General features: G+C 45.8%; 10 protein-coding genes and 4 long non-coding RNA genes across 41 annotated transcripts in view; 6 read left to right on the forward strand and 8 right to left on the reverse strand.

Moving 5' to 3' along the window:
• The window catches only part of RTN4 (reticulon 4), a 40,345-nt gene extending 21,731 nt beyond the window's left edge, over positions 1–18,614 (reverse strand). Inside the window, exons 1-3 of one of the 2 annotated variants that reach the window (XM_064650971.1) lie at positions 18,072–18,614; positions 5,267–5,323; positions 2,043–4,487 (exon numbers count right to left, since the gene is read on the reverse strand). In XM_064650971.1, coding sequence (XP_064507041.1) covers positions 2,043–4,487; positions 5,267–5,323; positions 18,072–18,522 — 2,953 coding nt within the window. In that variant the 5' untranslated portion in view covers positions 18,523–18,614. The remainder of the gene's footprint in view (positions 1–2,042; positions 4,488–5,266; positions 5,324–18,071) is intronic. The other variant, XM_064650972.1, reaches the window with a different exon arrangement.
• Positions 18,615–62,377: 43,763 nt separating this feature from the next.
• Positions 62,378–64,191, forward strand: RPS27A (ribosomal protein S27a). The gene is made up of 5 exons (XM_064651025.1): positions 62,378–62,521; positions 62,923–62,977; positions 63,231–63,316; positions 63,607–63,738; positions 64,004–64,191. Exons 1-5 carry the CDS (start codon positions 62,474–62,476, stop codon positions 64,151–64,153), a joined length of 471 nt encoding a protein of 156 aa, XP_064507095.1. The 5' UTR covers positions 62,378–62,473; the 3' UTR covers positions 64,154–64,191.
• A 545-nt stretch (positions 64,192–64,736) lies between these two features.
• Positions 64,737–75,419, reverse strand: MTIF2 (mitochondrial translational initiation factor 2). Of its 3 annotated transcripts, none has more exons than XM_064650990.1 (14): positions 75,402–75,419; positions 73,089–73,320; positions 72,493–72,598; positions 71,096–71,267; positions 70,519–70,679; positions 69,931–70,107; positions 69,668–69,807; positions 68,949–69,073; positions 68,015–68,219; positions 67,224–67,476; positions 66,426–66,566; positions 65,452–65,616; positions 65,111–65,251; positions 64,737–64,997 (listed from the first exon to the last, which is right to left on the reverse strand). In XM_064650990.1, the coding sequence occupies exons 2-14, from the start codon at positions 73,311–73,313 to the stop codon at positions 64,828–64,830; spliced, it is 2,181 nt and encodes a 726-aa protein (XP_064507060.1). In that variant the 5' UTR covers positions 73,314–73,320; positions 75,402–75,419; the 3' UTR covers positions 64,737–64,827. The 3 variants fall into 3 exon arrangements, with proteins under 3 accessions (XP_064507060.1, XP_064507062.1, XP_064507059.1); XM_064650992.1 differs by lacking the exon at positions 75,402–75,419 and adding an exon at positions 74,733–74,748; XM_064650989.1 differs by lacking the exon at positions 75,402–75,419 and adding an exon at positions 74,585–74,726.
• Positions 75,420–76,177: 758 nt separating this feature from the next.
• Positions 76,178–77,637, forward strand: LOC135412325 (prolyl-tRNA synthetase associated domain-containing protein 1-like). Its single transcript, XM_064651024.1, has 2 exons — positions 76,178–76,466; positions 77,103–77,637. Exons 1-2 carry the CDS (start codon positions 76,302–76,304, stop codon positions 77,538–77,540), a joined length of 603 nt encoding a protein of 200 aa, XP_064507094.1. The 5' UTR covers positions 76,178–76,301; the 3' UTR covers positions 77,541–77,637.
• A 3,649-nt stretch (positions 77,638–81,286) lies between these two features.
• CCDC88A (coiled-coil domain containing 88A) lies at positions 81,287–142,244 on the reverse strand. 16 transcript variants are annotated; one of them, XM_064650946.1, is made up of 35 exons: positions 142,131–142,244; positions 141,897–141,997; positions 128,434–128,542; positions 125,111–125,180; positions 121,257–121,315; positions 120,582–120,665; positions 119,855–119,995; positions 118,338–118,507; positions 115,232–115,313; positions 114,524–114,682; positions 112,526–112,672; positions 111,917–112,061; positions 111,121–111,305; positions 109,477–109,614; positions 106,056–107,126; positions 105,500–105,627; positions 103,116–103,257; positions 102,342–102,518; positions 101,732–101,893; positions 99,056–99,333; positions 98,131–98,274; positions 97,392–97,578; positions 96,925–97,070; positions 96,274–96,366; positions 95,878–96,092; positions 91,212–91,295; positions 90,040–90,243; positions 89,670–89,741; positions 89,023–89,109; positions 88,824–88,880; positions 88,601–88,681; positions 87,008–87,270; positions 85,560–86,049; positions 82,186–82,285; positions 81,287–81,633 (listed from the first exon to the last, which is right to left on the reverse strand). In XM_064650946.1, the coding sequence occupies exons 1-34, from the start codon at positions 142,191–142,193 to the stop codon at positions 82,221–82,223; spliced, it is 5,799 nt and encodes a 1,932-aa protein (XP_064507016.1). In that variant the 5' UTR covers positions 142,194–142,244; the 3' UTR covers positions 81,287–81,633; positions 82,186–82,220. The 16 variants fall into 16 exon arrangements, with proteins under 16 accessions (XP_064507016.1, XP_064507015.1, XP_064507018.1 ...); XM_064650945.1 differs by having other exon boundaries at positions 87,008–87,273; XM_064650948.1 differs by lacking the exon at positions 91,212–91,295 and having other exon boundaries at positions 87,008–87,273.
• A 190-nt stretch (positions 142,245–142,434) lies between these two features.
• On the forward strand, positions 142,435–159,379 carry LOC135412321 (uncharacterized). Of its 4 annotated transcripts, none has more exons than XR_010429565.1 (5): positions 142,435–143,566; positions 145,631–145,727; positions 147,184–147,331; positions 158,090–158,289; positions 159,310–159,379. XR_010429565.1 is itself a non-coding variant. In XM_064651012.1 (4 exons), exons 1-3 carry the CDS (start codon positions 142,435–142,437, stop codon positions 147,281–147,283), a joined length of 1,329 nt encoding a protein of 442 aa, XP_064507082.1. In that variant the 3' UTR covers positions 147,284–147,331; positions 158,090–158,836. The 4 variants fall into 4 exon arrangements, 2 of the variants coding, with proteins under 2 accessions (XP_064507082.1, XP_064507083.1); XR_010429564.1 differs by lacking the exon at positions 159,310–159,379 and adding an exon at positions 158,865–158,953; XM_064651012.1 differs by lacking the exon at positions 159,310–159,379 and having other exon boundaries at positions 158,090–158,836.
• Positions 144,346–147,189, reverse strand: LOC135412335 (uncharacterized). The gene is made up of 2 exons (XR_010429590.1): positions 146,656–147,189; positions 144,346–146,574 (listed from the first exon to the last, which is right to left on the reverse strand). It is a non-coding gene; the product is annotated as an uncharacterized LOC135412335 (long non-coding RNA).
• LOC135412340 (uncharacterized) lies at positions 156,108–158,901 on the reverse strand. Its single transcript, XR_010429598.1, has 2 exons — positions 158,825–158,901; positions 156,108–157,730 (listed from the first exon to the last, which is right to left on the reverse strand). It is a non-coding gene; the product is annotated as an uncharacterized LOC135412340 (long non-coding RNA).
• On the forward strand, positions 159,361–170,010 carry CFAP36 (cilia and flagella associated protein 36). Of its 2 annotated transcripts, none has more exons than XM_064651021.1 (10): positions 159,361–159,478; positions 163,219–163,283; positions 163,972–164,073; positions 164,457–164,571; positions 165,465–165,552; positions 166,069–166,120; positions 166,966–167,092; positions 168,025–168,191; positions 168,598–168,750; positions 169,101–170,010. In XM_064651021.1, the coding sequence occupies exons 1-10, from the start codon at positions 159,376–159,378 to the stop codon at positions 169,185–169,187; spliced, it is 1,059 nt and encodes a 352-aa protein (XP_064507091.1). In that variant the 5' UTR covers positions 159,361–159,375; the 3' UTR covers positions 169,188–170,010. The 2 variants fall into 2 exon arrangements, with proteins under 2 accessions (XP_064507091.1, XP_064507090.1); XM_064651020.1 differs by lacking the exon at positions 159,361–159,478 and adding an exon at positions 159,561–159,726.
• Positions 170,011–170,713: 703 nt separating this feature from the next.
• Positions 170,714–189,578, reverse strand: PPP4R3B (protein phosphatase 4 regulatory subunit 3B). 2 transcript variants are annotated; one of them, XM_064650980.1, is made up of 16 exons: positions 189,128–189,578; positions 187,824–187,879; positions 182,807–182,905; positions 181,596–182,216; positions 178,982–179,059; positions 178,693–178,809; positions 177,921–178,037; positions 177,432–177,563; positions 176,893–176,995; positions 176,028–176,069; positions 175,694–175,852; positions 175,187–175,356; positions 174,073–174,212; positions 173,707–173,891; positions 173,080–173,204; positions 170,714–172,405 (listed from the first exon to the last, which is right to left on the reverse strand). In XM_064650980.1, the coding sequence occupies exons 1-16, from the start codon at positions 189,267–189,269 to the stop codon at positions 172,310–172,312; spliced, it is 2,382 nt and encodes a 793-aa protein (XP_064507050.1). In that variant the 5' UTR covers positions 189,270–189,578; the 3' UTR covers positions 170,714–172,309. The 2 variants fall into 2 exon arrangements, with proteins under 2 accessions (XP_064507050.1, XP_064507049.1); XM_064650979.1 differs by having other exon boundaries at positions 173,080–173,282.
• A 3,334-nt stretch (positions 189,579–192,912) lies between these two features.
• Positions 192,913–208,189, reverse strand: PNPT1 (polyribonucleotide nucleotidyltransferase 1). 2 transcript variants are annotated; one of them, XM_064650976.1, is made up of 29 exons: positions 207,948–208,189; positions 206,795–206,855; positions 206,465–206,539; positions 205,752–205,857; positions 205,380–205,429; positions 204,853–204,916; positions 204,720–204,767; positions 203,895–204,008; positions 203,498–203,684; positions 203,271–203,322; positions 202,669–202,726; positions 202,444–202,540; positions 202,243–202,345; positions 201,500–201,570; positions 200,844–200,880; positions 200,047–200,113; positions 199,860–199,949; positions 199,505–199,558; positions 199,292–199,398; positions 198,675–198,746; positions 198,525–198,588; positions 197,621–197,704; positions 197,061–197,144; positions 196,307–196,413; positions 196,141–196,196; positions 195,535–195,613; positions 195,112–195,159; positions 194,736–194,894; positions 192,913–194,089 (listed from the first exon to the last, which is right to left on the reverse strand). In XM_064650976.1, exons 1-28 carry the CDS (start codon positions 208,172–208,174, stop codon positions 194,739–194,741), a joined length of 2,418 nt encoding a protein of 805 aa, XP_064507046.1. In that variant the 5' UTR covers positions 208,175–208,189; the 3' UTR covers positions 192,913–194,089; positions 194,736–194,738. The 2 variants fall into 2 exon arrangements, with proteins under 2 accessions (XP_064507046.1, XP_064507048.1); XM_064650978.1 differs by having other exon boundaries at positions 206,795–206,851; positions 207,948–208,162.
• Positions 208,190–208,246: 57 nt separating this feature from the next.
• LOC135412339 (uncharacterized) lies at positions 208,247–211,968 on the forward strand. Of its 3 annotated transcripts, none has more exons than XR_010429596.1 (4): positions 208,247–208,374; positions 208,892–209,023; positions 211,035–211,116; positions 211,332–211,968. It is a non-coding gene; the product is annotated as an uncharacterized LOC135412339 (long non-coding RNA). The 3 variants fall into 3 exon arrangements; XR_010429597.1 differs by lacking the exon at positions 208,247–208,374 and having other exon boundaries at positions 208,388–209,023; positions 211,332–211,417; positions 211,915–211,968; XR_010429595.1 differs by lacking the exon at positions 208,247–208,374 and having other exon boundaries at positions 208,388–209,023.
• Positions 211,969–225,269: 13,301 nt separating this feature from the next.
• EFEMP1 (EGF containing fibulin extracellular matrix protein 1) lies at positions 225,270–267,845 on the reverse strand. Of its 2 annotated transcripts, none has more exons than XM_064651010.1 (11): positions 267,550–267,845; positions 266,871–266,958; positions 263,917–263,965; positions 263,480–263,740; positions 236,763–236,885; positions 233,305–233,424; positions 231,434–231,553; positions 229,914–230,033; positions 228,315–228,438; positions 228,024–228,219; positions 225,270–226,532 (listed from the first exon to the last, which is right to left on the reverse strand). In XM_064651010.1, exons 2-11 carry the CDS (start codon positions 266,949–266,951, stop codon positions 226,374–226,376), a joined length of 1,353 nt encoding a protein of 450 aa, XP_064507080.1. In that variant the 5' UTR covers positions 266,952–266,958; positions 267,550–267,845; the 3' UTR covers positions 225,270–226,373. The 2 variants fall into 2 exon arrangements, with proteins under 2 accessions (XP_064507080.1, XP_064507081.1); XM_064651011.1 differs by lacking the exon at positions 267,550–267,845 and adding an exon at positions 267,241–267,335.
• On the forward strand, positions 255,543–266,142 carry LOC135412345 (uncharacterized). Its single transcript, XR_010429604.1, has 3 exons — positions 255,543–255,680; positions 256,011–256,080; positions 265,178–266,142. It is a non-coding gene; the product is annotated as an uncharacterized LOC135412345 (long non-coding RNA).
• Positions 267,846–282,334: the final 14,489 nt, after the last annotated feature.

Here is a 282,334-nt window from a genome sequence, read left to right on the forward strand (position 1 = left end):
AATCTACTTCAGTTCCACTACTGGGAAGAGAGGAGAAACCCCCACACAATAAAGGTAAACTCAGAAGGTCAAACACGTGCACAGATGCACCTGGCCTATTGATGAACTCCTCGTTGGTTCTTCAGTGACACTCTGAAATTGTGCCTAAGCAGTGTGGCATCACAGCACACAACTCATGTTGTTCAGGGCTTGCCTCAGAGGCCCAGTTCTGTATTCTGGAATACAGCAGAAGTGAGCAAAAAAGCAAACAGCAGAGCGTGGAGAAAAATCCAGAAATGGCCCCTTTTTGAGTTGGTATTCTCAGCTGTTTAGCTTTAAGCAAGTGTTCCTCCAGAATAAAGAACAAATTTCTTCCCAAACAACACAGCACGTCACAAACGAGAACTGCAGCTGCTTTAGGGCCAACACAGCACTGCCAGACTGCAGTGCCCAGCCCAGCTCACACCAACACTGCCACAGTTGTCCCCCAGCACTGGGCCACTGGATGGGAAAAGGACATTCAGCTCCCTCCTGCTCTTGCAGATGGGTTTGTGCACTCCTCTGGCAGCTCCCCAGTCAGCAGAGCAGCAGCTGTGTCCTCCTCAGAGCCCAAGGAAGGGTGTCCCTCCCCAGGCAGTGCTGGGCCACCCCCAGTCTGACCCACGTCGTGGTTAAAGACCCCTCTGCAAAGGTCTCCTGTTACAAGAACTCACAGAAGCTCTATAACAAGTGTAGTGGTTTGGTTTGTCTGCTCTGGTTTTTTTCAAAGCAGTCTGAGCTCTAAGCAATTAACCCTTGACATGAAGTCCCAGATCCACAGCAGCTGTTCTCCAGACAGTATGATCTGCTGGAAGTCAGAGGGAAAGGAGAGGAGACTTTGCAGAACACACTCAGTGTTTTAGCAGTGCAAGTATCACTGAAATTCCACCCCAAGGGAAAAGCAAAACTCTCCTTTCTGCCTACCTGTGTGTCCAGAAGGGGTGAGACAGGAGAAATGGCAGCTATTATGCAAAGGTCAACAGAAATACAACATTTTGCACCTTAATTTCCAAACTCTATTTCTTTTGCATCAACACTCACATTCTCCTCAACATTCCCATTCTTCCCTTCCAACTCAGGATGTCCCATGATTCTATTCTATGAACTGCAGCTTGTAGCTGCTGCACAAATACACCACTGCTGCTGAGTCAAACTGACCTCTGGGTTTCTGTTTAGAGCACCAAAGAGTGCTTCTACAGGAGCTGGTTTTTAGTGTGAATGCTTCTGGTCAAGGCTTAAGTAACAGCAGTGCTGAGATATCCCACAGCACTCCTTTGGTCTACAAGGGCTGGAATGTCCCTAAGTGTTCAGTGTGGAGAACAAACTGCAACATGACAGTGCTCTTATTCTTCCTTCGACTTCCTGCTACTGTAACTGCACCTGAGAAAAATTAACCACAACCAAGTGCAAGCCTGACCTGAAAGAGAAACAGAAATTAATACCTGGGCTGTGTATAAACCAATTTTAGTGTCTGCAGGATACTCAAGTTCTTAATGGCCAGTTTTCTAGTAACCTGAATGTTCAGCTCCCTTTTGTGCAGCACTTGTTTTAAACCACTGGCCAGGCTGCAGTGTGGAGATGCACAGGCTCTTTGCCAGGTTCCAGGCAATACAGGAGCAGAAGGGTTATTTTCCTAAGTCTGATGTCTAAACTGTTAAAGCAAAGGAAGAAATGCCTCTTTCAAATGAGGTGCACACACCACCCATGGCTTCCTATCCCAGTCAGAGAGTTTGGGGGGCCACCCAGTGCCAGGGAGGCTGATTTCTGCATCCACACACCACGGGCAGGAGAACTGAAGGAGAACACTGGAGACAGCGAGTCCATCCCTGATAAACAGAAAAAAGGCACTACAGCAATCAGAATATGGAAAAGGTACAAGTGCAGGCACTAACGGTGCCTGTTACCCCCGGCCTGCAGAGAGAAGTTCACAGAAAGACACTTAAAAAGAGCAAGTTATGACATGCTTAAGTTTAGCTACAGAATTATGCGGATTAGCAAACTGCAAGACAGCATACACAGATTACCTGAAGATTTAGTCAGCTTGGCTGAAAATACAGCAGTAGGTTTTTTCTTTTCTTTAACAGAAGCAGGTTCTTTCTCAGCTTCCTTCTCAACAGCTCCTGGTTTTCCTACACTGACTATCTCTCTGTCAGCAGGTAAAGGTGAGGTATCTGTGGCCGGTAAGGACATCGTGGGTACTTCAGGCACTTCTCTGTCCACAGCCTCCAAGGACTTTTTCAAGGCATTGGTATCTTCCTTGGCTTTTACTTCTACATTCTTCACAGACAGGTCACAGGGCAGCTCTGGGCAAGGCAACTGCCTCTTCTCACCTTGGGTCACCTTACTGATCTCTTCATCTCTGTGCATTCCTTCTCTCTCAGTGGCTTCTGTCATGAATTCAGGAGAGGTTTTAGGATGAGCCAACATCACAAAGTCATCTTCCACTGAGACTGGGGAAGAGTCCATGGGTGAGAGAGCTTTGTCATCTCCTGTTTTTGGTTCCATAGCAACAGACACATCAGCTGAATACGCCAAAGCATCCAGCTCTTCCATCTGAAGAGCAATCTTCTCTGCCTTGGCTGTTTTTGCAGGTATTGGCTCAGATGGTAGAGCAGCAACAGTTTTGGAAGAGTCCAGCTGGGGTTGGAATGACTCCAGGTAAGGCTTGCCTGCAGCAGCTGCTGAACCCCCCAGTGCTTCCTCGTGTTCCTCCTCACTTGCAATGCTCTCAGTGGATCTGCTTGTTCGCAGGAGAGATGGCTCCTCACTGGCTTCCTCAGCAAAGTCAGCTATTGCCTGGCTACTGAACAGCTCGGATTTGCCAAACTGGGGGGACAGTTTTCCCTCCAGTTCCTTGTGTTCAGGCACATCCTGAGGAATGCATTCTGCTATCGGTGCCTTCGAGTACTCTGGGAAGGACGGAGCAGCAGCTTCACCAGGGACTTTTGTTCCCTTAATCAAGTCACATGCAATGGATATATAAGGAGTCTCCAGATCTTCTGGAGTGGAGCTGCTCTCGGGAGCAGGCTGTTTAAATGCTAATGCCTCTTTAGCTTCCTGGGGCTGTGTCAGAGGCACATTCACTGCCTCTTGGTACAGGGGAGGTTTCTCAGCCTCTGCTTTGACATTCTCGTACTTGGCAGCGGGACTGAAGGTGTCCAAGGGGGAAGCTTCCAGCTGCACAGCAGACGCTTCTGCCCCGGCAGCCCCAGTGCCCAGCGGGGCCTCCATGACGATGTCTGGCAATATGGGAGAGGGAGCGGCTTCCACCCCTTCGAAGGAGGGGCAGATCTGGGCCACGGGTTTCAGGGTCTCCTGTGCCGACTCGGAGGTCTGAACCAAGTCGATCTTGGGCTCGTAAGCCAGCTTTGTCCCCGCTGCATCGTGCAGCTCGCTCTCGTAGGCCTCCTGCACCAGGTCGGGGGTGAGCCCCTCGGGCATGTTGGCTGCAGCGTCAGGGGGCACTGCCACCCCGCTCTCTGCCTTGGCAGAGTCAGCCCCCTGCCCTTCCCGCCTGCCAACTGCTCCAGCGCTAAAATTACCTGGTTCTGGGCTCGTCTGAGCCTTCAGCTCGGCAATTTTTTTCTCGTCGTCGGTTCTATTTTCTGAAGTGACTTCCTCCAGTGGAGACAGAGACTTGCCTTTGTTACCATCAGGACTCGGAGAGGAGTCAAATTTAGTACAAGTGATGTAAGTCTGCGAAGGTTCTTTTACAGCTTCTGGGGTACTTGGGAAAGAGGGCTCTTCAGCGCTGCCCTCGCTCTCTCTTTCGTAATCCTTCTGCACATTCAGCTTCCCCACGCCATATTTCTCATCCAAACTGCTCTGCGGTTTGGCATCTATCTTACTTCCAACATCCTCCCTCATGCTGCTCAGTCCATGACTAGCACCTTTTATTTCCCATATTGGCTCAAACGGTTTGAAATCTGCATATTCTTCCCTCTTAAGAGGGTCTTCCTTCAGCGCCCCTTTCTCACGGTGATCACCAGCCCCGGACGTGTCTCTGCTATGGAACAGATCTTCCTCCTTTCTCTCAAACAAGTCTTGGGGAGTTTCTGGAGACATTTTCAGAGGCTGTGCAGGCATTTTCTCCAGGTTAGGTAATTCTTTAGGGCCCTCTAGCTGTGTTTCTTCTTTAGCAGGAGAGAAAATGGCTGCTTCTGCTTTAGCAAATGGGGGTTCTGAGTGTTTCATCTCTGAAATGTCTTTGTCATTTCCCTCTGCAAGGAAGGGATTTCTGGCATTTTTCATTGTTTCCTTATAAACCTCACTTGCACTTTCCTGGTAAATGCCTCTTGCAGGTAATCCATCTGAGAGTGTACCAAAGGCTGTGTGCTCTTTAAAGGGCTCAGCTGAGAGAGGAGAGAAGGAGGGGAGAGAAGGAGCAGGACCAAGCGGGACTGCAGTGAGATCCTCTTGCCCAAGCGCCTTAGTGCTACCTGGCTGCTCCTGCAAGTCCAGACCTTTGTCTGTGACAGAAAGGAAAGTTAGAGAATGCAAGTGCTCTTAAGTCAATGCAAACTTTCAAGACAGGTTCACATGGTTTTAGTTAGTTAGAGGCTTTTCCAAGTTCTACCATGGATACTGGGAGCCATGAATACACAGTATCCAGCTAGAGCTACTCTAGTTCACTTCTGGCAGAAGAGGCTGGAGAAGCAGCAACTTTATGCAGCACAAAGATCTCAGTAAAGCTGAAGGTGCCAGGTTAAGTACAGAGGGCAATATTAACAAAGTCAGAGTGGGAGGGTGGCAAGGTGAGACAGAGAGAGGGGACCTGTGTGTGCTTGGCCATAAACATGTGTGCCAGCAAAGGCTTTTCTGACACTTCTCATAAATGGGAATTTGGTGGACACTGTACCAAACCAAACCCACTACATAAATGCTACAGGTATAAATTTTACTTCTATAAAATACTGCAGAAAGTTACTGTGGATTAAACCTTTCTGCTAAACCAGTAAAGCAACTATGCTCTACGTGTTAACCTGTTAACACTATCGACTTCTCTCCTACATCAAGGGTCCAAGAATTCACAGATGGCTGTATCTTGTTTATCCAACAGTTTGCCATGTCAAGAAATGAATGCTTATTAAAATCTGGAATAGATCGACTGCCAAGTCAAATCTGAGAAATGTGACAGAGGCTATTCTTGGACCCGTGCTGACTTTCAGTCAAGGCAGACTAAAGGGAAAGGGTTAATGAGCTCAGAAATGCAGGAGGGGTCAGACAAAGGGGAGCAGAGAGAACTTGCCTGCAGAGGAGGGCATCAGAGGCGCAGGTGTAGCAGGAAGAGCAAAAAGGGTCTCATCTGAAAAACAAACAAATAACCTCAGCAGAAGTAAAGGGCAGGCTGAAGAGGGGACAGAGCACACGAGCAGTCAGTTCCCAGGAATCCAGAGATCCAGAGCCAACACCCACAGAAGAACCAGGGAACACCACACGGGCTGGGTGATGTGGCAGAGACAACACCCCCATTTCCCCGTGGATCTCACTGGGGGATCTCACCCTCCAAGCCAGTGCCAACCAGAGGGTGGGACACAGCACAGCAGCCACTGTCCTGAGGATGGAAACACTCCCCCAGGGCAGAGCAGCTGCCCTGGCACTGGCAGTGCCACAGTGTCCTCACCCAGCTCCTCGTGCCAGAGGGGCTCCAGCACCCACCCGCTGCTGGGAGAGCAGCAGCCCCAGGAGGTTCAACCCCACACTGTGCCGAGGTACCAGCACTAAATAAAGCCTGAAACCCCCCCAAACAGAGCACTCACACACATACTCCCATACTGGGCAAACTGGGAACAGGAAAGGACTGATGGCTTTACACCTTCATTTTTCTTGTGTTGTAACATGGGCAAGCATTGCTTTGAAAACCTTCTTTGGTATGATCCGAGGAGCCAGTCTGGCCTTGCTGAGTTTGTTTTAAGCCTAATATCTCACCAGACAAACCCAGCTCTCCAATTTCCACCCAAAGCAGCAAAACCAGCCATGAGGAACCAGGCAAAGCAAAACCAGACCTCTGCATTTCTGCATCAGTATTTTTCCCAGGTCCACCACGGCCTGTTGGCTTTACATTAATGCAAAAATAGTAACAGTTAGGAAAATATATTTTGTTCTGAAAAGTGCATAAAGTTTCCAAATTAAGGCAGAAGGCAAAATTACATTAAAGCATTTAAAACAAGATTTTTAATTTTCAGTACAGTTTTGCTATTTGCCTGGACAAAAATCAAGTACTGGAAAAGATGGTTTTCACAGTTGTTTGTTTGTTTTTTAATTAAAAGCAAACAATAATAGAAGCAACTGATTTTACGAGATGAAAGGTAAGAAGTGAGAAATATGGTAGATGCAGCAGCACATCCATGATGACCCAGTGAGGCAAGGCTTTAAGCTAAGCTGTGGTTTGGCACTGAACCACAGCTTTGTGCAGGAGCAATGTCACTTGCAGACACTCATGACCTGCCTGGCTTACTCAAGTTAATCCCACCAGCACTTTTCCAAAAACCAAGTCTCCTCAGACCTGCATTTCCTGTCACAATATACAGTTGGCTGGTTTGGTTTGGCAAAACATTTCTCCCTTGCTGTGTTTTGTGGATTATAAAGCTCCCTTGAAGCTAACAGGAGGCAGTAACAAAGCTGGAGTGCAGGACTTGGTGTTTAGAAGCTCCCTCAACTCCTGCTGGACCAAAGGGATTTCTGCTCAGCTTTCTAAAAATGATGCTTTTCCATTAGACCACACAGAGAGAAACCTCAATTCCAAATTTAGAGCACAGCAAAGCGGTGTCACAGCTCAGTGGTGGCAAAAGCTTTTAAGGACAAACCCCCCACTGGAGGACAAGGGATCAATATGTGACACCAAGGACTGCAAGGCTCAGCCCTGTGGGGCCAGGTACCACCACGGGCCCTCGGAGAGCCCGGCAGGAAAGGGGCTCCCAGGGAACCGGGAATAAACCAGGGGAGAGGAGGTGCTGCAAACACAGAAAGAAGGGCAAAGAAAGACAACAGAGTCCACTGGGGTAAGGAGGAGAAAAGGAAAATGCACAAGAAGTCCCTGAAGGTGCAGTTCCCTTCCTGCCCAAAGGCCAACAGCAATCTCGACCCAAAATTCTAGGTTTCAAATCTTTTGAAGACTTTGCAAGCCCAGAGAGAGATGTTTGGGTTTCAGGAGCACGGGCTGTCATTTCTCAGCACAGTGCACAAAGTCCTCCTCAGGTCTGGCTTCCATTTACTCCACACAAACACACAATGGCTCTGCCAGCCCCTGAATTCCCAGGGTCTCTTAATGGCAGGATTTTATGTCCACACCCAACCTTTATTTTCCACCCAGAGCTGGAGTGTGAGAAGAGATTACATAAAAGCAGTATTTCCTAAGCAGCCAAGGAGAACCACCCACTCTCCCTCCACCCACCTCAGAATGGCATTTTTCCTGCTGGGAGGAAAGAGATACAAGGGCTTTTTCCTGCTGTGGTCCTGTGCAACACCTCCAGGCAAGCAGGGCAGGACAGCTCCCAGAGCAGCATGGCTGTGAGCTGACCCAGCAGTGCCTTCAGCCTGTAACTCTGTGACACTGGATGTGAGCTGACCCAGCAGTGCCTGCAGCCTGTAACTCTGTGACAGGGGATGTGAGCTGACCCAGCAGTGCCTGCAGCCTGTAACTCTGTGACACGGTGACAGGGATGGCAGGGACAAGTGCACTGAGGAATCCTCCCCTCCTGTGCTGCAGGCAGAGCCCTTCCAGCAGCACCCTCTGTGGGCACAGAGGGCACAGCCAGGACATCCCACTGAAGGGGCTCTGCCTCTCTGCAGCTCAATGGCAGCAATTAGTGACAAAAACACACAAACAAGTAGCACACTACTACAAGAATCAGGTTAAAAACCTTCAGAGTACAGCAAGCTCTAAGCAAGATGATTTCAAGCAAAGGTGGATATTTAAAACACTTCAGTTGACCTGCAAGGTGAGCCTCCTCTACAGCAAAGTTTCACCCAAAGATAGACAGAAAATCTGAGCAATCACCAGTTTTTACAAATCATACCTCAAAATCTCCTTCAGGAAGATGAACTGCTCAATTAATCCCTCCTAAATTAATCCCTCCTCAGAAGACAGATTCGTTTCGTGAAATACAGAAGAATGAGAGCTCGAAATGAACACAATCTCAAGGAAAAAAGTCTTTACTCCCAATTTTATCTGCCAAAAATCCCTAGTGATGCAGGTTAGTAAAGTACTTTCAGCACTGCAGTGAAGGTTGACCTCTTATTTATGAGTGGTATCACTTCATATTAGTGACTGAGCACTCCAATCAATGGCTTTTATAGAGAACTTCACACTCAACCTGTCTGACTGCATTCCTATTTTTAACCAGAAACATTCTGCAAATTAAATATTCCCCCCAAAAAGCCACCCACAAATAACCCTGTAGCTTCTTTCATCAACATGAACCTTCCTACTTCCAAACTCTATTATCTCAGCTAAAACACAAGGTTCCCCAACCAGATCAGATTTCAGTTTTGTTTAAAAATAAAAAACCCCTGACACCAGCATGACAAAGGAGTGTGGTTTCAAACTCTAATTTTAATTTTTGCTGAATCCCCACTAACACTAAGATGCTGATATCACCAGCATAAAACTTTCCATTTAAATATCAAAGTTTCAGATAAAAAGTTGACAAATAAACAGAGGGAGGTTTCCCAGATAACAAATTAGGTGAAAGTTTGCTGCAAAGATTTCCAGAGAAAAAGAGAAGACTGTTTAACACTCAGAAGTAGTAAACTGACAATTCCAAGAAAAGCAATTTATGAGAAAACAGTTGTTTGGGTTTTTTTTCCCCTTCCCACAAAACATTTGCCAAAGGAAAGCAGGACTTCAGCCTGGAGTGTGTAAGGATCCACTCCTGGCTGACAGGACAGGGACTGCTTTACCTTACACACCTCCCACAGGGGGACACTGCTTGGAACATAAATATTTCACAATAAAGGAAAACAGGGTAAATTAATACTCTGAGGAAGGACAGCTGGGACCTGACTCAGGCCTTGTGTGAAAGTTCCCTTTGCAGCAACCCCTCGGGGCAGAGAGGAAAAGAGAAACTGTTTCTTTCTCCAGTGCACCCAGTTGTTCCTGTGTCAGCACTTCTAATCTCGGGCTGTGTTTGCAACACAGTCCAAGTGGCCATTAAAAAGTTAAATGGAATTATTATTTCGAGTTCTTGGGTGCCTGATTTCCACATGCAGCACAAAACAAGGGCACACAACTTCACAAGAATTTCCCGAGAAAAGCAGCTGCCTACACAAACTCCATTTAAATCACCTCCTGCTATGATGCCATTGTTCTAAATATGGGATTTCACCAAATATTGAAGCCATTAGGAACATTAACCTATAATAGCATATTTTCACATCATTAGATCACGCTGCAGAGCCACAGCAAATCACTAGTTTTTCTCATTTGGCTCTTAGTTAAAGGTGTAAGTTTATAAAGACAAGTTTCCAAAGTAGGAAACTCCAACTGTAAAATACTGGAAATCTTGGAGCAAAGTGTACAAGCTGCTACAGGAAATGGAGATTTTGTTGAAGATTTGAGGGGAGAAAGGAGCTCCATTTTGAACATCTTGAGGGTACCACAGCTGGGATCACCAAAGGATCCAAGACTTTGATCAGTAACAAGAGCAGCTGCAGGTCATTGCAGGCCTTCGTGGAAATTACTGCAAGTGGAATCACCTGCACTGCACAGGAGATTTCTCATTTCATGTTAACTGAAACAAGGAAGAAAAGTTCAAAATGAGCATTTTGAGCAATGCTTGCTGCTTTAAACAGCCTGGTTCTGCATGCACAGGGCTCCAGCAAGATGTGTTTTCCTGTTGTCTAAGCACAGATCTATAACCAAACACTGGTTTAGGCAAGGGGTTTTTTTTTCCAGTATCATTTTTTCATGGTACAATTCGCAGCTGCAAAAACCTCCACTTGAGGCAAAGTGCCAGCAATGCAGAGCCTGGAAAGCAGTGGCAGAGGTAAGGCTGGGCCATTCCTTCTCCTTTTGATCAGCTCTTCAGCGAAAAGAAAGGCAGCAGCACTCCCCAGGTGCCAAGCCCAGCAAGAACAGATGGACAAGGCAGAGGAGGTAACTCTGCTCTGTCACAACACTCCCCACCACCATTCCCACACTGCCAAAGCCAGGCCCCACTACAAGGGGCCTTTCAGAAAGGCCATTAAACCCTTCAGACACAACTGCCAGTCTCACCTCAGCCTTGCACCCTTCTGCTCAGTGACACCCTGGACAGGATCCAAAGAGCATTCCAGAGGCTGGTTCCATAAAGCCACTTCCACCAAAAGCCCCTCACCCACGGGAGTGTCCCTGCACCTCCTCAGAGCAGGGACAGCCTTTTATCTGGGGTTTTGTTACTCAAACCAAACAAACAAAGAACAAAGCCTCGCAGTTCAGCTCCAAAGAAACTGTTCTCACACCAAGAATACAAGAGACATTCCCAGAAATGGGATGCACATACCTCTCCCATTCCAGCAATCCACAGGGATGCACAGACCTCTCCCATTCCAGCAATCCACAGGGATGCACAGACCTCTCCCATTCCAGAAATCCACAGGGATGCACAGACTTCTCCCATTCCAACAATCCACAGGGATGCACAGACCTCTCCCATTCCAGCAATCCACAGGGATGCACAGACCTCTCCCATTCCAGCAATCCACAGGGATGCACGGACCTCTCCCATTCCAACAATCCACAGGGGTCAGCAGGAGGAAAGTTCAATCCTCAGAGGAGCCAAGAGAAACCCCCTGGGCTTCTGAGCACAGAGCAGGCTCAGGAGGAGTGAGGGCACACCCAAGGGCCTTCTCCAAGGAGCTGAGCCACTGGCCAATCACAAATCCTGCTTTGTTGCCCAAATTGCCACCAGCTGGGGGGAAAGCCTCCCTTCATTGCAGTCAGGTGGGCACAATGAACCCCAACCACTCCCAGCCTCCAACACCCCCTTCACAATCACAACTGTGTCTAAAATCCAAATCAAACAGAGTTCATAGCAAGGCTTAACATTAATGTAGAGCTCTCTCAGCTGGGAACATTCCCAGATTCAGCATTTCCAGTCACCAATTTCCACTATTTCAATCTATTTCATTAAAAAGAAGCAGAAAGAAGCAGTGTAGCCAACTGCAAACACACATGTCCAGCCAGACACAGATTTACAGCCAAGTGTTCAGTCTTTGGCAATATCTGAAACCAAACAAAAAATACTAGATGATTCCTCTAAAAACTAAATAACTCTTAAGACCCAGTCTCTTTACCATACATTGAAGTAACAAACAGCAATTTGGGTTCTGGCAGTACCACAAAGCAGAAAAATATAATAATTACATCAGAACTTATTCAAAGGGAGGAGGTCTAAAGAGCCATGCAAATCCTATCATTATGCAGACATGATCCAATTTAATTTTAGAGATTATACCAATCATAAGATTCCCTTTCACTGATTTGTACAGATGGAATTTTTCCCTGCCTTCCCCACAATTAAACAAATTAAGCAGTATTTAGATTAGCAACCTTATCATTGCAGAAGAATGTGTTTATTAGCTAAATTAATCTTGGAAGAATGGAGCAGAGATGCCACTGATTTCTTCTGGCATCTCTTCCCAACACGTTACCTTGTGTGACAAGCCTCTGACACAAGAGCTTACAGTCTGCAAAATAAAAACAAATTGGTGCATAAGAAATCTTCTTCTCAAAAGAAAAAAAAAAAAAAGAGAGAAAAAGAACATTCTGGCCATTAGTATCTGTAGAACATTTTTAATAAAGCAGCGTGAAGATCCCCAGTGTCCTGCTGTCCCTGTGACCAACCAGCACTGCAGTACATTGGGATAACACAGGTCTTGCCAATCCACTTGTGTGTCATTTAAGACACAAAAGACATAGAGGGAAAAATTGATTTTCCTACCAACCAGTGTGATCTTTTCAAGACAACTTGGGTCTAAAACACTCTAACTTCACCCCTTTGGCCAGGCTGAAGGCCACAAAAGAAGCCACCTCCCTGCCACCACTGCCATTTTCCTCCTTGCTCCTTCCTTTCTGTTCTGCAGCTCCAACCTGCTCCTGAAGGCCCCACACCTGCTCTGTCATCTGTTGGCCTTGGCCCTGCACTCCTCAGCACACACAGGGGACAGGGGATGACAGGCACTGAGGGGGTTTAGCTCCTGTCAGAGAAGAGGGGACAGCAGAGGTCAAGAAAACTGTCACAAAGCGGGGATAACTGGGAAAGCAGGAGGGCTTTGACAGACTGACAACATTTTTAACTGGCAACAGGAAAGTTTATATTTATCTCCATCTTGTGTCTTATTAAAGACATGTTAATTAACATATTCTGCCGAGCTGATGAAGTTGATGACATGATTGCCCTGTTCATTAAAAAGCTGCAAGCTGAGGCTGACAGCATTTCCTGACACAAAGCAAGATCCCAGCAAAGCCAGGGAGAGTCAGGCTGGTATTCCCAACACTTCTACATGAGTGGGGGGAAATCAAACTAGAAGTGTTCTTTCTTTAGACATCAGAAAGCAACAAGTGGAGACAAACACATGAAAACCATGGGGGAAAGTAGTAATTTAAAACCTTAAAATCCAATCCGATTTAACATCTTCCTATTTTGACAGTTACAGCTGGCAGCAGATTGATTATTTCCATTTGAAAGACAAAAACATTCCACTGAGATAATTTGATTTTCTCAGACTTTGTGAATATTAATAAGGCCATTATTTCATTGCTGCTGTAACAGTCCTTACTGATGGAAGGGCCAGTTAAAGGCCCCCCCCAACCCTGTGCCATCCAGCTGGAGCTCAGGGGTCAGTCCTGGCTGGGCTGTGCTGCCCTAAAAACTGAGACTGGAGAATAAGCAGAAAATATTATGCAGTGATTCCAAAGCATAACAGCAGTAATTCCTATCTTAGATCATAGGCCAAGAAATAATAAAAAAATAAAACCTGCAAGAAAACACCTCATGTTCTACTGAGGCCTCACAGTTCCCTGTTTTTACTTGGCAATAATAGCTTTTTTTCCTCTTTCATTTCTAATGCAGATTGATAGTTACACAATTTTCCTCCTACTTCATGCATAAGCAATTCTGAATACCTCAAGACAATTTACCTGTGAGCTATATGTTGCTTTACATTTCCCAGCCAACAAAAGACCAAAAACTATTTCCTTGCTCCAAAACTATCTGGAACTCGAAGGACATTTTCAGATTGAGCTCTGCATTGCTATTTTTTTTTTAATCTGAGTTTCATAGTTACTGTAGAAACTTGCCAGCTTAAAAAGAAAAAAAAAAACCAAAACTAAAAAGCATCTTTCAAAATATTAACAGAAAATAAATGTAACTGCAGCACAGCCAGACATGGCTCAGGTTCGAGGTTAACCAGCCTTTGTTCCTGCCAGGCAGATCCATGGCTGTGGAAAATGGACATGGAAGCAGGCACACAAAGCCTCTAAAGCCCCTCAAAACTGCTTGGCAAGCATCAAAGTCCCCCAGAATTCCAACAGCATGGGAACACTGCTCTCCAGGGTGAAGAGGGATGCCTGTATGCCTCCTGCTACAGCCAGGCTCCCAGACTGGGTGCTCTCCAAAATCCCCAGGATACTGGAGGGAGAGGGAGGAAAAGTGAAAACACAATCCACTCTCCCAGAACTTTGTAGCAGTCAGCAGGAGAAAACCACTGAGTGGGAAGCCTGAATGTCCTCCTTGACTTCCAGGAGTGCTGCCTGTGGTTATCTGAGAGGTCAGAGGGAGGTTCCATGGTCACCAGCAGGGATACAGCCAGGGGACAAGAGAGTCCAGCACGGGGGACTTGACTGTGGGGTCACTCCATAGCCCCAAACTTCCCCAAGTACAGACAGGGAGGAAGGGGATGAGGGGCAAACAAACAGTGGTGCTTCATTGTCTCCAAACATGTGGTTTGTAGGATTTAATCTCCAAGGGGAAAACTCCCAGTGCAATTCCCAGCTTCCCTGAGGGCTGTATCATTACAGGGGGGGTGGGAGCCGTGTGGTTTTATCCTGGAGAGCAAGTCAAGGGCTACACACACGAAGCAAACGTCCCATGAACTTGGCAGCACTGTCCCTGCACACACTCCTGTTAACAGAGGAGCTGTTTGGCTCCTGAAACTCTGACAGCAGCTCCACTACAGACACAGGCCCAGTGCTGGACACTGCACAGGACACTGAATAAAACTGAAGAGATAACTCGATCCCTTGTTGAACTCACCTAGATGGGAACATGAAACATGAAAATAAAGATACCAGCTTTACTGTACCAGTCAAATGGCTGACTACTCTCCTCCTTCTAATATATATATATATATATATATATATAAAAAATCACCTTCTATCCAAGATAACTCAGTTTGTGACCACCTCCCTTAGAGCTTTAACGGGTATATCTGGGAAGAGAAAGGGTCTTGCACCTCAGAGAGATGCTGAAGATCGGTGGGAACATATTTTAATCAATGAAGGGTGCAGATGAAAGTCACCACTGGTAGCATTCAAGGACAGCTATGGATTTTTTCCAAGTCATGCTGCATCATGTCCTTAAAATCCACACACTCCTCTGTCCAAGTCCATGCACACAGAGCAGCAAGAAAATCTGAGGGGCAAATGTGCTGCTTTAGAATTTGTCCAAAACACAAATGCCAGGACGTGGAGGGAAAAAGGGTCAGTGTGTGGGGTGAGCAGAGGCAGGGATAGATCCCTGCATTCCATCAGCACCTCCTGCAGCTCAGCTTGGCCAGGGCACAGGACAGCTCCAGGCAGCTCTGCTGACCTGCGTTTGACACTGTCTGGCTCGTAAGCACACCCCCCTCCTGAAAGCTCTCCTCAGCATGGAGGAATTACAGAAAAAACCCCACACAATCAAATGGAAACCCAAGACTGATGAACAAGCTGGCCCTTCACGGCATTTGCATGTGTATTTACCCGAGGTCAGTGCAGGCAAGTGAGACACAAGGAAACATCTTTATTCTCTCTGCATGCTGGCCCCGGGCCAGGCTGGTGGCTTTTGTATACAGCTTCTTGTAAGTGCAGTGTAACTTCCAAACACAACAGTCTCTTCCAGGAAAGTGATGTATGACCTCCCTTTAAGAGCAGGATTTAGTGCTGCAGGATCTAGAAGGGAAGTGGTACCTACTCATCATAGTACAGTGGTTATTCTTACTTTGGGCAGCAAGCCAAAAAATAAAAAAAAAAAAGAGGGGGCATTGCTTTGACCACGTTCAACTACCTCAGACTGACCCTCCTTTGCACTGTATGTACAGTCAACTAATCAAGAGATTTAAGTAGCAATGTCTCTAGAAGGACTGTAGGTTTTGGTACCCCCAAAACAGTACCAAAGAACCTGAAAGCACCCAGGACAGCCCAGGTCTGACTGCAGTGCTCCTGCTTGTTTTCCTCTCCTGCAAATATTTATATTAGCCCTTCTGGAGGGAGGCTGCTGTTACCCTGCCAAGGACTTGCACCACATATAATTATGTCCCAGTCTCTTATAACAATGATACCGAATCCTCCTAAGTGTGTAACTAATAGCAATTACAGAGGTTTTCTTTTTCAAAACACCCCCATGTATATACCAAACACATCTGAACGGGCCAGTGCCCAGGCAATTCATTTTTGCTATTGTTACACTGACAAAAAGCAGCAGCAGGGCCAATTGTTGCAGATCAAAGAAGCCCCACTATTCTCAAAGCTCAAAGTAAATGAAACCATAACTCTGCAGAGGGAACCACCCCAGCCACGTGGCTGTCCCTGCCACGGTCACCCTGCCACCAGTTGCAGGCAGAAAATTCCTTTTGCCCATTTCCCAACATGACTCAAAGGGAACTCACTTGAAGCCAAGCCAAATATTTTGCCTCAGACCGTTTTAACACCAACTGCTAAATGCAAAACCAACAAACACCCGATGTTTAAATGGACACTCCTGCATCTGAGAGGGCCAAAGTGTTCAGGAGATGACCTGCCCATGCTCTCATCCAGGAGTTTCAGGTACACAGCCTCTAAGGTTTCAACTCCTCATTACAGGAGCATTGTGTTACAACACCTTGTCTTTAGAAACCAGGCCTCCCCCAGATGCCAGTCCTCACTTCAGCCCTAAATTAATCATCGCTGACACATTAAAATAACTCTTTGATACCACTCTCAGCTACACGATGCAGTTCTCACAGTCAGGTCTCCTCTACTCTAACCAATAGCTATTTCTGGAATTACTGTGCTCTTTTTGCCTTATCCTTCAGGGGTCAGAGAGCAGAAAAGCAAATCACCTCCAGAAAACACACTTTTTCCCCTACTTTTCAAAGCAACACGATGTGGTTGATCTTATTTCTTCCATTCAGTTCTGTTTAAACCACCCAGAGCTCCACTCAAAGAACATGCCCAGAAAAAAATGCTGTTCACTCATCACACAGAATCCCTCCTCTTCAGTCTGTTGCAAGCTTTTGTCATCATCTGTCCTCCAAATGGTGGAAACAAGAAAAAAAAATTAATCTCCTCAGCGTATTGCTACACCGAGAGCTTCCGGAGGAACAAAAAAACCAGGCTTCGTGAGAGACAACAGCACAACTAGCCAGGAACTCCTGTCACACATCAAATAAAACGCACTGTGAAACTCCCCCTGACAAAACTGAATTCGGGTTTAACAGGCCTTTTTTTTATCATTGTCCCAGATGCTTTTCTTGATTAGATCTTGAGTATCATGCCCCCTCATACCACGATGCTAAGTTATTATTGAAATCCTGCATCTTTACAACACAGCAATGCCAGAGCAGCAATGAAGGTGAGCACACACCACTGTGATCACGAGGCACTTCGATTTGTTCCTTTTCACTGTTTTAATGGCCTCGAGTCAGCTCTCGAACTCTGAATTAAGCAGAAGCAGAGCCAAAGCACACTCGGAATCCGCATGCAAGGCATTAGTCATGCGGGTCAGCTCCTGGATTAGACCTTGCCAGAAGGGCTCTGGCATTCCAGCGGCACTAAGAATTGTTGGGGGGCGGCACTCCCCCCCGCTACACAACTCTGAACTCCCCCACATTTCGGGACGACGCCTTGGAGAAGCCCCAGGTGAGAGCCGTGGCCATCCAGGGCGGGGGGTTGACATTCTTCTCCAGGGCTGCCACACCTACACCAGCGAGCAGCCCGGGCGCCTTTTGTGCTGCCACACATTCCTCACGAGTTTACGAGTTCCCTCTCCGGGGTTCGGCCCCACAGTCCGCGGCCGGGGCGCGGCGTCCCCACGCGGGCTGCGGCCGCGGGGCCGTGCCGGGCAGGTGGAGGGCAGGCGGCCGCTCCGCAGTCCCCCGCCTCGCCCCTCCCTGCGGCCGCTGCGTTCAACATGAGTAAGATTACAAGTATCTGCGCTCCCCTCCTCCCCCGCGCTCCCACGCCCAGGCCCGCAGTGCCGGGCCGGCCGGGGGAACCGTGCCCGGGACAATGCGGCGCGGGAGGGGCGGGCTGTGCGCCGGGGCAGAGCCGGCCGGAGCCGCGCGGACCCCACGCCCGGTCCCCTCAGGGCTCGGCCGGTACCGCCGGGTTCCGCGGTGCCTCGGGCTCGGCCGGTACCCCCGGGCTCGGCCGGTACCCGGCTCGGTACCCGGCTCGGTACCCGGCTCGGTACCCGGCTCGCCCCCCGCTCCCCCCGCGACGCGGCCGTTGCCAGGCGGCGGCGGCGGCCTCGCCCCCGGGCGGCCCATGTGCGAGGCGGCGGCCGGGGCGGCGCTTCCCCCTCCCGCCATTAGCATAACACAGACGGGAGGAGGAGGGAAAGAGAAGAAATTACAATAAAAATAAAAAAAAAAAATAAAAGAAAGAAAGGGAAGGGGGAGCTCTTTTTCCCGCATGAGCTGCGGCGGGGCCGCGGGGAGCGGGACCGCGCCCGAGCGCGGCGGAGGGGAGGGAGCGATGCCGCAGGAGGCGGCCGAGGGCCGGCAGACAAAGGGAACCTCCCGGCGGGGCAGCGGGGCTCGGGAACCGGAGCGGCTCGGGCGGAGGCTCCCCAGCCCGGCCACCGCCCTCCCGGCCCCGGGGCGGGGGCACTCACCAGCCGAGCCGGACGAGGACCCTCTTCTGCGGGGGGCGGCGGCGGGCGCGGGCTCGGGCTTGGGCAGGGGCCGGGCGGGGGCCGGGGGCTGCTCCTGCGCGGGGGACGGCGTGGTGGCGGAGGAGGAAGAAGAGGACACGGCTCCCCGGGGGCTCCAGTCGGGCTGCGGCGGCTCCGGGGCTGCGGGGCGGGGCGGCTCGGCGGGACCGCCGAGGTCCAGCAGCTGCGGCGGCCGCTCCTGCGGGGCTGCGGCGGGAGCCGCGACGGGCTTCCTCTCCATCACCTCCAGCTGCTCGTCGAAGTCTTCGTCCTCGTCTTCCTCTTCCTCCTCTTCTTCCTCCTCCTCCTTCTCGTCGTCGAGCACAAACTGGTAGTTAAACTGTGGCTGCTGCGGCCGGGCTGGCCCGGAGGAGGAGGAGGAGACCAGGGGCGACTGGTCCAGCTCGTCCATGGTGCCTGGAGCGGACGGAACAATGAGCGGCGCGGTGGGGGAGGCGCGGGCTGCGCTGCCGCCGCCGCTGCGGGACCCGCACTCCGCCCTGTGAGTCACCGCGGGCGCGGCCGCCCCGCCCCGCGCGCCGAGCGACGGCGGCACCGCCCAATGGCAGCGGCGGGGGCAGCGCGGCCGCCAATGGGGAGCGGCGGCGGGCGCGGCCCCTCATGAATATGCATCGGGCGTGGCGCGAGCCCCGGGGCGGGGCCGCCCAACTCGGGGAAAGTTCGGGCGGGCGGGGCGGGGGCACGGCCCGGGGGGGGCACGGCCCGGGGGGGGCACGGCCCGGGGGGGGGGCACGGCCCGGGGGGGGGCACGGCCCGGGGGGGGGGCACGGCCCGGGGGGGGGCACGGCCCGGGGGGGGCACGGCCCGGGGGGGGGCACGGCCCGAGGGGGGCACGGCCCGGGGGGGGGCACGGCCCGGGGGGGGCACGGCCCGGGGGGGGGCACGGCCCGGGGGGGGCACGGCCCGGGGGGGGGCACGGCCCGGGGGGGGCACGGCCCGGGGGGGGGCACGGCCCGGGGGGGGCACGGCCCGGGGGGGGCACGGCCCGAGAGGGGCAGGGCTCGGGGGGGGGCACGGCCCGGGGGGGGCACGGCCCGGGGGGGGCACGGCCCGGGGGGGGCACGGCCCGAGGGGGGCAGTCATCGAACCCCTCCGCCCGCAACGGCGCCGTTTTCTCTTCTTCTGCTGCCTCTGACCGGCGGCCAGAAGCACTCGGCGATTTCCCAAAGGGGAGGGGATGGCCGGGCTCCGGGACGGAGGGTGCGGGGCCCCGAGCCACCCGCACTCGGGTTCGCTCACCCTGGATGTGACCGAAGGCGTCTCCGCACTGCGGGGCCGAGGGAGGGGGAGGCGCCGTCCCCATCCCGCTCCCGCTCCTCGGGCATCGCGCCCATCACCGCGGGCAGGACCGTCCCCTGGGGTGGGAAGCGGAGTCAGCCAGCGCCTTCCTCCGAGCGCAGTGGGAGTTTAACCAAAACATGATGCAAAAACCTTCCCGAGTCTGAAAAAAGAACAGAGAGGAGGCATTGTCAGAAGAGACGAAGTTGTTTAACCACCCGTGTTAGTGTAGGGCCTCCCCCGAGCACATCTCATCATCTCTCTAAGTCTGCATTTACATCGTGCAACTTCTGCGGGAAAGAACGGAAGGGAAAGGAAAAAGGAAAGGGAAGGGGAAAGGAAAGGAGAGGAAAGAGGAGAAAGGAAAGAGAAAAGATGGAAGGAAAAGAGGAACTGAAAGGAATAATGAAAGAGGAATGGAAAAAGGAAAGGAAAGAGGAAAGGGAAGAGGAAAGAGCAATGGAAAGAGGAGAGGGAGAGGAGAAGAAAACTTGGCTCCTGCCAAGTTGGCTCCTGTCAGACTGCTGTGGTCTCCAGCTTTCTGCTGGAGATGGAACATTGGCCAAAGCCCTGAGGGTAACACTTAATTTAACTAAAATAGCATCTCTTTGGGTGCAGTTTCCACCCACACAGCTGCCACGATAAGACCAAAAGGCCTTATAATGCTATATTTAACACTCCTCCAACATTATTACGGGGTTTTAACCCACAGATGATTTATTCTCCCACATATGCCTGTATAAAGAGATTAGTTCATGGAAACAGTCAGAGCAAGCAGCTGCACGTTCAGTGAGACACGAGAAGTGAAGGAAGAGCAGCTCTCCTGTCACTTCCCTTCTGCCATGAAGGATGCAGTGGATGCAGGGATGGATGCAGGGATGGATGCAGGGATGGGAGGAGTCTCTGGCATGGAACTGGGGGTCAATCTCCAGCTGTCTGAGGAACAGGATGGCAACACACAGTGGAGGGGCTCGGTGGGGCCCCAGCACCGAGGCCTCTCTTGTCTCAGGAGAACAGACCAGAATCTTTGCATGAGCTGTCTGCACCCAAATATTTGTTGCTGCCCTTCTAAAATACCTCATTTTCTACAGAACTGGAGACCTCCTTCCAGCTTCCAGTCTTAGTTGGCTCAAGGCCAGTGTACGTCCTCTTACCCCTTCTCCCGTTAATTTAAATTGTTCTTTTCTCTGAATGTTCATTTCTAGGAACACACTTTATCCAGCCCTTGCTTTCCCAAGCCAAGGCTGGAGAAGCTGGTGCTGTCACCCTTTCCCTTGCTCCTCCAACAGCCCTTCCCTGCACCCAATCCACTCTCAGTCCAGGCACAGGAAATTCCAGATGAGATTTTTTTTTCCCAGGAATGTACAAAGACATCAATATTCCCTATCTCTACCAGAAATTACTAGAAGGAATGTGCAGAGTATTTTTATAAACACATCACTGTTATCCCTAGAGAGATGAATTTCCCCAGCAGGTGAACAAGCACTTGACAACCTGTGAGGTCTTCTTTGCCCCTCAGATTTTGTGTGTTCTATTGACAAATTATCCATTTATATTTTCAAGTCAGCCCTTTTTACAGCGATATAAGGGATGTTACAGCAGCAGCAGGATGGATGGATAGCAAATAAAAATATTTTGATTGAATAAAGTCTTTACAATTTCACCAGCCAATCTACTTTTTGTGTGTCTCGGTTAAACTAGAAAATGGATTTTTAAAATTCCATTAAAATATACCCTAAGGCAACAAGGTACCTTTAAAAACTTGGAAAATTCTGAGCTAGACACAGCACTGAAATTCATTTTAAAATATCTAACTACGGGGATTTTTGGGCATCTACAAGGAGGTAAAGTCTATATATAATTCGGCTGATTTTATCAGAAAACTTGGAAGAGTTTCTATCATCAATTAAGGACAAATGAAAGGGTTTTTATTTAGAGACAGGAAGTGAGTAAAGGTCTTGGAGGGAAACAGGAAGGGAGTTCCAGATTCCCTGAGCAAGTCAAATTAACAAGCAAGAAGAAAACACACTCTCCAGTAGTGACACTACTGCAAAACCCCATTTCTTTAGCTCTTTGGAGAAGTATTTTACAATTCTGACATGAAAATTGTCAACAAGTAGGAGTATTTTGCAGATATTCATCAGTTTAATTTACAGGCTTGGTTTCCATGAGCTGTTTTCCTATAGCAAAGTTGGGAAGAAAGGCATTCCACGGGTGTTTCTGAATTTCCACAGGCAGTGCTGCCAAGGGCCACGTGGATTTTTTTTTCTGTCCACTCTGACCTTCTGCTTGATCTTACACAGAAATAATAGGATAGCACAGCATATTCTAGACTAGGATAATAACTGTGATGGGCCAAATGCAGTACTCTCACTCCACAGCAGGATCCCACAGAAAAAGAACCCCCACATTTAGTCTCAGATGGCAATTTTAAAGGATGGATTAAAATTGCGAGGGTGGCTGGAATTCTGTCCCTCCTTTTAAGCTGGGAGGACAATCCCCCAGGTTTCAGGCACCTGGAAGGATAAAACCCTGTAAATCTTTGTTTTCAGCTTATGCCTGTGCTGCAGAGCCTTGGGTATTGAAGCAGATTTGCCTCAGGTTTGTCCTTGCTTGAACACCTGCAGGACTCCTTTTCAAGAGCAGCAGTGGGATGCTGGGACAAAATCACTCAGTTGATCAACACAAATGCAGCATGTGGGTGGAAAAGGTAAAACAACAGAATGAAGGGACTGCCCTCTGACCCCCAGTCAGGCTGGCTCTCTCAGAATCTAACAGACAATCCCCAGTTAATGTTACATCTGACTGACACAGTGTCCAGAGATGCAACAAGCTCAACCATTCCCTGTAGCACTTCCATGTTCCTGGATAACCTCCTCCCTGAGCCCTGCAGAGTCCTTTCCTCTCTGCCCAGAGAGGGTTGGGCACTTTGAGTAACTAATGTCCTTAAGTTGGTTTAATATTTCTACTTGTCAGCCCCTCTCACTTCTAAAAAAGGCAATTAAATTGTTCACTCACCAGTTTGGCCACACTACTTCTCACTCCTGAGGAACACAAGGACCACCAGCTCCACTGGACCTGGACACAAAAAATCCATTCTGTTATCACCTCTTGCAAACAGCTCCAGGTTGTATCAACTACTGTTTCTAACTCATGTTCTCCCCTCCTACTTTTCACTTTAAATCAATGTCAAGTTTAAACTCTGGCATCCCTAAATCTGTGCCCATGGACATGCCTGAATTCAAACTTTCAGGGGGTTTTGGGGTTTTATTATAGTTTTGTTCTGTGAATACCCCCCACTGTAATTAAAAGTCTGTAATGAAATGTTTGTTCCCTGTGTGCCTGGGGGTTCAATGGAGGGAAGAAAGTCCACTGATGCTCAGGAACTTTGGGGTCTTTCTGACTGACAGATTTGTGATGTGCAGTTCCCAGGGAGTGAAGCAGGGAGGACCCACTCATTACATCCCAAATTAGAGCATGGACAGAGCAGTTGTACAATTTACAGGTGTGGGTGACTAGAACTGACACCTCCAACAGCAAGAATGAACTATGAAATGATGCCATTTTACCTACAGTATTTTAGGAGCTCTTTGAAAACTTAGGGATTTGTTGCAGTTGTAGTAATTTGGCATTCAAATTGGTTTGCTTTGCAAAGGGAAAAGTGCATATAATTTAAATTAGAAATCAATTTTTGCTCTTTTTCAGCACTGATATTGACCCACTTAGGAAAGAAACAGCCTGGTAACCAACATCCAGGGTTATTCCCTTGGCTGCCAAATGTGCCTGAGGAGAAAACACATGGATGGCAGCACCATTTTACCACTCGTGGAGACAAGGCTGATGGCTTCACTCCTGGGGTTATGAAACTTCAGTGCCCAGGCAAAGGGTGCCCAGGGAGCAGCAGCACTGACCTGAACTGGCTGGTGTTTGGAAGGTGCCAGCTGCCACCTTCCAGCACCCTGGGAAGCAGGAGAACTCGGGGGCTGCCCATTCCTTCGGGAGCCAGGAGGTGGTTTGGGTTCTAAAGCCCAGCTGACATTTACCCAGATGGCAAAAGCAAAAAGGAGGGTGAGAGGTGTGAGAAGGACTGAAGGTACTCCAGGACAGAGATGCAAACAATGTAGGACCTGAAGCTACAGGAAACCTGAATTTGCTTGTTTTACTGGTTTTGGAACCAGTTTCTGAGCGCTGTAGACAGGGATGTGTTTCAGGTGAGTCATGCCAGGGAAATCTGAAGGCTACCTGGGTGCAGACAGAGTTTTGGCAAGGGAAAAAAGGGAGATAAATCTCATAGGATGAATTCTCTCTCACACATATCCTGTGAAAAGGAGCAGAAACAAAAGGGAAAGATCTTGAGAAAACAGCACATGAAAAAGAAGCTACCTAGGGCTACTTTAGTCCCTAAAGAAAATCAAAGTTCTTCAGACTTCTAGGGCATAATGTTTGGCAGGTGCCACTTATTCTAAACTATTTTCAAATGCATTTTTTGCAGTGCAAATACAGTTTTGACTCTTCCCATTGTAACTTGTCAAAAACTAGCATATTTCAGTAAAAACCAACTATTTGACTACCATATAAGTCTGCTCAAATTACTACTTCTCTTAGCTAAGATTCACTGGGTTTATTCCATCAGGCAGAAACAGGTTGCTAAAAAGTGCAAGTTTTAATATATGAGCCTGGAAATAACTAGAACTTGACCATATCCTGGGTAGAAATGCCTGGATAAATTGGAAAAAAAACAATCAGTTTGACTTCACAGTTCTATCCCACTGTGGGCTCAGAGGGAAGACAGCTGGGGGCAGACATTCCAAACTGGAGGAGCCCTCCAGCTGCTGCCCCAGAGAGCAGAGCAGAGATCAGCCCTGGCAACTGGCACAGCCTCAGACTGTTCCCTCTGGTTCCCTCAGACCAAACCAGCCCAGGACGGGGTAATTCCTCCTGCTCCATATAGCATCCATCCAGCTGCAACCAAATAAAGAGAAACACATTATTCCTAAAAATAGAGCAGGAGATCATCACTCATATTCCTCAGAAATAGCAAGGGCTATTTAAACTGCTTTGACAATGAAATCAGGTGCCCCCATATAAATACCCTGTATATGATCCATTGGTTCCATTTTAGATCGTTTTATGGCAACTGAATGGTATTTAAACTTTTATTGCATTCCTATCAAAATGTAACTTTTAAACACACTGTGTAAGGGGGTTTTTCTTCCCCTCTGCTTAGACATTTCAGTTGAAATTAGGGATTTTTTCCTTCCTCTCTGCTTAGAAATTTTGGCTCAAATGATGGATATTCTGAGTATTTCTGCCTCTATAGTGGGGTGTGGCATACAGGGTGTGGTTTTTCATACCCAAAAGGTGAACCTGTATCAAAGGTGTGAGTGGCTGTTTGCCATCACTGAGGCTCAGTTTGGAGCTCAGGCTTCCCATGGAGTGTGGAGGCTCGGTGTGTTACCCAACAGTGACACGTTCCAAAGGCAACTCCTCCCCCACACAGCTCACAGAGCACAATGCAGCAGGTGCACCGAGGATGGGTTGTGTAGGGGTGTTTTGGAAAACTGAGGCAACAACAGACCAGATGGGGCAGTGGAAAAAGAGCACTCAGCTCGTCACCTGCCATTCCTGGGGAGCTGTTTGCTCCTGCAGATGTTTGGGAGTTGAGAGATCTAGAACAAGCAAGGGAAGGTACACGTGCATTGAGAAAAAAAGAGTGAAAACTGAACTTCAGCGAGTCAGGAACAACATCCCACAGTACCACATGTAGTCTCAGGCAGTGTGTGTTGTATTAGAGGTGGTTGCACGCTCTGCTGTGAGTTCTCCCCAGCTGTAAGCTCCTAAGGCAAAGCCCCCTTAATCCCTGATTTAGCAGCCCAAGGAACCCACAGTCCCACAGGCAGCCCCTGATGCTCCGTGGGGTTATAAATACCTCTGCCAGGAGGGGTGGCCCAAAGCTCTGCCCCTCAAAGCTCTGCCCCTCACACTGCCCACAGCCTGGCAGCTGGAGGCACTGCCTGGCCACGTGCTGCCACCACAGCAGGCAGTTCAGAGCACCCTTATTCCTGGCACAGCACACGGGACAATTTAATCCCACCTGTTCTGCGGCGTGTCAGCACACCACGGGTGGGTTTAAAGTCCTCCCTGAGCTTTGCCAACACCCCCGTGTGTGGGATAAGTGTTTGGAGCCATGGCACCTGGGCCAGCATCACATGGCATGGCTCAGGATAGGCGGGTCCGGGCTTTGGCAGTGCCTGGATAAGGATCCCACGGGATTAATGCGAGAGAGAATGGGGGGTGCCTGTGTGAGTTTTGGGGCTCCCCAGCCAGTGGGAAAGGTGGGAAGTGCACAGAGGCTGCCCTGAGGGCTGGGCAGGCCCCAGGAGGGGGGACAAGCCAAGCACTGTCAGTCAGCAGCAGCTGGAAAGAGAGGAAACAGGCACAACAAAATGGAATCTGCATCCCCGAGCTCTTGAACAAGTGGCCTGTGGCCGGATGCGAGAGGGAGAAAAGAGTGAGAGGAATCATGAGCCCAGTACACAAAAATTGTGGCAGATGAAGACAAAAAGGAAAGGGCAAGAAATCTCCTTTTCTAGCCCAAGAATAGATGAGGCAGAGAAATGGTGAAAAATGTAATTTCAGGTTCCCTTGCTGCCCTGAATGTATGAATAGTTTGATTCAGTTCTCTTACTTGAAAGGAAAGCAGAAGAAAGGAAAGGGCAGAAACTCTTCCTTACAAGCACAAAACCAGATGAGGCAGAAAACAAACCAAAAAATTCTAATTTCAAGTTCCCTTGCTGCAGTGAATATCTGTAGTTTGACTCAGTCCTGTTACTTTAGATACACAACTAAGCCTACATTTTCTCTACTCTCCCTTCTCATTCCAAACTTGTTTCTGGGGACCTGTTTTTCTCTCAGAGATGTGCATGTGAGTGTTACTGCAATAAAATGCAGGGGTTTGTGGGTACCTGAAGGCAAGAGGACTAAAATCTGGTGCAAGATAAATCACGAGGCAGTTGTTACAGTGCTTTGAGTGTGACCAGGACTGACTCTCCAGCCTGACCTTCCACTCTGCTTGTGCCAATTGTGTAAAGATATCAAAATAGGAAGGTGCTACCCTAAGTTAGGCAATATTCTGAAAGAGCCATGTACTTATTTATTGAATAATAACACATCTGAGTCTCTGCATTTATGAATATCCCTCAGATTAAACTCCTTATAGACTAAGAATTCACCCTCAAATGACTATTAAGCAAAAAAACCCACCCACAGATAAAAGCTGAAAAGACATTTGAATGCATAATAATAGCAATAAGCAAACCCATTACTATGATTAAACCTTTAATGTGATTAATGTGTTTTGGAAGGATTACACCTAAAACCTAGAAAGCACCACGGGGCTGGGGGGGGAAAGCAAAAGGTGTTCAGACTTGGAAATAAGATGCAGCTGTTCAGCTCATCATTTCTTCAGCTGGAGGGAGTATCACTCCAGTACGGCATAAAAGGGCCCTGCAAAGTCTGAAAAATCAAGAAAAGCTTTTAAAGTTATTGTTGTCCATGATTTTTTTCTAGAACTGTACACTGGGGTTTGTGCCTCGCTGTTACCTGTGTCTCTGAAAACAAGTGAATGTTTCCACTGCCTGTGTTTTTCAGAACACAGTGGAATTGGGAGGATGTGCCCCCAAAACAGTCTTTAACTTGTACCTGCAGATTTCATCTAATCTTTGTGCTTGATTCTAAGCTGCAGGTTCTCCTGGCTAAACTCTCCATATTTCTAAGAAGGAGCAGTTCAGATATTGCTATTCCAGTTCCCACCACACCACAGGAACTGAAATAGCATCAATTAAAATTGTCATTGACCTCTCACAGAGCACTGATATAAGGGCCATTCTCCCCTTGTCCCAGCTGCTTCTTATACAACAGGCTGTTTGATTTCCTCAGAACATCTGAGAGAAAGATTAAACTGTCCAACGTTTCCAATTAGAAACAGTTTGTGTTCTACAGTGGGTTTAACCACTTCATTAAATCACTCATTATGTGTCCCCTCACAGCACTATTTTCAGGTCTTTCCTTCAGTCTGTAAATTTTTTTTTCACTTATGGATCTAATAAAAACATCAGGAAGCTTAACTTTCATTCATATGCCAAGTATCACAAAGATGTAATTAAAAATCATTCCCAGGATTCCATCTGGCACTTCTGTGCTCTGTCAGAGCACCTGACTCCTCTGTGAGTGTTCACAAGTCTGCAAATCAGAGCAGTAGGAGCAGAGAAAACACCTGTGCTCTCTAGATCTCCTCCAGCCCTGGGTCCCTGCTCCTCCCCACGCCCAGGCCCTGGGGCCCAGCCCAGCCAGTGTGTTTGCATGGCAGTGTTTCCTCCCCTCCTTTTGGGAACGCTGCCAGGGCAGTTCCTTGGCTCCAGGATGCCAGCCCTGTGTGCTGCAGAGGGGACACACTTCAGCTGCTGCACAGGGCTGTTGGCAGCAGTGCCCCTGGCAGCAGGCACAGCAAGCACACAACTGCCTCAGTGCCTTAGTTGCCCTGGTTGCCAGCACAGTCAATATTGGCCTCAAGGTGCTTCCTCTTGACCTTCCCAGCCCCGGGGAATCTCCACCGAGCGCTTTCTCCAAGGCAGTGATTCCCTCCCCTCCCCAGTTCCAAACTCAGGCTCCCCTGAGTCCTCCCTGTCCCACCAGCAGGTACCACATGTGCCCAGGTAAGGGGCAACTCAACTGCATCCACTGACCTTCCCTGCAGAGATGTCCAGCCTACTGTGAGCATCCCACTTACTCAAGATTTTTTGCCATTTTCCCCCCCAAAATACAGGTTTGCTGTCCAGAGTTCCACTGAAGCCCTTAACTTTTCTGTCAGTGCTGTATCTGGCTGTTATAAATTCAAACACATTTGAAGTTGTCACTCCCAGTCACTCCTCCCCTAAGAAAACAACACTGAGCTTCAAGAAGCAGGTGACAATCAGACACTGACCCTGATGGCACCTCATGTCACGGGGTGAAAGGACTACAAACAATGAGTTCTCTTCAGAGATTTTCAGCACCAACTGAAAAGACTGTTTAAACAATAGGCAATGTGTGTTCACTAAAATAAGAACGTTTCTCCTTTCTTATTTCTCCTACTGATATGGTTTTCATAGATAAAAATGTTAAGCCTGGTTTTTGCAGAGCAGCACGTGGCTGTGTTTGAATGGAGGGCACAGCCTGTGTTTTCAAACTCTGGTTATATTTAACCAAGTCCTGCCACAGGCCTGCAATGCAGAGAGTTTATTCTGAGCACTGAAACCAGCATAAAACGGGAAAGCTGATAGTGGCCTCTTTTTACTGGAAAGTTTGGCTCAACTCCAACCTTCCCTCAGTTTAGAGAGTAGTTAAACTACTTGTCAGCATAAGAAAACAAAATTACTCAGCCACTTTACCTTTCTGGCATCGTTTTTCCTTGAGATCTGTTCCCTAATCCTATTCCATGTGCCAGAGTTTTCTGTCACAGTCACAGGGTAACATGAAGGGAGTGTGACAAACCCCCCCACGGTACCTTTGCTGCAGGTCCCCTGCAATTGCTACAAATCAATCTTTTTATGGTAGTAAAAGGAGGTGTGGTTTGGTTCCTGCTCCTCAGAGGGGCTGGAGGAGTTTTCACAACACAGAATCAACACTGCTTTTATTTTAGCAACAAGAGCTGTTCAAGTGATGGCATTTAAGGAATGAGGTCACATATTCAAGCTGTTTAGATACAACAGTGTTTGGAGATGTCAGTCAGGCTGGAAAGTAGATAAAAAGTGCATCAGCTGATCAGCCAGACATTTCCAGTGCAGGGCATGCCCAGGGAACTCCAGCCTGGCACAGGGAGATGCTTCTGGACCCCTTCACACTCCACAGCACAGGTAGGAAAGAGCAGGGACAAGAGCTGCTGCACATCTCTGACCACTGCACTCCACGGCTCCAGACAAAAAAGGAGTGTTCTCACCCCAGTCAGGAGTTTTTCCTCTCTTAGGAAAGGTTTCAGCACAAAAGGTGTTGCAGCAGGAAATCCCACACAACACTTTTCATTACTATATTGGTGAAGTTTACTCAGCAGTGTAAAGTACTAATCTGACCTTAGAACTTCACCCAGGTATATTTAATAACATGGAAAATTTGGCTCAACATTTTTGGTCAATGGCACAAAATACTTAAGTGTTCCCCTGCATCCATAGAAAGACCAAAATCCACTGCTCTGAGAGTCCCATTATGTAAAAAAATGGGTTGACATGGTCTGAAAGCAGTTGGTACGACTGTAACCTCAGTAGAAATGTGCTTGATCACAACCAGACTTGAATTTGGTCTTTGGTAAAAAGATCAACAAATGGTTGATAGCCAAGGGACTCCAACCTGATTTACCACCAGCAATTCAGCTGAAATCTACAGGAGTGTAAAAACAATGAGACCAGATTCTATTTGACCCACAACACTGGGCCAAATTCCTTCACAAATGTAGTCACTTATAAAAAATCATCTCACTTCTCCTAAACACATGGAGCCTGACAAGTCACATACATGGACACAGACAAGTTCCTCTGAAAAACTTAAACTTTGTCTCCCAGAATACATAAATCCAGTGGTTTTTCACTCCTGTAAATGTCTTCTCAGTGGTTACTAAGTGATATGTCCTTTCTCAAAACACATTCTAGAAAGAGAATTTGCCACTTCTGTTGTTACATGTATATCTCTGATATGTGTTTAAATTATACTTTCTGTTACAGCAGAGCCAAAAATTAGGCATCAGAACCACTTCTCTGAAGAATTTCCACTGACCGAGGCTCCACGCTGAAAATATTTACATGCAGAGTTCAGTAAGAGTACTGCCATAAATAAAATAACTCGTGTACAAATGCTGCAGACTTCAGCCAAAAAGACAACAGCACTCAGCACAAACCCACTGCAATTGTCTTTAATACATGCAGGATGAACCAGGCTGTCAGGCAGGGATCTGTATTCAATTTTTATGGAACTGTTTATGCCAAATATACATCCTCTGCCTTCAGAACTGCAGAATTGTTTCCATGCCTCGCTCATCTACCAGATCCTCACATTAGGCTTTAGTAATTTACATCATTACAGGGATATCAACATTGGGCCCTTGCACTGGTAAATATTTCAATAAATCTTATTGTTACGTTTCTCTCTTCCCCTAAATCGTATTTTACTGTTTGTGTATTGAAGTAACAAGACTGCAATGGCAATAACAAATATTTATGGCACACACGGATTTGCATCGCTCTGTGTTTGCACAGAAGCCAAAAATACTCAACCAGCCTCACCTGTACAGGGGGTTCTACTCGAGGAAACGAGCCTGTGTTGCTCAACAGCAGCACTGGGGTGCATAAGGAATGAGCTCCCAAGGGAGGACCTGAATTTCAGGAATGAACCCTGAGAACTTGCTGCAATGCCTGCTCCCATTATTTCTGTACAGCCCCAAGGCAGTGTAGAATTAGCTCCAGGAATCCAAGAATACTGAAGTATAACTGCAAAATACCACAGGTTCAGCCTTCCCCAAATGTGATCTGACCAAATGTTTGTTATGTTGAAGAGGAACAGAAGATGGAGGGGTAAAACCTTTGGGAGGAACTTGGTTCAGAGCAGACATGCAAATGCAAGACATAAACCTATCCAGGCATAGCCAAAAATCAAGCAGCAAGTTAAGCAGACAATTATTTCACTGAATTCTGACCAAAAAGTTAACAATTTAGTAACTGTCCTTTCCCCCTTATAGCCCAGACAGCAACTCCCTGGACTGTAAGACACTCAGTATTATCTCCAGAGAGAGGGAAGAGCTGAGGAATGTCCAGCTCTAGAAAAGATCAGGGAAAGTTCTGCCATGGAAAGTGAAAGTACTGAAGGGAGCATCCAGTGGGTAAAACTGAGACAGTTGAACTGAGCTTCTGTTTGAAAAAGAGTATTTTCACTGACACAACTACAATTATTCTTGTTTAGTTCCACACTCTATCAATCATTCTTTTCTTTCTCTCTCTCCCCCAACAGCAGACAGGGATAATTTTTGTCCTCTCCTTGTTCCAAAATGAAATTAAAGCCTGCCTGAAACCAACTGAGTTTTCTTTCAGGAACTTTCATCTTGCTCCTTTGACTTCAGCAAAAACTTTTTCATCCAAACTCCCTCATCTGTAGAGCACAATAAACACCTCAATGACCTCCCAGAGAAATGAAACCCATCTCGAGTTGCCCATTAAGCACTTTCCACCCGAGGTGATTTGCTCTCATTGTAACCAAGCAGTGGGGTACCAAGAGCACTTTCCCACTGGGTTGTTCCACGTTATCAGAATGTGGGGGATCTGCCTCTCCAGACACCTCATTTCATGGCTGAACAAGAGCTGCCACAGTCACTCTACACGTGTGAGTCAGAAAATGTGCCATTGCTTCTTCCAGGTGCAGTTCCAACAGACAGGAATGACTGAGCCCATTTCAGTTATTGCTCAGATACACCAGCAATTACAAGTGTTTCTAATTCTTTGTTAATTGAAGGGACATTACAATTGTGCTACACTCTGTACTTATTTTGGCCAGCTCCTCAGCTACAATAAACCAGCACATGTCAATTATATTAATTAACCTGTGTAATTTAGGCCACTGACTGGAACTGCCTTCTGGATGTGTTGATGTTTTTTAGGCTTGTCCTTGTTTCCTGTGGAGAAGCAGAATCACTGTGTAAGTGCAAACAGAGCCAAGTCCAGCAGAGTAAGCCTGGAGTAGCCTCTCCTAAAATCACACATCCAAATCCAGCAGCTTTTTAAAACAACTTCTGAGCTCACTTCAACACTCTGCCTTCATTCCCCTTGGTCCACATCATCTTCCTCTTTTCCTCTCTAGTTATTTCCATCTTTCTTTGCTTATTTCCTTTAAACACCCTCTAATCTTTTTATTGTTTTTAAACAAAAGCACATCTTATTTTTTTATTTTGCAAAACAGTGACAAAATCCTGGATAAGTAAAGGGGGCACCCAGCTCCTAGGTGACAGCACATCTTGTCCCCCAGCCTCAGTCTCCAGATTAACCCGAGTCCTCAGGGAATCTTTCCTCTGAGTCCCACAGACATTAAATCTCCATGGCTTGACTTCACCATGTGACAGACACAAACAAGGCACAGCTCTGGACTCTGACAGGCTTTGCTGTTCTTTCTGGCTCACCCTCAGAATATTGAACGTAACATCTCTCTCCATGTGTTACCCAATTAAACCAAGTCAACATATTGTTTATTTTAAGCCTGGATTTCCTGTTTGGTGCCAAGAGAGATGACAATGAAAAGTCCTCCAGCTCTGTGAGCACAGAGCCCAGGATGTCACTCAGCCCTCAGGAACACGCCATGTGAACTTCTCCCAAACGTTTCAGATGCACCCAGCCAAAATCTGGAGCTTGACTGGTCTATACATGTCCCCTTCCTTTCCATCCCCTATTGTCCTTCACACATTTTCACCTGCCAAGGCACATTTTCACACACTAGACAGACAGTTCACAGATCTCCCTCAGTCTTTTCCCAAGACTCAACAGTGAAATGTCAATCCCACACACACACACTCCCCACAAACCCTGGGACACAGCACAGGCCAAGCTCTCTGCAGGCAGAGCACAAACATGGCACACCAGGGAACTTTTGCTCCACAGAGTTTCCCCTGAAGCTGGAATTACTTGCTAAGCCTGAAGGACAAAGTAAAATTTTACGTGTCTTAATTTTACCAACAAAAAAGCTGTCTGTTGAACATACAAGTGAGTATCTGGAAGTCTGAAGCCCTCTGAAAATGCAGAGGGTGGGCTAAAGCACTGTATAAAATGCAGCCTTTTGTCTCCCCTGTAGTTTACCCAAGTTTGAGTGTGCAAAGATGCAGCAGCTTACAGAGGAGCCAGGTGGTCCCAAGGGTTGCCCAGAGCCTGGCTTAGTCACAAGCCACGAGGTCAGACAGGTCTTGGCACTGCCTTGGGCATGAACAGCACTGGGGCATTTTTTTCCCATCAACACCCCAGTAGGAATTCTGCCTTGGAAACTGAAAGGTCTCCTTGTTCCCCCGTGGTCACACACGGTGACAGTGCAGGAGCTGAGCACAAACCCCACAGATAATGACTAATATCCAAAACCACCCAGCTCCTTTTCCCAGTGAAACGTGGCAGCTACAGAAAATCCATCTACAGCCTGTCAAGGGGGGTGAAAGAAAGAAAGGCAAACCACAAAGGAGTTAATTCTTCATCTTTCCCCCTTTTCAGTGGTTAGTGGAGCCCATTAAGCCCAGCTCCAGCTCCCCCATTAAGGCCAGCAGACCCCTGCAGACACAGTGGGGATTGGAATGTGAGGAGCCCTCACCCAGCCCCTGCTCTGCCATCTGCCACCTCCAGCCCCTGGGGACAATCTGCCCTCGGGATCCTGAATGCAGCCAGCCCACTGCTCTCACTTCTCTGACTAAGCAGCTTTGGGCTGAGAAAATGTTCAGTTATTTCACCACTGGGACCAACTCTTCAGTTCCGAGTCTCAGCATTCCCTGGTTAGGGCTACACTGCTAAATACCCAAGGACAGGCTTGGCCCTTGGGGGCTAAATGCTGGTGAACAGCTCAGAAAGGAATCCACAACCAAGCCTCCTTTTGCATCCTGAACATTAACAAAGGGATGACAGGACACACAGAAATGGACAGAAACCAAACTGATAAAGATACCACAGCAGTTAATTCTATTCTGGATAAAACATCAACTAGAGATGCTCTGTGAGAATTTACTAAATCCAGCACTAAAACTAACCAGCTTTTTAAGGGTATGGAGGAATACTCACAACCCCTGAGAGAGGTGTTCCTGGTGAACAGACTTTCTAGAATCCCATATGCTGTAATGTTAATGCAATATTGATGATGCTTTGGAACATAATGCATAACCTCATACCAGCTTGGTGTTTACTGCTTAAAATGTGGGAGTTCAGTCTTCAGAGAAACTTCCTGATACAATCTGTATTAACTGCAGACAGGTTTCCTCTCAGGGTGGGGAACCTGGTGCCAAAAAGTAACTTTTTGTGTGCATGGCAGTAACGTGGCCAGCTTTTGTGGGCTCCTACAGACCCGTCTCTCTTTCCCTCCTGCACCCCCTGGTTTGTTTGCAGATGACAGGGTTTCTCAGGCACAAACAGCATGTGTCAATAAGAACAATGCAGGGAGTCAGCCTCACTTTCCTTTCACAATCTGCTGGGTTTCCTCCCGTGCCTTTCCCCTGCTCTGCTTTCTGCCTCCAGCTTGCCCAGCCATTCCAGAGCTGTCTCAGGTGCACCCCTGCTGCCCACACAGAAATGCCCCAAAAGGAAAGGGGGAATAAAGGGCATAAATGTAAATACTTGGTGAAATGGTTCTGCTTCACATGCACCTCCACAACACAAGTAAACACCCAAGGTCCTACCCTGCATTACTGGGGAAAATCTCAGAGCTGACGCAGTTTTAGGTCTGTTGGGAGGCAGGATTGCAGCTCCTTAGCTTAGCACTCAGATTCACCCCTCCTGGGTGTTAGGGCTGCTTCTGGACAATCACACTGGTTTCACCTGATCCGAGAGTGGACAAGTTAAACAGGGCTCTAATGACCAGTTCTAACACTCAGGAAATATGCCCACTAGAAAGCCATTTACAGCTTTTTTCTTGTCACTTATATTTTGGAGCAGAACCATTGGTCTCTTTGGCACTTTGGACTGCAAATCACATTCCTCAGTACTGATGTCACCATATTAATCAGCTTTTCAGTGCAGCCCTGTAACTATCACCGAGAGCTGCTTCCTCCCCCCCACTGAGATCCACTGTCTTTGCATCAAGCCTCAAACTGACAGGCACTGAGGAGAACTACAGACACAAACGGCCCAAGGTGGCCACCCCAAAGTGCTCACAGCCTTTCTTCACACAGGGAGAAGCAAGAGCAGCCTTGACCCACAGCACTCCTGGGGGGTCCAGCCAGCCAGGCTAAACCAGATTCACTCACCAGCTCCAGCTTTGTCTGCACAACTTGAGACCAAGTGGAAAACAACCCCAACAACTCCTCGAGGCTCGGTGCAGTTTGTCCTCTAACGGCTGATTTTGGGGAAGGAAAGAAGCTTGTTGCTGGACACCTTTCACAGAGGAGCACAAAGGAAGGGAAGAAGTCATGCCTCATTTTCCCTATCCCAGCAGGCTGCTGTCCTGCAGACTGTCAATCCAGCCTGGAATATTTATATCACTGCCAGTCACCAGCCTGTTCTCTCCCAGGCTGCAGCCAAAGTGATTGCTCACAGCCAAGCTGCTGCTGTTCCTCCCCGGCCTTTCCAAGGGCTCCACTTCCCCATCTCTACACAGACAAAGGTCAGGCTGAACAAGGGGAAAAATTCACACATTCTCAAGCCTCAAAACAAGAAAGCAGAGAGATTCACACACCATCACAAGAACCAAGGGCAGAAGGAGCCATCAGTTGCTTTTTTGGAAGAGGAGTTGCGTTAGGAGACTATAGGAATAAAATGAACATTTTGGTAGCCAAGTGTGTGAAGAGGGTGGTTGGAGACCACCACAGAGGTGACATCTACCTGGCCCTGTGCCTGCCAGCTTGGAGGGGTCAATCCCTGCCTGATAGAGGGGGTGGCTTTCAGAGCAGAACAGGAACTAGAACTCAACACTCCCAGCACAGGGGATGTCACCCTGACTGCCAGCTCACACATCCACCACAGGACTGAGCACACTGGGATGGAAATTCTTGTTGCAACTGTCATTCCTCTGTTTTGTCATCTCTTAAATTACCATCTGACGTGGGATAAGGGTCAAAGTTTGAAATCTGCAGCATCTGTCCCACTCATTCTCAGCAGGATGTGGGGAATATAATATTTTATTAATAACACTTACAGAAGTCATCTTGTGAAGAGAGTCCCAGACCTATTCTGTGACTTATTGCCCATACAAGGGCTGAGGCAGCCTGCTTCCAGGATGGAGCTACAATCAGCCTCTCAGAACACTGGGGTTTTTCCTAAACCCCCCTCTAATTAAGACATTTTACTTATCCAGGATAGTTCAATGTTATTTCATTAAAGTGCCTTCTGAATGGTTATGGAATTTCCTCCTGCTCTGCAGAAGCAGGGCTCTCCTTTCTAATACCAAACACGGATCTTGGGATGTCAATTTTTATTTCCTTCCCAGCCTGCCCACAGTTCCTGGCAGTGGCCCAGACCCAAGGACATAATTACTCAAAGAAAATACATTTTCAGCTAAGCACATTCATATTCCTGTGGGTTAGCAGGGCTCACAGACTCATGGCAGTGGCACTTGCACAGGAATGTCTTTGGAAGGTGATCTCTGAACAAACAGACATTATTAAACACACTCTTCATTGTTCCCCGGGCACTGAAGAACACATTGTTTTGTTAAATCTGAATTACCATTATGAAGACTTTGAAATGCTTGTACCATATAGTTCAGAGGAGGCTTCCTGAGCTCCATCAGAAATAAAAAAGAATGAAAAGTCTGACTCCTAGTATTTTTGTCTCTAACTTTTTGCCTGTCACCTTCTGACACGAGGCCCAGCACTTGCTGAATTTCATCCCCAGTCCAGGCCTAGGATGGACTTTGGCAGCACCTGCACACACTGCCTATGAGCCACACATCTCTAGGATATCTCAGCTCTCTATTTGTCTAGAACAATAAACAGAAAAAAATGTTGAGGAAAATATAAAAGTAATTGTTCTCCTTTTTTAAAAAGCCAGTATTAAATCACCTGTGTTAAAACAGGCCCTAGGACCATGTTTAGATCAAGCAGTTTTAATAAAAATTAGGAAAAGGTAATAGCTACCAACCATAAAGCAATTTGTGACCCCTGTTTAAAATGGCAAAAAGAAAAGTCTAGAATATAAACCTTAACTTTTTTCCTGCTTCTGAAGCAAAAGGCAGAATGGGAATGAGTTCAACCTACTCCAGTTACTTCTAGATGACAGATGACTTCATTCATCCAAGCTGTAGCATTCCCTGAGGTTGCCAAGACTTGGAGGAAACGAAAATTTCTTCTGCAAATTCCAGTGCAGATCTGCAGGCTTTGCACCAGGAATGACAGCTCTGCAAAGCCTGCAGCTCCTTCCCTTGGGAATGCTCTGGAGCGTGGGACACAAGGACTACAGACCCTCTGAAAGGCCCAGGTGGGCAAAGGGGCAAAGGAAAGGAAAATGTCGGTTCCAAGAAGTACTGAAGCTTCACCAGCTTTGGCCACATGAATTCAGCCTTGGTGGTCACAGCCCCAGCCAGATTCCAGCAATGCTCTCTTCCCAGTGTCTGCGGGGCAGCTTCAGGCCCGGGGGTGTTTCTGCAAGGGGAACCTGTGTTGCTGCGGTGCTCCTGAGCCGGGGAAGGGTTTGTGCAGCCCCAGAGGAGGAAAGCTGCAGTCACATGCGGGGTCACACAGATGAAGTCATGCACTGGCAGCACAGCCAGCGCTGTCACTTGTCAAAGGCCATCTGTAGCCAGCAGACTTAAACTGTCAGCCTGGAAAAAGATGCAAACAAGCCTAATGGGAGATTGCATTATCCTCTCCTTGGCATTCCATCAATGAAGCTTGTTCCCCGAACAGATATAGGAAACAAAGGGCCACATTCTTTCGTTTGCTTTTCTTTCTCCTTGAAAAAGAAAATCATTATTTTTTGGCGGTTGCTGTATTTTCGGAATGACGGGAAAAATAGGAAGAACCAAAGAACTCCAGAACCAAAGAGTCACTTGGCAAATGTGGCTTGTGTGGAGTTGTTTGCTGCTACAGGAAGAGAGGGATTGCTCTGCTGTTTGCAGAACTGACTCACAGACTTCTGATTTGAATCATTTAGGGGGGTTCTACGTAAGCAATTTGACACTGTCCGTGTGTTTTCCCCGGTTTTGGGAGTGGGGAGTTATTTTTACAGTGTCAAACACGCTGTGGGAACTGCTGGAAAAGGATACTAAGTAAAAGATCCATTCCTTGGAGCAGGAAATGGAGACACTTCGGGATGCTGCATTAAGCATTCCTGAGGGGCAGCAGTGGTGGCTCCCAGTACACTTTGTGTCTCCTGCAGCTGGTGTCGGATTTCCAAAGGAACCTGCCCCAGACAGCCGGGAGATGTGCGGGGAGAGGCCACATCCCACCGCGGGTAGGCCCCAGGGGTGCACGAAGGGAAACATTGCGAGTCCTGCTCCGGGAGGCAGAGATGAATGTGCTTGTTCGGTCGGTCCTGTGCAGGCAGGGGCCGAAGAAGAGGAGCACTGAGAAGTGAAAAATGAGCCTTGGGATCTGCGCCTGGTACTGATGCAAATGAAGGTGAAACTATACAAACAGCAACACAATCAGGCCATTCATCAGTCCTTCATTAGCAGCTTTTCTTTGCAACTCCATCACCGAAGAAAAAAACCTTCCCCCTGTTTAGGAAGGACCAAGGGGATTGAGAAGAAAGCCTAATTGGTGAGTGTGGAGCATGCACGCTGTAAGGCCGTTTGTTATGCAAATAGGATGGCCCTGAATCCATAGGTGGTGTTAGTGTAATTCAATTTACACAGCCTTTGTACTACAGGAGCTTACCGAGCATGTGATACAGAATCTCAGCTTGTGGCTAAACAGTGACTGCCACAGCCAGAAAAGCTTCCAGCCCCGTGCTCAGATACAGATCTACACTTCAGATGGAATCAGAGACATGTCATGGCTCAGATTTACAGGAAAGGTCAGGTTTCCATAATACTTGCAAATCTAATATGCTGGCCTTGCTTATCCACAGGAACACAATCACCAGTAGTGAAAAATGATCACCTTGTTTGAAAATATTTGACATTGCTCTAACAGTACAGAAGGCTTTCATATTTTATCCCCCTGGACAGTCTAACATTACAGCTGTGCTTTCCTATGTGTGTATTACACTCTGGGCTCACAGGATTCCCTACAGTGAACGTTCCTGCCACTGCACATCAAAACGACCTGACTTCAGCTTCCTACAAACCTTCGTGTCAAAATTTTCCATGCCATTGGCTGAAAATCCTGGAGAGCTTTCAGTCAGAAATGATTCAGCTGTTTCCGAGAAACAAGTCAGAGAGAAAAACACACTGTCATGGTGATATTAAAAATGAAATCTTAAGAGCCTTGGGGTTTGCACTGTTTTGATGGGTTTTTTTATCTTGAGGAGCATGTAACTGGTAAGGTGTGCACCTTGTTGTCCTTGAAATAAATATATATAACTATTCCTCAGAAAAATTCTAACTCATACGTACTTTGAAGAGTTTCTTGAAGGAATTTTCTAAATTTCTAGAGATCCCAACGTCTTTTACAACTCTCTGCTCTTGTGACACCCCCCCTGGAACACTGTGCACAGTTCTGGTGCCCCCAGCATGAGGACATGGAACTGCTGGAGCAGGCCCAGAGGAGGTCAGGAAGTTGATAAGGGCACTGGAGCACCTCCCCTGTGGAGACAGGCTGGGAAAGCTGGGGCTGGAGAGGAGGAGGTTGTGTGGAGACCTCAGATCAGCCTTTCAGTATCTGGAGAGCCTACAGGGAAGCTGGAGAGGGACTCTGTCAGGAACTGGAGTGAAGGACAAGGTGGGAATGGGTTCAAGCTGAGAGAGAGGAGGGTTAGATTAGATGTCAGGAAGGAATTCCTCCCTGTGAGGGTGGGGAGGCCCTGGCACAGGCTGCCCAGAGGAGCTGTGGCTGCCCCATCCCTGGGAGTGTCCAAGGCCAGGTTGGACAGGGCTTGGAGCAACCTGGGCTAGGGGAAGGTGTCCCTGCCCATGGCAGGCGGTGGGACCAGATGGATTTAAGGTCCCTTCCCACCCAACCCATTCCATGATGTAATCAGACAGGCCAGGCACTGCCCAGGGGCAGAGGGTGAGCCCTGAGGACCCACAGGGACTTTGGTCAGGTGCTGAAGGCTGGGCACTAAAAGGAGGTCAGGCCCCTCTGTGTCCTGCCCCAGGAACCTCCTGCTCAGTGCAAGGGCAGCTGCTCTCCTCAGAGTGCACACTGCATTGACACAAGGAAATGAACACAGGAAATCAGTAAAATGGCATCAAAGTCTCGCCTGCACAGCCACAGAGAGCTGATTCTACCTAATAGAGTTCCTGATTAAAATAAAATAAAGCATTGCCAGGTTACCTAGAAAGATCACAGATGGGGACTTGGGGCAGCACAGCTTGTTTCTTACTTTCCCTCTTTGTTCCAATATTTGTAACACTGACTAATTCATTACACTCACTGAACTGCTGATGTGAGGGGTGATGGGGCTGGAGGGTTTCTGTGCTCAGTCTCCTGTTTTTAACCCCAGGGAGACAGGGAGCAGAGCAGTGGCTGTGTTCAGCTCCAGCTCTTTCGAGGAGTGCCTTGGATCACCCCAGTCCTGCCCCTGGACTCACAGAGCAGCCCTGATGCAATTCCAAGTGTGCTTGCATGTCAGCTGGAACAGTGCTGCACAAGTAGGATTAAGGGAAATTAATACTTTAAAAAGAAAGTGCAAAAATACCAATAACCCCTACGTGATTAAAGGTCTGCTTCAGGAAAAATAACACAGCAGCAGAAATATCATTAAATTCTGGGGAGGCACAGGGAGGAACAAAAGAAATTCAAGACAAAAAGGGATTAAGCCTTTGGAAGCAGACCAACAGCCAAGGATCCTCTGGATTTAAGGTCAGCCTTAGCCACTGGCTGCATTGCAGAAATCGTATCTGAACAGATTAGAATAAATGCAGATTTCAGCACTGTGGTGCCTGAGCCTGAACACTTGCCAGCCCTGTCCTTGGTTTGACTTCTGCTTAACTCTGGGCCAAGTCTGAAGAGCACTTCTGCAACCCATGGCTGATCAATAGGGATCTTCAATGCATGAGCTGCCCTGTTATGAAATCCAGTGAGATAACTGCCAAAGGAGACAGAGGAACCCAGAGGAGCTGAACACATGAGGCACCATTAATTTCTGCAGTGTGTGCCTGTGTGCCTGGCTGTTCCAGACAGTGGATACAACAGACGTGTTTCCCACAGTCAAATCCCAGTAGAATCAAAAGGGTAGGTGGAAGTTTGGTTATAAATGGAGGTTATCTCAAACATCTGTGTATCAGAGGAGCTACATAAAGATGAGCAGGTCTAGACATTCACAAGTTGTTCTTGCCACTTTGGAAGGGACTAATTCCTTTCAATCAAAAGCTGGGGATACAAAACAACAGGAATCAAAACTGGAGAAACCACTGTGCACAGTGTTCCCAAAACACACACAGGTCCAAATGCAAATCTCTAATTCTAGCTGAAATTAGCACAGCTGATATTTGTCAGCCTGGGTTTATGTCAGACTCTCCCTTTCCATGAGACCAAGACACCTCTAGAACAATTCAAGGTGCCCAAAGCTGTGGAAGCAGGGCTCAGAATGGCACCTGAACTGCACAGGAGCAAACACGGCCCTTGCTCTGGGGTTCCACAGTTTCTGCTCTGCACTGTCATTATTCTCACTGCTTAAGCTGCTCCTTGAAGCCAAATCAGAGCTGTGACCCCAGTGGGCCTAAAGGACACAACCTGGGCTGAGAGCAGGGGGCTGAACACTGCCCAGCTCAGTTCACTCTCTCCACAATTTAAATCCTCACAAATGGCAATGATATGCCAGGTGCCAAATCTTTTTTGTAAAGAGGAGGCAGAAAGACAGTGCAGCCCTTGATCAACCTGAGATGCACTTCTGAGAAAGAGGAACAGCAAGGAACAGTCAGTTTGGCTGACTAAGTTTGCTTGGTTTTCCATTTTGTAAGTGAAGCTTACTCACAGTTCGTAGAAAGTTAGTGAACAAATTTACAGGAATAAAATAAAAAAAGGTTACAAAGAAAACTAATGGTATTTCTGATGGGCATTGGAACCTTAAAGGCCATTTACAGAGAGAATAACATGGTCACATGGTCTCTTGAATTAAGAGGCAGGGCTAAAGCCACATGCAAACATAACTGGATTTAAAACTGGATACCTAATTAAACTCCACAGATTAGATCAAAAGAATTAAAAGCATTTTCTTCTCATTCACTGATTCTCAGGAATTTATTTCAGTAGCATCAAAACAGAGTTACTGCTATTTTGATGCAGTTTCAACATCTCTTTTAGACGGAACACGGACACGAGACATGATCCCCTTCCACTTTTCTTGCCTGGTCACTGATAATAGTGCAGCTCTTAAGAAATTCAAGATATTGTACCAAAACTCCTGGCCCCACCTAACATTTGTTATTCACAGCTGACACACAGAGAACATTCTCCCTAGATGAAAGAGGGAAGAGCAGAACTGGATAGATCCCTAGGGAAGCCTGAGATACAGGGTACAGAAACTCAAACGAGTTTGAAACGAGCCCGGCCTGTCTGCCTGAGCCCCAGAGGCTCTCTGGCTGCAGCCATCCCAAGGAGACTCTGCCATGGGCTCATTTTCCCTGTTTCTGGACAACCTAGTTCAGGGTCAGGTTGGATCCCTGGAAGCTGCACTGTAATTTCCAGTGCAGACACGGCCTGAGGGAGAAAAGCAGTGACTGCAGTCAGCAGGACTATCCCGGGATGGCATCACCCTTGGTTTACTTTTCCTTTTTAAAAACAGTCTTTTCAGATGCTGCAGCTCAAAAACAAAGCAAAACAACAGCAACAGAAGCACAGTGGTTTCTTTAGTCCAGGACACCAACAGTGGTGAGACATCAACAGTTCATCAACAGCTCTGATTTCTATATCCTTTAAAAAAAGGTATTCTTGAACTCAGGGGCAGCGTGAGATATTTCTGGAAACCAAAATGTTTCCATGAAGTGCAGTCCCCTGTTTCCCAGGATAAGAAGTAATTTATTATATGCAGTTTAAGAACACAAATATGAGGCATACTCTTTCTATGTTCATGACAAAAGCTTTTATCACACAGGGTAAATGGAGATTCCATTAACACACCAAATGAAAGATTTTCCATTCTGTCAAGTCTGCCAACAGTGATGTCAAAGACAGAATACACACCAGACATCCAGGTGGACAAAAATTCTCCTTATTTCTAGCCTAGGGAAAATTCAGACCTAGAACTGAACTTGAGAAATCAAGCTTTCAACGGGATTCACACAGACCTTCAAACAGCCCCTAGATGTGAGGGAAGTTAAAATCCAAATTCAAGCTTCTCTTTGGGGTCCCCTCTATGCCTGAAAATATCTGCCATGCTCACACATGGAATTAGCCTGTCCTGAAGCATGGTAGCTCTAAAACAAGCCCAAACATCTCCCAGGACCACACTCAAAGCAATTGGGAGTGGGTCTTCTGGTTTGGGGAAGTTAATGCAATGCCTGCCAACACCAATCTCAGGCAGAACTGCAGCAGCTCTTGAAACTATCCTGCCTGTGTTCCTTATACTCAACACCAAAAACTACTAACAGTAATAATAACAGCAGTTATATTACTTGTGACTGAAAATGAGAGTAAGCCAAAGGAGTAAAAGCAGCGAATTCCAAACAATTTTCCAATTATGAGTCAACTCTTTTAGACGTTTCAGGTTAAATGAATTTAATATGGCCAACTTGTTCATGGTCATGTTGTAAATCATGGAAAGACTGGAAGAGAAGAGCCCAGTACCTCTCAGTTTATTTGGAATGAACACAGGATGCCCCTGTCAGTGTCTGTGCCATCCCAAGGACAGCAGTGCTTGGCACCTTAGCTGGGTACTCCTGTTCTATCAGAGGAAACATTAAGACTTATTTCCACTGGATCAACACTGTCTCAGCACCAGAGAAATATTTATCCTTCCAGTTTCTTCTAAGACAGTGCAATTATCACTGTAATTGTACACAGGGAGAATGGTAGCAGAGACAAATCAGGTCACTTAATTAGCACTCAACAGTGTCATTCCAGGTTAAAACTTCGTTCTGTAAGCAAATATATTTATCCAGCATTTATCTCTGTCTTTATCCCAGGAGCCATAAGCAGCTCAACAGGCATATTTGGAAGTTGCTACTTCTCTGTATTTGGGGCTTCAGCAAGTGCAAAGTGATGCACTCCACCAGGCCAGGAAGAGCTGTGGCAGTCAGGGCTTCTGCACTGGGAGGGTGCTTTGGACAAGGACATTCCCAGGCACAAATAATGCCAGTGAGTCCAGCGGGCCACACGTCTGCACAGGTGGGCCCAGCAACATCTCTATCCAGTGACTTCAGGGGGAGACACGCTCGGTGTCACGCCTGGGAGCCGAGTTTCATTTTCTCCAGCAGCACAGCAAGACTGGTATTTACTGCAGAGCTATCACGAGGGTTGCATAATGTTGGCAGAGTGCTGGGAGCACGAAATATGCCTCATATCCTTAAATATGTGACAGATGTACCTGCAGAGGACTCATTAATTCTAACTTCTATTCCTGTTGGTCTAGAAATATTAGCATCTAATTGTTAGTTTCTAAAATATTCTGACAAACTTTTTTTAACTGAAGAACTGTGTCAGCATTTATTTTGGAATATCAGAGGGAGTCTGTTCTCTTGTATGCCCCTCAAGTAAGGTGTTACAATAACCTCAATTACCTAACAGTGGGGCCTCAGCAGGAAGGCTTCCTGCAAGCCTTTAAGGAGGAGCTGGGAAGTTTGCTCAGCAAACCCAAATGCACGACAAGGAAATTCAGGATGGATTGTTCTGAAAATGAAAGCAAACCCAGTGCATGAGTGAGACACAGACTGTGGCAGCAGTCAGTGTTCTGAGATGCACTGCAGTGCCCACCATGGGGCAAAGGGCTGAGTGCTGGTAGCTGTAACTGCAGTGTGGAATAAAGAAGTCCAAAGGAATTTGCATATCTCCTTTCCTTAAAGAACTAGGAGAGGAAACACTGAATTTCTCTCTTCTGGTGGTTTTTCCCCCCTGGAAGCCTCAAGCTCAGTTCACTCTACACAATAATCAGAGCCTGGAATTAATACCAGACTAACTGCTGGCTGTGTACAGAAGCCCTGCAGAAATGAATCCATCCTCTTAGTGCCAGACAGAGCTCACCCTCCCAAATGCTGCTTCCCTGGTAAGGATGGCAGGACACCACATGTTGTTCTGTGCAACAGCATATGGGGCCCAGGAATTTACTGTGGGTTTTCCCCAGACTGCAGCTTTGGGGACAAAATCTTCTATCAGCTTAGACCTCTCAGCCTGCCTCGTTAGCATCTGGTGACTTGAAAGCCTGGCAGAGGAAACCCTCATTTTATCAGGAAGATGGCAGGAAATGGATGTGCAAAGCACAGCAGTACCTCTGCAAACACAACTGGGTGTGAGGAACTAGACTGTGTAATAGAACAGCTTCAGCTCTTTCCCAATGCTTAAAACACAGAGATTGGCACCAGTTACAATGAAAGATGGAAGTCACTGGCTGGCCAATAGATCTTTGCAGGTAATAAGCTGTTTAATTATTGAATTATCTGGGGAGGGAGCTAAAGAGAAGAGAAATGCACGGAACAAATGCGTGGGAATGTCAACATTTGCACAGTGTGGCATGACAAGTGTGGACAAGAGAAATGCCAGTGTGGGTTTGCTGAGGTGTTTCCCACAGCACCTGATTAAAGAGTATCTAATGACCCAGGGACACAGTGGGGAGGAACTGCATTTACACAGGCAAATCAGGGCAGGTTTCCCTCTCTACTCACCGATTGCTGAGGATTTATTTTTTATTTCATTGTTTTGTTAATCTAGAGCACAAGTCTGCCTTGCTGAGGCTGAAGGTTGGCTTTCTTCATGGAATAACATGTTAGACACTGTGCAGCAGAATTCTTCTTCCAGTGCCTCCAAAAGCACCTGCTACTCAAAGGTTTTTTTTCCAAGTGTGCACAGTGAGTAGCAACACTTTCACAGGATCTGAGATGTTTTACTGCCACAGTTTTACTTTTAATTCTCACTAAATATTCACAGACCACACATCTACCTCTGACTCCTTTATGTGTGATTAGGTTTTTGCATCAGCACAGCTGGGCACCTCACCATGAATAAGAGTTCACTCCCTGCACATTCCTGCAGTCCCTTGCACTCTGCAATTTCATAGGAACTCAGGGTCCCAACTGAGCAGGATGAAAGTCTTTGAGATCTGTTTCTAAGGAATACCATAACTCTTAAACCTCTGATAGTGTTTGTACTTAGGGAAACCAAACCAAGTTTGGGTTCTTGACTAGTATCAGTGGGAAAAAACAAGTGTTTTTTGTGAAACAAATGGTGGTGCCTAAGCAAATAGTGCATTTCTGAAGTACTGCTAAAGAAGGAAGAAAACCTTATGAGAGGGTAACATGGCACTGCCTAGAGTGTAGCAAGGCTGAGGAAATGTTTTGACTCGTCTGGGTGATGGAGTTTGCTCAGCCTGGCACATTTCCTTTGTGCCATCCTGGACTACACTGAGAATTACAAGGGGCACTTTGAAAAGAGGGCACATGGAAGAAAAGAGAAAAAGGGGCTAGTACAGGGTCACTTAGTTTGGCAGAAGCCGTGGAATAAATGGAAATTATAGACCCCAATTGCATCCTTTCAATGCAATGGAGAACTTTAGTGATATGCCATTTATGCTCCATGTGAAAAACAGAGGTAGTTAGTACAATACACCGAAAACAACATATTTTAAGCAACTTCTGTTCCATGTGCTCTGCCTGATTCTCTGTGTAGGACTAATGAAGGGTATTCCTGCTACTTTCCCAGTGAAGCTATTAGTCCAAATGGGCCCAACTCCCAGTGTCACAGACAGCACAATGCTAAAAGGTTTAATAGGCTGTTTGGCAGGAGACAGACAGAATGGATTCAGCTGCTAAAATGGTGACACTGACACTGTGCCCTTTGTTCCCCGTGTTCTTATCTCTCCCCACAGAAAAATCAGCCTTGGATGGTGCAGGATGGCAGTCTGTGGGTTTGCAGTCAGGCTGAGCTACAACGGCCCTGCTGCTCAAAGAGGAATTTATTTCCCAGGAATATTTGTAATCTGTTGCTATGAAGGGTTTAATTAAATATAGCTTTAGGGCACTAATTAACACATAATAATTACATCCTCTGACCATCCTCCACACCCATCATCTAGCAAATATACAAGATTAAAGCAAAATGGGTGCACAAAGTATATTCATGGCATGGCCTTGCTTTCTTCCAACTGAATCCAGTAATAAAGTTCTGAAATAATCAGGCAGAGAACTCTGCCTTAGAGAATAAACTGCCTAAAAGTAAAAGTTTGTATCCTGACAAGCTGGCATTACACGACAGTTTTAGTATTCATTTATGGGTCACAGTTTTATTTCCAGTCCTACCGACATTTTAAGGCACATGGGATAAATCAGGGAAAGGACACCTCAGCAGAAACACGAAGACTTATTTGGTACCTGAAACAGTTAAAAAGAAAGATATGGGGGGGAATAAAAAAATGGACAAACCCAAGCAAACCAAACAAACAGGCAGCAAACTGCACATCAGATAAAAGCAATATAAATACTGTGCTTTTCCAACCAGAAAAGGGCCAGGCAGCTTTTTACATCCTTCACAATTACTAGGCCAGAGCACTGTTCCCAGAGTTCTCTACTCCCTCAAGAATGCTTATCTAATCCATCTTTAATCCCTCTGTGTTTTCACCTGAGTGCTGAGAGCCAGAGAAGAAAGCTCCCACATCTAGGCATCCCATCTTATTCCTCCCAAAATAAGAGCAAAGAAATCCTTGAACACGTTGCAAAGCATGACTAAGCACAAAAATCATTCCTGACATACCACCCCCTTTACACACTCGTGTAATTATTTATTTGCAGTGGCCCGGCCTTCTGAAGGCTTTATAAGGGTTTTATTCACCACATGCATTTGTTTCAGACAAGTCACTGCTTTTGCAGTGAAGCCACATCGGGATGGAGGGGTATTTTCCCTCCTGCCTTGGGCATCAGGCTCTGGAATCCTGCGGTGCTTGTCTGTCCCTGTCCTGTCCTGCACTGCAAGCAGCCTGCAGGCAGTTTCGGTTCAAACCCGGTGGGTTTGGTGCATCACTTGTAGTTCTATGGATTCATTTCGAAGACATGCCAGCGGAGGTCCTTGGGAGCAGAGCCCGGTGACACGGAGCCAACACTCAGTGTCGCACTCGGTGTTCTCGGGCACCACCTGCCGGCACTTCACCGAGCCCTCACACTTCACCGAGCCCTCACACTTCACCGAGCCCTCACACTTCACCGAGCCCTCACACTTCACCGAGCCCTCACACTTCACCGAGCCCTCACACTTCACCGAGCCCGCACACTTCACCGAGCCCGCACACTTCACCGAGCCCGCACACTTCACCGAGCCCTCACACTTCACCGAGCCCTCACACTTCACCGAGCCCTCACACCTCGGCTCTTCCAGCAGGCGTTTTCCCTTCCAGGGGCGGAAGCGGGTCCCCCGCAACGTCCAGCAAAGCTCTGGAAACAGATCTTTAGATCTAGCCTTCCCCACTGCCGCTCCTGGCAGCTAAAGGTGGGCCGGGCCAGCCCACCCACCTCCGCAGGAGCGGAAGGTCCAAGGGAGCACCTTGGCCTCTCATCCCACGCCGGGACCTGCAGGCACCCGCCCCGGCTCTCACGCTGCTGCCCAGAGAACAAACTCAGCGGTGCCAACCTCCGTGCTCAGAAGCTTCCTGCCACCAGCAGCCGAAGGTGACATTTGTCCAAGCTCCTAAGCCCACAGCCTGCTCTGTTTATGCTGCTGCTCTCACACCTTTACCCAACAGCTGATCCCAAGCCACAAAATGTAGGTCTCGACTGCGAACACGACTCTAAGCCTTGTGGTCATTCTGACCAGCAGCAAAGGCTGTGATTCACCTTCTCAACCACAGCTAAAAGTGTGTGTTGTGCCAAGATCTGGACTCCAAACCATGAATCCCTACGTCCCTGAATCCCTATTTCCCTGCAGCTCAGAAGCACATGCACGTAACGCTCCAGTTCATGCCTATTCCTAATCCAGACTTATTGTCTCTTTGCAGACAATGGCACCACACACTGTTCTGGAAAGAACAAACTGCTGTTTGTACGGGTCTGTCATTCCAAACCCAGCAGAATAAACACCTCTAAGAGTCACATATTCCCAGAAGGCACAAGAGAATTCGGCATTGTTCGTGTGTGACAAACAGAATCTAAATTTACAAGTGTACGAATCAAACAGGCAATTTCCAGAAGCATTTTAGAATGAGAAGACCATTGAGCTGTCCCTCTTCAAACAAACCTTCTGCCATATGTAAACTATGGAATGAGGAAGAAATTCAGCTCTCAAATTCTCTGGAGATGACACAAAACTCAATTTGGAAACATTAGCTGACGAAAAATACAAACCTGTTCCCACAACCACAGCTATGAGGAGGAATTGCTTACACTCACCAAATGGAAATTAGAAGTATATTTAATAGCTGGGCTTAGCAGAAGCAAGTGTACAACTATTAAACCCCGTCATACATTTTTTTTTGCCAAAGGATCAGCCCTAAGAATAACTAAACCCACCCTGTAAGTATCTCAATGCAAAGAGGATTTGGACATGTGCAACTAATGAAGGATGTATTAATCCTGCTGCGTAAGAATATTTATACCCATACCCAGCGCTGAAGGAAAATCCTGAATATAACCTCCACGTTCAAATATTCCATGAGCAGCTGCCAGTTCCTGATGGCACTTCAGCTCCCAGCCTGGAATGCAACTGTTGGGATGCAAATTGAGGCAGCATTACTGGTCTGTGAGTCCAATTAAAGGTACAGACCTGCTGCAAATGCAGACAAAGCTCTGCTGGTTGAGCAACACATGGCACTGGTCAGAAACCACCACCATCTCTCTGGTCTGCTCTTCACTCCAGTTGCAAATATCCCAAAGGAGAAAACTATAATCTCCCTTGAACAACACTTCCATAAAATTCACACTGATAAGAAATATCTCCTCATAACCAGCATAATTTAACCTTTCTGAGCTTTCAGTTCATTTCAGTACTGTTATGGCTGTAAACAATTCCATTAATTCTTTGGGCTTCTCTGTTTCCTTCTACCGAGAAGCTGAGTGAAAAGGAGCTTTTTGCATACTAAAAAAAAAACCCAAACCCAAAACAAGAGACTCCCCTAGAGGAATTAAAAAGCAAAGGCATAAAAGCTATACACTGTCACCTGAAGGGCCCCTGGATGATAGTCTTTTCTACCTGAAAAATAAAGATATGCCTGTCTTCTGACATTCCTTCTTTTTTTTGTAAATTCATGGTTGCTTTCTTGCTCTTTACTTAGAAACCTCCACATTATCTGATTGTCACAGCTCAAGGATTGCCTATCATAGAATCATAGAATCATAGAATCGATTGGGTTGGAAAAGACCTCCGAGATCATCGAGTCCAACCCTTGGTCCAAATCCAGTCCATTTATTAGATCATGGCACTCAGTGCCACGTCCAATCTGCGTTTAAAAATCTCCAGGGATGGTGAATCCACCACCTCTCTGGGCAGCCCATTCCAATGCCTGATCACTCTCTCTGTAAAGAATTTTCTCCTGATATCCAACTTAAATTTCCCCTGGCGGAGCTTAAGCCTGTGTCCCCTTGTCCTATTGCTGAGTGCCTGAGAGAAGAGACCAACCCCCACCTGGCTAGAACTTCCCTTCAGGTAGTTATAGACGGTGATGAGGTCACCTCTGAGCCTCCTCTTCTCCAGGCTATGATTCCTTAAATTTCTGTATCCTCTCCAAGTTCAAAACCAATATTAAACCTTCCTCTTCTCTCTCCTCCTTCCCCACTTACTCCTCTTTCAGCTCCTTTCTGTGCAGCCATACACTGTCCCTCTCTACCCTTCCTGTTCCTGAGCATCCACTCCTTCACTGAGGAGAAGGGTAACAAAAGGAAACCAACCATTTATGTACCTGATGACATGAAACACACATTTGTATGGAATAATATCACACAATCACAGTACAAAGTCGCAGCTTTCCATCAAATGGGAGATCCTGGATGCTCTGCCACAAGACCTGAAACACCAGTTAAGTGCCTTGGGTTTCCAGCACAGAATCACCACCCCTTTCCCCAGCTCTCTTGTCCTGCTCTTTCCAAAGCCCTCATTGCCTTCCAGGTGACTCTTAAATAACTTTTCCTTCTCTTCTGACACTTTCCCACTTATCTCACCAGTCCCTACCCTGATCTAATAAATTCTATTTATTCCTCTTTGTGTTCTAAATGCTATATCTCATTCCAAAGAATTCCCTCTACAGGGACTGATACAAACTTAGCAAACTGTTCCTATCAAGAGAAGTACTTCAAACATGGAGGCAAGGGTGAAACCTTGAATGAATATTTGTTCCAAAGCAGTGGCAAAGCCACTTCCACCAGCACCCTGCAGGGCCTGGGGGTGCTCCACAGCCCAAACAACTCTGTTACATCCTTGTTCTGCTGCTGCCTTTGCCACTGGTTTCAATGGACAAATATAGAGGAGGAGGTTATGATTTCTGTTACCATGCTGCACAAGAGCCCTGATCACGAACAAGACTTCATTTGCAGGGCACTATATATAGAACAAAAGACAATCAGTGCTCCAAGGAATTCGCTGTCTGAGACGAGAGACAACACATGTAAATTTTCTACAAGGGAAGTAATGAGATAATAATACTGGCCAACATGAGAAGTGCTAATCATACAGTTGGGATCAAGATTTTTGTTGGCAACACTCTAAGAATTCATTCTAGAATTTTCCAAAAACAACTGTGAAAACAAGCAAGTTGATCCAAACAATATAATTCATCACATTTAAGAAGAGAAATCTAGTTGTTGATACTAACTTTGACTGAAATGCAACTTCTAAAGATTAAGATGCTTTTTTTACTGTATCAGACATAATGCAAAGCTTTTTTTGCACAAAGCAGCTAACAGAGAACAACAGTAAAATTTATGTGAAGGAAAACCTGGATCCTTCATAAGATGTGAAAAATATAAATGTCAGTTCAGCCAATCAGTTTTAATTAACTGGAAACCAGAATTGCAAAGACAGACTGCACTAAAGCCTACAAAGTGTTCACGTTCTGTTACTGATGGAATAAAAAGTAACAGCTATTAAATCAAACTATAATGAGGAGTAATGTTTAGAACCAGGAAACGTTTCTCATCAGTGGAAAGTCTAAAGAAATGCCAGTAACAAGGCCTCACCTTTCCCAGGGCTGATAATGAGATGGATACTGCAAAGGCAGTTGCAGAAATGCTAATGGGAAGTGTGTGGGGTTGTGCTTTTTGTTCTTTTCATGTTTTCTCACTCCTAAAAGAGGATGATCATAGACACCCACGGGGAGGTAAAGGCACCTCCATGACTCCTTCAGGGTGCCACTCCAGGAGGATATGAACACATGTCACCTCATTCAATCTGCTCACCTCCTGCAAAAGCCAAGGGAGGGAAAGAAGCTGCTCCAAATGGGAAATTTAGACAGCAGCTTAACTGAAGTGCTTCGAAGGAGCCTCGGGCACCATTGTCTGTACAACAAGGGCAAACATCTTTTCTGAAACATGCACTGATATTCTCCCTCCTCCTTCCTCCACCCTTCCTACAGCCCCTGGGAGATGTTTCTCCTCCCACTCTTTACAGTTTCCTTCTGTTTTTGTGCTGCTGAACGATCGCGTTGCCCGAGCAACGGCAGCTGCGGAGGGGAGCAGGGCGAGGGCTCCGGCCCGGCTGAGAGCCATCGGCACCGGCCCCTGCCCTGCCCCCGAGCCGTGTGACAGCAGCAGCCTCGGGAGATGAACAGTTCAGCTGGGCCAGGTGCCTTGGGCTGGGTCTAACCTCTGCTTTAGGTGCTGGGGATATCACAGCCACCTTATATTTCTGTTCAATTATGCAGATAATAACCTAACACTCAAGACTGTCAGATGAGTAGTTTGGTTTATCAACACACCCAGGTTATATTCACAGTGCAGCCACATTTGTTACACTTTAATTCTGATCCTGATAGCACTCAGACACACACATTAACTGGTAGTTAATCTCCAGAATCAGAATAATCCACTCTGGAAATTTCAGATTATTATGCTATATCTCTCCCACCCTTTGCTCTTTTCACTGTGTATTTTACAATTCAGAAAAGTAACCAGAACAAAAGTGTCTATCAATGACCTTTGCAGATCCACTTCAATATTTGTGCTGTGCTTTCTTTTCATCTTTGCTGTCTGCCTCATGGTCCTTGAGCAATATCTGGGAAAATGAGAATGTAGTCTCGCTGCCATTGCTGGGCAAGAAATAATAATCTCTACGAGATATCCAGCGGAGATTTCTTTTCCAATATTGTTTTATTGGAAGAAATCCTTTTTTTTTCTCAATAGCATTGTGCTTACAAGGTTTTGTGTTCCTACAGTTTATGAAACTCCACGGGTTGCCTCCCCCCTCTCACGATGGTTTACGATCAAAACGACTGTAATTGGCTACTTGCTGCTCTGCTGATTACAGGAGGGAGGGCTGGGCAGTCCTGCCTGCTTTGCAGCAATTATCACTTTGAACAGCAAGTATGGAATAGTCTGTGCTGATATTTCTTAAATAAGCACAGCTACTGTGACACTGCACTTTCTTTTTTATTACTTCTGAAGTAGAAGCACAGTTAGTTAGAGGTTGCAGTTACACACCAGGCGTTAATGGTGAGTTACTGGGAAATGATTTGACCTTTAAAATTTCATTTCAATGTGAGCTTCATTCAGAATTAATTTACTCCAGCTTACCCAACAGCCTTCAGTAGCTGCATGCTTGCTAATCCTGGCCCCTGCACTGTATTTATAGTGCTATTTAAAAAAAATAATTTAGACTATGTTTATTTTTGTTGAGCAAAAAATAGAGAACAACTGGGGTCAAAGCTCGACAGACCCGACCACAAAAGCTCAGAAACTAATCCTTCCTTTTTTTGCTCTGCTTTCCTCAGAGATAACCCACTTTTCCATTTCCAGCTATCCAACAGAATAGTCAGTGAATGTCACCAGAGCAAAATGCAGTCTGGAATTTATGGCTTACTCAGTCCAGGGAGAAGCCTTAACTAATGAAGTCTGTGACTGGATGGCAGATTCCATCAACGGATTTGGAATGAAACTATCGGGATTTCTCAGTGTAACTGGAAGTTTCAAACCAGTGTTAATCTCTCTAGGACACAAGGAATTGTGCTTGGGAGGTAATTGGCCAGGTGCACCAGTGCTGTCTCTTCCAGCAGGGATGCAAATCCAGGCTTCACACCAGGAAGGAGGCTCAGGGTCCTGGAGTCTGGGGAAGGAAAAGGCACAAGGCCAAAGCCCCTCAGTGTGAGTCATGGATTTGGATGGGATTACAGAGGGCTGGAAATAGCCCACATTTACTGGATTAGGTCACCATGCTAAGATCATTAACCTGCCCTCAGGGAAGCACTGCTCCCTCCCTGCTGAGATGTAAAGGGTGAGGGTAATTGGCCCATGGGGGTACAAGAAAGACAGAAGAAAGAAGTGAAATAATGGGAAGTCCTTGAAGAAACAACATAAAGAAATTGAATATCCTGATTTCCCTTAAAAGGACTCACTGAATAGCACTTACAGACTCCAATCAATATGAACTCTCATCAATACATTTATCATTTATCTGTTTAGCAATACAAACTCTTTTATACTGATAAAGTCCTACCTGTAAAAGCTGTATCACAAAATTTTGTTTGGCTGTGGAGAACTTCAGCAAACCTGACTCTCACATCACAGAAGAGCTTTGTGATCAAAGCACACAAAAAGCTTAGTTATGGCCATCTCTACTCCATAAAACTTGCCAGACTAACATAAAAAAAAAATCTCACAAAGACAAGACTGCAATAAAAGTAATATTATCACTTCCTCAAGCTCTAATGAAATGTCTTAGTGGGGAGTGGAGCAAAACCATCTTATATGTGGTAAGGGCACTCACCTGGAAGCAGATCTTGGATGAGCTTTGTACTTTTTCCAGTGAATAATGAATTAAAGATAGGAGATGAATAATAAATTAATTTTAAAACAGAACAACTCCATGAAGCAGGAAGAACAGCTTATGATTTCCTCCCCCAGGTAAGTGTCCTGGGCACTAGGCTATGTAACTAAGCTCACATTTCTTCTCATTCCAGTACCTTTAACCTCTCATTCAGTGCTAATTTCTCCATTAAATCAAAGCTGTGGCTGACCTTTGTGAAGTGTGTTTGGAGGCTGTGAGTGGAGCACACCAGTCAAGTAGAGAAATAATTAAATCAGCTGGTCAGAGCTTGGCAATAATAAATTGCACAGGACCATGATGCTGTGTAACTGTACATTTTGTTCGTTCTTGAAGTATTTTACAAACTCCATTCCTTACAAAACTGTGCCTCCAAACTTGCTGGGCCATTTACAGATGTCTCTAGCTTTCATGAAATTCTGCCTCTTCTTTAGACATAACTTTGGATGTTCGAATATTACTAAAATACTACTTGGCTTTTATGGACTCTGGGTCAAAGTGTATTGTCACCTTGCCAGAGAGAATTTTTATGACAGTTTTTATGTTTTTCAAGATGAAGTGACTGAAAATTCTTGAAGTTGCTACACAAAACACACAGGTCTAAATCACTTTAAATCCCAGTGGGTGATTAGCAACTGAGTCTTGGATTAGGAGACACCAAATTCTTGTGAAGGAAAAAGAGGCACACAAGGCAACACCAGCACAGTCCTCCCCAGAAACAGCTGTTTGCTCCAGAGAGTGTTCAGCTGACACTGCACCTGCAGTGCTTTTCATATGTAGCACGATTTTCTACAACCTCTAAGGAATGTTTAATACAAAACTGCCACTGTTGGCCTACAAAACAGGCCAACAACAGAAGCCTCAGGCCTGCCACCTGGTCGTGCATCCCTGCTAGAATTCCCTGCTGCACCCTGGAGATGGCTAGAAAGGAAAAGAATAAAACCTTGTGGTTTGGCCCATCACCATCTTCTTCAACTTAACAAGGCCTTGCATTTCTCAGCTGCTGCAAACATTAAACCAGAGCTATGGAATCACTCTGGGGAGTGTGGCAGTTACATCTGCACTGCTTTCTTGCATGCTGTCAGCTTTTGTGCACTAAGAATGGCAGTGAGTGACCTTTCCATTCATTGTTTTCAAGCTCTTGATCAAAACCTGATGTATGTTCCACTGTAAATTGAGTTACAACACACACAGTGTATCTGAGGTCAAACATTTATAATGGGTGTGACAAACAGAAAATGATCTTCTGTCACTCATTTCATATATAGGAAACAGCACCAATAAAATTATTACATCCACCAGCAGAAAAATGAAATGAGAAAACTGAACCTGAAGTTTCAGTAGGCATGGCAATGTATCAATTAATATAGGAAATAATAAATCCATTTTCATCTAGCATGGACTGTCCATTTTTCATATCAGGCTGTATTACTACTTGTGAGAGTTTACACCTGCTCTCTCTATTCCTGGCATACAAAGCATATTTGGCCACACTTTGGGATCCCTTGCTTATGCCTGGGATTTAATTATATCTCAGGTTTGAACTTCACAATGCAAGTTGGTCACAAGCAAAATTCTAGAACTTCATAATTAAATTAAATTATATAATTTGGAAGAGAGACAGCCACTGACCTCTGCCTTCATCCTGTGTGATGCTCCCAGACTCTGGAAAGAGCTCTCCTATGGAATTCAGCTGCTCTGCATTTCATAATCAGGAAGTGCAGAAGTCTGTGGTCACTGGGGTGTTGCCAACCTGAATTAAGGAGAAGATCAGGTGTCAGTAATAAATGTTCTAATTCTGTTATAGCAATAATAACAGTCTGGGCAGCTAAAACCAGCTCAATCTGGAAAACAATCCTTTTATGTTCCCTGCATTCCTTACCAACCCAAGAGTCTGCAGCACTGAACACCCTTCAGACACCACTAAACTGGCCAGTCTTTGATAGATTTGAACCACTCTCGAGGCAGCAGTTCTAATGCTCAGTAGAATAAGTGTATCCTTAATAACACCTGCAGAGATTACAAGCCCTTCAGGAGCATTTGGAAACATACCACTAAGTGGCAGGCCTAGCTAAAAAAAATATTTAACACTAATTTATTTCAGAAAACATCTCTACACTTGTATATTTAACCTAAGGGTTACACTCATAGGACATATTATTCTGCATGTTGAAAAGTGAACTTGCAGACCTTTCCTTGTTTCTCATCCACACAATAATTTAAGTATCCATAGACTTAAAATTCTTCTCTTTTAACTGAAGTTCTCTTGTGAGTCCTAACTCTGCAGATTTATCCATATAATAAAGATAACCCAGCAGCTTTTAAAGAGTGCCAAAATGTGCTAAAACTGAAACAAACCAGCAGTAGCTACATCCAGCTTCATTACAGAGCTATCTGCTATCTGGGAACATGCAGCACAGCAACAACAGCAAGTGACATTCAGTGTTCTTCCTGTTGATACTGGCTGTGGGCTGAGAGCTAAAAGGAGGCTCTGCCAGCAGGCACCCAGGGAATGTGTGACTGCAGTCGGGTGCCTTCCTTTCCCTCTCCTCACAATCCCTCCAGGCTGAGCTCTCCTACTGGCTCTTACAGTGGAATGTGCTCCTCAAAGCAGACAATTCCCACAGCCATCCGAGGAGCAGGTGCAGCACGTAACCAAAGCCTACCTTTGTTCTAGGCTGACACTTGTTGTGTTTTGGCAGGATTTGTTAGATTAGCTCGATAATCATACCTGTACTATGACTGCAGTGATGGCCCAGCAGTGAAAAACCCCAAAAGACCACGCCCTGTGCAGTCTCTCCCTCCAGCACTACAGCAAGGACACACCCGAGGTACCAAGGCAAGAACAGAAAGGAAGGTGGATGCCTGCCATTTCCACACCATTCCAGAGCTTCCTTCTACACTGAGAATTCACTTCAAACAAAATGCAAACTTGCACACATTCTTAGATGGACATATTAAATGTAAAAATAACTGATATTCGGTGGCAAAATCCTTCTCAGCACTGTTTGTGGTGCTCAGTGTTTCCCACAGTTCATACAGAGCTAAGAGGATTCTTCACTTGCCTGCTGTAAGTGCTCCCTCTGCTGTTATGAAGAGCAACTACCAGAAAACATGTTCATCAGCCTAGCAAGAGGTGAATTTTCAAACACTCCATCCCGTGAGGGGAAAATCGATACAATTTTCTGCGATTACTTTTCATGCTTATTTTCTGCACAAGCAACTGCTGTCTTATTCCACTCTTCCAAAGTATTGGTGGTATCATTTAGAATAACAATGCAGCTAAGGAAAAAACCCAAACCAACCCATATTTAAATATCCTGCATTTGCCCCAAAAAAGCTTTTTACTATTCTTATTAAGCATACTGCAGAATCATTCCCTGATTTCTAAGTGGATTACAAATCCTGAGTGCAAAAAAAATAAAGGTGATGAAATTAAAGACCCATAAGGAAAACAGTGTTTATTTTAATTTAAAAAGCCTAAGGGCCAAAATCCCTGCTTACAGTCAAAATCACTTCTGAAATGCACAAGAGCAAGAGAATGACTGGGGAGCTGCAGGCACTGGAGTTAAGGGCAGTTTACTGGAGCAAGACACAAAAAGCACAGTAGATGCAATTCACCACCTGTGGATGCAGAAACCCTAATTTTCAGAAGTGTTGCCTGTAAATTCGAGCACTTTCCTTAGCTGAGTCCGGGCAGGTGTGTGTTACTTTGCCTGCAGAGTAGCTGTGGACCTGGCACTGCTGCCCAGGAGGTTTGCTGCAGCTGCCTGCCCTTGGCTGGGGCTCCCGCTGCCGCTGGGTCTGGCAGTGCAAAAAGAGCCTTTTGGAAAATGCACAGGCCTGGGAACCAAACAGGGCTTTGTTTATTTTCCTGTGGGCTGAGCAGTAAGTGCTGAGGTTGCAGGTTGCCCCAGAGCCAGCCTATGGGGCTGTGCTAGAAGCCAAGGCCTGCAGAGCTCTCCCGTGGAAAGCTGCCCCATGGGATGCTCCTGCAGCAGCACAGAGGGACCTGTGTGTGAGGGGGGGAGAGCTGTCCTCGGCCCTGAGCCAGAGATCTCCCGGGGGAGCTCTGCAACACGGGAGAAGGCACAGTGCAGCTCACTGGGAGGGAAAGGCTTTATTCAGATCACATTATAAACTAGGAGCGCTGAATCCAAAGTCATTTATAGGCTGGAATGTGGGGTAAAATTTCAGGTTTGAAAGTTTGTTATTCAAGTTTTGCTGTGTTTACTTTCCTTGCCCATTTCCTCCAATAGCCCAAACCATCCTTTCTGTGATGGGTTGAGATAAAAGACAGGGCTGTAGCTCCCAGAAATAAAAAGTGTGGCTTTCTAATCCACTGTTGACTGAGACAGTGAATTAACGCAGTGTTAGAACATTATTCAACAAAAGGAAGTAATCTTATGAAAAATCAAATACCAAGATCATTATGTATTTGTGTATTTACTTCTCCCTTTCCACACCATAAAACCCCACAATGATCATGACCAATTTCCCAGAACACTGTGGAAAAGCAAGTGGCGACATTAAAATCTAACCTTTTACTTGAAAATATATATACATAAGAAGAGGTTTTTTTCCTGTAAGTAGAAATCTCATAGAATGAGAAAATCAAGAAACACTAGAAGAGAGGGTAACCTGAAAATCCTCCCTTAAAATTATCTGAAATATGGCCAGGGAATATAATAACATGAAGAAATTTGGCATATTTGTATTCACTTCAAATGTTTTTTGTACAAATGTGGCCACAAATATCACTGGTAAACCCAAAATAAATATACTGTAGAACACTCATGAAAGAACAGGTTAACCTGAAGATGAGGTATTAAAAACAATCCAGCTTTACTAATGTGTTCTGTAACTTTGTGCTGAGGTTTAACCCTAGCTGGGAACTAAACCTCACAGGGCCACTCGCCACCCCCACGGTGGGATGGGGGAGACAATAAAATAAGAAAAACTCAAGGGTTGAGATAAAAACATGTAACACTTGAAGCTGCTTTTTACTCTTCCACCCTAGAGGAACTAAAGTGTTGTCTACCCACATCGTATTTGGTAATACTTCATGCTTGCCAAGGTGGCCATAAAACACAGCTTGAGAAACACAGTTTCACATGATGATTTAACTACCAGAACAAGGATGATTTCAGCATCATCACACAAGGTGGTTTAGAATCTCAGTTTAGAACTGAAATATGGGCTAGAGCTGAACAACGCTGCTTCCCTCCACAGAAATCTCCCAGCAGAGAGGCACCTAAATTACATCAATTTAATACCAGACTGCTCTGGGGGGGGTTCACCAGTTCAAATAAATCTACACTGGATTATGAAAGAGTATCTCTGAAACCTTAATGTCTTCTCCAAACCAAAAATACAGAAGAGACACACTTCTAGAAATTCAAATATGATGGTATCTCATCCCACAGAACCAGAAAAACAGAGGCCAAGGGAAGGGATAGGGCTTAGAGTTTAACCATGTTTTTAGTGTAATTGTGTTTGAAACTGTAGCACTGACATCCACAACAAAATGAAAGAAATTAGTATTCTAGTAATTACAGTTTTTTAAGCCAAGGAAGGCTGTGGAAATCTTGTATTTGTGTAGTTTTTAAGTATAGCATAAGAGAATAGAGTCTTAAGCAAAACTGGAGTCTGCAATGCCGTGAGAAAGGCTGATAGCAACCAAAATATCAGATGTTGATATTGCTTGTTTGGGCTATGCTCATATTGAATTTAGGATTTAATAAAAGAATAAACTCCATGAATGCCATTTTGGCTGTGTTATTTTTGAAGGGATTTCCTTTGAAGAAAAGGCAAAGCCTCATGGTTTGGGAAGGAACGGAGGATGGGGTTGAGGGTCTGTAAAACATACAGTTTCTGTATGAGAACACAGAAAACAGAACATCCATGATTTGGGAAGAACTAATCTAATTAATCAATGGCCAGAAACAGAAAAGAGTTGTTTCTGTGTAGCAGTTACCCAGCAGGCTCCAGGAGATGAGTTAATGAACTAATTAATGAACTAATTTGTATGTTTTTGGATGAAATTGTTAAAATAGTCGCAGCCAGTAATGTAAGTCAGTCTTCATTCTGCTAGAGCCTTTCCCATATTCCATTCATAAGCATAAAAAGCACCCAACGAATAATTTCCAAACCAGTGAAAGTGACTCTCAAAACTCTTTTATTCTTAACCTTCCCATAGCTTTTCCAGTTTTAAAAATCTTTACCCTACGAACCCAGATATAAACCTGGCATCGATCTCAAGGAATCACAGGTGGCCAAGTGCCCGTGAGGTGTTTTTAAACCGCCTCCTCAGGGGCCGGGACACCGAATTCTGGGATTTCACGCTGCAGGACGGACGCGCGGATACACAGCTCCCTGGAAAACCCGCCGTCCCGAAAACAACAATCCCACCGACAGCCACCACATTGCGCAGAGGAACCGGCCCCGACGGCTGAAGGACCCTTCCCTCACCGCAGGGAGGACCCTCCCCGCCTCAGCCGCTGTGAGGGGATGTGGGACCCGCCTTCACGGCGGCCCCCTCACGGCAGCTGCCTCCATCGCCTCACGGCAGCTCCGCCTCGTCCCCTCACGGCGGATCCTCCTCCCCTCATGGCAGCTTTTCCTCCTCCCCAAACGATAGTCCCGCCTCGTCCCTCATGGCAGCTTTTCCTCCCCCCCAAACGACAATCCCGACTCGTCCCCTCAAGACAGCTTTTCCTCCTCCCCAAACGACAGTCCCGCCTCGTCGCGTCATGGCGGCTCCTCCTCCCCCACGACGGCCCCGCCTCATCCCCTCATGGCAACTTTCCCCCCTCCCCTCACGACAGTCCCGCCTCCTCCCCTCATGGCAGCTCCTCCTCCTACCGTCACCACAGTCCCGCCTCGTCGCGTCATGGCGGCTCCTCCTCCCCTCACGGCGCTCCCACCTCTTCCCCTCACGGCGGTGCCGCGGTGCACTGTGGGAGCCGCGGTTCCCGCCCCCCGGCCCCTCAGCCGGACTACAGCTCCCAGCGCTGGCGGGCGCGGCTCTGCCGGCGGGGCATGCCGGGAGCTGTAGTCCCGGCGCCCCTGCCGCCCCGCCCGCGGCGCGCAAGGAAACCCCGTGCGCCCGGACACGGCCCTCTCTCTGCCGCGGCCGCCATTCCGCGAGCAGCGCGGGACCGCCCGCACAGCCCTCACCATGCAGATCTTCGTCAAAACCCTCACCGGGAAAACCATCACCCTCGAGGTGAGCCCACAACGCCGCGCCGGGCCGCCGCTGCCTGCCGGTGCTCCGGGATGCGCCGGGAGATACCGGGATGCGCGGGGAATCCCCGGGCTATGCGGGGGAACGGCGGGGTGATGCGCGGGGAACCCCCGGGCTATGCGGGGGAACGGCGGGGTGATGCGCGGGGAACCCCCGGGATATGCGGGAGAACGGCGGGGTGATGCGCGGGGAAACGCCGGGCTATGCGGGGGAACGGCGGGGTGATGCGCGGGGAAACGCCGGCCCTGCGCTGCCCGGCGGGGTTCGAAAGGGCCGTGTCAGCCCCGGGGGTGTTCCGGGAGCTCCGCGTGGTTCCGCGGCTTTCCTGGGCTCAGTAAAGGGCGAAGCGCGTTTTGACTCTCTTGTTCTGTTTAATTAAATAGGTTGAGCCTTCTGATACTATAGAAAATGTGAAAGCGAAGATCCAGGATAAGGAGGGTACGTTCAAGAGGCACTTACTCATTATTATATAGTGATCGAAATAAATAAATAAATAATAAATATTATATATACTATTTATGCTATGATATAAATTCCTACATTATATTTCTTATATATTATACTGATATATATCTGTCTTGTGGACTGATTTATGTCCTGCACAGATGTAATTGTCTGCAGCAATTTTTTTTTTATTGCACCATGTTCTAGTGCACGTTCCTCATTTATTCCCGGTTTGTGTCACCCTTAGGCATCCCTCCGGATCAGCAGCGGCTGATCTTTGCCGGGAAGCAGCTGGAAGATGGACGCACACTGTCCGACTACAACATTCAGAAAGTGAGTAGGAGAGGCAGGAGCTGGCACAGTCAGAGCTGAGTCGCCTTTGCTGCTCAGCCTCAAAATTGTTTGAAGTATCTTCAACCAAATCAGTGGATTTAGGGTTGGGGGGCAGTATTGATGCTGGGGGCTTGGGATGTCATCTTAATAGCAAATAATCCTTTTAAGAGCTTTCCTAAGTGCCTGGCACTTGAGGCCTGCTTTCTCTGGATAAAAGGAACAAGCCTGCTTAAATGCTGCTCTTGCCTTGAGACAGCATTCTGAGCCTATTTCATGTGCCTTACTAACAGGAATCAACCCTTCACCTTGTGCTGAGACTTCGGGGCGGTGCCAAGAAAAGAAAGAAGAAGTCTTACACCACCCCCAAGAAGAACAAGCATAAGAGAAAGAAGGTTAAGCTTGCAGTGCTCAAGTACTACAAGGTAGGTAGAAATACGAAACTTGATGAAAACTCAGCTCTCAGCAGAGCTTGTAACTGCTCTGCACAGAGCCTGGTGTATTTAATATTCACAGTCCTTCCATCTGCAAATATCCCATCTGCTTAATGAAAGAGAAACCCACTGGTGCAGCTGGGCACTTCTGAGCTTGCATTAACCGTCACAGAAACCGCTTTGCCAATGAAAAATAGTCAGAATTCTCATTGCTTCTAAAGGTGTTTGAGAGGTTCTCCCTGTTTGCCCTTCCCAGGTGGACGAGAACGGCAAGATCAGCCGCCTGCGCCGGGAGTGCCCGTCGGAGGAGTGTGGGGCTGGAGTCTTCATGGCCAGTCACTTTGACAGGCACTACTGTGGCAAGTGCTGTCTGACCTACTGCTTCAACAAGCCAGAGGACAAGTGAATGTCCCACACAATAAAGAGCTGACCTTCTGTACGGTTTTTAAGGGTCTCTTTTTCTGTGGTGCTGTGTTTCTGCTCGTAAAGAGAAAAACCTGCAAAGCTTTGGGTGCTGCCAACTGGGATGAGGTGCTTTCTAAAACTGAAGCAAGCAGCTTGTTTTAAATAATAAGGGGTACCAGTTGCAGAGGGGGGAAAAAACAACATTACAGCTAACCTTAGGAGTGGTCTCTTAACATGAGACAGGACAGTAGTTCTGATCTGGAAAAAGAGGAGCTCAGGAGGTCCAGAGTCATGTCTACACAAGTGGGTCAGTGCTAGAGAAAGGGGGAGCTGAAATACTGTACAGCACCACCAAGGGAGGGGAAAGAAGATGGCTCAGCTATTTTAGAGCCAAAGACAGTCATCAGAAATATTTATACCATGATGGCTTTACACACCTGAAATGCTTGTACTTACTCCTGTAGTTTATCCCATGTTCCAGTGACATAAGGTGGTTGCTTGACATGATAGAAAGGCAGAGAATTTCAGATATAAAATGTACCTGAAATGCTCTGATATAAAGAAGAGGTGTAAAGCAGCTCCTGTGCATCTCTGAAAGTTCATTTAATGTTACCAGTTAAAGGCCAGCCAGGAGTATAATACACATCCCTTAGTGTTCATGTATTCAAAGGTCCTTTAAAATCCCGGGTCCCAGGAAGTTGTCTGTTGAACTTCTGTTTCTTCATAACAAATAATATCATCCCCAACGTTGAATTCCAAATTCCTGTCCAAACTCAATCCACAGTCCATTCCTGTTTTTATTACCTGGACATCATCTTTATGATGTTTCAGTGATGATAAAGATCCTACAAAGAGAAAAATGCATCATAAAGGGAGCCCACCAACAGCAGAGCACAGAAGTGGTTTGGTGCAGAATTTCTTGCAGAATTCATGTTGTCATGTTGGCAATTCCACTCACCTTTCCAAATAACATTCCCGCTGCGGATTAACTTGAACTTCATTTTCCTGTCCAGCAGCCCCTTGTGTACTCTGCATCCAGCCACTGGAATCTTGTTTTTCCCCACTGTTACAGAGAAGGTGTCGAGAACAGAAGCTTCCCCTAAAAGGAAAAAGTTGTACATGGGGTTAACGGACTGGCACGAGGTATAAGCAGGCTGCATTTTTCCACTTGCCAAGCTTTACCCCAACAGAAAAGCAGTTACAGAGGAGTATAAAATGAATATTTGATACAACAGGAACTGCAGAATAAAATTCAGGCCACATTGTGAGGCAAAAACCTATCAGTCAATGCCAACTCACCTACTGTAGTCTCCACCACAACTGGGGGCAGTCTGCTGTTGAGCTCCTCTTTTAAGTCGTCTATAAGTTTGTAGATGATGTTGTGAAGTTTAATTTTTATTCCCTTTTTATCAGCCAGCTTTTTAATACTGTCATTGGCTTTGACACTGAATCCATATATAACACCTGATAAAGGAAACACTTGTCAAGTGATGACTATGAGAGATCACACTTTAAACAGTTCAAAGTGAAACCCTGCAGCACGGGGTAGAATTAGGTGGTCAGCAAACCAAGGAAAGCATTTTACTCCTGCTTCCTTTTTAAGGAATTTTACTGATTTTACAGCATTTTACTGCTTCTTCCACTAAGGCACATCAACTGCTACAGACCTCGTATCAAAATAATGGCCCAAGAAAGTCCTCATGGAAGGGTCCCTGAGGACAGAACTGGAGGTATCAACGCAGAAAATAACACACACAGCTCATAGAAATGACTCAGACCTGCCATTTTGGGGCTGGAAAAACAGCCTGGTTGCCCAAAGCAAGCTGGAAGTGAATTCTAGATCACTCTCATCCACATGTGGGCTATGGCAGGTCCAGTGACCCGCCCTCTGCAGCAGGTGGGAATTACAGGATACAAACAGGAAAATCTACTGAGTCAGCCTTAGATCCAATGGCCTCCCTGAGCAAAAGGAAATCATTTTCTAACCTACTTTTCAAGCTTTGCCCTGTTTGAGCATCACACAGCAACCTGAGGGAGCAGTCACAGTTTTAATCTTAACAATTCAGCTACTACTGGCAACAGCTCTTCCAGAGTCCTTCCACCTCCATGAGATTTCCAGCCTACACTAGTCTGATGTTCAAGGAAACATTTTTAAGATACATGTAAATTTACCTTATTGATGCTGCTAATTATTGTTAAATTAAACCTGACTGAGGCCTCCCCATTTCAGTAACTGAATAATTTCAAAACTGCAAACTGATTTTTAAACACACCATTAAAGGCTTCAGCGAGGCTCAGATCGTTTTCACTGATGTCTCCCATTCCAAAGTGGACAATGTCCAGTTTACACTCATCCTCACAATCATAGCTGTCCAGAATGTTCAGAATAGCTTCAACAGATCCATCCACATCACCTGCAGGGGTAAATGGAAGCACTGCTGACTTTGGATATAAAGGAACATGGAATTATAACTAAGCACATGACAACTCCACGCTGTGCAGCAGAAAGTCTTTTGACATCTATCACTCTTATTACATTTTCAGTAATGTGTTAAAATCCATCTAACAAGTCTGTTCATTCCAAAAATTAACTGGATAAATACAACAGGACCAGAGGCTCCACATCTGCTGTCGTTTTTTGGGTCAAGTTTGCATCATTTTTCGGCTCCTGATGTCACTGCTTGTGTATCACCAAATGTGAGGTCAAACCAAGGTCCTCCTGTCCCACTTCAATACACAATTGTTCTCCATTTTGCTGATGCAAAATGATTATAGTTTGGGGGTGGTGGTGTTATAATTTAGATACACAGAGGTTTATATATGTATGTATATATTTGCACAGGGGTTTACATGTATGGGGTTTACTCCTGAGTTCCTGGGTAGGAGGGTTGGGCTTCTAAGTTTCCTGTGGCTCTGGCCCTGCTGGAAGTGCATCCTTCTGTCCACTGGATGTTTCCTGACACCCCTGCCCTTACTGAAAGAAGTTCTCTGATCAGTTTTGGACTGACCAAACTTCAGGGCACAGAAATGGTGCTCACAGCTGACCCCGGGGCGCGGTGAAGGGACAGCACCTTTCACGATGACCGACAGCGTGTCCTCGGCCACCTCCCTCCTGTCCTTGGGCCTCTGGAACAGCAGGTGCTTGTTGGCCTTGTAGAGCACGGCCTTCCTCTGCCTCCAGGTCAGATGGGCCAGCTTCTGCTGCTGCTGCTTGTACTCCAGCCTGTGCTCCTTCTGCTTGGCTTCGATAACTTCCACGTCCTTCTTCAGCTTTTCCTGCTGTTCAACGTAGGTCCTCCAGTCTATCACTTCGTGTGCCCTTTGCTGGGCAGGGAGACAGAAACGTCACCTTTAAAACACTGCATCAGAAAACTCTACAACAATGCAGTTTCATCCTTTGGCATCTTCTCTACAGGCTCACTCATTTTCCCCCACACTTAATCACAGATTTTGCTGCACAGATGGCAGAGAATGAGCACAAGAGCTTCCTCCCTGAGCTACAAAATGTTTTTATGGTAACTCTGCATTGCAGAAGAGAGTTATCCTTCATTCTTCCACATGGTGTTTATCCAGCTCTCCCAACACCCATTTCAAGCTGTATTTTATGCATATTCTTCTGTCAGAAACTAGTTCTCTCACTCTAAAGTTGAAACACTGATGAGGACAGTCCAGCAGAGGAAAGGTGGAAAACTAAAAGGCAATATGCGAACCCTCATTCCTCTTACAGAGCTCAGGCCCCTTAATCCCCATTCTCATCTTTCATGGGATCATCCAGGTTATTCAAATGAAAGCTCTCACTTGTTCTGCTACTCAGCTCCTTCCCTGCAGTGTGAGTTTCCCATGAAAACAGTTCTTTCCGTACCTCGGATTCCACTTCCAGGATTTCATCTCCCGCCGAAGGGACGTCCTTCCAGCCCATGATTTCCACGGGGATGCCTGGGGGGGCTGCATCCACGGCCTTGCCGTTCTCGTCAAACATGAACCGCACCTTGGCCCAGGTCTTGCCTGCAACCAGAACACAGCCCTTCCTCAGAGTTCCTCTCTGGATGATGGCTGTGGTGAGGGGACTGGTGGAGAGCAGAGGAGAGAAATGACAAACAGAAGAAAAGTGACACTTCTCCCCGTCTCCATGGTTAGTGCAGGCAAAACGCAAACCAGGACGGGCCTGTGACCCACCACGGGCAGAATGTTCCTGCTAATAAAATTTTAGAGTGACTTGCCAAACCCCCAAAACCTGCACTGTACTCTTCATTTCTGCAGAGCAGTCCAAAATTAGGCATTTGTGAACCCAGCAACCCAGGACTGATTTTAACCACTAAGTAAACCCCCCGAAAAAAACCCCCAAACAACAAATCCCAACAACTTTCTAGAATTCAATTAGTTTTTAAAGAGGGCAGAACACGCCTTGTTCACACAGAACCTGCAAAAGGACTAAGACATTTAAGAGCAGACCGTCACGTCACACACAATTTGCCAAGAACTGTGTATACATTATGACTGTTAACTTCATCATTCCTACTGTTTTAATGGCATTTAAAAAATACATCTGTTCTGGCATTTTAAACTAAGTCCTGTGCTCACAGGACTTCATCTCAGTGATAGGATGTATTTTCCCCCATCGGTTTAAAACTTCTTTTTCTGGCCCTCGCGCTGCAGAATAACATTTCAAGGCTTTAATTAGAAACACTGCAAAGAAACTGTGACAGCTTTGTTTAGGGAGGTCCAAACCCCCTGAGCAGTGTCCCTGTGTTGTCACAAATTGCTCCTCTGAAGCTGTTGAGGTGCAGATAACTCACCCTTTGCCCTTGTCTTTGCGAGACTCGATCACGGTGCCCTCGACCAGCCCCGTGGCATCTGCCTTCAGCTCCAGCATCTCTGCCAGGGCAACAGTGGCTTCTGCCAGAACCATCAGGTTTTCACCCTGCACGAAACCACACACACAAAAATACACGAAAATACAAAGCATTAAAGTGAGACCAGAAGTTGAAATCTTGGTGCCAAATTCTCCCACTGAAAACTTGATGACATTTACCACCCAGTCAAGACTTCAGGACAAAAAGGCAAAATTGTTGGGCTTTTTCCCTCCACCCCCTTTTTTCTAATTACATCTTGTAAGACCACTGTGAAACTGTGCTCCTGTGATTAGGCCTGTGTTAGGAAAATCTTTATTTACCCTGGTTTGAATTTTTCCCTTCATGCATGGCATTATCACCAACCTTGCTTTTGCACTGATTTCATACAATGAGCAAACAGCAACTGGGATTAACCTGAAAAATATCCACTGAACTTACAGAAGAAAAACAAGATATTATTGCTCCCTAAAAGCCTGAGCCTCAGAATACATTTCAGAGTGTTTCAAATAATTCTGGTGAGAGCCAGCAGCACTGAGCTCCTGGTGTCTGACACCTTGCCATGAAGAGAAATAATAAATTTTGCAGCTGCTAAATGAAAGTGCATCTCTCTGCATATATCAGACACCCACAAACACCACCATTTTTTTCCACCACAACCTTACCTTGAGCGCAGAAATATTTACAGCTTGAACATCACCCCCAAACTCCTCACAGACCACATCATGAGCCAGCAACTCCTTCTTTACTCTTTCGGGATCGGCTTCGGGTTTGTCACATTTATTGATGGCGAGGATAAGAGGAACTAAAAAGAGAAGGAGCAAACTCAGCACCAGCCTAACCAAAACTCAGTGTGACCACCAGAGCTGCTAGAAAAGGTAATGGCCACCTAGAACAAATCCCTGCAGGGTGGACTCTGAGGAGGTACCTCCTGCATTCTTGGCATGCTGGATGGACTCCACGGTTTGCTCCATCACGCCGTCCTCTGCCGCGACCACCAGGATGACGATGTCGGTGACGTTGGTGCCCCGTGCCCGCATGGCTGAAAAGGCCGCGTGCCCAGGAGTGTCCAGGAAGGTTATCTTTTCCCCAGAAGGCATGTGCACTGTGAACAAAGGGACATGGAACAGCTGAAAATCAGCGCTTCACCCAGCTTTACTCGATGCAATCAAGCGTCGCTCCTTTGAGAACTTCTTTAATACCAGTGACAGGTTTTAGGCAGACAGATAACTCGGCACAGAGGTGGGAGGTGCTGCTAAATCCTCAGGAGTGAAAAAGCATCCTGGGATCCTCCTTAATCCAAAAATAGTCTAATTTCAACTGTGCAGACAATTCACTTCCAAGTTCCATCTAAGTAATTCTGCCAGTTATCAGCAACAGACACATCATGTTACAGTTTCCTTCTTCACTGCTTACACAGAAACTGGGTTTGTGGCAGCCTTTTCCCCCAGTGACCTGGCAGCAAGTCAGCCAAAGTGAACTGTGTTAAGCATGCCCACGTGCAGCTGGGTCTCACCAAGGAAAGCCCCGATGTGCTGTGTGATGCCTCCTGCTTCCATGGAGGCCACCTGGGTTTTCCGCAGGCTGTCCAGTAACGTCGTCTTCCCGTGATCGACGTGTCCCAGGATGGTGACAACGGGGGGCCGGGGGGTCAGCACTGCTGGGTCTGCAGGGGGCCTGCAAGGACAGCACAAATGCCACAACAATTCTGAGTGACAGGCGTGCCCACGTGGCTAAAGAGCCACTGTGAGTTTTGTGACTCCTCCTCCTCCTCCCAAATCCCAGCTGCACCACAGCCAGCCCTCCTCATGCTCAGTGCTACTGAATTAATACCCTGAATTAATGCAGCAATCCAGGGTATCAAAGAATTGGCTTTTCTTCAGAGCGTGGCATAGAAAAACCCCACCTGAAACCAAGTAGCAGTTTTATGGCTAACTAAATCAAAACAGTAAACTTCACCTTTTAAATATTATCATATTGTGACTGTATGGGGATTATCAACACACCATCACAACAAAGAAAGACAGGACATGACAAACACCTGCAGGAAGAAACAGAAGTTTAAGAGCCAAAAAGAGCAGTTCCCAACTTGCCTTTTCACAGCATCTGTGTTTTTTCTTTCCTTCTCCTCTTTCAGTTTTGCTGATTTGTACTTCATTCCTGATTTCTGAACAATCATCTTGATGTGGTCTTCATACAAGATGGAATCTGGCTCCAGTGAATCGAGGTCAACGTCCGTGTACAGCAGTGCTTCATAAATATGGTCTGTGGGAAAGACAAAGGCATTTAACAATGGCACCCACAAAAACATGTGGGACAAAAAAAAACAAACCCAGTTCATACACTGTAAGATTTTGTCATTAGTGATTTGTATCGTGCTGTTAAGTTTCATTCACAAAGCACTTTTCCTGTAGTTAGATTGATCTAAAAGTTCCTGCTACACCACATACTTGCAGAGAAGAACTTGATGCAGAAGCATTTACAGAACCTGAGTGCCTTATCAAATACTATCATCTTATTTTTCCCTCAGATTTTCACACCTTACTTTTCCATTAAACCCCCCAAAAAGAAAGCAAGGGAAACTCATCTAAACCAAACAGCAAAGGAGTGACTCAGGGAGGAAGGAAATCTGATAATTCAGATCATTTGCTGCTTTCTTTGGTAGCAGAAGCACAGAACCCACTGCAGCAGTAAGAAATCATTACATGCTGACCTAGGCACTGTCAGAAAGGTACAGCAAGACATGACAGACTTTTCTGCTTCTCTCCTCATTGCTGAGAGGGAAATCTGCCAGGAAAAGTCCCCAGCTGGATAGGAAGAGACTGGAGATTGGCATTATACAGCTGCAGAATTATTTCAAATGTCAAGAGGCAAAGCATGCCAATAACCCCCCTAAAATATCATTTAGAACTGGTCAAGCAGAGCCACTATACAGTCAGGAATGTTCACGGGGTCATAGGAACAAACCTGCTCCTGTGACCCAGTTGTCTGGGCAGTCACTTACAGAGGGAAGTGATTCCAGACAAGCCTCGCCCACTCTGAGCTAATTAAACCACTGTTTCAATGAAATAGAAACGCTCCTGGATCCCAGATCCCTACTCCCAGAGCTAGATTCCAGGCTGAAGGTCTCTAGCCATGAGTTTTTAACTCCCAGGGGTTCAGCTCTGACAAACCAGGGTGCAGTGTTTTCCTTCCTGAGTAATTTAGCCCCTGGGAGCCCCAGGCACGAGGAGCAGCCCCCCTGGATCCTTTCTCCTGGAGACAGAACACAGCCCTGGCTCCTTCCCAGTTAAATGTCTGGCCTGGTGATTTGGGTGGCCCAACTTCTTTTCCCTTTAGTCTGCAACTGTGTCTACCAACAGCTCCTTTGGGATGGGACAACCTCCCTGGCTAAGGGAGGGATTAACAACCACTAATTAACACAACTGAAGACACCTTTGCCTCTCCCACTTGTGGTCCTGCTGTTCCAAACCCCAGAGCAGCCTCTCACCTATGTCTTTGCCCATGGCTCGTGCCAGTTCCTCAATAGTCATCTTCTGCCTTATCTCCACTTCACCTCTTGTCAGGGGGAACTTCTTTTTCTTCTTTTTTGTCTCCTACATGGAATTAGACACGCATATAGGAACACAGAGCTGGCATAAACTAGGGAACGACAAAAACATTAAAAAGACAGTGGTCTCAAGCCATAGGAGGTGAACACATCTTTTTTACTAGAACACCAATGAATTTAAATAAATAAAAACGACTTACACATCACAATGGACATTTAAAACGTGTAGCATGCAGCACAACTTTGTTTCATTTTTTATTTTTCAGATTAAGGGCAAAAAAAGTCAACAAAATCATTTTCATGCTTGGGTTTTAATAATTTCTTCCTGCCTCTGCAAAATTCACAATGCTACCGGTCTAAGTCACTATTTGAGAGGGAATCACAATAAAGTCATATATTAAGCACATTTTGTCTGATAAATTTATAACAAATTCCCCGTATTCACAAATAAAGCTCTTCAGTTTTAATTTAAAAGTTCAGGCTGAGCTCCTGCATTTTTCACACAAACCCAGGGATTACTGGGCTTTGGAAATTACCTCCTTTGTGGCCAGATGTCTGCGCTGGGCTAAGGCAGCAGGGATCACCCTGTGGTTTTGGCAGAGCTGTGGGTGCAGCAGGACGGGGCACAGGGGGTGTGCAGAGGCCTGCACAGGCTTCCATTGTGCCCCCCAACCCTTCCTGTAGGACAGGGCCCGGAGCTGCCTGCAGGCACCACGGAGCTGCACCAGGCTCTCCAGCCTCAGCACCAGCCCTCGGTTCATCTCCTCACTGCAAACACAAAGGGCACACTGAGACCAGGAGCTGAAACATGTTCTTCCTCGGGATAGAACGGACAGGAACGAAAGGCACAAATGTTATGGTTCCAAACAGGCTTTTTAACACTTAAAAGAGTGAACTATTCAGCAACTGTTCCGGTTTTTCTGTTTCCTCCAGCGCTTCCCCTTTCTCCACTACCCTACTGCAGACACACCAATCTACTAGGAGCTTACAGATCTTTCTTTGATATAAACTACTATAAACTACTCTCTTTCACTGATCTTTGATATAAACTACTAAACCCTCCATTTCGGGTTCTTTGACATCTGCTAGAAGGAAAGGGACATTTGCACCCCTTGTGCTACTTTGACAGAATCACCCAGGTGTGAGCTACCTCTGTAAGCCCACGAAACACACCTGCAAAATGCTCTTTACCTGAGCATTTAAAGAGAAAAGCACCACTCAAAGACCACAGCACTGCAATAACACCAGTGCTGTCGTGTGGACAGAGATATCCTCTGAGGATAAACCTTGGCTCAGCAACCAGGCTTCCCAGGGTGCTTCTGCCAGATCATCCCACATCTTGTTTTAACCATCTTAACTTTGGTTTGAGCCATTTTGCTAATTATCCCGTACAACAATGTCCTCCTTTGAACTTCTCCTGTTGCTCAGAGCTGCCAATTCTGCACTGGCAGAGATTGCCCAGAGGAGCTGTGGCTGCCCCTGGATCCCTGGGAGTGTCCAAGGCCAGGCTGGATGGGGCTTGGAGCAACCTGGGCTAGTGGAAGGTGTCCCTGCCCATGGCAGGGGGTGGCACTGGATGGGTTTAAGGTCCTTCCCACCCAACCCATTCCACGATTCTGTTGTGCCCAGGGTGCCTCTCCCAGGTGTCCCGGTACCACCTTCCCGCAGCTCCAAAGGCAGGGAACGCTCTGGGCTCCTCCCAGGAAGGCTGCAAGCCCTTTAAAACCTCCCTTGCACCCGGACACCTGCGGGAAGTGACCCGACGACAAACTAACCAACCAAAACCAGCTACTTTGGGGTTTTTTTTGTTCCCTTAAAGGGGCTGAACGTGTAAACCCGAGGAATCCCGGACCTGCCACAAGACGCTGCCTACACAAACAATCAACACAAGGTCAAGGCCACGCCGGACCAGCCCACAGCGGCGAGACCCCCCCCGCGAGGCTGTGCCTGTGGAAACCCCCTCCCGGCTCCCGGGGGTCCCGCGGCGGGAGCACCCGCCGCCCTCCTGCCCACCGTCCTGGCTAATGAATACCTGTCGGCCGCGGCCCGCCCTCCCCGCAGTGGCAGCGCCCTTCTCCGAGCCCCCGGCTCGCCCACCCGGGCCCTGACAGCGCGGCTGAGGGAGGGAGGGGAGGCGCTGAGGGCAGAGGAGGGACCGCGGGCGCCCCGGCCGCCCTCACCCCGCGCTGCCCCTCACGGCCGGCGCGCCGCTCTCTGCGCACGCGCCACGGCGACACCGCGCAGGCGCAGCGCGGCCGCACCCGGGCGGGGGCGGGGCCTCGCCTCAGGGGGGGCGGGAATTCCCCTCACGGCACAGAGGTGGTCTCCGCTTATCCCAGGGTGTCGGAATTTGGTTTTTAAACGTATACATAACTAGTAGAAAGTATATATATATATATAAATAAATAGATCTATCCGCACACACACACATATAAAAAAATTCAGTCTTCTCCTGCCTGGAGCTAGTAGTTTTATTTTCTTCGCAATGTGTCCCCCCCCCGCCCAACCTCCAGTTTAAAGCTTTTAACGTGGCTGATTTTTCAGCCCCATCTAATTTGGTGTCTCTAACGCCACTTAATGGACCGGGAAAAACAAAAATCTAAGAGGAAGGTCTATGAATGAAAAATCCTCGGTGTTCCCTGGTTAATGATGGTTGTAAGACTCGGGGATAATCCCAAGGGTCCGCTTGGGACAGCGCTGCAATCCCTGTCCAGACCCTGGAAACTGCGTGTCATGGCCATAAATTCCTTTAGGTACATTTGAGCTGTGCATTTTACACGCTTTGCCCATCATGTGGGACCTGGGGTAGTTCACACAGGTAGTTTTATACCCTCCTGAGCAGTACCTACGTGTTTTGCTGCTCTCAGTACCTCAAGTTATTTGCTCATTTATGATGCTGAGTGTTGAAAAAAAAAAAAAAATGTTTTGAATTTCTGAGGCTGGTGAATGCTCCAGGTACTGGCACCTTGAAATGCACAGGGCCCTCGAGTGTTTCTCCATGGGTACAATGGGAAAAATCACCTCAAAATAAACCACAGTAAAAAAAAAAAAAAAAAGCTTAAATATGAAAAGTTGTGCAAAGGCATTAAAAGCAATTAGTGTGGGATCATATTTTACCCACGTCTCTTAACCACAGAGTCATCCTGCTTTCATTTAAAGCTTTATTACAGATTGCCCGTTTTTCTGAAGGGCAAACTGAGAACAAATATAGATGTCATGGGTCGGGACGTTGGTTTGGGTTGCAGAAATATTTTCCGCTTAACTCTGTGGCTGTTAATGCTTGGCTTTGTCCCTCAGTGGCAATTCCTGATTATTATTGGATGCCTTTAAAAAAATTTAAAAAAATTCAGGTGTCTCATAAAGTTTACCTTACTTTCTTTTTTTTTTTTTTTAGCTTCGAATTTTTCTTAACTTCCTTACTTAGCAGCAACGTTTTCAGCACAATATATAAGCAACCAGCCAGAACCTGAAATCACAGTAAGGACATGCAGATAAAAATGAATAGGTTCATTTAATGTGAGAGAAAGATCCGGCTTGAAACCAACATTAAATACAGTTCACAGCGGGTGTGTGTCGCAGCAACGTGTAATCTCTGAGCGGGAGGTGTTTTTAAGAGCCATGACATACCTCGAGCTGCGCGGGAGGGGAGGTGCGGGTGGGATGGAGACCTTTCGTTCCCCGGGCGCGGTGGGAGGGCGGCAGGAGGCTGAGCCCCGGGGGGTTGTCCCTTGGTAAATTAACTCGGATTTATGACATTTGCCCGTTCCCCGCCGCTCCTGGGCGGGCTCCCGCGGCGGAAGGGGCGGTGGAAGGGGCGGCGGGAGGCGATGGCGGCGGGGCCGGAGCTGCGGGAGGCGCTGGAGCGGCGGTTGCGGGACCTGGGCATCGCCACCGTCACGGCCGAGCACCCCCAGGTACGGCACAGCCCGCGGGCATCCCGGGAACCCCGCGAGGAACCCGGCGGGGAACCCGGCAGGGAACCCGGCAGGGAACCCGGCAGGGAACCCGGCAAGGAATCCGGCGGCAGCGGGGCGGGATGAGGCCCCGAGCGCGCTGTTCAGGGTAATTATCAATGGGGAACTTCAAATGCAGGGCCTGGCAGAACATCTGGGGGTTTGTTTTGGGATCGCACTGACTGCGCTTTTGCCTCCAGATTTCCCCTTTTCTCCTCCAGTTCCTCAGCGGTTTGAGGAGGTACGACCCACCCCGCTCCTTCCCCTGACCCCTACAGTATCCAAGCTGCCTTCCGAACTTTTCCTCGCTCCCAGCTGAAAGCACACGTGCCACGTCACTGCCCTGTGTGTGCAGTGGAGCTGCAAACAGCACTCTCGGAGCTGCCTTAAAGTGAGATATTGCTGTATGACAACACAGACATTATCCAGCAGCAGCCTGTCACATTTCATTCATGTTCTGTTCAAATTTCCTCATAAAAGGGTACAGCTTTTAGGCCAAATGGAACATTGGGTATTTTTTTACAGCAGGTACCTGCCAGGACACAGCTGGGAGCCTAATGGGATATAGTCTCACACCACCCCGGTGCTGTTTTCCAGGTGCTCACCGTGGAAGAAATGATGCCCCACGTTCAGCACATGAAAGGAGGTCACAGTAAAAACCTGTTTCTTAAAGACAAAAAGAAGAAAGGGTTCTGGCTGGTGACTGTCCTGCACAACAGGCAGGTCAATTTAAACGACCTGGCTAAAAAACTGGGCCTCGGCAGCGGGAACCTCAGGTTTGCTGAGGAGAACTCCATGCTGGAGAAGCTCCGGGTGGGCCAGGGCTGTGCCACGCCACTCGCCCTCTTCTGTGACCAGGGGGACGTGAGGCTGGTGCTGGACGCTGCCCTGCTGGAAGGGGGCCACGAAAAGGTGTATTTTCACCCCATGACAAATTCTGCAACCATGGGATTAAGCCCCGAGGACTTCCTGAAGTTCGTGAGATCAACAGGCCACGACCCCATCATCCTACACTTCGATGAAGATGTCAAATAGAGGAAGTTCACTTTTCTACTACTAGACATAGATCTGGTAGAGAAAACCTGGTGAAAATCTTGTTACAAATAAAAAGAAGGCTTACTCCTTTTTCATATTTTTTTTCAATTGTGTAAGTTTATATTGGATAACCTAGTAAGAAAAAATACTGTCTTTGTGTTATTAGAGAAGTTTAGCAATGTTCTTAAAAAGATGTTTCCAACGTGTATGCACTAAGTATAAACTTAGTGTAAATTAAATCATGTCTGCACTAGGTAACTAGTAAGTATAAAAGGCATTATTTAAATAATTTTATAATCTTTGTTAATGGAACAGATGAAACTGGAACTTCCCAGGTGCGGGACTGGCCTTGAAGGTTTAAACTTGACATCAGGAGAGGGGAGCAGTGAAAGTGAGGGATGGAACCTGAAGGTGATGGGGGGTGAAGGCTTTTGGATGCAGCCTAATGAAAATGTCATTAGCACCAGCCAAGAGCACCAGCAGCAGCTGAGGTGAACAGAAATCAAAGCCACAGGAGCAGGAATTAAAAACACATCAAAGGAGTTATGATCTTGGGAGAATGAACAGTTCCTATTATCTGAGTAAGAAAAAGTGTCTTCTGGGGCAAGGCAAGTTCCTTCACCCGCCTCCTTACCGTGGTTTCCTGCCTTTTGGAAGGATCTGGCACCTGTTCTCAGAGCTCCTGGAGACAGAACATTTCACCATCCAGCAGTTTAGATTCCTCCCTCCACCTTGTCAGACACAAACCAACCCCAGCCATCATGGGAATCATCTCCAGTGGGAAAGAAGGGACCTAAAAATGCTGCAGCTGTAGGAAGAGTCACTAGAAAAAGGTCCAGTAACATTTATCTTGCCCTCTGCCGGCCACTCACTCTCCCTCCCCCTACAGGTTTCTTCCTTCTTCTACCCCAAAATCCCTTATCCCTTAAAAAATGAGTATTAGATTTGACTTGTCAAGGTTTTTAGCTCTGGAATGTTTTAAAAGTGACAAACTGATTTCAAGGCACGTGCCCAATCCTGGAACCTGCACTGCCTGAAGTGTAACTATTTTCATCCTCGGGGGGGGGGATCCTGAGACTTGGCTCAGCAAAAATAACCCCCAGGCAAAACTAAAGCTTCAAATAATATATCTGTCAAATCTGTAATGATTTCTTTTTGTCTTTACTTATGAAATTAGCGTTGTTTTCTTTGTTGTTTTTTTTTTAAATAAAAGTATCAAAATAGTGTACACTTACGTAAAAGCTACACAAATCCCACAGAACAAACTCCACACACGGTCCAGAAAAATTCTGCTACAGTTTTATCGGTTTTTTTTTCCTTCCAGAAGAAATACTCACTGCACACATCACCGACTGACCACGACACCAACACCCTGCCAGTAACATCAGTTTCCAGAAAAAGTGTGTATGAACATACACACGACGAAATAAGAATAAAAATTATTTGGTTTGGCATTTTAATAACATCATTAATAAATGTATACAATGGCGAACATTAAAAAAAAATCAATATGTAAAGGAAATTACAGTTTAAATAAGAGCTTTTTAAGTTCTGTTTCACACCTAGGTACATTCCTTTAAGGCAGTTTTATTAATATCAAAGCATTATTTACATATACATCATCAGCTACCTCTAAAAAAAAAAAAAAAAATAAAATCACACATGAGCTCCTTTGTTAGGCTGCATCATGTCCTGGACAATGTTTAGAAATAATAGTACCTGTTGGGAATGTTACTAAATTCTCACAGACTATCAGAAAAGTAAATAAAACATACACATGGTATAGCATGACAACCTCCTTCCTAACCTGGACCTGGCACTCCAGGGGAACAAAGCTGGGCCTCCAACTGCTGCTTCCCTGAGACTCCGTGTTCCAGGAACTGAGAAGTGGCTCCCAAATCTGCTTTTTTACTTTGTTTTAAGGGCACTGACTGGGAAGAGGAAGGAAGGAAAAAGCAAGCAGGAATCAGCAGCTCACAGCCCCTCCTGACTGCTGGACTGTCCCGAAACTTCCCTGCAAAACAAAGTGCTGGGAGAAGCAGATTAAATCCCTGAAGTGCTCCCGTGTCTCTGCTGCTGCTCGTGGCTGATTTGGCAAACACAACCCAAAATCCCACTCTGGCCTTTGTGCTGACAGAGACAAAGTGGGTCCAAACCCGCTCAGGATGGCACAGAGGGCCCTGGCAGGACTGGGGCCCCCAGAGCTGACCCGCCAGGGAGGATCCTGCTCCCCCAAATCTCTGAGGAATGTCCCTGGAGGGTTTGGATGGGGGTCATTTCTGGTCCAAGGGATGAGTTAAACAGCAGCTGTACAGTTTGTGACCCCACAGATGCTCTGAGAAGGTGCAACACTGTGCAAAAAGCAAAGTGTGGGAGCTGGGAAGGGTAATCCTGGACAACTGGACGCCTCCAGAGAAGAGCTGAGCTGGTCAGTGAGACCTGAGGGGATTCCTGTGTGATGGAAACAACACTCCTGAAAACAGGAACGCTGTTAAATGGTTTGGGTTTGGGGGTTGGAACTGCATCAGTCCTCTGCCCTCAGTGAGGAAAACCCAGTCACAGGCCCTGAAAGGAGCTTGAACAAGCTGTCCTTTAGAATTAAAGAGATATTTTCCTAATGTTTCTGGTCTTTGAATTCTCTTTCATACCCGCCACGCCTTTAGTGTAGATCTTTTAGCCCATTTTAGCATAAAAAATATTTCAGAAGGAAGTCCCTTTAAAGAAAAAAAAGCAAAAAATGTGTCCCCTTCTAAAGCTTATTGAACTTGCCTCTTTTTTCCCCCTTTCTGACAAGATGTCATGCTCTTGGATCTGTTGAACTGCATTCAGCAGAGTCAGGCTCACCGTCACTGAGGGGATGGACCTGGGAGGTGACACAGGGAATGGAACCTTCCACAGCAGGAATAGGAATGTGCTTACTGGATTTAATAATGTATAAAAACTCCTTTTGATCCAAGCTCCTCTCCATTTCCTCTGAGCTCGGTGCAAATCTTCCCAGACACAAATATATGCAACCACTGAAGGTACCAAGAATGTCTGTTGACTTTAATAGAAATCAAGAACGAACAAAACGGATCCAGTAAAAGAGAACCTTCAAGGGAACTGATTGTAAAATGCATATGATATTATTTACATTTCTTTTTTTGCCATCAAGAAACCTCCTAAGCCACAATCAGCTCATGTCAAGAGACAAACAGTAAAAAAAAAAAGAATTAGTCGATACACAAACATCGTAAGACAGTCGTAACCTGGAAATGGCATTTGTGGAAAACAGCCTCATATTAAAATAAACGTTATAGAAAACTCAGACCTGACAATTTCCTGTCAGAAACATCTGAACGTACATATGCAGAGTAACTCGGGAAGGTGAAAAACACAAAAGACAAACAGTTTCTCTATAACACCATAATCCCATGACTCCCACTTCTGTTAGTTCCCCAACTTTCCCATGGATGTAAACAGATTTTTTTCTCTTGCAGTATGCAACAAAAAAATCAGCATAAACTTTTTTTTTTCTTTTTAAGAGCAATTTCATGCAGATTATGCAAACCAAATAAGGCAGTGAAGTGCCAGTAGCTGTGAGGTTTTTGTATCTGTATATACAGTCCATTTCAACAAAATACTACAGCATTTCCTTTAGATTTACAGCCATAAAGAGAAACTGCCAGTTATGGGGGTTTTTGGCTAATTATTAGCAGAAGCTTAAGCAAATCAGTGGCTAATTTCAAAAACAGAAGATGAAAGAAGTTTGTTTGTTTGTTTGTTTTTTTCCCTGGAGTAATTCTTGAGACCTTAAAATCCTCGGTCCTTAGGGAGATGAGAACTGTCCTTTATTCAGTAGATCTTAACAGTGCAATGTGCAATAATTCCTAAGCCCATCTACACATTTTCGGCAGTAGACTCCAGTAGAGCTCCTTGATTCAAGGAAGGAAGGAAGGTAGGTAGGTTTTTATGTCTTGCCTGCTCTAGTCACGAAGGATGTACAAAATTCCCTCAATTTTTTTTTTTTTTTTATTAATGACTCCTACAGTCGCTGTCTTGTTACTTCAGATATAAAGGCTTCACACTGAGATACTGAAGGACACTTTTCTCTCTGTGTGCAGTCGAAAGGCAGAAAGAGAAAAGAATGTGAGAAAAAGCTGCAGGAGCAGAGGCACAACACAGAGGTGAGCACGAACAGAACTAACAGCACTAGAGCATGCAGCACAGGGGCTCAGAGCAGCACAGGGGCTCAGAGCAGCACAGGGGCTCAGGGAGCTCAGAGCAGCACACAAAGGCACGGCCCGGGGGCCACTCCACACCTGGGGGATTTACCTGCTCCCTTTCTAACAACTGACTTCGCTGCTGGTTCTTAACGGGGTTTTCCTTTGGACCTTCTTCGTGAGATGTGGCAAAAAAAATAAATCAAAAGAAACTGGCATTTTTTACAGGCAAAAAGGCTGAATGGGATGAGGTTCCCTCCTGAGGGCCACTAGTCCTGACCTAACTAGTCGGTCCTGGCCTAACCGGTGAGCGCGAGAGAAGCCAGTTAAGCAAAGCAGTATTTACATCTGGTTAATGCAATGTGCTCTGGGTCTGAGATGTAATGCTGTTAGTTTGTTGTAAATGAAATTCATCTCATTTACAGTCTGGGCAGGAAACTCACCACTTGGCCCACAGCTCATGTAGTGGGGAATAGAATTAGGAGCTTTGTTGCTCCCTAGACCTGCTTTTTGAATTTCTGCTTTCTGGGATAGCTTCCACATCTGCAGAGAAAAGCATTTCAGGTTATTCATTGTGTTCATCAGGACACGAAAAAACCCCTCATGCATTAAATACATTCTACTCATTAGGAGAGCATAAGGATATATAAACACTTCTTTGCTGTTTTTAAGAGGAAAGGACAGAGGAGAGGGACAGAAGAAACTCACTGCAAGTGCCTACTCAGCTGCACTCACTGCCATTCACCTCAGCATTTGGAACAGGCATTACTTGCAAAGCACAGTCAGATAGGGGTCACTTTTAGCCACACCAACCCTACATCTTTGCATGGATGGGAAGCAAAAACAGTGATGAGATGCAAGCCCAGCTGACTGACCCTAGCAGAGAACTCCCCTCGCTGTGTTCTGACCTGCCGCGCGGCGACGGAAACATTCCCGCTCCACTCTGCAAACCGGGAAATGCTCTTGGCATGCGACAGCTTGGACATGCAAAATGCAGGCTCTGAGTTCCCCAGGCACTCACAGCACAGATCAGGCAAAGCTGCACTGGGAGCAAACTGCTGAGCCTGCACAACACAACCTCCCTGGCCAGCAGCCACGGGTTTAATCAGTGCCGTGCACTCCTAACTCCCGGAGCAGATCTCCAGGCAGCAGGGACCAAGGAACGGGCCAGGGATCCACGTGTGTCACAGCCAGCCAAGTGCACAGCTCAGGAGCAGCAGGGATTGGGAACGGGAGGAATTCCACAGATCCTTTCCACTGTTTAAGCATAAACCAAGGGAGACATCCACAAACTTCCTGCTTAAGTGTAAAGACCAAAAAGCAGAGAAAAAAAATGCACCTTCTGTTCATGAAAACATTGGCTGTCTTTCATATCCAAAACACAAATGTTGTAAGTCATTATTCTGAGCATTGAACACTATCACAGAACACTTCCACTGCTGCTGATCAACACATTTATGAAGCAATGCAAAGCAGTGGCTTGAGCTGGACAAGGCTGGTGTCCAGCTCCTGGAGATCCGAGACACTGGTGCTCCAGGACACTCCTACAGACCTTGTTCTGCCCAGAACAAGCAGAAGCTCTGCAAGGCCCAGGTAAGAAAACAACAGCTCCTGGCAGCACAGTGTGAGTTTATATGAAGTGCTCTCAGAGCTGAGACTGCAATTCCTTAAATAACTTATCAAAAGTGTGGGGCACACGTTGGGATACCAGCACTTCTCATCTCCAGCACAATTCCAACACATGTACAGATTAATGGGAGTGAAGGCAAATCCCACGAGGCAAGACCAGGACACTGATCCCACAGAACGCCTTTGGAACAGGCAATATCCTGCCCTCACTCCTTTTCCCCACCTGGAAATGCAGGGCTCCCCCTCCTGTACAAAGCAGAGCCCTCCCACTCTCCCACATGGAATATCTGCTGCTCTTCCCTGGGAACTGTGGATTCCCTGCCCCTCCCAGTCAAGCACTAAGGAATTAAAGCTCAGCCCACAGAGCAGTTCTGTGAGTGCCACAAAGCTGCTGCAGGATCAAGGCAGTGTAAAAACCCGAATGTGACGCTGGTTACTCTCAATATTTAACTTCCATTCAGGTTTTTTGTGAGGCATGTAATTTTGGCTCCCACAGCTGGCCTGACCACGTCCTCTTGCAGAGAAGGGCTCGTGTCTGAAGCCTCACGTAGTTACTGCTTAAGTCTGGTACAATTTTAAACTGTTTATATTTGCCACTGAGGAGTTTCAAGCACTTGCAGAGGCAGTGGTACATTAATAACTTCCACATTTCTCTTCAGCTGCTCATCTGGGATTTAAGGAGTTATTCCCTGAAGCATTCCTATCCTCCCCTAACCCTGCAAGCAACTTGGTTATTCTTTCTTTTCCTTAACTGTGTTAATTTAACATTTTTTCTGTTATTTTGTTACACCATCTTGTTTTCTGCTATGTCGGTGTCACTTCTGTTGAGAATTAAAAATGGATTTCCACCATAGTCAAGACAGGATTTTATTCCTACGCATCACAAGGAGTCTGTTATTTGACTCCTGATAAAACCAAACCCTTTCCCACAGCTGTACCCCAGACGTGGAAAGGCAGAGCAGACCAAAGGGAAAAGGTGGAAAAGGCCATTTTTTCACAAGTGCTGGGTATCACGTGACTATTTATCACCTCTTCATAAGAATTATCATTTCTGTCCAGGATTATGAATGCTCTGTGTGTTTGTTGCTCAGTAATTGGTATTTATTGTGCAAACTGGAGGCACTGAATGATCGGGCTGTGATTTGTTCCTCGTGCATTTATGCCAGGACGTGGCATAAATGAGAAGGGCAAGGAGACACTGAGATATCTCTAAATGCTTCTTTTCATTTCTCAAAGGGGAAAAAAAGCATTTTTACTCCAGGCAGATGATCCACGTGTTCCCGACACCCCTGAGAGCTGGAGCACAACTGGCAGCACCGTCCTTTCCCAGGAATGCCGTTCCCGGGACGCAGCATGCGTGTGGTTTGACATGCAGCAGTGACCAAGAGGAGAACACCCAACGTTTGTGGTGCGTGACAAACAACAACACAGCATTATGGAGGCATGCAGGATGTACACAGTGCAATTAAGGTCTCATGCAGGCTTTGGTGGGGTTACAGTTCCACATTCCAACATGCCACAGTCCACGGCCACGGGACACAACCACCCACGGACCGACCAGAGAGGGGCTGTTCGTTGGAGGGGAGTTTTCTCTGTGATCCAGCGGGCACGGAGAGCAGCCCTATGGCATGTTAGACTCGAACACGTGTAACGACACAACCTCCTCCTCATACACAGCCATACTCATACCACAGGGTCTGGTTATCCTCCGACACCAGCAGCGGGCACTCGGCCTCGCCGGTGCTGGCGCCGGGGGCAGGGACGGGCTCCCTGGGCTGGGCTGCCCGTGGCTCGCCCTGGGCAGGGCTCTGAGCAGCACGAGGCTGTTCCTGGATCCAGGGCACTGACCTAAACGCCGACAGATTTGCCTGCTCAGCTGCTCGGGAGGTGGGTCTCTGGGGCACTCCACTGATATTACTGACTAGCTCCGTGTTCAGGGATAAGAATGGCTGGGGCACAGTAAAGGATCCTGCGCTGCCAGGCCCAGATCCACTGACTTTATCCCAGAACACGCTCGCGCTTGGCAAAGTCCTCTCCCCGCAATTTGGCCTTTCCGGCCTGGAAGGCCTGGGCACCTCGGAGTTACATCCCAAATTACGCGGCGTGGCCTCGCCCTGCGGGACACCCCCTGCTCTGTAGGGCACCCAGTGGGCACAGGGGGAGGAGAACCCGTGTGCTGAGTACTCACTGGAGCCGGGCGGAGCGCTCCTGTCGGCCGCGGGCGCCACCGGATCCACGGACACGGGCGGCCGACTGTCCTTGGACAAAAAGTCATGGATGCTCGTCCTCCGGGTGGTCCCTTCCGCCGTGGAGATGACGCTGCTGGCACGAGGTAAGGTGGCGTAGGGATTGCAGTCCCGGGACTGGCGCTGGGACACAGTCGCTTGGAGCTTGTCCTTCACCGCCCGGGCCTTGCCCTGGGCTCCGGGCGGGAATTTGATGGGGGAGCTGCTGAAGTAGAGATCGTCAGTCTTACGGAGGCTGGGCCTCACCAGCTGCTCCGGCTTCAGGGATCGGCCATCCGAGAAATCCACGGTGGTTTTGACACTCAAGGATCTCACGATCCCACAGCCGGCGCCCGGCTGCTTCCGGAGCCTCTCCCTCCCCGCCAGCTCCGCGGACTCGGACAGGCTCCTCATCACTTCATCTAGAAGGTTCTCCTCACTCGCGGATTTCATCTGCCCAAACCAGGAGACATACATTTATCATTTTATACGATTTTATAACTGTTAATCTTTACCTTTTCCTAAGAGATCTTTGGGGACATAAATGCAGAACGACCCTACAAAGATTATTATGGTTTTTTTGATTTGTCAGCTCTAAAAGCAGTATTAAACATATATAATACATACACACTTAAAACCTAAAAATCCATGTCAAGGAGACCACAGGTGAGAGATCAATGCAAGCATTTAACAAAGAAGTGTAGAATCTCCTCCAGATTCAAGTCTCTGTCCCAGACAACCCCAATCAGACCAGCTGGGAATGTTTATTTTTTCCATTTCACTTGTGTCATTTAAATAAGACAGAGCCTGACCCTTCCTCCTGAGACATCCTGGTCACAAGTGACTGTCTGGCTTTATCCTACAGCCCTTCTGGGTTTTGGGCAGATCTACTCAAGAACTAGGGAGGAAGAAAATGGAATACCAGCACAGAAAAGGTGATCTGAGGTGTCTAACAAACTGTCACTGCTTTACAGAAACATTCCCTTGGTCAGATCCCTCTCAGATTTCAATAAGCTCCAAGGTCGCTTTTTGTTTCCCATTAATATTACAAAGACAGAACTGAAGCAGACAAGAGTCTCCTCAGGGCATGAAGCCAAACATCTCCCTTGCTGTTGATGCAGGACAGAGCTGACAACAGCTCCTGCTGAACAGACGTGCTGGACTGGAAGGAGTCCTGGCCTTCCCCCGCACTGCGAGTGTCCCGGGCACCAGGGGCAGGACTTCCTCACCAACCCAGGGGCCTCTGGAGTTCCAAACAATGTGGTGTGTGGTGCAGCAGGTGCAGTGTATCAGGATACACAGGAGAGACCAACAGCTCCACAAAGCTCTACAGCAATTCTCCTCCCTGCGCCTGGCACTAACTGAGCCCGTCCGAGCGACACCACGTAGCCAGAAGACCCCCCAGACTGACCTCACTGGAGTTACTCTTGTTGCTCTCCTCCAGGAACTGCTGCAGGGTGACCACTTCGCTGCCGGGAGAGCCCGTTTTGGGGGGTTTTCCACGGCTCTCCAGCGCCTCGGGAGTTCTCAGCTGGGGCACGGGGCTGGAGCGGGTGGGACCCTTCAGGTACTGGGTGGGGCTGCTGCTGCTGCTGGACCAGGCCTCGTGCTCGTGCAGGAGGCTGAACTCCCCACTGCTGTGGCTCTGGGGCCGGCTCTGGCTGTTCACTGCACCTGCTGGGGCAAGGGAGCAGGGATTCCATCAGAAACACACAGCACGGCTGGGAACGTGCACAACCTGCCTCAGATCCACAACACTAATTCTCTTTAAATGACTAAAAATAATCCAGTTGTCCTTTTTCACTCCCCTGACTTACCTTTTGCAGCACTTTAAACGTGATTTTTTTTTTTGAATAAAAACTCCTTCTCATTATAATCTGGGCCTCCACCCACATAACATTACATTCCAAGAGGCTAAGGATACACCTCTGCTCTTGTTCAGCATCACTGGGAGGCACGTGGCAATAGGATGTTAAATGAAATACAAAAGGTTTAATGGAAAGAAAATATTTCCTCCAACAAGATCTACTTAGGAATGCTGCTTCTCCAACACTTTCTGCTGTTACTCCTAGTTGGTTACAACTGGGACCTGAAGGAAGCACATGGTGTTAAATGCAAAATAAATGCCACAAGCCCAATTGTTTTTATTTGTCAGAAATGGTGAATTGCTAAAAAAAATACTCAGGGATAATCAAGTATTTCTGACTTCGTGTTACTCTTAAGAAACAAAATTAAGTTTGAACAAAGATGAATTGCTTACAGCAGGGATTTCTGAACTGGGGCAAGGAGGACCTCAAGGAATCTTTTACAGAAGGGAGTAATCAAAGAGATGTCATATAAACTATTAGAAAAACTCAGCTGGCATTCATTCCCAAATTTCCAAACAAACAGACACCATTCCATAAATGAAGCCATGAATATTAAATGAAGTCTTGAGCTGGCAGTGCTCTAGGCTGTACAACACCTAGAATAGCCACCAGATACAAAAATGTATCACCATAGATGTAATTTAGAGAGTCCTGGTAGATCCAGGGCTGTTGTTAACCCGTTAAATCCAAACCAGAAAGGTTTCCAGGATGTATCACAGAGGCCACCTTGGCCAGTTGTACAGCACACAGCCCACAGCAGCAGTGCAGGAGAATGCTTGGAGAAAAAAAAAAAAAGGAGCAACTTCTCTTCTTAAAAATCACTTTTAAAGTAATTTGGGGGGAATTCTTATCTTGTACCATTGCTACCTGGGTAAGGTTTGATTTAAAATAGCTGGTAACTTAGAAAGCAACACCATCCTTTTGATATTTATTAAAATCATCAGTTCTAGTAACACCTTTGTTCCCAATCTGGGGAATGAAGGCTCTGAAATACTTAGGGAAGCACCTGCTGTGGTTTGCAGGGGGAATTTTTTGGCTGTGGGTTTTGTTTTTTTTTTTTTTAATCTATACAGATGATCTGACAGAGAAAAGAATGGAAGTAATGAAGCACGGATGTGAATTCCCCTCCAGCATACCTTTGACTTCATGGAGTGAAGCATTGTTATTGCTATTGCTAGTGGATGTCCTGCCACTATCAAGGCTGGCTGGTCTGGAAGCTGAATGGAAAATTAGGAGACACGGTGGTGAACAAGATTGCAGCAGAGGCCACGGTCCCTTCACATTCTGCTGCCAGAATGCTCAGGAGGGCATGCACTGACACAGGCCCAGCATGCCCACGGGCAACACAGGGGGTCTTACACATCACAAAGCGGAGCAATTTCCAGGCGGTCCAAGAGGACACTTTGGAAAAGGGCACTGGAGGAATAGCACAGTAGAGGGGAGAGGAAACAGAGAGAGAAAGAGAGGGTCTGTTTAGAACTGAGAGTGACTGTCAGGGGGAGGCGGGGACGGGTGGAAGGAGGGACATGCAGGGGCTGCTCGTGGTCAGGGCACTTACAACAGATCTGACAGGGAACCTGGCACAGGGCTGGAAGGCCACGAGCAGCAGGAGCAAGAGCATCTGCACAGACAAAGTCCTGCACTCCTGAGCCAATACAAGGGAAATGCTCTGTTAGTAGCCTCAAAAATGCCTGCTGCTCATGTTAGTTGTAAATGTTTATACAGGAGTAAAAACTTCACTTCTAAGTAACCTACTACAGCTTTCACTTCAAAGCTTTGCTTGAAGGAACATGGAATGCTTCTGTAAACTACAGCACATGGCAAATTTAGGCTTCACTGAACAACAAACTTTGAAAACTCGGGCCAGATTGGGATTTGGGTTTTTTAGGATTGAAATGATAACTTCTTTTATTTACTATTAACTCTAAGTGGAAGTTACAACACTTTCCCACTGAAGGGGAAAATGCTTTGATCCTGTTCAGATGCACTTCACAGGTACTTTCTACCAGAGACACAGAACATCTGTCTGGTGTAGGAGATAAGGAAGAAAAGGAGAGTCTGAAGAAATGATACAATACATTGGAGAGATATGGAAATCAGAGAGAACATGCTCATTGCAACCAAGTCATTCACTGTATTTTTGCAAACTGTGTTAACATTCACATCATATATCCTTAATTCATAGAGTTAAAGTTCACATCTTACCATGAACTCTTGATCCTGTACTAGAATCATCACTAATACCTTGGGGACTTACATCTTCATAGGATGTAGTATCTACACACAGAGACATAAAAGAAGATGTAAAATAAAATAAAAGGAAAAGATTATTGAAATACTTGTCATTGGTATAACACATTAAAATACTTTTCAAAGCAATCCATTTTTTTCCTTAGGAAATATTCTGCAGGAAAAACCCTGGAACATTTTATAACTGCAGTTATTAAACCTATGCATTATCTTTTAGTGCTGCAGCTGAGTTATTAAGATTGCTTTTTGTCGAGAAATTTAAAGCATAAGAAAAAAAATCAACATTACACAGTTACATCACGGTGCAAAAAGCTTCTACCTATACCTTTATTATTTAGCAACTGCTTGGATCTGAAGCCTGTGGAGGAGTTGACAGTGGCAAAGTTGATGGCTGTGGTGGAGAAGGCCATAGCTCCCAATTCCTTCCTCCTTTTACCCGTGGACATATCATCGGGACCCTCCAGATGCTCAGAACTACCTGTCCATTGTCCTCCTGCCAGGACCATGGACTGCACCAGGTCATTCATGGCTGGGATGCAAATGAAAGCAGATGATCAGCGCGGGCACCGTCCCCGCCCGCTCGCACTGCGCATCGCAAGGCTGACAGGTCCGTAAGCGCGGGAGCGGCTCGGGGCTGGCACGGACAGACAGCGTCATGCAATCGGCTCGGGGGCAGGGAGGGGCGTCTGCGGGGTCCTCGCCATGCCAGGACGTGCCAGGTGTGGTGAGAGCCCGGGCACGCCGCGCGTGCCACGAGAACGCGGGATGGACGGGGAGAAAAGGTGCTCGGCCGGGAGTGCCAGCGGTGCCACGGGATCCTGGCGCGGGGCAGGTTTTACTGCGGGCACACGGGGCACAGAGCGACAGAGCGAGATACAACAGCGGATGAGATTCACCTGCACTGCCCCCAGCTCAGCAAAACTGTCCACCCCTCATCAGAAAACAAAAGGAGACAGAGGAAATCAATACAACGTTCTGGCAACGACAACTGAGGAGTACTCTGCAGAGTGACAGACCACCAGAGAGCCTTGCACAATTGCCTACACTTCCTTTAAACAAAACAAAACAAAAAAAATCACAGGGATTTCTTAGCAGAACGTGTCATTTAGAACCGTCTCTGTGAACGCAGTGCACTGTAAATTTATATACACATGGGGCCATGTGTATATAGACAACTATGTATACAAATATATGCAGTCACAATGCACTGAATAGATTATATGGATGTGCGTGGGGACGTGTGGGTGAGTATGTGTGTGTGTGTGCACATATATAAAGTATTCAGTGCCAAGGTTTTTTTTAAAAAAAAATAAAAAAAAATAAGGGGGGGGAGGAAAAAGTAAAAAGAAAAAGCTCCAGCTCCTTGTACCATAGCAGGACTTGCACATTGCCAAAGAGGAGGAAAAATACAGCGCAGTCCAGGGAGAGGTTAGTGAAAAATTAGTAAGGAAGCCAGTGTAGCCATTGAGAAGAAGCTGAACTGTCATAAAGTCTTACACATGGAGCGACGGTAGAAGGCCTTCATTTTGTCTTTTTCCTTCGGTCTGTTCCTCAAAAAGGGCAGTCTTTTCAGTGCACCCACTTTTATGTCATAGCATGAGGAAAAACGGAAACAGGGAAATGAAAGAAAAAAAGGGGAGAAGAACAGATGGAAGTTAAATGTTGAAACTAAGGACAGAAATGAATGTCTCGAGCTTAAGCTATGTAGGCTATGCTAAAAGCTATCACTGTCAGGCTGCTGGGTGGGCATGAGGGATGGGAACTACCCTGCAACGGGAAAACTGCCCTGGGAGAACCTTCACATACTCGGGAATGCACCAGGAATTATGGTGGGCAGTGGAATACTCCCCAGCACTATGGGGGGCAGTGGAATACTCCCCAGCACTATGGGGGGCAGTGGAATACTCCCCACTACTCCTCTGCTTCAAGAGTTTGAAGCTCTTGAAAGTTTTTATTAAAAAAAAAAAAAAAAAAAGAAAAAAAAAAGAAATGTAACTTCTTTGCAGGTGGTTACAGAAATGGTCCATTACATAATTCTTACTGTGGAAAATAACACTTTTTGAACATAAAGAAAAACGCAACTCTAAGCACAGCTTCTACTTTAAAATACGTTCGCATCGTTATTTTGTGAGGTTAATTAATTTTGGTCATGGTTTGTCCTACAAACCTACCAGGACACAATTTATTATCAGTCTTCAGTTCTTTCATTTTGTGCTCACTAAGAATTTTGGACACCTACTTGCAGAAAACCCACAGGGGTCTCCTGTCCAGTGCACTCTGTGAGCAGTGATTTTAGTGTTTCACCAAAATAATCTGCTTCAAAGGTGCAGATTTCTCAGATTTCTGAAAAAACCCCAAAGGAAACAAAACCATAGCAAATCCAAACGTGAGCGTTGCTGTGAGGTTTGGGGAGGGCCCAGAGCAAACTGAGGTATGTTCTATGAGGAGAATTACAGAGTTAAAATTACAAACAGCATTAAAGGATGGAGCAGTGCATATATACATATGCATTTACAAGTGCACATGGGGGACCCTGAAAGGCAAATAAAGACACCTCCCTCTCCACTGCCTCAGCCTGTGTCTGCACCCAGAGGAAGAGGCTCCCAAGGCAATGGAACCAAAGAGGTCATTCTGTTCTATTTCTATTTTTTTGGCACCAAGATGACACATGACTCTTCTGTAACTTCTATAATCCTTTAACAGACAAGATAACTCACCCCTCTATAATCCTTTGTAGACAAGATAACTGAGTCCTCTTAATTAAAAACTCCCTAATCTTATTAAAAAAGTAACCAGAGCGTGTTCAAGAATCATTGGAGTCATTTGTCCTGTCCATTAACAGAGATCACCCCCAAAAGGGCTGATTTAACTGTACCCACCAGGAAACTCCCTTGCAACTACTGATGTCCTGGAAATCCTGCACCAGAACCTGGCCTTTGTCCTGGGAATCCTGCATCAAAACCTGGCCCTTGGGAAAATGCAAAACCTGCTTGAAGGGAGAATAATGTAAGTAATGTCTGCTTAAAATCCAACTCAAGAAATGTCCTGGAATGATAATGATGATTAATACTGAAATGGCAGAGCTACAGCAGAAATTAAGTGTTCTTTCTCTTTCCAGTATTTTAAGAACATGTTCCTGCTTTCTGAGCTGAGAAGGAATGATGAGTATGGCAGAATTCCTCCCCTGATCAGGAAATCTGTTTTGTGACCCTCCTCCTGTTTGCAAACAACCCTCTGAGGAATTCTGTATTAAAATCTTCAAAGGGTTTTTTGTTCATGCACACAAGAAAATATGAGGCAGACATCTTCTAAATGTCCTGGTGATAGGAAATGGAGCCCACCAGACTTTTTTTACTTCCACTATGATATGATGTGTCTGCTCCTGGTGCTACTACCAGAGATCCAGCTTACTAAGAGCCCTCATTCCTTAGGACTTTGGTAATCACCTGGAAAGGCTACAGTGGAAGGCAGCAAAGGGAATCTGGTTTTGTCCACAGAAAACAAGAATCCCCCCTGCCTGCCCTGGGCTTTCTGTGGGAAAGCTCCGAGTGGTCCCATCCTGCCCAGAGCAGGTGTCAGGTCCGTGGCACTCAGCTGATCAGCAGCAGTGACCAGGAAGGATTTGGGGTCAGGATCTGGGAAGGAGGAGGCTGTACTTCCAGCAGAGAATGAAAAGCCAAGGTGAAGGCCTGCAGTCAGGAGCACACACATGCTCACCACCTGCAGGGACAGCAACAGCCATGCAGGACCCCCTCCTTCCCAGCTCCCACACTCCGGGATCACAGGGGCTTGGGGAATGCTGGGACACCTCAGGTGCTGCTTTCTCTGCACAACAGGGGAATTTTGGGCCAAGATCCCCTGTGAGATAACAGGGCTTGGGAACACATGAGCGTGGCAAAGTGGCCTGTCTCCATCACCACCTTCCAGAGCTGGCACACACCAAATCTCTTCATCAGCAGTGGCAGCAGCAGGGTAATCAGGTGTGGGATCAGCATCTCCAACAGGGAATGTGTGGGATAGGAACCCTAGAGCCCTTGGGATCTCTGTGTCAAATACTCTGCCCTCTAGCTGAGGAGAACACCACTGGTGTGTGCCAGGGGAGGTGAGCTGCCTTCTCCTGCCTCCTGAGGGACATGCAGGACATTTCACCTCAGCAGTTCCCGTTGGAACCACGTCCCTTCCCAGGCTGGGACAGAACCCGGCTCTTCCCAGAGCCAGCACTGCCACCAGCCAGGGTGGAGCTCCAGCACCTCAGCATGGCAGCTCACATGTGTTCCCTCCTGCAGCTCCTGCAGTGGAAGCTGCTGCTGCCAAACTGCTGCTTACAGAACAGAAAGGCCCCACAGTATCCCGGGATTTAGGATTTACAGTCCCTCCAGGAGCAGAAGAAACAGGCTGCAAAATGTGCCCCATCACTAGCACTTGTCACACTGAGATACTCTTCACTCTGAGACACCAACTGCCTCAGCAAGATTGTCAGAGTTGAGTTGGCACACGAGGCACTCAAACTCTGTCAAATCCCGGGGTTTCCATGGCGACGTGTGTAACGTGGAAGGTTTGGATCCAGAATTAGATCAGCCCTTCCAGTTTGTGGATAAACACACTGGGATTAAGGGGGACACGAACGAGGCCCACGGAGTAGAAAATTAATGAGGTCTGCACAGCTCCAAACCTCCTTTGAGGCTCAGCCAGCGGAACTGCGGCCGTGGCTCCCCGGGAGGGGGAACTGCACCCCACGGGGTCCCGGGAGGGGGAACTGCAGCCCACGGGGTCCCGAGGGGCACGAGGAGAACACGGGCACACCAAAGCCCTGCCACAGCATGACAGTGGGGACACAGAAGCAGATGGGCTGACCCACAGCGTGCACACTCACAGACACACCCACGGCAGCCCCGCTCGCCCCCCGCCCCACACCGCTCAGGATGTAAAAGCAACAGTTGCTTTTTTTTTTAAAGTTCAAAAGTAGCTGTTTTGAACCTCAGACTTGAAAAAAGCTGGGCTTCCCAACTGGACAAGTTAGCAACAAAAGTGCTAAAGTGTACCTCTGAACATACTATTGTCTCCAGTTATTAAAAAAACACTCACAAATCTGATTGAAAGTCACCCTGAAATAGCATTTTTTGGTGGTTTTAACTTTGACTAAGCTTCTGCAAGAAGCACAGAATTAAAAAAAATACATCGTAATGGCTTTAATCATTTCTAACACAGCAGATTCACAGCTGGCACGAGCCCCAGAAAAATCAACCTGCTGCTTTTTTGAAACTCAAGACATTAAATTTAAAAGGAGTAGTGCAAAGATTGGAAGTGACTGTTAATGCTCATGTATTCTGATGCTTTTACATGCACAGCCAAAATGCTTTTGGTGCATAATCATTAAATAGACCCATCACATCCTGATAACCTGGCTGCAATATTATCTCTCAAGTTGTGAGAAATCGGGCAGCTTATGACCCACACCAAGAGTGGATCATAAACAATAAAGGTAATAAATAATAATAAACAGAATCTGGCCTTTTATACCATGGGCACCCTCATGTGATGGCTGTGAGGCTCTTCCAAGGTTAGCAAATTGTGTCTGGAATATTCCATCTATCCACACCCCCTGCAACCCTTCCCACTTAGCTCTCATTTTGGGATCACTAACAATCCCCATCCTTTTAAGAGGCTGTGTCTCTACATGAACTCTTCCTGCTGCACCTTCCAGTTTGATCAGAAGTTTTCCTCACTGGTTTTGTGAGGTGCTGGGGAACACCTTCAAGCAGAAGGTATTTTTAAGGATGTTAGCACAGCCACAGCTTGGAAAACGCTTCCCAGGACAAGGGGAGAGATTCATGCTGGGACAAGAGGGAGAAACAAAAGAGGTACGAGTGGTGACATCTGACATTCCATCCAGAATCCTGCTTGCCTGACCCAGGAGCAGTGCCTGCTTCACCTTACCCAAGCACTGCAAATGCAGCTTCAACATTTAGCTCCAGAAATGCTAAAAACTTGTTCCTGCCCCAACACTCCAGGGAGTTTGCAAGAAGTCACCATAAATCTGCCCTCACATTAACTCAGGCTCTGCCCCTAAAGACTTTACCTTTAAAACCCCTCAAAAGACACAGACTTTCCCAACACTTAAGCCAGGGTTTATTAGCAGAATGAAGCGTCCTGCAGTACTCACTGCTACTCTTTTTGGTGCCCAGGGTCTGCCCATCCTCCAGGGAGTTGGAGCCCACCGAGGAGCTGTCCTGGCTGTCCTGGTGGGGCAGCTGCAGGAAGCCCTCGCTGGATTCCGAGCGCGTGGGCGTGAGGGTCACGGACTTGAGCCGCTCCCGGTTCCCGTCCTTCTTGGACTTGATCAGCTTCCTCATCTTCAGGGTGATCCAGTTGCCCCTCCTGTTACCAAGGACACAGCACACTTGACACATTGTTTATGCCCTCACGCTTCCCCTAATTCATATGCAAAACACAGACGTGGTTCTGCCCCCCTGAACTCGGGGAGAGCTCGATTTTCAGCTGGAGCAGAACAGGTCATGCCCTGAAGTTGTGTTTTGCTCTGATACGGTGTTCACGGTACCTTCGGGGTGGAGATGGCTCATAGAACTTGTACTGATCCATTATCTTCTCCTCCAGTTTCTCCTTCTGCCGCCTCAGCTCATTGAGCTTGTCACTGCAAACAGAAACCAGGATAATGGATGGGCAAAAATGTATGGAATGTGTGGACAGTGCTGTTCCCTTGGGGATCTGTTATCTCAGAGCTGTCATCTTTGGTGAAGAATTCTAATGTAACACTTGCTTCTTATTGAAAAAGCAAGAGACACAGCAAACAAGCAGACAGGTTTAACTTTATGATATAAAATTGAGAAAGTTTCCATTCGCCTTTATTACACCACGGAATCTCCCCCCTTTTTAAATAATAAATGTAATTTAGACAAGCCTGTTTTCCCTCATATTCACTAAAAAGTTGAGATTACCATTCTAAATTTGGCCAGTAGTAGAATGAGGAATAAAAAACATTTTTGTTCCCCCTCTGAATAATCAATAACAATCACAGTTGCACTGATCCTTCAGAACTACAATTATAAGGTTTTTAGTTTTTATCTGCTTTACGTTTACAATTGAAATTTTTGCTTTGAAATGTTTCAGAAGCAGCACACGAGTTTAATTCCATATCTAACAGAAGCTTTTTAAAGAAAATCAGTGTATCTCAGTGATTTTCAAAACTCACATGTACTGCCTTTGCTCCACATGGAAGAGATCCTTGCTTTCCATGTTCTGCTCCAGTAATGTCCTATTTTGCAGCATTAAAGTCTGAATTTGATCCAGCAGATGCCTGTTCTCCTCCTCCAGGTTCCCTTTGAGCTGGCTAAGCAGCTGTAAAATACATGAAATGGCCCCTGTGTACATATGTGAGTGTATTTTACACAAGGATAACGAGATCATCGAGAAAATGTGCGTCCACAAAGGCATTCTGAGAGTCCAATCCAACAGAAAACTAAATCATGAATCACCTGATAAAAGCCTCTCCGATTCTTTAAATAATTTAAACCAACATGAGCCTGTACAACAGGCAAATTAATTAGTCTCTGGACCAGCTTCATTATCTCTAAACCAAATGACTAATTCTCCAGCACTTCCCACGAATTTATGAGTCCACAAATACACTTCTATAAATATTCCAGAATTCTCACATACCTCACACTGATTATTCAGCTTTGTCGACGTAATATCCAGTTGCTGGTACTGTTCTTTGAGCTTGGAAAACTCCGCTTCCAACCGCGTTTGCTCCAGTTTGGAATTGTTCAACAGCGTTTTCAGGTTCTTGTGGTCAGTCTGGAGAACCTCATTCTCCCTCACCAGCTGACTGTAGGTGTGAGTGAGTCTGGGATTGGGAGACACCAGCACAGAAGAAAGGCAGGTGGGAATGTATTTGTTACCCACATGGCATTTCCAAGGCTCCTACTGCTCCATCAAACACAAATTCCTTACTATCACAGGCTGTAGGGAAGTCTTCCTGGTCTCATTTTCCTAGGAATGTGTTCTGCCTTGAAGCCAAACCTTCTGTGTTCTCTCTATGTTCAGGATCTCTACATCACAACTAGTTTTAAGATGCCACTTTTCAAAAGAAAAAAAAATCCTACAAACAGCCAGGATTTCTTGCCCCCAGAATACAGGATGGAAATAGGAATGGTCCAAACTTTGGCAGTCAGAGAGGTTATTGATTTAGCACAGACACATTGATCCCTGGGTTCTCTTTGTCCCACATCCCTCTGTCCCACACGCACCCTCAGGATGTAACAATTATTTTTGTGGGATCATGGAAGCCCCGAGTTGCAGCATCAGGTGTTCAGAAATGTGAAGGGACACAACACTTGCTGAGGCTGCACTGGCAGGTGCTCAGAGCTCCACTAATACACATCAGACTCATCTTTACCTTTCGTTCTCATCGCGAAGTTTTTTATATTCTGCCGCCACCGTTTCGTGCTTTTCACTTTGCTGCAGCATCTTCTCCTGTTCTGCCTTGAGAACTTTCTCCAGCTCTTCCAGTTGCACCTTCTGTTTCAGCAGCTGATTGTACCTGCACGCCAAGACAATATTTAAATGCCTTTTTGTGGACTGAAGAGAATATGGAGTTTTTATGAAATGGCGACTGTTTAAAGTTGCAAATCTGTCCTAGTTAGAACAGCTGGGACCAGTTCATCACTGGATGGGTGGAACCCAAAACTGGGTATTCTACAGCCTTCCATGCCAGTGCCCAGAAACTGTTCTCAACAGACCATTTACACCCTCTGCCCAGAGCAGCCCTGACTCCTCAGGCTATAACTGGGTGTTAAGAGGCCCATGAGACAGGAGGATGCTCCTGTGCTCACACCCAGTGTGGAACTCCCCGCCCTGAGGGAGGCACTGGGCATTCCTGCCTGAACTGGAGGATAGATAATCTTGGGGTCTTGGGACTTTTTTAACCACTTGTGGGATCCAGAGGAAGACTGAGACCACCACTCTCAACCAGACTGCAACCACCACTCTCAACCAGACTGCACCAGCACTCTCACCAACAGGTTTTTCCCCTCTCCTTTTCCTTTGGACTCAGGGGGCCCAAGGAACACCACTCTGTTCATGCCCCAGGGTGCTGGGTTATACATTTGGGTTTTGTGGGTTAAAACCAACTGTTTGTCTGTATAATTGTATTTATTATATTATCTTATTAAATTGTTATTCTGATTTATAATCTCTCCTTTGAGTTGGGTTAATTTCCCCTGCTGGTTTACTTTTAAACCAGCACAAAATCTTGAGGATTTAAGTCAAGCTAGTTCTACCCAAACTCGTTAGTGGTTGCTGCTCAGCAGGGCAGTGCTCACCTGTCCTCCAGGTCCTTGTGCTCCACCTCCAGGTTCTTGTGGGCGGCCTTGAGGCTGCCGTGCTTGGCGATGAGCGACTCGTACTCGGCCGCCTGGCGCTCGTGCAGCTGCTCCAGCTTCTCGTGGTCCTTCAGCAGGGCCTCGTACAGGCCCTTGAGGTCCTCCCTGTCCTTGAGCACGCCCTCGTTCTCGTTCTCCAGGGCCGACTGCTGGATGAGCAGCTGGGCGTTCTGGTTCATCAGGGACGTGCTCTGGGAGTTCAGGGTGGAGTTTTCCACCTGCGGCCACAAACGGTTGTTGTGAGTTAATTTTGTGGTCTGGATTATTGTGTCTATCTCCTAACCCTCAGTGACCTTCTGGTTGTTCCATTACCTGCCAGCCTTTCAGGGGAATACTCTTTTCTTACACCCCAAGACAGCTCCAATTCAAAGTATTCCAGGAATATTTTTATGGTAGTATTGCAGGAAAGCACTGAACCATATGATTAAATTGATTCGATTAATCAATTAAGCACTAGTTAATTTGATTAAATAATCAAATTCTTATTTACCTTTCAATACCTGTTAAAGTGCTATCTAGACAAGAACAACATTTTCCTCTGGCATCAAAACATCTGGGAGAAATGGCTCCTCAGTGATCCTATTATAAGCCAAATCTGTGACATGACTAAAATAAAAGGAACTTTCATGCTGGCACAGAGATCTATTTTTAAGAACACCTCTATTGTAGAGAATCTGTATTGTCACCTTAAAATCTCTATGGTGCCCACGTACCCTTTTACAATGAGAGTTCAAACAGGAGCACTCATTTAACAGAGAGAAAGGGAAATAAAATAACAGCAGCTGGAAGGAACTCCCCACATTCTATTTTGTATTCTTTTGTGGAAATAGTTCAGAATTATGTCAGAGCAGTATTAATGTCTATTAACACACTAAAGCCTTCAACATTAGACAAATTTAAAAAACCCCAACCAACCCACAACTTCACTTTTTGTGCCTCTGGAAAGATTAACCAAATTTAATCCTTGGATATCTTGTCACCTGACCTGTATCAGGCTCATTCCCTTCTCTTTCCTATTCAAGAGACGAAAACCACAAACTCCTGAGGCTTCTAAAACCCTCGGGCTATCTATTAAGGGAAAAAAAATTCCATCTCCCACTGCAGTGCCTGCTGTTACCAGGGAACAAATCCCTTCCTGTTGGAACTGCAGTGCTCTTTGTTACACAGGAGAAAGCTGAACCTTTCCCTGGAAATGAAGTCATGTCTCACGGCACGGCCCAGGCTGAATCCCGAGTTTTGTCAGCTCCCAGTTCCCCCCTAAAACATCCCCTCTCTTGTCTGCTCCTCGTGGGTACCAGCAGGGAGAGAAGAATTAGCTGCCAGGAGCAGTTCTGACAGAGATTTCACTTCAGATGGGGCTGATAGTTCTGATTTTCAGGAACATACCCCCCCTTTCAGTTTAATCTGGAGTTGATGGAGAGCTGTCTTGCCGGAGAGGAAAGGCCTGTGCCATTGTGCATGAGGCAAAAAAGGAACTGCACAGATACTCCTGGGGTTTTCTGACAAATGGGGTTACAAAATACTCAGAGTTCTGAATCCCAGAGACAAATCCTCCTGTGGTTAAAAGGGGATATTTCCATGCCCCTGCCCACTGCTTTTGAACAATCAGAGAAGGCCCAAGAGTCCTGTTTCCCTGGAGTGCTGTGCACTGACGAGATTTCAATGTGGCAGCACAAAGTGCAGCCCTGGGACAACTGGGTTCTGCTTCCCAGAAAGTCAGGATGAGAACTCCAGGCCTTCACCAAATGCATATTTGCCTCGTTTAAAAAGTCCCTGACGCCTGGATTTCCACCAGCCCTCCATCCTTTCTGACTCTGCTTCTGCTGCATTGTGGACTTTTTGCTCCCTCTTTAAGGAATTTGGATTCTTAGAACTCCAAAAAGCAATCGATCCATTAGCAAGAACATTTCACTTCTAGAGACAAAAAAGAGATATCTATTTAATAACCCTACTGAAGCAGGAAGGACAACATCTGAATCTTGGCCATGAGAGCTGCAAGATTCCAGGTGAACCATTTTAATAATTTCCATGGTCAAACATCACCTTTCTTTTGCCTCTGAATTATCTACATTCAGTCTTTACATATTTAGGTAGGGGTTGCTTTGGGTTTTTTTTTAGTATTCTATATTTTTTTAATATATATGCTATACTTTAGTAAGCATCTTGATTTTCCTCTTAGGTATGGCTCTGCCTTTTTTTTTTTTTTTTAAGCTACTTATAAAAAGAGACAAAATTTATTACAATCTCTCTGGACACACCACTTCCCTGACCTAATTTAGATGTATAACTAAAATAAAAAAACCCCAAGCAATCTTAGAAGGCTTAAGAGAAGGATAAGAGAACCTACCCTACTCATAAGTATATAAAATTGAGAGTTTAAAGAGTATAAAGTCAGGAGTTTAAATTGGACAAACGTGAAGGATTAAAACCAACTTCTAGGACTGGAATTATTCACCAGCAGACAGACTATTATTTGTCCTCTCTGAGTGCAGATTATTCCCACATTACCTTCTTTCCCAGGTCAGCACCAGAAGCAAAATGTGACTTAGACCACATTGATTTTGTCGGAAAAACAGCCGTAATTTTATTTTTGGGAGCCAAAGGGGAAACCCTCACCTGGAGCTTGGCATTCTGAGTCTGCAGGGTGGTGTTCTGCTCCTGCAGGGACACACTCTGTCTCTGCAGGGCCAGGATCTGGGCCTGCAGGTTGTTGTTCTGAGTCTCGAGCTGCTTCAGCTGCGTCTTCAGCGCCTGCTTCTCCGCCTGCAGCGTCGCGTTCTGGGCACGAGGGGAAAACAAACACAGAGGGGGAGCTCACAGCTGCTTCTCCAAGGGATTCACGGGGTGCAACAACACTGGGGATCACCCTCCAGGACCAAGGAACACACAGGGTTATGATGGAAAACCAGGTAATGAGTGTTGGACTTCTGGAGGGACAGCAGAGACACCTCCAGGCCCCAGGAGAATAACGGTTAGATCAGAGGGATTTAAGAGAGAGCTCTGCATCCAAAAGGGCAAATTCAGGTTTTCATATTTCCTTTGAAATGCCTGTCAAGTGTTTTAAGGCATCCCTCAGAGCAGAATCCAGCTGCTCCATAAACTATTTAACTCGGATTCCTCTTGGGATGTGAACCAAATGACAAATGACAGACTTCACCAACACTCATTTGTAGGACTGCAACAGCCAACAACAAACAACCACAGTCACATTTAAATCACATCTTACATTCCTCTCCACTTCAATTAGTCTGTCTTTAACTTTCAGCAATTCTCTGGTCGTTTCCTGATTTTCCTTCTCCCACTTGCTGACGGACTGATTTTCTTCTCCGCTTCTCGGCGGGGAATTCTGAACCATCCTCTCCTCTTCTTGTCTTTGCTTGAGAGCTTCGTAGTTCTTTTTCACCTGGAATTATTTAAGACAACTCAGATTAGGTTTAGAATTTCCCATTTTAGACATCCTAATTTATTACCTGGCCGTGCCACTTCTCAAAGAATAGGGAGTTCTATGTTACTGTGACTGTAAATTTGCTTTTTGTACTTGTCTGGGGAGATGCTGCACAAATTACTTATGGGTATGGATAACTTCACCCTAACAAACATTTCCTAACAGCAGGAGACCTCTATTTCCTATTTTATTTCAGTGTTTTCAACTGTACCCCCCCAGTTTTATAATAAAATCCTACAGCCAAGGCAACTGCATTTCTTTTTTTAACCACTCTGCTCAGGCTCTTGAAGGCAGGTGGGGAAATATAACTGGAAATGACTTCCCAAATCAAATCAGCCCCAGATAATTTATCCAGCTGACATTTTCAATGAACAATGAATAAACTCTACAGCTTTTCATGCGATTCCAACACAGATTTGAAAGCAGGCACACCTTTGTCCTGCTTTCCATTACCTAAACAACAGCCAGCTTTTCTGCAGCCTTACCCAAAACCAGGAATAACAACAGCTCACACAGGAACCATTTAATCTCCCAGAAAAATGCCCTTTTCCTTACTGTTTTCAGCTCCTGACGCAGCTGCTGGTTGAGATTTGTGGACTCTTCCAAACGAGCCTCCAAAGCAGCGATTTTCTCTTCTTTGATTTCCAGAGACTTCTTGAGCGTGGATTCCAGTTTGGACTCCAGGAGCTTGTACCTACTGGTCAAGAACAAAAAAAAAGTCCATGTTTTCCAAACCTATTTGAGGCATTTGAACCCTGGAACGAAGCCTCATGGCCACCCTCAAAAATGCTTGGGAGTCAAGAGCATGGAGACCCCTCGGTATTCCCAGCGAGTCCCATGCCTGAAGCTGACAGAAGATGGTAGGAAAGCCCATTTTTGACTCCTGCTTTCTTTCAGATGTGTTTTAGGCACACAAAAAGAGGGGGCTGTTTATCTGGATCATTACCCTGGGTGTGGTGACTGCACTCCTCCTCCTGGCTCCGCTCCAGAGGATCCAGCGGGGACCCCAACGCAATTAGGATGGGAAGGATTTGCAGAGCAGGATTTCCCTCAGTTCCCATTCCCTGCCAGCTCACAGAGGGAAGGACTGTGCAGGTGCACACTCATCTGGTGCCTGACTGTGCAAATTGTGCCCTCAGCCCAGCTGCTGGGATTTTAAGACTGTCAGCACCCCTGACGGGTAAAGCTTCCATTTATCACCATATTTACAATATTGTAGGGCACCCAAAAACCCCAAAGTGCCTATTTGGGACAGAAGTGGTCAGATTTAGGCTGTATCAATTTATAACTGTGTCCCCTCTACAGAAAATACTGAAAACCACACTCATTAATCACTTGAAGCAGTTCAGTCACCGTGCACAAGGCTCAGAACCTGGAACACATCCCACTGCTCCCCACAGCTGGAGAGAACAAACCACTAATATCCCCCTTTTTAATGCTGGCTGCTGAAGGATCTATCAGTTCAGTGAAGGGCACAGACTGCAGGAGGCTCCTGAATGGACAAGAGCATTAGATCCAGCCAGGAACTGGAGCAGAAGACCAATGGGAAGAGAATTAATAAGCAGAAAGCTGTCCAGTGGCATCAAGTAGAAGGATGGGAATCCTACATTTGAAGATATGACAAGTAATTCTCAGGGATTTCAGGAACAGTAGGCAGCCTATGACTAGTGGAACATAAAATATTTCACCTCCTTGAGCTGAAGCACAGATTTGGTTGGAAATAAGAATTTCTGTAACTGAAAAGTCACAAAATTACGTAAAAAAGACAAATAGCAGAGATCCAATATCCAGTTTCCCTTTTGAACACCTAACAATGAAAGATGGCACAAATTTTCTAATGTCATTGAGACCTGGGTATTCAGATTCAAAGTCCATGAATGTGTTTGTCCAAGGACAACAGACATTGGAAAGACAAGGGAAAATGGGAAGCACTTCCAAGTTAACTCATAAAACGTGGCCAGTTTAGAGCCCACTGGAAAGACTGAAGTGCCACCAAGAATATTCATTAAAAACACAAGCAACTCTCCCCAATTAGGAAGAGAAAAACTGTACATTTTTCATTTCCATCATCCAAATGACCGGACTAGAAAAAGTTCTGAAGCCTTTCCTGAGCTCATCTGGGAGCTGAGAAAACAAGAGGTGGTAACAGATTCACCCCCAGGACTCTGGCACCACCTCAGTAACAGAGCCCTGGCAGCAAAAAAGGGAACCATATGGGTTTTTAATCCAGTTATGTGGGTTTCTTTTGACACAGAAAACCCCAAATCAACCTACACGTTCATGACAATCAGTTGTAACAACAGATCACCCCACTGAACAGCACTGGGCAATAAAGCTTGGCCAGAGGCCCATGATACTCTGCTTTTCTCCTGCCACAGGTTTTCCCTAAATCCCTGGAGGGTAAGACAGAAGAGGAAAACCCAGCAGAGGAAACAGATGTCAGGGTAGCAGCTGGTTCCCAATGGCAGGTGTGGAGGAGGGATGGAGCCAGCACCAAGTTCTGGAGACACTCAAGGACTGGATACTTCCACCAGGGCCAGTGGGAACGCAGCTTCCTTTTGTAGGAGGGATTAGTTGTAAGGAAAGAGTGAGACAGTTCAAGGTGTAAAAACTATCTGTGTCAAAAAGGAAAAAAAATACACTTTGAGCTGATTATCTCTTACTGCCACTGTTCCTGCTGCTGGCTGGAACACGAAACATTTAATTATAATTAACTGGATCTACTGACATACTTCAGAGTGAGTTTCTTAGCAACAAAAAGTGGCAACTCACTGTCACAGAATGTAACAGCACATCAGCTCTCTTATTCATTTCAGAGTTCCATTTTGGGTCTGTGAGTGTGCCCTAAAAATCCCAGAGAAGCACAAGCCCGTTTTCCCTTCCTGAATGAAAAAGCCCCTCCTCTGCTCTCTCTCTCAGGTGGGCCCTGCCACCCTCACCTGTCATCACTGCTCTGCTCGTCCTCCAGGAGCCGCTCCTTGTTCAGGCCGATTTTCTCCAGCTCGTGGGCAAGTTTCTCCAGATCGTTGTTCATCTGTTGAGTCTTCAGTTTTTCATTCACCAGGTCCTTGCAGAGAAGGAAACACAAGTCAGTGTTTCCACAGAAATCTAATAACGTAGTCTCAGTTCTAGGAGTGCTCAGACAGGAGCCTTTGATCACTACATGACTTGAATAATTCAGCGTTAACTCTCCCCTCCCTCCAGTTGTCAGCTCTCAGCTGGATCAGACACTACACTGCAACTATGATTTCACTGTACTCTCTTCCTTTCTGTAGAATTTCCCTTTAAATTTGGTCTTGAGCACGACAGTGAAGGGAAAATGTTTGATAAATTGTGATTATCCAATGCTTTCCCTGCTGTAAGCACAAAGATGGTGAGAGCACACAGATTAAAGCCTAAAAACCCACAAAGTAGAGCCTTTTTTCAGAAACACAGCTCTGATTTCTCCCCATGACAAGCAGATTATGGTGGAAGAGTAATAACCAATTTCTTTACCTCTCTCAAGGTGACCAGGGTTTTCTTATCAATGGTTGCTCTTTTCACCAGTTCCTTATTTTCCTTCTCCAGTTCTTTCAGGCGCAGACAGGACTCTTTGTACACCACGATTTCCTTGAACAGAGATTTATTCTCCCTTTCCAGGTTACTAATCTTGACATTGTTCTCCTCTAAAGTACTATCTTTAATCTCTGCCTGCTGTCTAAGCCTTTTATTTTCCTTTTCTAGCTGTTTCTTATCCTTCTCCAGTTGAGAAGTCTCTTGCTCTAACAACTTGTTCTCCTTCTCCAACTGCTCCAGGCGCTTACTAGAGATTTTTAACTCTTCCAAGTTCTTCTGCAGGGTCTGATTCTCAGACTCTAAATCCTGGAGCTCGCTTTCTAATTGCTGAATCTTCTTATTGCTGTTTTCCAGGGCCTTCTGGAGCCTTTGGTTTTCCGTGTCCAGCCCTTGGTAGCTGACCTCCAAGCGTTCAGTCTTCTTAAAAGAGGCTTTCATGAGCTCAAGGCTCTTTTTGAGCTGCTCCTTTTCACTCTCCAGCTCTTTATTTTCCAACTGTAGCTGTGCCACTTTCATGCTTGTACACTTCAAGGATTCAATTGTCCTCCTCAGCTCCAAGTTTTCCTCGTCGAGCTGCGCGTTCTCCTTTTCCAAGGACTCCAGCTGGAAAGTGAGGTTTTTTAGGCTGTCCAAGGTTTTTTTCAGCTTTCTGTTCTCCGTCTCCAGGTCTGAGTTCTCCTGTTCCAAGGCCTCGATCTTCTCACAGGTGATTTTCAGATTAGTGATTTTTTTCTGTAGCAGCTCGTTCTCCTTCTCCAGCCGATGCAGCTCGTTCTCCAGCTCCTCTGCCCTCTCCCCTTTCTCTTTGTAGTGTTCCAGTTCTTTCCTGACTTGTTTTTTCTCAAACTCCATCTTGTTTAACTTACTGCTGGTCTCTTTAATGGACTCGTGAAGGATTTTGTTTTCCTTTTCAATCTCCTTCATTCTTGCCTCGGCGCTGATCTGTGAGCGTTGCCTGAGAGAGGCCACGGTTTGATTCAAGTGCTCATTTTCTTGTTCTAACAGTTTAATCTAATTTGGGGAGGAAAATGGTGAACTGGTGAACAACACACCAACAAGGAATTAATTCATATACAAACTGAAAGCTGCTAAGACAGTAAGATTACATCACATTTCCCTTTTGAGTTAAAAAACAAATTTTTGACTCTACTGGTATTTCTTTGAAGAATCATAAACATATATGCACCCAGGTGGAAGTCTGACAACAAAGTAAGTCAAACTGAATCTTCAAATCTCCTCTTCTTTAATATCAATACACAACACAAACCCAAAACTTAAAAAAAGCACCAATCAAACCCAAGCTTTATCTGTGCCTCAGCAGAATTGCATTTCCATTTGTGGATGAATTAGATTTAGATTATTTCTCTTGACCTCTGTAATTATCAGGGATGTTAATCCACAAAGAACAGGAGTCAAATTCTAAACCCAACCTGAGATGAAGGGAGGTGTGGGAGCCACAGAAGCAGCTTTATTTCATTTGGGAAAGGCAGAGGTGAGGTGTGGGATACGAGGGAACCCTGATCACACCCAGCAACAATTTGAGAAGAAACACAAAGCTACACTGATTTTTGACTTAAAAAGAACCCTTAGACACACTGTTCCAAAACAGCTTCAGAGAAAGTAAATCATATTTGAATGAGGAAACATATTCCCAGATCTGCCTCAGGGACAAAGGCAGAACTCACATCTCAATTTTTAGTATTTATCGAGTTGTTCGGTTGCTCCAAATAATTTGGAGCGATTTGGACACGTAACAACAGACAGCAAAATGCAGAGAACTGTTTGGATCAATATTTAACTGTACACTAATAACCCAGTGTAAGGGGTGTTTCAACAATAAACTCTGCTGCAGAAAAGCAAAAGTGCTGCTTGCAGTGAAAAACAGAGCAAGAAAATTATAGACTGTTCTCTCCTAGTGGAGTGTGGATGTAAAACTATTAATTACACACCCATGGCAATGCCAAACTGCTCTGAAAGGAGCCACCAGCAACCAACTCCCAGCTCGGGAGCACCTGGTGTGTCCCTGAACAGCTGGAATTGCTTCCCATGGATTCTGCTTCCATCGTCCCAGTTTAACACAAAATCATCAGGAATGGCTCTGTTTTTGATGAGCTCAAATGAACCTCACTCCAGTCCCATCCAGGATTTGTAAGAGGTGTGGAAGATGCTCCTGAGCCACCAGCCCTCTAGTAGGTTGTTTTAAAATATATTTATTATTTTGAAGCAGAAACAGTCCCACTGAAATGTCAGTCCTACCCCAACATGTTTAAAACAACATATGTACCTTTAAATTAAAGTAAAGCTTCAGTGCCAAGCTTTTTTTTTTTCTTCTTCTTTCTTTTCTAAGCCTGGAATTTCATTTACTGATTAAATCAGGCCTTTAAAAACCTTCAGCATTCTGAAACAATATTCTGTATTTCAGAATGCTGTACTTTTTAAATTGCACTTAAAAATGGCAATGTCATCAGGGGGTGCAAGTGGCATAACTACATAAAAAGATACACATGAAAAATAAAAGGTAACTCCAGTTGTAATTCTGAAGGACACGATTACTAAATATGGGATTCCCAGAAGTTTCCAGGAGACTTTTTTCCACGTGTCCTCTGGACTGCTCTGCAGACACCTTTAGGAGGTGCCAGTGCCCACCAGGTGCAGGCTTCATCATTTACAAAGACCCAGATGCCAGTTAAAGTGAAAATTGAGATGTAAGTTCTGCCTTTATCCTTGAGGTAGATCCAGGAATATGTTTCCTAGGAAGAAGATAATTCCTCCCGATTTCCTTTCTCTGTTTCGGAGCAGCGTGTCCAGGGTTTTTTTTTAACTCACAAATCAGTGTCACCTTGATGTGTCTCCTCTCAAACTGTTGCTGAGTGCCATCAGGATTCCCTCACATCCCTGAGATCACCTCTGCTTTTCCCAGAAATAAGCCCAGGTAGTGCCAGCTGGGAAACATTCCGTGGAGGGGGCAAGGATGGAGCTGGATGTGGTGGATCCCCCCCGTGGGACAGGCTGCTGGAATTGTGATGAACACTGACACTGCTCCAAACGCTGCCCAGCCGCCTGGGACCTGTTCTCCTCCATGGAGAGGTGTCTGCCTTCTCTCCAAACTTCCCAAATTCCTGTCTTGGCTGAGCCACACCCTCGGAGCAAATGCCCAGCCCGCAGAAGCCCCAGAAGGGTTCTAAACCCCCCCAAAAGTTCTAAAGCAGCAAAGCCACGGTTAAATGAGTCCTGTCTCTCACTGCAGAGCTCAGCAAAGCCCACAAATCTGCATTTACAGTCCCCTCCTGCCTGGGAAAACCCACAAAAGGAGAACCAGCAGAGCACAAAGCAGAGGGAAAACTCGGAATTCCACCCTCACTTGTCGCTCGGAGTTTTCTTTAAGTGCTTCCAGTGTCTTTTCAAGCTGTGCTTTCTCTTTCATCAAATCCTTGCTCAGATTTTGACTGTTCTGAAGACTTTGTTTCTCTTGGCTCATTTCATTCTCCAGCTCTTCCAGCTGGGAAAAGAGAGACAAATTTATTTTAAAATGCACTTAAAAAATGACAGTTGTATTACTCTTAGCTTGAAGGCACCCTTGTAGGAATCAACATATAAAACACAGAAGAGAACACATAAAATGGAATTTTCTCATCTTTAATTGAGACAACTAATTTCTTCTGGGAATACATTTACTTCTGCCAGAATTTTCTCCCTGGCTCAGCAGACTGTATCTATAAAGCACTTTTGCATAAAAAAAAAAAAGAAAGGGTCAGGTTTTCTCAAGCTCTGGATATTTCCCTAAGCATCTCTTTTTTTTTTTCCTCTTAAAATTTCATTTCACTGAGATTTATACTGTTCCTCCAAGTCCCTGTTAACTTATAAAAGGTTGAATGCTGTTTGATCTTACTTAACTATTTCAAGAGATAATTATGATGATTCCTTGGGAATTCAATATTAGGTTGGTTTTGCCAAACGGTTCCAAGTCAGTGTCACCAGACAGCAAAGTTATTTAAAATTTAAAATACCCAAGCATGATTTTTCTTTTTTTGGTCACACTTAAGTCATAACAAGTTAATTAGAAGCAACACACACGTTGCACTTTTAAACAATCACCTGCTGGAAGATCTATATTCAATGTCCACATAACTCAGACCCCACACAGGGGGAATGTTTAGGAACAGATCACCTGAATTAGGCAATAATTGCAGCTAAATACTGAGAAACAGGTTTATAAAAAGGCAGTAGGCTGGAATTTGTTCCTCCATGAAGCAATTTGCTGACCTGAATCCCATCTGTGTGCTTCTCATCCCTCTTCCTTCCTTTTGTACCCCTGGGGCACTGCACAGAAACTCAGAGAATTATGGAATACAGGAGGGATTTCTTTCAATTCTCCCTTTTTTTTTTCTAATTATCTCTTACCCACTCTAAGAATAGTCTTTCACTTGGAACAGCTGCTGAAGGAAAAGCTATTTCAGGAACTTTAGACATTTCACTCCACTGTAATTAGCCAGGTGTTTTTCCCCAAATTTTTATTTTCTATAAATATCCCTGACTGAATTAGTCTCTTTGATAGATATAATTTGAGCAGTAAAACACTCTGGATCAGCATGGATTAATCTGACAAATTCCTCTCTTCACCTGCTCCTCAATTCCTTGACCCACCTTCTTGCTTTCTCACCTAAAAATGAGGACACAGGCCCAACTTTCCACATGCACTTTCTCCTGCTTAATAGTTACAAAAATTAATATTTCCAAGTACCCCAAAACACTCTCATTTCTCATTATACCCCAAATATGTTCATATTTTTCCCTCAGTGGTGTAAGAATCAACTGGTCACATTCTTACAGGAACAAACAGGCAAAACCCAAAAGAGAAAAACCACTTTGAGGCGATTTTATCTTTTACCATAACACCACTTAGGACCTTGTCATACTGCACCAAAAATAACAGCAACTGGTAAAATCATCCTTTAGAAAGAAAACAGCCCCCAACACTAGGCAGCTGACACAGAACTCCCATTACCTTTTTGCTAAGTCTTTGGTTTTCCTTCTCCATTTTCAGGATCCTGGAACTGCTGCCCTCCACAGAACCCACGGTGCTCTGCAGTTCTTCCACTGTCTTCAGCAAACTTTGGTTTTCCATCTCCAGCTTCAGCAACCTGCTGGATGTCAGCTCGTTCACCTCATGGCCCAGTGATTTCTGGGGCACTGCAGGAATAAAACACCAGTATTACACATAAAAATAAAAAGGATTCTTAACCTGGGGTTCTCGTGACTCGGCATTTTCAGACTTAGGGGATTTAGCAGCCTTTGAAGGCCCTCCAAGGCCTTCTTGGATTAATCACCCAGCAGATGCATCAAAGAAAATGTTCTGCTCTCCCAATGTTCCTAATCCCAGCAGAGACTTGTTTCCCACAGCTCAGGGTGTATCTCTAAATTTCCACAAGGGATCCAGTGTATGACCAAGCATGTTATACTGGGATAATCCACATTTTTGCCACAGCTATCCCTGCAAACAACTTCTTCTTAACTCTGAGAACAACAAAGCCAGAATAGTCCTGATCTGCTCTGAATGGCAAAATAAAGTCACTTCAAGGTATCTGTGGGGTTTACACCTCTATTTAACTGAACAAGAGTGACAAGAACAGACTTCTCATGCAGGCTGTGTCTCCAAGGATACCTGGGAATGAGCACCTCTCCAGAGGACAACAGACTCTGTACTTCAGAAACAAAGACCTTTCATTTCCTAATGCTGTGCAGCCTCTGAAATGGCAATTTTCCCATTTCCCCCCTTTGCAGCATTAACTGGGCATTTTTACCTTCAGAGAGTTCAGTAGTCCTGTTGATCTGTTCCAGTTCCCAGCCAAGATGCAAAGACTCATCCATGCTTTGTTTCTGAGCCATCTCCAGGGTCATATTCTCCTCCATGAGCTCCTCAATCTTCTTTCTGTCCATGTCACGCTCCTGGAAAATCATTGCAAGTATCAGAAAAATCTCAGTGTGTGCCAAGGATTTTATTCTCTGGTACATCACAGAGAAGTGTAAAGTGCATTTTATGGTTGGCTAATGGGATCTTCTCCCTCCCAAGTGAGAGAGGGAAAAAATGGCAAAAGCAGGGAGAATTTTGGAGGGAAGAGGAACAACCAGTAGAGAGGAACCTCTTCTCATAACCTACAGCAATGGTTCTTCACCTTTTCCAAATTCACTTCTTTCCAAGTATCAGGAAAGAGGGTATCCAGGATAAACACGGGATTTAAGTGACAACAGTCTTCTCATCCAAAAAATTGATCCTATTGCTCTTACTAATGTGTCAGTAAACCAAGAGGCCCCTTCCTTCTCTCCCCCACTGTTTTGGAGGTTCTTTTATTAAAAATGGGCACGAAATTCAGTGTGCATCAAGTGTCTTGTCACCCTGCCCTGACACTCACCATCTCCATATCATGCAATTTAGCTTTTAATTGCAGATTCTCCTTCTCTAACTCGTGCAGTTTGTCTGAACGAGCTCGAGTCCCCTCCAACTGATCTTCCAACATTGTCTTTGTTTCCAGCAGCACTTGATTGTCTTCCTTTAACTCCTGCAAGAATTAAGCAACAACAACAACAACAAAAAATCTCAAATCAAAAGTATTTCCTTGTTCACACAAACTTCACCACCAGTTTTAGAAACCTAATGCCAGAAAGATTCATTTGGAAGCTGTAACAGACTTCTTAGAAAACAAGACATTTCTGACAACAAAACTTCACATAAATTAGATTAAATGCTCCCTAAACCATTAAGAATAATGAAGGTGTTGATAATCATAACCAAACATAACTATCTCTGTGATTTGAGCTGTGATTTGGGAAGATGTATTGCAAGTACAGCCCATAATTAGGTTTATAGGCCACTGGGCCCAGAGTCAGGCCATGATGCTGAAAATGTACCCACATCCCTAAAATACAACCAGCCATTCCCAAAGGTCCTGAACACCTTTAATTTCTGCACACAGAGGATTTCTTTTAATGGCACCTGATGACAATAACGTGTAGAAATAGATGATTGGCAATTCTAGTCATGATACAAAGACAAAACTTTTCAAACTTCAGCACAGTCAGCTGCAAGATCTGAAAAAAGATTAGTGAGTAAAACATAAATATTTATCCATCACACTCCTCCCCACACAAATATTAACTCGTAATTATTATTATTATGAAGCAAACCCAACTGATTGACATCTGCCTCTACTGAAAAATCAGACAGTTTACAAGCTTGAAACACATCAACAAATTTTAGGGTTTTTACTAGTTCAAGCATTCTATGAAAATGAAATTCCCACTGGTTTCAAATCCTGTACACTAATCTCTTTTCCTCTCCCAGTTTTCTTATCATATGGCATTTGCCCAAGGAACTTGGCATTTACAGACAGAATGGTGGGCTACTAAAACCCTGCATGTTGATTTGTTTCCTAAATTATTAATTCCTAGAACTGTCAGTCTCCCTTGCCTGGTGTCAGCACAGCTTTTTTCAGGGTGTTTTATGCATGGAATACCATTGTGCTGGACTCATTTATGTCAACAGCCACCATTTCCTCAAGACTTTACTTAAAAAACTGTCTTCCCTTAGGAGACTCACAAGAGGAGAGTGAAATGATTATATTTACAGCATTTTTTAAATTAATCTCTCCTTGGGTTTCTCAATATATCCTACACAGAGGATTCCACATAACATTTCAACCGTATATAACTCTGAACATACATAAATATGTTTATTTTCATATAGTTTGGCTAGTTTGGATTTTTCATAGGTTTTTTTTTTCCTTAGCTCTTTGCCAGAGTTTTTTTGTGTTGGGTGAAACCCAGCAAGAGTTCTGAGCTGCTGGAATTGTGTTCTGAGGGGATGTTCCAGCCCCTCTCTCTGAGGAATGCAACATTAATGTTAAAGGGACAAGGGGCACCCTGTTCCAGAGCTCTGTTCTGTACTAATGAAAAGAGAACAGAAAGGACAACTCAGTAGTCATGAATTAGATAGAATGGACATCTGGGGAGATGAGGGAGCTGAATCAGGGGGGTTTTCCAAGCTCCCAGTATGTAGTCAGGAAAAGTTGATGACAAAGAGGACCCTCTTGAGGCTGAAGGACTGGAAAGACCACCAGAGGACTCCCTAAAAGGACAGTTCAGCCTCAAGCTCCACCCAGACTCCATCTATTACGAATATGATAATTAAGATTGTGAAATTAAATGAATATGCAGGTATAGATGTTGTAATCACTCATAAAAACTGTATCAATCACCTGGCTTTTCACTGAGAACTCGGGAGCTGCTTTGGGAGCTGGTTCCCCAGCGTTGCTCACAATAAATACCTTTGCTGCCTAAAGACTCAAAACTGTCTCTGGGCAGTCTCGTTTCTGCCCATTTTGGCACCGTGGGGCTGGGGACTCGGACAGTACCTCCACTCTGGCTTTGTAGAACTCGATGTCGTGGAGCCTCTCCTTGTAGCGGCCGACCTCGCTCTCCAGCTTGTCCACCCGGATCGCCTTCTCCCGCAGCGCGTCCAGCTCGTCCCGGTACACCCTGGCGGAGCGGGCGTCCGACAGCAGGTTCATGTTCTGGGAGCAGGGAAACACAGGCATTGCAGGCAGGAGGTGCCCCTCAGTTAAAGGCAGGGATTGCAGAGGAACATCAGCTCATTTGGACAAAGGGAAAGAAGAAGTGGTGTTCGGGGCGCTCGATCCGGGTGATGGATTTCCAGGAAAACGCCTGTTTCAAGGGCTCCTGGTAATTTTACACACTCACATCCTAATCATAAACTAAACAGATGTTTTCCCTCACTGTCAACACACAGACTCGAAGTACAAAGGGAAACCAGACCAAATTTGAGGGTGTTGATTTTGGGAATCCAAGCTCAGAGGATACGCTCTCGGACACAGTTTTTGTGGAAACAAAACAAAAAAAAATGAGAGAAGAAATACTAACCTATCTCAGAGTATTTTTTTCCAGCATAATATACCAAATAAAGGAATAAATTGCACCAAATCATGTTCAGAGTGCAAAATAAAACAAATAATATTAATGAAAATGTACTTATTAATACCAAAAAAGGGAACTGTTCTGGTAGAGGCAGCTTTTTTTTGTCCTTTTTTTTTTTTCAAACATACCTCTTGCTGAAGTCTCTTCAGTTCAGCTTCCATCTGTTCAAGTTCTTGTTTACAGTCAAGCAGCTGCTCAGTCTTTTCCTCCCTTAAAAGAGAGAACACAAACCAGTGAAATGCAACCACAAAACCTGCTGATGATCATCTCCTTTGAGGACCAAAGGCTGAGATCCGTGACACTTCCACCCTCTAATCCACCATCTCAGGGACATCACAGCCTTTAGGGTTTAGTCTTTAGCTAATCTTTTGAATTTGCTCAGACTTTTCCCAGTCCTTCAAGTTGTTCCCCAAGATTTCCTACTTGTGCAGGGCAGAAAACAGGGTGTAATAAGAGAATACACATGAATATGTACCAGGAGATTCACACCCAAAAGGAAACTCAGAATTATTTCAGAATATACACTGGAAAGCTCTAAATATTTTCCAATGGCCACTGATGCATCCTGCCACAGATCAGGCAAAACCAATTTTAAAAGCACTTCTATACTTCTGTTCTATAATTTTTCTTTTCCTTACAGAGGAGAAATAAGGTTTTCAGGTGCCTCTACTCAACTGAATAAGATTCTGCTTAAGAACCTTAATAATGTCATGAAACACATAATGAATTTTAGTTTTATGGAAACAAGTGTCTTAGTCTACTCAAATTTGTGATCAATTCTGACAGGACTCCTCCTTAAATTCCAACTAACACTTACTTCTCAATCCTTCAAAAATGAGTTTGTTAAACAATCAGTAAGTGCAAAGGAAATAATTAATTGTCTCAAAGACACACAATACCTGATGTTCAATATTCAACTGCACCTCAGAACAAACAGAATTTGCTGCTGAAAAGGCCTGCCCCATCCAGTATTGTATGATCTTAAAAGATATATTGCACATTGAAAGGTGTTACTGTGTTATTTCACATTTTGGAATGAATGGATAAGGGGGAAATAAGAGAATTGAAATGCATAATACAATCTGAAAGCAAAACCATACTAATAAAAAAACAGATCTGTTTTAAACTAAACCAGAGCAGTTGTTCTCAAAAATGAGCCAATTTCCCCATGAATGATGTTTTTGCAAGCAGACATTGTTTGGAAAAGGTCACTGAGAGCCTACAAACCCAGGAGAGGCAGCTCAGGGCAGCATCCCTGCCCACAGACACAACGGATCCTGCATTTCTGTCTCTTTTCCATGACCATTCACACTCCTGTTGTTGTTCCACACAGCAAACCAGGTGTGCAACTTCCAGCTCCAAGGTTTCTGTACTCCAAGCCTCCAATCCCTGCTTTGCATCCGAGTGAAAAACAACCTTTATGGACCTTTTTATATGAAATTCCAGCGGCTCCGGTGCCTGTTAAACCAGGTACGAAGGCCCAGAGCCAAAGCCAGATTAGGAATAAACGTTAAGCTGAATATTTTCAACTGTGGAATTCACCTAATTGCAAATTAAATCAAATAGATGTAGCATTTTAACAGTGAATGCTGCAGCCAGAAGTTAATGTAGCCAAGTCTGGTGTTTTACAGATAGTGCTGCACGCAAAGGAAATTTATTTATGGACTGAAGAGTGTAAAATGTGAACTGTTCTGAGCCATCAGTGCTGCCCTAATTGCATCCTTCAGCTCCACGCTGGAGAGGATTGGACTAAATTATACAGAACATGCCAGTGTTCACTGTTTAGGCTATCTATTAACTGTCAATCAAACTAATAACAGCAATTTTTTCACTAATTTTCCTGGTGCAGCTGTTTATAGAATATCCTGGGCGGGCTCATTGCAGCAGCCACACAATGATACAGACATCAGGGAAAAAGAGCCCCCTCTTTTGTCCTCTGTTCCTCGGGAAGGCCACGGTGTGGTGGGGGAAGGGGATCCTGGGAGTCAATCAACGAGACACTTAATGCAGCCAGCTAGGAATGATCTGATCAACAAACTCTGACACCAGCAGGGCAGCAAACTGGCAACTGGGACTCGTGCACCTTCAGCTGGTAATTTAATTCACCTGCCTCCTCTCTCTGCTGAATTTAAAAAAATAATCTTTATTTAAAGTTGTTTCTACATTATAATAAGTTACTGTACATGCTGAACCTCTTCAGGTTTAACATCTGTGTTCTTAGTTCAGGACACACACTTCACTCTGCTAAAACAACAGATTCTCCACAGGTCCATTATCATTCTTCTCTTCAAATTACCCTTCACTCTGCTCAGATTTGTTCCTAGACTTAAAGACAAAGCACCCACTGATACCTGCTGGATCAGGAGTAGCTTGCAGGAGAAAACAAGTGTCTGTGCAGACAAGAAACCTTTTACACAGAAAGAGATTAAGAGACGAGGGACAGGAAATTATTCCAGTGGAGATTTTTGTCCTGTCTGCAACAAATTTAAACACTTCATGAAGCATGAATGAACCACAGGTGTGCTTCCAACACGAAGCAGGTCACTGAGAAGGAACCTGCTGCTGAGCAGGAATTACTCCTGAACTACCTCCTTTTAAAAAGGATATTTTTGCCACTGATCCCTGAATGGTCAGCACACAGCTCTTGCTTCCAGTCCCCACCTGCCTGCCCCGTGTAATTGTTGTTGAGTGTGTCACCCCAGAGCTGCCTCAACTGCAGAGATATTCTCTCAGGAACACAGCTGAACACACAAGTACTAAAACTGCAGTCAGACATTCATTAACGATAATGAACAACAGACAAGCACAAAGAGCGTGCCTCTGAAACAACAATATTTACAAAATATGTAAGAGCAAAAGGGCTGCATTAAATTAGCTGTGAGTACTTCCAAGAGACCAGTTCTGTGGAGCAAAGAGCCTGTTACTGTGCTGTAACACACTCCAGACACTGCTCAAACAGCCAGTTCTTCAGGGTGCTCTGAGCACTGAAGACACAGAACTGGCACCGAGTTCAGTGTGTTCATGGCTAAAACATCCATATGATCCAGAATCCAAACCCAGACAGTCACAGGTGAAAAGTTGTGTTTGTCACCTGGCTCCACAAACCCGTTCCAATTATAAAAACACACTTCCAAAAAAACCACATCAACCAATGTTTGAAAGGACGAAGGATTTGCCTGAAGACCACTCCCAGTGTGCAAAAATGACTGTTTTCAACTGAACACAGGTACTCACAGCTCCTGCCTGAGCCTCCTGATCTTGGCTTTAGCGTCTGCCAGCTCCACGGAGAGGTGCTGCCGGCTCTCCGTGCGCTTCATGCCGGGGGAGCCGCACGGGGACTGCGCCGCCGACGCGTGAGGTAGGAAACGGAGACAGTCCCGCTCCTCCGACAGCTCAATGATGGTCTGGCACGGGGGAAACAAGGACAGGGAGGAAAAATACACAACTGCCCTCAGACAGCCACCAACCTGCACCTTGAACAAACCAAAGGCCGGAGCGATGCAGGAATAGCACAAAGGTTTTGACCCCTTGTCCTGGTTAGAACAGCTGGGACCAGTTCATCACTGGATGGGTGGAACCCAAAACTGGGTATTCTACAGCCTTCCGTGCCATTGCCCAGAAACTGTTCTCAATGAACCATTTACACCCTCTGCCCAGAGCAGCCCTGACTCCTCAGGCTATGAACTGGGTGTTAAGAGGCCCATGAGACAGGAGGATGCTCCTGTGCTCACACCCAGTGTGGAACTCCCCGCCCTGAGGGAGGCACTGGGCATTCCTGCCTGAACTGGAGGATAGATAATCTTGGGGTCTTGGGACTTTTTTAACCACTTGTGGGATCCAGAGGAAGACTGCAACCACCACTCTCAACCAGACTGCACCCACCACTCTCAACCAGACTGCACCAGCACTCTCACCAACAGGTTTTCCCCTCTCCTTTTCCTTTGGACTCAGGGGGCCCAAGGAACACCACTCTGTTCATGCCCCAGGGTGCTGAGTTATACATTTGGGTTTTGTGGCTTAAAACCAACTGTTTGTCTGTATAATCGTACTTATTGTATTCTTTTATTAAATTGTTATTCTGACTTACAATCTCTCTTTTGAGTTGGGTTCATTTCCCTGCTGGTTTACCTTTAAACCAGCACACCCTTAAGGAAGTTCAAAGCCCTGCTTGTGCCCCTACACCCACAAAGCAAAGAGCCACAGGTGTTTAACAGGAGTGTTTGGGCTCCTTTATTTTTAACTGGAAATTTAGACTTTTAAAGTGCACAGCATTCTCAGTGCTCAGAATGGATTGGGTAGTGAAAGGCAAGAATTCCTGGGACATGAGGATAAAGGGTGTCTCCAAAGATGCTCTCTGGTGGCAGCAGCATCCCTGCCAGCTGAGGGAAGCAACAGACCCACAGGAATATCCCTATTTCCTCAGATAAGTAAGGGTGTTATCCAAACACAAAGATCTCCTGTATTTTAAAGCTGTTTTTCCTTTGCTTTGCAAAAAAGCATCACCACACATCCTCTACCCTCTGTTTGACTCCTATCCAGGCTGTGAGCAGGAAAAGCAGTTGCTGCCCATCCAAGGAATATTTGGAATAACTGCAACACTGACAGAGCCACACTCCACTGAGGGGCAGACCTGGCACCACCGAGATGGTTCACAACTTGTAATGGTTATTAAACACATTTCTGTTCCTTCACTCTCACACAGCCTCGTGATAATCCTGGCCTTGTATTCCCTTCCCAACCCCAATCCGTACCTCTGAGTGCTCATCTCTCTCATCTATAAGTCTTTTCAAATGCAGTGCCATGTTTTTCAAGAGAGGTTCCACATACTCCTGTGTCAGCACAATGACATCCATCCACTGCAGATCAAACACGTTCTCCTGGTTGTGAGTCACCTACACGGGACAGAAGGAGAGAGAGAAAACATCCTCTGGGACTTGGCAGAGTAGAAAGGGAGCACAAAGAAAATAAAGCTGCAACCCTGTGGGTTAAATCCTCTAGGCAAGGGAGGAAAATATTAATATAGTCATTTAATAGATGAAATTGTATGTAATGGAAGAGTTTTTGTCTACCTGAGAGCAGCCCCTTGTACCTCTGGCAAAACAAAAAGCCAGACATATTAGACCATGACAGTGACATATTAGACATCACAAACGTGGGACTGGGATTATATTTTATAAATAAATCTGCATATGAAAACGTCACTAAACTTAATTTGCTGTAACTCTTAAGAATGCCTTGAAGCAACAGACTTGTTTCCTGGTACTGCTTTAACAGTGTAACCCAAAAATGCTCCGTCAGGAAATCTTTTTGTGAATCAAGTGAAAAAACAAAGACTTTTTTCTGCTTACTGAAACCTCTGGATAGGCAAATCACACGTTTGATTGACCTGCTTTTGAACAAATGCAATTCATCTTCCTACAGCACAGCATTACACCTCAAAAAAAATAAATTAAAAGCCCCAAAACCCCCTCAATGTACCTCCTGAATATGGGCTGCAACAGCTGCTCTGGTGTCAAAATCCAGGCCTTGGATTCTCTCAATAAATTCTTCTTTTTTCTGACACTAAAAATAAAGACACCTATTTTATACATGTATCAGCACAAGTATTTTCAGTCCTCTTTTATATTTCTAAGATTTACAACTTATAAAGTTGCCATTGCAATGTTCACATGACTAAATTATTACTCAGTCGTTCTGCTGATCAATAAAACCCTTGGTTTATATCATGCTACAGTAATTACAGCTCTTCAACACTAATTTAATGATAAAGAAAAAACAGGTTGAAATGGGGCAAGGAAGAGTTTTCTTAAAATAGCTCCTTATTCAAATTTTATGACAGTGTATTTATTAAATACATGAAACAGATGCAGTAAGATGTATCAGCAAGATAATTCCTCAGTAGTTTACTGTTTTCTTCCTTTCTTTACAGCATCAGGTAAATGAACACTATTGAAATGAATAAACTACCAGAAATTCCATGTTTTGTGCACTAAGAGGTGTAGGGTCATAGCCATTTTAACTGTCAGGATATTTTAGTAGCACTGGAGGAAGGGAGGACTAAGTTTTACACCACCTCAGGTATTAAAATAGTAAGAAAAGAGATCAGGAGCAGTTAAAACAATTCCATACAGACATAAACATAATTAAACCCACCTGAACTGCACAACCAAGTATAAGCAGAAGGAGCTTTTTTACTTCTTCAGTACCTGGCTCTAAGGAGAAGACAAGAAGAAAAAATGGTAGGTGTAAAAAGGTAATTTGGGCTTCTTCCCCTACCCCTCAGAAAACATCAGGTTTTCTCACTATTTCCACTAATTTATGTTAACCTTGTTTAGAAAACAGAGGAGGAAAGCCCCATCTTTCCACCTTTCAGCTTAGTGCTTTTTGCCATTTCACTGCCAATTTTCAGAGTTAAAAACCCAACATCCAATAATTTGAAGTGGACAAAAAACCCCATAAATTCAGCCCTTGGAACAGCAAAACTTCAGAGGGATGTTTTTAGGAGCACTCTGGAGACCTACAATCAAGTTTTCAGTGGTCACCTCAGGCACCTCCAGAGAAGTTCCACCAGTGTTCAAATTCCCTGCCACCCCCAAGCTGGCAGAGTTAGGTGACAAGTTCACTTAAATTCTTCCCCAAAGCTGCATTAGATATTCATCTGCACATCAAAAAAAATCAAAATGTATTTCCAAATCTGGCCTTAAGCATCTTAATCTCCTAAAGAAGCTTAAGTGAAAGAACTCTGTTTACAGATTAGTAAAAAACGTTTCTTACTTTTCACATTCAGAATGTCCCCATCTTGCTACTAAATATAGAAATAACAGTCTATATCTAGAATATAAATGCCAGGAAGCAAAGCCTTCGAGGAGGGCAAAATAGCTCAGGCATTGACTCAGCCCACTTCTTTCAGAGGGAGCTAAATTATGGGGATAATCCCAATGAACACGGAATGTTAGGGTTTTTTCAAGGGAAGTTACGAAGAACATGAACTCAAATGGGAGGGTTTTTATCATTTATACACTTCCTGCATCCCAAAGTCTCGAGCTGGGAAGCCTTTTAGGTGGAACCAGAAAAAACATCAATGAGTTGTGTTTTACCAGAAGCCACTTTGGCTGAAGAAGGGGAATTCCACCTGGCTGCCTGTCTCAATGAGGGTTAACTGGAATACTGGAACAGGAGGAATCCATCCCAACAGCTCACATCCATCCTCTATCCCAATAAATTAATCACACTTTTTTTATTTTTTAAGCAAGCCCTGAACTCCTCTTCACTCCCCATCTCCTGACTGGCTTTTAAACACCCACCTGATTATTGCTGCCTTGTCTTTGTCCCCCATTCCCTGAAGGAACACTGCAAAATACTGACCAACCTCAGCTTCCCTCTGCTGCCAAACATCCTGGACGTTTTGCTTCCTTTCCCTCCACCACAAACACAGAAATAATCATTCTCTTCTACCCCCTCCACCACAAACACAGAAATAATCATTCTCTTCTACCCCCTCCACCACAAACACAGAAATAATCATTCTCTTCTACCCCCTCCACCACAAACACAGAAATAATCATTCTCTTCTACCCCCTCCACCACAAACACAGAAATAATCATTCTCTTCTACCCCCTCCACCACAAACACAGAAATAATCATTCTCTTCTACACCCTCCAACTTGCTGCTTGAACTCTGTCCCTACCCTGTGCTCCCCTTTGATCTTCCCTGTGCTCACTCTTATCCCTGACTTTCATACTCCCTCTCATCCCTGACTTTCCCTCCTCTCCTGGATGGCTCCCTCAGAAACAGGGCCTTGCTTTAATCTCCCCTTTCCCCTGTTAAAGGCCTTTTTCCTCGTCATTATCTCCTCTCCCCTTTCCCCCTGTAATTTAATTTCCCATTTCCAGGCTGCAGCTCCTCTCCTCCAGTTTTCTCCTCCAACTGGCTTCCTGCCAATTAGCTCAGCTGAGATGTTTCCTGATAAAGTCCCTGATGACCTGTTTTGTCAGAGCTCAAACCCAGCATTCCACCTGCATTTCCCTGGCTGAGCCAACTGCCTCCCATGGAGCCAGACACGTTTCTCTTCCTTAAATCTCATCTGCTCCTGCAATTCCTCATCTTCTGCTATTTCTCTACTGATCATTCCTTAAGGGGAACAACCAGGAGACATTCCTGTGAAAAATCCCAGCTCCAGCCCAAGCTTTAGTGGAGCAAATCCCAGTGATTACCAGAGCCTTGACTTTTGCTGCGGGGCCTTGCCTTGGGGCAATCAGATTTACACTGCAGGCCTCTCCAAGGGTTTAACAGCCCTGCACTTGCCCACCAAATAAAGCTTAAAAATCCATTTTGGAACGAGATCCTTCTCAAGCTGACACAGCAAGGCCTGACTTCCAAAGGGGAAAGGTTCAGGAGGGACCCCAAAGGAACAGGCCCATCTCTGGATTCAGACCCAGCTCCGTGAGGGACTTGGGCAGGAATGTGAAACACCTGCAAGAATGTTGCCCAAACATAACAATTCTTTTTTAATAGGAGGGCTGTGCTACAGGGAAGTCCTGATTTTCTCTCCCAAACCCACAGGAGAGCAATGCACACACCAGCTGCCAAACCACAGAAGCTGCACAGATTTGGCTGAGATCCCAAAACACGAAGACACCTCCTTATTAATGACAAGGCATAGATTTTTTATGTGTACAACTAAATACTGTCTTATCTCTGTGGGGTTTTATAGTGCAGTTTTAATAAAATTTCATCTTATACTACACAGTACCAAGACACTTTGTCTCAGTATCTCGAAGAGAACAATAAACATCACTAAAAAACTCAATGACCTGGGGTTTTTTTCGAATCTGTTTTTCCCATTAAATCCACGGAGTCCTTCGAAAACCTTAAGAAAGTCTGGGATCAAAATAGGAAAGCATGGTGCATTCCACTGTCTTGGAAAAGAAGAGACCACATTGACACCACTTCTTGTGCATATGACAGCAGCTACACACAGAGAAACTCAAAAGGCTGTGACCTCAGCAGCAAAAGCAGCAATATCCAAAAGCAGCAGGTAAAAAAGAATTAAAAAGCAAGATATCTACATAAATGGGATGTGTGCAGATGGGATATGGAAAATACCAAGGTTATGAACCTTGGGATTGCAAAGTGAGGAAACACAGATGGTTCTTCTGGCTCATGAGAAAGCCCTGGTGTCACAGACACGGAAGCATGGATAGGAGACATCCCAAATAAATAAAACAAGCCAGGGGAAGCTGCACAGCCTGTTAGAGGAGTTCCTAACCTCTCTGCTGAGGTGTCAGAACATCAGGAGAACCTGGGACACATTAGACCCAAGTAAATAAACTCTGCCCCATCCAGAGTGGCTCCATGCAGGCCAGGTGTGTCTGCTCCGTGCTTCTGGAATTGAGAGCATGGTGCAGAGATTCCCAGGAGGCTGTGGACAGTCAGCTGGCTCCACACAGGCTAAGTGTCCTGGGCTCAAAATTGCAACTCTCAGAGCTGGAAGCAGAGAAGGTGGGAGCATGGAGAAGACAGTGTCAGTTTGGGGGAGAAAGCAAGAAGGTCAGAGCAATAACTGTCAGGTAAGGATGCAAGAGAAGCAGAGGATCTGGGGGAAGGAAAACCAGGGATTAGGAGCTGGATCAAGTGAGATGCATTGAATTTCCTCAGCGGTGACGCAGGTGAAGGAAGTTGGAAGTGCAGTAGCTGGGAGTACAGGAAACTTAAACTCTGTGCTATCAGTGGCTCACTGGTCACTGGGAAATGAACTCTGGTCCAATATAAATCCTGAGAGAGGGACAAACCACATTTCTGCATAGTGTGGACCCCTTGTGTGAACAAAGAAAACCATTATTAAATCATTAAACCATTCCTAATCATTATTAACCCACTTATTTGCCAAAGCACTCACACAATTTTCTGTCGAAAGGCTCGATCCTATATGAATTTTATTTCCAGTGAACTCACACAAATTATCACAGCAGTGCGCATTTTTATCTTAGTCAAAAATAAACTTACCAGAAAAGGGATTTTTGCCAATTATTAACACGTTTGGCAAAGACATCATGATGAGCTGCTGCAAGTTCTCCTGTAAAAGTTAATTACAATGTCATTTACACCATATGCATTGAAGGAAAGCAAACATCAAACACCAACAACCACTAGTGTTACATAAACAGTTTGAATTTTTTCAGGTCTTAATGCATAGATGTTAAACACTTAATTATCTGGACTCTAATGAAAAAAACAAACTTACAGGCTGTGAGTTAGTGCTACAAAAGCCCTGTTTTACTGGTTTGCACGGTCATCTCCACACAGCAAAATCCTCTCGTGGCAATGAGCTGGCTTATGGATCTTAAGCCCACTAGATCCTCAGTGAGAATGCAGCAAAACCCCTTTAAATTATTATGTTTGTGTTTCCCCGGGTAAGTTATCAATCAATGTTTATTTTCTTGCCTCTAAGCTGCATTTATGGTGCAAAATATCAATTTCCTCTCCCCTCCACGAGTCTCTTTGGCTTCCCCAAAATGGATGTGAAAATCCCCAGGGGGCTTTGGTGCAGTGACACTGGGACAGCTGGGAGTATAAAGGCACAACCCCCTGCTTGCACAGTGCCATGGAATGGGATGGAAGTGCCAGGCACCAGCTCTGCCTGTCTGTGCCCCACACTCCAGCAGTGGAGAGGTGCCCTGGCCAGGACCGGCTGTAATCGGGGCAAATCCTCAGTCTAGACAGAGCCTAATTCTCCTGAAGCAGAGGGGTCTTTCTCCTATTCCCAGATGTTTATTCCCAGCAGATGCCATCCCAGCAGCAGCTCGGGAGCCAGGCTTTTTGTTTTTCCACAGTGACAGAGTCATTAATACAGAAAATGTTCCTGCTCCAAAGCAATGTATTCCAGTATGAGGTGTCACACTCCAGCCTAAAAACCCAACCTAAGAAAAGCCCAATATTCCTTCAAAAACACCTGCAGAAATTATTAGTTATAGCTGTACTTGAAAGTTCCCACCAGTTAATACAGGACATAAAAAATTATACCTGAATGGATTAATACTAGACTGAAAAATATGTGCTTTCACAGCACATGCCTGAGACAAATCATGAGGAGGGAGAAAGCAGCTTTGACCTACTCAAAGATCATGAATTTCAACCAAGCTGTACTATCCACTTGATAAAGACAATTTTCAAAGAAATGAAGATATGAAGGGTACCACAGGATGTTTTAAATCTCTACAGAACAGATAAAACACGAGGAATTCAACGAATATTTATAGCTACCATGAAAGAAAACCAAATATTGCTACAAACTGGGGGCTTGGTGGCTTTTTTATTGGGTTTTTTTTTGGTGACAGCTCCAATAATTCAATGCTGCTGTCATAAAGCTGATCACACCATACCACGAGGCAGGGTGTGAGCAGCAGTAACCAAAAAATGACACTATCACCTGTTTCCTTACAACACCAACCAAAAACTGACACTTATCAGCTGTTTCCTTACAACACCTCTGCCTCCCTCCAGAGGAGTGTGCCACCTCCTCTGTCACCCTACATTAACTCCAGCCCTGCTCCCAACCTGGGTGTCCTTCTGAACTCGCTAGAAAAAACTTCTAGAAAAAAACTCACAGATTTTTTAACTCTTGTTTAACCTGCAAAAATCAACTCAGCCCGTTTACAAAATTCTGCCTTGTCTGTACAAACTTTTAGAGCTCAGGAGTATTTCCTTTCCTAAAGCTTTACACATACCATTTTAATTTTGCATGTTATGTCCTCCCAGAGCAGCTTTTTTTGACAAGCACAAACTGATGCAATTGTTTGCTAAAATGAGAGGGCATTTTCCACAGATGTTATAAAATCACATGGAATAAACTCAGACAGACAAGCTCACAATAAGAAGCTTTAAGAGTTAGGTTAACATAATGCTAAAAATTAAAAATCCCCATGTCCATGTCTGATTCCTGCTGTAATATTCCAGGCAGGGAGAAACAGCAGATCTCAGCACAGCCACTGCTTTCCACATTCACTGCTCCTGGATCTGAGGCAGACACAGGGAACACTGGGAAGCACTCAGGTGGGAGAGCTCCCACTCCAGGCTATGGGAGGCCTCTCAGTTCCATTCCAGGGCATCCATCAAGCCCAGGATTTCCTGCCTGGGGGGATTTCACAGTGACAGGAACTCAACTGACCCTTCCTTGGAGTTTGCTGAGCTGCCTCTCCCACACAGCCCCGGCTCTGCTCTGAGCTGGAGGGGAAGCAAAGGCTCCAGCCCACCCTCTATCCCCAAAACAAATCCTTATTCCTGCTAAAACACAAGCTGTGCAGTGTTTCCGTGTTCCATCACATGAGGCACCTCACAAGTCCAAGAAACTTGGGAGGGAAAAGGAGGGAAAAAAGTGTAAAACAGTTAAAAGTGCTGTTCAATCTTCAAAGGTGTGGTTTTAATATTTCTTCAATAAAAATGCTTTTTTAACTTTAAAAAAAAGATATAATAAATTCTTTCTCTCACGAAGGTTTGGAGCAACGTTCCCAATCCTGAACATTCACCCAACTGCCAGGAATTCTGCCTGGTCCTGGAGCACTGGGACTGGCTGATACCACGAGGCCAGTGGAGCACAGGGAATGCTTTGTATTCCAATAAAGATCAATCCCGTCAGTGCCTGTGCCTTCTGCTGCACCAGTTGTGGAGCACTAATGCCTGGTGGAAAACCACTTCCATTAGGAAAAGGAAAAGCATCTGGGTCATAGCAGGCAGCACATAAACCCACGTGCAGGGGCTGCCAAGGCCAGAGCGACGGGAAGCGCTGGAATAACGTCCCGGCAGCGACAGCTGGGAATTCTCACTGCACGCGGGAGTTTGGGAAAGCACACACTCCATGTGTGCACAGGAGGGGCACAGACATCAGCACAGGCCAGGCCAGGATGCACAGGGAGAGGCAGAGCAAAGGGTTTGTCCTGCTGAAAATCGAATTAATTCTAAACCCAATGTGTTTGGTCCCGTTTTTCTTACAAAAGCTCCGCTGGTAACGTTAAATGCACTGGTAATAATCTCCCTCACAGGTACAAAACTTGCTGCAGCTCACAGATATCAACCAGCAGTATTTACTGTACTACAGCAGTAATTTAACACACAGAGTATCTGTTACATTAACAGATCATCATTCACATATAAGTGTTTCCACTACAGCTGTAAATTAAACATGATAAAACATTTGACCAGATATATAAACAACCATTCCTACAAGTATCTCAAAATATTCATCTTATTTTTCTTACATTCAAAGGCATGGTTATAAAAGAACACTTAGCAATAATTCCAGGCAAAGCACAACACAAGAAACGTTTACTGACCTGATAGTAAGTTTTGATTTGTTTCACCAAAATAGACAAATTTTGAATCCTTAACGAGGCATCATTGTTGACTTTTTTGTTTATCCTCTGATTGGCAGACTTTGGATTGCTGCAAGAGAAAAAGGGACAAAAGAGAATAAACTGAACACACTGAACATGAATCTTGAAACTCTCTCCATAAAGCTAAAGGTACACTTGATGTGTACCTTATAAAATGCTGTTTTGCTATCATGAGGCACAAGAAGCAACGTGATTTTTGGCTTTTAGAACACAAAATGAAATACATCATGCTAACACATATTAAATTATTTTAAATATGTTTACAGATGATTGAGACCTGTCAACAAAGGGGTTATTGACTGGTATGTTGTCATGTGTTATCACATACCACCAGAGTTTTCTCTGGCTTCAGAGAGGAAATCAATCTCTCCTTCCTTCCCAAAGCAGAAGGGACCTGAGGAAATGAGGATGAGTCACCCTCTTTCAATACCTCAGGACACAGCGAGTTCTTAACACACACAGGACACTGTGACAACCTTTCCTTGGGATTTTCCATGGCAAACAACACAGAATCAAAGCACTCCCCCTCAACACCCTCCTGAAGCTTTAAACAATCCCTGAGGGATGGCCAAAGTGAAGTTCCTTTTCCAGAGACACTCGAGGCAGTTGCACAACACGACTTGTGCTGTTTAATGGCATTATTGTGCAGTTTAATGACATTATTATCAGCTAAATGAGCAGCTGGCTGGGCTGCTGTGCTCCAAGCAGAAAGCACCAACCTCCCCCTGGCAAAACTTTGTATTTGCCTTTCACAGCTTGCTCAGCTTCCAGCACACCAGAATTTTTAAAGGATATATATTGATGTCTTTCCTTCAGTTTACTGCTCTCAGCATTTCCTGGCTCATAAGGATATACAGAAATAAGAGGAAAAATGGTGCTGGGAAAGGAAGTTGGGTCATATATAAAATGCACTGCCAACACACAGCCATTTATGAAATAAAAGCAGTAAGCACAGCACCCTTTTTTTGTATATGTGAACATAAATCTAGGAAAATTAGGGCATGGGTAATTGCCTCATTCCCAAATGCTCATCACCACGATCCTAAAAATACTATAAACAATTAAAAGTACATCTGAGAATAATACATCAGCCCAAACTGTGTGACTGAGGTGTCACCTTGGATTTATTAGTTCAGCCAACCTGTGGCTGCAGGAGGAACTAAAGGGGCTAAAAATAACTCCTCTTTGCAGATGTACAGAACTGAACTCCCTTCCACGCTGAATTCATTCAGATTTGTTAAAATCAAAGAGAAAATCCACGATAAACCCTGCTGACCTACAGAGATCAGCTGAAGTCTCCTATTTCTACATTCATATCTCCAAAAGGCCGATTTGGGGCCCTTAATCTTCATGTTTAATCTTAATGACCACGGGATTATCTCCGGGCTTTTTCATCATCTTCAGCAGCACCATTTCTGCAGCCCCACGTTGGAGAGGACTCTCCCTGCAGAGCACTCAGAGCACAGGGCACTGGAGCCTCCTGGATATTGTCACAGCTCTCATTTCGGGCATCAACACAAAACTCAGCGTGCAACCGCAGGAATTCAGAACACAAATGTCACCAAAGCCCAGGCTTTGCATTTTCCCATTTCAGAAGCTCTGCTGGAATATTTAGACTGGTCTAGGCAGAAGGCATTCAACTTTTTTTTTTTCTTAAATCCTTTTTTTTTTTTGGCATGAATTGCAGGAAACTGTTTACTGAGATTGTGACTTTTTTGCTGGGAAAACTTGGGCCACTGATGTGCTCTGGAACTGCGTCTTGACCAAACTCAGAGTCCAGTTATAGGATGCTCTGCTAGGGCAGATGATCAACAATTAAAATCAGAATGTCATGCTAGGGCAGATGATCACTCCTGGGACAACCTGGAGCACAGAACAAATTTATTTTAATAATTTTAATTTTTTTCCAAAACATTACGGCAACAGGTCCAACAGAAACCCCCAAACTCCGAATTTCCTTCACATTTTCCAGCAGAACTTTAAAACAGGAAAACAGTGACAAGAAGTTGAACCCCTTGCTTTTGAGGATCAACAAAACCAAGGTGCTTGGATACCATAACACTGCTAATCTCTACCAATCATTTCTAATTTAATTAAACACTACCCTCAACAGCTCACTACAGGTAGCAGATTTCTTGGTCGTTTTTGTTGGAGAATGTTGCATTGTCTCATTACTCCTCAAGCAAGGGATGTGAGTTGTCTTTGACACTCTCAGTTAACATGTTAGCCATGACTAAGATGTCTTAATCTGTCCCTCTCAAGAGGAAATACCACAGCATGATGTTGGCCCCACATTTTCCATCATATATTCTTTGTAGAATTGTATTTTGCCAGACTGGTCCAAGCCAGGACATACTGATTTTCTGACCATGCATTCTAAGTAACTAATGAAACACGAGGTGCAACTATTTTTCATGCACAAAGATAAAAAAATCTAAACATAAAACTGCCCAAACCTGTATGGCTTAAAAGAACAGCTATAAACTAGTTTACATTTTTTGAAAATTCATTGAAGATTTTAATAGATTACTTCTTTTCGTATATTGAATTGTTTAATTTTTATGACCAATAAAATGCTTATAATAATTACATTTATTTAATGCAAAACAGCTCTCTTTATTAGAATACATTTGGTCCAATACCACTGAAATAAACTGGTACCTGCTGTCTGGAATACAGGAGGCAAATGAAACCATTTTGGAGTATAAACTGGTTCCAAAACAGACCTTTGTAAGAGACATGGTTTTAAAAAGCTGGTTTTAAAGCTGAGATTCTGGTGGCTACTATAACCACTTTTAAGGCCATGATCTGCTCCTTTTTCTGAGGTGGAGATGCTCAACTGCTTCAGTGGCAAACAGCCCAGCAAAATAGGGCAAATCTGTGCACAAGTCGATAGGAAGCAGAGCGGTGAAAGATCCCCTTCAGCAATTTTACATTTAAGAGCAACCTACTTCTGACAAGAGCCATTAATTTCAGTGGCAGCAAAAGCAGACAGGAGCATCCCCTCCCAATGATGCATTAGTTCAAAAACTCCTCATTGCAGGGGGAACCTGGGTGATTTGGAAATACTACCAGTGTCATGGATCGCGGACTGAGACTCCAAATAATCAGGGATTATGTGCCTTTCATTTTTCATTGACCAAAATCTATCAGAAATGGGAATGTGATAGCTTAATGGCTTCATGCTTAAATCTGTGCAGACTGCAAACCAGTTGTGTCCCCTCCTGCCATCTGTTCCTTGATGGTACTTAATGATTAAGTCTGGTATCGCAACCCACCCTAATTTTAAATATTCCATTGTTTGGATCTATCCGGGTAAAGTGCAGTGAAATGCTGCAACAGCACTTTGGAAAAAATTCTGTGCAAGTGAACATCTCAAAGAGTAAGAAATATTGACTGGTACCCTGTGGTTTAGCACCACAGCACTCACTTGTACAAGTAAATGTTGCTCGCTCACTAAAGTTAAATTTTTTGCAAAGTCCTTTTAACCACAATGCTGAGGCTCACTCTTCCAAATATTTCACTAATAGCAGAATTTTTTGATAGATTTCAAGTAATAAAGCAGCCTTTCAATATTACTATTGGCAAGGAAACAATAAGCGTGCACAAAATGTGTTTTACAAAGAGATTTAACAGAGCAGTGTCCTTTTACTGACAAAGCAGTACAAAGTCAAAATAAAACTGGGGCCTTCGAGGGAGAATAACTGATAACATTTAATTGCTTAGACATTTGAAGCAACACCACAGTAAGTGGTACATTGAGGCAATGAAGTTATCAGAAGCAGGTGGGACTAAAGGAGCACTGGGCTTCACCAGCTGATTGTCTGATCCATGGAAAAATCGTCACTTTGGGGGAGTCTGCAGGAAGGGCAGTGCTAAGGAACGGGGCAGATCCTGAATTTACCATGTAACCAGTATCACACACCTTCTAGAAAGGCTGGGACAAGATGCCACCCTTCAAACTCCTCCTGCATCCACCTTCCCTACAGAATAATTCCTCACACACACTGCCTGCTGCTGACCCTGCAGAGAACTAACTCAGCACGTGTTCACCTGAAAAACAGAGGCAATAAAATCCTCCTCCCTCTTGCAGAGCACCAGGCAGGACGTGCCAGCCCCGAGGCCACGGGGTGTGGATGACATGGGACACGGTGCCCGCAGACATTGCCCCAGGCACACCCCATGTGCTGAACACACAAGGGATGTTACACTCAGAGATGCTCAAGGCTTCACTTCCCAACCCTGCTTAGCCACTGGATCTTTGTGCACTTACACTGGACCCAGGAAAAGGATGCTCTGACCCTAACTTGGAACGTGCAAACATGTTGAGACAATCCTGCCCAAGCACCAGGCAGTGCACAGTTAAATTGGTCATGTATCCCTGCAGACATCTGCTCAAACCCCTGGAGAACCATTCCAAGCACTGAGATACCCTTTGCCACAAAACAAGGTATTAAAATTCAGTTTAAGGACCCTTTTCTAGCTCTGCACTTAGCAAAGATTGAAAGCCAGAAGTTCAAAGCTGCATCAAACGTTTTTTGCCTCGTGATAGTGTGAGCTTTAGGAAGTAGGTCTAACACCCAGAGTCTTTTGGCCCCTGCACAAAACCCCACTTCCCAGGATTATGTCCAACATCATAAGCTATTAGGAGGCTGCAGCCCAATGCCTACTTTCAAAAAAAAAAAAACCAACAAAAACCACCCCGACCAACTGGCCTAAAACAAATGGACCGGCCGGTGGGGATCACAGGGAGCCGTGCCAAGGGCACGTGAGTGGATCCCGGGCATATGTGGAGCTTCCCTGCTCCCGGCACCTGCCCGGGCTGCCCCGCTCCCGGAGCGCTGCCCGGTGCCCGAGCGATCGCGCTGGCACTGCCAGCGGAGGAGCTGCCTAATTCCTCACGGTTCCGTGTGCTCCGAGGCTGCTGGCCCGCCCACTGACCCCGTGCCCCCCTTGCCCAGCACAGCACCCAGGGCTGCCCTGACCTGCGGGGACCCCATGGCACGAAGGGACAGCCCCTCACGTGGGAACACACGAACAGCCACGCAAAATCACGGCTGTTCAGGAGGCTGCTGACCGAGCTTTGAGTTCTCCCTCAAAGAGAGAGGGAGAACTTTGTTTTTGTTTAAAAAAAAAACAAACAGAACAACAGAGCCCAGAACAGCCCAGATTTATTGTTCGTCCTGTCTCTGTTTCTTAACAGCAATAAGGTGCTGCAGGTGAGCAAAATACGTGAGGAAAGAAGAGAGTTCACCTGTCACTGACTAACCATACACTGAATTAACACCCCCTGAAAATCTCTAAGTTCCAAGTTTTAGAGAGCAACCTCTGTTTTTAGCATCACTGGTATAAAATGACTTTATTACTACTGTTTCACCTTGACCACTCTTTTCCTATCACACTAAAAGGTGAAAAAAATCAAAAACTGCCAAAAATTGAACCCAGTGAGTCACTGAGTAACCTGGGTGAGCTCCCCACGACAATCAATGACAACGTGGAGCTTGCAAAAGGTGAATTGGCCTCCATCAAAGTAAAAAGTGTTACTCACGGGAAGGAAAACCCATGGGATTCAAAGCATCCCAGAACACTTAATGCTGCCACTCAAAATAAACACACCTAGGTATTAAAACCTTGAGAATTCTAGAAGAAACAAGAACAAACAAATCCTTTTTTTGAGGAAATGCATAAGAAGCAGAAAGGCTGACAAACACACTTCAACAACTCTGAGTATCTTCTTGGTTTGCTTGGTCAGTTTTTGAGGGATTTTCTAATTAGTATGAATTACTGTTTGAAAAGGGAGGGTGAAAATGCTGCAGGACTTGCTCTACACCACTTTCCAAATTCAACTAAAGCCAAAAGGTGCCCAGGATGCAGGAGTGCACAGGCTACAAAGGTCAGGGATGGACACGGCACAGAAACAAACTCCTGAGGATCAGCAATCCCGAAGGTTTGACTTCTACTTCAAGCCCTCATGTTACTTTCCCTCTCAGGGTCAGCTCTTTACCTCCGAAAGGAGTTCAAAGTTGAAGATCCATTCAGCGCAGTACTAATTAACAGAGCAACTGTAAACTCCTCGACTTGGCGATTAACACCTCAAAGCACCCGAGCACTAAAGCACCGCAAACATCGACCCCCACAACGATCCTGCGACAACAACCACATTAACTTCGGGCACTCGGCGCTCCCAGCTCGGCATCACCAGGCGCGGCACGACCTGGCACCCAACATCACAGGGCACTGACGGCAGAAAGGGCTTCTACAACCTGCCCTGGGAACGACATCGTGCAGACACGCAGGTATCCCTCGGGAAGGAACATCAGGAACAGTTATAAAAGCGGCAGAACGGGGCCGGCAAGTTGTCATCGCCGACAGGAAGCAGCGAGCAGCACAGAGGAGAAGACAACAAACACTTATTGCCCCGAGCAAATGGCATTTGTGGAGCTAACACGCTTTCTAAGACACTTAAAATATGAATACAGGGGGAAATTGCTACGTAGGATTTTAAAACAATACACACTTATGCAGTCTTCTTTATGTAAGGCTGAAAAAACCTCTTGGAGGTAGTTTGTATGTATAAGTTTTTTTTCTTCTGCCCCACCAAACTTCCAGCACCACGGCACCATGCACTTCGCTGTCTTTGATAATCACAGCACTACCAAGACCAATTCCTCCTTTGGAAGACTTGGAAAAAGGTTCCCTCCTTTCTACTCTTGACTTGGAGCTTTGCTGGAGCTGTAAATTCTCGAGTCAAAGCAGCCTGACCACAGGTCAAACATCTCAGCACCCGGAGCATTAAACCCACAGGAAACAATGTGCGACCAGCCAAGTGAAATGACACCAGAGCCACCCAAATATTGCAGTTCTTGTGGCTAAAAAGATCTTCGGCTGTAAAAATAGCGCCACAATGACTTCCACTGAAGGCTTTTGGTTGGAGCACTATTACTTTAGCATTTCCCTTTCTCACGAAGGGAAATAAACCTTCTAGGAGTAAAATAATAACACTAAAATACATATTCACCTTTGGCCATACCAGTTTTCAGCCTAGTGACAGTGTGACATCTGTCTCCCTTCTCTGACACATCAAGTACTGTCTGTATGCTGGTTTTGTCCAGCACACACAACACTAAACACACAGCAAGTGTATTCCCAAGCTACCAGGAAATTACACCAGACACTCCTCGCTCAAGGGCTTATTTAAGAAAAACAAAGATACCACACAAAGAAAAACTAGAGCAAATATCTCCCTGAAGCTTAAACCAAGACAGAATTCTGCAATAAACCTAAGTGGTTTTATCTCATATCACTGCAGGAAAGGAAGCAAATTTGGGAGCACCACATTCCAAGATTCACTCAGTGGCCAGGAACATGGCACACACCATTTAGGAGTTCACCTCTTACCATTTCCCAGTGTAAAAGTGTAACAGAAGGTAATTTTCACTTGGGTCAAGCAGCAGCTTTGCTTCCATTCAATGCCTTGGCATCAATTAATCCCATGAAACGAGAGGGAGGCATTTTGTAAACGCTGCTCAACAACAACTGCCTCTGGAGCATCCTCAGGATAAATCCTGCACTCCCAAACAAAGCAAACCCACAGGCTCACGCAGTTATTCCCAAATAATCTCTGACCACTGAGGTCATGTGCTCTAACAAACCAGCAGTTCCAAAAAAAAAAAAGCCTTGATTCCTAAATAATTACTACATAGGGAAAAGTGGTGCAGTGGGGAAGACAAGGAAACAAACTGGTATTCAGTTTAGAGGAACCAAAAATAAGATGAACATATGAAAGAACACAAACCTTCCATCTCCTTTCTCAGCAGAAGAAACAAATGAGGAAAATCTAGAAGCAGGCTTGTCAAATTTGGCAAAGGATATGATGTGCTTGATTTAGCAACCAATTTGTCAGTTAACATGGGTAAGTTTTAAAGGAAAGATCAGAGTACAGCAATATCTTGCCAAGGTTTGTGGTGTAGAGACCTCCAGACCAGCCAGGAAACCTGAAGCAGTGCCCCAGGAAAGGGATCTGCAGCTCACCTAAAACTCTGGATTTTACTGCTGCCATGATTTTCATGGAGTGCTTTGGAACAGCAGACAGAGGTAAGTGCAATGCAAAATCCTCTGAAAATGACATTACAAAAGCCACAGTGAATATATGTTATTTCCTCACCAGATTGTTTTCAATGCTGAAATGAGTTAGTTTGATTTCAGATCTGAGATGGTTAGTCATGAAACAGGTAGACAGACCCAAAAAACCACCTCTGTATGTATTAAAAATGGTTTTTAGTCCAGCCTTTATTCCCTGGCCCCAGCTAGCAGCCCAGACTAAGGGTGGGATAAGTAGTACACTACCAAAAGAAATAAGGAGACAAAGACAGATAATCAAGACAGCACATGAAGAAGAGAGAAAAGAAGTGGATGCATACATGTAGAGGAAGATTAGGTGATTTAATTCCTAATCTTCAAAATTCTGCAAGGAACAAGAGCAAAGCACAGAAGAGTTTGCTGCTCAGCAATAAGTCAGAGCAGCCAGGAGGAAGGAAAGGGGACATCAACTGTGGAAAAGGGTACACGTGCATTAGAAACCCTAGTGAAACATAAGCCAAGATCAGACACTTCAAACATTCCATGTTCAACCCACACTTTCTTCCCTTTTCCTACCAAGCCCCTCAGCAGTGCAGATACCAGCCCACATGCCCCTCATCTGCCCAGTTCAGAGCTCACTGCAGGCAGATGTTCCATGGTGATGATGATGATGATGTTTTCCTTTTCTGTAATCAAAAGGTTTTAATCCCAACAGTTCCTGACCACGCTGCACATTGTGCTGGACCATTTACAGAAGAAAAATTACTGTTAGAAATCCATCTCTCCTGAAGAAAAATCTAGGCCCTGCTGCTGCTGCAGGAGAGAGCAACAGCTCCAAACTTTGAGAGGGAGATGTACCTTGCACCTGTGGAAACCCAACAGAGCACGTCTGAGAAGAATCAAATGCACTTGCTACAAAGTGAGAAAGGTGCAGACTTCATCATATTTGACCTTTGTCCTAAAATAGATGCTCCTACAGCCAAAGTCACCGATTTCATTTCCCTCTTTTCCATATTTCCCCACCCAGGCAGAACCTGCCTCTTGCTGCTTGGTGTTCCCAAGAAGGAGTTAATTGGAGCGGGGTGGCTGTTCCTGCTCCCTTTCCCAGAGCAGGCAGCTGGCTGCTGCACCGGAGACCGAGTCCAGCTTTCAGGGAAAGATATAGGCAAGCCAGAAGTATGGGCTGGCAGGCTCCAGTGCTTGGAAAAAAGCTCACAAGTGAAGACTGAGAGCTCAGAAGAGCAGCCAGGGCAGCAGTCCACATTCTGGGCACACACTGCCAGAGCTGGGCAAGGAAACACTCAAGCCCGTCCACCTGGAAAATCTGAGGGGTGGGAAAGGCCTGCAAGTGAATCCAGCCAGGGAAAAGCAGTGGGAGAATAGCAAAAGGGGAAAAAACCCAGGAGGATAAAATATCTCACCCTTTGAAGCGGCTTTCAGCATGTCTGGATGCAGCAACTGATATGGAAAGTCCTGGTTAATAGATTAAATTAAGAGCAAAGTTATAAATGGCACACTGGGGTGCAAGCAGCCAGGTTTTCCAGACAGTGGATTAAATTAATTCAGAGTTTGGGTCTGCACGTTACCAACCCTGCACACAGTCTGTGTCCAAGAGTTCCTTTAAACCAGATTTCTTTCCACAACTGCAAAGCATAGTAAAATAAAACAAAAAAAGTAAAATACAGTTTCGAGTCTTTGTTGCTTGACCAAATATTAATGGTGGTGGTAAATGTAATGAAAGCCCCAATCTTGTAACTACTTGCAGCTGTCTGTTTTTATTCAAAGGAACTAGCAAGACCCTTGTCAGTCTGGGAACCACAGCTCATACTACAAGGCTCCCAGCATTTCTTACACAATCCTGTTGGAATTCAGTTAAATATCAGAGAACAGGAACCTATCAAAAATGTGAATTAAACAGCACTCAGAAAATGAGTGTTTCTGTAAAGTTACCTTGATGTTTTTGGATCAGAGGAACACAAACAGCACAATGCTCAGACTATAAAAAGCCCCTGAGGTGATGCCAGTCAGGTGCTGGAAAAGTACCTCTGGGACAAGCAAGTATTATTTTCCTGCAATTGTGCAGAGATGTGCAACAGGTGACTAATCCACTGAATGACAGTGGTTCACTGATGTCAGCACTGCACACAACAGATTTTAACTTTCCCATGTCAGAAGATCATGATATAGAGGTGCAGGGAAGGTAGGAAGGGTTCCTGGCATGTCCCCCCCTCCCTGCCCTGGCAGAGCAGCCCTGCAGTGATCTCTGGGCTCTGATGGATTTGCAGGCAGCCTGACCCCCTTTTTGTACCAAAGAACACAAAGATAAAGGCTCAGATTTAGAAAGACAGATGGGTTTCTGTGCCCAAGTATCAGATACTGACTGATCCCAGCAGAAGGTAGGTAACCCAACACTTTTGAAGAACTGGGCCTAAATTTAAACAGGAAATTAGAGGCATTCTCTCAAGTGGGGAGCTAATATTGTAACGCTGGCACTCTCCTTAATTAAAAACAAAATTAAAAAAAGCAATAATTAAATGAGCCTGTAGCATCTCCAACAAAGGAAGAGCTCTTCAGATGTAACTGGACACCGAATGGAATCTGTGCAATTTTCACATGTTCAGAAGTGTCCAAAAAGCCAAAGTCAAAAGACAGACAAGGAATGCAATGAATTTTCCCCTCTCGTGCATGAGGTGCTAATAAACTCAGTGCTGACAGACCCTACAGCCTCAGTCCCATCAGCATCCTGCAACTATTCCAGTGCTCACACCTATTTCCTCTGAATCACTACAATTGTGGGAAATAAAGTTGATCCAGACAAGCACAAGGAGAAACAAATCCTGTCCTGACAAACTCTCACTGGTAGCTGATGGAGGGCAGGATTAACTCTTTTCTGACCGAATTAAAAACCTTCCCTAACTAACAAAGCCACTTTTTTTTTTTTTTGACTGTGTCACTGTTTGCAAATCATGCCCAATCCAATATTTAATGCTCACTTTTAGGGTCACAGAATTTGGTTTTCCAACATTTGGCAAGAACACAGTTAAGTATTAAGGTATATGGGGAGCAGGAGCACAGCACCTCTAACAGCCTCCACTGCCAGAGCTCCTCACCACAGAGCTTGTTCTCATGGGAAGTCACTGAGAGCTTTAAAAAAAAAACCCCAAACCAAACCAACCAAACAACAACAAAACCTCCAATCCCAACATTCTGACGAAAAACACCTCTTTTGAAGCCACGTGACACAAACTTTTCTGCCACATTTCCTCAACACGTGGTAGCCAAGAATGAAAGGAAAATAAAAGAAATAAAAATGGCAAACACTGGAAATAAGTTCTGTGGGTGGTTAGTTGGGGCTGCCTCTTTGCAAAGGAAGATGTGTGCTTAATAAGTGGATATTGAAGGTGAAGAGGACTGGAGGTGAACACAGCTTTCCACAGTGACTTCACCGCTGACAGAATCAGTCTGCAACACATGAAACAGTTTTTTCCCTCTTTCAGTCCTGGCACAAAACCCAAAACAAACTGAACCTTCCCAAAATATGAACACAGTCATGAAAGGCAATTCTAAGCAGTAACCAACCTCACCTCCCAAATAATGTATTTAAAGTAAAACACACCTTCCAGTGTGGGTACATATTTCTAAAATTAATTTTGTTTGCACGCCAATCCTTTTACATTCACCTCTAGTTTCAGGTAGTTTTTAACTGTTCTGACTTACCAAACTCTTTTCAGTTTACATCTCCAGTGTGTGGTTTTTTTATACCTACACACCCAGCACCTCCTAAGTAAACTCCAGCAATCATGGCATGGGGTCAAAGATGCACAAAGTCAAAGCCAAACTCAACACACGGTGCCTTAGGCACAGGAATGTTCCTTCCCAACAGCTTTCCACTTTACAAGCGTGTGCCAGGTATCAATTTATACTCACTGTTAAAAAAATTACTGATAAAGTTTAACTCCAGGACTATATTCTTCAGAATCACCTTGTTCCAGTGCTAAATTTGCCTTCCCTGAGTCAAACTTTTTTACCAAGTAGAAGCTCTACATGTTAAATGCATGGATGTAGCTGATAAGACATTTAATTTACATGTAGCCCAAGAAAAAAAATAAATTGTGAGATAAAAATAATGCGCCAGAATCGACTCAGGTTTTTGGTTTTTTGTTTTCCAAAAAGTTCAATTCCACCAAGTTTTCCATGTTTCTCAACATTAGAGGGAATATTTTAAGTGAATACGTGGAATTTTGGCTGAGCAGAGGTAGAAAACAAAGAAAACTGTGGTTGCAAAAAGATGCAAATAGCAACTGAACACCAACTGAACACCACCTGCACGAACTTTTAAAGTCCTAAATATGAGTAAAAAACTACAAACAGAGTTAAGAGGATGCCCATCCCTGAGCAGTGTTCCTGAGGAACAGCTGCCAACACAAGCTGCTCATGCACTGGTGTACCCAGTTTCCAGCCACAAGCCTAGTTTTCCATACCTGTACAAACAAAAGGCTTATTTCTCTGTAAAGACTTAAAATATCAAAAAGAAAAAAAAAAAGTAGAAATTTTTGCACTAGTAACACTTTCATGAGTCTATCACCAGACACCTGACAGAAGTGTTACTCTCCAGCATTACAGCAGTGGGCAACATTCCAGTCAAAATGATGATTAACAAAAAACCACTGTCAAGAAATCCTTCTAACAATCAGAGTTCTCCAATGAACGGTTTACAAACCCAGGTAAAAACGGTTCTTCCGTGGTTTGCAGCCAGAATACACTCTGTACTCTCAAACTATCAGCTCAGCTGCTATCCACTCAAATTTGGAAGCGTGGAAAATAAAGAGGAAGGAGTTAAAGGCCAGTCCATTTGCTCAGTGAGCACTGTGTGACTCGCATGCCAGCCTCAAGTTGTAGGTCACGTGAGCCAAGATATGGATTAGAATCTTATCAGCCAAGCAAATTTATTCAGATTTTTGGTTATGAGCAGGACTTAACAGCAGAATGAATCCTTACTCCTCTCGGTGGAAATCTGGGAAAGTATTTACAGTCATGCCGTTTTCCAGTAAATTCTCCAGCCGTGATTCAGCCTGTATCACACTATACATCCTGCAAATACATCCCTCGGACACTGCACAGGATCTGCCAGGCTCCCGAGCCTCCTCTTCACTCACCACATGACCGTGTCACGTACAAAAGAAAAATTTCCCCAAGGTCAACACGGGGAGGGAGGGATAGGATTTTTCACAAGGAAGCAAAAATACAGGAGAAATAGAACGGCAAAAAAAAAAAAAAAGAAAAAAAAAAGAAATACCCCCGAGGCAGCGCCTGCCCACACTCACATTTGCAGCATGACTTCGTTCAGATACACTCCATCCACCAGCGCCACATATTCCTCCAGGTTGGTCCCATTTCCTCCGGCTAACGGTCCGAATGTCTTAACCTAAAACATAATGCTCATCATCACCACCACCCTGACATTAACTCCACCTCGCTCTCTTGCCGCAAGGCACTTCTCGTCGAACAATGAGCAAATAAAACGAGTAACGGGGGGGGGAGGCAAAATGAACGCTTACCCAGGTGACAAGAGGGCTCGACATGAACTGCTCCAGAAGGGGTGTGAAGATCTCGTTCTCCATTTTACAAAAAAGCGGTGAACATCAACGCAGCTCCTCCGACGCAAAAAAAATTAGAGAAGTCCTTCGCTGCAGCAACTCTCTGGAATGCTCCGAGGATTCAGCAGGAGCGACCGAAACCCATTTTTCCAGGCGATGCAACAGCAATAAAAAAGTCAGTGCGGGGGCAAGCGGGATTTATCCTCCTCTTTCATGAAAAAATGCATCTGCAAATCCATCTACGCGTATTTCAGCCTTTCCATTGATGCCCGTCCCTCCCTACATAGCGGAGGGGTGGAAGGAAGGAAGGGAGGAAAGAAAAGAGGGAGGCTGCCTAGCTACTGGGATTCTGCATCAGACAAAAAAAAAAGAGAGGAAGGGGAAAATCTGCTTCAGCAGCGGCAGCGCCTCAGAAAGGAAGGAGAAATCCCAGCAAAACTCCGCAAGCTCATCCTGCCCGTTCCCCACACAAAAAAGCCCCGAGGGCGGGCGGGCGAGGGGAGCAGCGAGGGCAGAGCCCCCCGCCCCTCTCACGGCCAAGCCCCCCGGGCTGCGGCTGCACCGGAGCCCGCTGCCCTCCCGCCACGGCACGGACCGGGAGCCACCCCCCGGAGCGACCGGGGGCTATTTTAAACCGCTTCCCTTTTCTACCCCCTTCCCTTTTCCACTCAACTGCGCCTCCGGAGCGCGGCAGGACCGGCACGCGCCGCCCGGCCCCGCAGCCTCGCCCTTCCCCCGCGCCGGCCGCCTCCCCTCAGGCTCCGCTCTCCCCTCGCCGCGGCCGGAGCCCCCCGGACCTCTCCCCGGCTGTTCTCCCGCCGCTCTCGCGGCACCGGCTCCGCCGCCCACCGCCGTCGTGCCCGCAGCGGGGCTGCCTCGCCTCAGCCCGCGCGGCCGCGCCGCATCGCTCGCCCCCTGCTCGCCCCGCTCCCCTCCCTCCTCCCCTCCCTCCCGCCCGCTCTCCCTGCCCGGGGCGGCTCCAGCGTGTGGATCCCTCCGCCCGCAGCCGCGTATCCCTCCGCCGCCGCCGCGCGGGGATGGCGGCGCGATTAGAGAGGGGCGGGGCCGGGGGGGAACCGCTGCAGGACGCGCGCGCGCGAGGGAGCGATGCGGCTGCGGGCAGAGCCCGGAGCCCTCAGAGCCACGGGAGACCAAACCCTCAGTGTCCCCAACCCTCAGAGTGTCCCCAACCCTCAGAGCCCCGAGAGCCCCGAGAGCCCCGAGCCCTCAGAGCCTCCGCGGAGAGAGAGCGGCAGGCTCCTCCGCCCACCTCCCGGGGAATAAACGTGCCCCGCAGGGACGATGCTCTTCCATTCCCCTCTTGGGGAATAAAGGTGCCCGTGAGGGAAAAACTCGTCGCGGGAGGGATATTCTCCATCTCCCTCAGGAGAATAAAGGTGCCTGCGAGGGGAAAAGTGCGGGAGGGAGGGAAATGCTCTTCCATTCGTCTCTTGGGGAATAAAGGTGCCTGTGAGGGAAAAAGTCAGTGAGGGAGGGAGATGCTCTTCCATTCCCCTCATGCGGAATAAAGGTAGCTGTGAGGGCGAGAAGAAGATGCTTTTTCATTGCCCTTAGGGGCAGAAATGTACCTGTGAGGGGAAAAACTCGGCACAGGAGGGAGATGCTCTTCCGTTCCCTTCTTGGGGAATAAAGGTGCCCGTGAGGGGAAAACTTGGCAGGGGAGAGAGATTCTCCACTCCTCCTAGGAGAATAAAGATGCCTGTGAGGGAAATACTCAGTGTACGAGGGAGATGTTTTTCCATTCCCTTCATGCAGAATAAAGGTGCCCATGAGGGGAAAAAGGCATGAGGAGGGAGGTGCTTTTCCACTCCCCTTAAGGGAATAAAAGTACCTGTGAGGGGGAAAACTTGGTGCAGGAGGGAGATGCTCTTCCATTCTCCTTTTTGCGAGTAAAGGTGTCTGTGAGGGGAAAAACTCGGCAGGTTTTCCCCTCGGCGGGTGGAATCCAGAATCAGGACAGGTTTCCCCCTCAGGAGGTGAAATCCAGACACCCACATTAATGCAAAATCCAGCTTTCTGGATGGGTTTCTCAGGGAAGCAGAGGATGACAAGCAGTTTGCTGGCCTGAGCCATTGTCCCTTCCCTGAGCCACTTCCTGCCACTTGTGCTTCCAATCTCCAATCCTCCATTAACACACAGGGCCATATCTGCTTAATACATTATGGAGTTTATTGACAAAGCATCTCAAAAAATCTCCAGCTAAATCCAGCTTCGGTTCTGTTTACTATAAATTAAACTGCAGCAGCATTTTTTCCCAATACCTTTAGTTTTGCACATACAATAAGAAAAAAATAACACACACAAAAAAAACCCAAACCCACAAAACATTGCAATAAAAATGACTGAAATTAAGTCCTTTTGAAAAACATCAAGCAACACCTAAACAGATTAGTTTTTTCTTAACCCAAATACTGGATAATAATATTTGTCCTAATGGTCCAAGACTGGGAAAAAAAAAATTCCAATCGTGACCTTTTTCCCATGAAGAAGGTCTAAAATTAGATTAGAAAAATAAAGTATGGACCTTGAAATATTAGGATGTCATTTGTATTCCAAGGATTTTTTTTTTAAAACAATGTTTCATAGTTACCTGACTGTTTTGATTCTCACAATTAAGACTTCTTCAGTCATAACCAGGTCTTCCCCCCCCACCCCCAAAACCAGACCTTTTGAGTGAACTCAAAACAAAAGAAATAAGGAAGGGCAAAGGAAAACTCCGCAGTCTTGGTTCTGAATAAGAACCTGGTGATCCATGGGTGAAATAACTGCCAATAAACTCCCAGCCCTTGAAGGCAGCTACAAAAGCATTTTTGTACGAGCCTGACCAACCAAGCACTTACAGTCCCTGTGTCTGGCAGGAGCCTCCAAACATGCAATTGTGCCCACAGTGCCATGGAACTCCCCTTGTGGGCTCTAATTAGGCAGTAATGACTTGGGCATAAAGCAATTTCTAGGAATTAGAGACTGGCTGGGAGAGGTTGATAGCCCACGTAGTGGTCATGTGTTCCTAACACCAGCTGGCTCCCGGAGAAAACGCTTTGTACTGAGATTCCACAACGTTAAAAATGGGATTAAAGAGTTTCAGGTGGTTTTGCTCCCCCATCCTCATCCTGCAGTTGGCCTGCACGGCTGTCGAGCACCGTTCCTGCAGAAGCTGTTTGAGATAAACACTGCATAATGTCTCTATGAAATGCCTCGTCATCTCTTTGGTCTCAGATGATTTACGGTTCCTTATTTGAACCGGAAACATCAGCACAAGATAAAATTTCAGAAAAGCTCTCCAGAAACAGTCTGAGGAGTTTTATTTTCGGTTTTGGTTTGGTTTGTTTGGGTTTTTTTTTTTCAGGACTAAGAGGCCTGAAAACCTGTGGAGAAGCCCCAAAGTGTCTGTGATTTCCACTCTGTCCCACCAAGTGTAAGAGCATTTACCTCATTTTCAGGGACACACGGACTTGGAGCAGGACGAGCCGCTGCCAGGGCTGACGTTTGCAGAGGCATCAGAGCCAGAAGGAGCTGGACTGCAGCCACCTCAGAGAGGTGAGACAACTCACCCCTGACAGGAAGGTGTCAGCCTTTGATGGCTGATTCCTTCTTTGACAGACAACCCTCAGAATGCATTGAAATGTTTGTCTTTTGAGTTGTTCCTCTGATCCCAAGCCGAATAGGGAAGGTTTCCATTTTTTGGCATGGCTGTTGGGAGTCCTCAGGAGCACTGATCTAGGAAATACTTACAAATCACAGCTCTAATTCACGTGATGGAGCAACACCACTATAACCTGTAGTTTGTGATATATTTGGCTGCATTGTTTTAGCACTTTCTACCTGGGAAGGCACCTAAAAGCAAGTTTAATGACTACATTTACAGTGGTTAATCCCAGAACTTTGTTACTCCAATTCAGCACCAGCTGAGGAAGTTGACAACTGACCCAGAAACAGAGAAGAAACATTATTATTAAATTAAATTTTAATGGTTTTAACTATTATAAGAATGTATATTCGGGAGTATTTTGGAACTTAAAAAATTATCCTTTTTATAATTTGAAAAAATACACAGAGAACAGGACTTCTCTTTCCCATCTCATTCTCTAGAACAGCACTGTCAGTGTTTAATACAGTGTGTAGCCTACTCCTTCTGAGGAAAGGGATTTAGAGATTACCCTTGTTGTTTGAAGAGCAGTGTTTGTTCTTGTACAGGTGAAGCATCCCCAGCTCCTTTCTCTTGCACCTCCTTTGGTCCCACGAAGACTCGACACAGAAGACATGGAAACGTTCAATGATCTGTGCCCAGAACCCAGATCTGCAAATCACAGGGTTACTTCATCTTCTCAGGGAACTCGTTGTGCTCCTGGCATCATTTCCTGTGCCTGTTGTTGCAAAATAAAATCTGAAAAAGAACCACTCGAACACCGAGCGATGCCTTAAACCTGCAGAGGGCAGGGCGGTGTCACTGCACAGCCCCACTTACCTTGGCTGAGCTGGTCAAAAGATTTCTGGTCAGCCCTGCCCTCAGGGAGCCAGGGACTGTTTAGGAATAAATTACCAGCACCCTGCCCTTCTTAGCTGCTGCGAGACACAGTGGTTTTCTCTTCCTCTCCTCTCCAGAAAGGAGGTGACGCTGCTGCTGCTGCTGGTTTTGCTTCCTGCTGTGTTGATAGGCCTTTGCCTGATGAGACATCAGAAAAGGGGAAAAACACAGACCAAATGTGGATGCTTGGGATCCACAGCAGGGTTATGAAAGCACAGTCAAAACCTGAATTTTCTGATCCTGGGCTGACTCGAGAGGACAGTGTCTAGTGAAAACTGCAAGCTGATGATGAGGAGAGTCACCTTCCTTGTCCTGTGTTTGCTCCCCATCAAAGCAAGGCTATAGGAATACATAGGGAAAGAAAGGGAAGAGTAAAGGCACTGAGGGGCTGAGCCTTTTTAAGTATTGCTAGGAATTCCTAAAGGTCCCACAAACACAGCAAGCTAAAAGTTACTTCTTGTTCCACAGGAGTGAAAAGAAGGGGAAATCCCTCTGTGACGTGAATAAAGAACCGAAAATTCCACAACAATTCTTGAAGATTTCTTCCCTGCTGCAGGGTCTGCTCTGAGGTGACCAAAATCCCCCATCAACCTTCAGGGAATTTTCTGAGAAAACCGTAAGTAACCTCAAAATGAGTGTTTGGAGGGAAAATGTCGGAGGACAGAAACTGTGTGAACAGTTTCCATTGCATTTCTGTAACATTCCTTATTGTATCCATAACATCTCAATAAGCGCAAACATACAACACCACCACCATCACCAATAAACTCAACAACCTATTGACCCTAAGATGTGTGCTCTCAAAGTGTGCCTAAAAGTACTTCTTTAAATGTAGGGTTTATTCTTAAAACTTCCACTCTGTTCAGAACATCCTTGGAAATGGAACTCCATTAAACTCTGGGCCATATGTCTTCTGTTATTCTTTTTCACCCCTTGGCCCTTGAATAACACAATGACATGATCGTATATTAACACTGGATCTTCCGTTTCTATTGCACTCTTTGCATACCATTCTATTGCAGCCCGGAGAGTTTGTTCAGGATTCCTTGCCATTTTATGGAAAGGGGAAAAATTAAGAACAAAACAGCGGGGGCTTGGTGAAAGCTGGCATTGTCCATTTAAGGTTTTTTACAGATCCCAGACACTTTGCAGTTTGTGTCCCGTTGTACCAAGTAGCAAGAAATAAGTGTAGAGACAGCAGACAAAATACCCTGTGTGGGTATGTGCCATCCTGGGCAGTTCTCTGCATCACAGGCATCAGAATTCCTGTCAGGCAGAATGCTCATTGCAGGAACAGGCAGTGACCATTTCCAGCCATGCCCACCTGACACATCCACACTTTCCTGGAAGGACACAGACAGTTCTTAAACCATGAAAGAGCCATGAAAGTACATTTAACACCGGGATTCAGCTGAGGAGGGAGGTGCCTGCAGCTCTTTGTTTCTTTTCAAGCAGTTGGAGTGGCAGGAAGGATGTTACTGTGGCAGGTCAGCTGATGGGATCAAAAATAGGCCAAGTACTTACCTTGATTTTTAAGTTGAATAGCTGTTCCTAAATATTTCCATAGGATGAGACTCGCTGTAAGAGAGTGTCAGGGAAATAGTGCCTTTCAAAGAAAATTCATTTGAACTTAGTGTTGCAATTCAGATCTCCTTCCTGTTCAGCCAATAAAACGTCCAGCTGTGTTTCTGGCTGTCAGCTGCCAGCTACAAGACTGCCTAATAATGTTGGTTGGGAATTTCCCTTTGGTATTTGCTGCCTACAAGGAAAATAGATTTGCCCCCCCCCAAAAAAAAAAATCGAGCATTAAGCACTACAGCAAGGACAGCAGTTACCAGGACAATGGCTTTGGTACTCACTCCTGTTGTGGCCAGTGGAGTGAGACCGAGCACGAGCCCTTGCTGACATGCCTTCTGTCAAACAAGGCCGTGCCAGTGCGAGCAGCGTTTCCTACCAACTGGGTCAGGGAGACGAACGGCAGAGCAGCTCTGCACTTCCTCTGCCGAGGAGCAGAGTGCAGGGGAGCAGAGTGCAGCCCGGGGTGCTCGCTGTCAGCAGGAGGAGCAGAGTGCAGCCCGGGGTGCTCGCTGTCAGCAGGAGGAGCAGAGTGCAGCCCGGGGTGCTCGCTGTCAGCAGGAGGAGCAGAGCGCAGCCCGGGGTGCTCGCTGTCAGCAGGCACAGCTGGCCGGGTGTCTGCACAAAGCAAGGCACGGCGTGGCACCAGCAGCACCGTGGCACCAGCAGCACCGTGCCAGCAGCAGCACCGTGCCAGCAGCAGCACCGTGGCACCTCGGAGCCCTGAGGGACAGACACAAACAGGGAGCTGGGTTCGTTCCCTGGGGCTTTCCTTTAGCGAGGGGCACTCCCACCGCTCAGCCTCACAGAACACCAGAGGTTTTGTAACCCCTGGGAAAGAATTCCGTACCCCTCCGAACTCCAGCTGCCTCAGTTCTGCTTTACTATGACCCTAAGTTTGCTCAACCAGCACCACTTCTCTGGTAGCTGCCCCCCTGTCCTTTGCTGGTGCCTCCCTCCTCTCACCCACGTTTTCAGGCTCGATGTCACCTGCCCCAGTACCTTGGGTGATGCTGCCATGAGAGCCAGGCCCCGAGCTCAGGAGGAGTTATTACCTTCCAGAGCCCTGCATTAACCTCTGCTGGCAGCGTGGCTCATTAGAGGCATTCCTCTCCAGCTGGAGATGGCACTCGGGATCTTCCCAAGGTCACTACATGATGAACTGGATGCAGCACATTTCTGTGTTTGAGGTTTCCATTTGTCTACTTAGTTATGGACTTCCTTATGCCCACAAGAAGAAGGAAAAATACACAGCACTAAAAACATAATTGTGGTAGAATCACTTCTGTTCAAACCTCTGAGCTCAGGATTATCCTATCCATTATCCTATCCATTTCCACGTCTGACTTTACCCCTGGTTATTTGGCAAATTATTTACGTCTGAAAACAGCTTTCCTCTCTATGAAATACTAGTGAAACAATTAAAAGCTTTTAAGATATCCCTTATTTTGCCTTCGGGAAAATCTTTTGACAGGCTTGTAGAACAAGAAAACACACGTTATTCTTTTACAGCATCACATTAAAAAGAGTGATATAAAAATATTTTAACCAATTAATAGAAAAAAAATTAAAGGTAATGAAGAAATAACTAATGCCAGGTCAAAAAATGGTAATTACACTTATTAGATGGGATTCCTGAAGAAGCTTCTTGCAAGAGTGTGGATCAGGAATCACCTAAAGCTGGGAACAGCCTCCCCAATCACACCTCTTTCAGAGGCCACTGGTAACTCTAAGACCCCTTTGTTTGCTCTGAGTCCAGAGGATTCAACTCCCTGTGGCATTGCTTTAATTGTCAATTTAACTGGAGATTAACACAAAATTGAAATTCTTACCTAACGCTGTTCCTCTCTGGAAAATAAGCCATTTTTTTACCCAAACCTACCAGGCTTTCAAATGTATCATTCAAATATTTTTCTGTGCCAGCCAATTCTTTTTTCTGCTGAAACCTCCAGTGACACTTTAGGCCGTTTAATTCAGGTTTTTCCCAGCCACTGCCACCAACAGCTTATTTCCTGCCTCCTCCTTTGTAGTGTCTAAACGTCTCCCTTGGGTGGACTCTCCTTGCCAGCTTTATATACTCTAAAACGCTATATTTTTTCCTAAGGTGCTCATACAGTGCTGGAGTTCCCTCTGGTTTTTAGTGCTGCTCTGTGACACCATTCCTGAGTTAAGAGTTGGTGTGCAGTGGCTCAAAAGCCAAAAGAGTAATATTTTTCCTTGTGATTTCACGCTTACACTGAGATGTCAGTTGGTTGGTTGGGTTTTTTCTTTTATCTATTGTGAAGCAATTTCGTACACTACTGATATTTTAATGATGATATTAATCAACAAGCCGCCTAAATTATTGCTGAAACAGGCTGCCCAGGGAAGTGGTGGAGTCACCAGCCCCAGAGGGCTTTAAGACATGTAAATGTGACACTTGGGGATGTGGTTTAGTGCTGGCCTTGGCAGTGCTGGGTTGATGGTTGGACTCGATCTTAAAGGTCTTTTCCAACCCAAAGGAGTCTATGACTTCTTTGATATTTTTTTTTAATAACCTGGGTAAGATTAGAATTCTGATTTCTGTGTGTATCAGTCTTGATTTCAGCCTGATATTTTTTTCTGTGGGCCAGAAAGGGTTTAATTTTGCTTAAGGTTATTACTTTTAAATATAGGTCAAAATATACAAAGTAAGTAGAACACTGTAGCCCTTTTCACACAGTTTTTCTGCTACTGTGACCCATGAGATATTTTTGATCACAGAATTAGTCCACCTTAACGGTCTGCCTTAAAAGGATGAGATTATTCAGCTTGTTCAGGCTGTATCTCTGCAAAAGGAAAACACCTTAACAAAGAATGGTTTGTTGCTGACCTGCAGCTGGTTATGGCATTTCATCTGAAAGCCTATTTAAGTCCTTAATGGCAACATTTATTCCCTCTCCCTCGGAGGAGTACTTTACAAACAAAATTAATTAGCAAAGGAGGACAGCCAATTTGGTGCTATAGTTCAGGCTGACAGTCACCCAAGAGGGGTGTTGGCAGCAATAATAATCATTATCCCAAAGCACGGCGAGGGCTCCTGCCTGCGAGGAGATCCCTGCTTGGAGCTGGAGCTCCCACCCTGCCTGTGGAAGGGAAGGGAAGCAGGGGCTGCTGCCCAGGGCTCGGGCACTGATCGTGGGAACAGCCCACGAGTCACCTCCCGATTATCCACCCCCGAGCCCCGGAGCCTTCCCCCAGCCCAGCCCTACCTGCGCTGAGTGTCGGGAGTTCCGGAGTGTCCTTTGTCACAGCTACACGGACCGTGCCTGAGAAATGACTCAGGCGTTTAGGAACCGCTAATCCTCCTGGTGAACAACACAGGGCTTGTTTCTTCGAAGGAATCTCTCACTCCAGGGCCCGTGGCACCGTTCAGTTTTGGCCACTAAATGCTCTTGCAGCAAGACAAAAAAAAAAAAAAAAGGCAAAAAGAGGGGTTTAATGCCATTTTTCTGGAGCTGTTTTATGATGGCATTGTTCTGATAATGTCATATTTATATGTCTGCTCTTTGAAGAGCTAATAATTCTCCCAGTGCTTATTAACAGCGATAACAAAGAGAAATCCAGCTGTTCAAGAGACAGGAAAAGAAGCTTGACGGCACAGAGGGTTAGAAATAATTTCAGTTCAATTATCATGGGTTTGGGAAATGGACACCAAGCAGGAAGCTCCCTCTAAATTCCCAAATAAATCCTTCCCATAAGTATCCCAGTTTTCCCTGTCACTATGGGTCATGTATCACAGCCTGTAACAGCAGGAAATCCATAACATCACATAACAGTGACAGTTTATTTCCCCCCTGCTTTTACACACGCACAAAAAATGGCAGTTGCAGAAGAAACAAGAAAAATATTGATAAAGGTAAGTCAGCTAAATACCATTTCTCAGTACTAAGCCTTCATTCCTAGTGTGACCCTATTTGAAGTGAAAGTTGAAATTCTGGCAGCAGACATTATATAACTAGATTCACTTCATAACAGAATCGTAGAACTGAAGCTCCCTTACCTTATGTAACACTTATTTTAGCTTATTTTTAACCGTGACTTGAAAGTCATCCTAGGAGCTCCTTAGGCTTTTTTTTTTGTCAGTGCACTACAAAGGAAAACTCCAGCTGAAACTGCACCTCCTCTGCTCTGTGCTCGAACCAAGAGTGCCCCCGTGAGGATTTGTGTTTATGGAGATGCACAGGAGCAGAAAGCTTGAGGGCGACTGCTCAGCTACAAAGTGAATTAAACTTACTACTTTAACGTGCAAATAAAGCCCCAGAAATTTGCACACGGTTTTTCTATTAGGCTGATGTGGATACACACGAGCCTTGCTGCTCCCAAACCTCTCTGTAATCCTGGCTCTGCCTAAAACTGTGTAACTAAAATCCACCAAATCTTCAGCAAAAATAACAGTGCTGATCTGTGGTACAGACCAACTTAAAAATGCTTTGATCCAGAAAATGAGAATGGGGGGGAAAAAACAAATCGGAAATTTTGGCAGGTAAGAAGGAGTTAGGAAATAAATAAGGTGTATTATGAGACACCAGATTATTAGGAGAAAAGGAGAAAAAGCATTAAAACAAGTTTTCTGACGTGGGAAAAAATACAAGAGGAACAGCACACGAGGAATTTTGAGAGGGTTGTGTATAAAATCTGGTCAGAGAAGTGCTGATTTGAAAATGAAGAGCTGCTGCTGCTGCAGGGTGTGCCCACACAGGGGACTGGAACAAATTAAGGGCAGTGAGCTCAGTTACTGCTCCCTGAAACCATCTGAGCCCAGACGATGCACGACTGGCACGAGATCACACATCTGCCTCTGGTGCCAAGGGATTCCAGGGCTTGCTGGGTTGGCACTGACTTTGCTGTGGATGCCTCTGAGCTGGGCTTTGCTTTGCAGCCCCCCTGGTGCTTCTCCACCCAACCTGCCTCCCCAGCAGCCCGGGCAGTTTGCTCTGGGACCTGCTGTGCCCATCAGAGCTCTGTGCTTACAGGGCTGGCTTTAGGCTCCAAGAGCCTTATGCAAGAGGCTGGCTGAGCCTTGGGGAGCAGCAGGGGCTGGAGTGGGCCCTGAGAACAAAGCTCTCAGCCCCTGTGCACACCCAAAGGTCCAGACCTGAGCTTGCTGGTGTTTATCCTGTGTGCCATCAGCATTGCCCTTCACCATCCAGACTCACTGTGCACCTTAAAACAGAATCCCTGCCCCGGGTATCCCCAGTCACCTGCTCCTAACCCACCACAGCATCACTCAGCCTGTCACAGACTGTCACTGACCTTTCTGAGCAACCTGTCCTCACTTGCCAGTGTCAGCCCTCCTCACTGGAGGGTTCTGTGGGGAGCAGTGAAGGCCTGGCACCAAGCCCCACCACCACAGGCTTTGGGATTCACTGGTACCTCTTGCTCAGTGACTTACTTATCCCATTCTTTCACGCTGGCTCAGCTTCAGAGTCTGCCACTCTGGAAGTGCTTCTCTTTCCCATCCCTTATCCCCTCCGGCATCCTGGATTTACAGCTGGAAATCCTGCCACAGAAAGTGTTCACCAGGCTGTGCAGCAGGGAGCTAAACACTTTGTGAGGGTGGGTTCGAGTCGCTCCATCCTAGTACAGATTAGTGCACAGCACAGAGCACCACAGGAGGCCTTTGGGAGGCATTTTCCAAGTCAAAAGTACAGCATTTCATCTGTACTAAAGCTTTCAGGCCATATTTTTCTCATACAAAAGCATTCTGGCACCAAAATGCATACAAACAGCAAGGAGCCAGTAATATTAATACCAAACATGCTAAACCCCATTTATTTCACTGGAAACCATGTGTATTTCTGCAGGGAATGTAAAATTGAATTTCAAGTACAGGAAGTGCTCTGTTACTACTCTGGCACCACAATGCAGAGCTGCTTTGTTGTTTGCTCTAGAATAGTAAGCTAAGCCTGTCCAGCCAAGTGAAGTGTCAGGAAGGAGCCTTGTGATCCCCAGCACCAAAATGGATCTTGCTGGTCTCTTGTCAGCCTTCCCAAGCAAGCACTTTCCCTACTTTATCACAGTGAACACATTACGGGTATTAGGACTCCCAGCAGAGTCTCAAATGCAATTTCTAACCTCCCCCCAACCCTTGTCCTCCATCCAGCTCTCCTCATGGCCCACAGTCCTGCCAGGATTGCTGCCAAGAGTGCAAAAGCATGGATTAGCTTCACCCCGTGAGCCTGTGAGCATATGCAGACCAGCAGAACTCCATCAAACCTCGCAGAGACACATCATGGCAAACCCCTTCCCAACAGATCCCGAGCTCTGGGGAACCAGGATCAGGAACTGGCTAAGAAAACATCAGCAATGCACCACCCCACTCCTAAAAAAAACTAACCCCAAGACAATAAAACCCCCCAAAGCCCAAACCAGCAACAATAAAGAGGCAAGGAGCAATCAGCCTGGTCTGACAGGATCGTCAGTGCTCCTTCGTTCTGGGGACAGCAGTTTACCTCAAAGACCCTCCATCCAGCCTTTGTCCCTGCAGGCTGTGGAAAACAAGAGCCCCTGGCTGACTCCTGTCCCCTCCAGCTGAAAGCAGGGTGGGTTCCAGTCTGTGCCTCTCCAGAAAACAGCACTGGGACTAGAGAGAAAAGGCCACAGCAAAAGCTTTGTGCACCGGTACCTTTCCCCTCCTTGCCTTCCACTGTCATACTAAGGTGAAGTCACGGGTTTTATTGCTCCTCATCCCACCTCACTCCCTGTGTGTGTTCCCTACAAACTCTAACCAGCCCACTCCTTCACACCTTGGGAAGGAGTGTTCACGAGTTTTATACACTTGCCACGCTTGGGAACTTTTACAAGGTTAAAAAAGCACGAGCAAGGCACACAGGGGGTGAAATAAGTCCTCTGCAATGAGAGCACAGCCCCCAGCTTTGAGTTCTGCTGTGAGGTAATCCATGGTACAGGCACAAATTCACCACAGTTACGTCACCTGATGATGAACATTCCATGAAAGCAAAGTTGCCAAACTGCTAGAACTGTTTTGGGTTGGTTTTGTTTTTTTTTTTAAATCATAACATTAAAGCACAAGTAAAAAATCCCACAAATACAAACTACATAATAAATAACTCATGGTGCTTTCATAAAAATCCGCTACGAAAAATTACCCAGAGCCTAATGAAAACCACGCAGGCACTGGAATCCTACACCCAGTGTGCCCTCCAAGTAGGAACAGGAACAGCCCTGCTAGTGCTGCTATCATTTAACTTGTTTATAAAGCTGGGAAAAGCTCCAGCTGCAATCCCACCTCTGTTTTTTGTGCCTTCCTGTGGTCGCAGGCGCAGAAAATAAATAGCAGAGCAGGAGTGAAGCAGCAACACCACACAGCACCTTTACTCTTCCCGGTGCTGGCTGTGGTGGCAAACCCCTCATTGCCCAGTGCCCCTCACCTGAAAGCTGTTGGAAGGCCAATTGCAGCAGGGATGAGTTGGTGGGTTGGTGTGAGGAGTTTGGAATTCACGGGCTGTGCTCAGATCCCAAAACAAGTCACCCTGACCTTGCTGTGTCACCCTGAACACGTGGCTTCATCCCATGGTGAGCACAGAACCTCTTCTGCACCTGGGATGTGACAGATAAGGCACACTGGGAGATGGGATCGAGTTCTGCTCTCTGCTGTGTGTAATCTGCCCACCTAATTTGCATAGTTATCCCGATATCCCACGTGCTCAAGGTTCTACCATCTGAAACCCATGGTCTGCACAAACCACTTCCATCTGTATCTCCCCAGAAGGATTTCTTTCTTGTCCATCCCATTGATTTCTCTGTTTCTGCAGCAGAAAGCACAGTTTCTGTGAGGCTCTCCAATGCATTGTCTTTTGGTTTTGGTTTTTTTTTTTGCTTTTATAACCAAGAATACATTGCAATTAGCCAAAGTTCTTGGGGGCAACTGAAACATGTGGATAATAAAACTCAGAAATGCAAACTCTCCTTCAGTCCCTTCCACAGAGCCCCCAGAAGCAGCACTTTTGTCTGTAAATGCCTTGTTGAAAGCCAAGCCCTGCAGTGACACTAAAAGACTCCAACCCAACTCATGTCCCAAACTAATTAATTCCCCCTTGCACTGGGCAGACAAGGAAACCCCAAGGGCAGCCTTCAGATCTGTTCTGGTGCCTGAATAAAAGGAAAAGGAAAAAGGAAAAGCTCTGTGACCTTTATTTGGAAGTGGGTAACTCCACTGAACCAGGAAAAGCTGCATCTGTAGAGTACGAAATGGTGTCAGTAAGGGTGTGAGAGCTCTTCCTGGTTCAGTGGAATTACCCACTTCCAAATAAAGGTCACAGAGCTTTTCCTTTTTCCTTTTCCCTTTCCCTTTTTAACCTGCTCACGGCTGGAGAACTCGGTGCCAGAAGAGATTAGAGTAACAAAGCTCCCAGGCTTCGAATCAAACCACAGACTTCACCTTGCTCCAGTTCATCTTCCATCAATGACAGCTGAAGCTGCACAGAAAAATCCACATCACTTCAAGGCTTTTTAGAATTCGAGAGGTGCAGACAGCCCAGGAAAAATAATGGTGAAAGCACTGCAGCAATTACTCAAATGCTGCTAAAATACTCGGCCAATGCATGGAGAAAATCCCCATGGAAAATATACAGGTGTATATGGGAATAAATCCCATAAATGAAGAGCAAAATTTGCTTCAGGAAAATAGAAGAAATCAAATTTATGGGTAGACTTTTGGATAAATGTGTGGATAAAATGAGCATGGTTAAAATGGCAAGTATAGAAATGGAAAAAAAAAAACATAAAAGAGGGAAGAAATAAGTGTTCTTGTAGTTTTAGTATCTCTTATTTCCACAAGTCATAAAGTGAAAGCTTTAGATGTTGGACACTTGAGATGCTTTTAAGATGAGATAATTTAGCTAAGAATCATTATTACATGCAAAGCGATGGCACGTGCTCATTGTTAGATAATTACATTAGGAATGGCCTCTCAGGCAGAGGGGATTCTCAGGAAACAGCCTTACATTTGTGTGAAACCTCCCAGTGCCAGGGGAAAAGATAAGCCTTATAAAAGGAAAGAAAATGACCTAAATAGGAAGAGCTTCACGAGTTCCTGCAGGAGCTCAGCATCCCTGAGGGCAGGAAAATGAGGATAACTCAGGATTCACTGCCTGACTTCAAGCACTTCCTCGTGTTTGCATTTCTCCTCTGTTTGAGCTTTGACTAAAGCACAGGGAAGTCTCTGAAGTGTAACATATTTAACCAAAAAACCTCATCAATAAGTAATTGCCAACAATCCCAAACCAAGCAGTATTTTAACTTGTGACCTTTCAAGCAAAAGTCACATTTAGCTCTGTCTGTTGAACTGAAGGAAAAGGCCTTTGCTCCACAGGTTTCCAGAAACTTGAGCTTGGGGTTCTCTTTGAGGTCACTTATACCACAATTCTACAATTTCCTGTCAAAGGTAGACTTATTCCCTAAAAAAAGAACCCCTCCCAAATGAAAGTTTATGAAAACAAACTGGAAAAGTTGTATCAGATTTACTAAAGTGAAAATATTTACAGCTGTTGCAGCTGTAAGACAATTACAAAACAGGGGGATGGAAGAATTAAAGCCTAAACAAAAGAGTAATTAATAATAAGAATTAAAGCCTAAACAAAAGAGTAATTAATAACAAGACTGTTTAACCATTTGCCAATATCCTTTAAACTACTCAAACATCTGCAAAATTATCCACCTGGAAGAAATTAAAGGTGGTGTAAAAACTATTGCTTTGCCAAAGGCTGAAAGCTCATCTGCTCACTTTTTTTGCCTCTTTTTTTTTGTTTATAAATAGATAAATAAATTTAGAAAGGCAGCAATAGATCAACAGCGACGTTCGCCACTAAGAAGTCAGATATTCCCAAGATTTTGGCATTTCAGAATTCTTTATTATTGTGCATATGAGTGGAACCCACTGGAGTGAAGGGAGCTGGGCACTGACATAAAGAATTCAGTGGAATGCAGAGACTGGAAAGGCCTTGACAAAATTTACCAGTCAGTATTTATATTTTTTAATATATTTTTATATATATATATATATGTATAAAGCAATGACCCAAGAACGTGTCAAAATGTCTGAAATAGCAACCTGTTCACAGAAAAGAGAAAAATAAGCAATAATTTCTCTGTGACTCAGACAGGGATCATTTCCTGCTTCCTTTCTTGTGTTGTTAACAACCACAACTCCAGTGTTTGCCCTGACAACAACAGGCAGAATGTGACAATATGGGGCAGTCCTCTGGGAGGGGATAAAATGGCCATGAACATCTTTTTAAAAGGATGAGGAGATATCAAAGGGTTTTGGTTGTTTTGGAGGTTTTTCACTCACCAGTGACACACCAGTAAGGCGCCATTCATCCAGCATTAGGAGGGAAACAAATGTCAATACTGGGAAAAACTTCCCAGTCCCTGAGCAGTGTAACAGGCGAGGACAGTGAGAGAAATAACCTTAATTTTAGTGGAGAAACGTGCCACAACCAGCAGCCCTACGAAACCCCCAATAATGGAGTGTTCATGTAAACCTTCTTACCTGTAGCCTTGTAAATCGTTTCCCAATTCTTTCGCCGTAGGGTATTTACAACATTACCGAGTTACAGATTATCCCTGTTCCCACGAAGGCCCGATGAGTGACCAGCGTTTTAATTAGAATTAGAGCACCAGGTACAACAGCCAGCAGGGCACACGCCAGGTATTGTTTGCTGCACACTGTCCCTGCACTCTGGGCGCGATACAATTGGGGATAATGGGAATTTTCCATCCCCCGGGATCATCCTTATAAAAATTGGATGCATAAGCCCAGCTGTGCTGTGACACTGTGACAGAGGCAATATCACAGCTGGGGGAGTCTCTGGGGGGCGCGGGGCCACGTCCCATCGTGTCCCGGTTATCCCCAAACACAGGGAAGCCGCAGCCTGGCTGAGCAACTTGTTGCCGTGCTGGGTGACTGCCCTGGGCAGGTACCCTCGGGCTCCGGGGAGCGCCGAGCACTGCAGTTACTAATTCCTTCTGTTCCAGTGGTGCGGGGTGCCCGCGCCCGGGATGCCGCGGGACGACTGATGGAGCGGACGATGGAGCGGGACGATGGAGCGGGACGATGGAGCGGGAGATGCTGCCGCCAGCCCACCTTCCCCCCCGGTGCCCACCCCTCCTGCTGCCGCGCGGGCCCGGCGCCCACCTGCGCCAGGTAAGGCCGCCGTGCCGAGCGGCTGCCGGGCCTCCTTCCCGCCGGCGGATTCCAGGGAATGCCGCGAGGGCGGCCCCGGTGCGGGCGGTCCCGCCCCGTGACGCCGGTGGCCATCGCGGCCGCGCCGCCGGCCATGGCGGCGGAGGAGGAGGACGACGTGGAGTGGGTGGTGGACACGATCGCCGGGTTCCTGCGGGGGCCCGCCTGGTCCATCCCCATCCTGGAGTTCATGGAGCACAACTGCGAGGGTGAGCGCCGGGCCGGGCGGGCGGGCCGGGCGGGTCCCCGATGGCCCCGCGGGCTCTGTGCCCGCTCCGCGGGGTCCCCCCGGTGCCCGGGGCTGTGCGGGAACGGGCGCGGCCCCCGCCGGGCGCTCCCGGGGCCCGCGCCGGCCCCCGAGCCAGCCCCGTGCCAGGACTCGCATCCATTAGCTCGTCCTGGGATTACGGCGGGAGCTTACGGCTGACACCGGGCGAGAGCTGCGCCCCGCTCGGCCTCCAAGGCTTTCCCAGCGCCGCGGGTTTTCCGTGGGAAACGGGGCAGGACAGCCAAAAGCGCCGCCTGGCCGGTGGGACAGAGGAGGAGAAGGCCCAAAGTTAAGTTCCAGCAGTTGTGTGAACGTTGTCAGTTCAGAGGTGGGAAGCCCTAAATTAGTACCTCCCAGAAATGACAGTCAGCACTAAAAATCAGTGGGTACCAGTCGTGTGTTGCAGTTGGTCCTGTGCGTGAGTTTAGCTCGGAAGCAACTCCAGTTAAACCTGCTTTTCTTCCTCAAGAAGGAAAGGAGGGAATCAAGGAAGAACTTGGGGAACAGCCTGGAAAAGTGGAAGTCCAGGCAGTGAGGGGGACCTGGGATCACCCTGTAGCCTGGGGAGACCTGTACAGGTGTGTCTGTAGTGAGGGAAGGAGGAAACATTTCCTGATGTAGAGATTTGGCTAAATTACTTCTGCTGCTCACAGAACAATTTCTGCTGCCCAAAGAACACCTGGAGCCTTACAGTACCAAAATAGAGACAATTCGGGCAAGTCTGAAAGCAGTGCCTAAACCCTTTGGAAGCCGAAAGAAGCTTTAATTTGCGATTATTGACAAAAATTGCTTCTCAGTTACCCAGAATCATTTCTCCTCCTCCCAAGCTTTACCCGAGGCATGATCATGGTGGGGCCCATACACCTTGCCCTACTACAGCAGGAAACGAGGGAGGGAAAGCTGCTGGAGGTGGGAAGGGATAGGGCAATCCAGCCTGGAAGTGTTCTCCTGGGAAGTCTGCCCAAAGTTGGCGAAGCGCTGCGGTCTCATGCGAAGGGTGTAGGTTTAGGTGTCCAGGGAATTGATTTATCCCTCTCGGGAGCGATGATCTCTCTTTAGAAGGTTGAGGGGAATTTGCAGGCAGTAAGAAGATTGTGGGCCCGCTGTAATTTTCCAGGGCTGGGATGGGGCCTTCTGCTGGGCTGATCCCACTGCTGCCCTTGCACCCACAGACTTTGTCAGGGCACAGTTCTTCACGTTGCCAAAACATTTGGTCTTTGGGCTGGACAAGCAAATTAGCAACGTTTTCATCAACTGACAATAATTTGTGATTGCTCGAAAACACCATGTGAATTTTGGCAAGTCGGTGTGTAAGGAATTCATTTTGGAACTGTAGTTGCTTGGGCCCAGTCCTTGCACTTCAGCTTGTAAATGATCATAATGGTTTTCTTTCCCTCTCCCATAATTTCTTATGGCTGCACTGATTTCCTTTCACGTGGAACTGCACTTGAATCGATGGGTGTGTATTTAGGGCAAGAGGGCTTTCTGGTTTTACTCAGATGTTCCAAGGTGCTCACTGAAACATCATCTGGGCATAAATAAGCTTGGTAATAGCTGTGAGCACCAGCAGATAAAGGTACAAAAGGAATAAACAGCCCCTGTGGCCTGGGACTCCCTCCCAGCACAGAACCACCTCACCAGCCCGTGACTCAAACCAAACTTGACTCGAGCTCATCCCGTTTGAGGGGTTCTGGGCAGGATTTTCAGTTTTACCAGGAAAATGGTGAGCTTGTCTCCCGGGATATCAGGGTCCCCTGGCTTGTCGTGACAGGGTGGTTCTTCAGGTCTTTGTTGCTGTTGGGCAACCAGAGGCTCTGTGCCAAACCCCTAAAGGAACAATGACTGTGTGATTTAAGAGCCCTGAGTCAATGAAATCCAAGGTCTCCGTTCCAAGCACTCCTAATGCCACTTAGCTGGGAGGAGATGCTGACTGCAGCTCCCTGCACGTGGCACTGAACTTCATCCCAGCGTGTCCTGAGCCTGGGGACAGAGCACAGCCCTGTGTCACCCCGGACAAAGGGAACAGAGAAGCCAGGGGGGAAGGTGGGGGTCTGCAAAGGGCTGTGAGGGATCCCCGGAGGGGAGGAGGTGCAGGAGGCAACAGGGGCTGTCAAATGTCTCCACCCTCTTGGCTTTGGGAATGTGGTGGTTGCCGTGGGAGTAAGAATTGTACACATTTCCTACCATTTGAACTTATTATTAGATATTTTAAATTAATTTGATTTTTATTTTTTTTAATTTCTTCGTTAAAATCGTCGCCTCGTGCAAAAAAACCCAAAAGCAACGTTGCTGTTCCAGATTCTGATTAAAAAAGCAAATTTCCTTGGCTTAGTACGGGGCCTGAAGTGTGTGATTGGATTTCTCTCACTGCACTTGCTGGGAGGGGTTAGGAAGTGGTGGCAGTGCCTCCTGCTTTAGGAACTGCCACCTCCTCCAGGCTCAGGGCACTCCCAGCCGGGAAAGGCGTCGGAGGAGCTCACAAAGTCACCCCACATGTGGGTGAAGGTCACACTAATTCCGTGGGCATCACCCCCATCAGGGATGTCACCTACATGTGAAGATTAAACCTCCCTCGTCCACCAGTTCCAGCAGAATTCCCCTATTCCTGCAACCGCTTCAAAGGATGCTCCCGGGAAGTGACTTGTCTGACACGGAGTGGCTAATCCTGAAGGGGATTGAGGCAGCCTTATTTCTAAGCCTCTGCTTTAATTGCCAGGTTTTACATTACCTCTCTTCCTTGCTGGCATGAAAAAAATGTAAATTACCACCCCCCCCCCAAAAAAACCCTTAGTTTTCAGCTTCCCTGGCATTCTGCTCCTTCCACCTCCTCTGCAGCGCGGAGATCGTGAGCCTGACAGTTCCACTCAGGAGTTCTTGAGATGGGTTTATGCAAACAGGATTAAAACAGAACTTCACCACATTTCCTCTTTGGGTTTGCCTGGTTTTATGCAGGCAGGGGCTCATTTTCCTGCATCACCTTGGCTAAAAGGCTGACATTTAAAAAAACTCGTTTTAAGTCATTAATTAACCCATCCTCCATGTAAATAGATGGAGAGAGAGACATTCCCTGCTCTCTGTGTCATCTGCCACCTTGGAACACCCCTCCACAGGTTCCTGTGGTAGTTCCTCTATTAAATCTTAATTTTTAGTGAATGTAGCTGCTCAGTCCTCAACTTACAAGTCCATCAGGAAGATACATTTCCCCAATATTAAATCATGACACTTAATTACATTAAATTACCAAAAGCACACGCTTGGCCTGAGTGTGGGGAAGAAACACATGGCTATAATAAATCATTAATCATATTTTCAGGTGATTAAACATGTTGAATATATTCCCTTGTAAAGGTTAATGTCTCTGTTTAAGGCATCAGTTAATCTGTGGCGCCGTGTACACTGACTGGAAAATGTTTCTTCCTCCCTCCCCCCCCAGTTTTTGATGATGAAGAAGAAAGCAAGTTGTCTTACACAGAGATTTATCAGGAGTACCAAGCTCTGGTGAGCATCATTCACTGTTGGGGGGAAATTTCTAAGGAAACCGATTTAAAATGTTAAATTAGCATTTAGCTGAACTTCTCATTGGGTTATCTTTGTTATTTAGAGCTTCCTAACCTTGCTTGTTCTTTAGAAATCCTCTGAGCTCTAGTTGTCCTTTGTGCTTTCATGCTTAGACACCAGATAGGTAGAAAAGAGACTGTGACACACTCATATCTTACTCTGTGCTACCTTTTTAATTAAAATTAACATATCTACCAAGCTTATAAATACAGTCTTGAAGGCAGTGATGTTATTTTCTGTCAAGTTAAAATGACAAAGAGCAGGAAGTCTGAGAACACACACAACTTGTATTTTGTTCACTGGGCAGTCTGGGAAATCTTCTGACTTAAATTTCAATTGGCAGAAAGAAATGACAGGATTTTTTTTTGAGCTTAAATGTCTATAAACCAATCCATGCAGATTTCCAAAACACTCTTTTTGTAACAAGACTTGGGAATGCTCGATGTTAAAAAGCATCAGCTGGATAAACAGGAGCCAACATCCACCAGAAAAAATGAGTTGCACTGTTGTAGTGATTCTCCTGTGAGCTTAAAAAGCACCCCAGCAGAAAAGAATGTGCAGTGATGAGAAAAATTCACGTGGTTCTTAGGGAAAAAGCTGACAGAGTGAGGCCTGTCCTTCCTTACAGGTGGAGAGGTTGCTAGAGGACTATCTCAAAGAGGTTGGAATCAATGAGGAGAAGTTTCAAGAGGCTTTTTCATCCCCACTTGCAAAGACTCACACCTCACAGGTATTTGCCTTCCTCAAGCAAACAGATTAATTCTCAGCTTTGTGATTTAGATTTCATTCTTAGCTTTATGTTTGCACTGGTACAGCTGGGGGGAGATGGAGCTTGGAAAAGCTTTCTTGTTAAAACTGTAATTTTCAAACGACTTACAGCTGCAAACTTACACTGGGAACCCCAGTTCTGTCATAATATTATTGTAGACACGTTCATCCAAAGGCATGACCCACCAGATTCTTTTCCTGACTATTACTGTGTGTCTGGAAAAACAGACAGGTAGGAGAATGAACTATTAAACTCTTCAGAATGTGAGTGTCAGTGGAACTGCAGGCAGCCTGAGCTGGCTGTGGTTCCTGCAGGGTCTGATTTTGGTGTGTTTTCCCCCCCAGGCCATCCTGCAGACAGTGTTGGCAGCAGAGGATTTTAGGCTATTTAAAAAAATGATGGTGCAGAAAAACATTGAAATGCAACTGCAGGCCATTCGGATCATCAAGGAGAGGAATGGTGAGAAGGGGTGAAGGGGGGGTCCCTTCAGGGTTTCAGAGTTCTTTTGGGGGCTGTTTAATCCATTCAAAATGGGTGTGGAATCGTGGTTCTGTCCCAGCTCAGGTCACTGGGAAACATTCAGTTGGTGTTGCTGGGACTGGGATTTCAATCCTCGGTCCTTGGCTGGCATTCCCAGTGCCACCTGCCTGTGTTTATAAACTTAACACATTTTTCACTTCTGCTTGTCTGAGTCTCTCTGTGAGACTTGACTGAGTTGTTGGTTACAGAATTTTGGTGACAATTGTTGGAGCAATGAGCTCCTCAAACGTGCCAACACAGATAATTTGAATTCTGCTGAACTGCCTGCTGTGCTTACTCTGCACTTCACCCTGAAAAATCCACAGGGAAACCAGGAGCTAAAGCCTTCCCCATGCTAATGCACACCTGAAAAAGGAGATAAGGAAGATAATCCACACTGGGCTTTGCTGCTCTGCTGATGTTCCTGAAAGGATTTTCATCTCCCTGCTCCTTTCTTCCATGTCTGTAGTGTCACCATTTGGGTTTGCCTCCTGTTTCTCAGGGAATCATTTTTAAATGTCCCCTTCCATCTAACAGCTAAATTTGGGAGTGGTTCAGTTGGCCAGCACAGAGCTTGGCTTTACCTGGCATGTCCCAACTTCCAGAGGCAGAAACTTTTGCCTTTTTGCTGCCAGGACCTCCAGGATCAGCCAGGACCCCTTTGGAAACAGTTACAGAGAGGAAGGATTAGATGGCTTTGGGTTTGTGGATGTGGTTTCCTTGTGTTTGCTTTTTTTTTTGGATATTTTTTTTCTTCTCTCTGCCCATTGAAGCACAAAATCATTTCCTTTATAGCAAGACATAATGTTTTTCCCCTATTTTTTTTTTTCCAGGTGTGTTGCCTGAGTGTCTGACAGAGGGTTCTGATGTGTTCAGTGAGATAGAGCAAGAAGAAATGAAAATACTCAAGGAGGTTCTCAGGTGAGAAACAAATCCCTCCTACTTTGGGTGTTTTGCTAAAACAAGAAATAAAGGGCTGTAGGACCTGACTCTTCCAGCCTTTCCCAGGAAACTGCCTTCATCTTCCTGCTGGCAGGAGTGTTCTTGTCAAAATCCTGCTGAACAAATGATGTCCTCAAAAGCCCCCACTCCCAGTTCACAGGTGTAGAAACAAATCCAGGTTGTATTGGATGGTGCTGCTTCCCCTCTCCATCCTGGAAATACTTCCCTCCCTGTCTTTAAACCAGGGATAGAAAAGCCCTGGGAATTCCCACACAGTTATTTTTGCACAGGGAAAGAGGGCAGTGGGGTTTGTGTGCTTCTCCCAATTATTAACTTCTATTAAGAGTGTGTTTTCACTGAAGTCATGGAAATATTTTGGATACTATTAAATATCCGTATCCAGATAGTCCTGGAATATTTAAGCAGTGCTAAATTTACCTAAAAATCACTAACACTAAACAAGTTTTGAGTATTTTCTTGTGCTCTGTGTTACAGAAAATCCAAGGAAGAATATGACCTAGAGCAGGAAAGAAAGAGGACTGAGGAGGTGAGTGCCTGACCTTTTTGAGTAAGTTGGGAGTTAGAATTAAGGAACACCCCGACATTCCTGTCCTGGCTGTGACTGGATCACTCCAAGTGTGCCATCAGGACACGTATCCCATGACAACCACATCCCCCCTCAGTCCCCAAATCCTAAAATCCTGGGAGCAGATGTCAACCTTTGAGGCCCAGAGAACGTGGGAATTACTGATATTGTCAGGATCAAAGAGACTTCAAAGCACGAGCTGCCTGGGGATGACAGCCTCCCTAATCCTGCAGGAATTACCTCCAGGACCCCTTCAGGGACAGCAGAGTTTTCATGGAGTGCCCACGGCACTGCCAGAACTAATCCCCAGCACCCAGAAACCCCCTCCAGGAGCCCAGCCCTGTGTGTCCTGCAGAGCCAACCACGTGGAAAAGGGGATTGGAGTCGTGGCAATACCCCCCTGCCCTGGGAAAGGAGGCAGCTTTATCCAGGGATAGCAGTATTCTTCCTAAAAGAGCCAGGTTGCAGAGGCCCAGCCAAATTCCCCTGGACAGACAAGGTGATGGTGTTCAGTGATGCCTTTGTTGTTTGGAGGGTGTTTTAGTACAAAATAATTCCATATTCTAGTGACTGCTGAGGGGCTCTGGTGTGGGTTAGATGGTTGATGAACAGTGTAGACATTTTCTGGGCAAACCCCAGCTGGCTTAACTGCTCCAAGAGGGGGACTGGGGCGTGTGTAAGGTGAAAGAACACAGCTTTACCTGGAGGTTCTTCTGGGAGCTTTCCTGGTGTGGCCAGTTGGATGCCTGCAGTGCAGTGCCAGGGGCTGTAACACCTGGTTTGGTTTCCTTCATTTCTGATTTCAGGCACAAGCTAAACTCAGAGCACCAGATGCCACCCACAGTTCTCCAGGGAATTCGAGAGGAGCTGTCAAAGTAAAGGAATCCACAGAGGGAGCTGAGGGTGCTGCAGAAACTGCCAGATGCCCCCCAGGTAATTTTAGGGGGTGTGAGGGGGGTGTGCAATGCTGAGTGTGCAATATGAGCTGGGGTTTAAGTTATACAAGAGCCCACTCGTGCCAAGATTTTCAGGCTGTGAGTAAAACACCCCAGCTCTGAGCAGGGTGTTGGCACAAAGTGCCCTGCAGGAATCCCTCCCAGCCCAGGGCCTATAACTATTCCATGGTGTTCCAAATCTACTCCAAGTGGAGGAGAAATAGAGGAGCCCAACAGCAGTTTTTATCTTTGAACTGACTGTGTTTGTGCCACCATAAGAACAGCAAGTTCCCTGCAAGCAACTCTGAATCATCCACTCAAAAAGCTCCGCCCTCTCTCCCTTCATACACCGAATTTACACATTACATTTACAATTGCACCAAATATTTCTGAAGGAACCAGCCTTCCACTGTTAAGGGTCATTCACAGCCCACCAAACTGAATCCTTCTGCCTTTGGTTCAGATTTGAGTTACTCATTTTAATATTTTCAACGTCACATTTGTGGTTTTGGGTGGGATTGTGACGCTTTCCAGCTTAAAGCTGTTATGGACAGACTCAAACTGAATGAACAAACTGGTATTTCCCCACCTGTTTTCCTGCACATATATGAACACCTTCAGGCAGACAGGACAGCACAGTCACAGGGCTCTTCATTAATAATAAAAGAATAGCAGGAGCAGCACCTCACCTCACCTGGGAGGAGTTCTGGTCCAGAGGAGTCTCAGGAAAGTTCTGGAACACCCCCTGCTCCCCTGTCTGGTGACTGGAGAGGCTTTGGCTCCCACCTCAGGAAAAAAAGGGGAGAAATGTGCCTTTTTTTAAAAAGTTTTCCATTTCATGAGAAGACACATCTGGATAGTGGAAGAAACACTGATTTGTTATTTTTATCTCTTTTCTCTTCTTTCCAATTTCTCTGTAAAATTCCTTAGAGGGATCTCATAAATCTCTGAAGGAAGACCTAAAACCAGCCTGCCCAGTACAAAAAGGAACTGAAAACTTACCTCAGCCCTCCTGTGCCAAGGGGAAAGAAGACACTAAGAAGAGGCCTGGGAAACACTCAGAGAACACAGCACAGAAAGCTGGGGGGAAAGGGCCTGTAAGTCTAAACCAAACAAGAACAAACCCCAAACGTGGAGCTGCAGGGCCAGGAGCAGGATTGCACGTGGAATATACACTTAAGACAGTGTTGTTTCTGTTCCTGGAATCAGGTTGCTTTGGGTTAGTTTAATTTTCTTCTAAAACCAGCGTGCAAACACTTTTGATGATATTCCCAGGTTAATTAGCAGAGTTCAGCTCATGATTCTGCTTTCAGAGCAGGATTCAGCCTCAGTGCCATGATAATTTCTTAGGAGACAGCTCTGGCTTGAACACTCAGCTTGGGTTTGTTCTCAGCTGACAGTTTTGGAGGCAAATAGGGTGCAAATGCTTTTCTTGCACAGGGCATTGATACCAAAATTTAATTTCAATTTCAACACGTGGTTTAAATCTTTCCCTCCCCCCAGAGTTTATCAGAAACCGAACAACAGGAGCTGAAGCAACGGGAGGAATATCTGAAGAAAAAACGAGACCTGCTGCTGGCCACGAAGAAAGAGTCCAAACCCAGGGCACCAACACCCCCCACCACAGAGCAGAAAGAGGAGGAGACACCCAGACAGGTGAAGCACTCCCACACTTCAGTCACAAACCCCCAGGGCAGCTGTTGATGCTGCTGCTGGACAGTGGGGCAGGGTCAAAAACAGCAGGAGGGGGGAAGGGGGGAGGAAATATTTCCAGTATTTTCACTGGGTTTGCAGAAGCTTTGGGCTGGAAGTTTCAGTGATCAGTTGGCACTGGTTTGCTTCAGGACCACCAAACCCTGATGATTCATCTCAGTTTCTGAGTGGATAAAATGCCTGTTTGCTCTTAGTCTGTGTCCTGGTTGGGCTCCCTCGGGGATGTTCTCCCCTCTGCTCCCTGTTCCCTGCCAGGGAAGCTGCTCATGGCCTGTCCTTTTCCCTTTGTTTAGGAAGTGTCAGAAGAGAAGCAGAGGTTGCTCCAGAAGAGGAAGATGCTGGCAGAGAAACTAAAAGAAGAGGTTATTAATAAGCGATAGCTTTAAGAGCTCCTTGCAGGCCCCAGGAACAGAAGGGTGTTCTTAGAACAAATTCTGTCATCACTGAGTGAGGGGGTTTGGTTTCCAGTCTCACCCTTTAGCTTTATAGATCTCTCAGACAAGCAGCTCCATCCTTGGTAAATCAGTATTTCGGTTACACTGACACACAGCACGAGCTCTCCTTTTCCAAGCGCTGGGAATTCCCTGGCTGTCCAGCAGGGAGGCCCTGGGACACCCTGCACTGCCCAGCCCTGGCTTGGCCTCTGCAGAGCCTGGAGAAGGGAAGCAGAGATGGAGAGCAGGTGAAGTCATTCCTATGGCAACAAGTCAGAGCTAGACATTGTAACTTTGGCATTTTTAACAGCACAGGACTTGGTCCCTTTATTAGCCCGTTATAAAATCACTCTTTGGCAGCTGTGCAATGTAATAAAGTCCAATTCCCCAAGGAAGTGCAACCTTGGCCACCTCATTTTAAAGAAAGGTAGTGCAGCTTAGGGGTGTAAGAATGAACTCCAGCTCACAGCCTTTTACGGACTGCTGGGGCACTTTACCAGCCCCAGGGCCCAAGTTTGCTACAAACACAACTTAAATTAAAGGAATTGCTTCAGTTGCAAAGTCGGGGCTGTCCCCAGAAACTCCCTTCCAGAGTAGGAGAAATCGTTTTAAATCCTTTACTGGTTTGGCCTTGAGACACTGAAGTGGGGAGACCCCCCTTTGCCCAGGGCATCACACCCCTGACTGCCCCAGCAACCCACAGGAAAAGAGACAAACCCACCTGGTCAGGTTCCACGTCATTTTTATTAAAATAGCATTTATAACTGGTGCAGTTGGCAGGTGCTCTGTTCTCCTCCAAAAAGGGGGGTAGTGGGAGGGCCCCAGGCAGGGGAACACACAGGGCTGGGGAACCAGCACTGAGGGGTGACAGCCCCAGGCAAAGCCACCACAGAGTGCTGGGTGTCACCTCCTGGGACTGCAGGGTGGCTTCAGTGGGACAGCTCATGCCACTTGGCTCCTGGAAAAACTTGTGACATCCTTGGTGTTGCTGTAAAAAAACCTCCTGTGGGTCTGTTTGTGAAGCTCCTGCCGGCGCTTCAGCGAGGCCTTGGGGGTGAGAGCAGGGGCAGGGCTGAGCTGGGGTGGCTGTTCCAGGGGCTCAGGACACGCAGGGCACTCCCGGGGTGCAGAAGGTGAAGGCACATCCAGTGCAGCTGCTGCTCCGTGGCCGGGCAGTTGCTGAGGAAGTTCCTCTTCCCTGGGGAAGCAAAGCCAGAGGCAGGTGGGGATGGTGAGGCTGCAGCTCCACCTCCATCCCAGGGGTGGGAACAAGGAGTCCAGCTGGGGGGCTGGAGCCCTCAGGGGCAGCACCACTGGCCCCAGGTCCAGCCAGGAGCTCACACCTTCCCACCGGGATCCCAGCTAGTGCTGGACAGTTCCTGTTGGAGCTGCAAGGACAACTCATCTCAAACAGTGCCCTAAAACGGCCACAGTTAATTCACCCCGTGTAACAAACCAAACAAAAGCAGTAATTATGGAATTACAGGGTCACATTTTAATTCCTGAATTTTACAGTTCAGCATTAATATCACCACATGTATACAAATGGTGTAAAACAAGTACAGTGGTATCTTTAATACAAAATAAACTTCTGTTTTATGGAAAAAAACTATACTTCATATCTACACAGACAGCCCATCTTTTTCCAAACAAGAGCTAAAATTAAAACTACCAAAAAAAAAAATAATCTCCAAAACAGAGAAACTGCTTCAGTTTAAACTATTCCAGGAGAAATGGACCCATAACACGTATTACAAGAGTGACCTATGTGGTGGATTGCAGCTGGTTCCATCCTTTAACACTTGGGAAATTTCCTCTCGCTCTGCCATGATCTCGGATCACAATGGGCAAACTAACATTAAAATATTTACAGTTCACGTGCTGCTGTGAAATAAAACCTGGACTGTTTGCCTCCTCCCCCAACTGCCCTCTCCCTGTCACCTACGTGGAATGTGCTTTTGTTTGTTAAAAAAGCAGCTTCTGTCCCACCCAGGTTCAGGTGCTGCTTGTTGATCCCGCCCCAGATCCCGGTGTTCTCTTGGCAATAATTCCAGCTTGGTCCACGCTGACCTGGGTGTTGACCTGCTGCTCTAACTCCTCCTGAGGAGAAGCCTGTTAGTGTTTCTCATTCCCACCTCCATCCTGCAACGTGAACTCACACACAGGGGCTGCTCCAGCTGAGGCAGCTCTCGGAGCGACAGGGAGCGCGGCCGGAATTCGGGATCTCGCCCACCTCGACGCCAGCAGTTCTGGGCTGTGCCATGGACAGCACCAAGCAGCTCCTGCAGACACTGGGGAAGCTTTTGCTCCTTGGCATGGATATTACTGATACTATCTAACCCAAAAAGCCAAGCCAAACCTCCCATTCTGGATCCAGCTTCGTTCTCTCCTCTGGGGAAACAGAGCTCAAAGCTCCCCTGAACTGTTTGACCAACTCCACATGCACTGGAACTGCAGCCTCCCTCCCTCCAACCATGAGAAATGTCATTTAGTTGGTAAGAAATGGTCCCAAAACATGGATTGTTCTTATGCAAACAGAGTTAGTTTTCCCTTAAAATTGTTTTTAAAAGAGGCATTGCTAAAAGAACACAACTGACAGCACCATTACAAAATTAAGATTACTGGGTTCAAAATTTAAGCTCGACTTTTATTTTTTTTCCTAGTTCTGTTAAACACTGGGGAAACCCTGCAATATATTTTAAAAAAAGTATTACCATACCTTTCCCTCCCCCTGCCCTCCCGACACCTGAGACTTTCCTTGCTGAGAAGCCATCATCCAGGTTCTGAGAATACTAACCCACTTTTTTTTTTTTTTCATTTTTCATTTTTTTGACAGCCTGAATGGCAGACTCCTTACTCTCTAGAAAGACATTAAGTTCCTTGGAAGCTTTGTGTTTACAGAACTAACCCTTTCTAGCTGATACACCGAGTTTCTTTTGCTACTCCTCGTATTATCTTATTTACTCATGGGAGAAAGCTTTCTGAATCAGACTCTTTTTAGCTCTTGAAACAGTTGCAGCATTTGAAACCCCGTAGGAAAAGTTCTTATTCCAAAGTTTTGGTTTCTTTTATGAACCCAGACGAGGTCTTTTCCTTGGAGATGTCTCCTCCTCTTCATCATCATCTTCATCATCAGGATAATCCACTAGGCCAACTAGACTTCCCTGCCAAGTAGAGAAAGGGAAAAAGGAAGTTCTCACCTTGAAAAAACCCCAAGGAATGTGCAATTTTAGGACAAGCCCCAGCCCATCTGCCAGGACACCACAGGCTGCAGCAGCGGGTTTTCTGGTGATGCCTTTGGCATTCCAAGACCCATTTGTCTGGAGGGTGGTCCTGAAGCTGCAAAAACACTGGAGCCCCCTCACTCCTCTGGGTCTGGCCTCACAATTGTATGGAAGTCCCTTCTGAAGCTCCCTGCTGGATGGACACAAACCCGCTGTGCACCCTGAGATCCCTCTGGCTGCTCAGCCTCGGGGTGGGCAATCAAATTCCTGCCCCACTTTTCCATAGGTGCTGAGGGGCTGGAGATTCCAACAGTGCAGGGCTGTGCCAGGCACCACAGAGGGGCCATCACCGCCCTTGTCTGCTCAGAAACACCCGGGATCTGCCTGGACAGGGAGCACTAACAGAGTTCCCAAACACCTCAATCTCCCCTGTCCATGGAGCAGTGACTGGGCAGGGAACGAGCTGAGGAGTGGCAGCAGTGAAGCCGTGAGGAAAACACGGAATGAGACCGTGGCACCGGACACCGAGGGGCTCCAGTCCCGCCCAGCCCTTCCCCAAACCCTCCCCACCCACTCAGGGTTTTGCTGAGCCCCCGTGCCAGCCCCTGTCCCACCTTGGGGGCCGTCACCGCCGGGGCCAGGGCCGTGCTCTTGGAGGAGGAGCCGTTGGAGCTCGCCGGGGACGTCTGAGCTGCCACCGATTTACTGTTGGCACCGTTGGCACCGTTGGCTGCGCTGGCTGAGTGGGAAAAAGTGAATTTGAATCCCCCAGCTGAAGTCCTTTTTGGAAGATTCTCTTTGTCTTCGCTCTCCTTAGCTGAGGGACAAACATTGCCACACTTAGGAACAGCTGCACACCAGGAGCACCATCTGCATCACAGCACGAGCGCGGGGCGAGAGCCGACGGGTTTTTTGGTTGTCCTTTGTCTCCAAATGGACAGTTCCCCATCCGGCCTCACCCAGGGCCCTCAGCAGCAAACTGAGCAGGGCCCACACGCTGAGGGCCAGGGCCCACTCAGAGCACACAAGCACAGTCTTGCCTTTGAGTGCCATTTACACTAAACGCGTGCCCGGAGCAGTTTAACTCGTTATTTTAACCCTGAACTGGCTTGCAAAGACACACTCAGGTCTCCTGCCTGACTGACACACAACACCCTCAGTGCTGCTCGTGGTGCAGAGCACAATCCATGGGTCTGCCATGGAGCCCTTCCAGTGCCAACAAGCTCAAGCAGAGTAAGTACCTTTTTTAGTCTCCATAAATTTTTCATAGCTATCTGGGAAATCATCCTCCTGCTTTGACTTCTCGACTGGAGGGACAACAGCTTCTCCTTCTTCCTCCTCATCCTCATTGAACCACATCTCCTCATCCTCCTCCAGGGCTCGGGCGTCCCTGCGGAACCTGTTGCTGCGCAGGATGGAGGGGACGCTGCAAGAGACACGGCACAGGGGTTCCAGCTCTGCTGCCGGGGCACACCGGGGAGCAGCAGCGGCTCCCAGACTTCCAGGGGGATAGTTTGGCCCTCCATTCCCAGCTGTGCCCCCACCCCAGCTGGCAGTGGTGTGCCAGCTCCCCGGGACAGACCCAGAGCACACAAAGCAGGCCCCACCTGTTCAGCTTCTGGGTCTGTCGGTCTTTTTCTTGCTCATATTTTGTCTTCAGTCCCTTGAATGTCTGAACATATTCAATAGATTCAAGTGCATTATAGAAGTTTTCAACTATATGTGCAATAAGGGACTTAATGTCTTCCTGCAGGAGAACAAGACAGGGTTTCAGTCTCACGTGGTCACAGGCAGGAGCTCAAAGCTTTTGAGTTTAGTCTGGAAAGGAACTGATTCCTTGCCTAGAACCAAAATATTATTGTACAATATTGTACAAACGTGAAGTATTCAGATTTATCTTCAATAAAAGAGCTGAGATCCAGAAATAATTACTGAATTTCCCACAGACACAGACAATACTCAGCAGTGTCCCACTGCAATCTGTGATGCTCTCATGAACCAGGGTGTTTTATCTGGGATAGCTGTGCCCTGCTCTCCCTGCAGCTTCCAGCTCTCCCAGTACTCAGTAACTACAGCAGCTCCCATGGGACAAGGCACCTCTTGGTCAGTGTCCCTCTAACAAGTCTGTCACCACATCAAACCCTAACATTCCAAATTTTCTTCCTGCTGGAAAAGACAGTAGCTACAATATCCTGTGAGTAAAAACTGCCCTTCACTTTCCCAGGGCACAGAGATTCCCTGGAAAGCCTCCCACACGTCGAGGCTCTCCCAGCCAGTGGCTCAGGAGCTGCTCCAAGTCCTTGTTTCCCAAGGAGCCGGGTGCTCCTGCCTGTCCTGCCCACACACACAGTGTTCCCACACACACTGATCCAAAGCTGCCACCGGCCAGGGAAACACCTGTGTAGGATTTAAACGACAACGTTCGTAGCCAAATTAGTCTCACTGAGACCCACTAATACCCAGATTTAGTGCCATACAACACATTTCCCTTCATTCCTCAGTGCCAGGTTTGGTCCAGAAGCACCACAAGGAAGCCCTGAGCGGGACTGAGCCCCAGGACAGCTTCACACCAGCAGGGCCCACCCGCCCTCCGCGGTGGGACAGTCACGAACAGCGGGCACGTTACAGGGTCACCTGACCTGGCTGTTTATGTCCAGGAGGGATTTTAGGTGGAAGGGAAGGGTTGCCATGCCCCCAGGGTCAGAGCTGAGCAGGACTCACCACCCGGATGAACTCGAAGAGCTCGATGACGGCGGAGTTGAGCAGGTTGTAGCGGGTGCCGTTGTCCAGCAGCGCGTTGATCACGGGCTCAAAGAGGTTTCCCTTGGTGATGTAACGGTTGTAGAACTCATCCTTCAGCCCAATTATCCTCCTCATGAAGCGAAGAGCACCTGCATGAGCAAAGCAATTCCAGGGTTCACTAACCCCGTGCCTGGTGCTGCCCTGAGGAAGGTGTCCCCCAAACCCAGAGCACCCAGGAGCACCCTGGGCAAGTGCAGCAGCAGCAGGTGCTGACAGGTCACCTTTCCTTTTCCTTCTCTCACTTTCCTGGGTGTTTGAAAGCCATCAGGGACCACTGATCTCTGTCTAAAGTCCAGCAGCAGTTACTCAACAGGAGTCAGTAGTAAACAGGGAATTACCAGGCATTTTAAGTGCCCACTGGCACTGGAACAGCTTCCCCAAGTGCACACAGAGCTTGAAGGAGGAAATCAACAGCTCCATACTCACACAAGGCCAGGAAGGTGTGTTTGGAATTCATCAAGACCAGGACTCTTCTCAGCAAATCTTTGTTCATGATGTAGTTCTTGATGTGATATGTGTGATGCTCCACACAAAAAGTAAGCAGCTCCAGAATTAAGGCAAGTAGTTGTGCCGTTTGATAATTATCTGTGAGAGAAATGAACACTTAAATGATACCAAAATAAACAATGTGCAGTCAGGCACCAAATCCTCACCAGGCTCAGCTGATATTGCAGTTCCTGACACAGTTTTTAATGGAGTTTGGTTTTACAGCAAACTTCCAAAAGGTAACTTCCAAAACTCAAAGTCAATTAAAACTTACCAGGACAAATTGTATTACTCTTAGTGGATCCAACTACTGCATCTGACCGAGAGAAAACAGAAACAAACATCAGGAAAAGGTTTTCAAAGCGCTGTCAGCATTTCAAAGATGGGGATAAACAATCAATTCTACAGACGGTCAGACTTTTCACCAGATCAAAAGTTCCTGGAAGCTATACAGAAATCAACGTGCAACAAGGATGCAGCCAGGGGAGATTTCATTTACATTAAATAATATTTAATTTACATTACAAAGTTTCCAGCCCCAACGAGGTGAAAATATGTAACCTCATACTTACAATATTATCCCTACATAGAATAAAGTGCCTGGTCTAAATTTTTCAAATAATACACTCAGCACTACAACAGATGTTTTTACCAGGTTTATTTTTGTATAAAATGCCAAAACATTTTTTTTTTTACTTAATAAGAGAAGATGGGGAAGATGAAACAGATGTTTTCACCAAATACATATTGGTTTGATTTAATCTCTTGAAAGAGTGTTCATGAAGTCCAAGGCAAGAGGCTTCACAAAGTCAGCATCAAGACATGTTAAATTCCTGTTTGTAAAGCACCAGAGGCAAACTAATGAGTGTTATTTGCTTGCAGCAAACAAAAGATTTCCAGTTCTTTTACTGGCACCAGGAAAAGTTCAAGAAGAACCAAGGTGAGGGAGTTCCGAGCTGCCCTGCTTTGAGTCACGAAACCGCCGAGGGCTCTCACAGCAGTTTTGTAAACTTTTACACAGAAGCCCCTGTGACCTACAGACACCTCCTGCTTTACAGCAAATATTTATAATAATTGTACTGATGAAATTAGAGTGCTGTTAACACAGAATATTAGCACGATTAGCAGCAGGGCAGTACCTTTCTCCCCCTTCTCCTGGGCTGTGTTGGCCAGCAGCGGCGCCGTCAGCACGTGCATGCAATGGTTGTAGAAGAAGTTGAGAAACTCGCTTTTCTCTGTTTTCTGAAAGAAAAATCACTTTATTAAACACTGGCATGTGGGCATAAGCTCTTAAATAAGAAAGAACAGTAACAAGGGAGACAGCCCACAAAGAATTCCACTGGCTCCTCCAGGTCTGCCTGGACGTTATCAGTCAGGCCTGCAGATTTGTCTTCGCTCAAGGAAGACTCTTTTTTTCATTTTGGGATACCTAACCAAGGTAACTGTCAGCACAAAATCCCCACCATGCAAAGATATGCTGGAAATACCTCAATAACTCGGAATGCTTGACAAAACTTGTTTAATGAATACCTGTACAATGCCCCAAAAACATGTTTTATTATCAAAAGCTGGCGGAAGCTGCAGCTTGTTATTTAGCTTGTTAAAATTCCCTGTCAGCCCAGACACAGAGAGTACAGGTTTTTAACTCTGCCCAGGCAGCAGAGCTGTGTTTGCTCACATTGGCTGTGGCCAGCATGTTCTCGGGGTCGATGAGGGTCCTCAGCAGCCCCATGAGCTGCACAGCTCCCCCCAGCTCCGGGTCGGTGTCACAGATCATCTGCTCGATGACCACGTTGATGAGGAGGATGTCCTGCACAGAAACCCCAGACAGACACGGTCACACACACAGCCAAGGGGGGAAAGCAATTCCCCTAATTTCTGTCAGTTTTTAGAAGACAAATTCAAGTGAAACTGAGGCATGGAGATACACTGGGATATAGGAATTCTGTCAAGCACAACCCTCCACACCCACAATCCCTGTCAGTCACACTGTGGACTCGGGGAACACCAACACGCTCACAAATGTCTGTATTTTAAATCTACTTTGTCCTGTGTTTCTAACATCGACATTTTTGGGTCAAACCTCTCCAGAATTTGGGATATGCTTGTTTGTTCCCCTGTTTGCTCTAAAACTGGTATATTCAAACTCTGAACCACTTTCACTTACATCATCACTCTGCTGGGCCTCTTGCATTACAAATTCTCGGACCATGGATGGGCTAAATTCTACCAGATAAGAAAATATATCTGTAGCAGCAGATCTAACTTGCAGATCATCCATTCCCTAATAAAAAAAAATAAATTAATAAGTTAGAACAAATTAAGATTGGTATTTATTATCAAGTAAAGCTGCAAAGGAAAGGGACTGGAAAGTCTTGAGAACATTTCACCGCAGAAGTTTCTCTGAGAAACACAGTAAGAGGGTTGCAGAAAAACAACAATAAACCAGCAAGATGAACTGCAATGGTCAGGCAGCAACAGCTGCTGCAACCAAAAGAGTGAAAAAAAATTATGTTTTCCCACTGCTGATTAGGAAAGATTAATCTGCTAATGACAGGATTACGTGATCTTTCGGGCAGGGACCAGCTCACAGTTCAAGATTATCTAAAAATACTTCTTTGGCCCTGTCCCAACAACAACCACAACAACAACAATTGAGCTGCCACAGGAAAAAAAGAGCCTCTTTCAATCTTTACAGCTCCCTGGCACAAGGACTGCACTGATCAGACTTCTCTGCCACGCAGAGTGACAATGGCCAGAGCACCCAGGTCAGAGCTGGGGGCAGCCTTTGGATTCTGAATGTCCCTGTCACCTTCCAGCCTCAGCAGGGCAGAGCTGGCCCAGCAGACTGACACAGGGCTGCTCAGCACAGCCCACACCTGCTGCAAAGGCTGGGGCCTTCTCTACTTGACTGAAATCAGCCCCAGGCATTCACTTACCATGACAATTTCAAGAGCTGGAAGAATTCCCAACTTGGCCAAAGTCTTGAAAAAGGCGTCTCTGTTCTGAGGTTGTAACGTCTGAGAGAAGGCGCAGAACTCCTTGAAAAAGTTCACCTGTTGCACAGGGAAAATGGAATTACAGGTGCATGAGTCTGACAACCCTCTGGAAGGAGGAAACAGTTCCAACTTGTAGCAGAGTGTGCGTGCTGGGTGCTTCCACAGAAACCAGCAGAGCAGTGTCACTGTTTCTGTTTCCTGCTGAGGGACCCCCCGAGCTCACACTCACCAGTTCACACCGTTTGTCATCATCTGTAGCTTCATCTGTTAATTGTGCAAAAACTTCAGACAGAAACTTCTCGTCTTCCTGTGGAACACACAAAAGGAACACAGCTTAGAGAGCCCCTGAAAGAAGGCAAAGCTTCCACTTTTGTAGGATCCCACAGTGCAGCAAGGCCAGCACACTTCCAGCGGGGTCATTCCCAGTGGGTTTTGGACTATTACTGGCTTTTCATATTCACACCCTCCACTACCAGTAGATATTTAATACATACAGGACAACACCTCACTTCTTGTAAAGCATTTCAGTCACCCCATTGCTTAGGACTCAAGAGGTACCAAAAACCCAGGGTGACACCATCATCTCTCCAGTGTTTGGGCACTTCCTGCCCTCCCTGTCCTGTGATTTCTCTGCACTGCTTCACATGGAGAATCGTGTTGGCATCCTCTCAAATCAAATGTCTGTTATCTTTTAAAGACAATATAAATCTGAAAGCAAACAGTAACACACTACAGCATTACAAAATTATGCACTGACCCAACTCTGTGAGCTTCTGCATTGAACAAGCAGGAGCAGAACAGCAGCACTATAACAAATGTACACCAAGTTGGCACTGCAGGACATGGAGGGTGCTCACCTCTCTATTTGGCCTTGTGCTGCCACTAAAACCTGTGCTTTTTTAGGCTGACTTAATACACAGTTGTTACAGTCACAGCAGTGCAGCCAAAGGCTCATGATTTTTTTTTAAGATGTGTGGAAAGAAGTGCTTTACAAACACAGGATACCCGGACCCAACATCCCAGAGAGCACGACGTACACAGACTGAGTGGTTTATTTTAAGCTTTGCTGGCTTGAACAGCTTCATTAAGCCTCTCAAAAACCAAACCCACACCATACCAACAGCAGGTATGCCAGAAAATCCCCACTCTAGAGAGATCTGCTTTCCCAAGGCTGCTCCAGAGTAATGCCGATGTCCCAGGGCCCGGGCTGGCTCCGGGTTTGTTTCCCTCCCATCCCCAGCAGCACTGGGATCCAGTGCTCCGTGGTACGTAGGAAGGAGCTTTGTGTGGCCAACACAATCTGCTCCTCCCATGAGCTGCCCTCAGCCAGGGAGCTTTGCCAGGGGATTTGGGGTAACAGGAGTCCAGGAGCTCACCAAACCCAAAGGAGCTTTAGAGCTCTTGTGCCACAGCGAGGAGCTGATTGACACCAGAGGGCTGGGACAGCAGCCCTGAGCTCCACACCACCAGGGAATTCCCCTCAGTCACAGCTCTTCCACGTCTGCTCTCTGCTCAGTTGTAATTCTCCAGGATCAACATTATTTGTAAATCATCACCCACGTCTCCTTGACAAGCTTTAAAACAAGCAGGCAAACCTACGTGCCACATATTCTGATGGCAAAGAGCAGGGACAGAGTCAGCAAACAACTGTCAGAGGGTTTCAGAGCCTCCTGCAAAGAGCACTAGAGGGAACAGCAAACCACAGCACAATTAAATATCCAGCACTGTAAGGCCTCAATGAAAAATAAATTTACAGGACTTAAAAATCTCTAAATGGAAAGGACTGTGGCCTCAGGAGAACAATGCTGAATTTATTTTTAGTTTTAGAAAACAGATGCAAAATAACTTAAAGGGAAATCTGTATTTAACACAAAGTCATTAATTTTGCAAGGGGGATTTAATTTTTAGTTTCTTTCTGCTATTCAGCCACAAAGAAGAAAGCAGAAAGAAGCCAAAAAGCTTACTCATGCAATTCTGTGCAATTATTCAGTTTGGACTTTTTTTCCAGTCCTCTGTTGAACTCTTTACCATATTCCACCCATATTTGCACTCATTACCATACTCCATATGGATGTTATTTCTCCAGAGCCCCTCTCTTCCCACAGTTTTCACTCTTCTCAATTCTCCCTGTTCCACAGAGGCTCTCCACACCCAGCCCAGGAGCTTTGTCATCTGTTCCACACAAATGTGTCCTCCTTGGACATGGATCCAAACCAGAATAAAGCCCCTTTGGTACCCTTTAGTTCACACTGGAAACACCCAAATGCCCTGAAGTTCACACACAGCTCTTCACTGAGGCTCCTTCCACGCCCCAGCTCCGTTGGCACACCCATGCAGGACAGTTTTTGGCAGTGACATCTTGGCTATTTATTAATTATTACTTCTGGGTATCAGGATGAAAAAACCCCAGCAACTAATCCCTTGATTTTTATGGCAACATGAACATTTGAAATCAGCACCATGAAGTAACAGCAGTGTAACAGGAATGGTTCTGAACGTGCTCTTCGGAATCACAGATCCACAGAGTTTGTTACAAGCACAGCACAAATGCCCCTCATACAGAACACTGATATTTGTTCCCTAAATACCTCTATAAAACCAGCTCAAAAGGTCTCTGTGGCTTGGGAATCAAGGAGAAAAATCTTTCACTGTTTACAACCTGTTAAAAAAAATATTAAATTTACTCACCTGAAATCTACCTTTTCAAGATACAAAAGCAAAGGCATCCAAAAGAAAGGGACACTGTGCAAATGGAAGTGTGTGTGATTAACTGTAATCCACTGGGAACTACAGCTACAGGTATCCACACATCATCCAGCCAGAGCATACTGAAAACCACTTACCTGCAACATACTGACAATCTCAACTTTGTTGAAGAAAATAAAGGAAGTGAGGGTAGAAAGAAAATTCTCTTCAAAAACGGATGGTGTCGGCAAGATGATGTCCTGAATATACTGTACCCTGTAAGTCTGGTGGATTTTTTGCCTGAGTTCAGAGTCTGTGATAGGAATAACCTCCTTAAATTTTGCCGTTTTGGTCAAGAACTCCCTGTGCCGCTTGGGCTGAGCCAAGGAAGGGTCGTACTCCAGGCACCCCACCACATCCATGATGCACTCGTCAGAGAACATCACCTCGAACAGAGTCGCTTTGTTGAGGAACAGAATGCCCCGGATGATCTCGTACAAGTGGTGCAGGCCCTCCGTGTTCTCCAGGTTCTCGCACACCTGGAAGAGCTGCAGCAGTTTTTTGATGTAGCCTTCGTTCTCCAGGGCCAGGGCCAGCTTCTCCCTGCGGATGGGCGAGGACAGGACAGAGGTAACGAGGTCGGCGATCTCTTCAAGTTTGTTGAGTTCACAAGTGGGAAGGTCAATCAAGGGACTGGTTTCAGGCATCTCCTCTATGTGCTCCTCTTCCGACTCAATAAGGTCCTGTGTGACTTCCACCGAGGGATCCTTGCCCTGAACCTGAGCAGAGAGTGCACACAGTCACTGCCTCGTCCCAAATCACACCCCAAAATAATCAATAACTGACATAACAGCACATCTCCACTGCCTGCTTTGTCCCAGGGAAGGTTATGGTAATTCCCATGTGAAAGCTGGGGGTTTTTAGCCCCTTTGGTTTTTTTTTTTGAGTCTTTGGTCTGACAGTTTGGGCTCTGCCACCTCTTTGCCTGTCCCTGGCACATCCAGCTCCTTATTCCTTGCAGTTCCCCTGCACTCCAACAAGCTGCCTCCTGGGGCCAACTGGGACAAGGACAATCAAAACCTGGAGCTCTGGCAGCCCCTTTTCAATAAAAGCAATCCCACAAACCTCCCCAAAACAACCAGCACCTGGGTGTCACCATTACATCGACTTTTCACAAGCCTGACACTCCATCACTAAAACCACAACTGGTGCTTTCAGTGGGGGCAACTTTAGATCTTACACAGAAAAGCCACAAAAAATAACAAAGAGCATTTGCTTATTTTACAAAGAGGTTTAAAAAGGATGCATCAAAAGTCACAGAAGACAATAAAACACCTGGAAGAAACAAAATGTGTAAGGTGAACTGTACCTGGCAGATTTTTTCCCAAATCTCATCACAGCCAGCTTTTTCTTGAAAACTCAGTGCTAAATCATAGTTCTCTGCTTCTGACCAAACAATCAGGGTGTCCTGTTTAAGATAAAACCAAGAAAATAATTATTCCTGAAACAGGTCTGCATTGCATATCAATCTCTAATCCCTTACAGCCAATGTCTACAGAAGAAAGTTTTAATTAAGTTACATTTGTCAATAAAAGAACATATGACACTAAAATACTAAATCACCTGTTCTGTCATAAGGAACATCAACTTAAACCTGCAGTAGAACAATTTAAGTATTTTCATATTTAGTAAAGCTGAAACAAACCCCTAAGATTTCAGTTTCCTCCTCAGAAGGGGTTTCAGACAGCCCCAGCACTGACAGGAATAAGGCCTGATGTTCACATAATCTGTTCTGAATTAAAAGACACACAGCCTGAATAATATAAACCTCCTAAGTTCTTACTAAAGTTACCAGCATCTTGCCAGCTGCTGCCATTTGAGCAAGGTTTTTTTTCCTCTGTCACTATTGTCTCCATCAATTCCATCCCTGCACTTGTACAGAAGCTCTGGAAGTTTCGCTGGAATTTCTGAATAGACTAAGAAGTTTTTGTAAGAGGTTTTACTGGGACACTTGCTGCTGTACTATGAGGAGGGTAGGTCTGTACCCTGACATTTAAATACAGAGTTGATGTGGTTTAACCCCAGATGACAACTAAGGACCAGCCAGCTGCTCCCTCACTTCCCCCAAACCAGTGGGATGGGAAGAAGAGATGGAAAAGGTGAAACCCACAGGCTGACATAGTGTTTAATCCAGGTAATAAAGGAAAATATAATTAATAATTATAATAATAGCAGCAACCAAAAGGAAGCTAAAGAGCAGAATAAACCCCAAGACAGACAAGTGGTGCACAACACAGTTGCTCAGCCCCCTGACTGATGTCCCCGAGCAGGGATCGGCCCCTCCCAGCCAACCCCCCCCAGTTTATCACTGCCCATGGTGTCCAATTGTTTGGAATATCCCCTTGGCCACTTCAGCTGCCCTGGCCATGCTCCCTCCCAGCTCCTTGTGCAGCTCCTCACCTGCAGGGCATGGGAACTCCACAGTCCTTGATTTAAGGAAAGCATCGCTCAGCAACAACCAAAACATCCTGTGTTATCAGTGCTGTTCTCACCCTAAACCCAAACCACAGCATCCACCAGAGGAAGAAATTTATCCCAGCTGAAACCAGGGCAGCAGTTCACCACCCTGCAGCAAACCCACCCCAGGTAAGTGTCCAAACTGAAGAGCTCTCTGCTAACTCTGCACTGCAGTTGATGGGCTTCAGCAAAACAGTTCAACCTGCAACCACGTTTGTTGACTTCCTGACCCGTTACCGCAGCTTAAAGACTAAAGTGGTTTTTAAATACTAGCCAGCCCTTGCTCAATGGTCAGGGAGGTAACTCACTTCCCACACTTACAATGTTCAATATTCACCACACAACCTAGCAAGGCTTGTTAAGCCTTTACCTTATGCATCACCTTTGCTGGAAACAAAATATTCAGAGTGGTATCTAAGCCTAGCAAGGAGATCCAAAGAAACACCAGGAAATGATAAGCTCATTGATTACTGTCTGTAAGGTGCTCATTATACCAAGAGATCAGCCTCCCTCTCCCAAAACAGTCACAGGCCACACTAAAACCAACTCCATTTGCACAAACTCCATTTTTTTTCCTTTCTTACCGATTTTTACGTATTTCTTTGAAGAAACCAAGTTCTCCCATTCTGGAAGGAACTGGGCTCGATGCACTATGGTTTTAGTGCTGCTCATGAGAGTTGCTTATTTGTACTGCAGTGTCCTTGTTCCACTGGCACTTCTATCCCACAGCCACAAATGTTCCCAGGAGCCTCCCTGCTTTTGGGCCCACTCGTGTGCACAGAGGGTACAGCTCCTTACAGCTGACACTGTTCTCACTTCCAGCTGTCCCCCCTCATCTCCAGCTCAGGGACAGCTGGATCTCTGTTTGCTGTGGGCCATTTTATAGGCAACAGTTGAACTGGGCTTCAAGGAAAAAAATACTGTCAACTGCAGGCACTGAACAGCCTGATCAGCTCCCTGATCCGGTTCTCTTCCAGAGATTAATCAAAAAAAAATAAGAATTATTAAGTACAATTTTACAGCTGTTAAAAAATTCAAAATCTGAAATGTGTGTCTTGAAACATTCAGTGAAATGAGTGATGCCCTGACACTCAAATCAGTGCACTCCCAGGTAGGCTCAGAGGTGCTTCACTGAACAAAGGACACACATTCAGCAGCTCTATTCATAGCCCAGGATGATTCAAGTCAGAGAATTAGTGCAGTACCTTAAAATGACTCCAGGCATCCATAGGGACTGCAGGCAAAAATTTGTGAGAGTTCTCGAGTTACTGAATGGTGCTTCTTACAATCTGTACTGCCCACACAAAGCACAAGTTACATAAGCTTCTCCAAAAATATTTCAGAAAGACTGAGGGATGGTTTCATCAGAAGATAATGGTCCAAAACCAATATAAAGTGATCTGGCACACGGTTCCTGCACGACCTCAGCCAACCCCTGGGTATTCCACATACCCATGGTGCTGCTCTGTCCACCAGCAACACTCCCCAGTTCACTCAAACACCACAGGAAGTCAAAAAAAATACTAATTCTGAACAAAAATTTCAGCTCCCAGTAGTTCAAGCCTCTCTTCAGCGCTGGTTTGCACAGTGCCTGCTGCTCCCCCTCTCCTCGTTCCTGCTCTGGCCCCTCACGCTGCACAGGGAATCAGATGGAGGGACAAGCTGATGGAAATTAATCCAGCATGAGGACGTTTTCAGCTCCCTCAGTTCCTACATCTGACCTGCCACACAGTGCTGTGAACAGAGTGAAATAGGAGTGAAGAAGCCCTCTGGCAACTGCTTTAACAGCCCCCCTGCAAATGTGTTAAATCCCAGCCTCGAGGAACTCGGATTTTGCCTCTAGCAAACGGCTCTGTTGTCACATGAGTGATGGCAACTCCGGGCAAAAGACAGGATTTGCACACATTTTCATCTCAGAGCACACCTAAAAAAAGTTAACATCAGAGGCAGCATTCCCAGCAAGGATTTCTGTAGCAGTTCCAGCTCTTCTGCCAGTCCTGCCAGGGAACAGCAACCTCGAGCAGAGGGTGAAACAACAAATGGGTGTGGTAACAACTTTTCAAACTGCTCCTGCAAGAGGCTCCAGAACACATGTGACCCTGCCCCTCGGCCAGTGTGGGGTGTTCCACGGGGGAACACACCTCCCAAAGCCTGGGCCCAAAAGTCCAGGGGGATCTCTGCAGGCTCTGTGTCCTCTGCATCCATGTTACCAGAGATTATAATCACAGACTGATGCACAGCACCCAAAAATCAGCTGGCTCCCTTTTTTCCACACAACACTGTTACACAAATCACAGTCTAAGAGTTAACTCTCCTCTAAGTCCATTCAAGGCATTTACATGAAGACAGATGTGTAGGCAGGGCACTACACGTTTCCCTTTGCCAGGAAACATCAACCTGGCTCTGGAAGTCATCAATCATTATTCCTCTTAAAAAAAGCAAACCTAAACTTCTTCAAAAGAGTGAACAGCGAAACAAACCCTTTCTGCCACAAGGACACAAAAGGATTAGAATCAGGAACAAAAGCCAACCAAAATAAACCTCAGCTTGAGGTTTTTCTAAACTATGACCTACCTTTTCCACATGAAAAACGACAACCAAAGCTACTTAAGTCACTTGAAACTTCGCTACCAATTAAGTGAGAAAAGCTTTCAACTAATCAGTTGTGTGAAGTTTCAGGAAACAGGGTGCAAAAGGAAGGGTTTTAAATTCTACAGGGCCATAACCTGCATTTGTATTTTGATGTGTGTTGGTTTCCCCCAGTAAACAGGAAGCAGTGCAAGGTTCTGCAGAGCTCCACGAAGACCATCCTCCTTCCCGAGCGTGGCCCACCCAGGGACAGCCTGTGGATGTCACCCACCTGACTGAACCCACCCAGAAACCACAGCAAACAGATCCTTCTGGAAAGGTTGGCCCAGAACTCCAACTCCCTCCTAACCTGAAGTGAGCCAACCCACGATCAAGAGATAACAAAGTTTCTTTCTCCAATTCTCACACTGCCACTAAAACTAAATCCTTAAAAGACGTCTCTCTTCGGACTCAGGAAGAACAAAATTACTGTTTCCCAGTGCTGAAACACTTCTGGGTGCCACAGTGATGAAGAACAGGAGCAAATACTGAACAAAAGGAACAGAGAATCTACTGCAGAACAAAGGAACAGACAGAAAAAAATCCAGAAAACCCAGGAGAACAATGTAGGCAGAGACACCAAAAATTAAAGCTGAAAAAGGGAAAACAATGAAAGTGATAAAAGCAGTAAGCTGATTTTTTTCAGTAGATTAGCCAAAAATGACCTATTAACATAGCTCCCAGCTGCTTTACTGCCTTGTTTTGCAGCAGGTTTTCCCCAAGGAAAAGGAACCATGCAGGTAAGTCTCACCACGGCTCAGAGCCTTCCCAAGGACAGCACAAGTTTTCAGGGCTTAAAATAAAAACTGAACAGCAACAATAGTGAAAGAAGTCCCACAAATTCCTTTATGTTACTCCAGAAAAAGAACTCAAGAAGTAAATAAATACACTTCAACAGAGCTGGCCAAAGAAATAATACAGCAATTATTTCAGACAGCTCGGGGTGGGAGACAAAAGTTACACATGTATGGTTCCAACTATTTTTTCCTGTAACGAGTTCAATATTTATCCAACTTGCATACATTATCTTCAAAGCCTGAGGTCTTTTTCAAGACACACATTTTAATTTCTAGAATTCAAAGCGTTATAGCCCCTACAGGCTTCTAAGGAGGTTTTTCACCTCTATAAACACACCATCAACAGTTCCATGTCATCCCGTTTTCCTGAAAAAACACAATTACTTCAAGCACAAAACAATTCCTCAGCAATCAGAAAAAACAAAGCCTAGCAATAATACTTGCCTGCTGTTTTTGATATGCAGTATTTGGATTTATCTTCGATTCTAACAGTAGTGAACCTGAAAAAGGTACGAAGAGACATTTACTCAGTTCAACAAAACAAACATCTCCACTCCTCTCACACCACTGCCCGTGTGCCAGCCAACACAGGCTCAGCTTAATCCAAATCTTACAGAAAATCCGGGAGAACCGCCTTCTTTAAATATAACTCCCTAAAATAAGCCGGGTAAGGCAAAACTCCACAGAAATATCCACGTTAAAACGTAGTTCTCTCTTCTAATTTAGTCTAAAATTCTTTGCAGCACTCTTTTCTCCCAAAACCTGGTGCAAGAAGCAGCTTGTTCAAAGGCCATTTACCCAACCTGCACGAGTTTGCAGCAGTTAAGGTGCTGCCCAGCATAAAAATGTTTTTGCCCAGGGAAGCCACGTGGGCCGTTTGCTTTTATTCCCTTCAGCTGCCCTTCAGAAGTGAATCATTCAGATACTATAAGAGGGGACTTTATCTTGTGTATGCAAGTAGTGTATGTCTCCTGGCAACAGCTCCAGAGCAATTTATCCCAGTCTTAGGTGGTTTATTTAGCACATTAGCACCTGTCGGCTGATGAAGTGGGGAGCACGTACCTCCCCACTCCAAAAAAGCCCCTTTAAGGTGACTTTAAAGCGCAATAAAACACGAGGAACGCCACACGGCTCGAGTACAATCAGGGAATTCCTGAGGGGGGAAAAAAAGAGCAAGAAACAAACAACTTTTTGCAGCAGTAAGAAAGGGAGGGGGGGTGGGGAAGCACTTCCAAAGCAAAGAAAATCATTCTGAAAGCGAACAAAATGTCGTCACGCGTAACAACCCCGGCCCCGGGCAGGTGGAGGAGTTGCAGCCGGTCGGGGTAACTGCGTGGGGCTGAGTCAGGGCAGGGCCAGGGGGGGTTTTAGGGAAAGTTTTTCCCCCCCGAGGGTGGTTGGGCACCGGGCACGAACGAGCACATGGTGGGACCGGCGGGGTGGGTGTGCTGCGCGGGGCCGGGGCTGCTCATCCCCAGGGGCCCTTCCAACCCAGCGTATTCCACCATTCCAGGACTCCACGAACTGGGGGGGGGGAAGGAAGGTCTTGGGCCACGGTGGCAAACACTGCTGTGGCTCGTGGGGGGAAGGAAACTCCGCCCGGGGCCGCAAGGTAAGGGCACGAAAGGGGGCAGTGGTAGCGTAATAACTACAATGCTCGTCGGGGCGTCCGGAGGGAGGCACCACGAGCCGAGGCCGGCGGCGGGGGGCGAGGGGAAGGGCCCGGGCAGCCCCGGCCACGCTCTCACCGTCCGACTCGGCGCGCACCAGCAGCGACATCCCCTTCAGCCGCTCCACGTAGCTGGAGGAGACGTGCCCGGTGCCCCTGTCGTCCCATTGCCGATCCTCGTTGAGCGTGTAGACCTTCACCCGCCGGCGGGTGTCCGACATGGTGCAGCCCCGGGCCCGCTCCGCCTCCGCGGGGGCGATGGGGCGAGGGCGGCGGGGAGCAAGCGGGGCGGCCGGGCCGCTCAGGGGCAGCGCGGGGCCTGCACCGCGCCGCTGTCCATGGCGGGTCGGCGCCGCCGCGCCCCGGCCCGGGCCTCGCTGGCGCCGCTCCGCCTCGGCAGCTACCACAGCGCCGCCGCCATCTTGTAACCCGACTCGGGCCGCCTTTCTCTTCCTCCCCGCCCGGCCACGGGCTCCCCTCGCAGGGGCTACGGCGGCCGCCCGCTGCCGCCGCGCCGCCGACGGGACGGCGGCCACAGGCAGGGGAGGGACGGAGGGACGGGGCGGGACGGGGCGGAGCCCGCACTCGCTCCCTCACGGCCCCGGGCGGCGCCCGGGCGGGAGCGCGGAGGCGGGGACAAAATGGCGGCGGCCCTCAGTCACTGGGGAGCGCGGGCCGTGTAACACCCCCGGCTTCTGAAGGGGGAAATAGTTCAAGTGTGCCCCCGACAAAAAACTTTAAAAAGATATTTTTTTAACGTCTGCCTGAAAGCTGGTGCCACCGCTGACGAAGCACACGCCTCCCTCCCTCACGCCACAGAAAGTGCCACCCACAACCGTGACACAATGACGGGCGAGCTCCACAGCCCGGCCACGATAAATTTAAACGGCGCACGAAACACAAACATTGCGTTTCATTTTTAGAAAAAAAAAAGTCCTTCCTCATATCACAAAACAGTAGAAAGGTTATTCAGTGGCATCTCCTCACAGCAAAAGCCACACTGTAACATACATTCTGTAGATGCCCTGTACATGCCCAGAAAGCTCAAAAGCTAAACTGAAGTTGAAGCTGTCCTCTGAAACTTCAAAAATCAGAGAAACATGCTTAATTATCCATTATAAACACTACAATTTAAGACAAACCACATGCCAGGCATCGTGGTGTCCGTAAATCTTAGTTTCACACACTAAACACCAGCTACACATCTCCTCTGTGCTACTAATAAAAAATAAATCGCATGTCAGTGTTCGCGTGGGAACAGGGAAAAAGGACACAAGTGATGCGAGAAGTCAAGCTGCGTGAAGCAGTGGGGACTTGGGGGAGGAGGAGAAGCTTGAAAGTGTCTCAGAACCGAGCTTTTGAGGCTCCAAAAGGAAAGGGAGATGGCAGGGCAAGTGCTCCTGAGGCCAGGGTGTGCCTCATTCCCAGACAAAGCCAGACTTCTCTGGCTCTTGCCTCACGGTGAAAGCAGTTACACCGGTATAGCTCTTATTTACAAGACTGGCATGTCTCTGGTGTAAGTTCGATCTTGTTCCAGAGGAAGGGAAAGAAAGAAAAAATTCACAGCAAAATATGCCACTCTGGGTGACTATGTACAACTTTTCCATAGCTTGAAGAAACATTCTTTAGGCAGATTTAGAAAACTCGTATCTATGTAACATTTAAATCTCAGCTTTTGCTGACGTTCATTGTATCAGGCCTCTAAGATTTACCATGAATTTTCTTTGCAGAAGATGGCAGCTGTAAGATACACCTCTGAGGAAACTGTCATTACACTTAGCTTTAGCTGTATATGAACATAATTTAGGGTATTTTCATCATTATGGATAAATAAGTCTGTAACTACACAAAAGACCACGTTACACCAGTAATTTCAGCAACAACGATTCGAGAGTCACGTTAAGCAGTTTACAGTGGGGTTCCACTCTTCCCCTCTATGCCATTTTTGTATTACACAGACTGATCCTCTCAAGGTTTTACACATTGGGCATATTTCTGCCTTAGTGAAAACTCCATAAAAAGAAAATACAAAAAGAAACTAAAACCCCACTGGCCACAGCTGCCTCAGGACATCTGCCACTCACAAACTCTCCCTCCCCTCTGCACGACTTCCATGTGTGCTTTTTAGCTCTTCAAGCCAAATGCACAAAAATAAAGCAGGACTTCTAGTCAAGATTAAATGCAGTCCTTCTCCAGATATATAAAAGAAACCACAGCAGAATATTCTGGAGCAAATTCTTATCTCACCTATCAGATCTTATCTATTGTGGTGAACAGCCATAGATAATTCTTATCTATTATGGTGAACAGGTACAGAAGGAGTAGAAGATACACGAGGCAGAATTGGCATGAGAAACTATTTATCCTGTTACGCTGTGAAATAAATCCATGATCCCTACAAGCAATGAAATCAATGACCTCTGTGGAAAAACATCACTCCAGAACACACCTGCATTGCATTCACTCAGATGTGGGGCTTCTCTTTGCACTACACAGCATCCAGGGGGTTGTGAACCCCAGCGTGACCTGTCATCCATACCCACAAGCAAGTCCATTCCGGGGTCTTTGCCTGGAGAAGACACGCAATACATGCTCCAAGAGCTCTTATGTACCTGATTTAAGACCAGGAAAGCAAGATATCTGAATGTCTGCCCTGTAAGATGCACAGAAAGCAAGGCAGCATTTCCCACAGTGGTGGTGCACCTGCCAGCAGCTCATCCCTCCCCATTACCATCATGGAGGCAGTGATGTTGAGCTCTCTGCTCCTCATCAAACACAGAGGCTGTGTTAGGCAGGCTGCAGACAGAGCAACTCATCAACTGCCACAACACGAGCAGCAGGAGCTCCCATTTTTTAGTTTTGAGAAGCAAGACAGACAACTTGTTCCTAAATCACTTAAAATTTCTCACAGTGATATCAAGAGACTGCACCACTCCCTCTGGCATGGAATCCCAGAAGTACAAATAGGCCAGCTCTTATGCTTTTGATAGTTCTTGTAATATTTATTGCTGCCATTTAAAGATACCCCAGCTCTTTGTGCCCGTGTGAAAATGTTGCCTCTGTCAAATAAAGGCATTTGTGGCCCTCCTGACCTGCTGTAATGCTGCAACTGCTCAGCTTCGCTTTGCAAGGCAATTCCTTTCAATTAAAGGCACTTGTGGCCCTCCTGACCTGCTGCCCAGCTTCACTTTTCCAAGGCACTTCCTTTCAAAGGCTCCATTTAAGATGGGTCATTACAGGAGCTAATTATCTGGAGCAGCGGAGAAAAAAAATAAATAAATCACAATTTCAAACACGAAAAACCAGCTACTGCAGTAGGACTGAGTAGGACTCTGTCAAGCACTATTAACCCACCTGCTTTCTGCTCATGGCTGGTATCACCTGAGAGCCCAATCCCTCCTGCCACGGTCCAACCTGCGCTTCCGACGGCTCCGGGGAGAACCCGGGATGTCTGAACCCAGCCCTGCCTTCCCTCCAGGAAGGCTCAGACCAGCACAGGCTTTCTCAGTCCTTGGCTCCCATTGAGCTTCTCTCCTCAGGTAGGAGCAGCTGCTCTCTGCTCCTCCCAGATATTCCCAAGTGTGTTTTTTCCCCACCCCTTCCCATAGGGCCTGGAGGTTGTTACAGGTGCAGAAAGCCAGGCTGACTGTACAGGTTCTGCCACAGCAACATGAAAGTCTTTCTTCCTCCTTTATCATCCAACAAACAAGACAATCCCCAGCGCTCCAGGAGCTGATTTACTGGGAGCAGCACCAACAGGAGCCTTACAGAAATTTATTCCACAGTAAACCTCGGAAAACCACTTAAATTGGGGAGATCAGGTTCTGAAAAGAGTTATCAGAAATGGAAACATCTGAGCTGCTGTTCAGGGACTTTAACAATCACCTACATAATTTTATTAACACTATTCAGGACATGTAACAAACAACATAGCAGTCAACTGTCACAGTCAGAAATGACATTTGAATTCTTATTAAGAAATAACAGAAAACACTCCTCAAAAAAGAGGAAGAGATTGCTGAGGAAATATTTTTTCCATCTTTCCAACCAATTTTTCCATCTTACATGATGAAAGACAACTACAGAGAAGTATACCAGTCATTTCTTTCTTCTTTAATACTTTAAGTTAAAATAATAATTAAAAAAGAATCCATTTTTACTGTACATCACATTTCTCCTCTCCCCAGTGCTCTGTTTTTTCTTTCAGGAGGTTCAGAGCCCACCTGCCATCAGGTGGGAAGCTGATTTTCTTCTGAGTTCTGCATACAGACTGGTGAACATCAGAAGGACCCTCTTTGATTTTCACAGTCTGTACCCACAGCAGAAAAACGAGTCGTTCTCCTGAGCCCCTGGGAAACGTTCTGAAGTCTAAAAGAGATCAGTGAACCCACTGATGGAACATAATTAATAGAGGGATTCCAACACTCTTAATGAGAGTGTTTCAGGGGGAAGGTTTATCACATCCATTGTTTATCCCAAAATAAGTATTTTAATTTTATTGCTTTAATTATATATTTTAAAATTCACTGTCCAACAGACTCAGATAATAACTGGTGGTGTTTCAGCCAGGTTGTTTAACCCCCCCTTCTGCTCAGATATTTTAGCAAGTCTGAACCCTATGCCAGTCACAGATGTATTTGTCTAAAACAGCATCGATCATGTTAAAGGTGATGCTTCTAAGCCTTTATGTTCTGCTCAGCATTTCAATCCTGTACTCTGAAAAGCCATTCTTGCTTCTCAGATCCACAGTTTTATTTGGACTTGATAGTGAGAGGAATCTTAAGCACTGAAATGTCTATAAAGTTCCACATTCTCATCTCAGCCTTGCTACACAAGAGAAGAGCTTTGTTTCTTTCTGGTTTTATTTTAAAGGTTTTTAATCCATTTGAAGACTTTGAAGTTCTACATCACCTTTAAGCATAAATAGTGTCTATTTTAAAAATATGATTCACTACCATCCACCTGCAGATTCTTGCCAGGGCATCAACAGATTCTAGCAAAAGGTCACTTGTTATTTCCACGAGCCATCACACCTTTTTTCCTGAAAGAGAGAGAAAATACTCTGTAACCAACCGACATCAAGGCACAAGATGCAAAAACATTTCTTAAAAACAACGTTTCTTCAGTGAACTTTCACTTTTTCTGCTGCTGTGAATCATTCCTAGAAGACTTCCTCGAGTTATTGCCGGTGCCCTGTGCCTTTCCCTTTGCCAGTCTCACCATGGAATTGCTCCTGATTTTAAGATGAGACACCTTCCTTTTCTAGCAGCTTTCTAAGGACAAAAAACCCCACACAAGTTTTGGGAAAAAAATCAGGCATAAGTATTGACAGTCAAATACATGCAGGAAAACTAAGGGAGGGCTCTGGGCATTGCATTAATTGACTGAGATTGACTCCACTAATTGACTTCATCAAGAAAGCAGCTTATTTTTCATTTCTTCCTCTGCCCTGCCTTTTTTTTTTTTTCCTTTAAAAAATTGGTGGCAAGGTAGAGAAAAAGGATGCTGCAGATGAACAAAGAAGCTTGTTTTGGAGAAAGCAGGCTGTTTGGGATGCCTGGAACCATGAAGGCGTTTGAACCAACTTCCAACACGCTTCCCATAAATGTCAAGCAGTGTGAGCACAGCACTAAGGGGAAGTGTAATATGTAAAAATCAGAGTGAGCCTGCTGATCCCAAGGCCTTGCCTGTCACTGGGATGAGGAGGATGTCTGTGGAACAGCCCCTCCCAGCACGATGCTGTCCTTGTCAGTCAGGGTTTTCAGCGTGGTGCTGGCCGGGGACTGCAGGATCTTCCGTGACAGCCTCATCCTGCCGTCAGTGGGGTCTCGGCCAAAGTATTTCACCTGGTGAGAAAACAACCCACTCTTCAGACTGTCAAATAACACAGCAAGAGCACGACACTTAAACAGATCTATATTGGGATGATCAGGCCTTTAACCAGCACAGAATGGGAATCCAGCAAAGTATTTTCTTCATTAACACAAAATAAAAAACCTCACTCGAATTCTAAAATATGAACAGCAGTTTATTAGCACTTTAAAGTTAAAAAAATACAATTACCTGAATTTCTTGTCCAACTTCCAATCCCAGGGCACTGGGGTGTTTAATCTTTCAGAAAATAATAAAAAAAAATAATATCAGAGTGATTAATTTTGTGAGGTCAGTGATAAAAGTTCCTTCTTTCAGGAATTCTTCATGCTCCATTCCAGACAATCACAGTGGCTCAGCACTACCTTAGGAACAGCAGGTTTCTAAATGTCACACAGAAAAACGTATTGCAGAGCCAAAGAACTCGGTGATGTGCACAAAAGCCTTGTCAAAAGGACAGTGGCAGTTGAGTTTTTGAAGCTCTAAGTCCAGGGGAGCAGAGTTAAATGAAAGGGTGCTGCTAATCTAGCACAACAGGAAAGTGTTAGAGCTGTGCTAATAAGTTAAAGAACAAATATATAAGTGTCCATGTGATACTTGTCTAAGGATGCTTACCTTCCTTTGATCGAGCTGTGAATTATGAAGCAGTACCGGTGTCATGTTTGGATAGAGTTTTACCATCACTCCCGAATCCCTGCAGCACAAAACAGCACAGTTACTTCAAAATGCACCCAGAAAAGCCTGTATTTCACTTTGCATGTTGTCCCCAGAGCAAGCATTAGTAAACTAATATACAAAATTTTATCTCCCTTTTTTAAAAATCTCGCAGCAACCACGACACGTCCGCTCGTTTTTCCTTAATTAGAAGTGGATGGAAATTTCCTATTTCAGGGCACAATATTTCAGTAATAGGTACCATTTTACAGGACAAATATTGGACTAAGTGGAAAGGAAATCTGTACCACCTCTCTCAGATACAAAGGTGAAAAAAGGCTTGAGGTTTTATAATTTGTAGAGGCATTCTAGAAACCAAAGAAGCAGCAGAAATAAACAGCCTTATTAGGACACAAAACATTTTCAGCAGAGGAAATACCAGAAATTAGGCTGGTGACGTTGGCACCTGTGTAAGTGGCACGCTTAAAAATCAGTTATTTCACATCATATTTACATATCTATGTGAATTCACTAATTTCTACTTCTACTCCAAAGCAGTTTTTATACCTTATTTCAGTTATTGTGGCTGTATAAATCGCACCAAATTCCAAATTAACTTCTTGCTGTAGAGGAGGGGGGAAAACAAAAAAAAAAAAGAAAAGATTAGGACAAAAATATTCCCCAAAAGCAAACTGAAAACCCAAAAAAGGATGTCTGAGAAGTGTGTCCTTACATCATCTTTGCAGATTTCCCCAATAAACTCCCTCGCTTCGTGCATGGCGCCGGGCGTGGGGGCAAACACGGAGTAAGTCTCCTCATCCAGCTGACTCACAGTCACACCTCAGAAAGGGAAATTCAAGGAGAGGGTTTAGGGGAACGTTCCAGCAAGCAGCAAACTCTCAGTCAGTAAAGGCTTGGAGAGAGAAAAATGATTTTGCACCGACCCTTTAAGATCTCAGAGTTTCAGTCACTTGAAGTCATCTTTAATTTAAGCATTAAACAGCTTTATGTGCAACCCCATTCCAGATAATTTCCCTGGATAAACTTGTGGTCCATAAAGGAACACAGAATTATTTTTGTAGTCCTTTTGTGGCAGGAAAAAAAATTCTTGAAAGCATTTTGGGTTTTCATGAATGAATTTCCCAGAGATTTTTAATAAAACCACAGCTTTCATCAACAGCTGATGGAAATGACAATGTTTTGGAGCCACAATGGTAAAATTCCTTGCACCTCCAGAGCAGTTTTCTGCCCAAAGGACTGCACCAAAGGGAAACTGGATTTCTCCTCCTTTTCTCCACCCCAACCCCCTGAGCAGCACTAATCAAGCTGGCAGAGCATTAAGAGCTTCAAGTCCCATTTCCCTGCTACTCTACACACATCAACCTTTTCCCATTTTTCCTTTGAGCATTGGAATACCTAAATATACAAGTCTGAAACAAAGGGAAACACATTGGGATAAATCATCACAGGAATCAAGGATGTCTCACCGGTCTGTGCTTGAAGCTTTTTCAGATTATAACCCCCAGGACCGATGAATCTTAATCTTTTTGATAATGGAACGTGGATAGTTTCTGAAAGAACATTTGAAGAGACTTTGAAATGCTAAACAGAGCCATCTTGAAAACCACCACAAGAAATAGGTCACATTAAGTCAGGTTTTAGTCTTCTATAGCTACCTGTAATATTTGCTGAATGTGGATGTAATTACATCTAAGAACTGAGATAAATGAAGACACAGGATAGACTTTGATGACTGGAAATTACCCCAAGCCACACTGCTGCTGACATGGAAAATCAAAATGGGTACAGGAGTTTCACAAAGCTTCACTTCAATCCTGTTTTCTGGTGTGCAGGGAAATAGTGCAGTGCTGCCTCACATGGTAATATAACCCCCCGCCCCCAAAATAACCAAAACCCCCCATAAATTAAAAATAACCCCATAGGGCAGAGGCAGAAACACGTAAAATTCATTAAAAAAAGCTGGTTTAAGAAGTTTACTGTTAAAGAGGTTAACATGAAAGATATGAATTCACACAACCAACATTACCTACAACTGGTCCACTTTCTTTCCTGTTGGGTCTGGGCTTTGCCAGCGTTTGGTTCATGATATGTAAAATCTCCCTCTTGGCAGCTGGAGGGGAAGGAGAAGGAAATCAATCATTTTGTGCAAGCTTGGAATGAATTGATAACAGTTTTTGCTACAAACTAAATAAATATCTCCTGATAAAAACCTGCCTCCTGCCTAAGTGGAGGATGTAACTGAGCACATTTCAGGTGGGGCACGTTTGCTGCAGCACAACAGCACAGTTATTGAATTTATGCACCTAGAACACCACATACTTTTTATTTTGGGGTATTCCTGAGATAAATCAGATTGCTGATAAGAGCAACAGCTTTGATACACTGGCCTGGAACTTCAGCTGAGCTGCTTGAAGTGGTGCACCACTGAGTAGGAATTACTTGTTCTTACTAAAATCTCGCTGCCACGATCAAGTTGAACATTTTCCAACTAATTAAATCCTTATTAAAGCACGTGGCTTCAGTTCTCCATGTGCTCCAAGAACACTTGAGCTGTACATGTCAGAATACAGAGGGCAGTAAGTTACCCTGGGAAATACAAGCTGGATTTATGGGAAATGAGAAGAAGTTTGCTGGTTTTTTTATAGCATTATCCCTTACCCACAAACTCCCTGAGGTGACACAGACTTGTACTGAAGTTTTAAGAACTCACTGCTCAAGAAACATTTAAAAATGGGCCTGAAGTTACTTTAGAGTTAGTTTGGATCTTATTTATTAAACCAAAGCTGTTTTATCAAGATAACAGCTTGTTTTTTTTCCCCACAACGAGAACAAAAACTATTAGGTTATTACTTGTTTTCACAAAACTTAGAATTTAATACAATTTATCATTCCATATGATAAAATGGGTGCAAATACAAATATGGACCTACTTGTGGCTTGCTGAATGGCTTCCATGACAATTTTTACTGGTATTCCTGGCAGTTTTAGATCAACCTTGGGAAAGAATGAAGTCACATCAGTATGTCAGGAAAGCTTTTTTAACACCTTCTCAGATTTAGGAGGATTCAGTGTTACCATACCTGCAGGGCAGTTATTCCTTTATTAGTACCTGCCATCTTGAAATCCATATCTCCATAATAATCTTCAATTCCCTGCCAGCACAGAGAGAAGAAAGCAAATTGGAGCAACTTGATCCCAGTGCCAGGTCTCACTATACTAAAAGTACACTCTGTGTTTCAAAAAGTCATAAAATAGTTCTGAGGCCTTGGAATTACTTCTGAGTTTTTCTTCAGCCTTATTTTGCTGTGCAGGGTTAACCCTGTTCCCTTCTCTCCTTAGAAATTAAGAGCTTTTGTGAACTAGTTTCTGAACAACAGAACCAGAGTTGATTTTGTGCTGTTGGTGGCTGTATCACAATGTGCATTTTTATTCAAATTATTCAAAAAATATTAACCTCCTCCTCCCAAAGACAAAATCTATCGGAAAAAGAAAGCTCACAAAAGCCTAATAACTAATTACACAAAATACAAGAAACGTGACTGGACATTTCTTGGAGATTTTTCAAAATGAAGGAGGAGTCTGAGAGACAAACCAGAAAACTAATATTTCCAGCAGCAGTATTTCAGAATTAACTGGGTAAAGCGTTACAAAAGAAGGTCAAAAAAGGTATTTTCCAGGATGAAGCAGTACCACTCACCAGGATGTCTGTCAGCAGCCGATAATCCTCAATATCCCCCTTTTCCTGACTGCATTTGGTAACGAGACCTATGGCTACACCTGCCACTGCACTGGACACTGGGACTCCTGAGAGCAGCACAAAAAAATTACATTTTGGAAGCCTTTGGTCATTTCTAGATCCTAAAACACACGATCCAAAGCAGTTTATCCTTAAAAGTGTTGTATTTTGTACCTGCATCCATCAGTGCCAAACTCCCACCGCACGCAGAAGCCATGGAGGAGGAACCTACACAGTTGGGACACAGGAAAAAAGAAAGGGATAAAACACTGAAAAAAAAGGGTCTCAACAAAAGCTATTTTCCTCACTCTGTAGCATAAAAATATTTTATGAAACTCATGATTTATGTTTACATCTCATACTGATACAAATGGAAAGGTCCATTGTTCGTGACCACGCACATGCTTCTTTTTTTAAGTCCTTCAAGTAACAGAGCTATTAAAAACATTTATATTGAAATCTATCCCCTCTAACTCATTAAGAACCAAATTTAGTCTTTGGCACTAGCTTAAAAATAAAAAAGCAATACCATTAGACTCTAAGACTTCAGAAGTAACTCGTATTGTGAACGGGAAATCCGGGGGAATAACTGGTTTCAAAGCTCTTTCTGCCAGTGCACCTGTTTGAAAACAACCCCGGACACTAAGTGATCCATAAATAAAAATCAGATGCAATATTAAAACTTGCAGCATGGGACTCTTGTGGTGTGAACTCACCGTGTCCAAGCTCTCTTCTGTTCATACCAGTGACTTTGCCAATCTCGTTGGTGGCGTAAGGTGGAAACTGGGAAGTAAAAAAACGTGTGTGCAGAAAATTAACCCGTGTTTTTAAACACACACTTGGGAAAAAAAAGTCTTTGAAAGTTTTGGGGCATCTCAAGGTAAAAACAAATGAAAAAAAAAAAAATGAATCAAATCACCAGCTGACTTTTATCAGTCACTTAGTTTGCAAGCCTGGACCAGCCCAGGCAATGTTTGGTAAATGTTTTACTGCCACGGAACAAAGGGGAATAAAAGCAGTAGCGAGGGAGCTGAGAAACAACATGACAAGCTCCCTTCAAACAAACTTGTCAAACAACATAGCAGGAGTGTTATTTCTGTCCTACAGATAATGGAACAAGATATGCCTGTAGGAAATACTCTGGGCGAGTTCCAAAGGCTGAGAGAGATCCAAGATGTAAAAGCACTTATTTACCACGTCAGCTGGGCACGTTCATAGAACTCACCAAAAACCAGAGTGCAGGTTCATCCTGATTTTGGCAACAACCTGCTCTTAAGGAGCTCACCTAATGTTAAGATATTCCCACTTATACAGCCTTTTTAATATTACAAATTACCCAGTGCTTTTTAGGAAACCAGCACTTCTCTTCTGATCAATTCACACATGAATTAAAATAAATACATTTTAGCAAAGCTGGAGATAATTTATATCCTTGGAAGTGATCAGTTTAAAAGCAAGCCACAAAGCCCTTCTGTGAATCATGCAGAAAGCTGTGACACAGTAAAGCTCTCACCTCATAATGCAGCATGAAGTTTTTATCTTTTATGCCACTATTAATTAAAAACAAGACCATGTCAAAAAACGAGCAACCAAAGACTTCTTACATACAACAGGTAATTCAAGGTTACATTGTTCTGCCCACAAATGGACCCAGGGAAAACTTACAGATCAATACATTTGCTGATCACCTACAATTACCAAAATTACAGAACATGGACAAACACCTCCAGGCCAAAAAAATTGAAGTAAAGTAAAGCTGAGACATTAAAATGTGAAAGCTCCCCCAGTGGTGGGATGAGATCACTGAACTGGAGCTTTGAAGGGAAGGAGTTTCACTTCAGCCCTCAGCAACAAAAAAGGTTAAAAGCACAAGGACTCACTTGCTACAATAAGAAATTAAGTTTTCCTTGCTCTGTTAAAAAGAGAACACAAATATTTTAAATATATAAACCAGACTGGATGTTTCTTGTAATACTCTCCAGTTTCAATATTCCCTTAGCACAAAATACCTGTCGTGGTCTCTGGAGAACAGGCCACTTCCAAGTCTGATTTAACACACGTTTCAGTCCTAAAAACTGTATCTGTGTGAAGCTGAAGGGACTTTTATCACCTGTGTTTAACTGCTCCCCCTCTTCCTCCCCCTGCCAGAACACCAGAAGGTGCACCTACCTCACCACCGTGGAGATGAGATCTGATTTGACACTCGACTCCAGGGAGTCAAATGTGACTGTACAAAGCACCTGCAACAAAAAGAAACCAAAAAAAAAAATAAACTCCTTTTAAACAACTTTTACTGTTTATGAAGAAGCAGAAAGAATTTCAGCAACAAATAAGATGCCATCACCAGCCACTCCTGCAAACTTTTTTCCTCCTTTTCACAGAAATTTATTATTATTCTGTATTATTAATCTGCTAATTAAAAAAAAAAAACAACTGAGCTATTTAAGAGACTGGGCCAGATGCAGCCACATAGACCTGCAGTGGGTGTTATTTTTAGTGGGATAACAGGCAACAACACTCAAAAGTAAATCACTGTTTGCAACTACCACCCAAAATAAGTGCAATTAGTCAGATCAATGGCTGAATCTTATAGGAAAAGGAGCTAGAAAAACACAGGAGACCAAATCTCCAGTACAGTCTTAATTCAATCCACCCAAGAGCTGACACTTTAGGCAAAGAAGAGAAAAAAAAAAATCTCATTAATGCAATTTTTTGGGTACAATTTCCCTTTTTAGCTCAGGTTCTGTAGAAGTTCCTTTTAAAGGATTTCTCCTCCACTTCCCAACCCACACACCATTTCTACTTATTACATTTACATGAGAGGAAAAAAAGAAACTTGGCATTCAAATGCAAGACAAATCTGTCAGCTTTTGGTAAGTCATTTATAGTTTCTGGTGTTTAAATGGCACTACCTGTGTTTGACCCCTTTGAAATAAGGCTGATCCATGAAGCATTTTGAACATGTTCACCTCACATTTGATGTCTCTGAGGGAAGTCAAATCTCTCCCGTCACACCTGAAGGAACAGGGAGAAACCATGAGATCAGTGAAACCCATCTTGGATTAAAAGCTGACAGATACACTAATTCAGCAGCAGTTTGACTGAGTGCTCACCTTCTATATTCGTTCAGAATGAGATTTCTAAAAATATCCTTTGAAACCACATTGAAAGACTCCATGATTTCATAAGGCTCAGCCTCTGGGAACTTTTCTGGGGATAAAAAAAAAAAAAATTGCATCTGAAGTTGGAACACGGATTTTACAGCCCTTTTACTGTAACTCTTGAGCAGTGCTAATTCCATTTAAGCACTCTCTAAATATTAAGAAGGCAGAAAATACCTTTCAGCTGCTCTTCTGTTTCCAGCCTGATTTTGTTAATTGCTTCATCTCTTGAAATCTAGAACACAGGATTTACAGCCAGTTAACTCTACAGGGCAGAACAACAACACACGTTGGGGTTTTGTCGGGTTTAAAGTTCTGTGGAATTCAAGGAATAAAAACCAGAACTGTCACACATATTCAAAAATCAATGATCAGGTTTGGAAGGGTTGCAACCTCTCCTGGCAAAGGCACAGACTAGTTGAGACAGCCCAGCACCCTGCCCTTGAGAAGTGCTCAATGCTGGGGAATCCACCACGTCCCTGGGGAGATTATTCCAAGGGCTGATGGTTCTCCTCGAGAAAAACTTCCCTCTTGTGCCCAGTCTCCCAGCAGTATCCTGTACCTACTTCCCCTCCTTTTAAAAGGGGAGTCTCCATCTCCACACACTGCAAATAAATATTCTGGTAGATAACCATTGACAGAATGATTTACTATTACTGTTGCAAATATATGCAAGGAAGGAAATGAGTTTACATTAACAGCAGCTTAAAGAACTAAATCTTACTGATTGAACTGTGATAATTATTAAAATATAATGATATAATGCCTGGAGCACTTACTTTGTCGTGGCTAGAATCTGTGAACACTGCATAGATCTTGTTAGAAGCAAGTCTGCAGGAAGGAAAGAGAAAAGTTTTAAAAACACAGCTTAAAAATCCTTTATATAACTGAGGGGGTTTTTTTGGAGACTAAATATTTGCTTCCATTAGAAGCACGAAAGCACCACAGTGATATTCACAGACATTCCCAGCCCCAGCTAGATCTGCATGATCTGTTCTGAACTCACTTCTTGGCACACTCCACGATCTCCTCGGGAGCCCCGAACAGCTTCTGCCCGGTCCTCTTGGCAACACCCCGCTCCCTCACCAGCTGCTGGATGCCCTGGATGATGTGCTGGCTCTGCTTCACCCCCACCTTGATGGCATGGCAGAAGTCCTGCTGCAGGATGTTCTCGGCCGTTGCTTCCAGCATAACTACCAAAGGAAAGGTAAAAATTTGGTAAATTGATGGTTTGTGGTTTGAGAGCAGCTTAGCTCGGCTAAGGAAATCCAGATTAACGCCAAACTGCGGGAATTTGGTTGTTTCTGTCGTGCCAAAACACAAGTTTCAAGCATTAGGAATATTTGGAGAAGCACCTATTTGATTCTGAAGCCCTCAATGGATGAAAATGAACCCACACTTACCAACTTGACTCTGTGGAGCTCCAGCCACAACCAAATTTAAAGCACTGGAAGCCATCTGCTTTCGAGTGGGGTTGATAACAGTCTCCCCATCCACCAGCCCCACCCTCACTGCACCTACAAGGAAAAACCCCAGGAAATTATGGTTATAACAAGGAAGTTCCTTGAGGCATCATCTTACTTGGAAATTTATAGATCTAGCAACAATAATTAAAGCTGTGCGTTAATTTTAAAATATCAGCACGTTGAGTGTATATTAAGAACAACTGCGGAAGACAAAATTATCTGTTTTTGAATTACTTTTGGGTACTATTTCTGGGTGAAGACAATGCCAAGTATTATACACACAATGCTGTGAGTCTACTGGGAGTTTTTTAGTCATTTCAGCACATGTTTTCTAGAAAAAAAAAAAAAAAGGCAGGTGACAGGAAAATACAGCTAAATATTTGTTCCTGGTTGGGTCATTTCTTTTCCAAAAAAATATTCATAACTAAACAATTCCCTTCTTGAGTTCCTGGAGAAAAAATATTCTTATCCAGCTATTTTCAAAACAATGCTTTTCAAGACTAAGCTACTATTAAGAAAAAAAATAATTTATTGGTCTCTACACTCCACTATTTCTGCATTATAAACCTTTCAAAAAATGTATTTAGTCCAGGAAAAATAATTCTTTGAAGTGCAATAATCCTATCCATTGTAAAATTATTTTCAGTGCTTGAAATTCAACATTTAGATTCAGCTTCTCATTAAAAAAAAACTAAAGCAGAAACTGTGGTCTAGGTCTCTCATTACACTCAAATCATCCCTGATTTCAAAGTATTCACTTACCAATAGGACCATTCCAGGGGATATCAGACAGTGCAAGTGCTGCAGAAGCTAAAATGAGACATAAAAATGTGGCTTAGGAAAAGTGGATCCCGTGAAATCCCACAGGAGCAGCGATTCCTCCCAGCCCTCTTACCTCCATTGATGGCCAGAATATCAGGATCATTGACACCATCTACTGCTAAAAGATTACAAAGGATCTGGCATAAGATAAAAGACAATGAATAATTGTGACCTGCACATTTTTTATGAGCTGTCAACACAAAGCTAAGGACAGTAAAACAGAACATCCCACATATCCACACAAGCCCAGACTGCAAATGGAAATTTGTGCAGGTATTTAAAGCAGAAAGCTGACAAAAAACCCCACTAATGTATAATATTGTGCCATATATCAAACATCTACCCCTGGCCTTCCTTGCCTCTGTTTTACAGAGGAGATTTCAATTGTTTTCTTCTATCTGGGCAACAAAATTTGGAAATTAGGATGTAACAAAAATCCTTTAATGACAAAGTAAAAAGCAGCATTACACTATTAGAATGGTTTGCCATTACCCTCCCTGGATATTAATCAAAATCATTTTTCTTAAAGCAGTGCCTGTGTCATGAGAAATTTTCATTGTCCATGCCCCAGCTCTCCATTTGGGAGGTAACATGACCCACCTGTGTATCATAAAAGTATCCTCCTGGGAAGAGAGGTCTGATTGACCGATCTGCAGAAGAAATAACCAAAGTCTAAGAAGCAGCTGGTTTCCAGTAGTTAATATTCAATTTGTCTTGCAATAACCTGATCAAATTATTTAAATGGAACACCCAAAAAAAAAGGCAAAGAACCCTGAAAGAAATTTAGCATGATGTATACAACCCTAAAATTCCAATCAGGACTGACAAACAAGCAACTACAGCTTTATTTCCTGCCATTACCACAGAAAACCAACCCTGCAAACAGCAGTTCTAAACGACTGCATTTCCAAACACTCATGACAACATCTCAAAATATTTAAAATACGTTGTGACTGAAAGGTTTCAGCCTACCTATGACTCTGCTTGTAAGAATTTCTTTATCTGTGGAGCCGAGCTCTCTTCTCAGGTAGTTTGTAGGGATCCTTCCTGCTGCAGCAGCTTTCTGTCGATAGTCAACCTTGGAAAAACAAAACACATCCCTACAGACAACTGATACTCACTGCAGAGCCACCCAAGCACTCAGAAGAGACACCTTATATATAATTTATAACACAATTATATTTTATATATATTTTATAATCCGATCCCTTGCTCAGAGCAAAGTCGACCCAGAATTCAGGTGACATGTATGAAACAGGCTCTGTTCCAGGGTAGATCCCTGAAGGACCCACTGTTCCCTCCCTGAAGGTGGAATATCAATCATGGAATTACAGAATGGTTTGGACTGGAAAGAACCTTAAGGATGATCCAGTTCCAACCCCAACCCTGTAGTTCTACTCCTTAATAATCACAAGCCTTTTGAGCCTCCTAAACCAACTAAAACAGAATATCTGGGCTTGGATGTCGTGGCAAAGGTCACAAGGTCAAGGCACACAAGCTCCAGGGCTCATCCCCCATCCACAGAGAATGATCCTACACATCCAGACATTTTACCATGAACTCCAGGGGCTGTCACTGCAGTGCATTCCTCACTCCCCCCAGCGCCCTGAACTCCTCCATTTAAGGATTCTGCTGCTAAATCTTCCACAAATGATCACAAACCTAATGTTTTGGTAAGTACTTACCACTAATGGCATAAACTGAGATGGAGCAGGCTTGGTTTTGCTGACTGCTGTGACCATCACTGCTGTGTCACCCAGCTGGGTTGAACAAAAAAAAGATAAAACCACAATTATTCTTTGCAGGACACGACCCCATAAATCCACCCTTCATGCCAATATTTTTGCTTTTCAAACATAATTTTTTCCTATAAAACACAACTGTCTTTTCATTAGGGATTAAGTTGCTCCTTGAGTCTCTGTATCCCACATCTAACAGGCTGATAGCCTAACAGTGACTTGTAAGATGCAGAAATTTTGAAGTTGCACAACTTTTCACTACTTATTTTTTCTTACCTGAACAACAGCACAACCATCAGCAAACTTGGCAAGTTTTCCAGAAGACAGCTCCATCTTTCTGAGGGAAAGACATAACCTGTTACTCATGGTGAATTCAACCAAATTTTCCAGCAATTCTGCTTTAATCTCCAGCCCCAACTGCACAGAACAAAGGTTACACTTCACCTCAGGTACAGAAATCGAAATTCTTTGGCCAAAAGTGACCAAATTCTCTTAACTTGAACGAGCTTTTGCCTCAAGTGTCCTGCTCCTTTCACCTTGAAGCAAAGCCTGGCAGCCACATCGGGTGCCACCCGGAGTTCCAGCCATTCCCTGGAGACAGAAGTGAATCACCACCGTTCCAGGTGGGATTCAGCCAGTGGGAAACACCCTCACAGGCACAGTGGAGCTGTCTGCAAATCCACAGAGCACCGTTTCCCACCACAGCAGCCTCTCTCCATGTTTCCTGCAGGCTCCCTCCAGGCACTGAAAAGCCACAATTAGGTCACCCCAAAGCTTATCCTCTCCAGGCTGAACAATCCCAGCTCTCCCAGCAGAGCTGCTCCATCCCTCTGATCATCTTAGTGCTTCCTCTGGACTCTCTCCAGCAGCTCCATGTCCTTCCTGTGCTGTTCCCCAGGGCTGGAAGCAGCTCTGCAAGGGGGGGGGGGTGTCTCACCTGGGGGGTCAGAGGGGCAGAATCCCTCCCTGCTCCGCTGCCCCCCCTGTGGGATCAGCCCAGGATTGCCTTTCTGGGCTGCCAGGACACACTGCCGGGTCCTGCCCAGCCTCTCATCCCCCACGATGAGCTCACAGAGTCAATCAGGATGGAAAACACCTCTGAGATCACTCAGTCCAACCTAATAAGTGGACCTTGAGTTATTTTGCCAAGGTGACAAGGTACCCACAGACACCCATCAGCATCTCGATTCACTGCATCCTTAGGGCTCGTTATTCCCGGATGTCCCTAAGGGATGGCCAGGATGATTCCACCGATTGAGGCTCATTCTCTGTGTGTTTTCGAGCCCATCAGCAAAGATCGCCATCAAAGAACATCCCTAGCTAAACTAATCTCGACATACTCCGCATTTCGCACCCGTTTCCCCTCACGTTTGCCTTCTCTCCCCCCGGGACAGCCCCTGCACAGCCCCCGCCCCTCAGGGCCCCTCACCTGCCGCCCACCTCCACCGTCACGGACTGGCACTGCCCGGGCCCCGCCGCGGCATTTCGGGTGGGCACCCAGCGCAGCGCGGAGCGGCCCGGGAGTAGCGGCAGCCGCAGCGCGGAGCCGCCCGCGGGCAGGGCAGGCAGGACCCTTCGCCATCGCGCCGCGGCCCCGCCGCCATCGCGGCCCAGCGCGCCCAGCGCGGCGCGGCCGCAGCTCGTGGCGGCCGCCATTGCGCCCGCGGCTGGAAGGGGGGGCCACGCGATTGGCTGCTGGCAGCGGCCCCGCGCAGTAAGATCGGAGCCCATTGGCTCTGCCGCTCCCGCGCCGCTTTCCGTTCCGTACGGGCGCTACGGCGGGTGAGGGGGGTCAGGCGGCGCAGAGCGCGCGAAGGCGGGAACATCGCAACCCTCGACAACCCTTGAATTCTGAGGTAAAAAGTGTCAGGAAAAGGTTCAAGCCGGCGCCTGAGGCGGCTTTGGAGACAGTTCGGGATGAAATCTGGGGGAAAACCTGCCCAAACGGGGCTCGGAGCGAGACAAAGGACACCTGCACCGAGTGCCGCCTTTTCCCGCCAATGTCACCTCAGGAGCCAAGATGGCGTCGGGGAGAGTAGTCAGCGTTACCGCCAAAAATCCGCGGCCCTTCCTGAGGGGAAAAATACATGTGTTTGAAATTCCTTTGCCCCAAAGACGTTTTTCTGTAGCTGTTGTGTTCAGAGCTGTAATTCACTCACAAAAAAAAAAAAAAAAAAAAAAGCGCCAAAAAACTCCAACCCAACCAACCATAAAAAACCACAGCCCAAAACACCAAAAAACCCCACATCCTCACCACACACACACACACACACAGAACCCTCAAAAAACAAAAGATCCCCATACATTTCAAAATAAAGAATTGTGATTAACCCCTCTGAATTCTTAAAGTGACTAACCTTACAGTTGTGTTAGTTATAGATCCCAGAGCACAGTCTGGAAATGGGAGTGTGGCAACAGCCTCCAGAGATGCCAAATCCAAGATCAGGCTCCTGTCCAGCAGCTGAAGAGGCTCCTCCATCAGACTATTTCTCACTTTCCTCCTCGGTAAGACAAGAACAGGAATTTTTAAAACAGGAACACCAAAGTATTTTCCTAAGTGCACAAGGAGGGCTAAGACAGTTGACATCCCTCATCACGGACTTGTGCTGTTACATGCTCAGAGAGCACCAGAATGTCATTCAGGGGACAATAGCTTTGTTCTTTCATTAATTATTCCTCAGTGGAATGCAAAATAACATAAATAATGCTAATTAATAATTTATTTATGTGGAGATCTGATCACAGCAACAGTAAGATAGATCCATGTGGGATTAAATTAACATTAATTGTCACATATCACTTTAAACTCATCTGCCATCTGGAGTTAAAGATTTAAATTCTGACAACTATTTAATAAAAAAACCCCTTAATTACTTACTACTCTTTTATTTCAAATGCTATTTTGATATTGCTTCTTGTCTCACTTATCTTTTCTATTTACTTAACTGAATTTTTCTGTTAAAGTTGCATTTATAGGAAACAGATTCACTGGCTGGTAGAACAGTCCAAGCAATAATTTTTCTTCTGTGCCAACATGTTTCTTATCTTTTTGGCAGGACACAAAAGAGAGAGATAAAACAATCAGAAATTTGGGATTTGGCTTGGGCATAAGGGCTGTTAACTTTGTCCACATTCAGAATTCATTGGTACAGTTTTATTGGGTAAAAAATATATTGAGTGGCAAAGCAAGAATGTTCCCAGAGTTTTCCCAAATTCACATTCACTTTACTGCTGACAAACAGATGATTGCTTGGAAAGTTTTTTATGTCATTATTACTCATTAAAATTACTCTTCTCTAGCTCATGGCAAATGATACTGGCACTTTGTCTCAATAATTTATATGTAAAAGTGACAGAAGTGAGGGGGACAGAATGTCATCAGCAGTTCTACACAGCCAGAACTTGTATTCTGACCTTGGAATTCTATAGCTGAGATGATGTTTGGTTATAAAAAAAAAAATCAAAAAAAAATCCAGAACAACATAAAATATTTTTCAGATTATGCTTTTAAAAATAATGATTAACCTTTGTATTTTTTTTATTTGAACATGAACCCTTAAAAGGGTTAAATTGTTCACAGACAACAGTAAACATTGAAAATAGATCTTTTGACTTAAAACAGAATGATTAAGTAGCTTTTCCCACACCCACCAAAATGAGAAGTGAATGGACTCACAACTTGTGGCCACACCACTGTAACAGGAACAGGATACCAGAACTTGATTTTAATATGCTTTAGATTATTATTAAAGCTTACAGGAGACCAGCAGTAAGTTTTTGAGCCTTTTCCAGCAGCCTCTGCCACACTGAAATAAACATGTTTAATATCTGTACATTACATTATTCCATCATTTCATGCTGTATGAGTCTTACTGATATTTACCCTGTCTGTGGCTGTTAATAAAAATAGGTGTTTTTTCGTTTTGGCCAGTATGTTCTTGCCCCATCCTCTGCAGCTCACTGGGTTTACTGGTGCACCAGAAACCTCAACTCCATTAAAGTTTTCCAAGTTCCATGAGGGAATCAGTTGTGATCCACTTAGTCTCAAGTGATTTATTTATTCTGGCCGGGGTACATCTGTAGTTTATCACCCAGTTCTGTCCATCCTCATCCACTCCCCACCCTGCAGCTCAATAAATGTCTCATTTAAAGTGCTCCAGACACTTGTAAAACAAAAAAAAAGTGTGGGTATTTTAAGGAATGATTAACATAGAGCCAACTTTCCTGACTAGGGACAGTGACCATTTTGCAAACACCCTTCCACTGGATGCCTTCTTATGGCTCTGATCCCTCCAAGTCTTAAATTCATATGCCACTTTATATAGAAGATTAAATTGAGCTCTTTGCATAGTTTTGTCATGAAGTTACATGAACTCATTATTTTATCTGTTACGTTTTTTTAAAGGGCAACCCGTTACACAAACCTGGCTCTGGGAAAGCAACTCAGGAGGGCACTTACCTCAAAATAAAACAAAAAAACTCCAGCCTGACAGTGATTTCTTTCCCATCTCTGCAGACAAGGACAATGCTGATGAGAAATTGTACCTGTGACTGTTCCAGGAAAGCTCCCCAGCAGTGCTCCACACCACCATGGCCAGGTAGGACAGTTTCTTTGAACTGAGAAACCTATTTTAGCAGGATATATAATCTCTCCTAATTTTCTAAAGAAGCCTTAGGAGTGTTCATTAAAATAGCATGATTTTAAACCAGATCCTTGTATGTTTTACTTGGTTTTCTCCCCCTGTTCTTGCCATGTTTAGCCCTTCTTTAATTTAATGTCGTTCCCTGCCATACCTCTTGTGATGGCTTTCAGGTGCTGCTGGATGTCCTGAGCTGCCATAACCCGAGTCTGGCTCACTGTTCTTCAGGAAACTCCTTTGGACGAGCTTGGGGATCAAGGTGGGTGTAATCTTTGATCTGGAGGAGGGATTTTACAGGAGGAATAAGGAGATGGGCTGATGACATCAAACAAACCACCCAGCTGGTCCCATGTGACGATCCTGGTGGGGCACCTGTGTCTCTCAGCCTATTTTAGGGCAGCACCAGCCCTCTTTCCCCTTTCTCCTGGTTTCCTGAGGGCTCTGTGCTGCTCTGCTCCCTGATGTCCCAGCACTCTGTGTTTCCTGGGAGTGGAAGATGGACTCAAGCATGAGAGGTAGGTGCAAGTAGGACAGAGGATTGAACAATTGTCAGAGGAGATTTTTATTTTCCAGGAGAATTATTTGGGTATGATAGTAATTAAAATGTTTGTGTATATGCAGCCTGTATGTCATGCTCATACTTTTCTCTTTTGAGGGGTAAACTTCTAAGCCATTTGAATTATGTTTTTTATTGCTATGAAATCTGAAATTAGTGAAGAACTTCAGGAAAGCAGTTGCTATTTTTTTTTTTTGCAGTTACAACAGAAAACAACAGGAGCAGAATAATAAAGAAAATACTTTGGTCTGTGATTCTTTTTTTGTTGTTGTTGTTTAATTGCAATGTCCTTGATCAAATATTGAATTAGAGCTGTAATGGTTTCTGGGAGCTGTGGATTTGGGTTCTTTGGCAGTTGAAACAACCTCAGTTCACTTCACCTGATGCCTTAAGCCTGGGATCTGCTGGAATGAAGTCTGGGTTCTTCTGAAATCGTTATATATACAAGTGCCACAAGATTGTATTAATTAAGATTGCATTTCCATCTGCTTAAAGGAGGATTATTCCCTTTAACAAACTCTTCCTCTTGAAGGAGTTATCTTTGTATTTTATACCACTTTTTTATTGAGCTGCTTTCTCTGTCCCCAGCTCCCCAGGAATATTTCGGGTCAGTGGGGCAGGTGATGATGCCACATGGGGGACTCTCTATCCTCTTACCTCCTGAATACACAGTCCTGCTTGCTGTAGCATTTGAGATTCTGCAAATATGTCTTTTTAAGTATTTGCACGGTGCCTTTGGAGCAGGTGTGCGAGGCAAGGGGGATGCTCCTGAGGTTTGACAGAGGGAAAGAATTAGGAGATGGACCTGAAGCACTTGTTGCTCGTTTTTTTGCCATAAATGAAGGCATTTGGGTTGGAAAACCCTGAACTGGGGGGAGATTTATAACCGTGGTAACTTGTAAAAGCTGGGCGAGTACCACGAGGTGTAAAAGAACGTGTGTCAGGGATTCCCTTGAGCTGAGGCAGCAGCCCGGGGGCGTTGGAGAAACAATATTGAGGGGGGGAAAAAAATCTTTTATTAGAGCAATATTCAACCTCCTGCCATACGGGGGCACTGCTCGGCTGAGCAAGGGACATGCTGCTCCTGCTGGTGCCTGCAGAGTGCAGCTTCTGCCCGCACAACTCCTCCACGGCTCGCCCGGAAACTTGTGAAAATAGCCCGAATATCGAGGGAACGGTAGAAAAGCTTGTTTTTCATCCCGTATTAGTTCATACCTCTCTGAGGCAAATCCCCCACCTGACTCTTCAGGGTGGTCAAATGAAACGTGGGCAGGTTTGAGTTTGCAGGGATGAGTGAGTTGGCACAGGAATTATTTTCTTTGATGTGAAGAGAAAAATTGACAGAAATCATAAATTATAAGGAATTTACAGGAGAAATGGTAATTTTTACAATATTTATAAGAGATAGTGCTCTTCCCTTTGTGTGTGCCATGGGAGTGAAGGGGGCTGAAGAGACACTGAGTTTCTGGTTTAAAAAGGAGGACCTAAAGGTGTGATTTTTTTTTAAGCCTTTTCAGGCATTTTTGTGGACTCTGAGCATTGAATGCTGTGTTCTTGACAAGAGTTGAGCAAAACTAAATTCAAAAGCACTCTGCTTGTGTGGGATAACTTAGATACTTGTTCCCAAAGCTGAATTAGCACCACTTGTAACACTACAAGTGACTTTGACCTGTGTTTTCAGTCAGTGTAAAAAGAAATGTGAGTGAACATGATGTGTGCAGCACAAAGCCTCCAGGTGTGTGTGCTTGCTTTGTCAGCTCAGTTGGGGGATTTTGAGTTAAAGTGATTTGTGTTCTGGCAAGCTCGCCCCATATCCCTTTTGAGGGCTGAGCACTGCTCAGGGCTCCTCCTGTGAGGCCATGCAGCTCTTCCTTGGTTGTGAAGAGCCAAAGGTCTGATTTTAAAATGGTTAAGATGGGAATTGTGTTACATTCCAAGGAATACAAGGTCTGAAATGACCCAAGGCCCTGAATTTCTGGAGTGTGATTGATCTGGGGTGTGTCAGGTGGCGGCACAAAATTAGTCAGAAAAGGTGAATCTGGAACTGTTCAAATCCTTTGTTGAAAAGCTACTTGTGATTGTTTAGATTAAAATAGCTATTAAATAGTTCCTTGGGTTTTCGTGCTGGGTGTGCTTTCTTTTAACTTAGTGTGTTAATTTTAAAAAAGCATTTTGGAGTAAGAGAAGCAAAGCAAGGCAGTGACTCACAGAGGCTCTCTAAGGAGGAGCAGAGCCCTGGGAGCCTCCAGGGTGCTGGTGCTGCCACGCAGAAAGGTCCAGGTGGTGGAGAAGGACAGGAGGATGTCATGGAGCAGCCAGAAAAAAGACAGGAGCTGCTGGCCTGCCCGAACTTGTCGAGAATTAAAGCATCTTAGCCATGGAAACCTGTTCGTTTTTGCTCTCTAGGAAACTCCAGGGGAGGTGTTTGCAGCTTTGTTGGGAGCTGGGTGTTGGCACAGGCTGAGCTTGCAGCAGTGCTGAGCGTGGTGGACAGCACTCTGGAAATAAAGCTGCAGCCACAGGCCGGAGCTGTTCCCTCTCTCTCCCCTCTGGCATCATGCTTTGCATTTTTCCCTTTAACTTCGAAGCAAAACTATAAATAGGAGTTGGGAACTGTGTGGATGTGGTGATGGATATGGCGTTTGTTTGCTGTTCTCACCCACTCTCCTTAAAGAGGAGGGTTAAGCTTAAATTAAGAGCTAATGATGGAGCAGTTTGTCATCCCGTGCCATGTCCTTGATCCATTTCCAGCGTGTTGGCTCCATCCTCTGGACAAATATCACTGGTTTCAGCAGGGCTGGGTCTAGCCCTTTGTGTGGATCTTCCAAATTTTGCCATGAACACAAATACAATAGGCTCAAAATAAACTTATTTCTTCAAGCTGACTCCTTGGAATCCCTAAATGCCTACATTAATCTCTTATCTTCGCTTAGGAAAACATCTGTGCTGTTTTTTGGGGTATGTAGTAAGAGTTACACCTTGATATAGGTCCTCCTGATCCGAGGAGATAGTACATATAAAATGAAGGATGAAAACAGCAATAAAAATTTTCTAAGGCTGATTAAAAAAATGTGATTTATAGTCAGGACCCAGTTATAAATCTCATCAGCACTTGCTACAGTTATAGCTGTTGCTGCATTGTTGAAAGAAAGGTTAGTAAAGAATTAAGTATGTGGTGTTTAATTCATGTGGTTACTCACACAAGTTGCAACTGGCTTGAAAAATGCCATTGTTAGTAAAAGCAGGAGAGTGGTGATACATATTTATAGTTAAAGGGTGTCTGCCATGTAAAACTAAGTATAGTCCACCTTGGTTTGGGGTCTGAAATGTGTACAACGTGTCAAAGTTTTGGCAGGGTAACAACAGCTGCTCCTGGTGGCAGGAATTTGCTCCACGGCTGGTACCAGTTCCGTGATTCAGCTCCAGCCTTGGGTTTATTTTACTGTGTTATAACTTCATACGGTGTGCCTGGCCTTGATGTGATTGTGGGTACTGTCCTAAGAGCCCCCCAGACCCCCAGATTTAACCTTTGTGGGTTGTTTGTAAGCCTGTGGGTGGTGGGTGTGAAGAGCACTGGAGGACAAGCAGGAGTTTCTCTGTGGTACACCCCGATTTTTAACTCTGTCACTGGGCTGATCTTGATCCATAACTCCCAGCATATTATTCCCAGGACAGGTGATCCCCCATCCTTCTGCCTTTGGCTTCAGAGGTTCCACCCCACTTCTGAGAAAAACACCTATTATTAAATGTTTGGTTTTTGTTTTGTTTTGTTTTTTTTTAATTGTTACTACAGTTTTCAAGATACTAAAGTTGATTGTGTGTCCAGGCAAACCGAAACACCGAGTCAGGGCAGCAATATCCAGTGTACCATGTTATCTACAGGCTTCTGAATCTTCTCTCAGTGACTTCTTTCCTTTAGGATTATACCTGTTTTTTCCAATTCCAAGCAATTGTTGGGTAGTTCCTGCTTGTGAAACCCTCAAGGAGATGTAATTCTGTCCCTGCCATGATTTGAAAAATGAGGAAAGCTCTTATATTTTCTTCCTGAACCTGCTTAGGTGTGATACTTCTAGTTTTGAGAGCAGTGGACTGTGGCCAGCTGGTCTTGCCCAGCAATTTCTGCCTCTCACAGGGGTACAATGCAAGGTGCTGATGGGCACCAGCAAATTCCCAGCTCTAGGGAAGCTGTGCAGGGAAAATAATCCTCTCTCCATCTGCTTTGTGCTCTGAAAAGGGGTTGACTTGCCATGCCACAGAATTTTGAGGCTGATTTTTTTTTTTTTTCCTGACCCTGGGAAGAATTTGAGGTTGTGAGGCTCTGGCTGAGCTGGAATAAACCCCAATTTCTTGGCTGGCTCTGCAGGGTTTGGGGATTTTTTGGCCTCTGCATTGGGATCCCTGGCCAGGGCTGGCCCCAACACCAGTGGCTCCTGTGCCTTGCTTACAGGCAAGAGGGAATGTGCTTTTAAGGACTGCAGAAAAATCCTGCTGAGGGTGCCTTTGGGACAGTCTGGGGGCTCTGTTTGACACCTGCCCTTCACTGGGTGGCTGTTAATGCCTCCTGGAGGGGGTGTCCCCTCTGGGACCAGGCAGCTGGTGATGGAACCTCCTACCCTGGCCCTTGGAGCTTGGCATGGCCATGCTGCAGTCCCCAAATTGCTGAGGGGGGACTGTTGGGAGCCCACCTGTGTGCCCCAACTTGTGTTGCTGGTGGCAGGAGGAGGGGATGGGGCACCCCGTGTGCCCAGTTGTGCTGGGTTTGCCAGGGACAGAGTGGGGGCTCAGTGCCAGGCCCGAGCCTTGCACGGGTTTATTCTTGTTCAGGGCAATGGGCAAATCTTGGGTTCAAATGTAGGAGCACAAATGTTTGAGAGAAGGAAACCGAGGTATTAGTGCACACACTTGTGCCATAACTGCCATAACTGTGGATGTGCTTCCTCAGCCCTCCTGCTCCACACAGATTTCTCTTTACTAAGCAGATTGTGAATCCTGTTCCTGTTGTCCAAGTGGAGTGAAACCTGTTCTAAATAACCCCGTGGGAGAATATTTCAGTTGTGATTTTTTTATTTTCTTTTGGTGATGAGCTTTGCCATTTAACATCATTAAACTCAATTACCACAATTAAGGTTTTTTTACTGCTTTTATTGGATATTTTGAGTTGATTTACTTCAGATCCTGAATGTGGAGGTTTGATGTTCCTGGTTTTGTCAACCTAAAAAACTCGAGCTCAAAAAAAAAACTTTGTGAGAGCTTCACAAATCCAAGGAAGAGCACTTTTTATTTCATCCTGAAGAGCCTGGAGTTGTTAGTAAACTAATGAGCTGTATAATTACAGCACAGGTTGACAGGCAAAGCTTTTGCAAATCGCTGCTCCCCAGTTGCTGCAGAGCCAGTGCTTTCTGCCCTGCTGCTCTGTGGAGGAATGGAGGGTTCAATTCCATGTGGGAATTGATTACACTGTCAAAAGTTCTCCTTGTAACATCTTTTCCCTTATAAATTTATTCTTTCCACACGCCCAGTGCTGATTCAGTTGTAGATGGTCCAGCCAGTGGCTGTGGAGGTGCATCTGCAGCGTTTCGTGGTGTTTTGTGAGCTGAGTCGTGGTTACAGTGCACACAAGTGTCCCTTTAGGTCTGTCTGTCTTGGCGTGCTCGGAGATGGAATTTAACACAGAAAAAAAATCATCTCCAGAAAGTAGAGTTACTGTTCTAACCGGATTGAACTGCAGTTATAATTTGAGCCCCACCACTTGTGTGTTAGCAACTGTTTTCCTCCCAGCAGTAACCAGCAACAACCACAGGCATTGAGCTCTGTTTGATCTGATTTTGGGGAAAATTGTTTAGCAATTACTGCTAATCGCTGGCTGATACCTGCTCAGCATCCAAGTTCAACTGTACATTTGCCTCGCACAGGGCAGACTTGCAAACATGATCTGGCACCCAAACAGGCCTGTGCTAGACTTGAAATTATTCATGTGTACTCGGATAAGTAAACAAATAAGGAATTTGGTGACTTTTGAGATTATAGAATATTTTTAATTGGGTACCTGCCTTTTTTTTAACTTGGAGCCGCTCCGGATGGTCTTGAAACCAAGCTTTTAGACTTTATTTGTTTCTAGGGTCGGTACTTGTAATAAATTAATGGATTTAATAAACTCAGAAGAGTCTTAAAAGGGGGAAATTCTTCTCTGGGATGATGGACGTATCCAAGCAAACAGGTCCTGCACACTTGGTCAGGCTGTTGTTCCTGCAGAGCTGAGCTGCATGGCCCTGATGGCTCAGTTCTGCTCCTCAGCAAAATATCCTTTCCTTGAATTATCCCTTTGAGGTTCCCAGGTCCCAGAAAAGGTGTGTGAGCCCTGGGAGGGGCACAAGTGCCTCTGCGCGGGGGTGACGTGAGGTGAGAAGGGAAGCAGCAGCGCAGGGGCTGTGCCGGCCCGGAGCTGCAGAGCATGGAAAACGCTCCGGAGCTCAGATGTGTACGTTGAAATGGCCCGGAGGCAGCTTAATCTTATAGGGGAGGGATTGGCATCGTGCACAAACCCAGCAGAAATGGGCCTTGGCAGCGGCGGGGGCCCCGGGACAAGCTGTTCCCAGCGGTTTATCGCTCGTGTGAGCTCACGCTCGCTGCACTGCTGACCCGGGGAATGTGCCTCCTGCTCTGGTCCCAGCCCCATAGCCCCCTCAGCCAGGCTTTATCCCAGCCTTCCAGGGAAATCCTCCACGGCTGCCTCCTGCAGGGGGTTTGCTGTGGGAGGGGGGGCTGGAAACCCACCCTCGGAGTGGTGGCAGACACAGTTGTGGGGCTGGAAAGGGGAGGAAAAGAGTGTAATGGAAATAATGCCTCCTCAAATACAGCTCATTCCCTGGTTTTTTTTTTCCAGGATGGGGTGGGCAGGTTCCACAGCATCCCCGTGTTCCAATCCACTTGGGCAGTTTGGTGCCTCAGGACTCGTTTCTGCCCCGGTTGCTCATGCTGAGATGTCGCAGTGGGTTACTGGGGAAGAGCTTAAAAGCTTTTTTGTTGTTCTTCTGGATGGTTTTTGGCACTGAGGGAACCTGCAGCTCTTGCAAAGCGTTCAGCATCCCTGAGCTGCAATGCTATTGTAACATCAGACCTCACTGGGGTTTGGCTTGGGGCTCCCATCCGGAAGGATTAAAATGCTTGTGTTAGACAGGAATGTTACCCTCGGTAGAAATTTCCATATAAAACCCTCTCCTTGTCCTTTCTCCATATATTCCCCCCTATTTATCTCACCCTTACTTCTTTTTATGGCTGCTTCTGCTTGGCAAACACCACCCTGGTCGTAGCTGCGTGTCAGCCTTTGCAGGAGCTTCTGCGGGGCAATCAGGCTCGAAAAATTAAAAAAAAAAATGGATTCTTTTAGGCTTGTTTTTGGCTCTCTTGGGCTTTTCACCCAAGAGAAAGGCTTTGTCTGTGCCTGGTGAAGGACGTGTGCGAGCAGTGGATGGGGTGTGGGGTGACACGGGGGGAACCCCACAGGCCTCTCCCGGTGCCTGGGTGGCCTCAGCAGTGGCTTTTCCCCGTGGGATGGGTCGCCCTGTCCCTGCGTGGGCTGTCCCGGTGCTGCTGTGCCAGGTGGGATGGCACTTGCACCTCGAGAGCCTGCTCAGCCCGGAGCTGGCAGAGGGCTGTGTGGTTGTTGGCTGCAGCCTCGGCGCCGCAGGGCACGATTTCAACCACGTCTATGGAGACCAATTTCAACATCAAAACAAACCAGCGTAAGTGGAATTTATATTACCTTTTAAAAAGGCGAGTCAACAGAGCTGAGGGCTCTGCTTCGAGGAAGCCTCTTGGGTTTGTTCAGGGAATTACTGCAAATATTTTACGTCCTTTCGGAGAGTCCAGGCAACCTCGGGCAGCATCTGCCGAGGACAGCTGTTGAAATAGCCCAGGTTGTGTGGCTGGTTGGGGGATTTTGGGGCCTGTGGTGTGAGAAAACACTCCCCCCATCACCAAATATCCTACACTGTCTAATTTTTGGGCCCAGGCTGCTCTTTCTAAATTTCTAGATAGTATTTCCCCCCAAAGCAGTGTTTTTGTTTTGGGTGATGGTGGTCCAGAGCAATCAGACCAAAAGCCTGGATCCCAAGTGTCTGAGGGTGTGCAAGTTTAGGTGAGGCCAGAGGCAGAGAAATAATCTGCTGTCCAGAGATGGAAAATATTCCTGCAGCAAAGTCACAGCAGTGGAAGGTGCTGCCCAAAGCCCATTGAAGAGGCAGGTTAAAGATGGGCTGGGGGTGTTTCCCTCCTCCCTCTGAAATGTGCTTGAGTACTCAGTGCTCAGATGGAAAACTGAACCTTGGAAACTCAGTAACAGGTGATTAGAGAGGTTTCACCAGTATGTTTTGTTTTTTCCAAGCTGGTTAGAGCTCATCCCCTCTCCCTCAGCCTGGGGAACAGAGACTCACCAAGCTGCTGGGCTTAACATTTGAAAGCAGGCTGGGTTAGGGATTCTGGCCCGGGTACAAGCATCAAATTATGACAGGGTGAATAGCGACTTAAGTGCTTCCTTTGTGATAGGAGGAGGCTGTGCCAACAAGCTGCCAGCTCAGAGATGTGTTTTAACCACCTGGGTACCTTCAGGCAGGTGGATTTGAGTGGGATGTTGGTACTGCCTGGATCCTCATTTCTTTGTACGTCAGCACTGCTGTATCATCCACCTGTACCAGGAATGTGTGAATAACCCTTCAGCAGAGCCTCATTTGCATCTGTGATTGCCACGATGGGAATGTGGTGCCTTTCCAGCTTTTCTTCACACTTCTGTGCCAACAGCCTTTGTGCAAAGCACAGATTGAGGCTTCACAGGAATGTCACTGTGGCCTCTCAACCTCTGTCACTCCAGAAAAACGGGGGCGATAATTTTCAAACTAAGGAAACGTTCCTGCAAAATGTCTCCTTGTGATAGAGCTGGGCAGCTTTCAGCCTGGGAGATGGGAGTTGGAACAACAGGAACAGGCTTGGCTGTAGAGCAGGGAGGGAAAAGGGTTGTTGGAGATGCTCGTTGTGATACATGAGAAGAAAGTACTCCTTGTTTGTCCATGAAATCTCAGTGCTTTATTGGAGATATTCGCTGCATAATTTAGATCTTCCCTCTCCAGCATTCCAGGGCAGAGGCAGGAATCTTCTGACCCCATTAAGGTTTCATGTTACTATTTTGATCCCTGTTGATTTGGTTTGCAGTACAGAATCACCAGCCTTGCAGGGAGTGCTTGGCGTGTTCATTCACGTTCTCCACTGCCTACCTACCTACCTTGGCCAGCTTTTAGAGCTCTCCTGAAACAAAACAGCCCTATGAAATATTGGGGGGTAGGATCTAGACCAGCCCTGGGTTGCAAAATTGTTTGGGGAAGAGAAAGCAGCAAATGCAAAGCTCAGTTTTAATCACTCCAAGGGTCAGTTCATGTCTAAGTGTGTCCAGAAATGGCTTTCCTGGGAACACCATTGCCTGCAGTGATCTGGTTCCTGCTGCCTGGCCCTTGAAGGTGACTCTTTTTGCAAACATTTGCTCCTGACTGAGTTTGCTTTGATGCTTTTGTGGCCACTGCTGGGCAGGGGGTGAGATCTGGGCACTGACCCCAGCACGGGCAGCAGCCACCCCAAAACCTCACTAATGCAGCATCCATGTGCCCTGTGGAGGCTGCTGCCTTGTTCCTTTGGGTGGCATTTCCAGGTTTCGGGAATGTGGCATCGCAACAGACAGTGCTGAGGGCAGAGTGCCTGGCAAGGGCGTGGAACAGCTTTGGAGCTGATCCTGGCAGACTGGAAATGCTTCCCCTGTGCCCCTGGGGTGCCAGGGAAGAGCTCCAGTCCAGGACAGCCACACGTTTAATGGATCCTGGGAGGCTTTCCCGTGGATGTGTGCAGTTACTTCTCAGCCTGAGCTGCACTTTGACATTCCCAGCATCCTGCTGTAAGAGGGGGACAGGACCCAAACTCCACGCCGTGTTCAGGCTGTAGTGCATTTATACAACAGTGTCAAGGTTCAGCTTCATTCCCCGCTCTGTTCCCAGTTACTCCTGATGCTGGATCACCTTTCTGGAGCTGTGATTTCCTTTAGGAATGGTCTGTCATAACCTTGACACTCTCCTGGGAGGTGCTGCTCAGTTCAGTTCCCTTTGCTGCTCAAACAAAGCTGGGATAACTTCCCCCCCCACGTGCATCACTTTACATTTATCCCCTTTGGTTTTATTCTGGCATTTTTTTGCTCAATATTCAGAGCACTATAAAGGCTCTGTTTTCCAGAGGATGCTCATCTTTACCTGAACAACTGAATATCATCAGCAAAATGTTCTGTTCCCCTTCTTTTATGCACCTCTTACTTTGAGGCAGGTCCTTCAATGCGTTGCTGTTGTGCCAAATTCCTCCTCCAGACACAGGATAGAAAGTTTCACTTCATTTCTTTTGCCGTGGCATTATCTTTTTTGCTCGTTCCCCTAATGTGTGGGTCCCTCCTTGGCCCCATCAGGCTCCTGGGAATTTGTTTCTGCTGTGACTGGAAGAGGCTGGATTTGCCAGCGCAGGCATTTGCAAGTTGCTCCTTTGGCCTGCCTTGTTTGTTTGCACGTGTGACCTTCCACATCTCAGGAACATTTCCATTTTCCATGTTCCTATACAACCTCAGCCTCTCAGAGAATGACTTATTGATTTTAATAATGCCTTTTACCCTGCTGCTTTGGTATGTTGGCTTCCCCTCTGCAGCCCTTCCTCCCAGCTTCCAAAATCTGTTTGTTTTCCTAGTTTCCATGCCGCCTGCAGGAATTCTGCTCTCTTGACTTCCCACTTGGGTGTTTGTTGTATATGTTCTGTATAGGAAACATTCCTCTATATTGCACAGAGATACTCCAGAAACACCCAGAGTGCAGGGAGAAAATGTGACCCTCCGGAGGAGGTGGTCACAGGTTCAGATGTTTCTGGAGTGGCACCGGCAGGGTTTAGACCTCGAGGTGTCTGTAACATTCATGACTCTGCTTTCAGAGTTTAACAGCATAACTATGTTGGGGTTTGTCAGCCCAGCTGGCAGGCTGCTCGCTTTCAGAGCTTTTTCTGTGTGCTTGTTCAGGTGAGGATGGAGCACTGGGAGCTTTTGTAGACCTGCAGAGGGGTATCTTAGGGCCTGGGGGGAGAGAAAAAATGAATGTTTCATTAAAGCAGTGCAATGAAGTGAACCCGAGTGTGTGTGTGCAGGGCAGGAGCCGCTGCAGTGCTTAGCTGAGAGCAGCACCTCTGAGTGTTTATCCTCTTTGAATAGATATGCACTGTGTGGTTTTGCAGAAATATTATTAAAATTAAAAAATATTGATTGCCCAGATGCATTTCTGGGAGGGATAGGAGATGCAGAGCGCTGATGTTCCTTCTGGGACTGTTGGGATTCTGGATCAGAAAGTGAAATAATTTCTCAGCTGAGAGCAGAAACAGCACATGATTGACAGAGTGGCTGTTGGCAAGCAAAACCTGGAGCTCACCTAGTTCCAGTATTTACAGCACTTTCATCCCCAGCACTTTTAAGCTCACCCAGTTCCAGTATTTTGGTCGGGGTGTCTTGGCCACACAGCCCTTCATCCAGTACCAAGGTGCTGGCTGAGATACCAGAGAATAAATCACCTGACACAACATTTTTCAGCTTTTTCTGCTGAGCAAATGGACACAACAAATGCGAGGCTTTAGAAAGAGTTAACTCTGAGATCACTTATTTTAAAAAGAAATTACTTGTTCAACGCACATAATCGATACCAATATAAAACGGGTCTGTGTTTTTTCCCATGCAAGAATGACAAAAGCTGTTGTGCCGTCCTCCAAATCTGCTTTGGCAACTGTAAACCACCCTCATTTTATTAAACAGCTCTCTTTCCTCCTAATATATACAGAACTGTTTGCTGTGTAAACATCTTAACTGCACATCTGCTTTTCCCCAGATATGAAACGCAGTTAACTTTTTGCCCCGCTCACTGAGGCCGCTCACTTTTTTCTGCTGGCCAGATGAAATAAAAACTGGGTTTTGCAGCAGATGCAGCCCAGCTCAGTTTGGAATCCTGCAGGTGTTCCCCCAGCTGGGAAGTGTGGAAACGTGCCATTTCGCTGAGATGATGGGGAGGTTTAGATATGTGAGGGCGTTAAAAATAATTCTCCCTGTTAACAGTGGGCTTTGTCCCTGGTGGGCTCCATGTGCTCCACAGCTGACTGGGGCAGCAGCTGTTCTATATTTTAATGGGAGAGTTATAAAGTTAGAAACATGGATGAGCATTCAAAACACAAGCAACTCTTCGCAGCCATGGAAACGGGATTCAACAATAAACTCGCATTTGTGAGCCTTCCAAACAAAATAATCCCACTGCACTGCCTTCAGGTGGTCTCAGGGAAGTGAATGAACTTGCATTTTGATTTCCTTAAGTTCTGTTTTCTCAAAGTCCTGTTGTTTTTACTCTTTTCTCCCTGTTTTCTGTTTCAAAGAAGATACCAAACTTTGCATGTGATCCTCATTTAGGTTCTTCTCCAACACTGACAGATTTATAGGAGAATCTTTCCTGGGGTGTGTTATTGGTAATGGTCATGCTGGTAGGATATAGAGAGGGCTGAGCAAACACTTTGCTCTCCTATAATTCCTCGGGATTTCAGTGTTCTCTATAATCCAAGTAGCTCTTGAAACTCTTGCTGCACGTTTGCTGCAGCTCTGTGTGTTTTGGGGGGGAGCAGATGGAGCTCTGCTTGCCTGGAGGATTGGAGGGACCTGTGGCTTTCCCTCCTACCAACACACAGGGTTTTTTTGGTGTACAGTGGTGAAAATGATGTAAATATTGGCAGGTCATGAAGCTAGAGTAAATCCTTGGGGCAGCTTGGGGACTCCAGGGCTGATTTGTGGTTGCTTGATTTGCTCCAGGTGCCCTGGAAGTCCTGGGATTGAAGGGGGAAAAGCCACTTGAGCCTCCTCTGGGCACCTGTCAAGAGAGAACTGCCAATTTTAAACACAGAAGCAACAAAACCTTTTGTTTCTTGGAGTTGGCAGTGGTGAATTCCACAATTTGGAAGTTAAAAGTTTGAGTAAAAGAGCAGTGTTCATGCTGGGGGTGAGGGGGGAGGCTTGGAGGACAGCACAGCTCCTTTGTGGGGAGAGGAAAATGTTAGTTAACAAACTAAGTGTGGAGGTGAGGAATTGCATGGAGAGGGAGGAGGAGGAGGAGCAGACATTTTGCTCAGGACATGTGTGGAATGAGCCTTTCCAACCAAGTGGATTTGTGGTGATGAATGGGGAGGAATCTCTGTGGGGAGAGGAGGGAGCTTCCCACAAGCCAAACCCTGGATCAGAGACTTTTCACCACGGAAAACGCCAGTTAAATCCCTCCCTCTGGAGTGGAGTTTTGCTGTCAGTAAAACCAAAGGTCAGTGGGCAACTGAGGTTTGTCCTTCTGCAAAGGAATTACTTCTTTAGTCTTCCAGGAAGTGCACAGACTCAGATCTGGATCATTCTGGCTTTGCAGACTCCCCCAGTACCTGACAGTAACAGTGGTAGTAACAAACCACCTCAAAATAGACTCGGTACAATATGGTAAGAGATCTTTATTTAAAAATTTTGTACATCAAAGGATTAACTGCTACATTTTTTTTTTTTAAACAAGAAATAAGATTTTACATATTACAAAAGATGTTATTAGTTCTTGAAAATTAGAAATAAATTTTATGAACACTGTACATGATACATCTGAGTTGTAAGAGCAGGAACAGGACCGAGTGCCTGGCAGTGATATAACTTAATAAGGAAATGCACTCCATTCTTAGTATACAACATAATACTTCTGGAAAAATAGTATGTTAAGTTCTGTCTGAAAATGCTGCATCCCAGTAACTACCAACAGTGTTCTCAGGAGTGTTCTCATGGACATTTGTGCCCTGCCTGGGGTTTTTTCCATTTGGAGTTTCTTTCTTTGTTGGAGGAATGTTCTTCCTATGGTCCATTTTTCTTGGAGAGAGCAGGATGTTATTCCGTGGCATGGTTAACACAATCTGCATACAAAAACCTGATGCAAAGCATTTCTCACAGTGTAACTTCACCTCCAACCCAGATTAGAAAAACCCACTGTGATAGCACGTAAATGCCTACAGAAATAGATTTTTATTGCCTGTTACCTTTTGTTACAAAATAGTTAAAAAGAAGAAATATATTTCAGCTTATGGGATAACCGTTACTTTGTGTATCATTCAGACTACATGATTTTTTTTCTTTTTTTGAGATTCAGTGTAGCTGCATTAGAATTTAAAATAAAAAACCAACACAGAAGATCACTTTAAAATGGCATGACCTATTTGGCTGGGGAGGGGGCGTGAGGTTGTACAGGATACTATGAACATACAGTTCTCATACAAAAGTGTAGTATGGATCTAGTCCAAGGAAGGTAATAAAAAAACCAAGATTTAGATCTTTATACACAAAGTGACAATGCCCATGTTATACTATGGAACACATCTACTAACTGGCAATTACAGGCGTAATGCGTGAGTAAAAGATACCGACTTACTAAACGAATTTTTTTTTCTTTTTTTTCTTAAAAAAAAAAAAAAGAGAGCAAAAATCTATAAATAAAATAGTAAGTGCTTTCTCTCAGGTACTATCTTTGGCTCCGCGGTGGCGGGGGCGCGGGGTGCCCTAGAAGGCGTAGGGCCCCACGATGATGGTTAGCCGCAGCACCGAGCTCGTGCGGTAGTTCAGGCTGTTCACCGTCAGCATCTCCAGGTCCACGATGTGCTCGCGGGGCCCCGCCAGCGACTTCACCAGCACCAGCATGGCGCTCACCGCGCTCGTTTGCTGCGGGGACAACAGAGCTGGGCTCAGTCACGCGCCCCCCGGGCCTCACCCGTGCTCACAAACACTGGCCAGGGCTGCTTGGAGTGTTCTGGGGCGGCCCTGACTCGCCCCACACCCGGCCTGGCTGCAGGGAAAGCTTCGCCTGACCCAGAGGGGGAAACTGTGCTGCTGACTCTCCCAGGGCAGCCTTTGTTTTTATCCCCATCTCCCAGCTTTTAAAATGGAGAGAATCAGTAAAAGAAGAGGCTTAATGTCTCTAACAGGGGCGTTGCTGAGGGGAACTGTCATTTCACAGCTCGTTCTCCAGAAGTCATGCTCTCCTCGTAAACTCTGGGAGTCTTTGCCACTGGGCTGTACCTACTGCCATTCCCGCCCTGCACCGCTCCAAAACTTGCTTCCCAGGCTGGGCTGGTGCTCCTGGGGAAGGCCTTGGCCATGACATGCTGCTGCTTTGGTAAACGGCATTGTCATTCCCAGGTGATGATAAAAGGGAAAACTCCCTCTCTCCCTTTGCCTACTGCAAATATTTTCTCACCATATCACAGGAGTGGGGTGTGCAGATGAACCCAATGCATCTGCTGTATCCAAGACCCAGCTCAGAGCTTGACTAAACCAGTAGGAATAACTTCCCAGTAAGCCTTTGTTTACCACAGTCCCCTGGCAGGAATAAACACGTGCTTCCTTATTTGAGGCCTGTGCTTCCTTATTTAAGGCCTGTGATTTCTTTTTGGGTGCAACAAGAGGAGGTTGGAATTGTTACTCTAAGAGTCAGTCTGAAGGTTAGACTGGGGTCTAACCCAAGTGAGACCTGGAATGATCTTGTTCTTATTTTAAGCAAAGAACTGTTTGCATTTTGGGGGTGGTGATGGGGTTTTGGTGTGTAATAAATCCAGGGAAAAGCACTGGATTATAGGTTATGTCAGAACAAGTGAGATTTAGATGAGCAGTCCCTTGTTCCCATCTTGGGGAAACATGGTGCAAATGGCAATGCCATACCCTTGCTACACCTGTTGGATCAAAACCCCTTAACCCCCAGATTTGAAGGAAAATAACTAAAAATTACAAACCTTCCAATTAATATATTTCTGACAGAAGCTTTTGTGCTGATTCTGTTTTACTGAGTATAAAGCTACACACGAAGGAAAAGGATTTCCCAGGAATTCATAAATATTACAAGGGTCCAAGAAAATCAGATTTCCTCCAAAATCCCTCGAAAAGCAGATGTTCTGGACACTTTGAGTCATATGTATCTACTTGAATGCGTCCCACCAACAGGAAACAGTGTTGTTCCAAGTGGTTTTCTGAAATAGTTGCAGCACTAAATGAATCTTAATATGAAGCTGTCGTAAATTGGGCTGAGCTTAGCTTGGGATGATTTTTTTTTTGTGCCAGATGAGAAATGTAATGAAGGTGGTTGTCCAGGGACTCTGTGTGTAATCCCCTCATAAATGTTTCTATCAGGGTCGCAGGTGCAGCTGCAGCCATACTCACCCTCAGGTAGAACTCCCCGTTCTCGTTGCCGGACTTGATCCGGAAGGTGTTGATGGTATTGGGGTAGATGGTGGTGGCCTGGATCTGGAAGATGTCGGAGGGCACCGTCCTGTCGGAGCGGATGCTCATGTACTTGTACACCACCGAGTAGGGCAGCTCCCGGCAAATGGCGTTGGACACGGGGCACACGCAGCGGCTGCGGCACACACAGGGGCACACACAGGGGCACAACACGTTAGCACAGCGCTCCCCGCCCCGGGGGAGCCGAAAGGGAGGGAATTCCCCTCTTACTTCTCGGATGTGAGCACGTAGGGCTCCTGGCAGGGATTCCTGGGGTAGCAGCGGAACCCTCCGTGGTAGTTCCAGCAGATCTCGTCCTCTCGGCACTCGTTGGTTGTCTCGCACTCGTTGATATCTGGGAGACAGGAAGAGGGACTGGGTAGCAAACTCGTTTCCGTTGTTGATAAACATACTCTCTGTGCCTTCAGAACAACCAAACCCAGCCCAGCCACCTGCTTGCCAGAAACCCCTCAGGTTTCAGTGTTCTGGCTACAAAGGATTTCTCCAGGCAAAAGTGGAATAACCTTTTTTTATTGAGTGTTAAGTAAGACTGCCCCAAAGCTTCGTTGGCGAAGCCTCGCCATGAAGTTAAGACTGGACACCTTAGTTGAGTGGAGATAGACATTAATCCTGTGTAATCCAGCTGTGGAACCACTGTAAAGTTTCTCATTAGCAAAGAAGAACATTACAGCAGGAGGTGTCCTGAAGACGGAGGGGAAAGGTCTCAAGGAAAAATTGATTTCCTGCCTTTTGTCAGTTCTCATTTCTAATAAGCTGGGTTTCATGATCTAAAATGCTTAATTAATGCTGCATTTTAACTAAAATAGCTTTGAAAGGAGTAATGAAAACTTGTTTATTGAGCAAAGCAGAGCTTCCTTTTTTGCCTAGGAGAAGAAGCCTGGAGGGAGGTGGGGACTGTCAACCCTGCACTGTATTAATGCTCCTTTTCCTGTCACTGCCAAAACCCCACTGGCTGCCTGCACAGGCTCCTGAATTTCAGAGGCACAGAAAGGATTTATTCAAATGTAATTAGATCTTTTAGATTCTCCAGGTGTCCCACAACATTCAGTACCAACTGCTGTTAAGGTAGAAAAGAAGTTAATCTGAATTTTGTAAGAAAATATATTGATAAAGAAGAGCTATTTCCTCATCTCTTCTGCCAATAATTCTACACCTGTTCATTTCTAAAAATAAGGGCTTCTAAAACAGGTTCTGAGTTGCAGAAGCAATGGGTCTTGAGCTTAATACATTGTTCTGCAATATTCTGTAACAAGAAGACAGACATTTAACACCAGTGAGGAAAAACCACGAACTTGAAAAGCCTGGCATTCGGTGGCACCTGGCCAGAGCATTTATTTTTCTAAACACAAATTATCTAAGCTGCTGAAGGCTTGCTTTTTTTTTTTTTTTTTTTGGTCTTCTGTTATCAGAACAAACATATCTTCAATTTCTACTGTGACTGGATTTAGGAATCTCTCTAAAAAGAAACATGATATGAAGCCATGTTTCATGTTTGTAAAAAACAGCCTGATTTTATGGAGGGATGTTTGACTCTGAAACTTGGACCCACTACCTCGACATCTTGAGTTTTACCTGGGGGTTGCAAACCCTGGAATTTTGTCCTAGGAATCTGAAGGACTTGGAGTTTGAGCTGCAAGATTCAAATGAGATTAATTGAATATCTTATAATCACCAAATGCTTTATCAGCATATCTTCTGCTGACAAAATAATAATCCTGGCATGAAATATAACCATTTAGAGAGTGGATATTCTTAGTCCTGGCTGAAATGGTGCTGATAAAGGCAGGGTTTGGAGGTGAGGGCACTTACCTTGACATGTTCTGCCTCCCACTACCTGGTATCCTTCAGGGCACACGCAGGAGAATTTTCCTGGCTCGTTGACACACTGGTACTGACAGATATAACTTGAGGTTCTGCATTCATCAGTGTCTGCAGAGAGCAAAGAGCTCAGTTATTGCCTCTTAACTTCTGCCTTGTTACACAACTAAATGGAACAGCTAAATGCTCCAAAATAAAAAAAAAAATCAGTCTACAAAGAATGTTGTAAAAAACCTCAGATGTGCTGCTCAGTGCCTCCAAGACAGATGGAAAGGCCAGTTCTGCTGGGGTTTTATCAATAACCTTCCAGAAGGAGAGTTTGGGGTTTGAGGAAGCAGAAGCTAAATTAGGCTTCAGGATAGGTTTGGGAAAATAACTCCTGAAAGCCTTGTATACTTGTAGTATTCCAAAGTGGGATTACTTTGAGGGGGAAAGAAACACAGATGTGAGATTAGTTAGTAAGGCAAAAATGTTGCCTTTGTACTTGTGCCCTGTGCTAATGGAGTAGCTCTTTGGGAAAGAGGAAAAGGGTTTTTTTGCCTTCTAATAATATTCAGTGTATCCCATTCTCCTGCTTTTTTATCCCTATGTAACCACCATTTCCCAGTGAGAGAATTCTGGTGCGGAACAAAATTTCCAATGTGAGTGCCATTAACAGGAAATTCATTTAAACCTCCCAGAACTGGGGATTGGCTTGGGAAACAGCAGGAGCTCCCTCCTACCACCTCTGAGGCTTGAGCCCAGCTCTGGGTTCGAGGTCAGGGATGTCCTTGGAGGCTGCATTCTTGCTGCTCCCTGTTCTGTTCAAATAGGATTAGCTTAAGCAGCTTGGCCAGGGAGCATCTGGGAGAGCTCTTCCAGCTCCTTCGGGAGGGCAGCGCCCAACCAGAGACCTCTCTGGCTCCAAGGCTGGCAGAGAGGACGTGGGGCTTTCAGGGTGAGATCACCGGGGCCCAAAAGGGGATTAGGGCACCCCCGTGGAGGCTCTGGCAGAGGAAAGGGAGTGTGGATTGTATAATCATCAGGAGACACGCTGTTTGTGTACACAGGCCTGAAAGCACCTCAAAAGCACAATTGTCGCTTCCTTCACATCAGAAATGGGAGGGTTGGTTTCCAGAGGAGCCCAACAGCACAGAGAATTGCCCTTGTTTTTGGTTTGCATTCCTTTCCAATTCATTTAGTGGTCATCAGCATCAGACCACACACAATTCCAGGGAGTTTGGGAAATAAGGGCTCCGGAGCCTTATTCTTCCCAGCTGTTTCCCAGGTCTTGTTTGGCACTTATTGTAGAGATACCCACCCCTCTCTGTACCTCAGTGCAGCCACTCAGGTGTGAATTAGCCACATTTGCACCCTAAAAATAAATGTCTTAAAGGTTTTTTTGGCTCCAAACTGCACCCACTGACGGTGGCTCCACTTGAATTATGTCCCTCAGTTCACAGAAAAGCGTCTGGGAAAACAAAAACAGGACAAAAAGTTGCTCTTCCAAGGCACAAAAAGGAGTCACTCACCTTCACAGTTGATTCTGTCACTGCTTAACTCAAAGCCTGGGTTGCACTGACAGATGAAAGAACCCAGGATATTGTAACACTGTTGTGCACATGGGTTATTGGCATCACATTCATTTATATCTGAAAGGGAAAACAACAGATATTTACCCCGGGTGGGTAAATTAGTAATTAGTAATTAGGCTCAATGATCAGTCCTTAGGCCGGGCCTACTGCTCAGCAGCTCAGCTGACTCTCCCAATGGAGATCTGCCATCACTGCAGCAATGTTAGATCTGTGCTTTACATTCCATGTAAAAAAGAGCATTTTTCCAGGAATGGGAGTTATTCTAACGCGTGATGAATTCTCCCAAAAATGTTTAGTGTGGCTATTAAACTCCACATTCCAGCCTCCTTTTTTTTTTTTTTTCAGGTATGAAATGCCAAGTCTCTATAAATAATTGATATAAGGAACACATACTGATAAGACCTCTCAGCATGCAGTGGTTAAGATTTATTTGAGCTATTTATTACCCTTAAAATCGGTTCTTGGAGATTCCATTGCAATTATAACACGAGCCTTGGAGGCCAGTGGGGTTTTGCAGTGCTCTGAGGCCTGGCCCATGCTGGGGGAAGGTATGTTTGTGTGCTGCCCATCCCCAGAGCACTTGTGAGGACACTGCTGTGGGAAGGGAAGCAATTTTTAGTGGGAAGTTTATAGAAGTCTAATCACCTCTGGAATCTCTAAGCCTTGTTTTTCCACAGGCTGTTGATTAACTGCTGCTCCTCTGCCATTCACTCCATAGATTTCCCTGTGTTTTCCCTTGTATTCCTCCCCTGCATGTTTTCCATTCATTTTTGTTTATCAGATAACGAGGAGAAGCTTCATTTGGAAAAAAAACCCCTCTGAGTTCGTGGCTTTTGCAAACACTTATAAATGTCAGCAACGGTGTAATTTAGAGATACAACTGAAAAATGACAAACGTTGGGCACCCAGAAAAATGAGACCAATGAAGAGGATATTAATCCTCTGGATGATGAACATCCTAGTCCTGAAAAGGAGTCATAATAGGGGAAAACTCATCACAGATTTTTTTTTCTTCCTTTTTTTTGTTCTTTTCTGGCAACAGTGCAAAGAATGCACATCATGCAGATGGTACCAGAAGGGAAAAATATAGATTACAGCCAGAAAGAACTTCTGACCATCTCCATCACCAATCTCTTGATTTATTTTTTTTTTTGGCCATTCTTTCTGCACTCCAGGCACAGTTACTCTTTTGTCGTTATTCTAATCCTTCTAGAACAGAGCCTGTGATTTCCAACTTGACATCAAGTCCTGAAGTTTTACTATCAAGCATCTCTTAGTGCTGTATTTCTGAGGGGAAGATCACTGCTGAAAGGCCATTTTTGGCGACCTTTGTTTTAATTTTTAACATTGTTTTTTCTAGATATTCAGATGTGACCCAGCTGCTTTCTTTCCTCACTACACTGCCCACGTGCTGAGGATAATTACACTGAACTGCAGAGGTTTAGTCCTGGTTCCCTTGATTTGCCAGTTCCAGCCTTCGGTGTGTGAACTGGCAGTGCTATTGGGGAAGCCAATGATAATGCAAACTGGAGGAATAATGACTATTAAATATGAAATTAAGTAATATTAAACAGTGATTATAAACCTCCCTGCCAACCAAACAGCTCAATGAGGCTCCAGTTTTCCCTCTCTCCCTCCTGTCCTTGGATCCCTTGCAGAGGAGCCTTTCAGAGCAGCCACACTCTGTGTCAGCGGTTGCTCTTTATTTCCCTGGGGTTGGGCTGAGAACGCTGCCATGCCAGCCGTGGCAGAGGGGATCTGTGTCCCTGAGCGAGGCGGGGTGTGACTCCATGCAGGGCATTCCTTACCCACGCAGGTGTGGTTGTTGGATGCCAGCTGGAAGCCGGCGTTGCACTGGCAGTAGTAGGAGCCCGGGGTGTTGACGCAGCGGTGGTGGCAGTAGGGGGGCAGCGTGCACTCGTCGATGTCTGTGCCACCAAAAAAACAGGGGTTAGTTCCAGTGCAGCCACAGCCCTTCCCTGCTGCTCTCTGTGTCCCAGCAAACTTAACTGCACTTGAAAAAACCTTATGTGAGCCTAGGTATTGCTTCTACGGATATTAACAGGGATACTCTTTTTTTTCCCCTTTAAGTATGGCTTTTTTATAACAATTTTTTATGCTCAATGCACATCTCAACTTGATTTTTGTGTTCAGTCCCCCAGTACTGCTTGATCTGGTTTGTTTAGTGTAGGTAAAAGTCCACGTTTGGTTCAGCTTTTCCCCCGGGCTCCCTCAGGATCAGACACGATGCCGACAGCACAGGGAGAGTGGCTTGGAGCTCGTATTCCCAAAAACTCATGTGCAGCGCTCCTAGCACACACTAAATCTTTGCAGCTCCATTAGGAACAGTCCAGATTTTCTGTGCAAGTCCAGGGGAACGGTGAGGAGAGAAAATTAATGGGCTTGGAAAGGAAACAGGTGGTGCTTTTGCAGGGATCCCCAGAACCTGCCTCGTTCCCCAAGGAGCTGCCATTGCTGCCTGTGCTGGCCACCTCTCCAGGTACCAGCCCCTGGCTGTGCATCTCGGGCAGTAAGAACCTTCCCCACATTCTCCCTGATTTGAGGTGGAGCAGCTGCCTTTCCAAGCATCAGCATTCCTGGTGTGCATCAGAGCAGGGCTTTCACCTGCCAACCACACCAACCTGGACCAGCCCATTCCTCTCCCTTTCCGTGTTTTCAAAGGTTTCCCTGCGTTCTGGAGGAGATGCTGCCTCTGGTTTTGCCTGGAATACACTTTTATTATCCCATTCTGGTGCCTGAGCTGGGCCTGCTGGAGCTTGGTGGAGCGATCCACGCCGTGCTCCCAACATGTACACAATGGGAGATTTCAAAGGATCAACACTCACACAAATAATCCCAGCACTCCCTGGAACAAAGAAAGGCACTTCCCATATCCATGCCAGATCTTGAGTTTCCTACCTCCAGCTGTTTCCACCATGGATGTGTTTAAAAAGAGGCCAAGACTTTTTTTTTTTCTTTTTAATAATGAGGAAAGTGTTTGTTTTAATATCAAGTGAAAAAAATCATCTTTGGAAATTAACCCTTTCCTTGTCAAATCTGCAGCTGCCGTTTGGGGCTGAGCTTTAGTGGAGTGCTTTGGATGGTTCTGAATGAAAAGGCTTAGGCTGGAAAATTCCTGGCTGTCCACACAGTAGCAATTGTCACTGTGACTCCTTTGTGGTGGAGGGAGAAATTTGGAAGTGGAAATGGAATAAATCAGGAGACACAGCAGATTTCCATCCTGGACTTTTACAGGACTAAGCTCTTACAAATTACTGCTTAAAAATGAAAGCATTATACAATATAGGTGTATGAGCAATGCTTTGCTGCTTAGGCACTGCATTTATACACAGAAATACTTCCAGGATCTGGCTCTGGTTCAGAGGGAATTTTCCTTGTGGGATTGGGCACCTCAGCTCTGTGCAGATCTAAGGGCTGAGCATCATCTAATCCATTGGGCCAAATCTTCTGTTTGAAGTGATGCTGGAAAACAATTCATTGTCTCTGCAATCATGCATTTCAGAAAAGGCTAATTTGGCAGTGTGTGAACAATAAAATAAAATAAAATAAAATAAAAATCTAAAAAAAAGACAGGAATTATTAGTGAATTTAGATTAAAATCAACCAATTGTTAAAAATGTCTTTTTTTTTTTTCCCCTCCTTCTGCCTCGAAGCCAAAATAGTCTGGAAAAATTTCTTTCAAATTTGAGAAACATTTCCTCCCATATGGAGAACCTCTATCAAGATCTGGCCCCGAGAACATTTTCTGGCTGAGCTGTTAGAAAAATCCCCCAAGACAGGCTTTATTCTGAAATGCTGACAGGACTAACTGTTGGGATGTACTTCTAATTTAGGTCACTGTGTAATATGTAACACAGGTGTTATCCTTGGGCTTGACCTAAATAGGAGAAGGGAAATTTCCCTTTCCAGACATCTTCATGTATAGATTTAGATGCATAAAAGTGAGTCCAGTGAGACTTTCAGTCAGGACCATGGGGCTTATTATTAGAAGTGCTGTTGCATGGCAGGAATATAATTTACCTGCTCTAAAAAACCTAAATAAACCCCAGATATTAAAAAAAAATAATAAGCAAAGCAATTCCTCTACCTTCATTCCAAATTCCTCATCCTACTCCTGCACAGGGAACTGGGAAAAATCAGATACACCTGTGTTTACACCAGTTTGACAGTTCAGGGCCTGATCTACATTTCTTAAGAAAGAGATAAGAATTTTTGGGTTTATTTCTACAGCCCTTGGCTTGGAACCTTGAAGAAAGAGCCATGCCCAGGAATTTAGGTTAGAATAGGTATGTACTAAAACCTCTCCAGTTTCTTACCTGTATGGCCTTTTGGGAAGAGATTAAAACCAAAAATCAACAACTTCTTATGCCTTTCAAGTGTAGGATCCCCGAGACAAAAAGAGGAAAACCTCAAATTCTGCTAAGGACAAAAAAACCCAACCCCAACCCAGTGTCCTGTGTCTTACAAGAGGCTGTCTTGAATATCACCTTGTGATGTACATGTTTGACTCTCCTGGTTCATGGTTGTTTTTAGGATGTGGCAGACCCAAGGCTGCAGTGCCTAGAGGAGCCATTAATGCCCTGGAATTGTGAGTCAGGAGGTGTTAAGTCAAGGCTGAAGGAGCAGAGCACTGGCACTTTGGCACAGGGATCCCGGATGAGGCTGGAACAGGGAAGATGCCGTGTTTACCCTGCACTCGGGTTTAATTTCATGCTGCACTTGCACAGGTCCCAAGGGTGTGCCAAGGGCTTATTTTGGCACAGGGAATAAAGCCTGGGGGTTTACAGGTTGCAAATCTCATATACCTGCATTCAGAGTTTCCATCTCTTTCATTTACTCATAAAATCAAGCCCTGGCCAGGCTGCACAGGGGTGAGGTTTGGGTGGAGGCAGTGCTGCTCCTACAGCTCTGCTGCTGAGCTCAGGGCAAGGATGGGCTTTGGTTTGCTGCCATCACAGACCTATGGCACTACCTGGGACATCAGGCAACACCCCACCACAAACAATAAACACAGTGGGAAACACTGGAAAATCCGTCTTGTGGAGTTCAAGTGTTGACTGTGCTTCAAACAGTTCCTCGCTCCGTGTTTCAGCGGTCAAGGACTGTGCTAAGGTCACTATCCCGTGGCATTCCCGAGTGGAATAGCTATTTTACACCACACCCCCACCCACTTCATGATCAACATAAAGCTTCTACCATAGGTGGTGAGAGAAACCCACTGAGAGGGCTCCAGGGCAGCACTTACCAACACACTGGTCCCCTCGCTTCTGGTAACCGGGAGGGCACTGGCAGCTGAAGGACCCTCTCAGATTGACACACACTTGGTCAGCTCGACAGGTATGGGTTCCAGTTGCACATTCATCTATATCTTTATTAAAAAAAAAAAAAGGCAAATGCAATATTAGTATTTAAATGAATTACAACATTTAGCCTTTGAAATGCTTTGCCTTCAAGTTTCCCATAAGCGAAGGCAGCAAAGTTCAAATGTATCCCAGGATGTCATCTCAACACTTACTCCATTTGCAGGACTTAAAATGTTACCCAATTTCTGACAGCTTTGAATTCTGATAGGCTGCATTTGTAGATATTTTCAGATGTGGTTATTTAAAACAGTCAAATCCTTTTATTTGTCAAATACCATTAATATTTTGTACTTATTGGCCTAAAACTTTCTGTGAACTTCTTGCAGCTTTATCATGTTTTAATAATTTGACTTTGTTGTTGTTTTTTTTTCCCCCCCATGGTGGTTGGATGTTTCATGTTGAATTACTCTGGAAAATTTCAGCAGATGTAGTTCAGCCCTTTCTCAAGGAGGAGATGAGTTAGAAACATGTTGTTTTGCTGATACTAAAAAGGCTCTGGTGATCTCTCTTGCGTGGTTCTCGTGCTCCACGCTTTGGACAGGGACTTGGAACTTGGGATGTGGTGGCCTTCCCATCAGGAAGAGATCTGCCTCTTGTCATTCCCATGAAAATTCCCCTAATTCAGTCAATCTGTTCCAGCCTTTGGAAACGGTTTCCGTGTGTTTGAACAGCACAGCTAAAAACGCGAGGGCTTCTCAGAGTAATTCAGGCAGCTTTTAGTTCACACTGAATGCAGGTTTATACAAGCATAAACCAGCATTTTCATTTTGCCTATTCATTATAACTGCTGGAGGTACTTAATTATAATTAAACTGCATGTGCTGACAAATGAATTACAACTTGCTTTCTCATCTGAACATCCAGAAATGTTGGAGAGCTTTTTATTGTAACATGACACAGTACAGTGAAATGACTTTTTAATTTTGGCATCCTACACAATTTGGAGACTCCAGGCTGAATAAACAAATTCCTTAAAACTTATGATCTCTAGTTTACAAATCTCAGCTGACCTCTCTATTTGTATAGGCACTGGGGATGTTAGAACATCACCAGTGGCAGATTCTGGGTGGTGCTTTGGAAAAAATGATGGATTCTTTCTCATAACAAATGAAAACAATTTTGACCACAAGATTCAACAAAAAATAAACCATCAACAGTTTGAATTAATTCTCAACGTTTGCCCTTTCCCCAAATGTCCAAATATTTTACATACATTTTCTCCTTATCTGACGGGGAAAATAAAGCCCTTTTCTGTTAGGCTGGGCTTTGCATTTGTGCCCAGTGTCAGTCCTAAAGCTGCTGGGTCGGTGCAGGACTTGCTGAGCTCACTGTTGTGTCCTGACACCTGAAAAGCACATTCCCAGGTGGAAAGATTTTCAGGGAATACAACTGGCTGCCTCCTACCCCCCCCCCGGCACATCATTAACCCTGGAGCCCAAAGCACAGGGCAGCTCGAGGCAAGTCTTTGCAGGGACCTCACTGGGCTCTGCATGTGCTCCTAATTCCTAAAAAAGCTGGGAATAAAACGGCTCAACACTTCTACAGCTCCAGTCCTTTTTGTTGCAGAGTGTGCTGGAACAAAGAGAGTTTATTTGATCTTTGGGAGCTTCATATGTGAGTAAATGCAACGTGAGTTCCCTTTTAAGGTGGATTAGTTAAAATGCATGGAATAATGAGCTGCTCCAGCTAAAATGATTCAGACTAGATTGACTTGTGCACTCAGGCTCTTTGGTTGCTCCTGATGGTAAGTTCAGTTTGCAAGAGGAACAATTATCCCAAATTAGTTTTAGCCTGCTGGCTGCCTCCTCTTTTGGAAAACTCTTGGAGGGTTTGAAGTTATGGCCAGAAAGATCTGGGTTTATGAGAACAACCTTGTCTTGAGACTTGTTCCAAGGAGTCCTTTAGAGCTCTCTGAAGCCTCTTATTCCGTGAGGATCTTGGCCTGGGTGCTGTGTTCTCTGTGTCTGTGTGTCCTGCCCATCTTCCCCATGCCAGGGAAATGTCTGTCAGGAGGTGGAATATTCTTGGTGGGCTTCAGAAGAGCTTCACTGTGGCTACTCCACATCATCACAGTGGTGCTTCCATTTGTGACTGGCTGCTGGCTGGCTTTTGTTGGGCTGTGATTCCCTGGGCAGTGTTGATCTGGGATCCCTGCTGTGCCCATGGGTGTTCTGTGTATCTGCAGTTGGGCAGGGGCTGACTGAACTCTGAGCTGATGGTTCCAGCTTGTTTTCCCAGTCACATCCCCTCCGTAGGGAAATCAGTAACTCCCAGGTCTTCATTATTGTAAGAGCTTATTTTTCCAGTAATCAGACTTTCCAGTCCATGAGATCCTCAGGTTTATCATGACTTGCACAGTGCCCTCTGAGTCTGTGACTGGAAGCTGCATCAATTCCTGCTTCTACTGCCACATTCCTGTATCCAATGCCACAATCTGGGAATGAGATGGTGGTTAGACAAAGCAGATATTTTTCCTTATGTTCTACCACCTCATTCCATTTGATCTCTCTTGGCAAAATCCCTGGGCTGAAGTGTGAGCAGTGAATGAGGGCGTTGGGAATCCATGGATTTGGTTCCTGCCTGGTGCACACTGATTTGGTCCCTGAGAAGACTCTGCAGTGTGGAGCAAGGGTGTGATAGAAACTCTTACAGGGACACCACAGAGCTGCCCAGCTTGAATCCTGAGAGCAAGATGACTGTGACCTTTCCTCTCCTGCATGAATGTTTAATAATGTGTTACGTGCATGTGTGTTTATGATAATTAAAAAAATTAAAACAAGACTCTCCGCTGCACACACTTGTCCCTCTGGGGAGAGGGTGAGAGAACAAACATGTGACAGATGTTTGTCATGTTGCTTAATGCACTACTGGAAAGCACTCAAGATACCACAGTGATGAGTGCACTATAAGAAACAGATCTAGAAAGAAAATATTGGGCTTTTACAAGCTCATTCTTGAGCATCTTTCCTCCGCATCCTCTTTTCCAAATTTGGTGTCATCGTGACAAAGTTCATTTCCATAAGTGTTGCAGCAACTCATTCCACAGCTGAAGCTTCTGCCTTAAGCCTGATAAGAAAACACCTGAAATCACTCTCAACTCATTGCTCATCAACTCGGTTTAAATTTAATTTCTAGATGTTACACACACCTTTGTTCACCCAGGTAAGCCATATAAATTCCATCAGTAACCAATAATAAAGTGGTCTTCTCTTTTAGTGTTACCCTTTCTTTTTCCTTTGTGTTTTCTGATCTCAGCTAGCATTTGAAAGGTTGTGCTGTTCACCACAGATAAATGAGAGCTGCAAGTTTGTGTTAAATTGTTAAAAAGCCTGAGTGGTTGTTGATTATTGATGCATGCAACCTGTGAAATGTAGATTAATTCTTACACTCCCTGTATCTCTGAGTCTGGTGGAAGATGTTGCTCAGATTTTAATTCCCAACCAGTTTTTCTCTGGACAGTTAGAGCCTGTGCAGGTGAAAAATTCCTCTGGAATAGCCTAACAATCCTTCTGCTGATCCACATCTCATGGAAATGGAGCTGGGTTCCCTTCAGTGCCTTGATCTTTGTAGTGATTGTACTCAGATAATTCTGTAGTCTTTCACTAGGCCACTCAAAAGCCAACTTATTATGGGGTCTATTTGTACTCTGGTTATAAAACCAGTTGTAAAACGTGTTAGGATTGAGCACTTTACTTTCAGTGTGTTGTTTGTAAGTGTTACATCCAGAATTCTGCACTGACAGTTCCAGAGTCAAGGACCTGGGGGGTTGCAAAACACAGAGTTCTCAGAACTCTCTGGATTCAGGTCCATTAAAGTGTCACGAGAGTCTTCAATTAGATGCCCCTCATTCTGTTTTTCCCACAGGTTTGTGCTGGGTCAAACCTTGCAGTGCCCAGAGTGGGTGGGGTGGGGTGGCCTCTGTCAAGTTGCAATGACTTTGCTGCTGTATAAAAACCTTAAACTGAGTGAGGAGTCAATGGAGAAAGGAGGGAGGAATATTACAATTAAGGACACGGTGTCTCAAATTCCATGTAAAGCCCCACTGCTCTTTCAGAAATGTTTATCAGATCCTCAACTGCGTGTGGTAAATAGGGCCACCAGCCCCCAGTGACTCATCCTAATAGAAATGCTGCCTTCTGCAGCACTTTCCAGGGCTGCCCTGGGAAGTTCCTTTGGGAAGGTTTTGATGTCCATGCCCCCGTGCAGGTTAAGGTCTGCACAGGCAGCTGGTTGGGGTTGCAGGGTGCTCCAGCACTAGTGTGAGACCACGGAGGGCAGCAGGACTTGCTCCTGGATTCCTTCAAAATACAAATGCACTGGCATTTCATAGCTCTAATTCCATAAGGCTCACTAATGGCTATACCCAGTGATTCCCTCATTTTCCAAAAATGTGCCCGTGCTCCCTCCTGAAGTGATTTACACACTTCTGTCCTTCCCTTGCTGACTTTGGCAGCTCCTCTGCATTTCAACCACCAGTTGTGTACAAAAATTCTGCCTGACCTGCTTTTTAGCTTTCCCTAAACCTCGTGGATGGTTCCCTCTTCTCAGGACAGCGTTTCCCTTCCCTGTGCCCTCCCCTCTGTCAGGCTCTTATCTACATCCTTAATATTTTCCCCCTGGTCTCTCTCTGAGCTCCGGCCCTGGCTGGGTTCCCTCCACGCCGTGACTCACTTTTCCCAAACCCCCTGACTCATGCTGCTCACTCACTTATGCAACAGCCTAATCTCGGCGATTTGCCTCCTGTCAGGAGGAGAAGCACACAAACTCGGGGGATGCATTTCCCCAGGGCTCCAGAAACAGAGAGAAAAAACAGCAATCCACATCTGCCTTCCTCTTATTCAGCCACTTAAGCCTTTCCTCCCGCAGCACATCCCTGTAAGTTGTGCTCAGGGCTGGGGAAGTGTTTTCTTAACTAACTCGAGTGTGTTTTACTCCTGTGACTGAAGTGCTCAGCTGCTGGCTGCCTCTCACAATATTGCCATGTGCCACAGCATCTTCTTGCTCTCCTTGGCTGGGCACGTGCCCATCTGTCAAAAGAACTCGCCAAAGAATTGTAGGCTGCTTTTCTCTGTTCTGGCCTCTAGCAGGATATTCCACCAGGTAAAAAAGAGGGTTCTTAAAATGATTTTGTAGGATTAAAATTCTTATCTCTGTCCCCACTGAGCAGCACCAAAGGACCGGCTGCTGACTGGTTTACAGAAATGTAAATGCAGGATGATCCCACCTCTGTCAGTGTTGCACTTGTCACTGACTCTGGAGAACCTGCTCTCCGCTTGTTTTGAATGTAAACCATAAATATTTTAGTTCAGGGGTTTAAATTTTGTGAGTTCTCAGTGTGAGTGAGACCAGAGAATGGCTTGGTCTATTTTTCCAGTGGATTCATCTGCAGTGCAAACATTACCTCCCACGTCAGCAATGGCACCAGAGAGTCTGATGTCAGACACACAGGGATCTGCAGCATCACGGACAATTTACTTAACCCCAGGAGCCTGGGAAACCTTGCCCTTTCTGGCCACTTCACGGGCTTTTCTTCTCTCTGTAAGGTGCTTTATACTGGCATTTTTCACCTGAAAATAAAATACCTGAAGGAACTAGGCCACTGTAGTTCCTCCGTGAGCATGGGCTTACTTTATTTCACCAAATGAAATATTCTGTCCCCTATTTATGTTCCTTATATTGTTCTTGCAACTGCAGCCAAGCTCACTGCGCTGTCGTTTCCTGGATCCTCCCTGATCCTTTCTTACCCATAGGAACAACATCAGCAACCTCCAAATTTCCCTGGTTCCCTCCCCAGCCCTTAGCAAGCTATCAATGATTTCTGTCAGAGGCTTTTCTATTTCCCTTGCTCCTTCCTCCAGCGTTTGGGATGTCGTTCAGCTGGGCCGGGTGCCCGGACAGCTTTTAACTCATTGGTGTTGGGAGGCCGTGGCACAAAACCTGTTACATAACCCGAGGTCAGCAGGTACCAGGAGATGGGATATTTGGAGGAATTCCTCATCCCTGGAGCAGCAGAACCTGCTAATCCAGGTTTAGTGGTGTTGGGAAGCAGCATCTCTAACTGTGCTCAGCTCTGCACAGCCCTTAAACCCCCTCTTTAGTGCTGCCTTTTCTCCCTCCCTTCCCAGTTTTCCTCTGGCCCTCTCCTGCTCAGTATGTTGGACTGATTGCCCTGGTAACAAGTTTTCACAGTTGAGCACAGAGGTAACCTGCACAAATACTTGTTTGCACAGGAAAAGCAGCTGGAAGAGCCAAGAGCCACAGTTAAGCAAGTATGTGAGGTAGAATGTTGAAATTAATGAGATTTTCCTGAAAAAGGGCCCGGCTCCCTCGGCGTGCTGAGATGTTTCCCCTCTCCCACCTGAGAGCACAGCAAAGCAAGGCCCCTGCAGGTTCATCTTTTAGTATTCCTGGACACCATGGCACAACAGAATAGAAATAATGCAAAGTATTAATGTAGTAAATGTACAAAAACCAAGTGAAGGCAGTGCAACTCATAGTTCCCTGTCTTTGGACTGCAAAAGTGAGAGGAAATACGGCGAATTTGGGCAAGTTCCCCAACCTTGGCTTGAGGAATGTGAGGGTGCAGGACCAGCATCCTGCTCTGAAGGGAGCAGAGCTAAGGAGCTGCACTGCTGGAGCCTGGGCTGCAGCCTTCTGTCCCAGTTATGTATTGTCTCTGGTATGTCCACAGCGAACGGACTGATCACACACAACAGCTCCAGAGAGGAGGGAGCCATGGCTTTCAGCACTCCAACATCTCCCACGTGTCTGGGAGGGGCAGCAGCTGAAGAGGGGAAAAAAATGAATGAAGCTTTGAGCTGATGCATCGCTTCCCTTCTGCTGCACTTCCCTCCAGCTGGGATGCTCCTTTCCCTCACACACTGCACAAGGTGAATGCCTTCCAGTGCCAAGATCCCCTGGAGTTACCTCCTCATCCAATGAAATGAATGGGACACACGAATCCAGTAATTGAAATTATCAGTACAAATGACAGTGGTGTGGCTGCTATGACAGCAAGTCTGATACAAGGCCACAAACCATTCCCAAAAGGATTTTCTGTTCTGTGTTACTTCACTGTGTCTTCTTAAAATAAGAACATGGACATTAAAATAAGAACATTATAATGATGTTCTTAAAATAAGAACATTACATATGTCTGTGTTTCAGGTTTCTCAAAGGGAAAAGCTCTTCAATCCCCCCATTAGAAGACCACAGTGTTCACTGTCAGTGAATCCCAGAATACACCGAGTTGGAAGGGACCCCTAAGGATCATTGAGTCCAACCCTTAGCCCTGCACAGGACCAGTCTTCCTGCTCATCAAAAAGAAAGAGATTCCATGTGTTTGACCTATATTAATTTCAAATGTGTATTTTGGGCTTCATTTTTGCTGGGGCCATGAAAGGAACCGTTTACAATCCCCTAATTCAGTGCAATGTATCTGCAAGTCTCTGAGTGCCTCAAAACGTGAGTTGTCACAATGGCAAACTTTTTGATTTACATTGCAATGGCTTATTTTTCCTTTCAGTGGAGTATTTCCTGCTGTTGCTTTCTTGTGATTTTTCTGCTAGAGGTCTAACAACTTGTGCTTTTTTGGTTCATGCCTGCCTAAGTGAGGATCACCCACCCATGATGACCAATCCACTTGGAGCGGGCTCAAAAACAACAAGGGTGGATTAAACTATTCCATTATTGCAGATGAAAGAGCTCTCCCCGACATCTGGCATATCATCTTCAGAACTGATATGGAACACTTCCATAAATTCAGCTTAACATTGTTTTTGTGAGTGTTCCAAAGTATTTTTAACATGAAGGAATAGCATGCAAACTAATTTCCTATTTGAAAGTAAATGTCTTGTTCTTATTTCTAATTCACCCAGTTATTAAAAAGGAGGGAAAAAAAAAAGAAAAAAAAAAAAAAAAGATGTTCCCTTAACTTGAAGCATACTGGTTTGTTTATTTAAGTTAATGGAAAAGCAAGTCAGTGTTTGATGTAAAGCTGCCCCCTTGCTTGAAAGAAAACCAAACAACTGGTTATGAATTATGAATATCTCCTAATACTTTCCAGAATTATCTGAAGGATGTATTTTTTGCTTAATTACATACACTTAAAAGTTCCAAGTTCCCTGTTCGTTCCCATTCTGTTTATTTCTCTCCTTGGAAACCTCATAAGCATTTTCCTTTAGCAAGGCTTGACTGGACAGAATATTGCTGCTCCAACCTGTGATGGCAGGGAGAGCCAGGCCTTGCTTTTTAATTAGGGACTTGCAGAAGGGCTCATTAAAGCTTTGCAGGCCCTTCCCCAGCACCTCCAGGGGCAGCTGCTGAGCCCTGCACGGGGAAACACAAGCAGCTCCCCAAAAACCAGCTTGCCTTCTGAGACAGCTCAAAACCAGGTCCTGCAGAAAGAAATGTTGCTTTTCTTGTGCGTTGGCACACCTTGAGCTGCTCTAGTCCTGCTCAGCAGCACGGGAGCCTGATCTGGTGGTTTTGGGGAGTGACTGCAGCTCATCAGTGCAGCTTTGCTTGGATTTATACAAATCCAAGAGACCTTAAGATATAAGGACAAGGGACTTCCCATATTTGTTGATCAATCCAGTCCTATCCCCCTCCAGCTGAAGGAGCCTTTTTAGGATTTGAGCCGTGGTTTCCAGGCTGAGAACCCTGAGGTTCAAGCTGAGTTCAATAGCAACTTTCCAAAGGAGAAGGCTTATCTCAAATGATATTGTTTTTAGCACTAATCATCCTATCTGTTGGCAGTACCAACACGCTGCAATCTCCACAGCTCCCTACGTAAATAAGCAGATTCCTGAGGCTGGTCCAACTCCAGAAATGCCTTTGAAGGCATTATTTAGTCAGGAATTTTCCCTCCGTGGTTCTGGGATACTTGGAGGGTGTTGCTGTACGTCCCCACAGATGGCTTGTTTGGAAGAAATGCATCTAAAACTCATTTAAAGCATTACTTTGACCCCGTGAAATAGAGATGGTTAAAAGAAATTCCCTTTCACGCCTTCAACGACTTGTGAATGATAGAAGAACAAAAGCAAATTGTGGAAATAGCACTTGAAAAAGACACGTTGGTCGGTCTGGTCCAAAATATACTCCAGGGATGGGAGGGGACTGGAAGAGCTGGGATAGAAAAACACAATGTTCAGGTTGCACAGTTCAAGTGGAGGGAAATGGATGAGCAGAAGTGGAGATTTCTGGGGCAATAGATAAAAACAAGCAGTGCTACCCAGTGCAAACCCATCAGGAATTGTGTCTTACACGTTTTTGTTTGCCTGTCTTGCCTGAAGAACTCACATTAGTTGGCTCCCCATTAGAACAGAAGTGGAAAATTCATGTGATTCTCAACATGAAGAGGGATTGAAAATGAAGCTTGAAGTCTTAAAAATTCTTTGTTTGAAAGAGAATAGATACAAGAGGCGAAGCCAGGCAGGATCAAAAGTGAGGCAGAGGCACCAGAGAAAAGGGAATCAACTGTTTGAAGGCAAAAGACAAAAAAAGAGGCAGTTTATACTTATTATACTTATAAAGGAAGGCAAATGAAGGTGGAAGAAGCAGGCCAGGAGGTTCTGGTGGGCAAAAAGGGCTGGATGAAGGGGAACTGAAACGAGCTGAGGGTGTGCAGTCGACTGGAGATTGGAAGTTGGAGCAGTGCTTGGGAAGTATTTGTTGTTCTTTCAAAAACCTGACAAAAAAATTCTGAAAACTGAAAATTATTATTATTTTTGGCCCCGCTCTAAGATTTTTCTGGGGTTTAGCCACCTTTTTTTTTTTTTTTTTTCTGTGTTTGGGAACAAAAAGGGAAAAAAAAAAAAGACACCAAAAAATACTTTGTTCTTTCAATGAGTCAGTAATAAATAAACCCGAACATTTTAAAAACCAGAAGTTTCCTTGGGAAGAGAGAGCTATTTTTTCTTCCAAAATGACTTTGCCTTCAAATTGTGCTGGGCTCTGCTCTCGGGCTGAGGATGTGCCTTGAAGCAATCAAGGAGAAGTAGCAACTGGGACAGCTTTGCTCTTCTTTTATTTTTTTTTCCCCTGGTGTTTGGCTGGGAAGTTCCACGGGTTTGCCTCAGTGCTACCAAACTCCTGGCACTTTGCACTGAAAATGAGATTTCAGCAGCGTTTCCTAGAGTAAGTGAGTACTCCTGGAGCATCCTGGCCTCCCCAGCTGCAGGGCTGGCGGGGTGGGAAGTGCAGCAACCTGCTTTGTTTGCCTGAGCATGGGAGGTTTTGGAATTCTTTTTTTTTCTTCTTCGTACCTTGTGATCTTCGCAGACTCCTGGCGAGGCTTAAAAGGTTACTTGGAGAAGGGAGTGGCTACCATTTGTTTAGAAAATAAATAGAAAAAAGTAGGCCAAATACCAGTAAAGTTCCAGTTTGAAAATATTAAACTAACACACAGCATTGCTGACCTGAAAAGGTCACATGAAGTGGGAGAAAGGATGTATTTAGAGGGATTGCCAGGCAGGACGTGGGATCTCTCACTGACTTGGCAGCTCTGTTTGCTGTTTCTAATGCTCCTTATTTGCTAAGTTCTGAAGTTTGACAAGATCCATGCTTTATTTTGCAGTATTTACATGGTATTAAGCGAGTGTGTAAATCCATTCAGAGAATAACCGAGGTCTGCCCTGCCTGCTCTTTCCTGCTTCATCTTTGCTGGGTGCACCAAGTAGTCCCAGGATGCTCAGAAACCTGGGAAAAGGGATGTTTTGAGGGGGTTTTCCTTTGGGGTGTGCTCTCAGCTAATGAGGTTATTCGGGACATGTTTGAACTCGATAAATATGGTGGAATTTGTTAGTGAGAGTGAGGAAAAAAATGAGTGCTTAAATTACCATAGAGCTGTTAGAATTCCTGCAGAAGGAGCAGGAAGGTGCAATGGAAATGTAGAAATGTCAGCATCCCTCTGTACAGGCTGATTTTTGGGTGCTTGGCAAGTGTGGAGGAGAAACCCCAAGGCAGCAGATAAATAATTGCTGCCACATCATCCGAGCACATCATCATCACTGCTGGGTGGGATGGATGGTATTCCCAGCTCCCAGTCTGCCAGGAGAGCACAGCCAGCAGCTCCAGCTGGGATCAGTAGGAGCCTTCAGCTCAACCAGAGCTTGAGGAACAAACCTGCTTTTTGAAATGTCTTACACGGGCCGTTTTTGCAAAGCTCGAGCTGGAGCTCACCAGAGCTGGGCCCAACAGAGCCCCTCCTTTTACTCCACACATCATTTAATGGCCTTCAAAATTACACTTTCCACTCTGACAACTCCCATTTTTCTCCCTCTCTCCCTTAAATCTCCCACTCTTCCTCTCCTGCAGTTTCTTTCCCTGCTCCTCTGGGTTCTGCCCTTCCAATTTCAGCTGTTTCTGAATCATATCTCACTGAATTTTTTCCCATAGCCCCGAGGTGGCTGATTGCCCACGGGCAGTGCCCTTGGTGCCTGCATTTTCTCTCTATAAGGTGCATTTCAGTTTCCCCCAGGAGCCGAGGGAAAGGCTGGTGCTTGATATCACTCGTGCCAAGCGAAACCCACGGAGAGAGCGTGGCCAGAGGGACTCTGTACAAAAGTTGTCTGGGCTCTGTAGTTTTGCTCACGTGGGTGCCTGGTAGTACACAGCAGCTGCCAATGAAAACAAGCCAAAATAGCTCCAGCCCTGTGCAAGTCTCGAGATGATCTGAAAGTGTGCAGAACACAGGTAAGAGAGAGAGAGGAGCAGGCTTTGTCAAAACAGAGAAAAGCAGCTCCTGCAAGATGGCTCTGAAAGGACCAGGAGCTCCTCTGACAATCCCTTCTACTCCCTGCAAGTGCATGAAATTCCTGAAAGGGCAGTTTACAACCGAATGAAAGAAAATTGTTGCTTTTGAAACTGTTTGTGGTTGTGACGAAGCGTGGGCGCTCCCCGGAACGTGTGTTGATGTCGAGCGGGGCGGCGGAGCCAAGGACGTGGAAAAATGAACCATTCCCCTGCTCCAAGCAAGGAGAACACTGGTAGGAGCAAGTCCTGTGGCTCTGGGTCACTGGCAGGCAGTGGAAAGCACTAGGAGGACACATGTGGAGGATCTGCAGTGGGACAGGCAGTGGGACTGATGCCCATCCAAACCAGGATTCCTGCCTCCAGAGAGCTGCAGGAATGAAGAGGAATCGGCTTTGTAGCTGATGTTGGGAAGGGAAGGAACAGGCCCTGACAGATTCACTGGACAAGTTTTTTAATACTTTGTGGCATGGGAGGTTTTCCTGCTTCTGGCCCCAGGAAAAAAGAGGAGTGGGAAGTTTCAGAATCAGAGAATGGCCTGGGTGGGAAGGGACCTTAAAGCCCATCCAGTGCCACCCCCTGGCATGGGCAGGGACACCTGCCACTAGCCCAGGTTGCTCCAAGCCCCATCCAGCCTGGCCTTGGACACTCCCAGGGATGGGGCAGCCACAGCTTCTCTGGGCGACCTGTGCCAGGGCCTCCCCACCCTCACAGGGAGGAATTTTTCCTGATATCCAGTCTAACCCTACTTTCTGTCAGAAGCCCTTCCCCCTTCTCCTGTCGCTCCATGCTCTTGTAAAAAGTCCCTCTCCATCTTTCTTGTAGCCATCCTTCCTAAAAAAAGAAGCACTGAGGGCCTTCCCCCCCCTCTTTTTTCCCCAGAGGTGTGTTGCTTGGTTCTTGCTCTGTTCCATTCCCCTCTTTCAAAGGCACGAGATCCCAGATTTTTGTTCTCTTGCAAATGAAGGGTATGAGCTCAGTGCCCAGGACACATTCCCTGTCTGCATCCCGGCATTTCAATCCCACTGAAGGCTTTCTGAGGTGCCCTGCTGCCTCAAAGGCCTTCCAGATGGATGGAATTCCAGGAGGATGGATTGTCCACTCAGATTGTGGAGCAGCTGGGGGGGAAATTTGTGCCATGCTCCTTCAGCTGCTGGATGGCAAAGAAATGGACTGGTGGCTCTTCCCTCATGGAAGTGCTGCATTCCAAGGACTGAGGAGGCAAGAGATGAACTGGCAGAAGATAAATCGAGGGGAGGCTAATTATAGCAGAGTAATTAATGCCAAGAGCAAGGGATAGAATTAAAAGGGAAAGCAAGGAGAGATGTACCTGAGTATGAGCAGGATGGTCTGTTTATAGCAGAGGGAAAGTAAATATCCACAAGCACATAAAGGGGAAGAATTGATTAAAATTCTGAAGGTAAAGTGTTTTAAAGTATTTTTAATATAATTTCCCAACCCTACTATTATTTAGGTGACTCTGATATTTGTTAGCTTAAATAAAATAACCCAGACTGCTGTTTGCAACCTAATCCACCTCAAATTCCCTGTGTAAGTTGGGGAGGTCTAACCCAGAGCTTGGGTTTCTCTGTGCCCTTGGCTTTCAGAAGCCCTGCTGTGGAGAAGGATTCCCCTGTTCTGCTGCTCTGAACTCTGAACCCAAAGCCAGGGCCATGTTCCAGCAGCCAGAGGAGAGAGTGAGGGGTTTCAGGGGACAGCAGGAACCAGGTCATGGAATTTGTGGCCTGGAAAGATTTCTTTTTTAAGAGCTTTTTCAAAATACAAGATTTCCAGACAGGGGCTGCTGAAGAGGAGGGGAAGTTTTTAGCAGACTGTAAACATGTGGGCTTAAGTAGCTTAAAAACTGTTGTGTACAGTATCTAACCAACTCCCTCGAGTTTAATGAATGGTACCAATAAATATGCAAAACACTGGGAGACCAAGGACAAGATTGGGTTTTAGCAGTTAATTGAGCATCCTCTGTAGCCAGATCTGTATCTAAACTTGTTTAGGATCTAACAGACCATTAGTTTGCCTTGGAGATTTCATGGACAGGCATAAAGATCAATATGGAGGCAAAGAAATGCAGTTTCTCAGCAAATAACTCCCCCAGGACCTTCTGAACTGATTTCAGAGGCTCGGAAACACCTCCCAGAAATGAAAACTAAGTCGTGAAAGTTCTTGTATCCCATTATTTTCCAAAGGACTGGGAGGTGTTCAGTGTGCTTTAGGATCAAGTCCAAATGATTTTTAAGGAGTTAGGTCTCACTTTCAATGAAAGGAAAATAAAAAGGAAGCGAAGCATAATAGATAAGTGAGGCTAGGCACATATTAAAAACAAAAATCTTTTCAAAGCAAAGAACAATGATCTCTTATCTCCAGAAGGTTCAGTAAATAGGTTAATTCTTCATATTGACCTAAAGCTCTTGGGCTTGATTTATTATTCCTCTTGTTTGTGCAGGAATTTTTATTTGCCCCATAAGGCTTCACACTTATTCCATGTACATGTGTTTGCCTGGAGTGCCCAGCAGTGGAGAGCAAAGCCCCTGGAGCCAGCACAGGAATCTGGGAAGGTCAGGGCAAGATCTCTGTGTTGTTCTGTCCCAAACCAGCCTTGTCTGCTCCTCATAAGGAAGAGAATGCATTTGGTTTGCAGAGCATCACAGATTTTGAAATTCCACTTCTAGAAGGGATAAGATTTTACAGAGAGGATACTGAGGAGATGATTATCTTAGCCAAGCCAGGCCTTACTCCCTAAAAAAGTGGCATGAAGCATCTAGTGAGTAAAAGTGACAGTGTGGTCTCATCTGGCAACTGTTCCCAGCCCTGCTCAGAGCCACCAGGAATCAGAAATGCAAAGGATCTGGTTTCTGAAGGAGCAGCTTTGTTTCATTACCATTCTGACACTGCTGGTGCTCATTGTACAGTGATTTATCCAGGATCACTGCTGTTTGCAGGCAGGTTGTGGCACTTGGTGCTGGTCCAAGTAAAGAAAACTCAGAATAAGGAATGAAATAGAAATGAGAATTGTGGGAAGAGCATCTGAAAGGAGCAGCATTTCTGGGTGGGAGATGAGCTGGGATGTTCAGCAGGATGATCTGACACTGAGAAACCCTGAGGAAACAGCCAATTCCTTCCCAGCCAGGCTGCTCCCTCCCATCCTCTCCAGCATTTCCCACCCACCCTGGAGTGGATCAGCCTGGGCCTGGCATTGCAGGCCTGCTCTGGCAGGCTTTCAGTGAGGGGCTTTCAAATAAAAGTTGCCAGCAACAAGGGGAAGGGCTGGTTCAGGACAGTGGAAAAGTGAGGCAAAGGTGTCAGTGGAATTATGAATTTTGTAATTATTTTTAATTTATTTTTAGTTTTGTTTCACTTGCAGCAAGAGTTGTGTCCTGGGAGGTCGGGGATGACATTTGGCTTCTCACTAGTTAGTCTGCTCCCCGGGAAGATGTTTTCATTCAAACCCAGGCTGCCCAAAATTGTGTTACTCTCCCTTATGGAAAACACCTCCTAACCTTCACCTTTTGTAAGAAAACAAACCACATTTTCATATAAATACAGCAGGGTTCTATAAAAATTTCAATTCTGAAAGGTACAGTGAGAAATAGTGGGTGAAACCCAAGAAGGTCTATTTTTCAGTCTTGTTGAAGAAAATCAAGAAGGAATGCAAGCCCCAAAGTTTAGAAGGATGAACATGGAAGGGTTTCTCAGGTGAGGTTTTTCACTGCAGATGTGCATTTGGTGCCTTCTACAAGGGAACTGTCACTGGTGAGTGGCACCATAAATAATCCTAAATAGTTTGATAAGTGAAATTGAGGTTTCTGATTAAAACATTTATGGAGGCTGTCACAAAAGTTCGGCTTTTTTTTTAATACAACCGAAGCACCGAACTAAATAAACTCAGCCCAGCTGTGAACCCAGAGAAAAAGAACTGCAAGGAAGCCATTTGGTCATCCCTGGGCTTAAGCTGTGAAATTAGTGCTAAGAATAGTTAACAGTGGGACATAAGCATTTAATTTTTCAGATGAGGCCCAAATGACAGGAATGGAAAAACCTGCATATTCTCAGAGCAGCTTTTAAGGGCTGTTGTCTCTGCAGCCCATCCCAAGTGCCTCCCAGAGGGACAGTAATGCTGTCTTGAAGCTGGATTTGTGTGACAGACCCAGCTCTGGAGCTCGGAGCCATAAAACTGCAGTGCCTGGGACGTCTTCAGCAAAGATGCTCCCCGCTTGATCCAGGCATATCCCAGGGCTGTCCCGCTTGGGCTCTTACAGCCAGAGGAAAAAAACCCTGCTTATCATGGTGCCTTTTGGCTCTCTGTCATGTTCTGAGGCACTGGGGGTGGTTCTTTCTGGCTGGGCCATGGTCACACATGAGCCCCCAGGGCTCCCGCTGCACCACGAGCCAGAACGTGCTGAGGCCACTTCTTGGCTGTGCTGGGTGTGACAGGCACTCCAACGAGGAGGCAGATGTACAGTCACACTGACTGCTGCTGCTTTTGTCCCAAATGCACCACTGAGCACAGCAAGAGCGGGGTGGGAAGAATGTGCTTCCTAAGGTATGTTCAGAGCAGGACAGTTCCTTCTCCACGCTCGTGTTGTCCAGGAGAACGGAGCATTTCAAGGCCCCTGGAAGCTTTGCCAGTACAAAATGTCACTGAATGTCAGTATTCCATGATAACAAACCATGATTCCTATCATGAAAATCTTTTGATGCTAAAACCTGGTTCCTTTTTGCTATAGAAGTGTATTGAGTTGCACTTGACAGCTAATAATCAAATTATTTACACTTTGGCACAATTACAGAAGCTCTCGTCTGAATTTCCCAATGGTTTTAGTTCTCAGCAAAACTACACTGGTTTGTTCTGTGCCCAGAAAAAGTCTCAGCCTTCTGCAGGTTGTAGTGGTTCTATTATGGTACTGAGCATCTAATGTCTACTCGAGTGGTTAGTCAGAGCTCTGGGAATTGCCTGGTGCTCAATCCACAGGTAGCAGTCACCACACCCAGGAAGATGGAAAACGTGACAGGCTGTGCATTCTCAGAATGAGATACCTCAGAAAATCACAGATATCACCAATCTGCTCTTCAACAATTAACCTCATCCTGACATTCTTTAATAATTACAGATTGCCTTAAGCATCAGTTAGGTTTCTCACCCTTTCAGAAGGTGCTGGGTTTTAACTTCTGTGTAAAATACCCAGACCTTTGTTTAATCCTGTTGGCCTCACTCCTATTCCATGGCAGGGAGTTCAGGAAGCATTTCCTTTTCTGGGTTCCTCCAGCCATACCACCTTTCAGCATCACAAATCCAGACTGGAACTGTGTGTCTCCAAGTGGGAAACAGCACTTGCAAACCTGCCTTCCCCAACCCCTCCTTGCTTCTGGGTGGGTTTGCCATATTTATCCCTTTTCCCTGTGTTTAAAACCTGTCCTCACCCCCAAACCGTTGCTTTCTCTGTTTCGCAGCACTGCCCTGGCCCCGGGATGAGCAGCCCTGCAAAGAGCTGTTTGCTAGGTGAGAAAATCAGGGCAGCGAAGCGTCCCTGCGTCCCCCACAGCCCTCGCGGCTCCGGGGAATCCCCCAGGAAGCGTTGGGGAGGGTGGGGAAAGCAGAGACAAGCTCAAGCCTAGCGCTCTAAAGCTGTGCTTAGGGGAAGAGCGGGGGGTGCTCGAGGGTGTTGCTGGGTGGATCTCCTTGGCTGGTTTGGGCTCTTGGCTCCAGGCCACGGCTGTGCTTTCAGCTGATTTCAAAGGTGCCTGGAGCCTTATAAATCTGCATCCAGAGCGAGGAGAGATTCTCCTGACAGGGGACACTGAAATCTCAGTGTCATCGGAATGGAGAGAATGTTTTGATTTAAATACGGAATGAAGCAACCCTTTCATAAAAATAATCTTCTAAACACGGGGAATTTTCTCTTTTACAGCCTTAAAGAGCCACAGTTTCTGAGAGAGGAATGCTTTGTCTTGGAAGACACACACAGACAGCAGCCCCCTCCCCAAAATCATCCTTTCCCACATGCTGACTAATAGATTAAATAATAGGTTTTCTGGATGGTTTAAATAATGGTCATTGTTTGCCATGGGGAAAAAGGGTGGGTTTTTTTCCTGCACACACTGTAACAGGAACATGGTTATGAATATGGTTATAACTCTCTTCCCCCTCAGGCTGTTGGAGCCACAATGTTCTCCTGCTCCTGCAAACCCCAGAACCCTGAGACTGATTTAGAACTCTGTTGCTATTTTTAAGGCACTTGACCAAGATATTTATTTCTCCAAGTGATGCTATGTTGATCAACTTAGATGAACTTTCTCCAAACACTGACTGTATTTGTTGCTTCTAAATGTGTATTTAATTCCACCTAGTTTTTAATGGAGCCCAGGTACTCAAAATTCTCCACAGAGTAAATTTAGACAAGAAAGAGATTTGTTTTTCCCACCTTTCTGATCGGGGTAGTTTTATAAGATAGGCCAAGTCCTAAAACCATACTGAAAACGTGGCAAAGTGAGCAGAAATTTATTCCTTTCCTGTGTGCAAGCCTGTTGTTAAATGTTACCTTATGGGCAAGCTCTTGAAAACCACCCAGGAAATTGTTACCTTTCCCAATTCTGACTGCAGAACAGATATGGGGTGAAGGTGAAGATATTTCAGTGAGGTGAAGTTCCTTATTTAAGGTATTCAGTAACAGCAACAGATAAGGGTCTACTTATATCTAATTTAAAAAAAATTAGATATACCTTTATTATTAGATAAAGGGTCTAATTATATCTCATTTTAAAAATGCTTAATTAAGAGCTTGGGATACCTTGTGCCAGAAAATGTCTAGTTAATTTTTGGGCCTGAAGAACTTTTTCTTAGCACTGCAACTTCTGAAAGTCTGTATAACACATGTTTTCTTACTCATTTTTTTCCCAGCTTCAATGCTACAGGTTTTACCATATAATTCTACCTAAAAAAGATGAAACATTTCTCCACTCTACTTGCAACAGAACCAGCTTCCAAAGGGATTTCACATTAACAACTAAAACACAAATGGGAATGAGCATAAAAGGTATTTTGTAATAACTGCATGTGTGCTAAAATACTTCAGAGCTCTGTAATTTGCAAATCCCTCTTGTCTTTTTGGTAGAGTTCAAATGTAGATGAAAGAAGAAACAAGCAGGATTCTTGTGTGTTCAGTATGTTTTTTGCAAGTTAAATTGTGCTGCATGTTTAATTATGGCAAATAACTTTCTCTCCAAACCGTTGCTTTCTGGCTGCCATGAAAACAAAACTTAGTGAACTAAAGATGAAAACATAAGGGTTTTGGGGAATTTCATGCTTTCTACCCATGAATTTTATATGGCTGATGACCTATTCCGTATTTTCTTGACACATCCAGAGGGAAGAGAGCTTACAAGCCAAGTTCTGATCCCCCAATCTCGTGGACAGAAGCAACTAAACTTCCACAGGTATGTGACAAAATTCCTTTTGATAAAAACCCTTCAGCCCAAAGGATGCTTAAATCTGGTGTGACTTATCCTAGAACAGGCATAAATGGTGATAGTCCAGAAGAAGCAGAACAAAAAGCATCACAGAGGGGAAGAGGGAATAAATATTCTTTAAGTGTGATGAAGGGAGGTGGCCAAGCTCAGCTTACATTAAAGCCACGATCAAAAAGTACAAATCCTTGCTCAGTGAACACAGACAGAGCACAAAGTGCTGCACAAGAGTAGCTGAGCGCACCACAAAATCTGTGGAATGTTTGAGATGCAGCCCGGGAAGGTGAGCTCAAAAATTACACTCCCATTGTGGTTTCCAGCAGCCCCAAAATACCTCCCCAGTCCTGTGACACTCCCATTGTCTCTGGCCGGAGGAAAAGGGCAGCACAGCAAGTCTGAACATCCCATGGGATGGATTCCTGGAGTGCTGGAGGCTGGGCTGTGGAGCAGCAGATGGAATTCCCTGGGAAAGGACATGCAGAGGAGCACAGGCATCCCTGGGTGGTGCAGGGGAGAATCAAACACACCACTGCTGCCTTTGTGGGAGGCTTTGTTCTCCCTGCAGGACTGTTCTGGCACTCACAGAAAGGCAGAGACAAACAGCAGCTATCATCTTCCTCTGCCAGCATGGAAAGGGAGAAAATCACTTGGAAAGGGAATAAAATAAGGGAAATAACAGTGTCAAACTTGAACAAGTTTTCCAACTTGCTAAATTCAAGCAATGTCTTGGAACCTTGAAAACTATGTGTCTGCAGTGCTGAGATCCTTTAGAAATGTCCCAGGAAAGGTGGCTTGGCACTTCCAAAATGAAAGAGCATTTCCAGTGTCCACTAATTAATCTGAAGTAGGAATGGGGTTTGAAAAGGGAGAAGAAATTGGTTAAGAGGAAATTACCCTGAGCAAACAACTGGAGGGAGGAGGAGCCTTTCTCAGCAGGCTGAGGAATGAGAGTGCAGGAGAGCGGGAAGACACACCTGCAGACCTGCCCAGAGCAAGCACACTGGGAACATCCCCGGGATCCTTTCGTGGCAGTAGGCTTCCAAAAATCTATCCCCCAAGTGGCAGTAGTATCACTAAAACTCTCCAGGAAGGGTGCCAATAACTGCTGCCAGGGTGCTCTCAGTGCACCACTGCAGTGCTGGAGGATGTGTTTCCTTGGGAGCAGGTGTTGGCACGGGGAACAAACCCATCCCGTGCTCCACCAGCCCCGTTCTGTGCTCTCTGATGCTCCCCACTGACAGCTCCCAGTCCTTGGGTGGTTCCCTGACTCACAGGATGCCTGTGTCTGAGTTTGCAGCAGGTACAGGGAATTCCTCAAAGGGAGAGATAAATACTCTAAGCCTTTTAATGGGGTGCCAAGTACAGGGGGAAGCCAAGTCAGGATCAGGCATAAGCACATTCTTCCCCTTTGCTATCTGGTGTTATTCCTGATTGCACCGTGGAAAAGACCTCCAGCTTAGAGAGTGGAATTCTGAAGGAGGACAGATGGCTGGAGGCTTGGACTTCTTCAGGCCATGTGCCTTGAGTCCATTTGCAATGTTTTGTCTGTCAAAACATGAGCCTCCTCCGAGCTACTAAGGAAACAGGCTTTAAAATCAACAAATCCAGCCCACGAGGATGACAGTGGATGTGACTACTGTACAATCCCATTTTCCTGGAACAAGGAGCCATGAGAACTGCTAATGAGTTTACTTAAACTGGGAGTCTGGGGCTTGCCTGCACAATCCCAGTTCAGCAGCTAAGGTAAATAATACAGCTTTGGGAGGCTGGCTTGCCTCTAGGACACTTAGCACCATTAGCAAAGGGGGAGGAATCTTTAGCTGCAGCACATGGAGCATATTCCTGCAGGGTCAGGACAATGGGAAAACAGCAACTCACTAAAAGAAAGAAAGCAGCTGCTTGTATTTATGCTTGTGATGGATGCTCCCAGCAAAATGGTCAGACAGAACAGGGAATATCCATCCAAGGTCTTGACATGACACTCACAGCTGTGCAAATAGTGCACACGGGGAGATGATTCACAGTGACCAGATTTCCAAAATGCCCCAAACCAGGCCCTCAAAGCGAGATGTTTTTTTTGTGAGCTTCCCTCTGGGCCCTCGAGAGATGCTCCAGAAAGGGCTCTTTGCAGCAGAATGCAGCAGTTTCACAGATTAACAGCTTGAACAATTGGTTCGGGATGGGCTGAGGAAAGATGATCTCTGCGTGATGCATCCAAATGTACAAGAAATTAATTGGCATCTGTGAACAGTGGGGACAAAGAGCTGTCAGAGTGTCAGCTTGTGTCCTTCTGTGGATTCCCTTGGACCTGCAACATTCCTATGGCTTGTCCAAGTGCTTAATATTCAAATGGCACATGTAACCAGGGTTCACTTGTCCGTGTTTGCTGCAGAATTTCAGCAAGTGGGGAGCCACCTGAGGTGGCTCCTGCTGGCAACAAGTGCTCCCCACTTGCTGAAATTCTGCAGCAAACATAGACATATGAACTGAGCTGGCACTTGGATGAACTGATGGCATCCTGAACCACATAACAAGGCCTTATTTTTCCTATCACAGCCTCTCTCCTCACCCCGTCCTCCAACCGAACAGGTCTAGTGCTGTTCAGAGAATCACAGAGTGGTTTGGGTTGGAAGGACCTTAAAGGTGATCCAATCCCACCCCCTGCCATGGGCAGGGACACCTTCCACTAGCCCAGGTTGCTCCAAGCCCCATCCAACCTGGCCTTGGACACTTCCAGGGATGGGGCAGCCACAGCTTCTCTGGGCAACCTGTGCCAGGGCCTCCCCACCCTCATAGGGAAGGATTCCTTCCTAATATCCAATCTACACCTACTCTCTTTCAATTGAAACCCATTCCCCCTTGTCCTACATGTCCTTGTAAATAGTCTTGCCCAGAGAGGAACAACCCTGGAACTGAACTTGTCACACCTCAGGCTCTTTCCAAACTAGTCCTGAGGCATTTTGTAAGTACTCCTTACGTACAAGAATGGGGAAAACTTGGGGTGATGCAATATGTTACAAAAAGCTCTCTAACACATTCCTGGGCTCAGCCTAAGGAGTTGTTATAGCTGCATTTTAGGTTCTGTGTTAGCAAATAGCTCTAACTCATAGGAGCAGATCAGAACTCGGTGCAGAGGCTCCAGACTCCCAGTCCATGCCCTTCTGAGGGGCTCTGGGCTCCCTGGAGTCCAGCCCTGAACACTGGAATGCTCGTTAGTGCTTGTGGCACATTAGTGGCCCTCCTGCTGTGCATTCCAGGTTTGGTTCCCTCTGAGCTGGACCTGCAAAGGTTCCAGGAGCCCTCGGGGAGGGCAATCAAAGCAGGGTAAGTGGAGCTCATTAGGAGCTGCATTGCAGAGCAGCCTTCTGTGCCCCAGCCAAGATGCCAGGGAAGAGCTGCCAGAGGCACAGCCAGGGCCAGGCAAGGGCACCTGCACTCACCCACCTCTTGTGTGCTTTGCCACTTGCACATCCCTCACATATATATATATTTAATATAAAGTGTTTTCTGTATGAAAAAGGACATTGTGAACTGCTCCTCCTTGTCCCTCCCTCCTTAACAGAACAAAGGACTCTAGAGATGCAAAATGTAGGCTTATTTGATTTATTCACACTTAATTAACTTCTTGAATTAAAAGCATAGCTCGAGTATGGTAAGTTACTTTGAAAAGAACCAGAAAACTTAACAAAAAAAAATCCCTGAGCCCTACGATGAAGAGAGCCCTGAAATGATTTTGCAGGGGAAAAGTAACCAGAGCACAGAAAACAAATTAATTTCTTTCCTCCCACCACAGAGAAGGAAAAAAGCAACCAACATCCACCAAGTCTAGGCAGAACTCCTTGGAAAAAAATGTCTCTGCCATATGAGAAAGTATTGATCTCTTGTATTACAATCTGCCTCCCTCCTGTCCTTCACATTTGCAGTAGCACAAAGGGTGATAAACAGACTGGAGAAATATCAGAAGCTCATTTAGCTGAGGAGCAGAAAACCTGCTTACTTTATTGCTTGTATTGCCAGCATGGGAGCAAGGCAAGAAAAATAAGTTCTTTCCCCCTCTCAAGTTTACAGGTTATTTGGTACCTTTGTTTGGTCCTTTTTTTCATTCCAGTGTCATTAACATTCTAGGAAAAGCCAGTATGTTCTTGCAGACTAGGCTTGACAAAATTGAATTAATTGGCTGATTTGCCTTTGACTGCAATAGGAGCAGACTCAAATCACAGTAAAAAACAACTCAGTCTTGTATGAGGCACTGAGTGCAGCTATTTATGGTTTTTATCAGGCAAAAAGTGTCTGTGAGCGTGAGTCAACTCAGTTATTTGCTTAAAATTGTTTCTTACTCTGTTTTTTGCTCCTCCCAGTTACAGTGATACTCTCCCAGTGGACACTTCCAGGGATGGGGCAGCCACAGCTTCTCTGGGCAACCTGTGGCAGAGCCTCCCCACCCTCCCAGGGAAGGATTCCTTCCTAATATCCAATTTAAACCTACTCTCTTTCAATTGAAACCCATTCCCCCTTGTCCTACATGTCCTTGTAAATAGGTCTGGGCATCCTGTGCCACAGCTGGGAATCTGCCTTGGTGACCAAATCTAGGAGTGACAGTGAAGTGGGAACTGGTTATCCCAGGATGGGGACGGGGGGGATTAGTTAAGGTCATAAACTCAGAATTTAAGGCCCAAGTTGTTGAAGTTGAAGCACAGCACTTGAGGCTCTGTACAGTTCCTGCATAAGAGATCTCCCTCCAGAATAACCTCCCCTCAGCTTTGCACCGTTCTGGGGGCTCCTGGCACTCACTTCAGAATTTCCCAGGAAATTTTTACTACCTCCACCTTTAACATCCACATGTTTCCAAACACTAGTAGTTATAAAAATGCTCTATCTCAGCACTTCAGAAACAGGACCAGTACATTTATATCTATTTACTCCAAGCCCAGGAGTGTGTTTGGCCTGTGCTCCCCCCATATTCCGTGTTTAAAGGGAGTGGACACTGGTGTTCAAACAGAAGGCCCCTCACACTCCAGCATGATGTCAGTAATTCAGCTCCTCAGAGCGTGTTATTGTTTTAACCAGAGGTCTCCACACTTTCACATGGGTTATAAAATACTTAGTGCTGCTGGACTGGAAGGAGAATGTCATACATCTGCAAACAATTAGAAGGAGCTGGACTTCATATTTGATTTACTAAACAATAAAACAAGCTGAAGTGTGACTGTATCTGTAAGTTACACTCCCTGGGAGCCTGGGGCAGTTATCATAGCAAAGTCTTTTAACCATAATTAAATAAATCCGCACTGGGACCATTGCTGATCAAGATTATCTTTTATAAGATATTTGCAGCAGTGAAAAAGCACGAAGATCATGAAGCTGAATGCAGGCTTTAAGTGCTCCAAAAGTCTTTTATCCTTCCTTTCAAGCACACTGTCCACTGCCCCTTTTCCAGCTGGAATTCATTCAGTACAATACATTTCAGCTTTTAAGCACTAATATTTCCATGCTTTCTGCATTTAGATTGAAATCCTGGCATGAGGAAATGAGTAGCAAAACTCTTGATTCTGTCAAGCCCAAGATTTCAGCACAGTTTGTGTGCTTGGGTTACAATGTTCTGGTGCTGTAACAACAGTCACTTGTTATAAATTAACCAGAGATTGTGAATTGAGTAGAAATATTTAGTTGCAAGTCTCAGTAAAGTAATAGTAATGCATCACCACCAATCTTCTCCTCACCAAAACAGAAACCTCAACCAGTTGTTGGGCTCTAACTCCCAACCTTTATTTGGAATACGAGGTATTTAACATGCTGTTAGTCTTCCCTACTCTATCCCAAATTTATACCCCTAAAGCCAGGGCAGCAAAAGGGATGGTCATGTCTGGAAGTTTTCTAGCATTTCTCGCATTTTTTTAATCAGACCAAAACGTTTTGTGCTAAAGCTGGAGCAGTTGATTGTGATTCACCAGGGAGGAGGAGTGCCAGGAGCATCACCTGAAGGAGGGAGTGCCAGCCCAACCCAGGAGTTCTGCTCCTGGTTCTGCCCCTACTTTGCCAAGTTAAACTCAGAAAAAAAAAAAAAAAGTAATTTTCCATCCTTAGCTCTGATTTTCTCTTGATAAAACCAAGTGAATGCCCAGGGTTGAGGGGATCACAGCACTGACCTCCTGCTTGTTCTGTGCCTGACATTGTTGAATTGGGGTGACAGAAAACGTTGAACGTGAGCAGATAAGCCAGAAATGCAACTCTGAGGCTTTGCCTACAAAAATAACTTCTCCATGATGATTACTGTGCTCCAGAATGACAGGGAATTTACTTACTAGTGATAAATAACGTTCTGTGTACACGAATACCAGGGAGAAGGAAACTACCACTGTACATTACAGCTTGCCCTGATTATAGTCACTCAAGTACTATTTTATGTGATTATACTGTTACAGGCCACAAAGTGGAAAAGATGAACCATGAGGTCAAGTTTTGCCCTCTGTTTTCAGGGGTATCCCACTAATGTGCTTGAAAAGCAAGTTTGGGACCAAGGAGTAGAATGTATTTTTATGAAAGAAAACAAAACAGTGGACGAAACATTTGTTACTTCAGCAAGTAGAAGAGTAAACTATTTATATGAAATAATAAATGAAAGAGTCTTAGTTTACAGTAGTGCTTGTGAGTCTGGTTGCTGAATGCATACAATTAACATTGCTAATGCCCTGAGAATTTTTGGCACTGTGTGTGGTGTATGTACACTCAGATGAAAGCTCTTCATTGCCATAGTTTCAAAGAGTGGCCAGGCTATGACTAGAAGCAACCTGGCAGGGTCTGCCTAGAGCTACTTCCACAGGGATCACGAGAGCACAAAGCTGTTCAGATGTTTGGTTCCTACCACTGGAGAAATATTCCTGACCCAGGATGAAAGCACTGGACCCTCCTGCACTGCAGTCTGCTCTAAGCAGATGTTCACCCAGTGGTTATTTTTTGTCCCATCCAGCATTTAGTTATTGAAAAACACAGAGTTCTGCAAACCTTTAGGAGCTGTTTCTGACTCGCTGTCTTGCCCGCTTTTTTCACAGCACTGCCTCTCCTTGACATACTTAGTACAACACAAAATGCTGGACTAGAGTTGCCCTGAGAGGTTTTTTTTTTTTGGGAGCTACAGACAACAGAACTAATTCTGAATAGATGGAACAGACTGTAAGGCTGCACCGAGCTGCACGGTCTGTTCCTTGCTCAACGCCATGCCTGTGATTTATTTCGCTTATCTCCAGCGTGCACACATGTCCAGTTCAATGGAGAACAACCCCTTCCAGTCAACGGGAGATTCCAGGCTGTCACTGCCCAGGCAGTGGATTGTTTTCCCCCACACTCTGACCATTCCAAAACTCAGCCTTACCTTGGCACACGTTGTGGTCGCTCTGCTCGTACCCAGCCGCGCACTGGATTTGGTGGGTTGGGTTTGGGGGGGCTCGCTGGGGGTCGGCCGGGGTCCGGCGGATCACGTTGTTCCGACCGCTGGTGGATTCGGCCGCTGCCTCTTCCCGCTCATTTACAATAATTTGGGCCGTTCTGGGTAGACAGAGGTATCCTCCATAGTGGTTAACACATTTCATCCCACCTTTACATGCATCTGGGACTATTTCACATTCATCAATATCTGTGGTTAGCAACAACACAAGGCATGCTTTTAACAGGCGGACCTCCTGCAACAGCCACAATACAAACAAAACAACCAGATGTGCGCACAGCCCTCCCTGCCCCAAACAGGGGGTGCAACGACAGTGCTGAAACAATACCGGTGGCGAGTCTGTCTGCGAGAATGAGTCACTGTACCTTTGCACCGCTGCCTAACGGGATCCCACTCGTAGCCATCCGTGCATTGCTGCAGGGAAAGAGAAAAGAGACAAAGAAATGAGGCTGCTCGGGATTCTTCGTTTTGGGAGAATAATCGAGTGTATTCAGTGAGCTCACAGCTTGGCACTGAGGGAAAAGCAGTGTTTGCACACCTTGGTAAGCTAGAAAAATGGCTGTGGGTAATAGCTGTGGGTACAGCACTGGGTTTTGCATGAACAACAAGTCTGGGTCTCTTCCAGCTTGGAATATTCTATAATGTACAGAGAGAGGCTCTGTCTTGGGAAGTTCCCAAGGTATTGTTTGTTGTAAGATGGTTTTACTGGGGCTGGAGAACAAAGTGAGCAAAGCATCACTTTCTCCTTGCCCTGTTCTCATACACTGTCTTAAAGCATCTGTCCTTTGGCTTGACTCAGCTGACCAGTACGAAAATCTTCTCAGGAACAAACCAGCAAGTTTTTCTGAATTTTGGTCTTGTTCACAGAGCCTTCCACCAGGTGAACATGATTCACTCCCAGGGCCTGGGGGGGCTCTGTGCCCCTGGCCTTCATCCTCCCTCCCGTTAGCACTCTAGCAATGGGGAGGGCTCCCATGACGGCTGGGAATTCATTCACATGCTTTTTAATCACATGACTCCAGGGACTGCCGTCGAGGAAGGACAATTTATGTTGTGAGACACACAATAAACCGTTAGAGTTTATAACAGCAGGACTACTTATTTATACAAGACCTTGCAAAATTCAAACAAGACAAGGCTCGGCAACTCCTCATATCAGTGCAGACTAGCAAGTTCAGCAATAATTTTAAATATTCTGCCCTGCATCTTCACTATCCCTCTGCCCCAAACCACCACATTGTCTAGAGCAAAGTCATTTTAATCACAGATCCCAGTTGCAGACACTGAGTAGCAAAGTATCCTGGTGCTACCAACTGCAGCAGAAACATTTAAAATATGAAACTCTCAGTGAATCGACGGGGCTGTGCTGTGTGGGTGCATCCTGTGCTGCTCAGGATATTGGTTTAATGGCCCCATACAACAAAAGAATTGAGTCGGCTAATGGAATTAGTCACAGCCAAGCAAGCTCGATCTTGTTGCTACTCCTCTGCTGCTCAGGGACTTACAAGTGACAAACTTGACCTTCTGATGCCAAGATGCACGTGTTCCACGTACTCTCCTCAGGTTATTTTGAGGAACTCGTTACTGACTCAGCAGTGGGACTGAAAATGTTCTCTTGCCTTGCAGGTGACACCAGCGCCTTGGCAGCGAGCTGGAACTTTGAAGGCTCTTTCTCCCAGAGGGGTAAGTGGACATTCCCTAAAGGAATGACTACATGCTGAGTTGACAACACCAAAGTTACTGTAGCTATGAAAACGCAGACCCGGGGGAAAACAGCTAATTCATGCATTTACTGAATCACCCGATTCCTGTTAATGCACAACAGAAGTACTGTGTGTTTAACTGCAAGGAGCCAAGTCCATCTATTACTGCAGCCCAAGGCACTTGTACAATAGCAAAGGATTTGGCCCTAAGTGAATACAATGTTTGCATGAGAAACAGTAGCATCCCAAGAGTCAAAGCTCCCAAAGCTAAGCTTTTTGTTTCATCTTGCACGGCTGGAAGTCTAATGGTCATCGAAGCACCTAAATGTTAAGAACTCTTTGGAAATGAAGCATAGGTACCCAAGTTATATAGACCTGCTACAAACTTTCAGTTGGCATAATCAGAATTATGGAGGCTTATTAAAAAATGCTACTTTATTTTTAAAAAGGAACATGTAATAAATGCAGAAAAGGAGGAGGGGGGGGATCCCTGTTTAGTCTGGATTTTCAAAAGATACTTAGATCTTCAGTTTCCACTTACACATAGGGACTTGAAAAAAAAAGTAAATCACAGAAGCCTCTGAATAAAAGTACTCCCAGCCTTCAAATCCCTAATGCTCCTAAAGCCCGGTGTTAAAGTATTTTATGACTGACTTCCTGATGCTCACTTGAGGCTTCTCTAAGCCCTGACTTCTACCAGAAGGTCCAACTCTGCAATATTTACTTGCTGGAGCCATCCCACTGACTTCAGTGGGATTACTTGTGTAAGTCCCAATCTCAGGCTTTGGCTGTGGTTCTCTAACTTTTTGCATGTGTGCAGAATTTTCTGCTTGTGTGGCATTGCTGATGTCTGTGCACACATCCAGAGGTCCACCCATATGAAGCAAGTTGCAGGGATTACAACTGTAATCAGATGTGAAAATGTGGGTTTTTCCCCAGCCCGAGCCGATGTAATTGTCACTCCTTCCATGACATGCATTATGCAAGCCAAAGGCTGAACACGAGCACATTTAAAAGAAAAAAACTCTTAAAAAACGCCTTTAAATCTCTTACCCTGGCACTTGGTTGCAAGCAGGACCTATTTCCAGCACTCCTGTACGATTTTATCAAGCCATGCAAAACCAGTGCTCAGAAGCAGCTCAGAAATGAACAGTCCCGTGATCACTGCAGGACTCAGATGCTTCATTAAGAGCCCCGAATTTGGAGGCACTTACATTTTGTTAAAAGCAGCTTGAAATAACCTTAAGAAAACACTAAAGAATGTTCGACCTAATCATCTGTCAAATTCCATATATTTCAAGTGAAGGTCCTAGGGACCCTGTCTTTATGAAAATGGATTAAAACAATATTAGAACCTCCTAATTTTGTTCAGTCCCTCAAGCTGAGTACATAGCTAAACTTTTCAGAGCAGGCAGTCGAAGCCTATTTTGCTCAGTCCTGTCAACTTTCAAACGGTGTTTCAGGGCAGAAACGGCTTATTTTATGGTTAACATCCGAACTCCACGACCTCTGCAGCACACGCTATACGCTGGCAAGAAATTCGGTTTTTCCTAAGGGTCATTTAGAAAAGAATCCCCGCAAAAGCAGTAATCGGTTCCGACTCTATTAAACCTTACCGTGTACGTTATGGTTTCCTCAGCTTCCTGCGAATGTACTGTAATGAGAACGAGAGCAGCCAAGAACATAGCTGTCAACATCGTGAACCTTGAAAGAGAGGAAACACAAATCAAACGGGAGTGCTCTCGGCGGTCTCCATCGCCGGGGGAGGCAGCGGCACCCCCGGGAGCGGGCTGGGAGCGGGGCTGGGAGCGGGGCTGGGAGCGGGGCTGGGAGCGGATTGGGAGCGGGGCTGGGAGCGGGGCTGGGAGCGGGGCTGGGAGCGGATTGGGAGCGGGGCTGGGAGCGGGGCTGGGAGCGGGGCTGGGAGCGGGGCTGGGAGCGGGGCTGGGAGCGGGGCTGGGAGCGGGGCGCCCACCCAGCCCCTACCTGGGAGAGGCGGCCGGGCGCTGCCGCGAGGAGACGGGGAGGCTCGGCCGCCCTTCCCAGCCCGGGGGTTTTAGCCAGCCGGGAGAGGGGGGCGGAAATAACCAGTCCACGGAGTTTTAAAACATCCCGGCGCTCGACGCCGCACCGAAGCGGGAGCGGCGCCGGGCGAGGCGCGGGCAGCGGCACTGCCCCGCCGGCGCACGCTTTGGGGCGCACGCTTTGGGGCGGAAAAGCGACTTTTCGGTCAAAGCAATGCGGGGGGGGGACACACGCCGGGCACCTGCCGGGCTCTGCCGGACCCGCTCGTACCTGCGGCGGGGCCGGGCGGGCGGCGGTCGCTGCTGTGTGCGCGGGCTCCGCTGCGGGGCCGGCGCCGCTCGCTCTCCTCTCGCCGCTGCCCGTGCGGTGCCGGTGCGGTGCCGGCGGCCGCTCGCTGTCCTTCCCGCGGTGCTGGTGCCGGCGCGATGCCGGCGGCCGCTCGCTGTCCTTGCCCCGGTGCGGTGCCGGCAGCCGCTCCTCCTCCTCCTCCCGGTGCCGGTGCCGGTGCCGGCGGGCGCTCGCCGTGCGGTGCGGTGCGGTGCTGCGCGGTGCGGTGCGGGGTCGGTGCGTGCCCCGGCGCCGGCCCTGCGCTAAATAGAAGCGGCGCTGTCCCGCCGGAGCCCCGCACGCCCCCTGCCGGCCCCGCGGGGCCGCGGCGGGGCGGGGTGGCCGCGAGCGGGGCAGGTGCGGCCCCGCCGCCATGTTGGGGCCGTGAGGGGAGCGCGCGGCGGGGCGGGGCCGGGGAGCCGTGAGGGGACAGCCCACCCCTGGCGGGCTTCGGGGGGGTCTCCGTGGGACATCCATCGTTCTGGGCCCTGTCGTGAGTCCCCAAACCCGTTCTGGGGAAAAAGAAAACCCAAAACTTTTAAGGTCGTGAAGTTTGCCATTGGCGCTGTAATCAGGCGTGAAAATGCGGTTTTTCCCGCAGCCCAGGCCGATGTAATTGTCGCTCCTTCCGTGACGTGCGTTGTGTAAACCAAAGGCTGAAAACGAGCACATTTAAAAGAAAAAATCCTTAAAAAAGGCCTTTAAATGTCGTACCCTGACACTTGATTGCAAGCAGAACCTATTTCCAGTATTCCCGTCCTCAGGTGCCACAGCCACACGTTCTTGGACGCATCCAGGGATGGTGACTCCATTACTGCCCTGGGCAGCTTGTTCCTAATGCTTTACAACCCTTTATGCGGATAAAAGTTCCCTAATATTTAATCAAAACCTCCCCTTGAGATTCAAAATAGCAAGACTGAAGTATTTTCATGCATGTTTTATGTTCCGTAAATAAAAGCCACGAGGAGTCCTTCACCCGGGAATGACTGTTCCACAGACATCACCTAAGTTCAGCAATCAGCTCTCCTGAAAACCTCTTCTGTGTATTAAATGCTGTTATTTCCCTACCCGGTGGGAAAGTTCCTGGAAAGAATAGAGGACAAGGGGGAACTGCTGGGATTTAGAAGCTTTAGTGGGTTTTGGTGAAGAGAAGGTGTCTGGGAACTCTTTCTACGGAGGGATAAGGTGGATCTTTATTTAATTCCCCAACTTTGCTCTGGGGGCCCTGTGATACAGTTAGTGCAGCTCTATTCTGTTCCCCTAGTCGAATGTGAGGTCTCTGGTTTTAAAAAATGTTTTTACCTCCTCAATGCTGACCTTGAAGGGCCTGGAGAACTTGAAATCTCCTGAAAAAATGTCTCATTAGGCTGCAGACCGCCGGCACTGCTGGCCTAGAGAATACCTTTCCTATCCAATCCCTTCAGTTCTTAACATTAAATTATAGTTGATGTTACATAAAACATTGGTTCCATTATGGATGGCCATACAGTGCTCATTAATTTTGTCTCTGAATCCGATAGTTGACTTTCTTACCTGTTTTAGAATGAACCAAGCTGGTATTTCAGAATACTTTTAGCTGTATGTTGCCTATTTTCTATTTTTTAGGTAGTTATGAGAGAAGACAGGATTTTCCCTCTCTCATTGCAGTTTTACAGGTAAGTGGGACTCCTAAAAATGTACTTACAGTCCACACACCTCACTGGTAATTAAAGTACAGAAGCAACAACCTGGTGTAGTAGAGAAAATTTAAGTTGACTGTGTTTTAGGTCATTTTACATGTGCTTTCATATGGCAACATGTTTAATAAACTCTCTTTTGATATGTCTCCTCCTGCTCCAAAATGATCCCCTTAAAGCCTCTATGTCACTATTTAGAAATACAGCTTGCAAGTGTTAGATTGGCTCTAAGTTATTCACTTCTGTTTGTGTAAATTGGATTCATATTTGTGATGTGCATATATATGATGATGATATATATATTTTGAAACTCTACTGTTTCTTGCTTGTAGAAAACAGAATGCATAATAATGCTTTTATCTACTGGCAGCACTGCTTAGTGAGTTTTGAATGCACTGTCTCATGTCTGCCACACAAAGAGAACAGAATTGAACTTGTTGGATTCTGAATTAAGTAAAAATATTTAACAGTTTAATGTTAATCTACCAGCTAGGGAAACATTGTGTCACAGGACAGTTGTTTGTTTTCAGTCTGGAAAGAGCAAAGCAGAGAATGGCAGAAAGCTCATTTTGGAGGATGTATGAGCAGTGTCTGAGCAGGGATCCTCTTCACTTGCCTTCAGACAGTGTTTTACCTTTGATGGAATGCCCTGTCCTGCCAAAGGATGGTTCTCAGCCCTTTAAATGGAGGTGGGAGACCGACTGGGTTCCTGGTTTGGTAGTTCAGATGTGTCCTACTGAGGCAGCTGGAGGTTTGCCTGCTGCAGGATGGCAGAATGCAGCCCCTTGGAAGTGCTGCTGGGAGTGTGAGGTATGTGAGGAGCTGCTCAGCGGGAGAACAGCTTATTTACATCTCTGAGATGTCTGAGGATGACGGCGTGGCCAGACCATCCATCCTTCCATGGCCATCCGGCGTGGCGTGGCCGAGCCAACCCTTCCAGCAGGCACTGGCATTTGAAACAGCCCTGTAAGGCTGGTCCCTAATTTTGCCTTTTTTTCCATGGGTTTGTATCCTTCTGGAAGTGGTGTGCTCTATTCCCTACTGCTCCGCTGAACTCTCTGTCACATCTCAGTCTTTGCTTTCTCAAAACCCCACAGTTTTCATAAATTCTTTAACTCGAATGTGTTTATGACCTGAGCGTTCCCATTTTTTCTTCCTGGCAGGATGTGTTGCCACCCCCCATTGTCCTCAAAAACCCAGGGATAGGTAGGCTGAAGGAAAACTGTGTGTGGTTAAAATGTCACTGCACTCCCAACTAATTCTGGCTGCTAGAATTGTCCCTGGGGGCAACAGACAGCTGGACGTAATTTAGAGCAGGCTGAGATTGATACTAGAGGCAAGCCCGAAAACGAGGAAAACAAAATTGCAGTTTAATCTCTTCTACTCCCAGATCTGACCCCCTTTTCCTGTTTCCAACATGGCTCACCAGAACAGAAAATGAAGCACACGGCGGGTTGGAGCAACTTGTGTTCGTCAGCTCCGGGGACTGTTGGTGTCAATTTAAGATGATTTCTGGTCCGGGGCATGTCACATCCAGTAACACTGGAGTTGTCTAAACTAAGGGCTGGAATGGTGGAGATGTTATTTTCACGTCGGACTGGCAGGAATTTTAGAACATAAATTATTGTGATAACATGGCAGGCTGCCTTTCTGCCACGCTGCCTGCAAATGTCAAAATTTTTTCCACGTTTCAGCTTGGAAATGACATAGTGTCGGTGAAGGATAAATTGTGAGGAATTAGATGTCTGACTTTATTGCTGATTAAATATGACAAATGTTAAGCTTTTGCTTGAGGTAAGATTTTACAAGTTTATTTCTCTTCAAGGGAGGCATTGTGAGCACGTTGAATATGGCATGAGGTGTTACTTCACTGTAAACTTAATTTGAGAGAAGAACCGTGGGAGCAAATTGCTCTCACTTTTCACAGAAAGCTGACAGTGAGAGGTAAAACCTCACCATATCAGTTCCTTATCACAGGTGTTGAAGTTACAAAATGTTATTAAGGACCAAAATGTCGGTAGCAAGCGACAGAGAACAAATTCTCCCCTTCTGCTTAAGCAAATTAATCATATATTTATTGTTATTCCTTGTTTACTGCTTTGCATTGCAGTGGAGTTCAGAGGTGACAGATGGTGCAAACACAGAATTAGAGAAAACTGTTGAGGAGAAAGCATGAGAGTAAGATTAGTAAATCTGGTAGTAGAATTTCAGCCTTTGTTTTGCTGAAGGTGTCTCCTGTGTGGGAGATCTTGCACGGGTTTTGTTGTGCTGAGGCCTTTGGCCGTTGGGCTAACCCGTGATTTCATTTTTAAACGTCTGAGCATATTAAAGTATGACATAGTTGCCATTTTTTATTTCGACTGTTGCTGAAGATCAGGCCTGTGGTTTGCACACAGTCTGCCAGGCAGTGCAGTTTGCTTTTCTGCTGCAGTCTGTGGCCGTGTGATCCCATGGTTTGTGTGTTCCCGGGAGCTCCAGCAGGAAGCTCGATGCCCACGTGGGGTGGTGACCCTGAGAAAGGTGTCTCCCGGAGTTTGTCCGTGTTTTTCACTGGTGCAGTTGTACAGCCATAATAAATTGGGAATGGAAAGGCTTTGGAAGTGTGAGGGGTTCTCTGATGTGGCTGAAAACAGCCCAGGAAATGAGGATGTGTGGGGGAAGGATGAGCCCGTTTCGCTCTCCACGTGAGGTTCATCACCCCTTGTGTGAGTAAGTCTTTTCCAGGAGTACTTACTCTCAGGAGTAAGGATTTTTCAGGACTGCAAACCCCTCCTGTTGATCCTTGTGTGTGATGTTGATTTCAGGCTTCCCTTTGAAAAATCAAGAGTGTGGTTTGAAAGTGCTTCCTCGGTGTTTTCAAGGGCATAATTTTGAGGCCCAGCTGAACACAAGGCTGCTCACAACCCCCAGAATATTTGGTTTTATGGAATAACCATCCAGGTAAAGACCACTTAATGTGGTAGGAATTTCAAATAGGGTAAATCTGGGCCCTGACTTCAGTTGCACTGCTACTGCTGTGAAGATTTTATTTTGCTGAGCAATCATATCTGGAATTTGAACACTCTTCCTGTCTTTTGCTTGTATTTTTGCCTTTTCCCATCTTTTTATACTGTGTAGCAGCTCTTTTCCATTCTCTACCAGTGATTTTCTTTTTTTTCTTTTTTTCTTTTTCTCATGCCAGATAAGAGAAACACCAACCAGAAAACATCAGTTTAGGTGTGTGGCTTTTGTAACACTGGAATTGTCATTCCTGCTCCTTTTTTTTTTTTTTAGGAAAACCAGTGTTGGTGCTGTACAGGAGTCAAAGTCTGATGCTGTACCAAGTTTCAACCAGTCTGGTTAAAATGAGAACTCTATAGAACTTTTTCCCAGAACTGTAACCCAAGCTCTTAATATCTCCTGGTTTTGACGTTTTGCAGTTTTCCAGCCTTGTGTTTAGATTTTTGGAATCAGTTGGAATAATTTAACCTTTCTTAAGAGGATTCCTGATTTTCGGGAAGTGCTAAGCACTTCCAAGGCAGGATGTTTGAAACCTTTAAGCCACTGCTTTCTGCAGAGCCTCGTGGGCCCAGCCCAGAGTGTGACAGGGTTGTGAGCCTTCAGCACAAAGCTGAGACCTCTTGGAAATGCTGCCCTGAAAGGACCTTAGAGGAACACATTTGTGGGACAGAGCTCTTGCTAATGAGTGTTCTGCTTTTTAAAATTCATGAACATCAGCATCCATGGGTATATTAAACAATAATTTGGTTCCATAAGCATCTTCTGAACTCTCGGAGTTTGCTGTTCTTTTCTTTCCCTTTTGAGAACAAAGTTATTAATACCAGAAAAGCAGGAGCATTTCTTATTTATGTTGTGTGGGGGTGAACTTGGCAAACGACCTGCCCACTTAACCAGTTAATTATTGTCCAGGGACACAACTTCTCTGCTCAATCTCTGCATGTTAACAGTACAGGATGTGTGTCAGGGCCTTTGAATTCCCTGGAATATTAAACTTACTTAGTGCTTGTCTATAAGCTGTCATACAGAAAGCACAAGAAAAATGCCAGTGGGGATTTTCCTCTCTGAAGGGGTTATCCTCTCACCCCTCTCTGGAGATGCATGTGGTTGAAAGGCATCAGAATTCTGGAAAAAGCTGGAAGATGATACCACTGAAAGCTGGCACAGAAAAGCCCCTAACCCTGTATGCTCCCAAAATGTGCTCTGTAGGAGTTTAACCACACGAGGGAAAAGCTCAGCTCTGGGAGTGAGGCAGCAGGAACCCCACATCTCCCAGTCACTGAGGTGTCCTGTCCCTTTGAAGTGGCTGCAGAACAGCACCAAACATTTCATTTGTGCCATAGACTAACACATCACTTACCAAATATATTCATTGTAAATTATGTGTAACGTGGGGATTCTTTTTTTTAATTAATCAGCTCAAGTTCTTGTTCCCTGGAAGCCCCAAGCTCTGACAAATTCAATCCTGCTCATTCACCCATTACCTTGCTTTAAGGGCTGTTGTACTTCAGAAGTGATAAAGGCCCCAAATAACCTGATGGATAGAAGGAAAACCCAGTTCCTGTCTCCATCCCAGCTCGGTGTGTCACTGCAGAGAGCCCCGAGCTCTGGTTTGCCAACAATAGTCCCAGTGTGTGAGGGGCCGTGGGCCTCTCTGGCACCGCAGCTGCAGGTCGTAAATACAGTTGTGGAGATTAAGATATTAAACTGTGCCTCTCTGGAGGCTCCAGAGCCACCCCCCCCAGGGATTGCTCCTGCTCCAAGGCTCCTGCAGCTCCCGGGGCTGCCAGGTACCGGCTGGAGCCCAGGCCAAGGCACAGGAGAGGGACATGCTTTGGGAAGAGCAGTGGACACTTTGTGCAGACCCAGCTGGAGCACTGCTGCCCTCGGGTCTTCCCGTGCTGTGTAAAGGAGAGCAAAGAGAAGGAGACTGGCAGGAAAGTTGCATCAGTGCAAAAGAGGGGAGTGTGTTAACCTGGGTCCTACTCGGTGTCTTACCACCACTTACTTCCAGACTCCTCAGTTATGGCCTTTTATCCTGTTTTACCTAGAAAAGGTTTTGGGTTTCCAGCTCCTTTATTCTCCTTTCTCACTGTGATGTTTGACAGCACTTTAAACTGGGGTTGTAGAAGTTTTCACTTCTGGCAGCAATAATTAGAATGTGTCAGAGCTTTAGGGCTTGGTCTTTTCTGCTCGCATTCATTCTTCATTTTTCAGGTGTAGATCTCTTAATAGAGCTTTTACCATAAAAATTCAACCTCTGCAAGAAAACATGGAGCAGGAGAAGCAGGATTGATTGAGCTTGTCTGTGTTTAAATCAAAGGAGAGCCCTTGATTCAACATTTTGTCAGCAAATTGTGGCTGAGTTATTAATTATCTGTCTCAGTTATTAGGTACTTGGAATTTGTAAATCTTTCAGGAAGGCCTTTAATATACAACTCTCTGCCTGTTCCTGGAGCTCCTGACTGGCATCTGGGAGGAAACTGTGGGCACATGGAAACATGTCCTGCTGAAGATGGATGGATGAAGCCTGTTGGAATGGCTTGTTTGATTGTGTGATTGTCAAAGAGCCTTTTTGGCACTCGTTGCTTTAGGACTAAGGGTCAGATTCTTTCTCTGCCTTGCACTGGAGATGCATCCAAACCTGTGTGGTCCAACTGCAGTGGGTTGGGAGCCTGTTCCATTTTTGTGGGTAACTGTGCATGTGGCTTTTGGGGACAGCTCTGGTAGTTGCTGGTAAATGCTGCTTTAAAGGGGAGGGCACAAAGACAATGGAGGTGGCTTTGGCCTCAAGACTCTGGCACTGCAGTTGTTAAAAAGGGCCTTTCCATGTTTTTCCCATGCTTTCCTTCAGTCCCCTTCTTTATGTGGATTCAAAAGGAGATCAGCCAAAAACAAAAAGAGGAAAGAGGAGATATAGTTTTGTTTCTCTGAAGGTACAGGGTTGAGGGGTTTTACAACACTCCTTTAGAGCTAACAATGATTCAGAGTTAACACTCACATAACGTGGATAAAAAATACTTCCATGTAGAAAATCACAGCTTATGTCTGTGGCATTTCTTTGGATTGAATGGCTCCAGATTCCTCATTCCATTAACCTTCATCTGCACCAGGGCTGTCATTATTTAGGAAGAGCCTTCTGTAGTGCAGGACATGTGTCTGTGAGGAAAGGCCTGAAGTAGCAAGTCGTGGTGTTTAAAGTGAGTTTAAAGCTCTAAAACCCACTGTGTTGTGTAAGTCAGATTTAGCATCATTAGGAGAAGAGGTAAGGACACATTTTCTCCACAGCAAAACAAATCTTTACTGGGGGTGGATTTGCAGTTTCTCCCTTTTAGGGTTTTGGTTTGTTAGTGTGCACCTTAGGAAGGGAAAGAGGAGCTACTACAATACTTCATTTGGAGTCAGGAGACCTCCTTTCACTGCACTGCTGCCTTTCCAGAATGAGTTCCCACTGTCAGGCAAAGAATATCATGGAGGCATGGAAGGAAGTGGAATGGATTCGTTTGCAGTAATCTTTAGTAGAGGAAAACTCTTGGCTTTTCCAGGAGGAAATGAAGATCACACACATTTCCCTCACAAAAAAACCTGGGTTTGTTTTTTTGTCCACCTTGAGGTCTGAATGAAATCTTTATTCCCAGTTGGCAAAATGTGACAGAGCATACCCTTGGTGCCAGGCTGTGTAAGGGATTAATCATCTGGTGAATTTATTAGCAGCAGCCATAAATTAGAGCTCTCAGGGCTCCTCAGATTTTACTGAGTTGGATTTACGAGTATGTGACCGGTGTGAGTGAATTACAAGATAATACTAACCAGAGATGTTTGCTCACAATTTAACTTCTTCTCAAGCTATCAGTTGTTTACTGCTCTGGACCAATGAAGTGCTAAAAGCTAAATACTGTGAAATGTTAAACTTTGATGAAAGATATGAAGACAGAAACTGTTTCTTTTGCCAGCACTGTGGTCAACAGCAGTGCCCTGACCTGATTACTTAAGCTGATGTTTTTCCTAAATCTGTCATGAATCAGTAATTATCAAGTTTTGCAATACTCAACGATTCTCTTGTGAATAGCAAAATTATTTGTTATTGTAGGTTGGTATTTTCTAAAAAGAAGTGTTCAACTCTTGCATCTGCAACCTCTATACAGTATGTTTTCCTTTTTTTTTTTTTTTTTTTTTTTTTTTGCCTGGAGAACTGTGGAATGCCACAACAAATGTCCTGAGGAGTTTCACAAAATGTGAGGAGAATTCAATCTGGCCTAATCTGGAAGTGACCCCTCTGGTGTCTTATAAAATAAACGTTCGTGTCAGTGTGTTTTTCCAGTCATGGTTGGAAGATTTCCAGTGCAAGTATTTAGTTGTGGGGCTTGACTTGTAGGGTTTCTAATAGGAAAAGGAACTTGTACAACAGATTGTTTTTGTTAGGGGGGTGTTCCCATAGCAGTTGAATATGTCAGTGCCAGAAAAATTCCCCTTTTCCCTTGCACCAGGTGCCATGCAGGGTGTGAGGTGGGTGTGCAGGGGGTCACAGCGGGGACCAGGTCCCTGGATGAGGCTGGAAATTCAGTCCCTCAATTCTGGTGGCAGACTGCTGACAACTGCCTTTGGAGCCCTAGTAATCCTTGCAGCTCCTGGCTGGGTGTCTGAGGAAGAAGGGACCAAAGGGAGGGGAACTTCTCAGCTGAGGTGGGTGAGAGGTGTGGGAACGTGATGCCTTGTCTGGTCAGTCCTTTAAAAAGAAAAGGTGGGAGGGCAAAACCTCTGTGGGGCTTATTTGACGGATGTTTTGGCTTTGTCCATGCAGATCTGTGGCTACCACCCCATGGAAGTTGGGCTGCACTTGAGGCTGTGTGTGAAGGGACTGTGGAGCCTGCCATTCCCAGATCCTTGTCCAGGGAATGCTGCTGAGGATGTGGTAAGTGGGCCTGTGCCCCCCATGGCTGACAGCAGCAAACTGAAATTCAAATGTGGATGTGAGGGTGTGGTCTGACTGGGGGGGATTTATCCAAATGATAGGGGAGCTGATAGCAGGAAAATAAAAAAGAAGAAAAAAAACAAGGGAAGCTGAAGCAGCCGGTTGTTTTGGGGTGAAAATTGCTCAGCTTAGATTTGTGGTTTTACGTGAACGTGCACATTAAAGAACGCTGAGCTTTACAAACAGGGGTTTAGATGGATTGCTATTGTTGCTGGGTAAAGCATGTGGACTTACAGGCAGCACAAAATGCCATGAGCCTATGGGATTGGGAATGCTCCATGGAAACAAACAGCACCCTGGCTAAATAAAGAGATGTTTCCTCAACGGATCTCCATGAAAAAGTCAGCTCGGCACAGTTCCTCCTGCACTCTGCAGGCAGGGACACTGCACACCTCCCAGAGAAAAATGCACAGCAGAGTGGGGAACTAAATGGCACCCCCGTGCTTTGCTGTAACACAGAGAAGGCTTTTGTGAGAGCCTTGGGATGAAGCGATGTGTTGTGGATCCATAGTGTAGGAATGCGATGCAGTGAATTCTCGTTGGAGAGAAGGAAAAGGCTCTGGAGATGAAGTGCTGCCCTCCGGTGGCCAAGTGGCGGCACGAGGGGTTTGTGTGCGGGGCTCGCGGGGCGTTCGCGGGCAGGCAAACCAAAAATGTGCGAGTGCTTCCCAAAGGAGCCGGTGGTGACAGGTCCCAGGGCAGGGCAGCAGTGGAGCAGGAGGAATATCAGACACAGGACACAGGCACAGTGCCCTCTGGGGCGGCTGACCTTCACAGTGCTCACACCAGACAATAAAGAGCTCCCAGACTTTATGTCCAGAGCTTGTTCCAAAAATTCTCAGTGTTTTAGAGGAGTTTGAATTTGGGCATTTGCTTTGGCTTGTTTTGGGATAAGGGATGGTCTGTGAAACTGGGGTGGAGCTTCACAGCTGAACTTGCCCTCCTGTTGAAGCTGGTGGCTTTGTCCAAGGTCATTCTCAGCTAGAGGAAAGAGCTCTTTCCTATGTGCTGCAGTAATCCACTTCTGGTTTGCACAGTCCTCTGCTCTGGTTCATGAGGAAAGGGTCCTTCAGGGATGAAATGAGCCAAAACTGTGAATCCTCTGAACAGGCTCACCTTAGAAGGGAAGATAATGGCTTTATGGAGAGTGCCAGCACAGACTAACAGATGCAATTAAACTAATTTTCCTCTTGTTTAAACTGTGGTAATGACTCCCCTCCACTCCCTCAAAGTCAGTTCACTTCTTTAACATGGCATGAAGGAGAGAAGTGTAAGTTATCTGAGTGAGGTAGTTGTTCCATACAAACGTGGTGTCCTGTCTGGGGCTGCATTTGTTGCCTTGTCAAAGCAATGACCCAAACCTCTGTGGTATTTGGGAAAGCAGCTGAGTTTCTGAAATGCCTCCAAAGGTGCCTTTCTGTGTGACCTTAGGAGCAGCAGGCTGCCTGGGGAGGGTTAAGCTTTTCTGTCCTGGTCTGGAATTTTCTGAAGCTGCTCCTGCATCTTCATCTTCTGTGCAAAGTATGGTTTCTGTTTCTCTGTGGTTAAAGTTGAGTAAGATGAATTCAGGAAAAAAATCTGAGCCTGGCAAGGCTGGGAATCCCAAATGCAACCATTTTACGTTTACTGGCTGTGCAGAGTTTTCCAAAGACCCAAAGGAGAGGGAAGAACTTCTGCTCAGGTAAGTCAGTGCAATAGGCATGGTCTGAGGAGTGTTGGTGACTCAGCTTTCCCTTTATTCACATATATTGGGTACATGTCCCTCCTATTCATGTTTCCTACAGCCTCTCTTCTCCTCTTCATGAAAGCAATGCTGCTTAGAAGGCAAGAATGAGTTTCTCTGGGTGAAGAAGTCCTGGAAATATGGCTAGACCTGTGGACACACATGTCCATGCTCTGAAAAACATGTGAACACACACACACACACACACACACAGAGCACATGCAGCTGGGTGAGGGCCTTTCTGGGAGCACCTGCTGCCTCTGTTTCCATGGCTCCTGCAGGGCTTGCTCTGTGCTTAGTGATTTTGTAGGCCCTTGGAGGCAGAGGTTGGATGGAAACTTCCAGGGATAACCAAGCCCAGTGATCCAGTTAGGGTCAGGAAGTAGAATATCCTGTTAATTCACATCCCCTGCACTGATGTACATGTAACATTCTTGTTAGGACAGCCCAAGGCTTTAAAGCTCATCAGACTGCTGTGCTTAGAAGATTAGACTCAAGCAGGTGAAGCTACTACACATCAAACAACACTGAAATAATAATTTGATACTGTTTGTTACATCTGTCCTCTCCCGTGGGAGATTTTGTTCCTCATCACACAATACAATGTATCCAGGAGTAGGTGTTGTTCTCTTCAATGTTTAGCTGCCTTTGTTCCTTAATGTGGGATATTTTGTCTCACATCACACCATGCAGTATATCCAGGAGTATGTTTTCCTTGCTTTTCCCATCTGTCCCATCCCTTCAGCCTTCCCTGGCTCCCCAGGGTTTAGTGTTGCCCCTCTGTTGCTGCACCTCAGTGCAGATTCTAGCTGAGAAGGTAGTTTGGGGTGTCTCAAATGAGAGGAGCAAACAACTGCTCTGTGCTTAGGGACATCTTCACCTTCCATCAGGCCTTCCAGAGCCGCCCTGGGGCTGGGATGGGACGTGGTTTCTGGCTGCTCTGGTGCCTGTGATACTGGGTGCAGGTCGTGTCTCCCCCAGACTCCCTGCAGAGCTCCTTTGGGTGAGCGCGGCATTCCCAGCATCCCGCAGGCGCGTGCAGAGGATGCAGCGGTTGGATCTGTGCCGTTCCCGTTGCCCCCCGGGCACACGGCCGGGAGCACGAGCTGCATTCCCAGCACAGCCGTGGCCGTGCGGGCTCCAGCGGGGAGCGGGGAGCGGAGCTGGCCCCGGGCTGGGCCGAGCAGGGCTGGGACTTGCTCCGTGAGCGGCCTTGGCACAGCTCCACACACACGGGGGATCTGTCGGACTCAATTTGCGAGTTCCTCCCGCAGCCCCGGGGAGCTCGTAAGTTCCTGAAACCTCCTTCCTGCCCGCATGGAAGTTACAAGACGTGACTGCTTTGCCAGCAGGGCTGGTAAATTCCAAGAAGCCCAGATGCTGGATTCACAGAAATTACAGCCCTGCTGACCACACTGGTGGAAGCAGAGATGTCTGGGAGTTCCATGAGCCTTTAGCTGTTTCTCCGTGTAATTTATAAGTTCCAATCGTGCATCTGCGTAAGGGCTTTGGCACAAACACTGGGGTTTGGTGGTTGCAGCCTCAGCCAGCACAGTGCACAAGCAGCTCTTGGAGCATTTCAAGTGCTGATGGTTCCTCAGCACAGCCTGGAAACCCGGTGGTCTCTGGGCAGGATGTTTTTGAGAGTGTCCCTCCCGTTGATTTAGCAACTTTGGGGATGGGATGTAATTTATCACATCATAAATGACCTCCTACTTTTATTGGAGCCTAAAATTAATGACTCAGGGAGATAATAAATTCTGCCTCTCAGACCAGCAAGTTTGGAAACCTCTCTGTAATGTCTTGATGTGAAGGAAGATTGGAAATAGAAAAGTCAAGCTATCAATTAATGAGAACATGATTGCTGTGATTTTTTTTCTCTAGAAATATTTAGGTGACAACAGTTCTAACTTTGTCAGTGTCTTCCTCTGCTGAGAGACCAGTCATGCTGTATTTGGATGGCAAAGAAGGGGATTTTAATTTTATGAAGTCAGGGTAAATTGGGTAAAACCATGTCTTACTCTCATGTCTTGTCTCACAGAATTTAGAAGTGCCCTATCAACTTGAGATTGAGGAAACACTCCAGTTTCCTTATTATATCTGACATTTGAAAAATCTGCCAGTAAAACAAATATAAAAATACTGAGCTTTTCTTGTGGACATCAGGCATTGTATTACATTGACAGCTGGGATCAAAGGCTCCTAAAGAATCTTGCCTTCCCTTGTTTTTAATGTGTGTAGTTTAATACATAGGTGTTAATCTGTAATATAAATTGATGTGAGCCAGTAGAATATGTGATGTATATGGAAATAACGTGGCTGCCAGAATAGACTGGGAAATGGCAGGAGAAAAAAAGGAACTTTGCAGACAGAGTAAGAAAAATTGATTCAAATAGGATATTATTTATATCTATGTACCTTATCACCTAAAACTGTGTCTGTGTCATCAGGCAAACAACTGTAAAGGTAGAAAAGGAGATTTCTAGTTGGATCTGCATCTCCAGTGCCTTCCTGTATGTTCTTTTTGCAGACACGAGCAGTTTGGCTCCGAGGGTGTCTCAGTGTGTTGGGGAGGTCGAATAAACTGAGCGATCCTATAAAATATTCTGGAAATGCTTCCCTTGTGCTGATGTGCCCTCTGTTAGCTGGCACAGGGGTTGTTAATCATGGCCCTTTCTCTGAAAAAGGGAACATGGCAATATATCTCTGTCAGAGCAGTTTTCCTGTGTCCATGGTCTCATGAGCTGTGCCAGTGTGGCACCTCCTCTGCTGATGTTGCTCTTCCTTTGGGATGCTGTGGACAGTCATCTTCTGGGGGGCTGCTCTGCACATGTTCTTTCACATGTATAAAGTGAATTGGCAGTTGGGAATCTTCTTGATTTCCCCCCCTTGACTGGCAACTGCCAATTAGGGATTGAATAGAATTTGCTGGAGGGAGCAAGAGGGCAGATTGGGGTGATTTGTAAATTGGCCTTGGTGTGCATGACACTGAAGGCAGTTTTGTCAAAGCTATTGATGAATAAAACTTACCCTTTTTGATTAAAGTTTTCCCTTTTTGATTCAAATTAACTCCTACTTTACAATCTTATTACTTGCCTTGTTCATATCTCAAGAATAATGGTTGCAACTGCTAAGAGAGTAATTAAACTTCAAAGCTTTGTTGTTAAAGACTCAGCAAGGACACCCAAAACCAGGAGAATTTGCAGTTAAGATGATACAAATCCATCCTTAACTAGTCCACAGTGAGTAGGGATTATGGAGCACAGGAATAGCCTTTGCTGTACAGAGGATCCCTGCAAAATGTAGGCATAATGGAGTGCACAGAGTACAGGACACAGCTGAATGTTCCAGGATTGTGAT

This window comes from Pseudopipra pipra, chromosome 3 (genome assembly GCF_036250125.1).
Source record: "Pseudopipra pipra isolate bDixPip1 chromosome 3, bDixPip1.hap1, whole genome shotgun sequence".
Taxonomy (NCBI): Eukaryota; Metazoa; Chordata; class Aves; order Passeriformes; family Pipridae; genus Pseudopipra; species Pseudopipra pipra.

What these genes read in the sequence shown, in the direction of transcription:
- RPS27A (XM_064651025.1), top strand. Translation starts at nt 62,474, where the DNA reads ATGCAGATCTTCGTCAAAACCCTCACCGGGAAAACCATCACCCTCGAG. An exon ending in GGAAAACCATCACCCTCGAG is followed by an intron (nt 62,522 to 62,922) that starts GTGAGCCCACAA and finishes TTAATTAAATAG; the next exon opens with GTTGAGCCTTCTGATACTAT. An exon ending in GAAGATCCAGGATAAGGAGG is followed by an intron (nt 62,978 to 63,230) that starts GTACGTTCAAGA and finishes TGTCACCCTTAG; the next exon opens with GCATCCCTCCGGATCAGCAG.
- MTIF2 (XM_064650990.1), bottom strand. Translation starts at nt 73,313, where the DNA reads ATGAACCGAGGGCTGGTGCTGAGGCTGGAGAGCCTGGTGCAGCTCCGT. An exon ending in GACATCTGGCCACAAAGGAG is followed by an intron (nt 72,599 to 73,088) that starts GTAATTTCCAAA and finishes AATTCCATGTAG; the next exon opens with GAGACAAAAAAGAAGAAAAA. An exon ending in TAAATATTTCTGCGCTCAAG is followed by an intron (nt 69,074 to 69,667) that starts GTAAGGTTGTGG and finishes GGTTTCGTGCAG; the next exon opens with GGTGAAAACCTGATGGTTCT.
- LOC135412325 (XM_064651024.1), top strand. Translation starts at nt 76,302, where the DNA reads ATGACATTTGCCCGTTCCCCGCCGCTCCTGGGCGGGCTCCCGCGGCGG. An exon ending in TCACGGCCGAGCACCCCCAG is followed by an intron (nt 76,467 to 77,102) that starts GTACGGCACAGC and finishes GCTGTTTTCCAG; the next exon opens with GTGCTCACCGTGGAAGAAAT.
- CCDC88A (XM_064650942.1), bottom strand. Translation starts at nt 142,193, where the DNA reads ATGGAGAACGAGATCTTCACACCCCTTCTGGAGCAGTTCATGTCGAGC. An exon ending in AGAGAGATGAGCACTCAGAG is followed by an intron (nt 118,508 to 119,854) that starts GTACGGATTGGG and finishes CCCCCGTGCCAG; the next exon opens with ACCATCATTGAGCTGTCGGA. An exon ending in TTCACTCCATGAAGTCAAAG is followed by an intron (nt 87,274 to 88,600) that starts GTATGCTGGAGG and finishes CCCTTGCCCCAG; the next exon opens with CAGGTGCAGTGAACAGCCAG.
- LOC135412321 (XM_064651012.1), top strand. Translation starts at nt 142,435, where the DNA reads ATGCCCGTCCCTCCCTACATAGCGGAGGGGTGGAAGGAAGGAAGGGAG. An exon ending in TCTCCCTCAGGAGAATAAAG is followed by an intron (nt 143,567 to 145,630) that starts GTGCCTGCGAGG and finishes CCTCATTTTCAG; the next exon opens with GGACACACGGACTTGGAGCA. An exon ending in ACTGCAGCCACCTCAGAGAG is followed by an intron (nt 145,728 to 147,183) that starts GTGAGACAACTC and finishes CTTGTTCCACAG; the next exon opens with GAGTGAAAAGAAGGGGAAAT.
- CFAP36 (XM_064651020.1), top strand. Translation starts at nt 159,612, where the DNA reads ATGGCGGCGGAGGAGGAGGACGACGTGGAGTGGGTGGTGGACACGATC. An exon ending in CATGGAGCACAACTGCGAGG is followed by an intron (nt 159,727 to 163,218) that starts GTGAGCGCCGGG and finishes CTCCCCCCCCAG; the next exon opens with TTTTTGATGATGAAGAAGAA. An exon ending in AGGAGGAGACACCCAGACAG is followed by an intron (nt 168,751 to 169,100) that starts GTGAAGCACTCC and finishes CCCTTTGTTTAG; the next exon opens with GAAGTGTCAGAAGAGAAGCA.
- PPP4R3B (XM_064650979.1), bottom strand. Translation starts at nt 189,269, where the DNA reads ATGTCGGACACCCGCCGGCGGGTGAAGGTCTACACGCTCAACGAGGAT. An exon ending in CTGCATATCAAAAACAGCAG is followed by an intron (nt 182,906 to 187,823) that starts GCAAGTATTATT and finishes TATCTTAAACAG; the next exon opens with GACACCCTGATTGTTTGGTC. An exon ending in GAGTAATACAATTTGTCCTG is followed by an intron (nt 175,853 to 176,027) that starts GTAAGTTTTAAT and finishes TTTCTCTCACAG; the next exon opens with ATAATTATCAAACGGCACAA.
- PNPT1 (XM_064650976.1), bottom strand. Translation starts at nt 208,174, where the DNA reads ATGGCGGCCGCCACGAGCTGCGGCCGCGCCGCGCTGGGCGCGCTGGGC. An exon ending in AGCTCCACAGAGTCAAGTTG is followed by an intron (nt 203,685 to 203,894) that starts GTAAGTGTGGGT and finishes TTCCTTTGGTAG; the next exon opens with TTATGCTGGAAGCAACGGCC. An exon ending in CACAGCTCGATCAAAGGAAG is followed by an intron (nt 195,160 to 195,534) that starts GTAAGCATCCTT and finishes ATTTTCTGAAAG; the next exon opens with ATTAAACACCCCAGTGCCCT.
- EFEMP1 (XM_064651010.1), bottom strand. Translation starts at nt 266,951, where the DNA reads ATGTTGACAGCTATGTTCTTGGCTGCTCTCGTTCTCATTACAGTACAT. An exon ending in CGTTAGGCAGCGGTGCAAAG is followed by an intron (nt 263,741 to 263,916) that starts GTACAGTGACTC and finishes TGCTAACCACAG; the next exon opens with ATATTGATGAATGTGAAATA. An exon ending in ACGGGGAGTTCTACCTGAGG is followed by an intron (nt 226,533 to 228,023) that starts GTGAGTATGGCT and finishes TTGTCCCCGCAG; the next exon opens with CAAACGAGCGCGGTGAGCGC.